Genomic DNA, 270,501 nt, shown 5'->3' on the forward strand with positions numbered 1-270,501 from the left:
AAAACTTTATAATGTATCCAAAACTAGTCAATGAAAGGTTGTCATTACAGACGCTATTCTATATCGTGATCAGAGCAAATTTCAGTAGGCTATAGCAATATAGTTTGGATGTGTTCATGTAAAATAACGTTTACTAATGTTGGAGCGAGAGTGAATGAACACACAGATACAATGTACATCTGTAGTAAAAAAAACATTGCACGGGCGTCTGCCATTCATTCATTCATTCATTCACACACAGACACACAATTCAATTCGCATTTCTGAGGTAACTTCCAGGTACTTAATTTAAACGAAGAGAATTTCAGCTTCAAAATGAGAAATCTTTTGTGTCTCTGTGACGAGTATTTGCTGAGGTACAGCTCATTTTCAGACCCGTTTCAGAATGAACTGCACTGACAGAGATGGCAAATGAGCTTTTTAGAACTGTATATATACTGTATAATATGAATTCCCTCAAGTTTAATAAAATGACTTAAGCGTCACACTCGTCCGCACACAAAACGTATATAAATAAACATTCAACTCTAGTCACAAATATAAAGGAAAATAAAATAAAGAGTACAAAAGTTGGTACAGCAGTTATCCCCACTGAGCAAAATGATGTCCAAAAGACGTCTTTTCAACGTCTTTGTCACAAAAGTCGGACGTTGAAAAGACATCCACTGAGGCGCCGGAATGAAAGTTTTTATGACGTCTTTTTTGACGTGTTCTGGACATCTGATGTAGACGTTAATGGATCCTTCTTACAAGGTTAAAAACTAGTTCAAATGTGGCCATTTTCAACATTATTTACGGTCTCATTTAGACAATTTATACTGTTTCTTGACCAAATAAACACTCTCAGGATGCATTAAATTAAAACTCATGTTTATTTCAATGTAATTTCCTTACATTGTTTAGATGGTGATATTTGTTTCATTTTAAGTCACCATTGTGGAGATCAGTGTTTGCTTTAGTTGGGCTCTTGGTCCCAATAATTCATACTCTAGCTTTTCTTTGGCTGTTTATGTGTGTTTGAAAAACACCATTGTTGTGACAAAGAAAGCCAAGAAATTGTAAAATTGTCTCTGATCAGCTTGATGTTGTTGTAGCATGGAAGTGGGACAAAAGGCAATTTTACACAATGTTTTGAGAAAATGTACCATGTAGTCACACACAGATATAAAGATTTTGCATAAGATTCACAAAAATGGTGACAATAACTAAAAAAAAATGCTTCATGCTGCAATGCATGATGGGTAGCTTTCATAGTTCAAAACATAGTTCATAGTTTTTGTTTTGGTTGTCACCGTCGTTGAGAATCATATCCAAAATCTTGATACCTGTGTGTGACTACGTGATTCAATTTCTTGAAACATACTGTATGCAGTGATCATTATAAAGTTACTGGTCCAAATAATGCAGTTCCACAAGATGAATACTTATAAAGTTCAGATATAAAAACAAAAGTTTAGATGTTGTTTAATGCTTGCATTGTGTTGATTTTGTCATCATCAACAAACAGCTGGAGGCAGCTATTTTTTTTTATTTTCGTGGCTTTCGCTGCACTAACATTGGTGTTATACTAACACACAGTTACTACAGTCAAAGAAAAGCTAAAGTAAGGTGATCTGGGACCAAGAGCCCAACTAAAGCAAACACTGATCTCCACAATGGTGACTTAAAATGAAACAAATATCACCATCTAAACAATGTAAGGAAATTACATTGAAATAAACATGAGTTTTAATGTAATGCATCCTGAGAGTGTTTATTTGGTCAAGAAACAGTATAAATTGTCTAAATGAGACCATAAATAATGTTGAAAATGGCCACATTTGAACTAGTTTTTAACCTTGTACGAAGGATCCATTAATGTCTACATCAGATGTCCAGAACACGTCAAAAAAAAGACGTCATAAAAACTTTCATTCTGGCCCCTCAGTGGACGTCTTTTCAACGTCCGACTTTTGTGACAAAGACGTTGAAAAGACATCTTTTGGACATCAGTTTGTTCAGTGGGTCTCTTCTTTTCACTTGTTGTCAAATCTATAACTGACACTCAACACATATGGGCAGTTCTCAGTGTACCTCAAATTACCATAAAAGCTCAAAGTGACCGTTACCCTGTTCATGCAAACATTCCCGAGATGTGATGTCCACCGATGGTGTTGGCGGGCTCAATCTCTGGCCAAACTCGTAAACCCCCAATGAAAGCACGCACACAAATTCTGGTTGATGTAAATCTGTTTACTGTTATATGACATAAAACGTCCTCCTAGTGGCTGTGTTTCACAGTGCAGGCATAACTCAGCCACAGTGTGACTACACAAAGCAACTGCAGTGTTCCTTCTAACTAAACATTTCTACAGTCCCCACACAAACCACGTGAGGGCACCACTACAACATGGAATTAACAACTGCTGCTGATTTCAGAAGAATTTACAATTAAAATCCTAACTTTGTTACACATATAGGCTACAGTACTTCAAAATTCAAAATTTTCCTTGATTCACCTCTTATCTTCTATGCATTCGTTCATTGTCCACCAAAGAAAAGTTTAGACAGACCAGCTCTCAGATAACTCAGAGCGTCCTTATTGGCTTCTTCAGCTTCAGCGGTTCTCTTCATTTCCTCCAGCTCTCGGACCCAGTCTTCTTTCCCAGCCTCCCTCACTCTGGGGATGAAGAAGTCCAGATGCTGAAGAGTGAAGGCCGAGTCTGGCTTTAATGCGATCTGAGACAGATGCTTGATGTTCTTGTAAGCATCGAACAAAAGAATTGACTTTTGGTCCTCAAGCTCCTTCAGATCTTGACTGAGATAATCCATCACAACTGAAAATCTCTTGGACAGTCTTTGAGCTTGTTCATATTCCTTTTTTATGGAGTCAAATTCCAACTGCATGCTTGAGGATTTGATGATGTATTTCTTGTTTTCTTTGACGTGTTTGCTGTGGTGACACTTCCCTGTGCACACGGTACAGTAGCCTTTTTGCATGACTTCACATTTGCTGGGATTAGAAACCCACCAGCAGTCAAACTCATGGCAGTTTTCCTCACAGACGGTGCAGGTCGTCGCCTTCCTGCTCTTCCATGAAGCGCTTTCAATGGTAACCTTCTCTTTGACAGTCTTTTTGACTTTAATGGTAAAGTTTTCACACTCATCAATCTTTTCCTTGTTTTGTCTCATTGCCTGCTGGATCTGAAGTTTTTCAGACTTCTTCGACTCTTTCTCGTGAACTCGCAGCTTTAAGTTGCAGATGGACGCTTCTAATCGAATGCGCTCAATCAGGACATTTGAAGTCAACTCTAAACTTCTTCTGTTCTTTTCATCCAATGACTGCAGTAAATGCTTCATGCCGTCCATGCTGTCCTCCCAGGCGTCTCTTTGAACACGAACGTGACGCTCTCCAGTGTGACGGGCGTCCGCCTGCCGGTTGTTGAATAAGAAATGAACAGGCTGGTTCTTGTGGTCTCGTCTGCAGGGGATTCTAGCTTTATTAATGGCGCCGAGGACGTTTTTGGGTGGCAGACCATCAGAGTGTGTGATTAGAAACACAATGTTGTTCACAATGTCTTTTCCAAACAAAGACAGAATTGAACCGATGATGTAATGCTGTCTGTCCGAGAGACGATTCTTAGACGCTTGAGTCACAAAACACACGGCGTCGACTACATGAGCTCCATCATTGCTTTGAAACAACATGGATAAATTCTCAGCAACTTCCAGATCTTTTTCCAGTCCTCTAGTGTCTCCGTATCCTGGAGTATCAATGATGGTGAGAGATATGGGACTCATTATTGGACAGACCTCATACATGGTGATTTCAGAGGTTTGTGATTCTGATTGGTCTCTGGCTTCTTCTTCAGTGATTTCATACCATATTTCATCCTCAAACTTCACTCCCATTAAGTAGTTGACCATGGTGTTGATGAGAGTAGTCTTCCCAACGCCGGTCTCTCCCACCAGCAGAACAATTTTGTTTGGTTTTTTGTTGTCTTTTACCCCATAAGTCCATTTTCTGACTTTTCCATTGTCATCAATAACTTTCCTCTCTGTGTGTAGAAGGAATCGCTTTGGAGGACCTCCATGAATCAGAGTTAGTCTGCGTGGTGGAAGACACGGCCTTCTGTAAAATGCAGATGGAGGACAATATTCATCAGAATATTTATATAGGAAGAATTTCCCATCAACCATTTTGTGATTGTCAAATGTAAATATTTATTTAATACTTTTTTAACATGAACATATGAAATTAAGGGGTCAAGTACAAAGAATAAACAACAAATCAGGACATCATGGCATGAGACCAATTGCTAAATCTATCAACACGAAATCCATTTGTCGGCACAGTCTGAAGATGATAATATTACATATTGGTGAAAATCAAACAATAGGTCTAGGAGGAGTTCAAAAAGCAGGTTTTTGAAGAAAATCAAATCGGCCGACAGGAAGTTTGGCCTACAATGGCAAAATTGGTAAGACTCAAGGGATAAATTAAGACCAGTTTCATTGTGATAAGGTAATATAATCAAAAGTTGTTATCATTTAGAAAATTTGAAAAGTTCCTTTAGCGCGTGGTGCCGATGGAAAATACTGAGTTTTGTAATGATAAACCAATATATTTGTAAAATATAGCAATTTATGTCAGAATAGTGTATTGTAGTTAGTGTCAATTTCATGTATTGTTTAATTTTAGCGCCACTAATGGTGCTTTTCCACTGCTCGGTACCCCAATACATAAGCGTGTGAAATTTGATGAAAATTTCTCATTTTGGTTTGGAGTTATAGACATTTATATCTATGAAAACATAAGCAAAGACCCATGGACAACTTCGTTTGCATTTTTTGCCACTTACCATAAAAATATTATATGGTCAACGACATATGTTTCCGATTTTCCTACGGTGCTTTCGTCTCGATTAGACTAAAGATTTCGAAGATATTCCCGAACGTTGTTTAAGTGCTCAATCACAATGTTGCACAAACCATAAGGCGAAACCAAGCATGTTGGTATCATTGGACTTAGCAATGATTCTGGATTTTAAGGAGATGAATACCATGAAAATAAATCAACCAAATTCAAAGTTATTGACCAGATAATTTTGCCGTGCTTACAGCACCACTAGTGGTCTGGAGATATGAGAAATGGCTATTTTTGCTTAAAACTTCTGAACGGTTTGTCCATAAAAGTGGTCTTGTTTGATTAGGGTGGAATGCCAAATCTAATGATATCCAATTTTCCTATATTGGTCATCAGCCATTTTAAATATTTTAGTAAAATGCTGCATTTTATGAACGCAATAGCGTATTGTTACAAAACTCGTTATCGGCACGATGCCCTTAGAGGGCCCAAAAATTTTAGAGCCAGCGCCACCTAGTAGTAAAATCAAATATTCATATGGTTAAAATTGGAGCAACGGCCTAGGAGGAGAATTTTTTATTTATTTTTTTGAAAATTCAAAATGGCAAAAAAAAAAACTTCATGACGGAAAATTACGTAATAGGGTGCAATCGAATTGTCGAATTGTCTTGAATCAGTGGAAAAAGAGGAACTCCAAATTTGCTATGGTGAAAGTTAAGAACGTCCTCTATCAGTGTGCCAAATTTCATAACTTTAAACCAGACAGTTCTATGGGCTGCCATAGACTTAACGGAAGAAGAAGAACGTCAACGGATAATAATATAATAGTAACATTGTTTTAACCTGGGAAGTTCCTCATAATATTAGCTTTTAAAAGATCAACAATTACCTCCATCCATACCAGCCATAATACAACAATTACATTTTAGTTTAAAACCTTATATTAGAATAATTGAGAACATTCTCTTACGGCGAATTGGGACCTTGATTGAAGCTCGTGACGCGCTTACAGGGTTTTCTGGGTAATGCCATTGTGACCGGGGTTAAAGGGACCATCCACCAAAAAGGAAAATTCTTTCTTCATTTACTCTCCCTCATCTTAACTTGCTCTGTGGAACACAAAAGAAGATATTTTGAAGAAAATTGGAAAACAAGCAACACTCATTGACTTTCTTTGCACGGACAAACACAAATGTTGTGCCTAATTCTGAGGTTTTTGATCAAATAATAAAATGATCTTACTTTCTTAGTCTGTTTTCATGTAATAGTGCACGAATAGCCTAAAAGATTCAGTTAGCTAGCTAAATTCAACTAATTCAAGTAAACCAGTCACATTAATACAAACATTTACACTTTGCTGATTTTGTCTGTTGAGTTGAATCTCTTTTAAATGTGAAGAATAATTAATGTAATATAGCCTGTATAGTGGTATTTTGAATTAGTTGCATTTGTTTTATCAAATTGAACCTATGCTCATACCGGTTGACACGATTAACCGGTAAATACTATGCATTGTTTTGTTGTTTTTTTTATTACACATTTGATGTAATATTTCTACGTTTTGTGTCTTTGCCCTGTTGTAGTTTGTTTTCTTTGCTCTTTCTTTATCAATGTTCACTTGTCTTCAGCAAGAGTTTTTTTAGGCTAGTATTGTTTTTTTTAAATGATTATGAAAATAGTGATAAGAATTATGAAATTTCAAAGGCATCAAAAAATTGTATACCATAAAAACCTTATTTAAAGCAAAAATAACTATATTGTGATTATATATACTGTTAGCGTGAAATAAAATGACTTATACGATTTTTGGTCATATCGCCCACCCCTATACACACACACACACACATATATATAAATTATACATACAACAAAATTAAGGTAACAACAACAATAGATTGCTTTAAAATGTATTAATAGTTTTAAAAATGTTCTTTTTTTTTCTGAGAGAGAATTTCTTTGATACTTACACAATTCGAGACCATGTTGTTGTGGAGTTTCACAAACCTCTTCATGAGTCATGAACCAGTCTCAAGAGTGATTTTTTTTTTTAAAAGAATGGGATGTCTCTCCTACTTGTCTTTCCAGTAATACCAGTTTGTCACATGATTAAGTAACATGAGCTGGGTGGTTTTATTTATCTGATACATTTTGGGAAATCTGTGAAAGCATGCAAAGTTAGTTTTAAAATGTACGAAATTGAATTGTGGACTAATTCAACAATTGTACTTTTCTTTTAACATGTGAAACCCATTGTACATGTAAGGGTTTGAAACTGTGTCTAAATTTGAAATAACATAAAGTTGCTAATTTATCCGTGGCTTATTATTATGAATTCTGTTTTCGTGGTTTCATCTTCCGCAGTGTGGTCTCTTGACGTCATGTCGCTGCTAGCGTTATTACCGTAAATCAGTCAATTTAATGTCTATGGAATTCTAAGTATGTTTTCCTTGTTGCTTCTTCATTGTTTCAGACTGCACTGCTTATGCGTTTGGTTTAACTCATTCGATTTTCCCGATTTTCTCAATGTTGATTCTTAAACCGTGCATCATCCAGCTGGTTCTGCACATTGGTGGTGATTGAGGAGATTCCCTCCTTCATTGTAAAGCACTTTGAGTGTAGAGAAATGCCCTATATAAATGTAACAACAACAACTCTATTATTTATTTTTGTTTGCTTAAATACAAACACTGTGTCATCCTGATTATGTTTCCTGTCAGCATCTTTCACATTGTTGGTAAGTGCTAAAAATATCTAATGCTATCGGTACAGTTGTTTCCTTGTGCACACAGGTTTCTTTGCGTTTCAGGTGTGGTGGAATTTTCTTCACCAACTGGTTAGTTAAAATGTTTGCCCCTTCATAACTTTGCCCTGGTAGCAAAGACCAGGAGACTTTGTAGTATCTTCACCAGGATTCTTTATTGAGAACACAATGCAGTCATCTTTAAGTCTTACAGCGCTGCAGTCATCGAAATCTCACCCAAGTCTGACTAAGGAATATGCATTGTAGTTGATATACCTTTCAAAGGGGCCCTTACATAGAGGTGGAGACACTCTGAAACAAAGTATGTAAATGAGGTATACCGGTTTAGGACTGCCTAAATGTGTAACACTACAATCCTCAGAACCTCATCTGCTTTAGGCTGAAGCTAATTACCTGCTCTGTGTGCACCAACTCTTTCGCTGCTTCATCAGCCTTCTGTTCATCCCTGCCACAGAGGAGATTTATGTTCACGTAATACTGCCAGTCCTCTGCTTTCTTCGGTTGCTGATTATTAATGAACTTTCTGTTTGGATTACCATGTGGTCAGACTTCTGAGTACAATAGTGATTCTATTAAAGAACTGTAATTGTCACCCCCACAATTAAAGGGATACTCCACTTTTTTTGGAAATAGGCTCATTTTACAACTCCCTCAGAGTTAAACAGTTGAGTTTTACCGTTTTTGAATCCATTCAGACGATTTTCTGATATTTAGAAGAATATCAGTAACCAGATCGTTTCTGGTCTCATTGACTTCCATAGTAGGACAAATATATACTATGGTAGTCAATGAGACCAGAAACTGTCTGGTTACAGATATTCTTCTAAATAACAGAAAATCGGCTGAATGGATTCGAAAACGGTAAAACTCGACTGTTTAACTCTGGGGAGTTGTAAAATTAGCCCATTTCCAAAAAAAAGTGCAGTATCCCTTTAAGTCCTCTATAACCTCATCGCACTTATATGCATCATGTCGTCTGTATTCAAATCCCTCGTGTCACTAGATAAGACATTTGCATAGTGACCGCTTATGTTTTATTTGGTCTGTCTGTGAACAATTTTACAATTGCTTCTCACTCCTGAAAGATGGGACAGTTCCCAGTTTATTTGGACCAACTTTGCACCACAGAATCACAGCCTGTAAGTATGAATAACTATTGATGTATATATATATATATATATTCTACTGGGTGTTCAAAATACATAGTTTTGTGTTTTGTATTGTGTATGTCTCCAGCTAACTCATGTTATTACTGTCTTACTGAAATACTTCTGCTAATTAGAGGTCGGCCACAGAGGAGAATTGGTTAGACCCAGCCAGGGGATTCTGAAGGTAAGACATGTAACAAGTACAGTTACATCTCAATGCATAATTGTACGCATTTATAATTAATTTAATACTATGATAACATCATAGAAACCCCAATAGGACATAGCCAACATAAAAATGCATCAAATATATCTTAGTAATGTCTTTATATGAGGAAGTTCATCTACGTTTCGTCTATGTGTGAGTGGATCTTCCAGTGACATCTGGTATGACATCTGGTACTTCAAGTTTGAATGTTTGGAAAAAGGTTAAAAATGTATATATAAAAATGAGGAAGGCTAGAATTTTTTTTCCCCACGACATCTTTTAATGTGACTTTCATATTGCAAAAACAACAATTAGTTGTCAACTCCTGGGATATACAAGTCCTGTAAAAACAACTATGTACAGAAAGCATTGATTTCTCATTGTAAGCAGCAGTCTTTTACATGTTCTTTGTTTCATTTGCACTAAATCCAATCATTGATGCTCACCAAGGAACAGTTTAGCTAGACCAGCTCTCAGATAACTCAGAGCGTCCTTATTGGCTTCTTCAGCTACAGCGGTTTTCCTCATTTCCTCCAGCTCTCGGACCCAGTCTTCTTTCCCAGCCTCCCTCACTCTGGGGATGAAGAAGTCCAGATGCTGAAGAGTGAAGGCCGAGTCTGGCTTTAATGCGATCTGAGACAGATGCTTGATGGTCTGGTAAGCTTCGGACAAAAGAATTGACTTTTGGGTTTCTATATCATTAAGATCTTTGTCAAGATGTGCCATTAAAACCAAATATGTCTTTGTTTGTTCTTGAGCTTTTTCATATTCCTTTTTTATAGAGTCAAATTCCATCACGAAGCTCGAGGTGTTGGCGACGTATTTCTTGTTTTCTTTGAGGTGTTTGCTGTGGTGACACTTCCCTGTGCACACGGTACAGTAGCCGTTTTTCATGACTTCACATTTGCTGGGATCAGAAACCCACCAGCAGCCAATCTCATGGCAGTTTTCCTCACAGACGGTGCAGGTCGTCGCCTTCCTGCTCTTCCATGAAGCGCTTTCAATGGAAACCTTCATTTTAACAGTCTTTTTTATTGTAATGTTGAAGTTTTTACGTTCCTCAATCTTTTCCCTGTTTTTCATCAATGCCCGCTGAATCTGAAGTTTTTCAGCCTTTTTCAGCTCTTTCTCGTGAACTCGTAGCTGTAAGTTGCTCATGGACGCTTCTAATATGATGCGCTCAATCAGGACATCTGAAGTCAACTCTAAACTTCTTCTGTTCTTTAGAGTCAGAGACTGAAGGAAGTCCTTCATGCCGTCCATGCTGTCCTCCCAGGCGTCTCTTTGAGCACGAACGCGACGCTCTCCAGTGTGGCGGGCGTCCGCCTGCCGGTTGTTGAATAAGAAATGAACAGGCTGGTTCTTGTGGTCTCGTCTGCAGGGGATTCTAGCTTTATTAATGGCGCCGAGGACGTTTTTGGGTGGCAGACCATCAGAGTGTGTGATTAGAAACACAATGTTGTTCACAATGTCTTTTCCAAACAAAGACAGAATTGAACTGATGATGTAATGCTGTCTGTCCGAGAGACGATTTTTAGACCCTTGAGTCACAAAACACACAGCGTCGACTACATGAACTCCGTCATTGCTCTGAAACAACATGGATAAATTCTCAGCAACTTCCAGATCTTTTTCCAGTCCTCGAGTGTCTCCGTATCCTGGAGTATCAATGATGGTGAGAGCTACAGGATTCTTTAAAGGAAAGACCTCATACATGGTGATTTCAGAGGTTTGTGATTCTGATTGGTCTTTGACAACTTCTTCAGTGATTTCATACCATATTTCATCCTCAAACTTCACCCCCAGTAAGTAGTTGACCATGGTGTTGATGAGAGTCGTCTTGCCAGCGCCGGTTTCTCCCACCAGCAGAACAATTTTATTTGGTTTACTGGTGTCTTTTACCCCATAAGTCCATTTTCTGACTTTCCCATGATCATCAAGCACTTTTCTCTCTGTTTGAAGACGGTATCGTTTTGGAGGACCTCCATGAATAAGAGTTGGTCTGCGTGGTGGAAGTCTCGGCTTTCTGTAAAAGAAGGAGGTAAATGTTTTTCAACATATTTGCACAGCAAGAATATATGACTGGAAATTTATAATAAAAAACAGAAATTCAAGATTAAAGCAACAATATGATTGTCTATATAACTTTTTCGCTAACCTCTTACAATACCAAAGCCGTAGATTGATGACCCAGTGAATAAGCGGAATCATGGAATTTGCCATTATGCTGATGGATCTAATAATGTTTATGGATGAGTGAATACATTCATATCATAACTGTGGTGTGAAGCAGGGCTCGATTGCTAATGAGAGACAAATTTCAGCGCCACACAAGAGTCACACGGATATAAAGGAATAAAGTTAAAAGTTATAATATTATTCTATGTGATTGTTGGCTAAAAGAGTCTAGCAATAAGCTAGATCAACCTTACAATAACATACTGATCATATTCTAAAATTTCATCATGTTGAGCTATATAAAATGTAAAAAAGTGCACCTTTCTAATAAAGCCCATGCAAAAGTGGTGTCTCTGTCAAGTCAAAATTAGCCGCGGACGCTAGCTCTCGCCACAAAACACAATGCCAATATTGATCCTCATAATAGTTCTCTTTTTGTCCCGAAGTCTGCTTGCCATGGTTCATAATGTTTGAACAAAACCACAACAGCGTCAGCGTGCCGCAAGATGTCCACATACAGTATGTTGCCATGGTTACTATGACAGTACAAGTGGAAACCAGGGATATCGCGGATATAACGTCCTTGACGAGTGACAAGGGACGGGGACTATTTAAAATTGTGAATATCTCTGAATTGACAAATTCTTGGGAATATTTAGGATAATGTGAGTACATTATTGACAGACACTGTGCACACAATATAACACAAAATATATATTTTCAAGTCAATTTATTTGTATAGCAGATATCATAATTCACAGTTTCATGATGTTACCAATTTCCTAATTGTCCAAATTTAACATTTTAGAACATTGGCAATAGTATAGTTTACATTTGACATTGACAGACTTATAAACATTCAAGCAGTTGTTTTTTCTGTGTTGTGTGATTTGAGAGTAGGCTAGATGTATGTGTAATAGACGTAGACCAGTTTGCGTGTAAACCTAAAAAGGTGTGGTAGTGACTGATGCTAGTGGCTGTGGTCTTTAGCGTCCTTATTAGTGCAGAGACCCCCATTAGAATTGGACCGGTTGAATTTGGTGCCGTGACCCGGATGGGTTTAGGGGGTGAGTGTAATGGATGTATGCCCGGAAGAGCTTTGCATGTAAAACCTCACTCCCTTGGTCTCAAGAAGGACCCTAGAGACTCTGATTTTCAGCATCCATGTTAGTGCCTCCCACGCCGGAATACCCGGTTTGAATCCCGACTTCATATACAGATATGAAAATGTACACTTTTAATTGATTCTTTTTTAACACAACAAACAATAATAATGTTCCAAGATGCATTGTTTTATACAGGAAAGCCCCTCTAAATACTTATCAAATCACAGGAAAGTCAGTGTAATGAAGGGTTAAAACTGTGTGGCTACATTTTAAATGACATACTAAAATACTACTGCTGTTTTTTCTCCATGGCTTGACTTGAGAGTAGCATGCTACAGTAGGATTTTATTCTGAAATCAGCCTAATCGCGTAGTTTAATCAGCCAAGGTGTGGTGGTATCGACTCTTGACGTCATTTGCGGTTTTTGTGTTATCTGCATTTAGCATTTCCGCTTGGTAGTGGAATTCTGAGTATGTTTTCCTTGTTGCTACTTCATTATTTCGAATTGCACTGCTTATGTGTTTCGATTTATCCAATTTTATTTATTATAGCTTTGCCAAAAATATTGATTAACCAGCCCAATTGCTATTTAACTGCAGATCGGTTACAACAAAAAAGCTAAAAGTTGGAAATGAATAAAATTTTGTATTTTTTATACATATTTGCCCTATATTGTAAATGCATTATTTATTTACTTAACCTAAATAACCTAATTGTTTAATATAGAATGAATCTCTCATAAAGACTTTTTTTCTGATTTTTTTTTTTTACAATGTTACATATAATTGTATACAAAAATGTTTGAATAGTTTAAAGCATTAGTTGGGCGAATTCGAAATTCCCTTCAGGACCAAACTAATCTTAACAGCCTTTAGTTTCTAAGATTTGGTTTTAAAAAAAAAACAGATATGACCACTAGATTATTTTCAACACAAATGTTGTACTCTAAATTTTCTATTTAAAAATATTAAAATACATTATTAATCACAGCCTCATAATTCACAGCATTGACATGTTTGCTGTTTTTAATCAATGGTCTAAGTTAATTAGCCATGAAAAAGTATGTCAAAGCATTTTCGGTTTTTTGCAAAGACCATTCCATCCACCAGAGGGCGCCATAAAACACATTACAGCCTATGAGAAAATACACACCATTTTAGCGATTAATTATAAAAAAAAAAAAAAAATTAAAGTACGTGTATCCTGTAGAAAACATGAATTTCATCTCACCCGGTATTCATGGTGATCGCTGGACTAAATGCGTCGACCTCTCAGAAGACTCAAACTGAGCAAAACAATTCAATCCTTTCTGGAAGAATATGATGTTTTTAATTTTTGTATTAAATATTTATTACCAACTAAAGCCAAAATATTTAGAGGCACAATTTTGCTATTAATGCAAATCCCTACACACCAGTCTCTGCTGAATTGTCAGCTTTGACGGAAATACTGGTTTATTTATAAGTCTAACAAGCTAAAGTCCCTCCCAGTGTCTGAGTATCAATCAAATGCTAGGAACGACATATTTATGAGTGTATAAGCAGAAAAGTGTTCTCCCTCTAGTCATTTATTCATACAGTTTATGGATTTGTGTAATTTATAGACTGTGCATGCTTACAGAATTTGACCCGTGCTGTACATATTTGATAAAGTTCAATATAGTTTTCAATGTAAGCAGCATTTGAACAGAAACAGATAGATTAATGTCAACTTTCTTGTTTTTCAAAACATTTTTATAATACATAGCAACCGAAAGTCTAGAGTAAAATAAACAATAATTATATCATTAGAAAGCTACTTTACTGCATAATACTCTTTTTTTTGTGTGTTTGAGTGTCAAAGTGATGTCAGTGCCATTGTCTTGTCTCAAGATGCACACCAGTAATGTTTTTGTCCGGCACGTTTTATATGTCGTATTTAAACTAAGGCCTAATTCTGGCGTAATCTAAGCACTTTCTGTGAAACCAGGCCTTAATTTATATGTATTCCTGCTGTGTTTAGTTTTTTATTTCACTACAGGACTGTCAAAAAATCTGATTTCTTGTTTCTTGAAACGAAACGTGAACTGTTTTGGGCGGTTCATCTGTGACTTTCTGACTCTGGGATATTGACCCAACTCATACAAATTTGTGTAACAACTTCCAGTTATTTTTACTTGCTGGAACTTGAGAAATGTAACTTGACGAGTGATGTCGGAATAACCTCAGCGAGTTACAGTAAACACTCAGTGCTTATAAGGAAACACATTTCTTTGATATTAAAGGTGCACATGCACGTTTTCTCTATTTTTACAGTATGTGCTAAAGAAATGCATATAATGTGGTTTGGTTTCACAACTGTGATTGTGTATTTCATTACATCAGTGTCCAAAAAAAGTTGTTTTATTCTACATAAAACACATACAGTAAAGTTTGATCAGATCAGACTTAAAATGCACTTTAGTTATGTTGATTTAAACATGATGTCCCCCTTTCTATAACATTAAAGCCGTCCATGCATGTTTTTAGGATTTCAGAATGAAAGTTTTGCAGCTTCAATGTCAATTTTGCAAATAGTTTATTTTCATTTTTAGAACATAATCACATTTCAAATGTACATTACTTTTAAACTAAATGTCCATTTGAAATTTTTAAAGTGAAATATTTAATAAATAACTTTTAAACAAATTGTTATTTAATGTTTTAGACCTGCTTTAGACCTACTAACTAACTATAAGTGACTATGCAACTACATGTCAACTAGCAGTGATTCGAGTGTTAGGTTAGGGTTTGTGTAAGTCGACTTGTAGTTAGTGAAATGTCTGTTGAGAGCATCAAAATAAAGTGTCACCTTATTTATTTATTATGTTTTAGCTTCTACCTGAAGGAAGTTCATTCAAGAATATGTTTAGAGAAAACAGGTTACATAAGATTCTTTCGGAAGATTCCTAATGTGTGTCATCAGTCTTGGAAACTAGTTTGCATGTTGATTGTGTGTGTGTGTGTGTGTGTAAACAGGGGAAAAAAAAGAGGAAAAAAAAAGTTTGAGAGAAAAAGTTACCACACTGAGAGCAAAAAAGCATTTCATGAGAGAAAAAAATAATATTTGATAGAAAAAGTTTTCATTACAGTAGCAAAAAATAATATCTGAGACTAAAAAAGGTTTTCTCATAGAACATTAAAAAAATATATAAATTTGAAATGTTCAAAATATTTCTCTAAAAAAAAAAAGTGTTTCTCAAATGCTTTTCTTAACTCGATGCAATTTCTTGCTCTCCTTTTTTATTTTTTTAAACCCAATTTACAAAATATCTCGTTATGTGCGGAACATAAACAGTTAAATAGAACAAATTTGAATAAAGAAAACGAATACAAATACATTTTTTGCTCTAGTGTCAGGATTTTGCTTTAGCTGTGAAAATTGTGTCATGGGCGGGGCCACGTTCCTATTGGCCATCGTCTTGTCTTGGGAGTCGAACTGAATCATTATTACACCATTGTTCGGATCAAAGATGCCTCTATATAATCGGTGGATCGCTGGCTGAGCAAGTTCAGCATCACTGAAGATTAAACATTCAAAAATAGCACTCATATTCATGAATTACTGTGTATTATTTTATTAGCTTGCTAATCGCTAGTAAAGAGTTAGTTCGGTGTAGAAGTCTGCAAGGAGTTTTACTCCTCTCGAGGGAGCTGGTCTCAACTACAACACTGCTTATTCTTATAATGTAATGATGCATGTTTTCCAATGCAGTTCATTTGATTGTAAACTTGTTTGTTAGAGGAAGTGAAGAGAGAAAACCTTGTGTTGTTTTAAAGATGCAAAATTATCCATCTGGACACACAGACACTGATTTCCATTTGGGCTTTGGTTCTTTATTTGAATGGCGTCGCTGAGCATGAAAATAACCAGTAACTGAGCTCGTCCAGAAGCCCATATTAACTATATTGCATTTGTGTATACTTTTATAGGAAGAACATGACAAAAAAAGGCAAATTTGTATTAAAACTTTTGGTGGCACATTTCAGCCTCTTTGATCACAGTAGCTTGTAAGACTTTAAAGTTTGAATGCATTCAGGTTGTCTTCCTGTGGTCCAGCGTTGGATGTGAGCAACGTTCATGGAGTCAATCTGGACCAGTCAACCTTTCATTCCTTCAAGCTTCTGCTTCTATGCCACCTTCCCCATCACGATCATCTGTCCCTTCTTGATCACTCCCCACTGAGCAAAGTGATGTCCAAAAGACGTCTGTTCAAAGTCTTTGTCGCACAAGTCGGACGTTGAAAAGACGAAATGAAAGTTTTTATGACGTCTTTTGTTGACGTGTTCTGGACATCTGAAAAAGACGTCAATGGAAATACGTAATTACGTTCAAAAGGTCACGGGCGACGTAGCCGGAAGTACAGAATCAAAATCGTCCGACATCGTTGTTTTATCTTTTAAATCCTTTTTTTGTAAACGGCGTTTGAGTTAGTTTGCACGTTCAACCTATGCGTTCAACTTGTAAACACTGACTCTGTACTTCCGGCTACGTCGCCCGTGACCTTTTGAACGTAATTACGTATTACGTGACGTTGCAAACGCGCCTCACGGAATAGAGCAAGGCTAGCATTTGTACTTAGAAAAGTTACATTTTTGGAATAAGCTTTGAAATAACCGATCGTTTCGCATGATAAGACCCTTATTCATCGTCTGGTGTCGTTTAAAGACATTTGAAGCTGCATCTGAAACTGTTATTAACTGTCTTTTGGACCTCGGTTGGACCTGGTTCCCATTGAAGTCCGTTATAAGGAGAAAAATCCTGGAATGTTTTCATCAAAAACCTTAATTTCTTTTCGACTGAGGAAAGAAAGACATGGACATCTTGGATGACATGGGGGTGAGTAAATTATCAGCAAAAGTTTTTTCAAAAGTGAACTAATCCTTTAACATCCCAGACCCCGATGGAAGAGAAGAGCAGGAGATGCTGTTTCTACAAGCATGTACAAATGATCCATTTCCATAAGGATGGTCTCAGTTACTGGTTATTTTCCTGCTCTGTGGTGCCATTTAAATAAGGATCCTTATAATGCAGCAAAGTCACAACGGGAATCAGTCTCGGCGTCTCCACACTGAAGGAGGTTTTCCATGAAAGGTAATGGACAAATACACATTTATATTAGGAATAAAGTGAGAATGCTAAATATAAAAGCTTTGAAAGAACAGAGGCTTAAGAAATCTTATTTAATAATGCATAAGAAATCAAATCTTTTGTGATATTTATCATATCATACTTGTTTTTCTATTCTTCATATGTCGTATAGATCAATTTAGATATTTTTCCCCCATTTAATCTGACCTTTAAGATTGAAATGTGACTTTTAAATCTTTCGTTCAAGAGATTTGTTCAAAAAACACTGATTAATCTACTGTAGTAATGAAACGAGTCTTTATGATCGAGTCTTTGAATCATTCACTTTTTAAAACATAATTCATTCAATTTAACCCTCTGGGTCCTGTTCTGACATACTCTGACATTTGTCCGTATTTGTGTTAAATGTGACACTTTCGTGGCTTAAGTCTGATTACACTTATTCAGCACAAACTCTGCAACAAAAGTTTGCAGTTTTGAGATAATGACGTTTATGAGATAAAACCCAAACCCATACTGATTATTAACTAGAGAAAATCACGTAACCTAGAATATTTTCTTCAAAACTATGTGTAAATAACACTGTGAAGTCATTCAGTTATAAAATTATATGGATTTAGATATTTAGAAAGCTCTATGCGAGGAGGCGTGGATCAGCATGAATATTGTGGAGAGATGTAGAGAGCACGCACGTATGGTTGCCAGATATTGAAAAGATCAGGTGGAAAACGTTATTTGAAATCTGGCTACCTTAAGCATGAAGCTCCCAAACACTGCAATGTGTTTTCATCTCCTTTATTAGACAAAAAAAAGGGATTTTGTGATGTGAAGTTTTTTTTTTTTTTTAACCATCACACAAATAAGCACTGATTTCAAGATTTGCATTGTAATGCAAAACTAGAATAACAAAGTATCAAAAACAAAATCTAAAAAAGTGTAGGTGATTGTCAAAACATTCATCAAGTTTAGAGACAGCATATTACCATGTTTACATGCAGCAATGACTGCTAGGCTATTGCTTTTATTATATTAAAACCTATTTATTACAAATTTTACAATTTCAGTTCATTTATTTTGGTTTGATTCTGATCTTGATTCAATATCATATTCATTTGTACTAATAATAAATATTATAACAATATATAAAAAATACTAATTTTTCTAGCCAACTAATGTGCTATGGTCATTAAATGTTTTTGTTTTTTTCTGAGGTAAATGTAACATTATAAGGGAATATAGATATATATGATATATGGGAATAAGATGGTGCAACACTGTTGCCATTTTGTATTCACAGGAACCAATTTTTGCCAGTCTTTCGGGAGTTTATCATAAAATGCAGAGCAGTCCAGTCCAAAATTAAGTCATACAAAAAGCATTGCCTTCATTGTTGTTACACAGATTTTTCATCCGTCCATGATCATTAACGAGAACACACGCTCCACAGCTGCAGATGTACCAGGCAGGCATAAAACAAATTCCACAGCCAAAGATACACATGCTATCACTCAGCAAAAAAAAAACATATACCGTATATACATATACCGTAAAACTTCAAACAATAGCCCAGGCTTTTATTTTTTACAAATCGTTGAACTGCACCGGCTTTTATTTGAGACAGGCTTCTATAAGTGTCAGGCCTTTATAATTTAGTGTTGAGATGTTGTTGAGTGTAAGTTAGTCTCTAATCTCAAAAAATCTACAAATGCTCCACGTGAAACTGCGGCCTTCCGACCTTTTACGATCGTGTCAATTTATTTGGTTAATATGCGCGAGGGAGAGAGAGCAAGGCGGCGCACGTGTCGTTTAAAGACGTGAGTGTGCGCGCACCCTCTCTCTGCCTGTTTCAAAAGAGGGTTTGGCGGCAGCCAAAAAGCGAACGATCTGACGGGTTTTAGAAGATTAAATACAGACCGAAACTAAAAAAACAGACCCGCTTTTTTTTTAACAACTTGCAGTCACACCAGGCGTGTAAAAGAGACGGGCGTCTATTTGGAATTTTTACTTAAAGGGTTAGTTCACCCAAAAATGAAAATTAAGTCATTAGTTACTCACCCCCATGCTGTACCAACCCCGTAAGACCTTCGTTCGTCTTCGGAGCACAAATGAAGATATTTTTGATTAAATTTGAGAGCTGTATAACTACCACATTGGCTGCCTAAGGGACTGCCTCTTGACGGCTCAGAAAGTCAATTAAGAAAATGTTTAAATGTCCCATGTGACTACCGTGGCTCAACTATAAGTTTATCAAGCGACGCGAATACTTTTTGTGCGAAAAAACAAACAAAAATAACGACTTTATTCGACTATTTCCTTTTCTTCCTTGTTGGCCTGAAACGAGACTTCAAGAGATTTCGACGACGCATGCGCGAGAATTGCAGTCTCCTTCAACTACCTCAGTTCAGTTCTCGTGCATGCGTCGTTATACAGTTATACAGCTCTCAAATTTAATCAAAAATATCTTCATTTGTGTTCCGAAGATGAACGAAGGTCTTACGGGGTTGGTACAGCATGGGGGTGAGTAATTAATGACTTCATTTTCATTTTTTGGTGAACTAACCCTTTAAAATAATGATCAAATACGGGACAAAACATGATTTTTTTTTCATAATAAGTCGGGACGATAAACTGTAAAAAAAGATGGACGACGCCCCTTCGCTCTTTTCCATCAGAGAGAACTGTAGCCGCCAGTGTCTCGATATGACGCTGACATCTCGAACTTGAGTCTGCGCACTTGCTGTTTTCGGGACCAGTCGTGAGCAGGAAGTAAAGCCGCAAAATCAAGGCCACGCCCTCATTCTCGCTGAATCAAACGCAAGCACACGCCCCGCACTTTCATTAAATGTCCTCTGTCTGCTTCGTTCTTCTCCAATGATGTCTGCTGATTGCAGAACCTCGTTAAAATAAGGTAAACACAACTACTAACCACATAGTCAACATTATTAAAAAAAGTGCCCCGTTTCAGAGTCAGAGCACCGTTTTTATCATCACATAACTAACTAAAAACAAACTTATTTTAAAAACGAACACTTGAAATTACTTCAACGCGATAAAATCTACAGTAAATGATAGAAACTATCTTTGGAAAAAGGTTATGTGAAGTGTAATTTCATTGTTTAGTTGGTCTCGCGTCCCATTGAATAACATGGGGAGGCGGGGGATATAAGCTATACTAGGACCGGTCACAGGGGGGCGATCGAGACGTTTTGGCTTCACTTTTGAGGGCTTGTGTTGAAATACGGGACACTCCCGGGAAAAACGGGACGCCTGGTCAGTTTTGAGTATTGTAAATAGGTGTATTTTGTGTTTTAAGAAGCATTTCTTTCTATTTGAGTCCAAGTTCAAACACTAAACGCTACGCTAACATACGGAGCTCTGAAACACTGCCAGCGGGACATTAAACTGGAAGTGTCTGTACGGGCTCACTAGAGTTTTTAAAATAATAATGATAATAATAAATTTAATTTTTATAGCGCTTTTCTAGACACTCAAAGACTCTTTACAGGCAATTCAAGAGAGGTGATGTGAAAAGATGAAGAATTAGGAAAGTCGGTTAATGGGAAAACGAGTTCTGAAGCCGCCTTTCCACTGCACACGACATTCGCATACGATTGTCGCATTTCGCCCCCTAGTGTCAGTCGCACGGAACTTTGAAATTGGTCGTGAAGCAACCGTTACCCTAGGATATTCACAATGGTAAAATTAATGATTTTAATAAATGTAATGGACGCATGAATATATCTACACAAAACAAATGACCGTCAATTCATCTCAAATAAAAATATAGTAGTATAAATATTGGTTTAACCTCCTAAGACCTGGTTGTCCACATACGTGGACATCACATTATTGGTTGTGTGTCCAGGGGTCAGAAAGTAAAAGTCCTGCCATAAGTTTATTCCACCCACAGCAAAAACTCCAGTGTTAAATGAACTTTACTGGGAGTTTCTTTGGATCCAGACTCAAGAGTGTTAAAGTTAATGAGATAATTAAGTGAATAATTGAGTGATGATTGGGATATTATTGAAAACACCTGATGTTAACTAGCAGAATCACTGAAGGAGAAAATCTATATTTTTAGTCACCGTTATGGTGATCAGTGTTTGCTTTAGTTGGGCAGGTGACCTTTAAATGCTTTACTAATGATTTTGTTTAGCTGTTTTAACAGCTGGATGAACAAAGAGATCAGATCAGATATTCAAGATCATGGTAGGACATAATCATCATTAGATCTGAATCACTGAACTCGTTTAAAGCCTACTCTCTGATTTAAAAGTACAATGATCATAACAGCATCACTGTGATTTTATAACATTAGATCCAGATATTTCAAAATAAACCAAATGATATCTTAAACGTTCTGAAAAATAAAAATCTTTCTCTTAGGCGCGCACAGACATCAAGATTCAGTGTATGAATCTCAACAATGGTTACAAGCAGAATATTCAAATAGGGAAAGGAAATTACTAAGACAATTCAGATTATTATTTATTCATACCGCAATGCATGATGGGAGCCATGAATGAGTTTTGATTGGTGGCACCCAGAATGAACTGCAACATGCTTTATAATTGTCACCATTGTTGAGAATCACAGGCTGATTCTTGATGTCTGTGTGTGCCCATAACGTATTTAGAATAGAACAGCTTTTAAGAAATCTTTTGGATAATATTTACATTTTTGAAAATGTTATACTGTGTAATCAAAAAGGTTAAACTCTACAAATGAGTTTCGTGACAAATGATGATTATGTCAAAACATAACCAACCTCAGCGCATCAGCTTTCCTTGTTGTTCATCTGGCTGTTATATCTCATGTACAGCAGCCATACAACATCTACAGTTAATGATTTAAGAGTCAAGAGCCCAACTAAAGCAGACACTGATCTCCATAATGGTGACTTTAAAAATGTGACGTTCTCCTTCAGTGATTCTGCTTGTTATCATCAGGTGTCTTCAATAATATCTCAATCATCACTCAATTATTCACTTAATTATCTCATTAACCCCCTGAGCCAGACGGCATCGTCGACGATGCCACACGTCACCTCCGATAAATGTTTACATAACTCGATGACAGATTTATCGATTTTCTTACCATTTTTCCAGCAGAAAGCTAACGAGCTAGCAATCACAGGGGTGTCTTTCGTGTCTTTCTAGCCTTTACAGAAGGTTTTCTATCCAGCCTGGAACTTGTGCTAGGCTGGATAGAATATATATACTATATATGTATATATTCCTTGCCGCTGTTGCTTTGGCTTGCTCACTTGGGGATATTCAAATGAATTAACCAATCAGTAATACCCTTGATCAGCTCTACCAAACGTGGATGTTTTTCCCCTTAGACACGAACATTGTTATTATGTTTTGATTGATACTGTGAAGCTGCTTTGATGCAATATATATTGTGAAAAACGCTATATAAATTTACTTGACTTGACTCTAAACAAGGACGGATAAGGAACTGAAAGTTTGCAGACTTGAGTAATAGACGGCCAAAAGATGCACACTGTAGCTTTTAGCGAAATGTGGAAAGACTCAAACCGTTTGGGTGGAGAAGATCTTAGTTGTAGATCTAGTGAGTGTATAATAATGCTTGTTGAGACTTGTTTACAAAGTCCCTACATCTTCTCCTTTGACTATTCCCTCATCTCTAATTCAGAATTTTAATGCAGGAAACAATGCAAATCAGTTTTTGTAAGTTAAAACCAGTAAAACCAAAGCAGAGATAGTCAAATGATGCAGCAGAGCTGGATAGTGAATAAGAGGAGAAGAGTTAATGCTACTCAATTTACAATTTAAATTGGGACCCAACCTACATGTCTATCTTTCTTTTGTGGTGTAATTTCTCAGCAAAATAAATGTGTGATTAATACAAATCATGTAATTCATTAGATGAGCCCTAATTTAAACACACGTAAACAAAACACACCAACAACCAATCAAATCCGCAAGGATTTAAGAGGGCGGGTTTTAAAAATGACAAGATAAAAATAAAAAAGGGTGAGGAGAGTCGAAGAGAGAGGTTTATTAAGAAAAACATCATCTCTAATCAATTAAGCCAACAAAACACCAAAAAGTGTATAGAAAGGTAGGTCATGTTCTTTCTACACCATGCAAGATGGAAATATAGACCAGTACCCATCCTCTCTTTTATTTTATATGATCTTCGTATCAGTTTGTTGTCCTCCTGAAGAGATGGATGCTCAGACTCCTGTTTTCACTTCTCGGTAAGGATCACTCCCTTCTTCTTGTAATAATATTGTAGCTTAAGTTTACTTTGAAAAATGAGTCTTCTCTCAAATGGACAACTAACAAGAAGTTAATCTAGAGTGCTAACCACTTGCAACTAACCATTTAAATAATGAGCAACTAATTATGCTGTTGTATGAGTGTTTAAAAATGTAAGTCACACTGACAACTCCAAATAACACACACTTGGTTCTCTGTTTTCTGATTTTAGAGTTGGTTGCGCCACTGTTGTTTGATATGTAAATGCATTTCTTTTTCAAATAAGTTTTAAGCAAATGATTCCTTTGCATTAGTTGATCTGTAACCTATTTTTGTTTTTTACACACTCACCTAAAGGATTATTAGGAACACATTTTACATACATTCACATTTATTCATTTAGCTGACGCTTTTATCCAAAGTGACTTACAATTGCTATATATGTCAGAGGTCGCACGTCTCTGGAGCAACTAGGGGTTAGTGTCTTGCTCAGGGACACATTGGTGTCTCACAGTGGATTCGAACCCAGGTCTCTCTCACCAAAGGCATGTGTCTTAACCACTGCGCCATCACCAACCCCAACTAACACCATACTAATATTGTGTTTGACCCCCCCTTTGCCTTAATTCTACGTGGCATTGATTCAACAAGGTGCTGAAAGCATTCTTTAGAGATGTTGGCCCATATTGATAGGATAGCATCTTGCAGTTGATGGAGATTTGTGGGATGTAAATCCAGGGCACGAAGCTCCCGTTCCACCACATCCCAAAGATGATCTATTGGGTTGAGATCTGGTGACTGTGGCGGCCATTTTAGTACAGTCAACTCATTGACATGTTCAAGAAACCAATTTGAAATGATTCATGGTGCATTATCCTGCTGGAAGTAGCCATCAGAGGATGGGGACATGGTGGCCATAAAGGGATGGACATGGTCAGAAACAATGCTCAGGTAGGCCGTGGCATTTAAACGATGCCCTATTGGCACTAAGGGGCCTAAAGTGCGCCAAGAAAACATCCCCACACCATTACACCACCACCACCAGCCTGCACAGTGGGAACAAGGCATGATGAATCCATGTTCTCATTCTGTTTACGACTCTACCATCTGAATGTCTCAACAGAAATCGAGACTCATCAGACCAGGCAACATTTTTTCCAGTCTTCAACTGTCCAATTTTGGTGAGCTCTTGCAAATTGTCGCCTCTTTTTCCTATTTGTAGTGGAGATGAGTGGTACCTGTGACATAGACCTGGCATGAACCGTCTCTGACTGGGCAGACGGGACGTGAACCCTCTCAGAATCAGCCTCCGGAAAAGCGGCGGGCTGCTGGGTTAGACCTCCGGGCTTTTGGGGAGGCTAGAGGTCTTACTCCTCCTCCGGCGTTTCTGCTAGTGGAGTGTGCGCTCTGGGCTGGACGGAGACCGCGGCGGATGGAACTCTGGAATGGATCTCACCAGCCCAGGGTCGAAAAGGGGCCTGAGCGGATAATGGTGTTGGGATTCCCCCCAAAAAACTCCCTTCTCTCCCCACGGTGGCTGGGGAAGAGATATTAAGAAACATACCGCTGGATCTGGGTTTGACAGAGTCCTTTCGTTCATGTAATCCGACAACGGAAACAGAAGATCCAATAGCAGGTTTAATTGAGGCAATCCATACTCATCGTCAGCCAGGCAAAGGTTCAAAATCCATAAAGCAATCCAGAAACAAGACAGACCTCCAAAGTGTAGTGACATCTAAACAAGATGACTAAACAAACACTAAATAGGCAGGGTATTTATACACACAGAACATGACAATCATGATGGGGAACAGCTGAGTGCAATGAACAGTTATGAGTGCAGACAAGGATTGTGGGGAATGCCGTTCCAAAAGTGAATGACACCGTGGGGAAAGAGGACCTCTAGTGGACACCAGGGAACATTCACCCGACACTGTGACAATCCTGCCATGCACAAATTTGCCTAAATCATATTTCTTTCCATTCTGACCCATACTGATTCTTCAGTTTGGAGTTCAGGAGATTGTCTTGACCAGGACCACACCCCTAAATGTATTGAGAACTGCCATGTGATTGGTTGATTAGATAATTGCATTAATGAGAAATTGAACAGGTGTTCCTAATAATCCTTTAGGTCAGTGTAAATCACATATGCAATAAATGTGTTTGTCTACTGCCATTTGTTCACTGAATTAAAAAGAATATGTAAAGAATAATGTACAGTCAGTCATTATAAAAAAATAATAATCAGGACCCTGTCTCAATTTAAAATATTTTAACGGGAAATTTAAAAATAACATAAAACAAAAATCTAACACAAACATTTTTACAGTTATGTCATAGAAGAACCATTTTCGGTTCATCAAATAAACTTTCAGTGATCAGTGGCCTTCCAGAACCATTATTTTCTTAGTGTGAAGAACATTTTAAAAGTTAAAAAAAAAACCTTTAGTGCAATGAGAAGGTTCCATGGATGTTAAAAGTTATTCATAGAACCATTAATGCTAATAAAGAACCTTTGAGAGTGTATGATTTGAATTTAGATAATTAAAACAGAGAACAGCAAGTTGGAATTTGGGGGGGAAATGAATAAAAAGGGTTTGCCTAAAATGGCGAGGCACATTTTAATGCTTTTACATGCCTTTTTCTTTTTCCAGATTTATAACCATTTGCTATTTATTTTGGCCAACAGGCACTGTTGCCAGTCATGCCTGGACAGATAACTTGCAAGGTAACTGTTTATTTAATATTTAAATGAAAGAACGTGTTTGCTGATTAAACCAATCAGAGTAAGTTATTGAGAAAGTCATGCTCTGATTATATTATAATGCAGCGACACAGCCCATTTATACTGCAGGTGAAATATAAAATAACATGTTTTGTATTTTTTTAACCCTTTCTAGAGAATATTGCAATCAAGGGAAGTGCTGTACAGTCATCCACATATTTCTTAGATGCTAATGTTGCATCTGATAATGATGATAATTTCTGCACCCACACCCACACAGAGACTAACCCGTGGTGGAGGCTCGATCTGACAGCCTTGAAAACTATTAAACAAGTGGTCATCACTCACCGGATCGACTGCTGTCCAGAACAAATCGATGGAGCCGAGATTCGCATCGGAAACTCCCTTGACAACAACGGCAACAACAATCCCATGTAACATTCTTGGTTTTTCTTGAAAATTTTTCACTTACTCAAACACATAACAATCAAAATGTTAATGGAATTCCAAAAGTATGACATGAACATGTGCAATAATATTTAAAAGCGTCTCAGTTTCTGTATGTAACCCAGAGGGAACGAGACGTTGATACGCGGTGGGAACGCTCTGCGTGATTGCGTCATGAAGCACGTGTATAATCAGTCCAATGGAAAGACGAGACGTCACAGATGACGTCACCGACCAGGAAGCTATAAAGCACTCCTGAAAACAGATGGCAACAGCTTCTGGAAAGTCTGAAGCAAGTCGATCAGGGCATGCAGGAAGTATGGCAGGAGAACACAGCGTCTCGTTCTCTCAGGGAACCAGGGCTACACACATAATGTGAGACGTTCCCTTTCAAGGGAACTCGAGCTGCATTGAGACGCAGTGGGAACTCCATACCCACTATGCCATAGTGAAAACTGCCTGTTCTGTGTTAAGTCCTTGCACACACTAAGAAGCAAGCAACCTAGCCCCGGGAGTGGAGAGGTCTAAGTCATAAAGTCTAACAAAAGATTGCGGCGAGGACTAGCCAGTTTAGATGCAGGGTAACCTTTCTTAGGTGAACCGAAGCAGACAAATGACTGCTCCGAATTACGCCACAGGGCAGCTATGTGAACGTAAGCATCCAATGCCCGAACGAGACATAACAGAACTTTTCCTGATCTAGGGGAATAAAAGGTGGAGGATAAAAGGCCTCCAACACTATTGGGCCCGGCCTAGGGTAAAGAAATGCCTTTACCGTATCAGCTTGCAAATCTCTCATTCTCTTGATAGAAGAAATAGGGAGAATATAGACAGACTAACAGGATGAGACACAGGTGAATGCAATCAGTGAATGAGGTACAGGTGAATATGATCAGTGATGATGAGTCCGGGCAGTGATTTCTGGGAACTGTAGTTTGTGAGTGATAATAGTCTTATCTGGAGTGGCTCAAAAGGGCACTCCAGCTGGTGACCGTTACATAGACCCCCCCCCCCTTTAAGGAGCGGATTCCAGACGCTCCTCAAAATGTCCAGGAGGGAGGTGGAGCAGAGGCGGACCTGGGGGCGGGATGGAGGGCCAGGCCCGTGGAGTGGAAGAGGACCTGGAGACTGCGGTGGAGCAGGCTGTGCAAGCGGCCAGGGCGATGAAGACCCCTCGGGAAGCCAGGGCGGAGCAGACTGTGCAAGCGACCAAGACCCCTCGGGCAGCCATGGCGAAGACCCCTCGGGCGGCCACGGCGGTGAAGACCCCTCGGATGGCCACGGTGGTGAAGACCCCTCAGGTGGCCACGGCAGTGAAGACCCCTCATGACCAGGGGACAGGGACAAGGACAGACACAAACACTTGCTCGGGAGGAGACACTGGATCGGCCATCTTTTATGGAGACACAGGATCGGCCATCTTGTCCGGAGACACTGGATCGGCCATCTTGTCCGGAGACACTGGATCGGCCATCTTGTCCGGAGACACTGGATCGGCCATCTTGTTCGGAGACACTGGATCGGAGGCGGCCATCCTGTCCTTAGACACTGGTTTGGAGGCGGTGACGTGAACAATCTCTGAATTGGCAGAAGTAACATGAACAGTCTCTGAATCGGCCATTTTGTCCATAGACACTGGCTTGGAGGCGGCCATCCTGTCCTTAGACACTGGCTTGGAGGTGGTGTTGTGAACAATCTCTGAATTGGCAGAAGTAACATGAAGAGTCTGTGAATCGGCCATCTTGTCCATAGACACTGGCTTGGAGGCGGCCATCTTGTCCTTAGACACTGGCTCGGCAGAAGGGACGTGAAGCGTCTCTGGGAAAAAAAACAGTAGATGGTCGAATGAAAAGATGCACGAGAGACGAGAGTTGTCGTATTTCCCCGCGTTTAATAGAACCACTCAAACGTTACACTCGTTGTCTTCTCAAAATCCGAATTTCAACATCGTATAGATGACATTGTATTATATGATACTCATTAGTTTCTTCATATTGCGTTTGTACAGAATAACACAAAATTAGTAAAAGAACAGATATTGCAGTACGAAATATACTGTATGGAAATATCTCCATGCTGAGCCTTTTTTGCACTTCCTGATTTCCCTTGAGAATCCTCGTCCAATGAATGGACGACCTTAGCACACGTGTGGTTTTGTTTACAAATTTTGGTTCACTTGCAAAAAGAGCCGTGTGAAAGCGAACCGTACTAAAAAAAAAATAATTATAATTTATTTGGTCCGGACCAAAGCAAGTGAACTATCGGACTTTCCTGGTGTGAATACACCCTAAAATATCATTCTCACTTAAAACTGACGTAATTTGAAGTAACACGACCTTCTCCAAAATTGTGGATAAAAATGGTAGTTTTGAAATTGGGCGAAAATTATTCAGATCGGTGCAGTCAAGGCCAGGCTTTTTGAGTTGGGGAGCAACAACTGCGTGTTTGAGACAGGGTGAAACAACACCATTTGATAATGAGCCATTCACAAGAGATAGTATACCAAGACCTATGGTTGCACATGCATCTTTAGGATCCAGGATCCAGGAGAGTGGATGACAGTTTCAGATGTTTGACTATATCTGCTAGCAGTGTTGTAGTCCAGACCACCTCACTCGAGTCCGAGTCGACACCGAGACCAGAGAGAGTCGAGTCCGAGTCAAGACCGAGTCTATAGAGAGTCGAGTCCGAGTCGACACCGAGACCAGAGAGAGTCGAGTCCGAGTCGAGACCATAGCTGTCAACCCTCCCGTTTTTTCCGGGTTTCTCACGTATTTTAGCTCTTTTCCCGCTGTCTTCCCGTTTGAGTATTTTCCCGTAAAATATACCGTATTTTTACTCTCTGATTGTGTGAGACGTAAGAGCTCGGACAGATTCGGCTTGAAGTCGTTTATCCTCGGATGCGGTGCCGCGCGCACTGGCCGGAGACACACTGGCTGCGTGCCGTGTCCGTTTTTATTGCACGCTGCCTGCGTGACGCGCGTCTCCAGAAAACGCGTGCATGCTAGAAATAGAACTGACGCCTATTTTTCACGCGACAGGCAAGCGTGTTTCTTTGCCTGGAATTTCTTTGTGTTTCCAGGCAAAAAAATAAATAAAAAATAGGAAACGATGTTTAGGCTAGCTGAATGTAATTTTGTACTCGAATACATATTAATACATTACATTTTGATGTTTGAAAGTCTAGGTTTTTACATAAATTCAGATATCAATGTAATTTAAACAAATAATAATTATTATAAATAGATTTTCAAATATATGAATAAAATATATTTTCTTTTTTTCCATTTGTTTCTTAAGCTCTTAACAATGTGATTACATGAAGAAGAAGAAAAAACTTGAAAAAAAAAAACGTTCTGGGCCTATAGGAGGATATGAAGAGAGAGTGATGGTCCACCATCAGGCTAAATAGGCTCTTTAAAGCTACACAAAATGTGTAAATGTAATTAAAATAAACAGACAGCCCACTTCCCTATTTTGCGGATTTTGGAAGATGTGTGATAGGCTAAATGTTGAAATTGTTGTCCAAATGCTAGAGCAACACACGCTAATCCAAATGTAGATTTTTTTCCCTTTAAATGACACTGTCTCTTTCTCTCTCACACATAGGCTACCTTAGACTTTTAAGGATTGTGCTTTATTTTTAAAGTTTGTGGGTGAGAATTGTGCAAAAAAAAAAAATCCCTTATTTTGGGGATGGATTCCGGGAAAACTCCCTTATTTTCAATGTTCAATGTTGACAGCTATGGTCGAGACCGAGACCAGAGAGAGTCGAGTCCGAGTCGAGACCGAGTCCATAGAGAGTCGAGTCCGAGACCAGAGACGGTCGAGTCCGAGTCGACACCGAGACCAGAGAGAGTCGAGTCCGAGTCAAGACCGAGTCCATAGAGAGTCGAGTCCGAGACCAGAGACGGTCGAGTCCGAGTCGACACCGAGACCAGTGAGGGTTGATTACCTAATTATTTACTTTTATTTACTTAGAGAACTCCTTTTTTTTTTTTTTACTCAATTTACTTAGAGTTTAAAAAATATGATCAATTTAGGGTAAAAAGGCCACATAGTAGGTGGTGTTAAAAGTAATTTTATTACAATTTGTCATGCGCAGTTGCGCACTAGAAAATCACCAATCACTGGGCGTGTCAATCAATTTAAAGAAATATTTTATTAACATACATTAATAATCATGAAAAATATTTTTAATTGAACTCGAGTGGACTCAGGAATAAGTCCGAGTCCTAAAAAAAAAAAATGTTCGAGTACGAGTCAATTCCGAGTCCAAATGCACACGAGTCCATGACAAGACCAAGACCATTAAAACATGGTCTCGAGACGAGTCCGAGTCTCGAGTACTACAACACTGTCTGCTAGTGCTGGAAGAGAGACAGCATCAAAGACGAACATGGCCTGGGGGTTTCTAGAACAGTGTTTGAGGGTACACTTCTTTCTCTTATTAGTTCAATCTTTCTAACAAAAAAGTTCAGGAAATCCTCGCAAGTATAGAGTGTAGTGGTCGGGTTTAACACTGTTTATTGTGAGAAACAGAACTCTTGGGCAGTGCGCTGTTCTACTTATTAGGTCAGATAAATATTTAGTTCTAGCTGCTTTAGCTGCGTGCTGGTAACTGCTGAGCGTGTCTTTTAGTATTTCATAGGAAACCTGAGGTTTTTCTCTCCTCCACACAGCAAAATCCCCAGTGTTAAATTAACACTCTGAGTGTGGACTCATATAAACACTGAAGCAGTGTTAAAGTAACACTAAAGCAGTGTTAAAGTTAATGAGATAATTAAGTGAATAACTGAGTGATGATTGAGCATTATTGAAGACACCTGATGATCACAAGCAGAATCACTGAAGGAGAAAATCGGAATTTTAAGTCACCATTATGGAGATCAGTGTTTGCTTTAGTTGGGCTCTTGGCCCATAAATCATTAACTTTAGACTTTGTTTGGCTGCTGTATGTGACTTATAACAGCCAGATGAACAAAAGGTGGTCAGATAGTGTTGGTCGTGTTTAAGCAATCATTATTTACCAATCATTTGCCCAAATTAGATTTATTATTCCATCAATTAAAGCGATGCTATTCTTGCACAGCATAGTATTGTAAACTTTTACAATGTAAGCCAAAGAATTTCTTTTCACATATCAAATATTAAATACTACAGTTATTAGACATAAATACATCAAGAATCAGCCTGTGAGTCTCAACAATGGTAACAGTAATAAACCATGTTGCAGTGCATTCTGGGTGCCACCAATCAAAACTCATTCATGGCTCCAATCATGCATTGCTGCATGAATAAATAATGAGCTCACGTTCAAAAGTGATCTGTTTGTCACCATTGCTGTGATTCAAACGCTAATTCTTGATGTCTGTGTGTACCAACATAAATATATATATATATTTTTTTTTTTTAATTTATCATTTTGTTTCATTGAAAAGGTTAAAAATATGATGTCTTACAAGGACAGTGCTATTAAAATTTGCAAAATAAACCTAAATCCTAAACCTAAAAATTAGCCTATATGATTTCAGTGATTCAGGTTAAATGATTATAAAATAATGATTATGTTAAAACACAACCATCATCATCATCAAATCACACTTTTCTTTGTTCATCTGTCTGTTACTACTTAAGTACAACAGTTAATTAGCTAAGGTTCAAGAGCCCAACTAAATCAAACACTGATCTCCATAATGGTGACTTAAAATTACAGTTTCCTCTTTCAGTGATTCTGCTTGTGATCATCAGGTGTCTTCAATACTGCTCAATCATCACTCAATTATTCACTTAATTATCTCATTAACTTTAACACTGCTTCAGTGTTACTTTAACACTGTTTCAGTGTTTATATGAGTCCACACTCAGAGTGTTATTTTAACACTGGGGGTTTTGCTGTGCACCTGGGTTCAGCTTTCCTGCAAACCTTTCTAAGGGCACGCGTGTCATTATTAAGCCAAGGCTGAGATCTAAGTTTTGGCCTTTTAAGCCTGAGCGTAGCAACTTCATTTATAATATTCGAGCATAGAGTGTTTACAGTTAATTCTTCTATATCTAGGGTTTTGATGCCTCAGAGATACGGCTATACACATATGCTTCAGCAAAAAGATTTGAAGTAAATCTTTAGTTCATGTGAAGTAAATAATGTTTCAAATTCTCTCTAGATGTGCAACAATCTCTACGATTCCAGCTGGTCAATCCGTCACTTACTCGTGCGGTCCAATGGAAGGCCGTTATGTGAACGTGGTCCTTCCTGGAGATTCAAAGAGTATCACTCTGTGTGAAGTGAGAGTCTATGGAACAGGTAATAACATATACAATTTATGAAATTAAGATTATTCTCCAAGGCTGTATCTATATGATCAAAAATACAGTAAAAACAGCAAAAAATTACAATGTAAAACCTTTTTTTCTATGTGAATAGTAAACCGTGTACATTTTTCCTGTGATCAAAGCTGAATTTTCAGCATCATTATTCCAAGTATTTGAATACTTGATAAATGATCAAATAAAACAATTTGGTAACACTTTACAATAATATGCTTAACTAATGCACATATAATCATGTGTTAATGTATAACTCATGAAGAACTAAACCATCAATTAATGATTTTGGTAGATGACGTTATCGGATCCTAACCCTTCCCCAGACCTAAACCTACCCCGTCACCTAACTGACGTTAAAGGTAAAGCGTCAGTTGTATGACGGCCCGGGATCGGCAACTAACCGACGTTTAAGGGTACCCTAAAAAGGCGGATATTGACGTATGGTTAAAAGACGTCCCAAGACGTCAGTTATATGACTTCTTGGGATGAGACTGTGTTACAGCAATATATGAATTGTTATTAATTAAATGTGTCATAATGTATTAATTCCTTAATTGTTAAATAAAAGTGTAAATCAATGCGCTAATTACCACAGTTAGTCAGCGCTATGCACTTCAACTTTGAATTGACTGCTTAAATTACTCATTAGATAATGATTTCCAAATATGTTATGACTATACTTGTTGAGGCACATGACTATTAACTATAATTGTTAAGTAATATGTCTTTATGGTTATTAGTTTTGTCATCCCCACTAAAGGTCTGTGGCACATGCATTGAGTGTAATGTCAGAGAGTGTTTGAAGGTTGGGTAAGTTGAGCCGCACACAAATATCAACCTCCCGAAAGCATCGTTAGCCAACTATGGTCGCAAGTTCCGTCGTTATCAGCATAGTTCAACGATTCGGTGTTTCCCGAAACCATCGTTCCAACGAACATCCGCAAACAGCATCGCAAAGTTGTGTGGTTTGAACGACAGCTCTCGACCTGTGGTTAGAGGCATCGTTTCTATATTGCAACACATTTGGAGGTAAGAAATCCTTATCTTGAGCAAAATAAGTGACATTCAGTACAACCGGTGCCTTTTATTTAGAATACATACAAATGTAATTTACGTTTTTTTAGTTTTTCAAAAGATTTGAAGTACCGTGTTTGAAGAGTGCGCATGTGCGAACGTGCTCTACTATGTAAGAACGAGCCAAATATTGAGTCTGGTAATAAAGCGAAATAACTGAGAACAATTAGAAATAGTCCTCAGATGACATGTCTGTAATTTATATAAAACAAATCTAGCGTTAATTGGATCTCAAACAGTTTCATTAAAAGTAGTTATTACTCCACCACGTGCGAAACCAACGTTGTTGAACGATACTTTGCGACAGTGGGTTTCGGGTAATAATCGTGACTAGCCAGTTGATTTTTCCAACGATGCATTGTACTATGATAGTGAAACGCACCCCTGAAATACTGACGCTGTTACACTGTGTTTAAAATGGATGAGACCATTACAGCTGTCTACACTGGACATGACAGACCACTGCAAGTCCCGAATTTGCTAGTCGTGGGCCGATCTCGATCATGCAACACTTTTTTATTAGGAGATCCAGACTCTGGAGATCCAGTAAAGAAATCCATTGAATTCGCATAAGAATTAATAACGCCATCGCTGCGAGATCCAGTGCGAAATATTCTGATTCAGTGCAGAGATCTCTGTTGTAAACCATAGATATCAGATCAAACAGCGCTGACGTGGAAACCAGGAGAAACGCTTATAGAAGGCTTTCAGTCCACAAATTAGCGGATAATTAAATTAATTTAAAAAAAATCAATAAGTAAAACTGTATAATGTTACAAAATATTTCGGTTTCAAAAATATTCTGTTCTTTTGAACTTTATATTCAACGAAACCTGAAAAAATATATTAAATAATTGTTTCCTTATCTGGACATTGTAATACTCATAAATGTTTAGCATATTAAAATGATATCTGAAAGATCATGTGACACTGAAGACTGATCACAGGAATAAATATATTGTACAAATATTTCAGAATTGAACTGTTTTTACTGTATTTAAGAAAAACAAACTGAAATCCTCAAAATCCAATCTTTTGACCAGTGTTGTTTGTGTATAAAATATAGTCTGACATCTCTTCCCAGATGATGTGAGATTTACTGGGAATGCTGTTCAGTCATCTGTATATCTGAACTGGAATGCTAACAGTGCGATCGATGGAACAAAAATTGCCCTAGGCAGAGCCTCATTTTGTAGCCATACAGATGAGGAGACTAATCCATGGTGGAGGGTGGACCTGCTGGATTATTACTACATTAGTGCAGTGACCATCACAAACAGAGCAGACCTCTATCCTGAACGAATCAACGGAGCGGAGATTCGCATCGGAAACTCACTGGAAAACAACGGCAACAACAATCCCAGGTTACAGTTACTCATCATTTTTAGAAGAAACCGTTCTATATACAACCAAGGGTTCTGTCTAGCGCTTCATATATAAAACATTTTAAGGGTTCCTTCATGGGATTTCGTTAAATTTAAGTTTTTACTTTTTAATTATAATTATGTTTTATGAATTAAACCAGAATCATTAGTGCTGTCAAACGATTAAAATATTTAATCGCGATTAATCGCATTAATGTCGTAGTTAACTCACGATTAATCGCACATTTTTGTCTATTCCAAATGTCTCTTGATTTCTTTTTCCTCACATTATTATTATTATTTTTTCTCATTTTAATGCTCTTTTCAACATGGAAAAGTGGATCGGCTTGCTTTGTGCAGATGTTTTTTTTTTTATTGAAAACAACATTTTAATATACGGTGTTCAATTTCACACTTGGAGCAAATAATCTCTCACACAATGTAACACTTTTCATCAATAAAAGGGTGAAAGAAATACTGACAAAGTCCTGATATTGACGAGGGGGCGGAGACAGACTGGACGTGCTGCGACGATGATAGCTCAGTTCATAACGACAAAACACACAGATCACTTTGGTCTTGTCAATTGATCAATTTGGCAAATTTTTAAAAGTAAAGTTTCCATTCAGAATCTTATTGGCATCCATTTCGGCGTCTCGCGCTCGTCATCCACTTAAACGGTAACGTTAACCAACTATTTGGCCAGCTCACAAGCCCAAACGAGTGTGTGCGACGTGCCGGTTGTTTTGTTTCCGGTCTAGCTAGATCCGCTTGCGCTTTGGTCGACGAATCAACAAAACGCCCTCGCGCGTCACAAGCCATTGAAACGAATGGGTTTCATAGCGCGGCGCCACGCATGCCGTGTCCTGTCGCAAAAGCATGTGAACGAAAAACGACAAAGTTTGCTAGGCCAAAAAGACTGTTAATCGCGTGATAAAAAAAATTGGCACCGTTAAAATGGGTTTGCGTTAACGCCGTTACTTACTCACCATGTTTACTAGGGCAACTTAGCCTGACTTCGTCATACTCATATTCAAGAAAGAATATGAGTCTGAAACTCCTCCGTTGGGCTTTGATTATGAGGCGTGTCGTAACCGAACCAGGACAAAAAAAAAACCTCTGCACTCAATTGGATAGTCGGTAGACCTACAACCAATCAGAGCAACGCATAAGTCAACTCCTTTGCATAGCGCAGTTTTCAAATACAGAGCGTAGCCTAACTTTATTTATTTTAGAAGTTAAATAACGAGTGTTGCTTCTTTTACTTACTTCTCCATGAGTGCCACCAAAGGAGAAACCACAACGACCACAGGCTTTTCATTACGTCCCATCTTCTTAACGACCGTCAGAGCCAGCTGATAAGTTACACTTCTGCCGAATCATGTAGGAAGGACGGCAAAAATATCTTTCCGATCGACAAATGCCTTGATTGCAGTTTTCTGTTTGTCTATTAAAATGAATGCGCAGTCAATTTATTTTACAACAGACGCGACAGTGGAATCTATACATCTCAATTCTCCAGCTGCAGTCATCTTTGACAAGCGCTCTTTGATAACGTGATGATTACGTCCTTGCGGATCATCTGTCCATCATCGTATAAAGCCCGCCCTGGCAATCTGATTGGCCCGATCATTTTTTGCACGATCATAATTTCTCCTCAATGGATCGAGTCCAGACCGAACTTCCCGACCAAAAAATGTTGTGGGTGGAGTTCGGGCTGGCATCCAGGCTAACAAAACGTCCTCGTGCGGCACAAGCCATTGAAACTAATGGGTTTCATAGTGCGGCGCCACGCATGCCGTGTCCTGTTGCAAAAGCATGTGAACAAAAAACTAGTTTGCTAGGCCAAAAAGATTGTTTATCACGCAATAAAAAAAATTGACACAGTTAAAATGGGTTTTAACCCATTTTAACGGTGTCAATTTTTTTTATTGTGCGATTAACAGTCTTTTTTCAATACATGAAAGTATTATGCAGTCATTAAGACATTTCTCCTTATATAGAACCTGCAGAGTTCTTTAAAACTGATTCAGGAAACTAAGAGTCCCATTTCAGTCGCTGACGTTCGACGTAGTCGACATGTCGACTGATCGGGATCACGCCAGGGAGCCAGTCATCTTCGAGTACTATTGAATGGAGCCAATGGAATTGGCGTGTGTGATTTGCATCACACATCTGGTATAAATACAGAAGTGGATGCACACACTAGGGTTGGGTATCGAGAATCGAGTATCGATTGGAACCGAGACTAACTTTTCGTTTTTTCCCGGAATCGTTCAAAAGTTAAAATTTCGATTCCTAGTTTCGATATTCACAGTCCGCCGAGCGGAAGAAGAAACCGCTGAACAACACCAACGAAGAAGCGTCTACCGGAAGTGTTGGCATAACCACGCGAGTCGAACATGAGTAGCTTACGTCGGCGATCCAAAGTGTGGCTTCACTTTTCTAAAAATAACGAAATCTCGGCAAAATGCAAAATTTGTGACAAAAGGAGTATTTTTACAGAAGGAGTATTTCCTTCAGAAAGGGCTTTGGTTAGCAAGGTTAGCTAAACTTTTTTGACCCTGCCTCTTAAAATAATCGCAATCGAGAATCGTTAGGAACCGGAATCGAAACAAGGACTCGCAATCGGAATCAGAATCGTTCAAATTCAAACGATACCCAACCCTAGCACACACTAGTTGCCTTTCGCTTCAGAGATGACGTTCTAATGTTTTGTTGTTTTCAGTGAGCGAGTGTATCTGAGTTCTTCTAGAAATACACTTCCGGTGCTGGTGGTTGTGAGCTTTGAGCAAATTTCTGTGTTTGTGTGTGTTGAAGGCTGGTCGAGGCAGAAAAGTGAGTGCTTTGTTGTTTCCCTGTGTGCTCCGGCACTGCTGATGGGTCCCATTTCTAAACGAGCAACACGGGTGCGTTTGCGTCTTTTTCGAGATGCCATTCCGTATATGCGTTTCTGGGTGCGGTAGGGCTCTGACGGTCACAAGAGTTGTATCACGTGTTTTCTCGGCTTTTGTGGATAAGTCATGTTCTCATTGCGGGAATTTGACTGACTCGCGTTCGCAAAGGTCGAGTCCCTGTACTCATGACATCACTGAGATTGAGTCGCGCGACTGCGCGAGATATCTAGCATGCTAGATATTTTTCTGAGCTCGGTGACCTGTCTGCGAGCTGTCTGCGAGCTGTCTTTGATGCGTTGTTGGATCTTTCACACTAACTGATTGGCGAGCGTTAATCGTCCGCTAATCGCCCGCGATTTGCACGCGATAACACCCTGACTTGTCGGCGACTCAACGATTTGCAAATCGGGCTTAAATCGGGCTTAAAATCACGTAGTGTGAACTAGGCTTAAAAAAAGAAATTAGTTATAGTTACTTCTCACAAAGAGTTAGTAACACAATTAAATCATTATAAAAGTAACTAATTACCAGGGAAAGTAAACTTAAAAAAAAAAAAAAAAAGTTACAATGAGCCAGTGAACTAATTTGGATGTACACAATAATAAATATGTTAAATTAATGAAATGGACACAATAGAATAAATTATTATTATAAAATATTGTACACTAATCTACACTTTAGTATTTTTGCTCTGTGAGAGACACCAATAAAATTCAATATATTATTTTAAATATTATCATTAGAACAATAAAACATAATTTTGGGTTTAGTGTAGAACTTTTAATATTTAATATTGCACAGACCACAACTGTCCAACAAATAAGTCTAAAAATTAAGTATGCTTAAATGTACCAAAAATGAATAAATAATAATACAAATATATACACTCTTTGTATTGAAAATTAAAATGATAAACAGTTTAAAGGAGTAGTTCACTTTGAAAAAGAAAAAAAACTTTTGCTGATAATTTACTCACCCCCATGTCATCCAAGATGTCCATGTCTTTCATTCTTCAGTCGAAAAGAAATTAAGGTTTTTGATGAAAACATTCCAGGATTTTCTCCATATAATGGACTTCAATGGGGTCCAAACGGTTCAAGGTCCAAAAGACAGTTTCAGTGCAAACTGTTCAAAGGGTTTTAAACAATTCCTCTTAGATTCTTTATAGAAGACCTCACAGTAAAACTACACAGCTAACAATCTTGATACGACAGTATAAAACTCAAACATACAGGAATACATCATATATAAATGTCAGAATCACTCATTTCTGGGTTTTAATGTCAGGAATGCATCTGTGTGTTTGTGTGTGTATCTTCATTTGAGCATCTGGCCTTCCTCCCTCGATAACCGTCTTCTTCTTATTCCCCCAATGCGGATGTACAGATCCAATGTGACAATATCGCTTTTTCGCTTTTACCTAAACTCATTAATCATAGATTGAACTGAGAGAGGGCTCACTTATATAGTCGTCCTCCTGTTAGTTTCACTGCTTCTATTGTTCTCTTTTGGATAAAAGCGTCTGCTAAATGAATAAATGTAATCGTAATCAGTTTGAATATTGTATTATATTTTGTTTCAAAAGCATATGGCATTATTTTACTTCCATATTTATGTCTTACGGCCTTGTTTTAACTATTGATGTGTGTTTTTTCAGTGAGAGTAAACTTTTTGAGGATCAAATTTGTCTCGACTTCTGACCCAGACAATGATAAACTCCTCTATCAGGTTAGGAAAAGAAATACACATTCACTAACACTACACCGGCTGTAAACTACAGTGTAGTTCACTGTAATCATATTCATCAATGTTAAAAATATAAAGCCTAACATTGAAAAGACACCTTGAGTACACAAACAGTTAAATCGAATTTGACGCATGATTAAAAAGTGTCTAATTCGTACGACCTCACTCGTACTAATTCCTAGGATTTGTCTAAACCCACGTGATGGTTAGGTTTAGGGGCGGGGTCAGGGGTAAGTCATTCGTACGAATTCATACGAATTGGCTAACTCGTAAAATATGTACGATTTAGCAAAATCGTATTAATTCGTACGAGTGAGGTTGTATGAATTGTTACGAATTAACCACTTTTTAATCATTCGTCGAATTCGTACAGACTCAAAAATGCTGGGTTGTTTTAACCCAATTTTGGGTCAAATATGGACAAACCCAGCCATTGGGATACATTTTTAAATTACATATTTAACGCAATGGCTGGGTTTGTCCATATTTGACCCAAAATTGGTTTAAAACAACCCAGCATTTTTTACGAATGTATTATTTAATTCCATGGCAGTAGCAAAAAGTTGTAATTGAAAAGATTTTAAAATAATGTGGAATAAAATAATAACGTGGATAATGTTGTTTTAGCTTCAGTCTAATCTGGCGTCACGAGGAATAACGGATGTCAAGCTGTCCTGGACAAAACCTCCCCAGCGAGAACAGAAATGGCAGGAAAAGAAAGGTAAACACATTTACACAATTCAACTCTTGAAGAATACAGTATTTGGTTTAGACTTTATTATGAGTGTTTTAATATGCTTTATTTACAGGCCGGTGTAAAATAATGCCATAGCCTGGACACACAAAATGTCTTTAGTTTCCAGATGATGCTTCAAGACAAAAAGTGAAAATATAGTGAAAGGAAAAACTCTTTTTCATCTCAAAAAACCTTCTATCTCTGTGTGAAATTCCTGTTTTGAATGTAGTCACTATCTCAGCAAACCACCACAGTGTGGCGCTGTTAGGATAAATGTGCATCTCCTCTTCTGTCTATCTAATCATTTCTTGTACCCTGTTTAGTCACACGTTCACACGCAACATGATAGAATTATGAATAGAGTTGTATGTCTTTCTATGGACTCTTTCAGCTCAGCTGACAGTCTCATTTCTTTTCTATATGGAGTTGTTATAATTCTATCTGTTGGTTTCACCCGAGACCTGCTGTATGAACTACGGCACGAGCACAATAAAGCTGACTTTGAGTGAACTACACTTCTGTGTGTGTGTGTGTGTGTGTGATTCTTGGTCCCCAGATCTGGTGTTTAACTCTGCTCTATTGATCATTAACTTATTTTTAATATCTAGTTTTATCTAACAGACACTGTATGAAGCACGACTGTTTCTCTGTTCATTAAAGGGTACATATCATGCTTTTAAATCATTCATTTTTACATATAAATCATACCGTTGTGGTCTATATAAAACATAACTGCAATGCTTGGGTCTGAATTCCTCATTATTATAGCTCCACAAGCCCCTTTTCTGATGTGCGTCTGTGAGCGACCCGTTTCAAAGCGGCCCCTTTAAATAAAAAGGAGATGCGTCACACCCCGCCCGCTCTCCAGGTCCATGAGTTCAACTCCCCGCGTTCGGCCATTATTGTAGTTTGATTAGAGATATACGATTATATACGATACCTTCAAAGAACAATTTTATTCACACGTTAATAACAGAAGACTTGTCCATCAAGCCTTACATATTCGAGCCAGAGCGAGCGAGTCGATAAAGACGACGACGAACCTGCAGAACAACATTTAGACTTGCCCTCTCGTAACTTCTGCATCATTGAGCTCGGACTACAAAATCGGAGCGAGAAATAATAATGGCGGATTGCTCGAAGTGCTCTAATGTCCTTATTTGGCAGTTCCTCTGCAAATACAGTGCTCAAAAAACGTCATAGAGAACAGAAAAATCTGAACAGGTTGAAAAATATGACCAAAACAGGATATAAAGATATAAACGAAGCACCTGAAGAGAATAATACTTATAAACACTCCAAATATACAACAAAAGGGCTAAAAAAGTGGATTTTGCATGATATGTCCCCTTTAAAGTGTCCCAATATGGTTTTTCAAATATTTCCTTTCATACAGTGTGTAAAATAGCTTTTTGTGATTGTAACTGTTCTGCAAAATTGTAAAGTTGAAAGTGCAAGATAAAGTTATTGTCTCCCAAAAGAAATAATCTAGTGTGAACCAGCTTTACGAGTCGTTTGGGTTTCGAATCCTGCTGCTTTACGGTTCTTTACAGTCGATCGCCTCCGAGCTTTGGTCTCATTCATCGGTCCGAAGTCAAACTCCAACAGTAACTGACTTAATAACTGCAGGATAAGTAACAAAGTCAATAGAGCATACATTCGCATATAATGCCAACATGTTTTACGTGCTTAACCAGCTCACAACACGTCACTTTACTGATGACGGCTCAAGTTCAACGTGGGATTCGCAAAACGCTTTACAAGTTTTCGATTGAGTCATTTCCGTTGTAAAAAATCATTAGTAGTTAACTTAACACCGTTTTCAACTGAGATCTATTCACTTGGAAATTGTGTTAAAGGGGTGATGAAATGAGAAATCAAATTTCCTTTGAGCTTTTGACATCTAACTGCAGGTTTGGTACATAACACACACATTGTGTGCGTCTTCGCCATGGCACTATTACTTTACTTGTATAATTTAATGCTGCGTTCGCAAATGTACTGGCCCTCAGTGTGCTTATAATGCTAGGCTTACACCAAAAGACTTTGAAAAGATTTAGAAAAGACTTTATAAGATTATCAGCTCACATCTAAAGACTTTGGGTTCAGAGTTTTTAGTCTCAGACTAAGGAAACAAACTCATCTTAAAGGTGAACATGCAAGTTTTCTCTATGTTAAATAGAGAAATAAATATATTATGGTTTTAAAAAAGCTCTTTTATTAAGTTTCTTTAAATCAGACTTAAATGTCCCCTTTCTATGACATTAAAGCTGTCTATGCATGTTTTAGAGAAGGTTCAGACGCTGAAAGACCCTCAGAGAGTTTTTGAAAATAATTCTGTGTTTAAAATGAAGTCTGATGCTGTTTTGCTCTTAGCTTTTCTGCTTTATGTGTGTTTTATGAGTTGTTATGCAGGTTTTATTTTATTATGTTGATGTTCTGTAAAGCACTTTGGTCAGCCTATGGTGTAAATGTGCTATATAAATGACTTAAAGTTGAACTTGAACTGATATGTGGCTTAAAATCCAGCTGTTCTTGCTTTATCCATCTGCTGAACATGAGATATACATGTTTTCGACTTTCGTAAGTTATTCTACAAAGTGTTTAATTCCTTTGAAATGCCTCCCAATATCCATGTCAGAAAATACTAATTATAAAAAATAAAGTATTACCTTGAAATGCAATGTAAGTCACTTGGATAAAGGCGTAAATGTAAATTTAAACATTTAGCAGTGGCCAAATGTATGTTGCAGGTCACTTTACAAACTTCTCTTGCTTATCTATTTGCAAACAAATAAATATTCATGATTCCTATCTGAAGTGTTGATATTATTGTATATTTAAGGTCATATGATATGGATCACACTTCACAGGCTTTAAAAACACACGTCTGTGTAGTTTTACACATTTTTTTGTTGTCTAGTGCAGTAAACAATGTTTGTTAGAGTCATTTATGACCAATTTGTGCAAAACCTTGTGTTGTTTTAAAGATGCAAAATGATCCGTCTGGACACACAGACACTGATTTCCATTTGGACTTTGTTTCTTTATTTGAATGGCATCGCTGAGCATGAAAATAACCAGTAACTGAGCTCGTCCAGAAGCCCATATTAACTATATGGCGTTTGTCTATTGTAACATTTGCTCTGTGTTTTGATGGATTATTAGCTGTTAATGGTTAATGTTGGCTTTCCATGAAAGGTAATGGACAAATACACATTTATATTAGGAATGAATGAAGTGAGAATGCTAAATATAAAAGCTTTGAAAGAACAGAGGCTTAAGAAATATTATTTAATAATGCATAAGAAATCAAATATTCTGTGATATTTATTCGTTTGTCTCTTCTTTATTTGTCATTTTTCAAATCAAGATTTTTTTCCCCATTAAATCTGACCTTTATTGAAATGGTTGCACAATGTGGTGTACAGATGTCCATACCGTACACACACTGCTCATTGTGTTACCTTAATATGCTATATTAATCTTATAATTGCTAATTGCACAACCTTTTTCAACATTGCACTGCATTCCTCATGTCTCTTTTATTATTAGTGCTCGAGCACCGATGGTGTGAGGTTCATATTGAGATAGGTGACGACTAACAAAGAGCAAATCTTTAATGCTTTACATGTCCAAACGCAATGTCATACTAGTGAAAAACTACAATGCAATAACTGCAAGATAATTTGAGAAGAACTTTTTAGGAACTTGTTAACTTTTCACTGTTCGTTTTGCAGACTTGTGAATTCATCATTAACATGCTCCACAAGGACATTTAAACTGATAAAAACAAAGATATATTAAGATTACACGCACTACAAAGCCACCCAAAACAATTAAAGTGTATCTGTTTATCTCTTCATATAAATTCTTTGTGAAAATTATAGGAAATATATGCTCTGATTTTTATAAGTTATAGAATCATGGATATTATTACCCGTTCAATGTTTAGATCCTAATTTGCTAATTTAATTTTCTACTTAAATGCATGATATGTATATTAGTGTACTAATGTGATTTTTTGTATTTGTACTTTTTTTTCCAGTGACAAAACCTGTGGCAAGATGACGGACCAAATTTGCTTTCATCTGCTTTGTCTTTCAGGTAAAACATTAAAATAACATGCAGCTCTTTTCTCTCGTTGAGCTCATTGTCATATCCAGTGGCGGTTCTACATTGAATTACACCCTGCATTGTAAAAAATAAAATCGTAAAAAAAGGGTCAAATGACAAATACCGTAAAAATAAAGCAAAATATCCTAATTTAAATTAAGCGCAAAAAACATTTTACAGATATTTTTCTTGAATGTTTTACAGAAAAACACTGTTATTTTACAGCTATTATCTGGATTATTACGATACTGTAAAAACAATGCATTATTATGATCAAATACCTTCATTGTAAAAAACAGTCAATGACTGTCAGCAATGGCTGCCATACAAAAACCATAAAATGAATGTAAAATAGCCTAATTTAAATAAGTGCAAAAGTAGAAATCTTCATTAAGCTTTTTAACCGAAACAGTTATTTCACATATTTCCAGATTTTTTTATTAATAAGAAACATGTAAGTGATGTATGATTTACTGTGACTATGCATCACTGCATCAACAACTACACAGTTACTGTCAGTTAAATAAAGCAACATGCACCATTTCATTAGTGTCTCTTTGCTCATCCTGAACTGAAACACAGGCTCTACTCTTCAACTCAATGGAGACCAACAAAACATATTTATTTATTTATTTATTTATTGCATGCTAACCTTCTTACTGAGAATTAACAGATGTTTAGAAGTTGATTTTTTATGGAAAATAATAAAGTTTGATGTCACCATGATGGAGATCAGTGTTTGCTTTAGTGGGGCTCTTGACCCTTTGGTTTTAACAGTACTATTTCTCTGGCTGCTTTAACTGTGTGTCACTGATACATATTTGTTATGGTAGGAATCCAAGAAAAACAGAAGATCAGAACATCTGATCACTTGTTAGTGGTAATGGTCATCATGTAGTTGAATGCTTTATCGACACCACCTGAAGAGTGTAATATCTGATTAATTCATCAATATTAGTAGTTTGTTTTGCAATCCATTACTGTTATAGAAGATCATGCAGTGCCGTGATACTAAGATTTTATCAAGTCATAATACAGAAAATGTTTTGACAGGATCATATAGACTTACACAGACATCAAGAATCAGCGTATGCATCACTACAATGGTGAACTACCATAAAGTCACATAAAGGCTTTGTTGATTGTCACCATTGTTGAGATTCATATGTTGAGTATTGATGTCATACTCCTAAAAAAATAAACTTGCTCAAACATTTTCTTTATAATAGATAATTTAATTAAATTTTAGATTAGAATATTAAAATATTGTTTTAATATTTCAAGGTTCATGGGGGAAAGTACAACACTTTTAAACTTAATCATGCCTATTTATAATGTAATTTCAACAGATACACCGGGTATTTCTCAGTCATATCAGTGAATCAGGACACCACATGAAGACTATAACATCACCAATAAATGACCAACATCTGCCGATATTTTCTTCTGCTTTCAATGCTATAACAAATGTATGTCGAATACATAGTCAAAGCAGCCAGAGAAAAATTAATAGTACATAATAAAGGTCAAGAACCCAACTAAAGTAAACACTGATCTCAATCATGGTGACATCAAGTTTATGTTAAAGTTTTTTGCACTTTATTTTAATTTACATATTTTACTTTAATTTGATGGTTATTGTTTGGCACCCTGTGCTACCAGTCAATTGACCCTTTTTTACGTTTTTTTTTTTAAATTTTTTTATACAATGACGGTATTTGATCAAAATAATGCAGGAAATATCTTTAAAGGTTCTCTGAGTGATCCTGGTTGTTGTTGACGTTCGGAATATTTTCAAACAAATCGGAGCTAGACCCTCCCTCCTCCGCATCTCATCTCCTCCCCCTCCCTTCCGTGCTTCTTGAAATAATTGTGAACGGGCATAGTTCTAGCTAATTATATCCTTGTGTGGGTTTAGCGAACATAAGCGTCAATTTAGAAGGAAAAAAACTATTTAACGTTACCCACCTGTCCAGCAAAAACAGAGCAAACTGAATGTCGGACTGGAAGCCCTTCTGCCGCCGGAGTTCTCGCCATCGTTCAAAAGCTTTGCTACCGATGTAAATTCGGAACTTCGCACGTTCTTTACCCGACTCCTTCTTCTTTTTAATTTGTTCTTCAGAACGATGTCTCTTTTTGGTCGTGTGTCGGCCATTTTTCAAACTTCCCTTTGATGCTTCTCTCCTTCACACACACACACCCTTCATGTGCACGCACACTAACCCCCCAGACCCACCCTCAAATACTTCTTGCCAGTGATTGGCTGGAACACTGTTTGTTTGGTTTCGTGGTCCGGGTAAGACATGATTGTTTTTGTTGCCGTTTGTGGAGCCTGTGGTGTCTACGGAGACCGCGTTTTTTTACAGTGTGTTTGGGGGACAGGCAGCTAGCCGATAGTGAGATGTATGTGACAAATAATGTTTTGGCCCCACATCGCTTAGAGAACCTTTAAATAACAGTGTTTTTTCAGTTTATTTAAATTTGAATATTTTACTTCAATTTTATTGTTTTTGTTTGCCAGTCATTTGACCATCTTTTTAAAGTTTTTTTTTTTATTTTTTACCATGACGGTATTTGATCATAATAATGCAGGAAATACCTTTAAATAACAGTGTTTTTCAGTTTATTTAATATGACGTTTTACTTTAATGTTACAGTTTTTTGAGCTGCCAGTCATGTAATCATTTAACTGTTTTATTATGTATTTAATACAGATTATATTTGTAATTTTACATACATTTAAGAAAACAGAAAAATACAGTATGAAAAATACAATCAATTTCTGTAAAAAAAATGTGAATTAATTTGTTTTCAATGCAACAATACCTAAAATATCAGCTGCATTTTTATTTTGCAGATATTATTTGTAATTTTACAGTGTTGTGAGTACAATTTAAAATGAATGAAATGGTCGTCAAAAAAATCACAGTTATTTTCTGTGAAATTAGAATTTTTTTTTTTTTTACAGTGTGGGCGAGACCATGTATCTTTATTGACTCATTCTTTTATAAAGATGATTTAAATGCTGAAATATGTGAGGTTTATCTTGTTCAATTTTCTATTAAAAATAATCTCTGACTCCTTGCTCAAAGGGGGTCTTGCCCAGGTTGTAATCCGATGTAGAACCGCCACTGTAAACAATGATAATATAATGAAAAAAACATTGGAACCTATAAGAAGGACACTGGGGGAAATAGTATATAAAAAAAACTTGAAATGAGTGTATTCTGTCGACAGGACTCCTGTCACTAACTCTGTGTAAACCACACGGATATGTTCTGATCCGAGAGTCAATGCCGTGGGCAAAAGCTCAAACCTACTGCAGGGAAAACCACATCGACCTGGCCACAGTTCAGACCGTTGAAGACTGGGCCACTCTGCAAGAAGTCGCTGATGCAGAAAAGTATCATTCATTTGCCTGGATTGGACTCTACAATGACGTCAACAGCTGGAGTTGGTCTTATCAAGCGGAGCGTTTAGTGTTTAAGTCCTGGGCATCTGGCCAGCCGAATAACTACGATGATGGAGAGGAGTGTGTGGAAATGTATTCCTCTGGATACTGGAATGATTGCCTCTGCAATGCCAATAAATATTTCTTCTGTAACGACGGTAAGAAACACTCTTTATGATGCTCATTATTTCAGTGTGCATTTATTACATATCCATTCATTTATTTATTTATTTAGAAGATGCTTTTATTCAAAGCAACTTTCAAATCAGGAATATGATATGCATGAAGATTAATATAGACTTATATAATGGAATTATGGGTGGGCGATGGAAGTAAAAATTATATAACAATTAGGCTGGATCATGAATTTTGTGCAGATGAATAATTTGGCCCAGACTGGCCCACTACATATGATCATAAACACAACCGAACTTTGCACACACGTTTAATTCCCATTAAAACCACGGATGCCATGCAATAAGTGAATAGGAGTGAGTAAGAGTTAACAGATGAAATAACAACTAAGTTGAACTATACTCCACATTAATTCTAAAGCAAGCTTTAAGCTGCATTGGGATAGCAATACTGATTTTTTCCCACATGAAATGCACATTGAATTTACGGGAAATCTGTCTTAGTGGTAATAAATATTTATAATGAACAACAGAGGACCCAGGACTGATCCTTGAGGTACACCACTGTTTATCGGAGATATGAATAGACATCTAAAAGTCAAAATGGGAGATTAAAGATATAGATTAAAGGGAATTTTTTAATAACTGACCACCATGTAATTTCAATCTTGTATTAATGCTTTCAAGGGAGACACAGGAAAATAATATATACATGTTTTAACACTGAAAATATTTAGTCTAAGACTTAGGCTACAACTTTCAGTCAAAAATTCACAAAGAAATGCAAAGATTACACTGTATATTTTGAAGTAGAATAACTGAACTGGAGTATAAAGAAAAGAAAAAAAAACATTTCTTTCATGCTGGGTTCATACTGTATAAACTATGGAAATATTTAAACTTCTGGGAACAAATGTTGGCAGGTTTAAGCGGCTCACACTCGTTAAACTAGAGAACGTGATTTAGTCTTGTCATGCCTTTGATGTCTTGACTCTTTTTTTCACAGAAAGGGCCAACGCAACAGTGAGACTGGTTTTAATCCAAACTTCAATGACGTGGCTCAACGCTCAGAAGTATTGCAGACAGCATCACACAGACCTGGCCACTGTTAGGAGTCAAGAGGACAACAGACAGATCACCAACTTGATGATGAATATGGGTGGAGTCTGGATCGGACTGTACAGGGACTCGTGGAAGTGGTCAGATCAGGCCAACTTTACTTCCTCAACCCAACTCATTGCTCAGAGACTCAACACGCGGGGGGAAAACTGTGTCGGTCTATATAATTCTAGTGCTTCCATTGATGATCAATATTGCACTTCATCTTATTACTTCTACTGCAGCATTGGTGAGTCCTTCTTTGACAGAAACTGATTGTGACAGTTCATTTAAAAGAAGTTACCCAAACTGGAGGTTCATGAGAGAACTGTGAAATTAATTAAATAATAAAAATGTCAAATTAAAATATTATTTACATATTTATAAAAACACAAATGGGATGCATTCTCCTAAACCATTTAAGTCGGAAACCCGAAAATGGCTGTTCATGTTCCGGTCGAAAATTTTCAGTAGTCGAAATTTTGATGCTTCACTATTTATAAATACGAAAAATGTATAATAATTAAAAAAACACATGTTCACAGTTTTCTGATGTTGGTTAATAATCACATGACATGCAGATAACCAACTAAAACATTTAATCTTTTTCTTAGTAAGAATTGTTGCTTGAAATTGCTTGAAATTGCTTGAAATGTGTTTATTTGTTCTTTTGTCCCTAATTTTTTTTTTTTTTTTTTTTGCAATTCATTTCAGAGTGTGTGTAAGCTATTGTGCAATTGCCCCATTTTAAATACAAGAATGCACTGCATAATCAAACAGTTATTTAAGATCATGTTAGATATCAAAATTTGTTAACTATATATTTTGAACAATGTCTTTAAAAATGCCCTCCTCCCCAACACTAAAATCACTTAAGGAGGGATTCCCCCATCTTCAAAAATAAGATTTGGACCCTGAATGAATGTGTGTAAAATGTGATTGGAGCATCTCTATAAATAATTGTACAGGATTAAAAGAAGTCTTCAAAAAGAGAATAGATATCTGTGATCTTATCGACTCCAAAAATCCCTACCCTATCTCACGACCAATTCGTACGAATTCGTACGAGTGATTCGAAAGTGGCTAATTCGAACTAATTCATACGACCTCACTCGTACAAATTTGTACGATTTGTCTAAACCCACGTGACGGTTATGTTTAGGGGCGGGGTCAGGGGTAGGTCATTCGTACGAATTCATACGAATTGGCTAATTCGTAAAATATGTACGATTTAGCTAAATCATACGAGGGAGGTCGTACAAATTGTTACGAATTAGCCACCTCGTAAAATTCGTACGAATTCCCGTGAGATCAGGTTGAAAATCCTGATCAGAGAACCCGTGTTTTTGGTCAAATGGGTTCGGCTGACTAGTATCCCTCATCTATAAAGTAAGATATAGTAAAACATAAAGTAAGATATGATGTGCTTGTCCTGCAGTGAAGAGTAAGCAGCAGCTGATCCGAGTGCAGGTCAAAGCCAGTGAGAACGCGGACGACGCTACATTGAGTGCACTCGTCTTAAACAAGGTGGGGTTTATAATACTCAACAGACTAAGGCCCCGTCCACACAACTGAAAAACTGAGACCTTTTGGTACGTTTGCACCTCCCGCCCAGACTAAAACGTTAAAAATCGGAGACCTACAACGGAGGAGTTTAGAAACTCTGCAGCTCTTTTTTTGCATTTTGAATCTCCGGAGGGCGTTTTAGTGAAGACGGAACAAAACGGAGGAGTTTAGAAACGATGACGCAGAGGCTCACGTGATCACGTGATCGGCATTTTCAGACGTTTTTAATGTGGACGGAAATCAATTCTAATACGCAGATAAAACGCTGGTGGACGGAGATCGAATTTGTTTTAATTCTCCGTTTTTAAACGAAAACGCAGTAGTGTGGACGGGGCCTAAAATTAAAATGTTTTACTTTTGTTTTCTCTATCGGAATGGTAAGGAACTTGGTAAAGGTGTTACCACTTGCTGCGGAAAAAACAAACAAACGAGGTCCTGATGAAAATAGTCACACTTTTGTGCTTCTTCTTTCGAAATTGAGCGCATTGGAAATTGAGACGAATTTCCTCCGGTGGAAGTGTTTGGTACTGCAGCCAAATACAATCTGAATGAATGAAAGCTATTTTTTTTTTAGATATCAAACTGTGTAGATTTATAGCTTTGATTTCATCACAGTTTTAGAGTAAAACGTGTACATACATTTTTTTTAAGTGTTTTGGCACATTTTTCATAACAATAAACATAAAAACTTAAAAAAAGAGATCAAACTGGAGTCTGTGCTTTAAAACACTCAAGATTTACAATAGTTTAAGTTGGAAATTTAATTGTCAGGTCTATGCTCAATAAATGGATTATAAATACAGCGTAAATATAATTTAGTACCATAAAATCCCCTAAAAATACAAAATATTAAAGAAAAAAAAGCTTAGCGAAATAAATTACGTACAATAATTTTGTTGAAAATAAAATTACACCAACATGTGAAGAGCGGCAGTTATGTATTAAAATGCTGTGCTGGATGGATGATTTCTATTCATAAATAACAGTAATGAGGATCATCACACATGTGCAACAAGTCATGACCTTTGGCGACATTTGTCTTTGGTGACGAATGTGTTTAGATTTGGAAGCATTTGTTCAATGAATTTATCAGTCCTGTCCTTGATCATGATCACAAAATATAATGCTTTGTGTTTTGACTCTGCCAGTTTCTCCACTTTCGGCAAGATTTGTAAAGTATAAGATGATCATTTTGAGGAGAAATACATCACACTTGTTTAATGAAAGCCTGTTTTGTGGTTCAGTTACAGCAGATGCTGAGCGATCAGGACGTCACACTCACATGGAGGAAACAACCGGACGGGGAAATCTTCCAGAAGAAAAAGACCAGGAACGCCAGTACTCCAGTTTGCTGAAGTCATGTTCTTTATGGAGTGAAACTTATCCCAAACCAATGCTATATTTCATTTTACTATTCAAATAAATATTCATGATTCCTATCTGAAGCGTTGATATTATTGTATTTTTAAGGTCATATGATATGGATCACACTTCACAGGCTTTACTGTGTAGTTTTACACATTTTCTGTTGTCTTATTGCTATAATGTAATGATATGTGTTCCAGTGCAGTTCATTTGATTGTAAACAATGTTTGTTCGAGGAAGTCTCCAACGCAAATTTTCATTTCTATGATGATACTGTGATATACACTTGCTTTTGGTACTGTACAATTTACCTGGTTTGATTTAAAACACAATTTCCTTAATATTCAGGAACCAGTCTCGCTGGTTGCTTTTAAATTACTTTTAGGGCTCTGCAAAAATTAATTGCAATTAATCGCATCCAAAATAAAAGTCTGTGTTTACATAAAATATTTGTGTGTGCTGTATATAATTATTTCGGGTAACACTTTACAATAAGGTTCATTAGTTAACATTAGTGTTACCTTATTTTGTGTATACAGTCGTGCTCAGAATTAATGGCACCCCTGGTAAATATGATGAAAACTGGCTGTAAAAAATAATTCTGCATTGTTTATCCTTTTGATCTTCCATTCAAAAAATTGGCAAAATTCTAACCTTTCATTAAAGCAAAAGAATTGAAAGTGGGGGTAAATCACACTGTGAAATAAATGTTTTTCTCCAAAACACTCTGGCCATAATTTTTGGCACCCTGTTATTAAAAACTTTTTGCAACCTCAGATCTGTAAACTTTTGCCAAGATAACAGATGGCAGAAGCTTCATTTTGTGCTCCGTAACTAATTTTTGTGTTGATTTTTGTTTTGGATCGTTGATGGAAGATCTAACCACGGCCCATTATAAGATTTCTAGCAGAAGGCGTCAGGTTTTTATTTTTTATCTTTTTGTATTTGATAGAATCCATAATGCCATGTATCTGAACAAGATGTCCAGGACCTCCAGCAAATAAATAGGCCCACAACATACAAGATCCAGCAGTATATTTAACCATAGGCATTGGGTACTCTTCATCCCTGTTTGCACCAACACATCTGCTGGGTTTGCTGCCAAAAAGCCTCTTTTTTAGTTTCATCTGACCACAGAAGCCTGTGCCGATTGAAGATCCAGTCGTGTCTGACACCTGAATATGCTGGAGTTTGTTTTTGGAGGAGCGAGGAGCATTTTTCTTGAAACCCTCTCAAACAACATGTGGGGATGAAGGGGTTGTCTGATATATTTTTTTTTTTAGGTTTTCTGACCCCAAGGCTCAACTAATCTCTGCAATTCTCCATCTGTGATCCTTGAAGAGTCTTTGGACACTCAAACTTTCATCCTCACCGTCCATTAAGGCAAAATAGACACACGTCCTCTTCCTGGCAGAATCGTAACATCTTAAGTTGATTATAACTTCTCAATTATTGTCCTGATGGTCAAAATGGGGATTTTCAATTCTTTAGCTATTTTCTTACATCCACTTTCTATTTTGTGAAGCTCAACAATATTTTGCTGCAGATCAGAACCATGTTCTTTGGTTTTATTCATTGTTATGGATGATTCAGGGAATTTGACCTTTGTGCTTCCTCATATTTAAACTCCTTGAAACAAGAAGTCATAGCTGGACAATTTCATGTTCCTAGTCACCCTGATGTGCTTAAAAATAAAAATAAATATTAATGGGAATGTACTTCAGAGATATTTTTCTCATAAAAGATTCTAGGGGTGCCAACAATTATGGCCAGAGTGTTTTGGAGAAAAACATTTATTTCACAGTGTGATTTACCCCCACTTTCAATTCTTTTGCTTTAATGAAAGGTTAGAATTTTGACAATTTTTTGAATGGAAGATCAAAAGGATAAACAATGCAGAATTATTTTTTACAGCCAGTTTTCATCATATTTACCAGGGGTGCCATTAATTCTGAGCACGACTGTAAATAAAATGAGTTTAAACTTGAACTTGAACTGATATGTGCTTAAAATCCATCTGTTCTTGCTCTATACTGGAGCTCCATCTGCTGAACATGAGATATACATGTTTTCGACTTACGTAAGTTATTCTACGTAGTGTTTAATTCCTTTGAAATGCCTCCCAATATCAGAAATGTCAAACCTTGAAATGCAATGTAAGATAAAGGCGTCTGCCAAAGGCGTAAATGTAAATGTAAATTTAAACATTTAGCAGTGGCCAAATGTATGTTGCAGGTCACTTTACAAACATCTCTTGCTTATCTATTCATAAGAAAACAAAATAAATATTCATGATTCCTATCTGAAGTGTTGATAGAAGTGATTTATTATTGTATTTTTAAGGTCATATGATATGGATTACTAGCCTGACTTCGTCATACTCATATTCTATTGAGAATATGAGTCTGAAACTCCTCCATTGGGCTTTGATTTTGAGGCGTGTCGTAACCGAACCAGGAAAAAAACAAACTCTGCACTCAATTGGATAGTCGGTAGACCTACAACCAATCAGAGCAACGCAGTAGTCAACTACTTTGCATGCAGTTGTCAACTACAGAACTTACTTATTTTAGAAGTTAAATAACGAGTGTTGCTTCTTTCACTTGGTCCTTCATGAGTGCCACCAAAGGAGAAACCACAACGACCACAGGCTTTTCATTACGTCCCATCTTCTTAACGACCGTCAGAGCCAGCTGATAAGTTACACTTCTGCCGAATATCTTTCCGATCGACAAATGCCTTGATTGCAGTTTTCTGTTTGTCTATTAAAATGAATGCGCTGTCGATTTATTTTAAAAACAGACGCGACAGTGGAATCTATAATCTCAATTCTCCAGCTGCAGTCATCTCTGAGGGAAACCGGTTAGCGCTCTTTGATAACGTGATGATTACGTCCCTACAGATCACCTGTCCATCATCGTATAAAGCCCGCCCTTGCAATCTGATTGGCCTGAACATTTTTTGCCTGATCATGATTACTCCTCAATGGATCGAGTCCAGACTGAACTTCCCGACCAAAAAATGTTGTGGGTGGAGTTCGGGCTGGCATCCAGGCTAATGGATCACACTTCACAGGCTTTAAAATCAAACGTCTGTGTAGTTTTACACATTTTCTGTTGTCTTATTGTTATAATGTAATGATATGTGTTCCAGTGCAGTTCATTTGATTGTAAACAATGTTTGTTAGAGGAAGTCATTTATGACCAATTCGTGCAAAACCTTGTGTTGTTTTAAAGATGCAAAATGATCCGTCTGGACACACAGACACTGATTTCCATTTGGACTTTGTTTCTTTATTTGAATGGCATCGCTGAGCATGAAAATAACCAGTAACTGAGCTCGTCCAGAAGCCCATATTAACTATATGGCGTTTGTCTATTGTAACATTTGCTCTGTGTTTTGATGGATTATTAGCTGTTAAAAACCCTAGCAACCACCCCTGTTTTCTGAGAAGTGAATTCAGGGACGGGTGAAGGGAATGGTGTATATATTGGGAGATGATCAACTCAAGTGTTCTCGTGTCTCGAATGGGGAACATCCCAGACCCCGATGGAAGAGAAGAGCAGATGCTGTTTCTACAAGCATGTACAAATGATCAATTTCCATAAGGATGGTATCAGTTACTGGTTATTTTCCTGCTCTGTGGTGCCATTTAAATAAGGATCCTTATAATGCAGCAAAGTCACAACGGGAATCAGTCTCGGCGTCTCCACACTGAAGGAGGTTTTCCATGAAAGGTAATGGACAAATACACATTTATATTAGGAATGAATGAAGTGAGAATGCTAAATATAAAAGCTTTGAAAGAACAGAGGCTTAAGAAATATTATTTAATAATGCATAAGAAATCAAATATTCTGTGATATTTATTCGTTTGTCTCTTCTTTATTTGTCATTTTTTAAATCATGATTTTTTCCCCCATTAAATCTGACCTTTATTGAAATGGTTGCACAATGTGGTGTACAGATGTCCATACCGTACACACACTGCACATTGTGTTACCTTAATATGCTATATTAATCTTATAATTGCTAATTGCACAACCTTTTTCAACATTGCACTGCATTCCTGATGTCTCTTTTATTATTAGGGCCCGAGCACCGATGGTGTGAGGTTCATATTGAGATAGGTGACGACTAACAAAGAGCAAATCTTTAATGCTTTACATGTCCAAACGCAATGTCATACTAGTGAAAAACTACAATGCAATAACTGCAAGATAATTTGAGAAGAACTTTTTAGGAACTTTTTAACTTTTCACTGTTCGTTTTGCAGACTTGTGAATTCATCATTAACATGCTCCACAAGGACATTTAAACTGATAAAAATAAAGATACATTAAGAAGCCACCCAAAACAATTAAAGTGTATCTGTTTACCTCTTCAAATAAATTCTTTGTCAAAATTATAGGAAATATATGCTCTGGTTCTTATAATAGTTATAGAATCATGGATATTATTACCCGTTCAATGTTTAGATCCCACTTTACTCATTTAATTTTCTACTTAAATGCATGATATGTATATTAGTGAACTAATGTGATTTTTTGTATTTGTACTTTTTTTCCAGTGACAAAACCTGTGGCAAGATGACGGACCAAATTTGCTTTCATCTGCTTTGTCTTTCAGGTAAAACATTAAAATAACATGCAGCTCTTTTCTCTCATTAAGCTCATTGTCATATCCAGTGGCGGTTCTACATTGAATTACACCCTGCATTGTAAAAAATAAAATCATAAAAAAAGGGTCAAATGACAAATACCGTAAAAATAGAGTAAAATATCCTAATTTAAATTAAGCGCAAAAAACATTTTACAGATATTTTTCTTGAATGTTTTACAGAAAAACACTGTTATTTTACAGCTATTATCTGGATTATTATGATACTGTAAAAACAATGCATTATTATGATCAAATACCTTCATTGTAAAAAACAGTCAATGATTGTCAGCAATGGCTGCCATACAAAAAACATAAAATGAATGTAAAATAGCCAAAGTAGAAATCTTCATTAAGCTTTTTAACCGAAACAGTTATTTCACATATTTCCAGATTTTTTTATTAATAAGAAACATGTAAGTGATGTATGATTTACTGTGACTATGCATCACTGCATCAACAACTACACAGTTACTGTCAGTTAAATAAAGCAACATGCACCATTTCATCAGTGTCTCTTTGCTCATCCTGAACTGAAGCACAGGCTCTACTCTTCAACTCAATGGAGACCAACAAAACACACCATACACAAACAATTTACATCCCAAAAGAACATTAAACACTAACAGATCTCTGCATCATCACTTATTACAATCCGGACTTTATTTATTGCATGCTAACTGAGAATTAACAGATGTTTAGAAGTTAATTTTTTATGGAAAATAATAAAGTTTGATGTCACCATGATGGAGATCAGTGTTTGCTTTAGTGGGGCTCTTGGCCCTTTGGATTTAAAATTACTATTTCTCTGGCTGCTTTAGCTGTGTGTCGCTGATACATATTTGTTATGGAAAAACTTAGATCAGAAGATCTGATCACTTGTCAGTGGTAATGGTCATCATGTAGTTGAATGCTTTATCGATACCACCTGAAGAGTGTAATATCTGATTAATTCATCAATATTAGTAGGTTACTTTGAAATCCATTACTGTTATAGAAGATCATGCAGTGCCGTGATACTAAGATTTTATCAAGTCATAATACAGAAAATGTTTTGACAGGATCATATAGACTTACACAGACATCAGCGTATGCATCACTACAATGGTGAACTACTATAAAGTCACATAAAGGCTTTGTTGATTGTCACCATTGTTGAGATTCATATGTTGATTATCGATGTCATACTCCTAAAAAATAAACTTGCTCAAACATTTTCTTTATAATAGATAATTTAATTCCATTTCAGATTAGAAAAATATTGTTTCTATATTTCAAGGTTCATGGGGGAAAGTACGACACTTAATCATGCCTATTTATAATGTACTTAAACTTAATCATGCCTATTTATAATGTAATTTCAACAGATACACCCGGGTATTTCTCAGTTATATCAGTGAATCAGGCCACTACATGAAGACTATAACATCACCAATAAATGACCAAAATCTGCTGATATTTTCTTCTGCTTTCAATGTTATAACAAATGTATGTTGAATACATAGTTAAAGCAGCCAGAGTAAAACTAATAGTACATAATAAAGGTCAAGAACCCAACTAAAGCAAACACTAATCTCAATCATGGTGACATCAAGTTTATGTTAAAGTTTTTTGCACTTTATTTAAATTAACATATTTTACTTTATTTTTATGGTTTTTGTTTGGCACCCTGTGCTACCAGTCTATTGACCCTTTTTTACGATTTTTTTACAATGACAGTATTTGATCATATTAATGCAGGAAATACCTTTAAATAACAGTGTTTTTTCAGTTTATTTAAATTTGAATATTTTACTTTAATTTTATGGTTTTTGTTTGGCAGCATTTGCTGCCAGTCATTTGACCATTTTTTATTGTTTTTTTGTTGTCGTTTTTTTTACAATGACGGTATTTGATCATAAAGCAGGAGATACCTTTAAAATAACAGTGTTTTCAGTTTATTTAATATATGAGGTTTTACTTTAATGTTACAGTTTTTTGAGCTGCCAGTCATGTAATCATTTAACTGTTTTGTTACCATTTAATTACAGACTATATTTGTAATTTTACATACATTTAAGAAAACAGAAAAATACTGTATGAAAAATACAATCAATTTCTGTAAAAAAAAATGTGAATGAATTTGTTTTTAATGCAACAATACCTAACATATCAGCTGGATTTTTATTTTGCAGATATTATTTGTAATTTTACAGTGTTGTGAGTACAATTTAAAATGAATGAAATGGTCGTCAAAAAATCACAGTTATTTTCTGTGAAATTATGTTTTTTTTTTTTTTTTTTACAGTGTGGGCGAGACCATGTATCTTTATTGACTCATTCTTTTATAAAGATGATTTAAATGCTGAAATATGTGAGGTTTATCTTGTTCAATTTTCTATTAAAAATAATCTCTGACTCTGTCCTTGCTCAAAGGGGGTCTTGCCCAGGTTGTAATTCAATGTAGAACCGCCACTGTAAACAATTATAATATAATGAAAAAACATTGGCACCTATAAGAAGGACACTGGGGGAAATAGTATATAAAAAGCTTGAAATGAGTGTATTCTGTCGACAGGACTCCTGTCACTAACTCTGTGTAAACCACACGGATATGTTCTGATCCGAAAGTCAATGCCGTGGGCAAAAGCTCAAACCTACTGCAGGGAAAACCACATCGACCTGGCCACAGTTCAGACCGATGAAGACTGGACCACTCTGCAAGAAGTCGCCGATGCAGAAAAGTATCGTTTATTTGCCTGGATTGGACTCTACAATGACGTCGACAGCTGGCGTTGGTCTTATAAAGAGGAGCGTTTAGTGTTTAAGTACTGGGGTTCTGGCCAGCCGGATAACTACGGTGATGGAGAGGAGTGTGTAATGTATAACTATGGAGACTGGTGTGATTTCCGCTGCAATGCCAATATATATTTCTTCTGTAACGACGGTAAGAAACACTCTTTATTGATGCTCATTATTTCAGTGTATACATTTATTACACATCCATCCATTTATTTATTTATTTAGCAGATGCTTTTATTCAAAGCAACTTTCAAATCAGGAATACGATATGCATGAAGATTAATATAGACTAACATAATGGAATTATGGGTGGGTGATAGAAGTAAAAATTCTATAACAATTAGGCTGGATCATGAATTTTGTGCAGATGAATAATTTGGCCTAGACTGGCCCACTACATATGATCATGATCATAAACACAACTGAACTTTGCACGCCCGTGAATATTTATACCAATTCCCATTAAAACCACTAATGCCATGAAATAAATGAATAGGAGCGAGTAAGAGTTAACAGATGAAATAACTACTAAGTTGAACTATACTCCACATTACTTCTAAAACAAGCTATAAGCTGCATTGGGATAGCAATACTGATTTTTTTCCACATGATTTTGTGAAACGCACCTCTGTCCCTCATGCTATAAAAGCATAAGAAAATGTTGTGCTTTTTAATGTTAATTCATCAATCTGGTGCACTTTGAGAGTTCAAATTTAAGAGCTCCAACCCATATTCAGTGTGCAAATTGAACAAATAAAAATTAGTTTTGATATAATGTCTGTTTTCATTACACTACCACATAATACTAGTTATAATATTAAATATGAATTTGCCAGTCTGTGTGTGAATGAATGGCACAGACAGGCGTGTACACAAGTACGCAGTACTGAGTTAGTGCCTACAAGTAAAATGTCACTTTTCGCACTATTTACCATGAGAAAATTGTGTGTGAACCATGATTTCAGAAAGACAAAGCAAGAGAGAGGACGGCTGTAACACTAAACTAGGCTTTGACGATATGTAAAGCTGAGTGTCGTCAACGTAGCAATGAAAATGCACATTGAATTTACGGGAAATCTGTCTTAGTGGTAATAAATATATATAATGAACAGTAAAGGACCCAGGACTGATCCTTGAGGTACACCACTGGTTATCGGAGATATGAATAGACATCTAAAAGTCAAAATGGGAGATTAAAGGGATAGATTAAAGGGATTTTTTTAATAACTGACCACCATGTAATTTCAATCTTGTATTAATGCTTTCAAGGGAGACACAGGAAAATAATATATACATGTTTTAACACTGAAAATATTTGGTCTAAGACTTAGGCTACAACTTTCAGTCAAAAATTCACAAAGAAATGCAAAGTAAATTAAACCGTATATTTTGAAGTAGAATAACTGAACTGGAGTATAAAGAAAAGAAAAAAAAAACATTTCTTTCATGCTGGGTTCATACTGTATAAACTATGGAAATATTTAAACTTCTGGGAACAAATGTTGGCAGGTTTAAGCGGCTCACACTCGTTAAACTAGAGAAAATGATTTAGTCTTGTCATGCCTTTGATGTCTTGACTCTTTTTTTGACAGAAAGGGCCAACGCAACAGTGAGACTGGTTTTAATCCAAACTTCAATGACGTGGCTCAACGCTCAGAAGTATTGCAGACAGCATCACACAGACCTGGCCACTGTTAGGAGTCAAGAGGACAACAGACAGATCACCAACTTGATGATGAATATGGGTGGAGTCTGGATCGGACTGCACAGGGGCTCGTGGAAGTGGTCAGATCAGGCCAACTTTACTTCCTCAACCCAACTCATTGCTCAGAGACTCAACACGGCGGGCCAAAACTGTGTCGGTCTATATAATTCTAGTGCTTCCATTGATGATCAATTTTGCACTTCATCTTATTACTTCTACTGCAGCATTGGTGAGTCCTTCTTTGACAGAAACTGATTATGACTGTTCATTTAAAAGAAGTTTCCCAAACTGGAGGTTCATGAGAGAACTGTGAACTGTGAAATGTCAAATTAAAATATTAATATTCAGCGCATTCTCATCCCAAGACGTCATATAACTGACGTTAAAGGGTACCCTAAAACGGCGGATGTTGACGTATGGTCAAAAGACGTCCCAAGACGATGAGACTTACAATATTACACATATATATTTAGAAAAACACAAATGGGATGCACTCAAAAACCCTCCAAAACCTTTTAAGTCCAAAACCCGAAAATAGCTGTTCATGTTCCGGCCGAAAATTTTCAGTACTCGAAATTTTGATGCATCACTATTTATAAATACGAAAAATTTATAATAGTTAAAAAAACCACATGTTCACAGTTCTCTGATGTTGGTTAATAATCACATGACATGCAGATAACCAACTAAAACATTTAATCGTTTTCTTAGTAAGAGTTTTATTTTAAAATCGTTCAATTTAATTTGACACTTATTATTTAATTCTATACACATGTCTTAAAATTATTTTCACGTTTTTGGTTGGGGGTCTCAGATCGGTCGACCACTGATCGCTATCGGCCGATAATTGCTTTGGGAAATTCGTCTTGACATTAAAGATTTTTTTTGTATTATTTATTTTTACTTATCTTTATTCTGTTGTATTTATTTGTTCTACTGCTTGAAATGTGTTTATTTGTTCTTATTTTATTATTGACTGTTAACCTGAACACTCGTCCCTAATTTTTATTTTTTTTTTGCAATTCAGTTCAGAGTGTGTGTAAGCTATTGTGCAATTGCCCCATTTTAAATACAAGAATGCACTGCATAATCAAACAGTTATTTAAGATCATATTAAATATCAAAATTTGTTAACTATATATTTTGAACAATGTCTTAAAAATGCCCAAATCACTAAAATCACTTAAGGAGGGATTCCCCCATCTTCAAAAATGAGATTTGGGCCCTGAATGAATGTCTGTAAAATGTGATTGGAGCATCTCTATAAATAATTCTACAGGATTAAAAGAAGTCTTCAAAAAAGAGAATAGATATCTGTGATCTTATCGACTCCAAAAATCCTGATCAGAGAACCCGTGTTTTTGGTCAAAGGGCTGACTAGTATCCCTCATCTATAAAGTAAGATATAGTAAAACCAACGAATTCGACGCATGATTAAAAAGTGTCTAATTCGTACGACCTCACTCGTACTAATTCGTACGATTTGTCTAAACCCACGTGACGGTTAGGTTTAGGGGCGGGGTCAGGGGTAGGTAATTCGTACGAATTCATACGAATTGGCCAATTCGTAAAATATGTACGATTTAGCAAAATCGTATTAATTTGTACGAGTGAGGTCGTATGAATTGTTACGAATTAGCCACTTTTTAATCATTCGTCGAATTCGTACGACTTGGTCGTGAGATCGGGTTGAGTAAAACATAAAGTAAGATATGCTGTGCTTGTCCTGCAGTGAAGAGTAAGCAGCAGCTGATCCGAGTGCAGGTCAAAGCCAGGGAGAACGCGGACGACGCTACATTGAGTGCACTCGTCTTAAACAAGGTGGGGTTTATAATACTCAACAGACTAAGGCCCCGTCCACACTACTGAAAAACTGAGACCTTTTGGTACGTTTGCACCTCCCGCCCAGACTAAAACGGGAAAAACGAAGACCTAAAATGGAGAAGTTTAGAAACTCTGCAGCTCTTTTTTGCGTTTTAAATCTCCGGAGGGCGTTTTAGTGAAGACAGAACAAAACGGAGGAGTTTAGAAACGATGACGCAGAGGCTGACGCTTGACTCCATGATTGGGTGTCATCAGTCATGACGTGTCCTTCCCTGATTCGTCAGCCACTGTTTACACCGGCACGCGCATGTCCAGTGTTGGTGAATGGTCACATGATCGGCATTTTCAGACGTTTTAATGTGGATGGAAATCAATTCTAATACGCAGATAAAACGCTGGTGGACGGAGATCGAATTTGTTTTAATTATCCGTTTTTAAACGAAAACGCAGTAGTGTGGGCGGGGCCTAAAATTAAAATGTTGTACTTTTGTTTTCTTTATCGGAATGGTAAGGAACTTGGTAAAGGTGTTACCACTTGCTGCGGAAAGAAAACAAACGAGGTCCTGATGAAAATAGTCACACTTTTGTGCTTCTTCTTTCGAAATTGAGACGAATTTCCTCCGGTGGAAGTGTTTGGTACTGCAGCCAAACACAATCTGAATGGAAGCTCTTTTTTTTGAGATATCAAACGTGTGTTAAAAAAAGATATCAAACTGGAGTCTGTGATATCAAAAAAGATAACAAACTGGAGATATCAAAAAAGATATCAAACTGGAGTCTTAAAAAGAGATCAAACTGGAGTCTGTGCTTTAAGCACTCAAGATTTACAATAGTTTAAGTTGGAAATTTAATTGTCAGGTCTATGCTCAATAAATGGATTATAAATACAACGTAAATATGATTTAGTCCCATAAAATCCCCTAAAAATACAAAATATTAAAGAAAAAAAACCTTAGCGAAATAAATTACGTACAATAATTCTGTTGAAAATAAAATTACATCTCTGTTTATGACCAACATGTGAAGAGCGGCAGTAATGTATTAAAATGCTGTGCTGGATGGATGATTTCTATTCATAAATAACAGTAATGAGGATCATCACACATGTGCAACAAGTCATGACCTTTGGCGACATTTGTCTTTGGTGACGAATGTGTTTATTTTTGAAAGCATTTGTTCAATGAGTTTATTAGTCCTTCATCATGATCACAAAATATAATGCTTTGTGTTTTGACTCTGCCAGTTTCTCCACTTTCGGCAAGATTTGTAAAGTATAAGATGATCATTTTGAGGAGAAATACATCACACTTGTTTAATGAAAGCCTGTTTTGTGGTTCAGTTACAGCAGATGCTGGGTGATCAGGACGTCACACTCACATGGAGGAAACAACCGGACGGGAAAATCTTCCAGAAGAAAAAGACCAGGAACGCCAGTACTCCAGTTTGCTGAAGTCATGTTCTTTATGGAGTGACACTTATCCCAAACCAATGCTATATTTCATTTTACTATTCAAATAAATATTCATGATTCCTATCTGAAGCGTTGATATTATTGTATTTTTAAGGTCATATGATATGGATCACACTTCACAGGCTTTACTGTGTAGTTTTACACATTTTCTGTTGTCTTATTGCTATAATGTAATGATATGTGTTCCAGTGCAGTTCATTTGATTGTAAACAATGTTTGTTCGAGGAAGTCTCCAACGCAAATTTTCATTTCTATGCCGATGATACTGTGATATACACTAGGGTACCCTTTAACGTCGTTAGATGACGCTATCCAATCCTAACCCTACCCCAGATCTAAACCTATCACCTAACTGACCCAGGATCGTCATCTAACTGACGTTAAAGGGTACCCTAAAACCTCAGATGTTGACGTATGGTCAAAACAGTTGGTTGACGTCTTGGGATGAGACTGTGTTAGTTGTTTTCCAATGCGAAATCTAAACTACAAAACCTTCCATCGGGGCTTCGAGATTGAGACTGTGTCCCAATACAAATGTATTCTAATTGATGATTCTCTCTCTTTTAAACCTCACATCCAGCAGTTGGTGAAAAAACCGAAGCTGAGACTGGGCTTTTATTTTAGAAACAAGTCATGTTTCTCCTTTGAGGCAAAAAGAAGGCTTGTTGCTGCCACGTTCATGTCAGTGCTGGACTACGGTGATGTTATATACATGCATGCATCCATTCAATGATTGAAATTGTTGGATACTGTTTACCACGGAGCCCTTAGGTTTATCACAAACTTTAGAGCACTTACCCATCATTGCTCTCTGTATGATCGCGTTGGTTGGTCGGCATTGTCCACCCGTAGGCATAATCACTGGCACATTCTTATTCATAAAGGTATAGACCATTTCACAAGATATAAACAACACTGGTCCAGAAGCACTTCCTGTTTCAGTTTGTAACTGTTTTCTTTATTTCACATGTAAAGAAAACATCTTAAAGATCTTTGTTTAACTTTTTGATTCAGTTTTATATGTTCTTTTGGTTGTATTTCATCCCAGCTTATATGTAGTGTTAAAAAACTGAAACAGGAAGTGCTTCTGGACCAGTGTTGTTTACATCTTGTGAAATGGTCTATTCTTGGTCTGCTTCCCCCATACCTTCAATCTTATATTAAAAGGAAAGGCACAGGACGATATTGTCTTCGTTCTGAGGACATGTTGTGGTGTCCGGACTGAAATGCATGGAATCAACTGCAAAATGTCCTTAATATTCAGGATTCAGGAACCAGTCTCACTGGTTGCTTTTAAATTACTTTTAGGGCTGTGCAAAAATTAATTGCGTTTAATCGCATCTAAAATAAAAGTCTGTGTTTACATAATATATTTGTGTGTGCTGTATATAATTATATAAATACACACACATGCATGTATATATTTAAGAAAATGTGTTATTCATATATAAAATATTTATATTTATATAATATAGATTATGTATTTTTATATATGTACAGAATTTAAGCGCAAATAATTCTTAAATATATACATGCATGCATAGGTATTTATATATACAAAATAATTATACACAGCACACACAAATATATTATGTAAACACAGACTTTTATTTTGGATGCGATTAATCGCAATTCATTTTTGCACAGCCCTAATTACTTTTAAATGACATAGAGGCTCCACATACTGGCTGTAGTTGTTAAGTATTAATTATTAATTATTTTGATGATCCTTGTTTCTATGTTTTATATGGTTATGCCATATGTTATGTTTTTTTTTTTTTTTTATGTCTGCAACTTTGTTATTTGTGTTGCTGCCTGTCTTGGCCAGGAAACTCTTGGATAAGAGATTTTTAATCTTTTTAAAGTCATTTATGACAATTCGTGCTTAAAGATGCAAAATTTTCCGTCTGGACACATGATTTCCATGTGGATTTTGTTTCTTTATTTGAATGGCGTCGCTGAGCATGAACATAACCAGTAACTGAGCTCGTCCAGGTGGCGATATTAACTATATTGCATTTGTCTATTGTAACATTTAACAAACTGAATGGGTTCATCTCAGCAAGTGCGAATGGTACATCTGTATTCATTAGGTACTAGTACTTACTTTTTTAGAAACTAGTACCTATTAAATAGATACTAGTACTTATTCATTAGCTACTAGTACTTATTCATTAGATACTAGTACTGTCACAGTGTCTGGATGTGTTCCCTTGTTTGTCCACTAGATGTCCTCCTTCCCCACTGTGTCATTCACTTCTGGAACTACATTTCCCACGATCCTTGTTTTATCATTGCACTCAGCTGTTCCTCATCACTGATCATTACACTCTGCCAATTCACCATTATCATTTTCATTCCCTGTGTGTATATATACCCTGTCTGTTCAGTGTGTGCCATGGAGTCCTTTCAATTATCACGCCACTTCTGAGGTCCTGGTTTCTTTGAGTCTTGTTTTTGGTTTCCTGTATATGTTGGATTGCCTTTGGATTATGACCCTTGCTTGGACTGGTTTACGATTTTGGATTACCCTTTAAATAAACAACTGCTCTTGGATTTAATCCCTGTTTCCTGTGTGTGGATCGTGACAGAAGGACTCCATCCTTCCACCCTAAATCCAGCGGTATGTTTTACAATGTCCCTTCCCCAGCCGGCGAGCGGGAGAGAAGGGAGTTTTTTAAAGGGACCCGGCTGGTCAAGTTTCGTGGGACCCGTGGAGGCCACAGTGGAGGAGGTCGTCGGGAGATGATTCCTGTCCCGGTGGTCCCGGTTCCGGTGGGCCGGAGAGGGAGACACGTCCCGTCTCCCCAGCGAGAGACTGCTCACGTCCCGTCTCCCCAGCGAGAGACTGCTCACGTCCCGTCTGCCCAGCGAGAGACTGCTCACGTCCCGTCTGCCCAGCGAGAGACTGCTCACGTCCCGTCTGCCCAGCGAGAGACTGCTCACGTCCCGTCTGCCCAGCGAGAGACTGCTCACGTCCCGTCTGCCCAGCGAGAGACTGCTCACGTCCCGTCTGCCCAGCGAGAGACTGCTCACGTCCCGTCTGCCCAGCGAGAGACTGCTCACGTCCCGTCTGCCCAGCGAGAGACTGCTCACGTCCCGTCTGCCCAGCGAGAGACTGCTCACGTCCCGTCTGCCCAGCGAGAGACTGCTCACGTCCCGTCTGCCCAGCGAGAGACTGCTCACGTCCCGTCTGCCCAGCGAGAGACTGCTCACGTCCCGTCTGCCCAGCGAGAGACTGCTCACGTCCCGTCTGCCCAGCAAGAGACTGCTCACGTCCCGTCTGCCCAGCGAGAGACTGTTCAAGTTCCGTCTGCCCAGCGAGAGACTGCTCACGTCCCGTCTGCCCAGCGAGAGACTGCTCACGTTCCGTCTGCCCAGCGAGAGACTGTTCAAGTTCCGTCTGCCCAGCGAGAGACTGTTCAAGTTCCGTCTGCCCAGCGAGAGACTGTTCATGTCCTGTCTGCCCATCGAGAGACTGCTCACGTCCCGTCTGCCCAGCGAGAGACTGCTCACGTTCCGTCTGCCCAGCGAGAGACTGTTCAAGTTCCGTCTGCCCAGCGAGAGACTGTTCATGTCCTGTCTGCCCATCGAGAGACTGCTCACGTCCTGTCTGCCCAGCGAGAGACTGTTCTTGTCCCGTCTGCCAAGCGAGAGACTGTTCAAGTTCCGTCTGTCCAGTCTGAGACAGAGCCAGAGATCCCGTTTGGCGTGGCCGCCAAGGTTGTGACGGACTATCTGGAGCGTCTGGCTCGGATCTTGGAGATGCCAGTCTTTGCTGTTCCAGTACCTGAGGCAGAGCCAATGCCTGCTCCAGAGGCAGAGCCAGTGCCTGTTCCAGAGGCAGAGCCTATGCCTGTTCCAGAGCTGGAGCCCATGTCGGTTCTGGACCCCGTGTTTGTGTCTGTTTGTGTCTGTCCTTGTAACTGTTTTTGTTCTAGTGTCTGTTCCTGAGCCGGAGGCAGAGCCAGTGCCTGTTCCTGAGCCGGAGACAGAGCCAGTGCCGGTGCCTGCTCCTGAGAGAGCATCTCCGCCCTGGCCACCTGAAGGGTCTTCACCGCCCTGGCCACACGAAAGGTCTGCTCCGCCCTGGCCACCTGAGTGGTCTTCACCGCCTTGGCCACCCGAGGGGTCTTCACCGCCCTGGCCACCCGAGGGGTCTTCACCGCCCTGGCCGCCCGAGGGGTCTTCACCGCCCTGGCCGCCCGAGGGGTCTTCACCGCCCTGGCCGCCCGAGGGGTCTTCACCGCCCTGGCCGCCCGAGGGGTCTTCACCGCCCTGGCCGCCCGAGGGGTCTTCACCGCCCTGGCCGCCCGAGGGGTCTTCACCGCCCTGGCCGCCCGAAGCGTCTTCTCCGCCCTGGCCGCCCGAAGGGTCTTCACCGCCCTGGCCGCCCGAGGGGTCTTCACCGCCCTGGCCGCCCGAGGGGTCTTCACCGCCCTGGCCGCCCGAGGGGTCTTCACCGCCCTGGCCGCCCGAGGGGTCTTCACCGCCCTGGCCGCCCGAGGGGTCTTCACCGCCCTGGCCGCCCGAAGCGTCTTCACCGCCCTGGCCGCCCGAGGGGTCTTCACCGCCCTGGCCGCCCGAGGGGTCTTCACCGCCCTGGCCGCCCGAGGGGTCTTCACCGCCCTGGCCGCCCGAGGGGTCTTCACCGCCCTGGCCGCCCGAGGGGTCTTCACCGCCCTGGCCGCCCGAGGGGTCTTCACCGCCCTGGCCGCCCGAGGGGTCTTCACCGCCCTGGCCGCCCGAGGGGTCTTCACCGCCCTGGCCGCCCGAGGGGTCTTCACCGCCCTGGCCGCCCGAGGGGTCTTCACCGCCCTGGCCGCCCGAGGGGTCTTCACCGCCCTGGCCGCCCGAAGGGTCTTCTCCGCTCTGTCCGCCCCAAGGGTCTTCACCGCCCTGGCCGCCCGAGGGGTCTTCACCGCCCTGGCCGCCCGAAGGGTCTTCACCGCCCTGGCCGCCCGAAGGGTCTTCTCCGCCCTGGCCGCCCGAATGGTTTTCTCCGCCCTGGCCGCCCGAAGGGTCTTCACCGCCCTGGCCGCCCGAGGGGTCTTCACCGCCCTGGCCGCCCGAGGGGTCTTCACCGCCCTGGCCGCCCGAAGGGTCTTCACCGCCCTGGCCGCCCGAAGGGTCTTCTCCGCTCTGTCCGCCCCAAGGGTCTTCACCGCCCTGGCCGCCCGAAGGGTCTTCTCCGCCCTGGCCGCCCGAATGGTTTTCTCCGCCCTGGCCGCCCGAAGGGTCTTCACCGCCCTGGCCGCCCGAGGAGTCTTCACTGCCCTGGCCGCCCGAGGGCTCTTCGCCGCCCAATGGACTATGTGTCTCGCCCTGGCCGCCCGATGGACTCTGTGTCTCGCCCTGGTCCTCGGTTAAACTCTCACCCCTTGTTCCTGTCTCCCTTCATGGACCTGGCCCACCATCCCTCCCCCCTGATCCTCCACCATTCCACCTCTCTCCTGAACTCTCGTGTCATGTTTTTTAATGTTGTCGTGGAGCGTCTGGTAGCCGCTCCGTAGAGGGGGGATTATGTCACAGTGTCTGGATGTGTTCCCTTGTTTGTCCACTAGATGTCCTCCTTCCCCACTGTGTCATTCACTTCTGGAACTACATTTCCCACGATCCTTGTTTTATCATTGCACTCAGCTGTTCCTCATCACTGATCATTGCACTCTGCCAATTCACCATTATCATTGTCATTCCCTGTGTGTATATATACCCTGTCTGTTCAGTGTGTGCCATGGAGTCCTTTCAATTATCACGCCACTTCTGAGGTCCTGGTTTCTTTGAGTCTTGTTTTTGGTTTCCTGTATATGTTGGATTGCCTTTGGATTATGACCCTTGCTTGGACTGGTTTACGATTTTGGATTACCCTTTAAATAAACAACTGCTCTTGGATTTAATCCCTGTTTCCTGTGTGTGGATCGTGACAAGTACTTATTCATTCGCTACTAGGATTATTCAATAGATTCAATAGAGAGCATTCAGCCGCTCTCTCACATTAGAAACATTGATTCATTCTCTCATTTTGAATCACAACTCAAAACGCATCTGTTTAAAACTACCACATGTGAATTAAATTTTGCTTTTATCTTGTTTTAATGTTCTATTGTTTTGGCTTTGCTGCTTTTAAATGTCTTGCATTTCTGTACGGTGTCCTTGAGTGCCAAGAAAGGCGCCTCAAATAAAATGTATTATTATTATTATTATACTAGTACTTACTCATTAGATACTACCTATTTATTAGATATTAATACTAGTACTTTATTCAATAGATACTAGTATCCATTTATTAGATACTAGTATTTATTCCAAATGTTACTAGTAAGAATTTTTATTTTACTAGTCACAACTGCTTTTTTACTAGTCTTATGTTATGACTAGTCAGGGGTGTGTTTCCCGTACAACGACGTAGTTAGCTGTTTCACTACCATCGTTGGAGAATCAGCTAGTCACGGCTGTTTCCCGAAACCCACTGTCGCAAAGTATCGTTCAACCATGTTGGTTTCGCACGTGCTGGATTCTGGAGTAATAACTACCTTTAATGAAACTGTTTGAGATCCAATTAACGCTAGATTTTTTTAATACAAATTACAAACATGTAATCTGAGGACTATTTCTAATTGTTCTCAGTTATTTTGCTTTATTACCAGACTCAATATTTGGCTCCTTCTTCTAGCACGTTCGCACATGCGCACTCTTCAAACACGGTACTTTAATTCTTTTGACAAACTAATGCCGAGTTCAGACTGCATGATTTTAGCCACGATTTTGGCTCGCCGACAGGTTTTGAGAAATCACCGACAAATGCCCGAAATCACGTGGCAAATCGGTGCTCGTTCACGCGAGTGACAATCAGGCAGTGTGAGAATGAGCAAAGACGCGAACTGAGAGAATCACCGACGAGTCGCCGACGCCCGTGAGATATTTGGCATGCTAAATATCTGGACCTGTCGGCGATTCAAAATCCTGCTGTGTGAAAAGTGTTTTGACTGAAAACATCGGTGTGAAAAGAACAGCGACCCGACTACTTTGAAAATCATGCAGTCTGAACTCGGCATAAAAGACGTCAATTACATTTCTATGTATTCTAAATAAAAGGCACCGGTTGTACTGAATGTAGAATGAAGATAAGGATTTATTACGTCCAAATGTAATGCAATATAGAAACGATGCCTCTAACAGGTCGAGAGCTGTCGTTCAAACCACACAACTCTGCGATGCTGTTTGCGAATGTTCGTTGGAACGATGGTTTCGGGAAACACCGACTCGTTGAACTATGCTGATAACGACGGAAATTGCGACCATAGTTGGCTAACGATGCTTTCGGGAAACGCACCCCAGAACGGCCACTTCAGAGTTCAATTAAAAATCTTACTAGTAAAATTAAAATTCTTACTATAGCATTTGGAATAAACACTAGTATCTAATAAATAAAGACTTTTATTTAGAATACATACAAATGTAATTTACGTCTTTTAGTTTGTCAAAAGATTTAAAGTACCGATTTTGAAAAGTGCGCATGTGCTGTGCTATGTAAGAACGAGCCAATTGAGTCTGGTAATAAAGCAAAACAACTGAGAACAATTAATAGTCCTCAGATGACATGTCTGTAATTTATATAAAACAAATCTAGCGTTAATTGGATCTCAAACAGTTTCATTAAAAGTAGGCTAGTTATTACTCCACCACGTGCGAAAGCGAAACCAACATGGTTGAACGATACTTTGCGACTATGGGTTTCGGAAAACAGTCGTGACTAGCTAGTTGATTTTCCAACGATGCATTTAAAGGGTTAGTTCACCCAAAAATGAAAATTAAGTCATTAATTACTCACCCCCATGCTGTACCAACCCCGTAAGACCTTCGTTCGTCTTCGGAACACAAATGAAGATATTTTTGATTAAATTTGAGAGCTGTATAACTACCACATTGGCTCCTAAGGGACTGGCTTTTGACGGCCCAAAAAGTCAATGAAGAAAATGTTTAAATATCCCAAGTGACTACCGTGGCTCAACTATATGTTTATCAAGCGACGCGAATACTTTTTGTGCGAAAAAACAAACAAAAATAACAAGTTTATTCGACTATTTCTTTTCTTCCTTGTAGGCCAGAACGAGACTTCCTTAGATTTCCACGACGCATGCGCGAGAATTGCGATCTGAAGTAGTGTAAGCTGGTGTAAGCAGATCGCAATTCTCGCGCATGCGTCGTGGAAATCTAAGGAAGTCTCGTTTCTGGCCTACAAGGAAGAAAAGAAATAGTCGAATAAACTCGTTATTTTTGTTTGTTTTTTCGCACAAAAAGTATTCGCGTCGCTTGATAAACATAAAGTTGAGCCACGGTAGTCACTTGGGATATTTAAACATTTTCTTCATTGACTTTCTGGGCCGTCAAGAGGCAGTCCCTTAGGAGCCAATGTGGTAGTTATACAGCTCTCAAATTTAATCAAAAATATCTTCATTTGTGTTCCGAAGACGAACGAAGGTCTTACGGGGTTGGTACAGCATGGGGGTGAGTAATTAATGACTTAATTTTCATTTTTGGGTGAACTAACCCTTAACTATGGTAGTGAAGCAGTGAATTACGTCGTCGTACGGGAACTGTACCCTTTGGTGCTATACCACATAAAAACGCTTGCTGTTGCTCTGCTAAAAGATTTATTTTCGGAAAAGAGAAAAACACCCACGTGTTTTAATTGCGCGTCCCAAAAAAAATGAGCGCGCGTCCCGTGCGCATATTTGAAATAACAACGTCGAGCGCGCAAAAGGACGCGATACGTGAACTAAGTCAGGAGACCCCCTTGGCATCGCTTCTAACGGCACCATCTCAGCAAGCAGGGGTGCCATTTCCAATAATTGAATCGAAATGATAAAAAAAAAAGAAAAAAAAAAGAAAACCTTTGCACAGAGGATTTTTTTAACTGCTCGTGCCGCCCCCATGTTACATGAAGAAATGACGCCCCGGGCGACTGGTTGAGTTTTGTGTGTTTAGGGTTGAGTTTAGTCTGATGACTTCTCAGAATCTCAACAAGACAGCAGGTTTGAGATCAGTGTGTTTCAGCTGTTATACTGAGAGGCAGGTCTAAATTCAGTGTGTTTCAGGTGTAATACAGGATAGGCAGGTCTGAGATCAGTGTTTCAACTGTAAATATGACTTCTGAGATCCTCAACAGGACAGGCAGGTCTGAGATCAGTGTGTTTCAACTGTTACACTGAGGCAGGTCTGAGATCAGCGTGTTTCAGCTGTAATACAGGACCGGCAGGTCTGCACAGTTTTCTCAGGTGAGTGTTGAAAGACGCGCGAGCTTCACCTGTTGCGTTTCGTGAATTATTTTTACATAACGAGTTTGGTAAGTGCTTTAGTTTAGTTTGTCCACTGGTAAGCCTGTCTGGAAACCTCACTGGCTACATGGTAAGTTTGTTTTTTTTATTAAAATATCAAACTTGCAACGATAAAAACGAGCTCAGTGAACTGCACATGTGACGCGGTAAAGAACAACACACGCGCGTGTTTATCTAGGCTACTGTATAGCCTACTAAACACAGTAATACTCGAAAGAAAGTTGCGTTCGCTATTATACTGTTGATGCTGATAGGCTATGCTTTGCTTGACCGATACAATTAATTTAACTTGTTTAAATTGGTGTATTTCGGTTGATGCAGCAACATCAAACTGTCGCAATTTTTTACTTAAATGCCGGTTATTTTAGATTGTATAATTCTTCAGTGTAGAAATGCTGTAATACTGGACTGATTTTTGTTTATATTGAATCTGAGTGAAATTAATCTCATTCATGGCATGTTTTCGAATGTCATTAAACTAAACGTAGGTGTGCATGCCAGTTTTGTGCAAGTCAGTCGTCGCATATTTTGGGTTCCTGTAGTAATGCAACTGATTTTGCAACTCATCATGATCAAGCGATCAGACCGATGTCATCAGGGAACATTTTCAGAACGTTCTGAAAAATTATGAACAAACAAAAGCGTTAATAGAACGTTCGTTAAAAGTATCTGGTCTTTAATGATGTTATCAAAACGTCAGCACAAACGTTATTTAACAATGTTTATGAAACGTTGTTGTGTTTTCTTTCTTTCTTTTTTTTTTCGTTGAACTGTTACTTGTTTCAGAACGTCCAGATAACTTTTAAAAATAACGTTCCCATAATGTATGAGTAATACAATGGAATGTTCCCTTAACGTTCGAACTAGGAAGAAACACGTTTAAAAACGGGATGGTTTGACAATTAAGAAAACATTCGGAAATGTTCATACATTAGTAAAACAAGTTCTTTTGTTAGCTGGGTAGTTCGCATGTCTTTTATTTGTTGTTGTTGTTGTTTAAAAAAACTTATGGAATAAACAAATACAGTGATCTGAACTTATTTAACCTTATTCATCTGTCCATCTCCTTTATTGTGTGTCACAGGATTCTGATTCAGTGTTTGGTGCATCAGGTCTGATTATGGAGGTGAGAATCTAACATCTTATTTTAAAAATTATTAGTATATCAGAGGCCAGCCAGTAGACACACAGCTCAAGACAATCAGTCTCCACAGTTGAGCATCATTCTCTTAAAAAATTTTTATTATTATTATTTATTTATTTTTGTGGCAATAAATGCCATCGAATAATTATTTTAGCCCCCAAATAACCTCTCAATGAACAGTTCTTAAAATAACTATTTTATTCTGAACATTTTAATAATCTAAAGAACCATTTAGTGGAAGGGAAAGCTTGCATGGACGTTAAAGGTTCATCATGGAACCACTGATGCTGATAAAGTGTGTAATGTATGAAGGAGAGCCCACGTTTGTGTTTTTTATTGTTTTTATCCAATCTAAACTCTTTAATTCTGATTTTCTCTCCACTAGAATGTGATCAACAGCTCCATGAATCCTTTCTGTTCAAACCCACAGGTATCAGTGACGATCTCACACACACATTACCCTTCAATAGTCTAGGAACAGAATGAACCCTTTTATTCAGGAAGGGTGCATTAAATTGATTCATTAGATTTCTATCTCAAATAAATTCCGTTTTTTTATCTAAGATGCAAAAACAATCAAATATATCACGGTTTCCCCAATAAATATGAAGCATCACAATTGTTTTCAACACTGATGTTTCTTGAGCATCAGATCTTCATATTAGAGTGATTTCTGAAGGAGACATGAATGACGCTGGAAATTCAGCTTTGATCACAGGAAAAAAATTACATGTTAACATATATTCACCATAAAAAAGAGCAGTTTTAAATTGTAATAATATTTCACAATTTTACTGTTTTTACTGTATTTTTGATCAAATCAATGCAGCCTTGGTGAGCAGAAGAGACCTCTTTAAGAAACCCCAAACATTTTAGTTGCATTTGTTTCCTTGCGTATTATAAAATGCATCGACACAATTGATTAAAATGGTGTGTGGCATTGAATCCTCAAATGTTCTGTTGAATACGCTTGTGTTTGCAGGAATACGCCATGAAAACGGTTGACGAGGAAGTCTTACCAAACGGCATTCATCATTCGCCTCTGTTTTCGGACTTTGTGAACATCGATCCTTTCGCGGCTCCAGACTGGGTTGTGTTTCCTTCACCTGATTTTCATTCAGACAACACACCTGATGTGTTTCAAACGCCGTCGGGCATCTGGGGTGAAGAAACAGACATTTTCCAGCCTTTCAAAGACAAGGTGGACACTGATCTGACACAAAGCAGCTCAACCAATCAGAACGCAGAATCCTCGTCTTCAGCCAATCAGAGGGATCCGCTGCTGGACTTCATCCTCTCCAGACAGAAAAAATCCGAAGCCACTCCTTCCTTCACATCGCCGTTCGATTCAGCCGATGTTTTCCAAGAAACGTCCACTAAAACAGAGAGTTTCTTCTCTAACGCCGATCCAGTGTTCGATGATATTTTCAAGACGCCTTCGTCCACCGCAGGACCCGACGTCTCTGACATCAAGGCGTTCGATCCTCTGTTCGACCCGCAGAATGAAGTTCAGTCCAATCAGAAGAGCAATAATGATAACCTCATCGGTCATCAGGACGTTGGGACGTCTGATGTCGGTTTGCAGAACGGAGCCGTTCAAGAGATTCCCTCCGCAAACACCTCCAACGGAGGCCTGGTGAGGACATCTGTCCACTACAGACCCAATGAGTCACGTTTATTGGCTTTTAATCCATATCTGTTGGCTTTGAGCTCATCTATATCTAGTGTGACCCTAAGACCCTATTGTAAGGATCTAAGTGCATGGTCTAAAGCTAAGTGCACCTATATGGTGTCTGAATCCACTGGACAAATGGTCGGTGCTCCCGGCGCAAGGCCTAAAGGGGTCGTCTCTATTCTCTTAATGAGCAATGCCTGTGTTTTGGGCTTTACGTGTAGTCAACCAATCATAGTCTCATCTCCTATTCCCTTTAAAGCAACACTAAGTAACTGTGGTCGCCCTACAGGTTGGAAGCGGAATTGTCCATTACTGCTGTCATAAATAATTTAGCCTGGCGCATCCTACTGTCGCACACGCACATGCTCTCTGTTTATCCGGCGCTGGCTTTGGTATCATGATGACAATTCAAAAGCGACCTAGCGACTAGGTATCTTACATGTAGTTGTAGTCTACTGTCGAGTATGCTCCACCTATCGGCAATTGTAACGCTTGCCGTAAAGCAAGTCAAATTTGTAGTTTTCTTACGTCTCATTCGGACTACAGAAACACGACCCAATCTTGCAATCTTACGTAGCGTGGATATATCCAGACTGATCTCGTGAAATGGCGTATGTATGACACGGCAATTCGTGTTTCCATTCTTTGGTGTGCTATCAACACGCATAATCGCTTTTTAGCGTGTTTATGAACGCCGTTGACCTAACGTTACATTACTGTATAAATATATGACGTCCCTAAACCTACCCGTCACTGGGGTTAAAGGGTTAGTTCACCCCAAAATGAAAATTCTGTCAGTATTTACTCACCCTCATGTTGTTCCAACCCCGTAAGACCTTCGTTCATCTTCGCAACACAAATTAAGATATTTAAGATATTAAGATCGCTCCTGCATACAGTCCATAGGCTTCTTGAGGGACTGGCTCTTGCTGTCCTCGAAAAGTCATTAAAGACATCGTTAAAATAGTCCAAGTGACTACAGGGGCTCAATCTTAACTTTATCAAACGACGAGAACACTTTTGTGCGCAAAAAAACAACAAAAATAACGACTTTATTTCAACTATTCACTTCCTTCTCCATGGGCCTGTAGTCAGTTAACGTAGTGTGATTGCGTAAAGCTACGTCACACGAAGGCTCACTATTGGCCGACGCTGGTCATGTGTGTGTGATGCGTGTGACGTACAATAACAGAAGCTTACGCTATTAAACTAGTAACCTGACTCGCGCAGAGGGAGAAATAAACCAATAGTTGAAATAAAGTCGTTATTTTTGTTTGTTTTTGCGCACAAAAAGTGTTCTCGTCGTTTGATAAACTTAAGATTGAGCCCCTGTAGTCACTTGGACTATTTTAACGATGTCTTTAATGACTTTTCAAAGACAGCAAGAGCCAGTCTCTCAAGAAGCCTATGGACTAGTATGCAGGAGCGATCTTAATATCTTAAATATCTTAATTTGTGTTGCGAAGATGAACGAAGGTCTTACGGGGTTGGAACAACATGAGGGTGAGTAAATACTGACAGAATTTTCATTTTGGGGTGAACTAACCCTTTAATAGCATTTATGAGTCTTCCCCTACCATCCTAGGAAAAAAATATCGCTCTCCAGAGGTAGATCTACATTTTGTATCTACATTTAATCACTCGGACATTTAACGGCGTAAACATACACGCGGATAGCTCAAAATGCGTATAGATAAGTGGCGTGTATGTTTACGCATTTGTCATGATGTCATATTAATAACATTCTCTTTAAATAACAAAAAAATATTGCCATTGACTTTAGACCAGGTTTTGTTGTTCTCAGTCTATTTCAGTTCCTCAAAATAGCAACACTCCAACGATGAAAAATGATAACTGCGTCGGGCTGAAACTAGCAAAAAAAAACAGTCGAGTCGCGCCTGGCGCTGCATGGTGTCCGGTATATGATAGGGCCCTAAAAAAATACACAGATAATATAAAATACAATCTTTCTCTCACAAATCAAAATATCGATGGCGTAGATTTTTGTCCAATCAAATGCTTTCTAGACTGACTAACCCTGATGTCAGGTTTCAGCTTCCTGTTTCTGATCATTTCATGGGGTCTTTAGGGTTTTATAAGACTGATTTATATCTCACCCGAAACAAAATGACAGTTGTTGTGTTCTTGCAGATGTTCAGGAGGCGTCCGCCGAAACCTGCTCCTCGCAGTAAAGCCCCCAAGAGCGTCCATCAGCCTCAGGTATCACTCCTTTACTGCAAACTTCTCCTTCTCATCCCTTTCCTTTCCCCACACGTGGATGTGATTTGATGATAATGTTAATCTGGATACAGACTAACTCTTTCTCTCTTTTTTTATACTACAATAACACTACAGGTAAACATTATAGAACTCAATATTGGCCAATTACACAAAACAAAACTGTAACGGGATCGTTTTATTTTAAACAAATCATCTATTATCTAGTTGCGATTTATATGTATTTGTAATATTGATATCAACATGAAGTAAATATTAAACCCAAGTTCAGCTAATTCATTTCTTTTGAGGTAACTCTGATTAACTAAAGTAATTTAAGTTTATTAAAAACAATAGTTATGAGTACTTATTTTCATTGAGTCACTAAAACAATAATAATTCTGAGTACACAATTCAACTTTACACTGCATTTAAATACTAAATAAAGCTAAAACTTCGCTTTATTGAGTAAAAACAGTGAAATGACGAACTTTAAATGAACTTCAACTTCAAATGAAGTCAAATGAGTTAAGCTAACTCATTACTTTTGATGTAACCGATTACATAAATTTAGTTTATGTTTATAGTTTATAAAAAATCTAAAGTTATGAGTTCTCAGATTTAGTAAACTACTATCTAACATTGAAACCCGTAACCTTTTACATAAACTGTAAAAAAAAATATTGATGGTTTAACTTAAAAAAGTAAGTTACCTGGTTGCCTTAAAAATTTAAGTTTATTGAACTGGAAAAAGTGGTTTAATACAATGAAGGAGATTGATTTAATCATCATAAACTCAAAATGATATGTTATCTGAACTAAATAAATTATTTAAGTTGATTTGACAAAAGAAAAAATGTTGTGATTACTACACTGTAAAAAAATATTGTTGGTTTAACTTAAAAAAGTAAGTAACCTGGGTTGCCTTAAAATTTTAAGTTGATTGAACTGGAAAAAGTGAGTTAATACAATGAAGGAGATTAATTTAACCATCAGAAACTCAAAATAATAAGTTATCTCAACTAAATAAATTATTATAAAGTTGATTTGACAAAAGAAAATATGTTGTGATAACAAATCTTGAAAATATTTTTTTACAGAAACATAAAACTTTTTTTCTCACTATTGCGAATGTATATCACAATTTTGAAAGAAAAAAAGTTCTCAGAATTGTGGCAAACATATATATATATATATATATATTGAAATATTATCCATGTAAAATGTTATTGATTTCTTTGATTCTGAGGGGAAAAGGCAGAATATCATATTTTTATATCTCATATCGTTTATATCTCAAAATTCAGATTTTTCTTCTCAGAATTGTGAGATATAAATTTAGAATGATCTTTTTATTGTTATTCCACGTTTTCTGTAGGCAGCTCTCAACTAAATCTCTTTACTTCGCAACTACATGTCAGTTCACTCTTATTAATAGGCAACTACGTCAACTAATTAATTAATTCATAACTACACGCCAACTAAATCTCATTAATTTGCAACTACATGTCAACTAATTCATTAATCCGCAACTACATGTCAACAAATTCATTAATTTGCAACTATATTTCAACTAAATCTCATTAATTTGCAACAACATGTCAGCTATCTCATTAATTTGCAACCACAGTTCATGTCAACTAACTGTAGTAGACTGTTAGGTTAAAATAAGTTACTTATATAATAGTTAAATAATAAATAATAATTACTTATAGTTAGTAGAATGTTTTAAGTGGACCATCGAAATAAAGTGTCGCCTTAATTTTATTTTCCCTCCACTATTATTGTATTTTTAGTTTATTATTATTGTATCTTACACTCTGTTATCTGTTCAACACTATGATGAAATGTTTTGATGTGGCAGAACCCGACGGCTGAGGTCGAGAACGATCTGCCGGTTTACGAGGATGTCCTTCTCATCGGTCAGGTATGTGTGTGTGCGTTGGTCCAAAGAATTTTTTCCATTTCAAAACAGTCTTTGTTAAAGCATTATAACACACCAAACATTACAAACTTTTATTTGAAGCAAAAAAGTATTTGATAACTGGACATAAAAGATGGTGAACTCAATGGCTCTAGTGAGGGAAAGAACTACAATCCCATGAGGCATTGCAAACTGCACATGGGTAAAACATGATTATTTTGAATGGATTAATGAAGTTTTTACTTCCAGGACACGACTGTTAAAATCTGCAGTTCACATTCAGAAAAAAAAAATGTTTTATAATTGTAAGAATGTTTCTGAGTTATTTAATTATATATATATATATATATATATATATATATATATATATATTGCATTATTTGACTGTACTGTAGTTAAAAGATAAATGCTGAAGAAGGGTTTTTATTTGATCTTCATGTTGCAACAAGGAAAAAGTTGATTTATTTATTTAATTTAATTCCTGTGGTTGAAGAAACACCCTTAAATTGGCTCATATGCCTGTGTAGAGTGTTATGCTTGATTTAAAACAAATACACCTACGTAACTGAAACGTGATTTACAGGAAAGGTGTGTGGAGGACTGGCCCGAACACAGTCCAGAACTCTCTCAAGAATGGAAACCAGTAAGTTCTTAATGTGTGAAATGTAGAATAGAAAACCTGTGCAAAAAAACTGGCATTTCATCTGCTCTTTCTCTGGTGCAGGCTGGGAAATTAAGACTTCGGAGAGACTCTGTACGGGTGAGTCAGACCGTCAGATGACGAACTATTAAAGGAGTAGTTCACTTTTAATAAAACTTTTGCTGATAATTTACTCACCCCCATGTCATCCAATATGTCCATGTCTTTCTTTCTTCAGTCGAAAAGAATTTAATTATTTCAGGATTTTTCTCTATATAATGGACTTCAATGGGGTCCAAACGGTTCAAGGTCCAAAAGACAGTTTCAGTGCAAACTGTTCAAAGGGCTTTAAACGATTCCAGACGATGAATAAGGATCTTATCAAGCGAAATGATCGCTAATTTCAAAAATAAATAAAAAAGTTTAAGTTTCTGCGATGCGTGTTCGTGACTCTCCTGTTCGAACTCGTTCATCAAAGTGAACTAATCTTTTTTCGAGTCATTTCGTTCGCTGAATCAACCAAATGGCTCGAAAAAAGATTCGTTCATCAAAAACCTTAATTTCTTTTCGAATGAAGAAAGAAAGACATGGACATCTTGAGTAAATTATCAGCAAAAGTTTTTTAAAAGTGAACTACCCCTTTAAAAACATTGTTGATATTTGAAACAAAACTGAACTGAAGTATTAGATTAAAAAGTTTTCGGATTTTCCCAAAGCGGTTTTACTTCATTTTGCATTCAGCATTAAAACCTAAAATATTTTACATAAATAATAAAAAAAACAACATTAAATTCTATTTTATTCTAAATAAAACAAATAATAATAATTAAAATAATAATTAACAAAAAATGTGTTTAAAATCAAACAATACATTGAATGTTATAGTAGTTAAAACATAATTAAAATAATGTAATAATCTTTACACTCAATAATTAACCTCACAAAACATACTTGGCCGACATATTTATCCTCATTGCATTGATTTATTGTAGTCTAAATCAACAAACTACAGAAGGTAAAGAAATATGATGTTTTTCAAACGTTGAGGGTGTGGAATGCGCTAAAAATACAGAAACCATTAGCAACCACATAGTTATGTCTTGGCAACCACCCAAATCACATATGACTGAGTTTCTCACACTGTAAAAATCTGGTTTCACAATATTGTTGACTCTAGATCACAGAAGCGTCCGCTGGAGTCGACGGGACTGTGAAGAAGAATGGAAAGCAGGTACTTATTAAACTCAGCATGAGTGACTTCGAGTGTGTGTCCGTCCTTCACGTGCTCATGTCGTCCTGTTGATCTTTATAGACGCTGGGGAAAAAACTGCGACGCTCTCTGCTGATCAGGAGGAGCTCAAAGGTAAATCACTGACTGACTTTTGACAACCAGTTTCTAAAGGTCCCCAATTATGTTTTTTCAGATATTCCAGTTCATCCAGTGTGTAACAGAGATGTTTGTGAATGTAAAAGTCCTGCAAAGTTTCAAAGATAATGGAGTTTTTTTGTCATATGACCAATCAGCGCAGACTGGGCCATCTGACCAATCAGAGCAGAGTAGACCAATCAGCGCAGACTGGGCCATCTGACCAATCAGAGCAGAGTAGACCAATCACAACAGACTGGGTCATCTGACCATTCAGAGCAGAGCAGACCAATCACAACAGACTGGGTCATCTGACCAATCAGAGCAGAGTAGACCAATCAGCGCAGACTGGGCCATCTGACCAATCAGAGCAGAGTAGATCAATCACAACAGACTGGGTCATCTGACCATTCAGAGCAGAGCAGACCAATCACAACAGACTGGGTCATCTGACCATTCAGAGCAGAGTAGACCAATCAGCGCAGACTGGGCCATCTGACCAATCAGAGCAGAGTAGACCAATCACAACAGACTGGGTCATCTGACCATTCAGAGCAGAGCAGACCAATCACAACAGACTGGGTCATCTGACCAATCAGAGCAGAGACCAATCACAACAGACTGGGTCATCTGACCAATCAGAGCAGAGTAGACCAATCACAACAGACTGGGCCATCTGACCAATCAGAGCAGAGACCAATCACAACAGACTGGGTCATCTGACCAATCAGAGCAGAGTAGACCAATCACAACAGACTGGACCATCTGACCAATCAGAGCAGAGTAGACCAATCACAACAGACTGGGCCATCTGACCAATCAGAGCAGAGACCAATCACAACAGACTGGGTCATCTGACCAATCAGAGCAGAGTAGACCAATCACAACAGACTGGACCATCTGACCAATCAGAGCAGAGACCAATCACAACAGACTGGACCATCTGAACAATCAGAGCATAGTAGACCAATCACAACAGACTGGACCATCTGACCAATCAGAGCAGAGACCAATCACAACAGACTGGGTCATCTGACCAATCAGAGCAGAGTAGACCAATCACAACAGACTGGACCATCTGACCAATCAGAGCAGAGACCAATCACAACAGACTGGGTCATCTGACCAATCAGAGCAGAGTAGACCAATCACAACAGACTGGACCATCTGACCAATCAGAGCAGAGACCAATCACAACAGACTGGACCATCTGAACAATCAGAGCATAGTAGACCAATCACAACAGACTGGACCATCTGACCAATCAGAGCAGAGACCAATCACAACAGACTGGACCATCTGACCAATCAGAGCAGAGTAGACCAATCACAACAGACTGGGTCATCTGACCAATCAGAGCAGAGTAGACCAATCACAACAGACTGGGCCATCTGACCAATCAGAGCAGAGACCAATCACAACAGACTGGGTCATCTGACCAATCAGAGCAGAGTAGACCAATCACAACAGACTGGACCATCTGACCAATCAGAGCAGAGACCAATCACAACAGACTGGGCCATCTGACCAATCAGAGCAGAGTAGACCAATCACAACAGACTGGACCATCTGACCAATCAGAGCAGAGACCAATCACAACAGACTGGACCATCTGAACAATCAGAGCATAGTAGACCAATCACAACAGACTGGACCATCTGACCAATCAGAGCAGAGTAGACCAATCACAACAGACTGGGCCATCTGACCAATCAGCGCAGAGTAGACCAATCACAACAGACTGGACCATCTGACCAATCAGAGCAGAGTAGACCAATCACAACAGACTGGACCATCTGACCAATCAGAGCAGAGACCAATCACAACAGACTGGACCATCTGACCAATCAGAGCAGAGTAGACCGATCACAACAGACTGGACCATCTGACCAATCAGAGCAGAGTAGAACAATCACAACAGACTGGGTCATCTGACCAATCAGAGCAGAGACCAATCACAACAGACTGGGTCATCTGACCAATCAGAGCAGAGTAGACCAATCACAACAGACTGGGTCATCTGACCAATCAGAGCAGAGACCAATCACAACAGACTGGACCATCTGACCAATCAGAGCAGAGTAGACCAATCACAACAGACTGGGTCATCTGACCAATCAGAGCAGAGTAGAACAATCACAACAGACTGGGCCATCTGACCAATCAGAGCAGAGTAGACCAATCACAACAGACTGGACCATCTGACCAATCAGAGCAGAGTAGACCAATCACAACAGACTGGACCATCTGACCAATCAGAGCAGAGTAGACCAATCACAACAGACTGGGTCATCTAATCAGAGCAGAGTAGACCAATCACAACAGACTGGACCATCTGACCAATCAGAGCAGAGACCAATCACAACAGACTGGGTCATCTGACCAATCAGAGCAGAGTAGACCAATCACAACAGACTGGGTTATCTGACCAATCAGAGCAGAGTAGACCAATCACAACAGACTGGGTCATCTGACCAATCAGAGCAGATTAGACCAATCACAACTGACCAATCAGAGCAGAGTAGACCAATCACAACTGACCAATCAGAGCAAAGACCAATCACAACAGACTGGACCATCTGACCAATCAGAGCAGAGTAGACCAATCACAACAGACTGGGTCATCTGACCAATCAGAGCAGAGTAGACCAATCACAACAGACTGGGCCATCTGACCAATCAGAGCAGAGACCAATCACAACACACTGGGTCATCTGACCAATCAGAGCAGAGTAGACCAATCACAACAGACTGGACCATCTGACCAATCAGAGCAGAGTAGACCAATCACAACAGACTGGGTCATCTGACCAATCAGAGCAGAGACCAATCACAACAGACTGGACCATCTGACCAATCAGAGCAGAGTAGACCAATCACAACAGACTGGGTCATCTGACCAATCAGAGCAGAGACCAATCACAACAGACTGGGTCATCTGACCAATCAGAGCAGAGTAGACCAATCACAACAGACTGGGTCATCTGACCAATCAGAGCAGAGACCAATCACAACAGACTGGACCATCTGACCAATCAGAGCAGAGTAGACCAATCACAACAGACTGGGTCATCTGACCAATCAGAGCAGAGTAGACCAATCACAACAGACTGGGCCATCTGACCAATCAGAGCAGAGACCAATCACAACACACTGGGTCATCTGACCAATCAGAGCAGAGTAGACCAATCACAACAGATTGGACCATCTGACCAATCAGAGCAGAGTAGACCAATCACAACAGACTGGGTCATCTGACCAATCAGAGCAGAGACCAATCACAACAGACTGGACCATCTGACCAATCAGAGCAGAGTAGACCAATCACAACAGACTGGGTCATCTGACCAATCAGAGCAGAGACCAATCACAACAGACTGGGTCATCTGACCAATCAGAGCAGAGTAGACCAATCACAACAGACTGGGTCATCTGACCAATCAGAGCAGAGACCAATCACAACAGACTGGACCATCTGACCAATCAGAGCAGAGTAGACCAATCACAACAGACTGGGTCATCTGACCAATCAGAGCAGAGACCAATCAAACCAATCAATTACAATCGCAGAACAGGGCACATGAGAGAAGTGTGTCGTTTATTTGCAAATGTTCACTGGAAAACGAAAATTTGTTTAAAACATGAATTGTAATTGAACCCTAAAGTGTAAACCTCCTCTATTGTAATTCTCTAGGCTTTTTATAGAGAGAACTGATGAAATATGGACTGTTTTAAAGCTCTTATGGTCGTGTAAAATATTTAGTCTCAACCCAAAGTCACATTCGAGTTTTATTTATATATAATCATAGTTTCTGCATGTCAACCAAATCTTTGATTTCAGGATAAAATTGTGGATGAAGAGAAGATCTCTGAGACGAGCACACACACTCTGAGTCTGCGTCGAGGGTCAAAGGTGAATATCCTCAAATATGAAGAGGGATAACGAGTGTGTCTAATGATGTGTGTATATTATAATATATATATATATATATATATATATATTATAATTTAATATAGATAATATATAAAGTACATTGCAATATTATTTTAAATAAACAAATGACCCTGTACTAGTGTTTAGGTGTAAAGGAAAGGCTGCTCATTTCCAATATACCGGTATAACACAATGTTTTAATAACGAGCATTTCATGGACATTTCTGGTATAAATTGATCCGTATATGATTAAACTAGCAAGAGTGTAACGGGTCACTAAATATATTCAGTGTTTCTGATGTTTAATATCTTCAGACGAAACACACTGACGCTTCAGCTAAAGGATTCCCTGCTGACTATCAGGTTTGATCCATCAATAACACATTTATCATGTTAAATATGCATATGGTTTGACCTTTGACCTCACTGAATTGTCTTCTTAGGATGATTTGCCATCCTGGTCAAAAACGGCTGATCTCACACCGTTCGGACCGAAGAGAGATGAAGATGTGGACTTTACACCGGTGCGACACACACACACACACACACACTCACGCGTCTGTGCTGCGATGTCCACTGTATCTTTAATATATTTATTTCTTATATCTATTTTACAGAAGCAAACACAGAAATTCAAGCCTCCTGTGCCGCATCGACCACAGGTATGAGGAATATAATATGAAACATGAAATATAGCTGGTACTCTAGATTTAAAGCCTGGATTTTAAAGCCATAAACCAAACAGAAAATGATGTTTAGAACGATATAATACTTTATATATAAGTTATGTTTGATTACAAGTTTATCCATTAAAAATTAAAAAGTATTTAATAAAATAATTAATAATTTGTGATTTAGATTATTTTATTTCAAAATTATTTTAAATTAAATTTGAAAGATTATGCAGACAATTTATCATATTATATTGTTTAAATACAAATAAAAGGGAAAACTATTCTTTAGACATTCTGAATTTTTGGACACTTTAGTAATGTTTACTTCCTGTCTCTATGAAGCCCCTCCTACTGAGAAGCACACTGTGCTCTGATTGGTTGGCTGGAGCAGTGTGTTGTGATTGGTCGAGCGCTTCGAGTGTGTTTTGGGAAATGTCCCACCCCCCTTACCATAAACAGCAGTTTACTAACTCAAGCAGGCCCCGCCCCTTTATTCTGCGCATCAATTATTATAATGAGGAATATTGTGAAACTGAGACTACAATGGCGTTCAGTTCTGTTCAATCTGCATGCCGTTATCTGAAGGGCCCGCACACATGAGGACTAGAGTCTCTTTAAATCCTATTATTTATACATGTGTGTGTTGCAGTCTTTTTCTAAAGATCCCTTTTCTGACGGAGACTTGGATCTGTGCGCTTCACTGCAGGACAAGCCTCCGGTAAATCCTTCTCCAGTTCCAGTTTCATGAATGACTGTTTCATGGTTAGACTTTATCCTGAGACTGTCGTCAGTTCTGGACGTTATTAATACACACACACACACACACACACACACACAGCATTTATCACAATAATCATTAAAAATAATATTGAAGAAAACACACAAGCACTCTGACATGTGTGTGATATTGTGATGTTTAAGGAAAAAAAAATAAAATGAAAAATTTATATATATAAAAAGAAAATAGAAAAAGAAAAAAACGTAAAATAAAATTGAAATTACAATAAAATAAAATAAAAATCTATATAAAAATTATATAAAGAAAAGAAAAGAAAGAATACCACAAAAATGAAATAAAATGAAATATAAAAATATCAAACAGCTAAATAAAAAATGTGTAATATATATATATATATATTGACATGAATATGTTCATTTGAATGCTTTTATTTTTAATTAGATTACAATAAAAACTAAATAAAAATATAAAATAGCACAAAATATGATAATAAATAAAATAAGAAATATATAATTTCTGAAGCAATGTTGTTTGGCTTGATATTTTAGTCCGTTCATTGTCTGTACATGTCTGTGGCCGGCAGATGTCACTGTTAATGCACTGTCTTTGAGATGCTAATGCAGTTTTAATAATAGATTTTTAAAAAGTGATTTTTATTATCAGTTAAAATTTGATTCATTTATTACTTTTGTCTTTTTTTCAAAAATGTTGAGATAGCTTTATATATTTTTTAATATTCTATATCATTATTATCATTACACACACACATATATATATTTATTTAATTTTGTTAGAACACTGATATCTTGGCAATGCAACCTTTGTAAACTTGAGAAGGCAAAGGTGTTGCTATGCAGTTGCTTGGGTATTCTGGGTGGTTGTCAAGGTGTTGCTATGCAGTTGCTAGAGTGTTCAGGGTGGTTGTTAAGGTGTTGCTATGCAGTTGCTAGGGTATTCTGGGTGGTTGTCAAGGTGTTGCTATGCAGTTGCTAGAGTGTTCAGGGTGGTTGTTAAGGTGTTGCTATGCAGTTGCTAGGGTATTCTGGGTGGTTGTCAAGGTGTTGCTATGCAGTTGCTTGGGTATTCTGGGTAATTTTTAAGGTGTTGCTTTGCAGTTGCTTAGGTATTATGGGTGGTTGTTAAGGTGTTGCTATGCATTTGCTATGTTGTTCAGGGTGGTTGTAAAGGTGTTGCTATGCAGTTGCTATGGTGTTCAGGGTGGTTGTTAAGGTGTTGCTATGTAGTTGCTATGGTGTTCAGGGTGGTTGATAGACTTTAAGTTACATGTAATTTCCTGTTGTAGATTGCAGAGAATGGTGGCGATAGAAACGCGGGAGGGATCGACGATGGACAGGTAGAAGAGAGAGATCTGTCGTCTTTCTGTTCTGTCGTTCATTTTCTCATCAATGCATTATTTTATTCACTGTTATTCTTTTTTTATTAGAAACACAAAAAGAAGGTCAAAGTCAAGTTTGTTCCTCAAAGAGGATTTGTTATCGGTTTATCCAAGGTAAGTCTGTTTTCCTTGATTGCTTATATTTTATTATATTAGTTTGTGTTTTTAATGAGAGTTTTGTATTTGTTATCGGATTTTCAAGGCTGAAAATGAACCGACGGTGGGAACGCCACATTTTAAGGTATTTTCAGAAGAGAATACTGTACACGCTCGAAAAATGCTGGGTTGTTTCAACCCCCGTTTGGGTCAAATGTGGAAAAACTGAACCGTGGGTTTCTCATGCAAACATGAAGGCCCTTTCACTATGGCAAGCCATTTAAACTTCTATTCATTTCCAGGATATCAATTCTTGATATCAAAAATGACATTTTCAGTAGTTAAAGTGCTAATTGATGTCTGTAATTGTATTTTCACTAGTGAAATGTCACCATAGGCTTCCATTCAAATTAAATTGTTGATAGCAAAAATAATTTCCAAGTTCCATATCAGAAATACAATTCTCACTAGTAAAAAACGTTATTTTTAATTACATTAATTCATTTTTAATTCGCGAATTACAGACGAACGACGAAAATATGTCTTCGTGCCTTAAAATATCTTGAATGTAACTCGACACCCTTGCCTCATTTAGTATGCGAGGTTCTATAAATATGCAAATGAGCCCCGCCTCCACTCACTCACTCAGCTCCGAGACCCACTGGTTGATGATCACACGTTATTCTGATTGGTTACAAGATCGTTTGTGACGTCAGAAGCACCAGCGATTTCAAAGCGTGTTTTTGGTTCACTGCAGTTTTTATCAGAAAATACTCAAAGCTGTCGACTCATGAACTTACACATGGTGTGTGGTAAAGCGCATTAAACACACCACACAACATTTAAAGCTGGATTTTCACCTCAGGGGGACTTTAAGATTAGTATTGTACTACAGTATATTACTGCAGGAGATGTGTAACTGCTATATAACGGTATGTATAACGTTGTGGATACCGGTGTGTTCCAGGAGAAGGAGCGCGAGGATGAACTGAAGGGAGCGTGTGGTTTCACTCCTCATCCACATCTCAAGGTTTGTCCGGGTCGTACGGGTGTTTGTGGAAAGCTCAGGAGTGTGTGTGTGTGGGATTATTAACACAGATGTGATGTGATGTTAGGATCAGGACGGGATGGATGAGCTGAAGAGAATGAGCATTTACACTGAAGACACCAGTTATTCCCCAAACCAGTTTAAGGTGGAAACTAAGCCATATTCTGCTTCTGGTCACTTCTACTGAGGCTTTTAGTGCTAATATATGAACCCTTGTTTTCCAGAGTCCATACTCCAGTGGGTTTATGGGTCCTCCTACAAAGGTAGGGCTTAGATAGGAAGCATAACACATCTTTAAACCAGAACTAACTGAGAAGAAGCATGACTGGTGTTGTGTTGATGTGTTCAGGCATCCGATCTCTTCACGACTTCAGACTTCAGTGACAAACTTCAGGAGACGCAAGACTGTCGGCCGGTGCGTTCCAATGATCTCTGTGAAGCTTTCAATGGCGTTTTATTTTGTATTCGATTCATTTTTGATCTGTTTGTTTACAGAAGAAACCGACGAAGTTTAAAGTCCCGCTTTTACACCGCAGATATTCGAAGGTAAATCTTCAAACTCACAGCTGAGAGCTTTTAGTACTGAACCCCTATTTTAATGGTAAGGACCTGTAAAACTGTAAAACGTGCAGACCAAGCCGTAAGAGTTAGAGACGCAAAACCTGGCCAGATTTGGGCTCAATTTGGGTGAAAAAAAAATGTCTGCTTTTGTCGAATTTTGTCGAAAGCCTACTTTTGTGAATTGTCCCTGTTTTTTCGCCCGATCTGAACTAAACCAGTCTATGGCAAATCTTTGGACTCTCTAGATACGTAATTTTAACTAGATCAAAAAATGTAACTTTTGCATTTGGGTGGCTATGACCAGGTCATTTAGAAAATGGGCGTGGCAAAATACACTCAAAAGCCTATAAATCCTAAAGGAAAACTCAGAACTTCACACAAATTGTGGAACAAGCATCCAAAATTTTATAGAGATCGGACAATAGCTGGCGCTATAACTGTTAGAAATATTTAAAACCATATATTTCCTATGGTAAATTGGCTGTATATGGACTTTTCCATTTATGATTTCAGTGGTTAAAAGCTTGCTAAATAAAACTTAATGTCTTAAATGCTTATGTGCTTAAAGGCCTTAAATGCTTGAACCCCGCCAAATGTTGCATGCAGCTTTAATTTCAGTTTGTTATTTTAGAACGAGTTAAACTTCGTTAAACTAGAAACTAGTTGAATATTTTATTACATTTTATTTCCCATTTTCATTTTAGTTAAAGTTTTAGTAATTTTGTTAGTTTTGTATTTTTTTTAATTCGTGTTAATATACGTATAATATATAATGTACTTTGTGTAAATTATACAAAATGTTTTCTTAAAATGTTGAAATAAAATAATTTGTTATAAAATAAATTTTTTATTTTAAATCATTTATTTTATTTTAAGTATACATGCTATATCATTAATATATGATTCTAGTTTTTATTAATATTTTAAATTCGTTTTTATTTTTATATCTTTCATTTGTTATTTTTATTATTTTTTATTAGGGCTGTGCAAAAATTAATTGCGATTAATTGCATCCAAAATAAAAGTCTGTGTTTACATAATATATTTGTGTGTGCTGTAGATAATTATTTTATATAAATAAATACCTATGCATGCATATATATATTTAAGAATTATTTGCGCTTAAATTCTCTCTCTCTCTCTCTATATATATATATATATAAAAATACATAATCTATATTATATAAATATAAATATTTTAAATATGAATAACATATTTTCTTAAATATATACATGCATGTGTGTGTATTTATATACAGTATATACGAAATACTTATATACAGCACACACAAATATATTATGTAAACACAGACTTTTATTTTGGATGCGATTAATCGCAATTAATTTTTGCACAGCCCTATTTTTTATATAATATATTAAACATACATTTTAGTTTTAGTTATTTTAGTACTTCAAGTTAAACTCATAGAAAGTATATAAACATTTTATCTCAACTACTATTTTATTTTATTAAATTTTCAGTCAATGTTTATTTTATTTCAACTTGTAAAATGTTTCTTGTAGTTTTACTTGACAATAATAACCATGGCTTCAGTTTGTATAATTTTTGGTGTTTTCAAAAATCAGTTCTGACCATTTTTGTAATATTAAATGATATAGCAATATATAGTATTTAAACGGCAGCTGACACTTGTGTTTTCCAGAGCATTGAGGAAGCTGAGATCAGGCCGACTAAAGATCATGATGAGGTGAAGCTTCGGTTTATCTCCACATCAGATATTTCTCAAACTTTCCCTAGATCTGATCTCTGAGGAATCTTCTGGCTTCAGTTCAGATTCTTTGATCCGCATTTGTTGATTTAGACGTGCTTTCACTTGTGCTGACAGTAACACTACAGCAGAAAACTAGTTTTGTTAAAGGATTTACATTGATTATTTCATAAGAAACTTCTTCATTACTGACATCATTTATGTAAATGTGCGTCAAATCACTTTTTGATATCAATGAAAGTTATCAGGCTATTCTTGTCTCAAACTATGGTAAATAATTATATAAAAGACAAGTAAATAAATATGAATACAAATTATATTTATATAATAGTATATTTATTTATATGTATACACTGTAAAAAAAGTTACGAAAACAAATATTTGTTTATTTATTTTAACTCATCAAAATTAAGCACTTTTCAACTATTTTAAAAGTTATACAAGATTAAACTTTTTAAAGTCAGTTTAGTGTTAAGTTTGAATTTTAGGTTTAAATGACTAAAACATCCAAGCTGATTGTACTTACAAATTTAAGGCAACAACTTTTTTACAGTGTATTTATCTTATTATTCATACGTGTATTATTCATATGTGTATTTTATTTATGTTCATAATTATATTTTGTATTTACATTCATTCATTCATTTTTTTTTAATTAATGGAGTTGATGCTGTTGATGGAGCTTAATTTGGTTAAATTGTAGTCCATCTCGTCAAATAAAAAATGATGTTTTATATAATATTATTTGTGTATTTTATATTTGTATTATAATTATTTGTATAAATATAAATACTAATATTATTTCTACATAATATTTATATTTATTAATATTTTTTATGTACATTTAAATATGGTTTTGTTTATTTTTTACTTGTATTTAGCTTTAATGAGTTTTGCTGTTCCTGCAGATGAAGAAGCCTCCTCTTCTGAAAGTGCCGCCGCTGTCCCGCCGAGGCTCAAAGGTGCCCGTCTGACTTTCTTCTCATCTGACTATTTAAATGTTTAAATGCTGACGTCTGATATCTGCAGGCCGTGGAGGAAGACGAGGGCCCTCAAAAGGGTGCAGATCTGTTCAGGGCCGGAGACCTGGAGCCGGAAGACGACTTCGGGTGGGAGGAATACACACCGGTATCTGTTATCTTTTCAATCGCATGCTTTTCTGTTGTTCACGCAAATGAGTTTAGCACTGACGGCCTCTCTCATACAGGACAATAAACCACAGAAACCTCAAGAAACGTACACGCATCGCACAGGGTCAAAGGTTAGAGCGCCTTCATCTCAACCTACTGCTACAATAAACTCCTTCAGTGCCACTTCATCTGGTGTAAATCCTGCTTTTTTCAGGACGTTTTTCCCGAAGATTTTCTGCAATCTCCTGGTGCCACTTCTGCAAATTATTACCTGTCTGACGCTGCTAAGGTATTTAGCACAATATAGTAGAAGGGTCCTATGAAGTCCCTTTTATCTTTTTCCAAATTTCGTTTTTTTTTTTGTTTTGTTTTTTTTGTTTTTTTTGGGGGGGGGGGGGGACTTATCATGAAAATGATGAAACTTATAACATTTTACAACAATTTATTAAAAGGCCAATGAAATTTTAAAATTACGTTTTATTTTTTTTTTTTACCAAGTTCTGTGTTTTCTGTTTTAAGCTTAAGCTGTGAATTTTAATAATTTAATTAAATTTTAATAATCAAAAAGCATGTCTATAAAAACAACGATTTATATATAAAACAGAAAAATCATTGTTTGTTTTATTTTGTTCCTCCAGAAATTCTGTGTTGTGTATTTACATTTTTCTGGAAATTGGATGAAGACTTAAAACTTTAATTTAATTGACCTTTTAATCATATGAAATTAAACTTTTTTTTTGTCTGTTTAATTTAACACAATAGCTTTACCGCCGAGAATAAAACATGAAAGAAAATGTTTTCCGAAAATTATTCCATAAAACAAATTAAGTTTTAACAATACGTTATAATTTATTTAATTTAATTGTACTGATTTACAACATTAATATATTTCTGTCATAATTTCTTCAAGTTGAACCGAACTTTTATTTTGCCAAGTTGCGATGAAGAGCTTCGTGTTTCTGTGTTTATGTTATGATGATGGTTTTTCTGTGTCAGTACGATTTAAATTTACTGGTCTGCTTTTTGTTTATTCATCAATATTTGAAAAATTCCGTATTCCGATAACGTTAAATTCTATTTTTATGACTTGATTCCGCAACTCTGATTTCCGTTTCTCGTGGAAATCACAGGGCCCCATAATACAGACGATAAATATTTCTGTGTGATTGTATTATCTGATCTCTGTGTCGGGTATTGTCGTCTCATTTTCCATCACATCTCTCTCTATAAGGCTGAGTGGATGTCTTCTCAGATGGACATGAAACGACTGAAAGATCAAGAGGAAGAACAGAAGCATGAGGAAGAGGAGGATGGAGGGGTCAGTAAATTTATGTGTGCATTACGACCTTCCTCGTCACGTTTACTTAGGTCTATAGATTCTGCTGTGCTATATACTGAAGTATCTGTCCATTTCTCTTGATGTGATTTGAACAAGTTGCTAGCATATTTTAACACATTGCTAACGTTTTAGCAACTTGCTAACATGTTTTAGCATGATCACATTTGCTAGCATGAATTAGCATGTTGCATGCATCAATAAGCACACTGCTAGTATGATTTCACATGTTCCTAATATAATTTAGCACATTGCTAGCATGTTTTAGCAGGATTTAACCATGTGCAGACATGTTTCTTGCTTGAATTAGCACATTATTAGTATAATTTCACATGGTCCGTACATGGTTTGGCACATTTCTGATGTGGTTTAGCATAATACTAGCATGATGTTTTAACATTTTGATAGCAGGATTTAACCCAATGTTCACACATTGTTAGCATGTTTAGCATGATTTAGTATGGTACTAGCATGGTTTCTTGTGAAGGGGTGAATTATGACATTCCTCGTCACGCTAACTTCATTCCACTCAAGTCTATAGATTCTGCTGTGCTGTTTCTGCTGTGCTCTTGATGTGATTTTGAAGTGTGTTTGTCATAAACGTGTGTTTGATTGGCAGGACACTGACAGTCTGATGGAGTGGTGGAATACAGTCGAGTGTGAGTCCAGATTAATTCACTAAATCACCCGGTGGTCATCAGATCGAAATCACATTCACATTCAATCTCTGTGTTTTTCAGTTTGGGATGAAGTAACTCCGAACGAGACGATCAGCTCTAAAGAGGAAGAGACCATGTAAGATTAAGATTTATCATAAGATCAGTCCTGGGGTACGTTTCCCGAAAGTATCGTTGGCCAATTATGGTCGCAAGTTGTTCGCAATTTTCCATTGAACTCTATTGGTAACGACGGAACTTCCAACCATAGTTGGCTAACGATGCTTTCGGGAAACGCACCCCAGAATGACTAAACTTCATGTGGTCTTCGGATTAGCTCAGGAACAGTGCGTAGAGAGCTTCATGGTACTTGCCTGAATGGATTGTCCCATGTGTAAAGTTTGGTGGAGGGGGGATTATGGCGCGGGGTTGTTTTTCAGGGGTTGGTCTTGGCCCCTTAGTTCCAGTGAACTTACTACCCTTAGTACCAAGACAACAGTGTGGGAACAGTTTGGGGATGTTCCTGTGCCAACATGACTCCGCACCAGTGCAAAAATCAGGACCATAAAGACATGGATGAGCGAGTTTGATGTGGAGGAACTTGCCTTTCCTGCGCAGAATCCTGAGCTCAACCCGATAGGACATCTTTGGGAAGAATTAGAGCGGAGACTGCGAGCCAGACCTTCTCGTCTAACATCAGAATGGTCAGACCTCCCATAAACACACTCCTAAACCTTGTGGAAACTTTCCCAGAAGAGTTGAAGCTGTAATAGCGGCAACGGGTGGGCCAACTCCATATGAAACCCTACGGATCAGGAATATCATTAAAGTTCATGTGCATGTAAAGACGGACGTCCCACAACTTTTGGCACTGTAATATGTATCTCTCAATTGGGTACAAAAAAAAAATAGTTCAAATGAATATGAATTGATTTCTTTGACCCCACTGGATAGTTTATTCTTCTTGTTTTGAGAACATTTAGATATTTAGGTGAAAAAACAATCAACCAATCAACTAAGTCGTCATTGATAAAATCCTAAAGTTCTGCCGTTTGTCTTTGTTTTTGTCTCTTTTAAGCCTCACACTTATTGAGGCCCCCGTTTACACGAAGGGAAAACGTAGAAAATTCCCTGCGGTTTGGCCTCTCCCTCGTTTTTATCACAGAAAACGATTATTTCTAAAAACTCCGGCCAAAGTGGAGATTTCTGAAAACGCCGGTTATGTGTTGTCGTGTGAACTGGGAGAAACGGGGTCTTAAGTTCTCTCTTGTCGATTTTGAGGATTCTGATTGGCTTGCGTGGCTTTATCCTTCTCCCTACACTGCCGCCCATAGGTTTGGCATAGTTATGATGGCGCTCGACGGCGTATTTATGCTAGGGTGACCATATTTTGATTACCAAAAACCAGGACACTCGGTCCAGCAAACACATGGGCCAACTCAAATGATACTCGAAGTTTACTCAAAGATACCTTATTAATTTCAATACATTTAAAGTAGGTTATGCCTCCTCTGTATGGATAGAAAATTGTTATATTGTTATATGAAAACAGCACATGTCCTGGAAAAACATGTGTGCACAATGTTATTTTTGAAAACGGAGAGGGGGAAAATATTCGTTTTGCTAAAAACCCGGCTTTGTGTAAACGTGGCCTGAGACTGTCCTCTTTCTCTCCTGTCAGATCGTTTAAAGCGTTGGCCGATAAGGTCCATCGTGGTCTCCGGGTGTACCTGAAGCTCTTCATGGAGCGAGCCGAGCTTCTCTACCAGCACGTGCTGATCTTATACGGCATCGCCGACGACCTCAGCAACTTTCACCATCGGACTAAAGTCGCCAACATCACGGGGGGAACGACCACAGCCATCGGTGGAGCCGCGGCCATCACGGGACTGGCGCTGGCTCCGGTCACGTTCGGCGCTTCCATCATCGTCTCGGCCATCGGACTGGGCATCGCTACGGCGGGCGGCATCACGGCGGCTTCAGCCAGCATTTCAGACAACATCAACAACATGCATGTACGTTCACGTTCTTTATCTTATGCAGCTGTTAGACGATTACAAACCAACACCTTTGAACTATTCCTGTCGATTCTTTCAAATAAAATTGGCTTTGCCGATCTTTAGATCAAGCCTCGCTAACATTTACTAGACGAGTTAAGTTTGATGGCTAACTTGGATGTTGGCTTGTCAAAGCCTTTGTCTGAAAGTTTGAAATAACTTTGAAAAGCTTGAAGTTTGCAGATTTTACTTGTCAACAGAATGTTATTAAGAATCTCTAGCACATTGATTACATGTTTTATCAAGTTGATGACATGTTAGCATGAATTATCAGATTTACTCACATGCTTTAGCATTTTGCTAGCATGATTTAACACAATTCTAACATTTTAGCTTGAATTAACAGATTGCTAGCATGTTTAAAATGCTGCTAGCATAATTTAGCACATTGTTAGCATGTTTTAGCATGATTTATGACTTTGCAGACATGTTTCCTGCTTGAATTGGCACGTTACTAGTAAGATTTAGATTTCATATGTTCAAATAATGATTTAGCACGTTGCTTACGAGTTCTAGCTTATTTTTACCATGATTTAGCACAATGCTAGCATGAATTATTACATTGCTAGCATGTTTAAACATTTTGCTAGCATAATTGAAGCATGTTTCTAGCATTAATGAGTTCATTGTTAGCAGGTTTAGCATGCTGCTAGCATGATTTACCACATTGCTTGTAAGTTTTCTTGTTTTCTATAGCATGTTTTCAGATTTTACAGCAGAAAGACACGTTAAGCACGAGCTGAATAAGGACGTCTGTACAGTTTTACTAAAAGACTTTTACTTGATGAAATGGTCTAATGTTGTTTTTGTTCCATCCTCACGCAGGACCGTAAGAAGATTGAGGTAATCGTTCAGGACTACGAGACGCAGCTGGTGGAAATGCTGCACTGTTTGCGGTTCATCGTTGAAGGTCTCGGTCGAATGCGCGCTCATCCGCTGCTGCGACGCAACAACTACTACACCGGCGACTGGGAAGTGCGACGGGCGCTGCAAACCATCAGCCTCGTTACTGACCCGGTCGAGCGAGCCGAAGAGATAACCCACAACACTCTAGTCAAGCTAGCCAGTCTGCATTCAGGAATGGACAAGTTCTTCACTAAAGATATGAAGGAGGTGAAGAAAGGTTGTAAGAAGGAGGTGACGGCTGAAGTGCGAAGCCTGGCTAAACAACTGCAGGAGGGTTTAGTGGAGCTCAACTCCATCCGAGAGCAGCTGCTCGACGCCACTGGGAACATCTGAAGGCCCATTGGATGTTTCCTTCGCTGCTCATCTGCATAAAATTAAACTCTCTCAAGGAGCTGGAAATCATCAAGAATTCCGACTTTCTTGGAATTCCGAGTTTACATCTCGCAATTCATTTTTTTTTCTCGCAATTGCTGAATCTCACAATTCAGACTTTTTTTCTCAAAATTGCAAGTTTTAAACAAGAAATTCCTACTTTCTCAGAATATTATTTTTATTCACAATTCGAAAAAAAATTCTCGTAATACCGAATTTGTCGCAATACAGAATTTTTTTCTTACAATTCTGAGTTTACATCTCCCAATTCAGGGTTTTTTTTCTGCCGTGGATTGTTTTTCTTGCAATTGCAAGTTTGTCGCACAATACAGACTTTTCTTCTCAAAATTGCGAGTTATAAACAAGAAATTCACACTTTCTCGGAAATAAAAAATACTTAAAAAAATTTTTTTATTCACAATTAGAAAAAAATTCTCGTAATACCGAATTTGCCACAATACAGCTTCTTTTTCTTACGCCTCATTCGCGGCGCAGGAATTTTTACGCGCATAACGCGTCCTTGCATTGATCTAACATTGAAATCATTTGCGCCTGACGCGCTATTCGCGTCCAGTGTGAACGCACCATGAGTTAACGTCTCGCAATTCTGTTTTTTTTCTGCCATGGACAACAATTAAAACAGGTAATTGTCACTTTTTATCTCACAATTTAAAAATTATTTCTCTCACACACTTTTCTTCGCTTTCAGTTTGAAGGAATCTTACATGGGATTGAAATTAGATTTTCTCTTGGGAAAGTATGTATTTCGATGAAACAATAAATATATTCAGAATGCAAATGAGTGCAAGAATGCGGTAGCTTGTTTCTACCGCGAAAAATAAAAAAATGTAAACAAGCATGTAACTGTAAATGTAAACAAATGTAAACGACTTTCTTGGAATTCTGAGTTTAAATCTCAATTTTAAATCGCAATTAATTTCGGTAAAAAAATTACTTTAATTTTTTTATTTCGTAATACCGAATTTGTCACAATACAGACTTATTTTTTTATTATTTATTTTCTTAGAATTCTAATTTTACATCTCACAATTCTGTTTTTTGTTGTGAGAAACAAACTCAGAATTGTGAGCTGCAATTACCTTTTTAAAAAAGTGGCGGGACTTCCATCCTTTGCATAAATATTAAAAGATTAAGAGCCTGATATCTGATATTTTTTTTCCCATTTCAACAACTGTTCCCATCATGCTTTGCTGGACTACATAACCTAAAAACAAAGGTTGCTTATAGTATTTCTTTATGTAGTCACAAATCATCCTTCATATTTATCTGTTCTGATGTGTGTTTCAAATCCAGTTTTTGTTTACAATCATTATAATGAAAATGAAGCCCACAGACAAGATGTTTTTATGTACAGTAATTGAGATTGTATTCTTTGGATGCAGTGCATTTTTAAGTAATGCTCTTGTTTTGCACAACCTTTAGGTTTAATGCCAGTTATTTCATGTCTTGACAACATGATCTTGTGCAATACAGCAATGAAGATATGATGTAGCCTAAATAAAGGTGATTTCAAATATAGCTGTGTGTGTGCATTACTTCGTCAGTTATGCTACAGTGACACTTGACATGCGACCGTGTTCAGTGAAATCAAAGCAGAGCTCAAGGTCGGCTGGAAAATCATTTCTGCTGCACACGCCCCCTGATCATCATGTGCTTCTTCGAGGAAGAGCTGGACTTCTGGAAAACGGTTTCTTCTCGCCTCAGGACTTGAACTCTGTTTTAAGTTGTTTTGTTTTGTTTCGTGCTTTCAGTGCGTTTCGTATTTAAGACTGTCAGATGTTTGCGTGCTTTTCCCAAACATCTTCAAGTAAACGGATCCGTGTAAAAGTTCCTGAACTTTGTAAACTCGGCGTTTTGTGTCCGTTTGTTTTTGTTTTCTTTAGGAACAGAAGACCGACTCGATCACTGTAAAGGTACTGGTTTGGTTGCGGTTGAGTGTGTATGGATATTTTTGTCATGAAACTTCTGTTCTTTATGGGGAAGTTGAAAGAGGAATAATATCATTAGTATTGCAAGCTGATGGGAAACTTTGGTTATGTTTATGACTTGGTCTTTGAATGCATTGCCGTGTATCGTCCGAAAACGCAAAGTTTCAAAACACGTTCGCGCGACCCAACAAGCTTTATTTACTTCTATCGCCTGAAGCGAAAGTTTCTTCACCGGTTACCCAATCAGTCAGACTGCTCATTAATATTCATGAGCCAAGCCTTGCCCCCAGGACTCGTCAGTAACCACGCCCTCGAGGTTCAACGAATCAAAGGCGTTTGTAAGGCGCGTCAACTTCCAAAACACACACACACACACACACACACACACACACACACACACACACACACACACACACACACACACACACACACACACACACATTCCTTTACTTTCTGAATAGAGTTAGCACAACTAGTGACGCCAGTTTCTTACTGCATCTATGTTGATTGTGTTTTAGTGGCTTTACTTGTTTGATGTCTTTTTACTAGGCTATCTTATTTTCAAACGTTTCGATGCATGACCTAATTATGAAATAAAAAGCAAAAGATATGAGGTAATATTGAAACTAAAAAGTCAAAATTATGACTATGTCATTATTCACACTTTTTTGTCAGAATTATGACAATAAACTATGAATTAAGTCGTAATTTCTACTTTTTAATGTCATTTTTTTTTTCAATTTACTGTCACAAAACTTGACTTTTACGTCATACTTTATTTTAATCCATTATGACGTCTTGATTATGACTATTTATTTCCTAATTAAGACAACATTATGACATACTGTTCAATTTATAATTTAAATAATTTAAAAATAAGTTATAGTTTCGAGTTTTAGGGGAATAGGACAGAAATTTAAACTGACACAAAAATTATGCGGTAAAGTTAAAATAAAAAAGTCAAAATTATGACTGATGTCATAACTTAAATTTATTTCTTGTCATGATTTCAACTTTTTGTCAGATTTATGACAATTAATTATTAAGTCAGTATGTCACCATTTCAACATTGTCATAATTTTGACTTCATAAAAAGTAATTGTGAGATTAATTTAAAGTTTACTTCATGATTTAGACTTCTCATAAAAAAACTTGTGGATTAAGGACCTAATTATGGCTTAGTATTTTATTTTTGTCATAATTACGATTTACAGAAGCGCATTTTTTTTTTCTGATGTGGTAGAAATGTATGTAAATATGTTCATGTAAAGATAGGCCTACATTTATTCTGTGTGAGGGAAAATACATTTTGATACCCGAGGGATTTTATAGCGATGTTTACTGTAAATATCATTCGAGAAGTAGCCTACTTCTTCTCCAGAAAGATCGACACTTAGAAACATTTACTGATTATGTTTAATTATGTCAACAGAACAGAACAATAGTAGGCCTAATTTGATGATTTATTACCTGTGTTCATTTTTACACAATGTTGAATTGTCCACCCAAGTCTGAAAGCCGCTATAATAACACAATCCGAGTCTCAGGCGTCAGTCAGAGGTGTGTGTGTGTTGTGTTCAGATAAAAATAGTTCTCAGAGTCGCGTCAGTTGTGACTCACTGGCGTCGAGTGTTTACATCCGACTGAATGTGAAGAGTTCAGGTGTGTGTGTATATAGAGTTGTTACGTAGAAGTGTTTACTCTCTATTTACAAAGCTTTCAAAAGACTTACGGTCAATTGTTAGCAGAAGTAGGCCTACACACTCCCATTCAGACTAACACAAGTGCGCGCGCGTGTGTGTGTGTGTGTGTGTGTGTGTGTGGCAGGAAGGACTGGTGATGCAGAAACTAAATCTCTTTAAATCTTCTCCTCAGGTAACACACGTTCAAACTCTCTGTTAATGTCTTCAGATAAATCATGCTTTCAATCTGTCCGATCCCATGAATATGATCTTTAGACACACTAAATCAAAAGGATTTTTATGCCTTATTTGTCATCATTTTGACTTATAATTTTTGTCAATTTCAACTTTTCATCTCAGGTCATAATTTCTACCTTTCCTCTTATAAATATGATTTATTATGTCGTAATTTTGAATATTTATGATTTTAAAAAAAAAATTCTTATGTGCCAAATAAATAAACAAAGGTCTTTTTTTTCACGTAGAAATTTGGAAAATCTTAGTTTTTATAGTTAAATTTAGGGCTGTGCAAAAATTAATTGCGATTAATCGCATCCAAAATAAAAGTCTGTGTTTACATAATATATTTGTGTGCGCTGTGTGTAATTATTTTGTATATATAAATACACACATATGCATGTATATATTTAAGAAAATATGTTATTCATATATAAAATATTTATATTTATATAATATCGATTATGTATCTATATATATATATATACATACAGAATTTAAGCGCAAATTATTCTTAAATATATACATGCATGGATATAAAATAATTATATACAGCACACACAAATATATTATGTAAACACAGACTTTTATTTTGGATGCGACTAATCGCAGTTAATTTTTGCACAGCCCTAGTTAAATTACTATGTTTTTTTCTACTTACTATATTATTGTGCTGACATATATATATATATATATATATATATATATATATATATATATATATATATATATATATATATAATGTTCAATTATTTTTAAACAATTTATTCATTATTCCTCAAACTCTGAGAACGTTCTGTTTCTTGCCTTGACCGATTAAAGCAGATTTTTGTACATTCATTGTAAAGTAATAAACCAAATGAATAAACTAATTATAATGAACTAATAACCTAATGAATAACGCACTATGGTTGTGTCTGTCCTCAGGTGAGCAAAGCTCCAGTGAGTAACGCCGGAGAACAGGTGAAGCTCTTACTGTCATCCTTACATGAAGGAGAGTGACATCTGCTGTTCTCTAGGCTTCATATCTCTCTCTCTCTCTCTCTCTCTCTCTCTCTCTCTCTGCAGGAAACGCCTGAACGCTGCAGTTCCTCCTCCTGCACAGAAGAGGCAGCGACTGAACACAAACCGGTCAGGATACACAGTTTTTGTCATTTTTATCTTTTTTTTTTAAGTTTTATATTATTTTGTATTAGTAGTTTATTTTTGTTTTTGTCACCGATTAGCTATAATAACCCTAGTAATGTGATTAACCTGTTGGTTGTTTGCTTTTTGTTTTTTTATTCTCAGGATCCTGGAATGATCATGGGAATGATTCAAAAACTAAACCCATTCAGGTTTTTCTCACAGGTACACACACACACACACTCACTTATTCACTCACACACTCTCTCTCTCACTCACTTACTCACACACACACTCACTCACGCACTCAATCACACACACACTCTCTCTTTCTCTCTCTCTGATTTGATTTGAGATCTTTATTTTGAACATGTATATAAAAAATACAAATGTTAATCAATGAAACGAGGAATTTTGATAAAAAACAAAGTAAAAATCCATACTTTCAAGAAAAACAAAACAAAAAACTAAGACAAACAACAACAACCTTCTATTTACATGTGCAAAAAGAAGTAGGAAGAAGTAAAACCTATGTACTCCTACCCCTTTATACTATGTTTAAACAAATATAAAGGGGTAGGAGTACATACAGTGGTGTGAATAAGTGTTGGCCCCCATGCTAAAGTTGCCTAAAAAGAGGAATAAAAAATCATCTTTTAGATATTGATATTAATGCCTTAATTATAAAAATGAGGAAAACTCCAACCTTTAAGGACACCAATTTTCTTTGTGAATGAATAATGTATCATAAATAAATAAATGTTTTCCCTTAAAATACAGGGTGCATAAGTCATTGTTAAATTCCCATAGAGTCGGGCAGATTTTTATTTTTAAAAGCCAGTTATTTCATGAATCCAGGATAATATGCATCCTGATAAAGTTCCCTTGGCCTTTGGGATTAAAATATCCCCACATCATCACACACCTAGAGATTGGCATGGTTTTACTTCAGTTAGCCTAATAGCTGGTTTGATTTGCATTGAAAGATGATCTTATGGAAAGTACCCCATGCCAATCTCTAGGTGTGGTGAATGGTGTGTGATGATGTGGGGATATTTTATTTATCAGGATGCATATTATCCTGGATCCATGAAATAACTGGCTTTTAAAAATAAAAATCTGCCTGACTCTATGGGAATTTAACAATGACTTATGCACCCTGTATTTTAAGGAAAAACATTTATTTATTTATGACACATTATTCATTCACAAAGAAAATTGGTGTCCTTAAAGGTTGGAGTTTTCCTCATTTTTATAATTAAGGCATTAAGATCAATATCCAAAAGATGATTTTTCATTCCTTTTTTTCCTCTTTCCTTTCTGAATAGAGTTAGCACAACTAGTGACGCCAGTTTCACACTGCATATCTGCATATCTTATGGTTCATTTTCAAACGTTTTGATTCCTGTTAACTTACACTCATGACCCATTCCAATATTTTGTCAAAATCATGACTGTCACAATTCCAACTTTGTCATAATTTTGACTTTTCATCATTTCAGTTGTTTAATTTACCTAACGATTTTGACGTGTCAAAATGTTGATTTTGAATCTCTTTGTTATGAAATGTAAAGATAAAGATATGAGGTAATATTGAAACGAAAAAGTCAAAATTATGACTTTGTCGTTATTCTCACTTTTTTTTCAGAATTATGACAATAAATTATGAATTAAGTCGTAATTTCTACTTTTTAATGTTATTTTTTTTTTCACAAAACTTGACTTTTGTCATGACTTTTACGTCATACTTTATGACGTCTTGATTATGACTATTTATTTCCTAATTAAGACAACATTATGACATACTGTTTAATTTATAATTTAAATAAGTTATAAATAACTTATAATTTCGAGTTTTAGGGCAATAGGACAGAAATTTAAACTGACACAAATATTATGCGGTAAATTTAAAATAAAAAAGTCAAAATTATGACTTTGTCATTATTCTCACTTTTTTTCAGAATTATGACAATAAATTATGAATTAAGTCGTAATTTCTACTTTTTAATGTAATTTTTTTTTTCACAAAACTTGACTTTTGTCATGACTTTTACGTCATACTTTATGACGTCTTGATTATGACTATTTATTTCCTAATTAAGACAACATTATGACATACTGTTTAATTTATAATTTAAATAAGTTATAAATAACTTATAATTTCGAGTTTTAGGGCAATAGGACAGAAATTTAAACTGACACAAATATTATGCGGTAAATTTAAAATAAAAAAGTCAAAATTATGACTGATGTCATAACTTACATTTATTTCTCGTCATAATTTCAACTTTTTGTCAGATTTATGACAATTAATTATTAAGTCAGTATTTCCACCATTTCAGTCAGTATGTCACCATTTCATTCACATTAGTCATTCACAAAGAAAATTGGTGTCCTTAAAGGTTGGAGTTTTCCTCATTTTTATAATTAAGGCATTAAGTTAAATATCCAAAAGATGATTTTTTATTCCTCTTTTTAGGCAACTTTAGCATGGGGGTACATCTCTATCTCACTCACACACACACATTAGGTCTCAGCACTGTGTGATGTTTGTGCGATCAGCAGTAACTGTTTGTCTGTTTCAGCATCTCTCTGTCGGTTCTGTAGAATAAGACCAATGAGGCTCACACACACACACACACACACACACAGCAGACGTGGTAAACTGCGGTAAAACTCTGGTAAACTGCGTCATGTTTGAGTGTGTTGAGCCGTCAGCAGCAGGAGTGTGTCGTTCAGTGTGTTCTGTGTGTGTGTTTCAGGATCCCGCTGGGATGCGTCTGGAATCCAGCGCTCAGGTACGAGACTTCATGATCCGGATGATTGCTTTGAATATTAGAAGTGTTACGAGTGTTTAGTAGCGTTACACCTCGCCGTCAGCTTTTGAGACAGAAGTGTGTGTGTGTGTGTGACGGACTGATCCGAAGTGAAGAAGTGAATAACACTTAATTTCCTGAATTTCATTTCTCTTTGCTTTGTTTGTGCTAACGATAAAACTGAAATAAAAAGTAAAAGCTATATAGACTTTAAAAAAACGAATTAAAACTAAAAGTTACAAAAACATTTATTTGTTTAACATTTATTTAAACTTTGTTCTTTGTGTATAGCTTGATGTGTGTGATGATTTATCTGTGGCTTTTTTTATTTTTTATTATTTAATATTATTTACAAAACTTGTATTTGACCAAGAAGTCAACAATAGTATTTTTAAAATGAATAAAATACTAAAATAATACAATACTATAATACAAATTATATATTTGATATATGAATTTCTAAGGCCTGTAAATTATGAACATGATCACATGCAATCCTCCTTCGGCGCGAGTCTTTCTGTGTCAAATCTGCTCTGATTTTATCAAGCAAACGCAATAATAACTTTGATATTGTTAGTGATATTTCAGCTGGACTGAAGCGGGTTTACTTGATTATCCAGACAACATTTATTATATTAAATATGATCATCAGGCTTTTAAAGAAGGTTTATGTCAATCACCATTGCTTTGCATTATATGTTTAAAAACCAACAAACTTTAATCATAAAACTAAGCATTTATATGTCATTTTAAAAGAAGATATTGATATGCATTTTATTTGAGATCTATCTGTTATAAAGATCGCCTCGGTTACGTATGTGACCCTCGTTCCCTGACGGACACGTGATTGGGATCAAGCTTAGAGAGCCGGTCGTAAACAACAGGACTACAACAGAGACATCAAACGCTCGGCTCTGAAGCGGAAGACAACTAGTGTGTGCATCCATTTCCATATTTATAGAGTGTGTGATGCATTTCATGCACGCCATTGGCTCATTTTAATAGTCCTTGAAGATGACAGGCTCTCTAAGCTTGATCCCAATCAGCTGATTTAGAAGCATCAACATTTCATATTAATATCAGAATCTGAATAAAATCAAGCCGTTTTTTCCTCCATATTCTCATTATATGAGCCATTCATGACTGATGTATCAAATATGAACATCATTATTTTCTTCCATACTATTATTTCATATGTCTGGCTTTTGTTTAATCCTTCAATAAATGGTTCTATTAAAACAAAAAAAAACAGATTTTCAGATGATTATTTCATAAGTCTGGCTTTACAGTGATGATATCTTGCACAGTTTTTTCCACCATCCCTCAATATGAAGTTATTGTGCTCATTCTTTGCAGAAGTGTGATGGAGGAGAAGCAGACGAAGTGTGTGTGGACACACAGGTGTGTGATGGAGGAGAGGCAGACGCAGTGTGTGTGGACACACAGGTGAAACATGATGTTCCTGTCTTTGAGATATCTTTGAATATTTCTTCATTGATGCATGCAAATGCATCATTACCGCAATTGTAATGTCAATTATTAATATTTAATCTTTTGGAAATATGATTGTATTAAAAATAAAACAAAAACTGCGTAGACATTTTTAAACTATTATTAAAAAAATATAGAAATAACTGAACATTTAACTAAAATGAAAATGGAAAATGTAAAAAGAAAAAGTTATTAATTTAAAAATTATTAAAAAGTTATTAAAAAAAAATATATATTATAAATTTATAATAGTGTATAAATGCCTCAAAATAATATATAGCAGCAAATGTGTACTTCAATATTTAATCAGTTTTAAATATTTAATTAGTAAATTGTGTTTGACACTACTCTAGTTAGTTGTTTATTAGTTCATTCGTCTGTCCATTAGTTAACTAGTTACTTAGTTGATTGTTTAGTTACTAAGTTGATTAGTTAGTTATTTGGATACTTAGATGCTTAGTTTGTTAGTTAGTTGGTTACTTAGTTGATTACTCAATTACTAAGTTGATTAGTTCTTTGTTTTTTATTTGTTAGTTGGTTAGTTAGTTAGTTGGTTACTTAGTTGACAGTTAGTTGCTTAGTTAGTTGGTTACTTAGTTGATTACTCAATTAGTAAGTTGATTAGTTAGTTTATTGATTTGTTAGTTGCTTAGTTAGTTGGTTACTTAGTTGACAGTTAGTTGATTAGTTAGTTACTTAGTTGATTACTCAATTAGTAAGTTGATTAGTTAGTTTATTGATTTGTTAGTTGCTTAGTTAGTTGGTTACTTAGTTGATTAGTTAGTTACTTACTTGATTACTCAATTAGTAAGTTGATTAGTTAGTTAGTTTATTGATTTGTTAGTTGGTTAGTTAGTTGGTTACTTAGTTGACAGTTAGCTGATTAGTTAGTTGGTTACTTAGTTGATTACTCAATTAGTAAGTTGATTAGTTAGTTAGTTTATTGGTTTGTTAGTTGGTTAGTTAGTTGGTTACTTAGTTGACAGTTAGCTGATTAGTTAGTTGGTTAATTAGTTGATTACTCATTTAGTAAGTTGATTAGTTCTTTGTTTTTTATTTGTTAGTTGGTTAGTTAGTTGGTTACTTAGTTGACAGTTAGTTGCTTAGTTAGTTGGTTACTTAGTTGATTACTCAATTAGTAAGTTGATTAGTTCTTTGTTTTTTATTTGTTAGTTGGTTAGTTAGTTAGTTAGTTGGTTACTTAGTTGACAGTTAGTTGCTTAGTTAGTTGGTTACTTAGTTGATTACTCAATTAGTAAGTTGATTAGTTAGTTTATTGATTTGTTAGTTGCTTAGTTAGTTGGTTACTTAGTTGACAGTTAGTTGATTAGTTAGTTACTTAGTTGATTACTCAATTAGTAAGTTGATTAGTTAGTTTATTGATTTGTTAGTTGCTTAGTTAGTTGGTTACTTAGTTGATTAGTTAGTTACTTAGTTGATTACTCAATTAGTAAGTTGATTAGTTAGTTAGTTTATTGATTTGTTAGTTGGTTAGTTAGTTGGTTACTTAGTTGACAGTTAGCTGATTAGTTAGTTGGTTACTTAGTTGATTACTCAATTAGTAAGTTGATTAGTTAGTTTATTGATTTGTTAGTTGCTTAGTTAGTTGGTTAGTTGATAGTTAGTTGCTTACTTAGTTGGTTAGTTAGTTGATTAGTTAGTTTATTAGTTAGTTTGAGCTGGAGCTTCAGTGGCCTGTTATTGTTTTGTTGTAAACTTTCCGTGTTCTATTGCAGAAGGTTTGCAGCCTTGCGTTGCTGTTGAAAAGTTAATGCATCTGTGTTTTGTTAGACGATCTGGGATCATCAGTGTGTGTGTGTGTGTGTGTGTGTGTGTGTGTGTGTGTGTGATCTCCAGATCTGCTCTGCTGAAGTTCAGACTGCTGTAGGCTCCAGTGACGGGAATCCTCTGGACGATGAAGACGTATGTGTAAACTGAGGTTTAAGGCCATTGCACACCGAGCACGAAATATTCGTATGCGTATTTTCGTGTTCGTCAGCTTAAAAATTCGTCACGCATAGAAACCTTGCACACCGAGTCCGTTGCGTATTTCTTAAACCTTTGCGGGAAAAAACGCAAAAATACCAAATGGATTCGTCAAGCAGTGAGGATGATTTTTGCCCTCTCTCTTATTGAAAAGGGAAGAAAGAGAAAATATTGCGTCCATCCAATCCTGAAATTGCGCCGAGAGGAAGGAGAGTTCCTTATCAAGGAGTTGCGAATTTATCCTGAGCGATTCAAAATTATTACCTCAGAATGTCAGTGGGACAGTTCGATGCTTTGCTAGCGATTCTGGAGCCACATATTAAAAACAAGACCACCAATTTCCGTGAACCAATCGATTCTGAACGGAGACTGGCAGTGTGTCTGAAATGGACCAGGTATGGACACACACACGGACAAACACACACCCGCGCACGGCCCGTTGGAAGCGCTGGGCAGACAGAACAGCTAGGCTGTTATTGTGTATATTGTGCCCAAATAATACATTATCGAATAGGCTGCTCAATCACACCTTATTCGATCCTAAATTTCAATCTGATTGAAAGGGGAGGTTTATTAATTTCAAAATCCAATATAGAGAAGAGAACATAAACACTTGATCGAATTGAAAACCGAAATATGAAATATATCAGTCTGTGTGTAATGAATGAATATAATATTCAAATGTAATTTTTTGAATGGAATTACTGAAATAAATAAACTTTTTGATGATATTCTAATTATACGACCAGCACCCGTATACTTTACAAACTGTATTTGTTTTTGGTTTGGTTAAAAATCGGCAGAAATGCTGTTGAATGTTATTCTGCATCTGGTTTGAATTAAATGGTCAAGTTCTTTTTATATTTGTCACCTCATTCTTTGTAACTAGCCTATTGCATCTGTGCCAACCAACCCCATTGCATGTGCCAACTAACCCCCATAGTGGGGCTGGTTGGCACAGGTGCACAACATCACTTTAATGATGAATAAGACATTTTTAGGAATAATTTATTAACATTAAATATATCTGTTGAGTAGCTGAGATCTTAACCTTTCAGTTGTTACTGGTTAGATTATTTTAACATATAGCATGGCTGAGAAATATGACAGAGAGTGAAAAGTGTGTCAACCAACCCCGCTCTCCCCCACTTGATCGAATTGAAAACCGAAACTGAAAGCACGGCGCATATGTGCAATGATTTGAGGACGAGCTCCCCCCGGCCCTGAATTGTCAAAAGACCTCTCAAAATGCTGGCTCTGGATGCGAAAAACGCAGAAAATCGAACCCGATCCAATTAATTTTATGACGGACGAAAGTTTCGGAGGCGGTGTGCAAGCGTGACTGACATAACGTGAGGTCGAATTATTTTTTTAACGTGCGAAAATTTCGGATGCGAATTTCGGACTCGGTGTGCAATGGCCTTTAGTCTTCGATTGCTAGTGTTTCTGCGTGTCACTGAGTTTGTCTTCCATTGACAGGATGAAGATGGTTTGCTGGATTGGTGGAGAACAGTAGAAGGTATTTTCTTTAACTCCTGGCGTTTTTTAAAAAAACCTTTGACTTGTATTTGATTATGTTTTATTCATCAGGTTGGAGCGAATGGAACGAGTCGAAACAGTTTAATGATGAAGATGGAGAACGGTGAGAAAGATTTATAATTATATCACATTTTTTGAGAAAAAAACAATGACCCTCCTTTAAGTGTTACTGTGATTATAATTAAATTAGGTCACTTGATGGAGTTTTAGGACACCGTTGGGTCACTTGATGGAGTTTTAGGACACCATTGGGTCACTTGATGGAGTTTTAGGACATCATTGGGTCACTTGATGGAGTTTTAGGACACCATTGGGTGACCTGTTGGAGTTTAGGACACCATTGGGTCACTTGATTGAGTTTTAGGACACCATTGGGTGACCTGTTGGAGTTTAGGCCCCCTTTGGGTCTCTTGATGAAGTTTATGACACCATTGGGTCACCTGATGGAGTTTTAGGACACCATTGGGTCACCTGATGGAGTTTAGGACACCATTGGGTCACTTGATGAAGTTTATGACACCATTGGGTCACTTGATGGAGTTTTAGGACACCATTGGGTCACCTGTTGGAGTTTAGGACACCATTGGGTCACTTGATGAAGTTTAGGACACCATTGGGTCACTTGATGGAGTTTTAGGACACCGTTGGGTCACTTGATGGAGTTTTACGACACCATTGGGTCACCTGATGGAGTTTTAGGACACCATTGGGTCACTTGATGGAGTTTAGGACACCATTGGGTCACTTGATGGAGTTTTAGGACACCGTTGGGTCACTTGATGGAGTTTTAGGACACCATTAGGTCACTTGATGGAGTTTTACGACACCATTGGGTCACCTGATGGAGTTTTTGGACACCATTGGGTCACCTGACGGAGTTTTAGGACACCATTGGGTCACTTGATGGAGTTTTAGTACACCATTAGGTCACCTGATGGAGTTTTAGGACACCATTGGGTCACCTGACGGAGTTTTAGGACACCATTGGATCACTTGATGGAGTTTAGGACACCATTGGGTCACTTGATGGAGTTTAGGACACCATTGGGTCACCTGATGGAGTTTTAGCACACTATTGGGTCACCTGACAGAGTTTTAGGACAGCATTGGGTCACCTGATGGAGTTTTAGGACTCCATTGGGTCACCTGACGGAGTTTTAGGACACCATTGGGTCACCTGATGGAGTTTTAGGACACCGTTGGGTCACTTGATGGAGTTTTAGGACACCATTAGGTCACTTGATGGAGTTTTTCGGTTCCTTGCCGCTGTTGCCTTTGGTTTGCTCAGTTGGGGATATTCAAATTAATTAACCAATCAGTAATACCCTTGATCAGCTCTACCAAACGTGGATGTTTTCCACTAAGATGCGAACATTGTTATTATATTTTGATTGATACTGTGAAGCTGCTTTGATGCAATCTATATTGTGAAATGCGCTATATAAGTATACTTGACTTTACTTAAACCAGGGTTATTATTGTTATATGAAACTAAAACTACTAGACGTTTTTCATTAAATGAAACAAAACAAAAATAGAATACTCAATGTCAAAAGTGCAAAAGTAGCAGTGTTTCCACACTTTAGACTGATCTGGTGTAGTGCTAAACCTTATACTTGATAGACTCATAGTCGTTAGAGACATTTGTCCATAAGAAGATATCTCAGAGTAAGTCAGTTACAGTAAATAAATACATCTCTGTCCACCAGAGCGATCGAAGCGGTTGCTAACCGGGTCTTCATGGCCGCCAAGTTATTCGTTCACCTGCTAAACCAGCGGGAGGCGTCTCTGAATCAGCGGATACTGGAGCTCCTGGCGTTAGCGGACGCGGCCGACTCTTTCCACAAGAAGACGGTGACCGCTAGCGTTGGCGGAGGGGTGGCTAGCGTAGCAGGCAGCATCACCACCATCACCGGCCTGGTCCTGGCGCCCTTCACCTTCGGGACGTCCCTCATCGTGACGGCGGTGGGCATCGGTGTGGCGACGGCTGGCGGCGTGACCTCGGCCTCCGCCAACATCACAGACACGCTTCACTCCAACACCGACCGCAAGAAGGTGGAGAAGATGATCCAAGACTACCAGCTCCAAATCCAGGACATTAAAGACTGCTTAGACTTCCTGCAGGTCAGACACCACCACACCGCTGTCTTACCATATATCCATCATAAACCACGCACTGTTAAAGCATTTAGAGGAAGTGTTGATACTTTCTGTTTAGATTTAAAATATTAGCTAGTTGCTAGATGCACTTTTATGATGGATAGATGCACTTTTATGATGGACAGATGCACTTTTATGATGGACAGATGCACTTTTATGATGGATAGATGCACTTTTATGATGGACAGATGCCCTTTTATGATGGATAGATGCACTTTTATGATGGACAGATGCACTTTTATGATGGATAGATGCACTTTTATGATGGACAGATGCACTTTTATGATGGACAGATGCACTTTTATGATGGATAGATGCACTTTTATGATGGACAGATGCACTTTTATGATGGACAGATGCACTTTTATGATGGATAGATGCACTTTTATGATGGACAGATGCCCTTTTATGATGGATAGATGCACTTTTATGATGGACAGATGCACTTTTATGATGGACAGATGCACTTTTATGATGGACAGATGCACTTTTATGATGGACAGATGCACTTTTATGATGGATAGATGCACTTTTATGATGGACAGATGCACTTTTATGATGGATAGATGCACTTTTATGATGGACAGATGCACTTTTATGATGGATAGATGCACTTTTATGATGGATAGATGCACTTTTATGATGGACAGATGCACTTTTATGATGGACAGATGCACTTTTATGATAGATGCACTTTTATGATAGATGCACTTTTATGATGGACAGATGCACTTTTATGATGGACAGATGCACTTTTATGATAGATGCACTTTTATGATGGACAGATGCACTTTTATGATGGATAGATGCACTTTTATGATGGATAGATGCACTTTTATGATGGACAGATGCACTTTTATGATGGACAGATGCACTTTTATGATAGATGCACTTTTATGATGGACAGATGCACTTTTATGATGGATAGATGCACTTTTATGATGGACAGATGCACTTTTATGATGGATAGATGCACTTTTATGATGGACAGATGCACTTTTATGATGGACAGATGCACTTTTATGATGGACAGATGCACTTTTATGATAGATGCACTTTTATGATGGACAGATGCACTTTTATGATGGATAGATGCACTTTTATGATGGATAGATGCACTTTTATGATGGACAGATGCACTTTTATGATGGACAGATGCACTTTTATGATGGATAGATGCACTTTTATGATCGATAGATGCACTTTTATGATGGATAGATGCACTTTTATGATGGACAGATGCACTTTTATGATGGATAGATGCACTTTTATGATCAATAGATGCACTTTTATGATGGATAGATGCACCTTTATGATGGACAGATGCACTTTTATGATCGATAGATGCAATTTTATGATGGATAGATGCACCTTTATGATGGACAGATGCACTTTTATGATGGATAGATGATGGATAGATGCACTTTTATGATGGATAGATGCACTTTTATGATGGATAGATGATGGATAGATGCACTTTTATGACGGACAGATGCACTTTTATGATGGATAGATGCACTTTTATGATGGACAGATGCACTTTTATGATGGATAGATGCACTTTTATGATGGACAGATGCACTTTTATGATGGACAGATGCACTTTTATGATGGACAGATGCACTTTTATGATAGATGCACTTTTATGATGGACAGATGCACTTTTATGATGGATAGATGCACTTTTATGATGGATAGATGGATAGATGCACTTTTATGATGGATAGATACACTTTTATGATGGACAGATGCACTTTTATGATGGACAGATGCACTTTTATGATGGATAGATGCACTTTTATGATCGATAGATGCACTTTTATGATGGATAGATGCACTTTTATGATGGACAGATGCACTTTTATGATGGATAGATGCACTTTTATGATCGATAGATGCACTTTTATGATGGATAGATGCACCTTTATGATGGACAGATGCACTTTTATGATCGATAGATGCAATTTTATGATGGATAGATGCACCTTTATGATGGACAGATGCACTTTTATGATGGATAGATGATGGATAGATGCACTTTTATGATGGACAGATGCACTTTTATGATGGACAGATGCACTTTTATGATGGACAGATGCACTTTTATGATGGACAGATGCACTTTTATGATAGATGCACTTTTATGATGGACAGATGCACTTTTATGATGGATAGATGCACTTTTATGATGGATAGATGCACTTTTATGATGGACAGATGCACTTTTATGATGGACAGATGCACTTTTATGATGGATAGATGCACTTTTATGATCGATAGATGCACTTTTATGATGGATAGATGCACTTTTATGATGGACAGATGCACTTTTATGATGGATAGATGCACTTTTATGATCGATAGATGCACTTTTATGATGGATAGATGCACCTTTATGATGGACAGATGCACTTTTATGATCGATAGATGCAATTTTATGATGGATAGATGCACCTTTATGATGGACAGATGCACTTTTATGATGGATAGATGATGGATAGATGCACTTTTATGATGGACAGATGCACTTTTATGATGGACAGATGAACTTTTATGATGGACAGATGCACTTTTATGATGGATAGATGCACTTTTATGATGGACAGATGCACTTTTATGATGGACAGATGCACTTTTATGATGGATAGATGCACTTTTATGATGGATAGATGCACTTTTATGATGGATAGATGCACTTTTATGATGGACAGATGCACTTTTATGATGAACAGATGCACTTTTATGATGAACAGATGCACTTTTATGATGAACAGATGCACTTTTATGATGGACAGATGCACTTTTATGATGGACAGATGCACTTTTATGATGGATAGATGCACTTTAATCATTGGATAGATCCTCTTTGATGGACTTCAAAACAGAAACAACCATTCACTTCCATTATAAAGCTTGTTTTAATATAACTCTGATTGTATTTGTCTGAAAGAAGAATGTCATGTCTCACTCTTCATCCTTCTGATAAGCATCTGTTGTCCCCAGGCCGGGATGTTGACTCTGGAGGAGTGGAACTTCGAGCAGTACGTGGACAGCATCTCCAGAAAGGCTCTTAACCAGAACGTGAAGCACGTGTTGAAGGAGGGCGGCCGGGCCGGGAAAGCTCTTCTGGTCAACACGGAGAACCTCATCAACACCGTCCAGGTGCTCAGCGTAGCGGGAGGAGCAGCCAAAGCCGCGCAGGTGCTCAGCGTCACCACCGGCGTCATGTCCGGACTCTTCCTCGCGCTCGACGTCTTCTTCCTCGCCAAGGGCTCGCTCGAGCTGCGCAAGGGAGCCAAGACGGAGTTCGCCGCCAAGATCCGAGAGGTTTGCAGAGAGCTTCGGGATGGACTTCAGGAGCTGAAGAGAATCCAACAGCAGCTGCAGAAAACCCTGGATGGGGTTGAGATGGAGGAGGAAGAGGAGGCTGATGGGGAGGATGAAGAGGATCAGAAATGACAAAAGACTTCAGCTACACTCTAAAAAATGCTGGGTTGTTTTAACCCAATTTTGGGTCAAATATGGACAAACCCGAAATGTTGGGTTAAAAATGTAATGTAAAAATTTAACCCAACGGCTGGGTTAGTCCATATTTGACCCAAAGTTGGGTTAAAACAACCCAGCATTTTTTAGAGTGTAGATGAAAAAGTAGAGATGAAGATCCTGAGCAAGAATACGCACAAACATATGTATACTTATATATATTATAAGTTGAAATATTTCCGCTGTTTGCCAAAGGTCATTAGGCAGTAGTTTAGTTTAATGCGATTTACTAAGTGCAATGGTTATGCAGAGACTTATGGTTACAAACAATGATAAGAAACTATTTTCTATCCTATGCAATGAACAACATAGTGCCATTTATATACGGAGACATTTTTTCAATCTCTTATTTATTTTCCTCTATTATTTCTCAATTTAAACCTGTAACTGCTCAGGTATGATGGGTCTGTAGTATATCTTACATTTCCAGCGGTGTATGTTCAGTTCAGTGGTTGTTAAAATAACACACGACAGCAAAGTCACGTGATACCGGTTCCTTTTGACGGACCAATCATGACTTCATTCTTTCCACAGAAACTCCTTTCCAACCCATGATGTTCTTTCTGCGGCCACTAGAGGAGCAGATGCACTATTATCTTACTGTAATTGGGTAAATTACATGATATCATATATAATTTAAGTGCATATTTGCTGAATGTCTTCCAAATGAATCATTATACCAGATGAATAACTCATTGACTGGACAAAACGGGTCAAGTCAAATTGTTTTAAAGCAGCTTCACTGTAATAAACGGGAAAACAACAGTGTCGATGTTGCAGCGGTTCTGAAACGAATTCGTAAAGCAAAAGACGTTTCAGATAAGTCACATTGATAATATTGCTGAATTTGAATTGTTTTAAACCCTTTTCTTTCTCTTTTCAGCATCATGTCTTTCACTGACGCAATAAATACGCATCAGAAAACATTTTTAAGATTACATGTCACTTTTTTTAACAATAATATGAGGGTGTTACATTTCCTAGAGATAACACTATAATCGTGTGATCAATATGGTTTAACCAACTGTACCAGTTCTTCCAGAAGTTAAAGACACCTAGCTGGGATTATGTTACTCACAAGTTTCATTAAACTATCCTTTATTTGTTCATCATGGTAATAGCCGGGTGTATTGTGTGTTAAAGTGTTTCTCTTTATTAACAACCGGTTACATTTCTTCTTTTCATGTTTTGAATGAGAAGCTTTATGAAGAATGAAGACGGCGTTTGATTTCCTCAAGATTTTCTTGTATCAACTTGGAATATCATTCACCAGCCAGCCAACCAACTTTAAGGTTAGTTCACCCAAAAAATTAAAGTTGTGTCAGTAATTGATCTCCGTCATGTTGTTCAGCCCGGTATGACTTTCGTTAATCTTCAGGACACGAAGTAAGATGTTTATGATGAAATCTGAGGATCACTTCTCCATACACTCTAAACTATGCTGGGTTGTTTTAACCCAAATGTTGGGTTAAAAAAATGTAATTTCAAATTTTAACCCAACTTCAACTTTCACTTTTTAACATTATATTTTTAATTGCATTTTTAACCCAAAATGGGTTTGGGTTAAAAATGTCCAGAAAAGTTAGTGAAGACATCGTTAAAATAGTCCAAGTGACTACACTCAGAAGCCCACTGTGTGTGTGTGTGTGTGTGTGTCGTGGCCAGTGGTGGAGGAAGTACTGAATCTCAGTACTTAAGTAAAAGTACAAATATCCAGATAAATATTTACTTTAGTAAAAGTAGAAGTAACACAATGACAACCATACTTAAGTAAAAAGTACCTGATTTTAAATGTACTTTAAGTATTAAAAGTAAAAGTACTTGCATAACAATTTATTCTCTTAATTTCTATTTTCCAATGATTAATAAAACATTTAATTCTAACTAATTCAACCAAATACTCCTATAATGGTGTTCAATAATGATGGAAAAAAAAATTGTCACCATTTCTGAAACAAGCTTGCAATTAGGCAACATAGCTACACATCATGCTTATCCTTACTATATGTTAATAAATAACTATGTTTGGCAGTAAACGCGATTAATTTATGGTGTTTTTACAAATTTTCGCGATTAAACAAATTTTCGCGTAAAAATTGCATCGAAAATCTAACGAAGTAAAAGTAAAAAGTATGCACTATTTATTCTATTCTATACGTGAAAAATGTACTTAAGTAAAGTAACAAAGTAACTGTACTTCGTTACATTTCAACACTGGTCGCGGCTCTCGTGAACTCCCGTCCGACACATAAGAAGATGAATAGTTGAAATAAAGTCGTTATTTTTGTGTGTTTTTTCGCACAAAAAGTATTCTCATCATCGCTTGACAAACTTTAGATTGAGTCACTGTAGTCACTTGGACTATTTTAACGATGTCTTTAATAACTTTTCTGGGCCGGCAGAATGAAACTGCCTATGAAGGAGTGAGACAGCTCTCAGATTTCATCACTTGATGAGTTGAACAACACGAGGGAGAGTTTTCATTTTTCAGTGAACTAACTCGAAACCCTTTAACAACAACCGAACAACCAACTAATTCTGTCGTCATTTCTTCACCCTTGAGTTGTTGCTAACCTGTATGAGTTTATCCATTCTGCTGAACACAAAGGAAGATATTTTGAAGATTGGATCTTTGGCAACATTGACTTCTATAGTATTTTTTTTTTGTCTACTATAGAAGTCAATGTTGCCAAAGATCCAATCTTCAAAATATCTTCCTTTGTGTTCAGCAGAAGAGATAATCTCATACAGGTTTGCAACAGCTCGAGGGTGAGGAAATGATGACAGAATTATCATTTTTGGAAGGAGTATCCCTTTAACATGAATACCAACATATTTTCATCATATTTGCACATAACACATCGTTTCGCATTCGGACTAATGAGAAAAGGAATAAACAAAAGAAAAACAAACAAAAAGAGTTTTTCACCAGAACTTTGTCATAACAGGTAAGTTTGGAAATGTGCACGCACGCATCTCTTTCTTTCATCTGTTCTTCCTGAAGGTGAGGCTTTATTGGATGGTGGAAAACTATTGATGCGTAAACACTCGCACAAAAGTCAAGAGACTGTGTCTGGATTACAATGAGCAACTGTTATGAACGAACGTCAAACACGTCCAGTTCATGTAAAACATTCCTGAAAAACCTGTATATCTACACTGCATACTCAATTAATGCACATTTCAATAAGATACACGCATTTATGGACATTTTAAAATTGGGAGTTTGCTTTCCATTCGGACATGTTCTCAGCCATATTTGAAGAAGAGCGGATTAACTTAAGATCCTTTGCAACCAGATCGTTTTTTTATTATGCACATCGAGGAATGTTTTCGGGAAATGTGTTTCCATCATAGTTTATGCTATTCTTATCAGATAAAAAAATGTATCCGACGCAAACGAGTGAATACGTTTTTATGCGCATGTGTGGAATTGATGCGCATCATTTTAGGGATTAAAGTTCTACGTCGCTAAGATGGATTTCTGTTAATTGCAGAGAGTCTACGGGCGGATTTCCGTCAATATCAGGGTTCTGTCCTTATGTGTTAGATTTACTTCATATCATATCCCCCGGGGTCCTAATAAGTGCAGATAGGCTAAGGTTGTGAAATAGTTGCCTAATGTTAACTCTACTTTGGTGCTGCAATATTGCATATTACCACGATAACCGACTTCATCTACGCTGCTTTAGCTTTAACTGCTTTAGTTCAGCTTTAGCTTTAGCTTTAGCTCAGCATTAACTTTAGCTCAGCTTTAGCTGCTTTAGCTTTAACTGCTTTAGTTCAGCTTTAGCTTTAGCTTTAGCTCAGCTTTAACTTTAGCTCAGCTTTAGCTGCTTTAGCTTTAACTGCTTTAGCTGCTTTAGTTTTAACTGCTTTAGTTCAGCTTTAGCTTTCCCAGATAGCAAACTGACATTGAAACAACGTTGATTTTGCTCATCGAATTAACGTTGAACCAACGTCAGACGCGGCATTCTTCAAAGCTAAATGAAAATCGAAAATTGGTTTGCTTTCATAACGTTGAAACAACGCGTTGATTTTAAGTTGATTTTCCGTTAGTTTTGAAAGAATGACGCGTCTGACGTTGGTTCAACATTAATTCGATGAGCAAAACAATGTCAGATCAACGTTGTTTCGATGTCATATTTCCACGTTGATTCAATGTCAGTTTGCTATCTGGGTTAGCTGCTTTAACTTTAACTGCTTTAGTTCTAGGGCTGGGTATTGAGACAAATTTCACAATTCGATTCAATTTCGATTCACAAGCTTGCAATTCGTTTCGATTTCGATTACGATTCGATTCAATTCAATATCAATTATTTTGGATATCAGTTACAATAAATGGCAATTTTTCTCAAGGAAATCAAATCTCTTAACTAATGCTGTAAACTATGGTCTATATAGTCTAGTTGTAGCCTACTAGGCTTCATTAGCCTAATATGAAGGTAATAATGAACTGTTTAGTAGCTATACAAACACTTAAATTACACTTTTATTTATTTTTATAATAAGAAGATTATATGAAATATAAACATTTAAATGGTGCTGTCATAAAAACTTGCCAGATTTATTCAAATATGCATTAAATATTGAAGAACACTAACGAGTGTGGACTAACGAGTTTATGTGGGTTTTCTGAGGTAAATATGACGATACATTGATTACAAGCTGTTTAACTGACGTCTTTCCACGGTTGAAACGCTGATTGAGCGAATCAATGTGACATGATCCGGATTTGGATAAGTTGTCCTCTATCTTTAACACACTTTCAGATGCTCATTCATGTTTATTTGGCGCTGTGACTGGTATTATTAAGCCGGAAGAGAGATCAGCGCTACTGCTTCTCCAGAGCGATCTCACGCCACAGCGCCAAAACACTATTTATGTTTTTGAATTTCTAAAGAAAATGGACGTAATTTGAAAATTGAGACTTTGTTTCATATCAATAGTAACAAAGGACAAAGATTAGTGCGATTTGTTGGATGTGCGCAGCCGCGATACAATGTCTCATTCATTCAACTGAAACAGGATGACTAATCGATTCTTGAGATTTAAGAATCGATATCGGTTTGTAAAAATGAGAATCGATTAATATCGAGAAATCGATATTTATTACCCAGCCCTATTTAGTTCAGCTTTAGCTTTAGCTGCTTCAGCTTTAGCTGCTTTAGCTTTAGTTCAGCTTTAGCTTTAGCTGCTTTAGCTTTAGCTTTAGCTCAGCTTTAGCTGCTTTAGCTTTAGTTCAGCTTTAGCTTTAGCTGCTTTAGTTTTAACTGCTTTAGTTCAGCTTTAGCTTTTGCTGCTTTAGCTTTAGCTCAGCTTTAGCCTCAGCGTTAGCTGTTTTAGCTCAGCTTTAGCATTACCTCAGCTTTAGAAACATAATTCAGGACTGCCAACTTTCATGCAATCAGCTTCACTCAAAATTGAGCCGATTCTCACGCTCTCCCGCCCCACCCACGATTTCTCACGCTGAAGTGTCAACCTGGTCGGTCAAATGTCTGAAAAGCCCCTTTCACACAGAGATTCTGGAAAATACGCGGATAATGTGACCCGACATTTGTCCCGGGATTGTTTGATTTCGGTTCATTCACACTGCCAGTGATTTGCCGGGATCTGTGAGTGCGTTCACACACAACTCGTAAAAATCCCGGGAAGACACATGACGTCAGGATGAGACTTGTAACGTACGCGTCGAAAACACGTACACGCGCATACCGTTCCACAAAGCTGGTGAACGATCTCAGCTTCAGCGCGGATAGTGAGGAGCTCCTGGTCTCTGCTTCGCTCCAGTTTGCAGGTATTTGTTCGTCCTTTCTTTGTTGATGGCGAACACAAACTTTCTTCTAATACCCCTTTTCCACCAAAAAAGAACTGGTTTGGAACTGGTGCTGGTTCAAAGTTGGTTCGGAGTTGGTTTCCCGCTTCAGAACCTATTTGTTTTTCCACTGACTAGAGCGCCCAGGGAACGACGTCGTTACGTCACTGTGTACGTCGCCATACGTCTTAGCTAGAAACGCTCAACATTACTTTCCGATTATCTCTAACTCGTATACCAAGAAAGCTATAAAAACAATTGAAATATGTAAGTCTTTTAATCTATTCGTTTGATATGTAATTTTTTCTGATAAGTTATGTACCCCTGTAATTGTGTCTTTTTTTCTTTCCATTTATTTGTTCTATATTGTGACTTTTCTTTTTTGCTCATGTCTTCAATAAAAAAATTACAAAAATAGAAACGCTTGCGTTAACTTCAAGCATAACAACTACAAAGGCGGACTCCATCGTGTTTCTGCAAATGTTTCTCCTGGATTTGCGATCCTTTATTATGGTCAGAAAAGATGTTTAGGACACATCTAAACCCGGCCCAGCCCCCGACGTGAGCATGACGTGGTAAAAGAACGGTTCTAGTCCAGCAAAGAGTTGATGCCGCTTCGGAACCAGTTCTCCTGGCTGAGAACCGGTTCTTTGGCTGTCGAAACACAAAGAACTGGTTCAGGCACCGGGTCCGAACCGGCTCTCAAAATGCTTCGGTGGAAAAGGGGCTTAAGAGCAACAGAGTCGGGCGATAGCACGAGCATCATCACTATGACACGCCCCTTACGGCATTGGTCCTGGCTTTTGTTCACACAGCGCGCGTTCCAGGACTGATTCTGGCAATGTTACTAGGTCCCCAATTTCCCGGGATCAACGCGCTGTGTGAAAGGGGCTAAAGATCAGTTTATCTATAGGTTTTCCTGTTAAGCCACTCATGATCGACTAGTTTTACCGCAAATTGAGATGATTCTCACTGCAGAACATGAAATCCACGGGGATCCAGATCCAACTCCTCCCATCTTACATACACCTAAACCTACCCAACTCCGCCCCCTGATCCCTAAGCCCAACCCTAATCCTACCCAGCTCCACCCCTTGGATCTTGATCCGACTCCTCCCCGTGGATCTCATGCACTGCATTGAGGTGCTACTGCGCAAATTAGCTAAAATAGAGCGAGCGTGCCTGCGAGACAGATGTTGAGTTCCTAACCGCGCACGACGGCAGAGAGGTAAAGCCTTGTGTATACTCGACGTGTCTGCAAGAGCGCAAAGGACGCGCGGCAAAAATGACGTAATTGCGGTGTGGGCGGTCGAGCGCGTTGGGTGCGCAAGACCCCATTTCGCCTGGCGGTGTGCACGGCACTTTTTATAATATCGCGTGCCATCCGAAGATGAACGACTTCGAGCCGAATCTGGCCAAACTGGTACGATCTGTACCAACATGTTTATGATCAAAATGTCAGGTCACAATGGCCTTTCTTTAAATGCAAATTCTTTTCCTTTTGCTTTGAGCATTTCATGTGTGAAGGTAAAGTATACATTACAAGAAGAAGAAAACCTCACACTGGGTGTGTGCCAGGCTGTGGAATGGGGTTTGGCCGAGAACACTTTTTTTGCTTCATATCTTTTTTGCCACATCTGTTGATGTTTTCATCACAAAGTTTTTAATGCGATAAAATGTGCATAAAATAAGTGGATGGAAACAGTTTTAAGATCAAATGCTGCATGTGTTAACATCACTGTGACCTAACATGAACCTAACATCAACAAAGTTAATATATGCTGTAAAACATATATCGCTCATTGTTAATTCATGCTTTAATGTTCACAAAGACATTTTTACAGCATTTTTTTTAATTAATGAGATTACAGAGATTTTGAATCATTTCTCGAGCGTTCCGTAAAAACTACTGAATCCAACTAAAAACTACACTTTTTTTTAATGGCTGTAACAAAGTTAACAGGTTATAAACACTGAACACTAAACGGCTGACATTGTAACTCTAGAAATGTCTTTACTCACACGATCACACATTCAGCATGATCAGTACAACTAACTACCCCCCCCCAAAAAAAAAAAAAATCTAACATTTTAGACACCAAACAAACAAATTTACACACACACACACACACACACACACACACATATATATATATATATATATATATATGAAGGTGTATAACTGACAACTGTTCTTGACCTTTTAGTAAAAACTACTATACACTGAAAAAAAGTGTTTTGTATCAAGTATTTTTGTTGGATAAAATATCTAATTAATCTTAAAATAAGGTACATTTACTTGGGAAGGAAGATGACTTAAGATACAAAGTCTTATTTTCTGAAAACTAAAGTAAGTTTGTGCTTAAATCAAGAAACATCCAATGGAGTCAGAAGTCAAAACCTGTTTCACCTTGGGGGAATTGGGTGAAAATGACTGAGGCGATACTGTGATATTGTTTTACTTCCACAAGGGCTTCAGGTGAATGAGGAGGTGAGAAGTAGGTCAATTGCACAGAGGTGTGTCTCGAGGTTTTGTTGTGGCTGGATAATCTGAGCTTTACAATCACTATTTAGATCATATATTCTCCAGAAAACGAGTCAGTTACTGGATGCAGAAAACCGTCATGGGAATCATGCATGAAGTAAATGGAGTTTGAGGAGGGGATGAAACCAGTTAGCGGAAAACATCTATCGTTTCGAAAATGAAATGTGACTTTAAACTGAGACTGGTGATTGGATTGGTCTGTGGAAATGTTAATCAGCACGTTTGTTAATTATTATAATAATTCATCTACAGCGTTTGTACGTTCTGGCCGAGAGCAGTGGGAACCAACTCAAGTGTTAATGAGTGCGTCACACCGGTCTCGAGTCTCACCGAGGAGCTCCGGAAGGATAGAAGGAGGATTGACGACCAACCCTGGACTATTAATCTTGTGTTAATGTTCATATGCGGGAGTCGTCCGTGAGGGACTGCCACTTTCATTTCGATGTTTGTTTGTTTATTTATTGGATTAAAGTTAACGTTTAACATTCGCCAGTTCCCGCCCGCTTCTCTGAGCTTTGAACATGTTTATCTCAGAGCCGGAAAACCAAGAGAAATGAGGGACATGCTTTCTCTTCAGAGAGATTTTCCAACAGGTGGGACGGAGAGGTCGCCACTGGGTCCCTGGGTTGAGGAGGGGTGTCTGCCATCTGTGAGGGGACGCCGTCGTTCACTGGAGGCCAGTCCTGCTGCCATCTGCCATGATGGGGAGGAAAAGGCAGAGCCAGGGAATGGGGAGCGAGGGAATGGGGAACTGGCTTTACCGTATTCAGAGGAGCTATCATCGTCCGCCAGGAGTGTGAAGCCGTCCACCGAGAATCATCCAGTACATCAAATCTCGGCTGGTTGAGGACCAGCAGTGTGTCTGAGAACCGGACCAAGACAATAAATACATATAGACCCAATCAGACCCTGGAACATACCGCATCCCTAACATCTTCCACTGATGGGCTTTCGTCTCAAAGAACTGTCACTACCATGTTTTACACAAAGCACTGTTTCTGTGTTAACAAACCTGTCCGAAAATATGGAAGCGTCAACTGTGGCAGAGGTCCAGCAACACACAACCTTCAGACGTCTTTTTCTAAAATTACACTTACTTTTGTTGTTTGGACCAACAGTACCGACAACGAACGGCACCTACGGGAGTCAAACCAGAAACTACAGTCTCCAGAGCACACAGTGCTGCTTTGTTCCAAGGGGGGTAATCCATCGACCGGAAGTTAAAGCCTCGCGGGAGCTGCCATCTTGTAGCAGAACTTTACTTGAGTTAGCATTCACATTGACTCCCATTCATTTTGGCGTCACTTTGACAGTGAATAACTTTACATCTGAGGCGTTTGAAGACAACATTTGTCCTTTATTTATTTCTAAAGAAACACGACAATGTATAAAATGCTCCATTACCTTGTAGCTTATGTTATGGAGTTTTAGTGAAAGTAGGCTAACGATTGCGTCATACCCACGCGACTCTCTGTCGCACAGTAGAGAGATTACCGTATGGACATGAGAAGAAGCTCGCGCGCAATCGGGGAAACGTGGAGGCAAAATGACAAAATAATTAATCCGAATACCTAGCAGAATTGTCTCCTTCTCTTAGCTCATGGACGGCTCCTACTCACACTCTCCGCCTCTGCGTGTTTCGGAAGGGAATGATTCAGATTTCTCATGCCACAGCACTAGAAGACAGACGGGTTGCTCTCGTTACATCTACGTCGTCAAGCTCTGTTTGAGTCTGCGCGTCAGGGATGGAAGTGCTAAAAAAATCGCCAAAAGCGGGCTTCAATCGTCTCAATGGAGTTCCAATGAGATCGCTCTGTCCATTTCTTTTACTGTCTATGCTTTCTTCCTACAAAGAGAAAGAACACAAAACATATTCTTGTAAAATAAGAAAGAATGTACGGTCCCACGTCTCTGCCAGATATTCTGTGGACCCTGCCGACTACGCCAAATGTAGCAGGTGGCCCGATTCTCACAACTACGCCATCAAAGCTAAAATAGTAAATATTGCAAACTAATCTTGAAATACAACTCGCCCTGCACTCAAGCATAATCTTACCAGCCACGTGCACACATAAGAGCACCTGCCTTTTTTATTCCTGGAGAGAAAGTCATGTGATGTGCCCTTTTTTCTGGGTTGTTTTATTTTATTTGTTATTTTTAAAATAAGATATATTCCTGTTCAGAGATGTATAAAGTACTAGAAACCCGGACTTGAGTAAAAGTACAAGTGCTCTTTCAAAAAAGTGACTTGAGTAGAAGTTGAAGTGCCCTTTACTTTTCACTACTAAAGTATTCAACATTTTTCGTACTTAAGTATTGCAAGTAGTTTATTTAAAAATTCACTAAGTACTAAAAGTAGAAGTACAAGTATTGTGTCATGCAATTATTAAAGAAAGCAGTTAAAAGTTTGAACTAGCAATCAAATAAGGCGCTTTGGTGGGATACAAATTTGCTTTGGCGGCTGCCAAAAAAATGTCATTACAGGACAACCTTTGGATTAGTTGTCAATGTGTGTGTCAATCAATACCATTACCCTATAAAACTGGTGTGTGATTTAAGCAGCATGAAAGCCAACTTGCAACGAATGATTCGTAAAATTTTTATAATTGTAACGAGTAACTAGCAGAACATTAAAAAAATATCGAAGTAAAAGTATTAAATTCAACGAAAATATCTACTGAAGTAAAAGTAGAAGTATGATAAAAAAACAATACTCTAGTAGAGTACAAATACAGCATTTTAGTACTTAGGTACAGTACTTAAGTAGATCTACTTCGTTACTGTACATCTCTGTTCCTGTTTGCGCACAGCTTCCCTGTCAAACAAATATATTTATTAAATACTGTATCTAAATGTCAGGTCAGAGCTCTAAGACTGCTCGAGTGAGCTCGCGCTGTGTGCCGTTTGGACTTTGAGCCGAGTGGATAAACAGTCCGTGAGGAGCGCGAGAAAAATTATATCGCGACAACGAATGAATGAGCATATCAATTACGACGTGGCTGAAGGTAATTTATGACTTTGTTTGGAAAATCTTTTTTGGCCTAAAATTCTTGTAATTAAAGTTAATAACTTACATACATCAAGATTCTTTCCCTCAGACATTTAGAGATATAAATTGGTGAAGAAATTTACAGATTCAAACAGAAAGTAGGTTTTAAACAATCTAAATGTGGATTTTGAAGTTTTTATTCGATGATGATGAGACAGTCCTCCCTTAAATGTGAAACTAACCCTGCATCCCAATTTGCCTATGTGAAGTAAAAGTACATACTTTTCAGTGTGTAGTACAAGAGTAGGCATGCTTTGGGCCATATTTCGTCATCTTTAATAGACAGCTCAGTCGCGTGCATCCTGTCACCGTAAAACTGCCCTGTCAATCATCTCGTCTCACAGTTAAAATCACCGTTAAAATCCTCCATTCAATCTAATATAATATCTTACCGTTTCAGAGGGAAAAGTTGATGTGCCAGTCGTGGATCTTTCATGCAGAGATTCTCCTCATGTTTGCAATTTGAATATAATGATGTATTTAAAAGCTAATGGCTAAACGTATCTTTTCAAAAGTTCACAATGCTGCTGCAGATGCAATATAATGTGGACAACATTGAACACATTTTCGTTAGGTCAGATACTGACATTAATCACTTAAACCCCTTTATTGACAGCCAGACTCGCGCGTCCATGTTTGTGGTTTGCACGTGTTTTTTTTTTTGTTTTTTTTTACACTTTTTACTTGTGTTTGTAGTTCTAACCGAATCCTCGTCCAGCGCGCTATGGGTTGTGGTCAATATCAGCCGTAAGAGTGTGCATCGAGCTATACTTCGGATTCTGGCTGGATTTAGTAAACCATCCGGGTCTCTTCCCAGACAGCAAACTGACATTGAATCAACGTGGAAACGACGTCTCTCATGACATTGAAACAACGTTGATTTGCTCATCGAATTAACGTTGAACCAACGTCAGACGCGGCATTCTTCAAAGCTAAATGAAATCGAAAATTGGTTTGCTTTCATAACGTTGAAACAACGCGTTGATTTCAAGTTGATTTTCCGTTAGTTTTGAAAGAATGACGCGTCTGACGTTGGTTCAACGTTAATTCGATGAGCAAAACAATGTCAGATCAACGTTGTTTCTATGTCATATTTCCACGTTGATTCAATGTCAGTTTGCTATCTGGGTTTGAAACACTCATTTCAACATACTACGATTTGGGACGTACTAATTCTATTTTCAAATACTATTTAGTAGGGCTGGGTAATAAATATCGATTTCTCGATATTAATCGGTTCTCATTTTTACGAACCGATATCGATTTTTTAAATCTCAAGAATCGATTAGTCATCCTGTTTCATTTGTATGAATGGGACATTATCGCGGCTGCGCGCGTCCAAAAAATCACAATAATCTTTGTCCTTTGTTACTATATGAAACAAAGTCTCAATTTTCAAATAACGTCCATTTTTTTTAGAAACTCAAAAACATAAATAGCGTTTTGTCGCTGTGGCGTGAGATCGCTCTGGAGAAGCAGCAGCGCTGATCTCTCTTCCGGCTTAATAATACCAGTCACAGCGCCAAATAAACATGAATGAGCATCTGAAAGTGTGTTAAAGATCGAGTACAACTTATCGAAATCCGGATCATGTCACATTGATTCGCTCAATCAGCGTTTCAACCGTGGAAAGACGTCAGTTAAACAGCTTGTAGTCAATGTATCGTCATATTTACCTCAGAAAACCCACATAAACTCGTTAGTCAGCTAGAAAAAATAACTCCAGAGAGGAGCATTTTGCTAAATATATACACCATATTACATATGCATTATAATCTTAATGTTTGTCAATATTTAATGCATATTTGAATAAATCTGGCAAGTTTTTATGACAGCCACCATTTAAATGTTTATATTTCATATAATCTTCTTATTATACAAATAAATAAAAGTGTAATTTAAGTGTTTGTGTAGCTACAAAACAGTTCATTATTACCTTCATATTAGGCTAATGAAGCCCAACTAGACTCCCATAGTTTACAGCATTAGTTCAGAGATTTGATTCCCTTGAGAAAAATGGCCATTTATTGCAACTGATATCCAAAATAATCGATATCGAATCGAATCAAATTGAATTGTGAAATTTGTCTCAATACCCAGCCCTACTATTTAGGACGGATAGTTTGCGAATTAGGACGCAGAGTCCATGTCACCCACAGGTGTATCAAATATACTTGATTGAAACAAGTAGCATAAAAAACACGCACATTGAGGCATGTTTTCCTTTGCGTCTCTAACCTAAGAGGTAAAACTGATTATTTTGTAGATATATTTTGAAAATGAAACAATTGCGCGAGTTTGAAGAAGATAAAATGCATTAACTTTTATAATACTTTTTTAAAATCAGAGTTGTGTTCATATACTTTTTTTTGTTTAAAAAATAAAAATCGTAATTATGAGAAGTGCCATTTTTTCACTTGATCCCCTCCTGCTCCTCAAAATGATTGAATCTCACACACCAGTAATATATCTCTCATCATGGTTCACAAAAACCATTGGGGAGCGCGGATTACCGACAGGTGCTGTTCCTCGTCCCAGTAGAGCACACACAACAACACCTTAACAAAAGGACACGTACTTTGACGTAACAGTTTGAAGTTCAGCAGTCTTGCATGCCTGAATACATGCAGTCACTGCCATGGATTGTGCTGGGTACATATTCCCGTTTCCAAGCAGTCAAACCTGAAGTTTTCCAAGCAGTCAAACCTGTCCATCTATATAAAAATAGATCATGAACTAACAATGAAAAGTAATTCTAAAGCATCTCAGTCAGTGTTAGTTTCAACATTTAACGATACATTATAGAAATCAAAAATTGTGGAACTGACCTAACATGAGCTAACAATGTTATGTTTTATTTCATTTATTATTTTTATTAAACAGTCACACATACATACAAACCAACATAGTGCAGTGGTGAGCAATCTTGTATTGTTAATTGTAATTCCAGAAGTGACTTAAGAGTGATTTAAGTGTTTGATCTAAGTGTGTATATGAGTGAGTGTGTGTGTATGCGTAAACAAAGTAACCATTTATTATTTATTACCATTGTCATTACCATCACTCCCCACTACCACCATATTGCCAATATTGTATTAGTCGATTTTTATCCTTTCTCCTAAGTACCAATTGCCATTGTCAACCTTGTATAAAAAAAAGATGATATAATAAGATAATATATGATAACCTTCCCCCACATCTCTTCAGTCCCTATCTTCTCCTGACTATTTTTTTATTTTTATTTTATTTATTTTTTTCTGTGTGTGTTATGTCTAAAGTGCATTAAAATAGGGAGTACAGTTCAAGAGTGTTATGTTTTATTAACGTTACCCGACACTAAAATAAGTTGAACATTGATGTGGGCTTGAAAAGGCCTTACCAGAAATGTTGAAATAGTTAAAATTGTAAAAGTATGAAGTTTGAAGGCAATAAAGTCAGAAAAATAGAACATGAACTACTTGTTTTAATAATCTTAGTCCTCAACATTTAAAATGTATCTCACTTTATTAATGCACTAACCGTTTTATTAACCAACATGTTAATAAATGCTGTAAATTATATTGCTCATGGTTACATAGGCCTATTGTGTTGTGTGCTTTTCTATGGATTTTGTTTTTATTGTCTAAAACCAACGATATGGTCAGACAAGAAGAGACACTCTAGAGACGAGCAAGCGAAGTGAAGACAGATTTCTCATTCCGAAAAATGAATTCAACCCAGAAGTCATGAAAGGTATTTCTTCATTGCATTCACAGAAGTCATTTTTCCTTATATGTGCTATTGTCTTCTGACAGTTCCCGAGCACATTTACAGATAGCAGAACATGAGATAAACACAAGTTATTGCTGCTCAAAAGCTCTTTTCTTCTCGTGATGCACCACCCTTTCGTCTCTCAGAGCACAACAAAACTCGTCGGACCAGACCAAGAGACGATGTTCTCAGATCCATCCGCAGTTTTAGAAACAGTACAATAAGCACGTATCAGTTAACTATAATCACTGTCTGAAAAAAACAACAATAGTTCTGAGAAACAACATTGTAAAAAATGATTTTTTTTGGTGAAGCAAATAGTAAAAAAAACCCAATGTAATTTACTTGATAAAGTTAGTTCAGACAAGAAGTAAATGCCATATCAGTACTTAATTCAAGCCAGTAGAAATGAAAGTGTAAATATCAACTCAATAAAATTTAGTAAAAGTTACTCAACTTTTCTGATACTGGGATTTCCATCATGCACTGGACCTTGAATACTTAATGAGGCTCATTTTTCACTGGTTTCCAGCTGTATTTACACTGTTTTATCATTGATTTTTGTTGTCAGTATTAGTAAATTGCCATTTTGTGACATTTCGAGTAAATATTTTGCTCAAAATGACACATTCAAACACAAAAAAACGACTCATCAAATGTTACCGCCATCAAGTATTGAGGTGTTTGCATTCACATGAGGCTTAATGTCTGACATGATGTATATATAAATTACTTAGATGATCTAAGTAAAGCACATGACTAATAAAATTCAAGATTATTGTTTTAATGTAATACAAAGGCAAAGGAAATCGATATTAATCGACCTTTTAGTAGCCGAGTTAAAATGACTTATTTTTTGTTAAGTTTACTTAATTCCATATTCCAAGTAAATTTAACTTAAAGATTTCTAATTAAAGCTACTGATAAATATGTTTAGGTTTTTACTTGGCAAATCGTTGTAAATTTACTAGCATTTTCTGAGTGAGATAGTTTAGCAAGGTTTTTTCAAGTAAATCCGACTCCAGATTTTTTACAGTGAACTTTTACAATGCAAAATTATTAGTTTCTATTATTTTATTACAATCAATCAACTTTATTCCAGACACAAAGGTCCATAGAGACAACACAGTACAGATATTTAAATACATAAATAACAATACAAACAGTTTAAAAAAAAATCTTGTTGTTTTTATCTAAAGATTCTTAAATTAAGATACATTTACTTGAGAAGGAAATTGACATATGTAAAGTCTTGTTTTTAAAAAAAAAAATATTATATTATATTATAATATATTATATTATATAAATATTAAAATGGAGTGATCCAAAATATTTGCCAGAAGGTCAGAAAAATCAACTTAATTCAAAGAGAAAACAAATGTGTTTTATATATATATATATATATATATATATATATATATATATATATATAAACTGAACAAAATTATAAATGCATCACTTTTTTTGCCCCCATTTTTCATGAGCTGAACTAAGATGTAAGACTTTTTGTGCACAAAAGGCATATTTCTCTCAAATATTGTTCATAAATCTGTCTAAATCTGTGTTAGTGAGCACTTCTCCTTTGGTGAGATGATCCCTCCCCCTCACAGGTGTGGCGTATCAAGATGCGGATTAGACGGCAGGATTATTGCACAGGTGTGCTTTAGGCTGTCTAAAAGCTGGAATCATTTCAAATTGGTTTCTTGAACATGACAATGAGTTATAAAAAAAGAAAAAAAAATCTTTTTTTTTTTTTCAGAAAACAATACTCAAACTGTTTTTGCTTCTCAAGTAAATATATCGTGATTTCAGAATGTTTAGATATGTTTACTGGAAAATAACAAAAATACTGAAAAATTATTTTGCTGTGCAAGGCCAAAACATGATTCTTTTGTTTTTGAAATAGCATACATGATACCTTCGGTATTTACAAAGGGCAGAAGAGTATTAAAAAAATTTAATTAAAAAACTCCACCTGTTTCCAAAAAACAAAACAAAACAGAAAGTATCAAATGAAGTATAATCAGATTGGCTTTACAAGCCATTAAAACTTAATTTTTAAAAATTGAAGAAAATTTGAATCTCATATAACTTATATATATATAAACAGCTGAAATTATTTTGCTGAGTTAAAGTGACCATGGCTCATTGGTCATTTCATTTTTTTTTAATGTCAAGCTATTTAAAAATGGGTTGCGCTTTTTGTGACTTTTGTCAGACCGAGGAATGAAGACAAAAGCACCTGTGTGTTGGATTGTCTTTTGTTTGAAGACATTTAATGCATTTATGGGTGTGAAACTTCCCGCAAACTTCCAACTTCATTATGTCACAATGTAAACACTCCAGAGAAACTGGAAACACAGCTCAATAATAACTATGATGATTTATATCATGTATATAACATAAGTGACACACACAGTGTCCTAAAACATGAGGAACTGTGCCTGAGCTATTCAACAGAACGAAATTAACGTTTGGCGAGTGTTAATCTTCATTAGACGTCATGAAATCATTTCATTCTCATTCCCTTTTTAAACCAATTGAACAGAATTCTTGTTTCGTGAATGTTAAAGAATTTAGACTCAAGGTTATTCTTGATGGACCAAATGTTAAGCAAAGGCCTAAACCTCACCCTGAGTAAATATGTCAACAATAGAAGAGACAGTGATGAGACGAAACCACTAGATCAACTCAGACATCACCCTTTGTTTAACATGCACTTGATACCAGCCACTCACTACTGAAAAACTTTGATTTAGAAACAGTTTAACAAACAACTACAAAGAAATGGCGAGTTACACACTCAATTGAGAAAAAAAAACCTCACTTTATTAGTTATTTTATTTAAAATTCGGAGAAAGTAATAAAAACAAATAGCTAAATATTGCTCATTCATATCAAATTGGCTTCAATGTAACTTCTACATAATATTCTCTTTGACAAAAACAGTTAGCCTGATGTATGAGTCTACTTCTCTAAATAATATTAATAACCTGCATGTCAATCGAATGGCTTTAAGTGATGACGGTAACAGTTGTGCATTTTCAGTTCTCCCCACGTCACGGAGGATCAGAGTTTACGTGAAGCGGAATATGATTATGAACTTCAGCATTCTTGAATGCTACTCCTCCCTATTCCAGACATCATGTGTATTGGCTTTGCTCGTCTGAATGTTCAATAAGTCTAAAGTAAAAATAATGTCACGGCGTCGAGCGCGTCAGGTCCCGCCCCCACGCGAGTTATTAAAGTTAGAGGAGCTCGACGCCTCCATCACTCCATCACTGATCATTAGGCTACCTCACTGAACTTCTTCATACGGGTAAGAAACACTTTATGATTCTTTTGAACATAATGAGTGAATGAAATCTGCAGAGACAGATACTTTTAATGGGGTTACATCATGATTTAACAGATGAGCTATTACGAAAATTAGAAATGTCATGATTCTTCGATGTATGTTTAAAGTTGGCTACACTCTTAGAATCATAAGGATTCTATTGATGCTGAATGTTAAAGAACCTTAATGCTGAAACGGTTGCATGTCTAATGTTTCAAATGACTGTATAATTAACTTTTTTTTTTTTGGTACATTAGTAATTACTTTACGAGCTGTTTAATTCATAACACTGTGTAAAATAAGAACCGAATAAAACTAAATTAATTAATTAAAAAAAATTTTTTTTTTAAATGATCCCAATATTAGCGTTGGCTGGAACCCTTAATTGTGTGAAGCCGATTATGAATGTGATGCTAAACAAACGCAGAGTCAGAGTTCAGTCGGTGTTCACAGTCCGTGTAAAATCTGTTTTATAATCGAAGTAAGCTACATTCATAAAAAAATATGGGCTAGCTAAAGTATCGGGATACAGGAACCACATTCCTTCCTTCTTTCCATTTGGCAAGGCAATGTACAAAAATAATTAGTTTGAATCATTAGCTTTTAAATTTCTTAAAGCAGATTGTACATTTTATTGATTTAATATATTATTTTGAATACATGTATGTTGTTTTGTTGGATTACAATAATTAATCAATTTAAGTATTTATTTGTATTTATTTTTTTGGCTTTGTCTATCCTGAAAGATCCATCAATGTCTGTCATTTTTGACACAATGCCACTCTGTAAGATTATAATGTTTTTAAAAGAAGTCTTCTGCTCACCAAGGCTGCATTTATTTGATTAAAAAGTGTGAAATATTATTGCAATTTAAATCAGCTGTTTTCTATTTGAATATATAAGTGTAATTGTGATGTAAGCTGAATTTTCAGCATCATTGCTGCATTCTTGAGTGTCACATGATTCTTCAGAAATCACTCTAATATGATGATCAAGAAACATTCTTGATTATTATCAATTTTGAAAACAGTTTACATTTTTATCTCAGGATTATTTGATAAATAGAAAGTTCAAAAGAACAGCATTTATCTGAAATAGAACGTTTTTGTAACATTATACACTGTCGTTCAAAAGTTTGGTGTCCGTAAGAATTTTTATGGTATTTTTTTGAAAAATTAATACTTTTCATCAAGGAATCAAGGATGAATTAAATTGATCAAAAGTTACTGTAAAGACATGTATGATGTTACAAAAGATTCTACTTCAAATATACTGCTATTTGTATTCATCAAATAATCCTGAAAAAAATATCACACAACTGTTTTTAACATTGATAATAATATTTTTTTTTGAGCAACTGCATATTAAAATGATTTCTGAAGGATCATGTGACACTGACTGGAGAAATGATGCTGAAAATTCAGCTTTGATCACAGGAATAAATTACATTTTATAGAATATTTCATAGAATGGTTGCAGAAGTCTATGTGTTATACATATTGTAAGGCTGGTGTGCAAATTCAGAGAGAAATATAGCTGCATGCAGCCATTAGAGGGCTAAGCACAAAAGCAGATGACAAGACATGCCAACATGGCTGGGAGTTTCAGACCACTAGCATTTTCGGAAATGAATTATAACTTTTGAGCAACAGGTTGCGCTGTCTCGAAATCTTTTGATTACCTTCAGGGCATGCTGCTTATGGCGCACACTGAGTTTCGTAACGTTACATCAATGCGTTTGTTAAGTATAGCATTTCAATCACAAAACTGTATTGAATTCAATGGGAATTTCATGTTTCGTTCTATTATAGCGCCACCAAGAGGCTCAGTCACACCATGCGTGTGTGTGCCAAATTTGGTGAAAATGCCTCAATTCGCTTCGGAGTTATAGGCATAGATATGAAAAACACGTAAAAAAATGACAGACACGTGACTTTGATTGAATTTTATTATCCCTTACTATCAATATTTTGGCATTTGGGCTCTAACATTTGAAAGCGACCTATGTTTCCAAACTTCTGACGGTGGTTTCGTCTCGATTCGACTAGCGGTTTCAAAGATATCGGCAAATGTTTTTTTAAGCTGTAAATCGCAACGCTACATAAACTGTAAGACAAAACCTAGCATGTTTGGCACCGTTGGACTTGGCAAGGATTCAGGAACTCAACAAGATGACTCTCGTGAAAATAAGTCAACCACAGACAGAGTTATATGCATTTGAAAATTGGATTTTACCACTAGGTGGCGCTGTTCTCAGGCTTCTCAGAGCATCGTACTGATGACCCATGCTGAGTTTCATTACAATTCGTTCATGTGTTCAAAAAATACAGCATTTTAACACATAAAGCAAAATGGCTGACAGCCAAAATGGCCGATCTGGGAAAATTTGGATATCAGTTGACTCGGCATGACGCACTGAGACTAACGAGACCACTTTTATGACTTTTGGACAAACCATTCATAAGTTATGAGCAAAAAAAATCTCCGGACCAGTAGGTGGTGCAAGTGCTACGTAAAATTTGTTTGTCCATTCATCGAAAGCGGTTAAGCGAACCAACTTGAATTCCATAACTTTTTGTCGGCACTGCCTGGAGATGATCTGGTGCGATTTATGAAAATCTGACAAACCGTCTAGGACGAGTTCGCAAAAGTAGTTTTTTTTTTGGACAATTCAAAATGGCGGCTATTTTATATGATGGAAAATTACGTTATAGGGTGCAATCGAATTGTAATAAGCTAAGAAATCAAAGGATTTTATCTAAGGAAAAAATCATTTTGTTGACAGTCAGGCCTTACGGTTCAAAAGCTATTAGCATAATAAAAGTGAAACTTTGGACAGGTGGTGGCGCTAGAGGGAATGAGTTATAAACACCAAAATTGGTGTATTTAATGTTGGGACTGTCCTCAAAAAAAAATCAACTTTCCCGCAAACAGTTCTATGGGGCTGCCTTAGACGCCCATTCGACAGAAGAATAATATTAAGAAAGGGAACAGATACAATAGGTGCCTCCGCACCTTCGGTGCTTGGCCCCTAATTAAATATGCAACTCAATTAAGCATATAGCTTCTGAGATTGGATAATATAGTTAAGATCGCATCTTAGTTCCTTTAAACAAACAAGCTCCAAAAACAAAATTCTGTCATCATCTACAAACCCTTGTGTCGTTCCAAACCCTCAAGACTTCCGTTCATCTTCGGAACACAAAAAATTAAGATATTTTTGAATGATATCTGTCCCTCCATTGACAGTCTACGCAACTACCACTTTGACACTTCAAAAAGTTCATAAAGAGATCGTAAAACTAATCCATTTGTATTGAGCAGTTTAGTCCAAATTTTCTGAAGTGACAAAATCCCATTATATGATGAACAGATTGAATTCAGGCTTTTATTCACATATGAACACTCATCAACAGAAACAGAAGATCAAGATCTTGCTTGATTCTCGTATGTTACGCAACAAGTTTGAGCTTCTGCAAGAACCAATGAGGCTTGTTCTCGTGTTTAAAGCGAATACGGTTGCGCTTCTGTTTACGTTCACTGATCAATTTTTAAATGTAAAAACATGCCTAAATTCAATCTGTTCGTCATATAAAGACATTGTATTAGTATTATTATTAGTATATGTATTATTAGTTTTATTACTATGTGTATTAGTTTTACAATCTCACTGTGAACTATTTGAAGCATCAAAGTGGTGGATGTTGCATTCATTACAAATGTTATGTTCATTAAAAATTACAAACATTACAAAGTGTTTTGAAGATTGACGCAAGTCTTACGTTTTTGGAACAACATGAGGGTGAGTAATTGCTGTCAGAATTTTAATTTAACGAACCCTTTAATCAATGCTCAAATTTTAGTGTTAAGCTTACATTGTTTATGGTAAAGTGCAATATAGTTATTATTACCATATTAAAGTAAATTGAGAGAAATAAACTGAAGTCTTTAAGATAAAATCTCTCTGTGACTAATGGTTAATTAAATTTTAAATTAAATTTTAAATTGTCCAAAATGTTTTTTTTTATGTTTTTGTTGTTAATTATACAACCTGAATTACTTACTTTTCATTTATAATTACAGGTTATAATAATCAAGCTGCATGATTACACATATAAATACATAAAGATCACAGATGGGGACAAAATGGATCTATGTGGCTATCCTGGGGATGGCATGCATGATGTTTGGAGTCAAAGGGACAAATATAACAACCAGTAGCCCTCTCAACATTACAAGCAACCTGATCATGACCCCCCCTCCCAATATAACCATGAACATGACCCACACAAGCCCTCCCAACATCACCACCAATCTGATCATGACCCCCCCTCCCAATATAACCACGAACATGACCCACACAAGCCCTCCTAACATCACCAATCTGATCATGACCCCCCCTCCCAATATAACCACGAACATGACCCACACAAGCCCTCCTAACATCACCACCAATCTGATCATGACCCCCCCTCCCAATATAACCATGAACATGACCCACACTAGCCCTGCCAACATCACCACCAATCTGATCATGACTCCTCCTCCCAATATAACCACGAACATGACCCACACAAGCCCTCCTAACATCACCACCAATCTGATCATGACCCCCCCTCCCAATATAACCATGAACATGACCCACACAAGCCCTCCCAACATCACCACCAATATGATCATGACCCCTCCTCCCAATATAACCACGAACATGACCCACACAAGCCCTGCCAACATCACCACCAATCTGATCATGACCCCCCCTCCCAATATAACCATGAACATGACCCACTCAAGCCCTCCCAACATCACCACCAATCTGATCATGACCCCCCCTCCCAATATAACCATGAACATGACCCACTCAAGCCCTCCCAACATCACCACCAATCTGATCATGACCCCCCCTCCCAATATAACCATGAACATGACCCACACAAGCCCTCCCAACATCACCACCAATCTGATCATGACCCCTCCTCCCAATATAACCACGAACATGACCCACACAAGCCCTGCCAACATCACCACCAATCTGATCATGACCCCCCCTCCCAATATAACCATGAACATGACCCACTCAAGCCCTCCCAACATCACCACCAATCTGATCATGACCCCCCCTCCCAATATAACCATGAACATGACCCACTCAAGCCCTCCCAACATCACCACCAATCTGATCATGACCCCCCCTCCCAATATAACCATGAACATGACCCACTCAAGCCCTGCCAACATCACCACCAATCTGATCATGACCCCTCCTCCCAATATAACCATGAACATGACCCACACTAGCCCTCCCAACATCACCACCAATCTGATCATGACCGCCCCTTCCAATATAACCATGAACATGACCCACACTAGCCCTCCCAACATCACCACCAATCTGATCATGACCCCCCCTCCCAATATAACCATGAACATGACCCACTCAAGCCCTCCTAACATCACCACAAATCTGATCATGACCCCTCCTCCCAATATAACCATGAACATGACCCACACAAGCCCTCCCAACATCACCACCAATCTGATCATGACCCCTCCTCCCAATATAACCACGAACATGACCCACACAAGCCCTGCCAACATCACCACCAATCTGATCATGACCCCCCCTCCCAATATAACCATGAACATGACCCACTCAAGCCCTCCCAACATCACCACCAATCTGATCATGACCCCCCCTCCCAATATAACCATGAACATGACCCACTCAAGCCCTCCCAACATCACCACCAATCTGATCATGACCCCCCCTCCCAATATAACCATGAACATGACCCACACAAGCCCTCCCAACATCACCACCAATCTGATCATGACCCCTCCTCCCAATATAACCACGAACATGACCCACACAAGCCCTGCCAACATCACCACCAATCTGATCATGACCCCCCCTCCCAATATAACCATGAACATGACCCACTCAAGCCCTCCCAACATCACCACCAATCTGATCATGACCCCCCCTCCCAATATAACCATGAACATGACCCACTCAAGCCCTCCCAACATCACCACCAATCTGATCATGACCCCCCCTCCCAATATAACCATGAACATGACCCACTCAAGCCCTGCCAACATCACCACCAATCTGATCATGACCCCTCCTCCCAATATAACCATGAACATGACCCACACTAGCCCTCCCAACATCACCACCAATCTGATCATGACCGCCCCTTCCAATATAACCATGAACATGACCCACACTAGCCCTCCCAACATCACCACCAATCTGATCATGACCCCCCCTCCCAATATAACCATGAACATGACCCACTCAAGCCCTCCCAACATCACCACCAATCTGATCATGACCCCTCCTCCCAATATAACCATGAACATGACCCACACAAGCCCTCCCAACATCACCACCAATCTGATCATGACCCCTCCTCCCAATATAACCACGAACATGACCCACACAAGCCCTCCCAACATCACCACCAATCTGATCATGACCCCTCCTCCCAATATAACCACGAACATGACCCACACAAGCCCTCCCAACATCACCACCAATCTGATCATGACCCCCCCTCCCAATATAACCATGAACATGACCCACTCAAGCCCTCCCAACATCACCACCAATCTGATCATGACCCCCCCTCCCAATATAACCATGAACATGACCCACTCAAGCCCTGCCAACATCACCACCAATCTGATCATGACCCCTCCTCCCAATATAACCATGAACATGACCCACACTAGCCCTCCCAACATCACCACCAATCTGATCATGACCGCCCCTTCCAATATAACCATGAACATGACCCACACTAGCCCTCCCAACATCACCACCAATCTGATCATGACCCCCCCTCCCAATATAACCATGAACATGACCCACTCAAGCCCTCCTAACATCACCACAAATCTGATCATGACCCCTCCTCCCAATATAACCATGAACATGACCCACACAAGCCCTCCCAACATCACCACCAATCTGATCATGACCCCTCCTCCCAATATAACCACGAACATGACCCACACAAGCCCTGCCAACATCACCACCAATCTGATCATGACCCCCCCTCCCAATATAACCATGAACATGACCCACACAAGCCCTCCCAACATCACCACCAATCTGATCATGACCCCCCCTCCCAATATAACCATGAACATGACCCACTCAAGCCCTCCCAACATCACCACCAATCTGATCATGACCCCCCCTCCCAATATAACCATGAACATGACCCACACAAGCCCTCCCAACATCACCACCAATCTGATCATGACCCCTCCTCCCAATATAACCACGAACATGACCCACACAAGCCCTGCCAACATCACCACCAATCTGATCATGACCCCCCCTCCCAATATAACCATGAACATGACCCACTCAAGCCCTCCCAACATCACCACCAATCTGATCATGACCCCCCCTCCCAATATAACCATGAACATGACCCACTCAAGCCCTCCCAACATCACCACCAATCTGATCATGACCCCCCCTCCCAATATAACCATGAACATGATCCACTCAAGCCCTCCCAACATCACCACCAATCTGATCATGACCCCTCCTCCCAATATAACCACGAACATGACCCACACAAGCCCTCCCAACATCACCACCAATCTGATCATGACCCCCCCTCCCAATATAACCATGAACATGACCCACTCAAGCCCTCCCAACATCACCACAAATCTGATCATGACCCCTCCTCCCAATATAACCATGAACATGACCCACTCAAGCCCTCCCAACATCACCACCAATCTGATCATGACCCCTCCTCCCAATATAACCATGAACATGACCCACACTAGCCCTCCCAACATTACCACCAATCTGATCATGACCCCCCCTCCCAATATAACCATGAACATGACCCACACAAGCCCTCCGAACATCATGAACATGACCCACACAAGCCCTCCCAACATCACCACCAACCTGACCATGACCCGCTCTCCCAACATGACCATGACCTACACAAGCCCTAACAACATCACCATGTCCAGCCCTCCCAACATGGCAACCAATATTACATTGTCAGGCTCTACTATCGTGACCAACATCAATAATCAACCACTAGTAAGCCAGGCTCTTTTTCTTGTTTAAAAATGGAAATAACAATTTTGACTGTTAAAGTGAACATTCTTTTTAAAGGACAAAAAGCACTTTTGCAAGTTGTTGCATTTATGTTTTTGTTCAAATTATATTTGACTGTGTTTATTGCAGGAAATTACTGGCAGGGATAACTGTAGGAAGGATAGGGCTTGTTTCTCTGCTCCACCCACCTGTAATCCAGGTGCACAAGATTCCTGCTATTTCCTCTCCACAAGAGGAGTAAGCGGAAATGCAGATAATTTTACCTTTGAGCTCAGTGGCGAGTCAGATGGTTACATCGCAGCTGGCCTATCCCGAGAAAAGAGTGTAAGAGATCACATCCAGTTGTTTTTAAATCATGTTTTATTTAAATAAATATAAGACTTTAATCTCAAACTTCGTTTTGACATCTTCAATTTCTTTTCACATCCTTAGGGTCAAAGTGCCACCATCTATGCTTGCGCCAAGATCAATGGTGTGCTGAAGTTCATCCGTTCCACACTGGACAATCAAATACTGACACCGGATAACACAGTAAGGCACTTTTTCAGAGAGCCTTGCCTTTAAAAACATATGGCAATATTAGCATAAGAGATTATTAACTGAAAATAATGTATTATATAAAAGCATGGAAGGCTTCAAGGAAAATCCCAATTCTAGTACTATTCACACAGGTCTCAAAATATGTGATGCAATAATGCATTGAAACCAATTAAAAAAATACTCTTACAGCACAGTATGACACCTCATATGCAGTTTGTGTGTGTAACCCCTCCACCCGGGTCCTACTCGCCCCGCTCCGAACGGGCCTCGGACCCGGGTCTCCGGCGTGAGAGTCGGGCGCTCTAACAAGGAGGCTAAAGACTGCAGCCTCTAGCATCTGTCGCTAGAGCGCCTATTGAGATCGGGGAGTGAGGTTTACTCGCACAGCAACTACTAGCTGGCCTCCGTTACATGTGCAATCTTAGTAGTGTAATATTAAGTAGCATTACTTCTGTTGTGTTGCAGTTCATCCCTGGAAGTTTCAAAGGCTCCCTCAATGGAAGAACAATTCAATGCATTTTCACCGCTGCAGGTCTCGGCAGCAGCACCGCCCGTGCAGTAACCACAGAAACTTTCATCTCTGTTGTAAAAGGCAGCATCTCCAATGGTGAGTACAACACTTTGATCAAGTGATTGACATATATTTTGTTTTTTTTTAGCAGAAGTAAATCATTTTCTTTCCTCCTTTCCTCTTTTCCAGGTTCTCTGGAATCTCCAGTCAGTGTACTGGCCACAAATGCATCAGTGGACTTAAGCAACCCTAACAGCACAGATGTTTCAACCATAACACCCAGTACAAATGACACTGCAATATCTAACATTACAGCAACACCAAACATCACTCCATCTAACATTACAGCAACACCAAACAACACTACATCTCCCAACATGACCATGAATATGACCCACACAAGCCCTCCCAACATCACCACCAACCTGACAATGACCCCTCCTCCCAATATAACCATGAACATGACCCACACAAGCCCTCCCAACATCACCACCAACCTGACAATGACCCCTCCTCCCAATATAACCATGAACATGACCCACACAAGCCCTCCCAACATCACCACCAATCTGATCGTGACCCCCCCTCCCAATATAACCATGAACATGACCCACACAAGCCCTCCCAACATCACCACCAACCTGACCATGACCCACTCTCCCAACATGACCATGAACATGACCCACACTAGCCCTCCCAACATCACCACCGATCTGATCATGACCCCCCCTCCCAATATAACCATGAATATGACCCACACAAGCCCTCCCAACATCACCACCAACCTGACAATGACCCCTCCTCCCAATATAACCATGAACATGACCCACACAAGCCCTCCCAACATCACCACCAATCTGATCATGACCCCCCCTTCCAATATAACCATGAACATGACCCACACAAGCCCTCCCAACATCACCACCAATCTGATCATGACCCCTCCTCCCAATATAACCATGAACATGACCCACACAAGCCCTCCCAACATCACCACCAACCTGACCATGACCCGCTCTCCCAACATGACCATGAACATGACCCACACTAGCCCTCCCAACATCACCACCAATCTGATCATGACCCCCCCTCCCAATATAACCATGAACATGACCATCACCCAATCTCCCAATATGACTATGACCATGACCTACACAAGCCCTCCCAACATCACCATGACCCGCCCTCCCAACATGGCAACAAATATTACATCGTCAGGCTCTACTATCGTGACCAACATCAATAATCCATCACTTGTAAGCCAGGCTCTTTTTTTTGTTTAAAAATCGAAATAACAATTTTGACTGTTAAAGTGAACATTCTTTTAAAGGACAAAAAGTACTTTTGCAAGTTGTTGCATTTATGTTTTTGTTCAAATTAAATTTGACTGTGTTTATTGCAGGAAATTACTGGAAGGGATAACTGTAGGAAGGATAGGGCTTGTTTCTCTGCTCCACCCACCTGTAATCCAGGTGCACAAGATTCCTGCTATTTCCTCTCCACAAGAGGAGTAAGCGGAAATGCAGATAATTTTACCTTTGAGCTCAGTGGCGAGTCAGATGGTTACATCGCAGCTGGCCTATCCCGAGAAAAGAGTGTAAGAGATCACATCCAGTTGCTTTTAAATTATATGTTTTATTTAAATCAATATGAGACTTTAATTTTAAAATTCATTTTGACATCTTCATTTTCTTTTCACATCCTTAGGGTCAAAGTGCCACCATCTATGCTTGCGCCAAGATCAATGGTGTACTGAAGTTCATCCGTTCCACACTGGACAATCAAATACTGACACCGGATAACACAGTAAGGCACTTTTTCAGAGAGCCTTGACTTTAAAAACATATGGCAATATTAGCATAAGAGAGTATTAACTGAAAATAATGTATTATATAAAAGCATGGAAGGCTTCAATACTCTTACAGCACAGTATGACACGACATATGCAGTTTGTGTGCAATCTTAGTAGTGTAATATTAAGTAGCATTACTTCTGTTGTGTTGCAGTTCATCCCTGGAAGTTTCAAAGGCTCCCTCAATGGAAGAACAATTCAATGCATTTTCACCGCTGCAGGTCTCGGCAGCAGCACCGCCCGTGCAGTAACCACGGAAACTTTCATCTCTATTGTAAAAGGCAGCATCTCCAATGGTGAGTACAACACTTTGATCAAGTGATTGACATGTATTTTGTTCCCTTTCGTCCTGGGAACTCCAACGTGTCGTCTGGGAGTTCCCTGACGAATTGGGATCACACTAGGGAGCCTAATTGCCTTTGAGAGAATTAAAAACGAGCCAATAAAAATTGGCATGCAATCTTTGCATTCTGCGAGCCGCTTACTAGCGTGGATATAAAAAGCGGAAGTTTTTTCTTTGTAGCCTCACAGTGAACTGCTGTTGCCGAAGTTGGAGAGAGAAAAGATTTCTTACAAGTCTTAGGAAGAGAAGAAGGTCCTCCTGTGACGGTGCGGCAGTGATCATCGTTTCTCCTGGCAAAATCTGGTTGAGTACAGCACACGGGCTTGCAGTTTCCCCGTGTGTCTGTCACTGTGATCCCTCCTTTCTTTGGCACGCAAGCGCGCTCTCTTCCTCACAAAAGAGCTTCGCGGGTGTTTCGCGTCCTTTTCAGGATGTCATCTCACCCGTGCGTTTCTGGATGCGGTCGACTTCTTCCTCAGGTAGATGCCACAAACACTGCCTCTCGTGTGTTTGTGGATGAGTCATGTTCTCATTGCGGGAATATGACTCTTCCGATACTGCGCTCCAGACTGAGAACCCTTAAAGGGGCAGTCCCTTCAGATAATCCAAATCTAGTTTGTCTGCTGGTTCAGTTCAGCAGGCAGCTACTTTGGTGATTCCTGTTGGTGAGTGAATGAGGGTTATCATGAAGAATGTTTCGACTGGTGAAAGATCCTATCGGGCTTCTCACGCCTCTACAAGCTCGTTGCCATTGGCGCTTCTGGTGGAGCGGTCGGAGTCCCCTCGGGCGGTTCCGGTTGTTTCCTTTGGGGCGCCGCCTGAGGATCTGATGTCAATCGCAGCATCAGAGGTAGAGCGGTCATCATCTGGTGATGGCTCGGCGGGACTACCCCCTTCGGGTGTGGTGGTTCTGGCTGAGCCGGAGCCGGAGATGACTGCTATGCTAGAATGGGCAGCTGCGAATGTCAGGCTTGTGTGGAACCCTCCACCGGGACCCGAACCTTCGCGCCTGGATGATTGGTGTCTTGGAGCTGGCCGTGCTGTTCTTCCCGGAAGTTCCCGTGCCCAACCCGAAGAAAAGGGAAGGGAACGCTGCAGAAGCCAGCCGCCTGATGAAGGCCTGGAATACACATATGTACTAGCCCAGGGGGATAGTGAAACATATGGCAGTCCCTGAGGTAGTCCCAATCGAAGGGAAGTGCGAGCGTACTTTCCTAGTGTTATCCAATGTCCACTGATTGGGTCTTGCGGAATAGCAATGTAGCTCCCGTGATTCTGAAACTGTGTGGGAAGCGTGGGTAGGCACTGGAAGGGGCCAGCACCATGGCGTTTTATTAGGGATTCCCATTCGTCAGGGAACTCCCCAATGACATGTTGGAGGTCCCAAGACGAAAGGGAACGTCTCGGTTACGTATGTACCCCTCGTTCTCTGAGTACAGGGAACGGAGACGTGTCGCCCCTTCGCCATGTTGCTGTTCGGCTCCTCAGCGAAAAGCGTCAATGCAATGTTTACTTCCGCTTTTTATATCTGCGCTAGTAGGCGGCTTGCGGAATGCAAAGATTGCATGCCAATTTTTATTGGCTCGTTTTTAATTCTCTCGAAGGCAATGAGGCTCCCTAGCGTGATCCCAATTCGTCAAGGAACTCCCCGACGACACGTCTCCGATCCCTGTACTCAGGGAATGAGGGTTACGTATGTAACCGAGACGTTTTGTAGCAGAAGTAAAACATTTTCTTTCTTCTTTTCCTTTTTCAAGGTTCTCTGGAATCTCCAGTCAGTGTACTGGCCACAAATGCATCAGTGGACTTGAGCAACCCTAACAGCACAGATGTTTCAATCATAACACCCAGTACAAATGCCACTGCTACATCTAACGTTACAGCAACACCAAACATCACTCCATCTAATGTTACAGCAACACCAGACATCACTCCATCTAATGTTACAGCAACTCCAAACAACACTACATCTAACGTTACAGCAATACCAAACATCACTGCATCTAACGTTACAGCAACACCAAACAACACTACAGCAACACCAAACAATACTACATCTAACGTTACAGCAACACCAAACAACACTACATCTAACGTTACAGCAACACCAAACAACACTACAGCAACACCAAACAACACTACATCTAACGTTACAGCAATACCAAACATCACTGCATCTAACGTTACAGCAACACCAAACAACACTGCATCTAACGTTACAGCAACACCAAACAACACTACAGCAACACCAAACAATACTACATCTAACGTTACAGCAACACCAAACAACACTACATCTAACGTTACAGCAAGACCAAACATCACTGCATCCAACGTTACAGCAACACCAAACAACACTACAGCAACACCAAACAACACTACAGCAACACCAAACAACACTACATCTAACGTTACAGCAACACCAAACATCACTGCATCTAACGTTACAGCAACACCAAACAACACTACAGCAACACCAAACAATACTACATCTAACGTTACAGCAACACCAAACAACACTACATCTAACGTTACAGCAATACCAAACATCACTGCATCTAACGTTACAGCAACACCAAACAACACTACAGCAACACCAAACAATACTACATCTAACGTTACAGCAACACCAAACAACACTACATCTAACGTTACAGCAAGACCAAACATCACTGCATCCAACGTTACAGCAACACCAAACAACACTACAGCAACACCAAACAACACTACAGCAACACCAAACAACACTACATCTAACGTTACAGCAATACCAAACATCACTGCATCCAACGTTACAGCAACACCAAACAACACTACAGCAACACCAAACAACACTACAGCAACACCAAACAACACTACATCTAACGTTACAGCAATACCAAACATCACTGCATCCAACGTTACAGCAACACCAAACAACACTACAGCAACACCAAACAACACTACAGCAACACCAAACAACACTACATCTAACGTTACAGCAATACCAAACATCACTGCATCTAACGTTACAGCAACACCAAACAACACTACAGCAACACCAAACAACACTACATCTAACGTTACAGCAACACCAAACATCACTGCATCCAACGTTACAGCAACACCAAACAACACTGCAACTACCATTACAGCAACACCAAACACAAACAACACTGGATCTACCGTTACAGCAAACACTGGTACAACAATTGTAAGTGTGATCAGACTGAAGAGCCAGTTATATTTTTCTTGGTTAAGATGATCTATTTAGGTTTAGTGTTAGCAAAGTCAATAATGTACTGACTACAGTATTGTGTGATGGTACATTGCTATAATATTTAATTTTTAAGTTAAACTCTTGAGTTTACTTTAGATTTTAGGCATTTCAACATTCTCAGCAGATTAAAAAAAATAGCACTGCATTTCATGGCTTGTGTGATCTTAACATTGCAGGATACGGTCACCAGTCAGAACTGTAAAACGGACAGGGCATGTTTCTCCACTCCAGCCAGCTGTGATCCATCTACTGCCAATAGCTGCATTTTCGCCTCCACAAGAGGGGTGAACGGAAACCCAGACAATCTCACTTTCGAGATCAGCGGGGAGTCGAATGGTTACATTGCAGTTGGCTTGTCTCAAGACAAGAAGGAGGTCTGTATAAGATTGTGTTTATTTGTCATGTCTACATTTAAAAATCACATTTGTTAGAATGTGTTTTCAAAGCACCAAGTCTGAGATTTGGGTTCTCTGACTTATTTACCGTTGCTTCGCATAGGGTGATGGTGACACCGTCTATTCTTGCGCCAACAACAATGGTGTAGCGAAGTTCATTCGTTCCACACTGAACAACGGCATCCTGACTCCGGATAACACAGTAAGGCTTCTTTCACAGATTTCTTTTTCTAAAAGCTCCGTCAAAGATGATTCTTGGCTGTAAATTACATGGTAATAAACAACAACAGGGAAGCACTCTGAAATAACCATACAGTGGAACAGTATAGGTGCAAATGTATTAGACAGCAGTGAGCAAAAAAGAGAAACTCAGAGTGGAGTTGGACGCTTTGAGGTGGAGGGGAACTCAACTCGCTTTGAACCCTACATTATAGAAATACATTTTTTCTAATTCTACCATTTTTTTGTCTTGCAGTTCAGTCCTGGATCTTTCCGTGGCTCTGTGAAAAACACAAAGATTCAGTGCATTTTCATAGCCGCAGGTCTCAAGAGCAACACCCGTGTGGCAAACGCATCCGCTTTTCTCTTCTTCTTCACGGGCAACTTTACAAACGGTGAGAGCGACGCTGTTATTGAAATACTGAAAGAGAATGCAATTAGTGACAAAACGTAAACATTTCCTTTATTTCCTTTTCCTCAGGCACTTTGGGGTCTCCCGTCACACGAATGGTTACAAATGAGGCAGTTGATCTGAGCAACAAGAACAGCTCGGATGTTGGAATAACAACCACTACAAATACAGCCTCTAATGCTACCACGGCTTCTACTATTACAACCAGTACTATTACAACCACTACAAGAAATCCTACTACAGGAGGGAGCGTGGCACTGCAGCATGCGGCATCTCAGGGTAAGGACTTGATACTGCCACATCAGAGGCTACTCACTTCAGAGCCGATAAGTGGAGCTTGTCAGCTAGGTCCGCCCCTTTGGATGTAATGGGTGGGGCTTGAATGATCAGCCACGCCCTATCCCTAAACATAACCAGGTCAAGCTCCACCCATTAGATCCACAGAGGTGGAGCTGGACGTTGTTTGGATCTACGGTGAACACTTAAACAGAGTAACACAAACGACTGCTCTTTGGTTGTTAAATTCATATTAATTTAGGTATACAACTACCGGTTAAACTTTTTAAGCGTTTTGGCCGTTTGTTTACAAGACACTGGCATTTTGGGTATCTGAAAACGCAAAGTTTTGAATCTCATGAAATGGCGCATGTATGACACGCCAATTCGTATTTCAATTTTTGGCGTGCTATCAACACGCATAATCGCTTTTCAGCGTGTTTATGAACGCCGTTGACTTAACGTTACATTACTGTATAGGTAAATATATGACTCCTACCATCCTGGAAAAAAAAATATCCCTCCCCAGATGTAGATCTACATTTTGCTTTGTTTCGCTCGGACATTTAACGGCGTGAAGTACACGCAGAATCACTCGGACATTTAACGGCATACACGCATACATGCGGATAGCTCAAAATGCGTAGAGTTAACACGCCACTTTACTTGAAATTGTCGTGTATGCTTACGCAAATGTCATGATGTCATGTTGTCTCTGAAACCGATGACGTCATGCATTTGAATATTACGTGTTCAGTCTATATTGTTTCATCGCCACCTAATGGCCTGCCAGCAGAATACAGGGGTTTTTATTTGTTTTCGCGGATCCGCGCGAATGGGGATCGTTTTGACAAGGGTGTCGTCTGTACGCGGAAAACTCAAAGGAAACGTTTCTCCGTTTTAAGCGTATCGTTGTCGTGTAAACGTACCATGTGTAATCTGTATTTATTTATTCTCTTTTTCTTGTCTTTTTCAGCTGCTCTAATAGTTCTCTCAGGGATCCTTGCAGTCCTCCTGTTGTAAGGACGCTGCCAGGACGTGTCTTTAGCTTTCCTAAACTGGTCGATGAGCACTGAATGCTTGATGAACCCAACACTAAAGTATATGCAATTCAGCACATTTATACTCGTGCAATATTGTGACTCTGGAAATATGAAGCGAGGATCTGAAAACATGGGGAAGAGGGATATACACCATTTATTTAATCTGTGTGAGAAAGAGTGTGTGCATGAGTCTGTGTTTTTGTGAGAGTCCGTGTTTGTATGATACTTAAAATCAAGCTCCTGCACAGAGCGAGCTGATAATCGTCTGTTAACGTAATGGCCGGCGCACATGTGAAGCCACCAAGTAGCTGAAATGTCTAGCAATATTTAAGAGGATTATTTTTAAATGTCTTTAATTTATTTTGTAATGAAAGTGCACTGCTGCCTCAAAACATTGATTGCCTGTGAGTTTTAATTTAAGTCACTTGTATATTTTTTTGAAGAAAATACATATGTTTAATAAAGTGATTTACATGTTCAAGTGAACAAATTTGCTCTATCAGTGTTTATTAACCGGGGTATACAAACAGCCAAGAAGAAGAACAATGCTGAAAGCAAACAGTTACCCACTGAGCAAAGTGATGTCCAAAAGACGTCTTTTCAACGTCTTTGTCACAAAAGTCGGACGTTGAAAAGACGTCCACTGAGGGGCCGGAATGAAAGTTTTTAATGACGTCTTTTTTTGACGTGTTCTGGACGTCTGATGTAGACGTTAATGGATCCTTCGTACAAGGTTAAAAACTAGTTCAAATGTGGCCATTTTCAACATTATTTGGTCAAGAAACAGTATAAATTGTCTAAATGAGACCATAAATAAACACTCTCAGGATGCATTAAATTAAAACTCATGTTTATTTCAATGTAATTTCCTTACATTGTTTAGATGGTGATATTTGTTTCATTTTAAGTCACCATTGTGGAGATCAGTGTATGTTTAGTCTAACCCTACCTCAGACCTAAACCTACCCGCGTCGGGTTGCCATGTGCGTCGGATTTAGACGCATGGTCAAAAGCGTCGGTTAGATGACGCCCTAGGATGAGAATGCGTTAGCAGATGTCTAATTGGACTGTGTAAATCGTCCCCTACATTGTTCTTTTGAGGTTCTCCCCTCAGGTTGGAGATTTACTCTTTTATGCCAAGTGCAATTCGGTTGCTAAATGTGCATAATTCTATGACATAGATGAGTAATCGAATAATAATTTTTTTAATTAGTAGTTTGTGTTGTGGTGGTGTTTACCTGTTGTGTGACCTGTATGTTTACCTGCCTGCAAGACAAGTTTCTCTTATGCACTGTCAGAAAAAAAAGGTACAAAAGCTGTCACTGGGGCGGTACCTTTCAAAAAGGTACACTTTTGTACCTAAAAGGTGCATATTGGTACCATAATTGTACAAATATGTACCATGAAGGTACTAATATGTACCCTAATATGTAAGTCTGGAATTCTCTCCCCACTGAGATTAGACACGGAGAATATTTCAGTTCTCTTAAAATGTTTTTTTTTTTTTTTCTGGCAAGCATATATGTGAATTTTTTTTTTTTATATATATTTTTCTCATTGTCTTTCTAATGATTTTGGATTGAATGACTATTTATTTAGTTTATATTTTTATTTCACTTAAAGTATCTTTTCTATACGTCTCTGTAAAGCGCTTTGAGATATAACTTTTCAAGGCGCTATATAAAATAAAGTTTATTATTATTTTTATAGTTCCTCAAATCCTGCCCTGGCGGGCCACTCTCGGGAAAGGTTCTCGCATACCCCGATCAAACTCACCTCGCAGATTTTTTTAGAAAATTAGAATATTGATTGTTCAGGTGTTTCATTAGGGTTGGAATTAGACGGGCAGGGCAGGAATTAAGGAACACTGATTAACAGAATTGAACAGTTGCTACTGAACTGGAAAAAGTGAGTTAATACAATGAAGTAGATTAATCAGAAACTCAAAATAATAAGTTATCTCAACTAAATAAATGATTATAAAGTTGATTTGACAAAAGAAAATATGTTGTGATAACAAATCTTGAAAATATTTTTCACAGTGTGCGAACTCTTTGAATTATTCGGTTCATAAAGAAGACAGCTGTCAAGTTGTTCTAGACAAAGTTCAGTAAGAATGAGAGACAAAACAAACGTGGATCTGATTCAATTAGTACAGATAACAGACAAAATGAAAGCTTAAATCTGCAGTGTTTAATAAGCAGCGCCAAATGCGATTGCAATTGATGTCCATGACTTCTCCTAAATCGGCATGACATCTGTGCCAAAACAAACAAAAAAGGACACAATGTCATCGTGCTTTGAAGAATTTCAATGATATCAGAGTCACGACAGTGTTTGCTTTACAAATGAACACCTTTTGCATCTGAAATGGGCTTAGAGACTAATACTCATCCACATTTGCATAAGTATCCTGTATGATGGGACATTTTGTCCAATTTCAGTTAAAGGAGTAGTTCACTTTGAGAAAAACAAAAAAAATGTTTGCTGATAATTTACTCACCGCCATGTCATCAAAGATGTCCATGTCTTTCTTTCTTCAGTCGAAAAGAAATTAAAGGGTTAGTTCACCCAAAAATATATTTACTCACCCTCATGTTGTTCCAACCCCGTAAGACCTTCGTTTATCTTCGCAACACAAATTAAGATATTTAAGATATTAAGATCACTCCTGCATACTAGTCCATAGGCTTCTTGAGGGAATGACTCTTGCTGGCCTCGAAAAGTCATTAAAGACATCGTTAAAATAGTCCAAGTGACTACAGGGGCTCAATCTTAAGTTTATCAAACGACGAGAATACTTTTTGTGCGCAAAAACAACAAAAATAACGACTTTATTTCAACTATTCACTTCCTTCTCCATGGGCCTGTAGTCAGTTAACGTAGTGAGATTGCGTAAAGCTACGTCACACGAAGGCTCACTATTGGCCGACGCTGGTCATGTGTGTGATGCGTGTGACGTACAATAACAGAAGCTTACGCTATTAAACTAGAAACCTGACTCGCGCAGAGGGAGAAATAAACCAATAGTTGAAATAAAGTCGTTATTTTTGCGCACAAAAAGTGTTCTCGTCGTTTGATAAAGTTAAGATTGGGCCACTGTAGTCAAAAACGCAAGGACAGCAGGTCTGTTTTGCCGCAGGACAGCAAATGTGAGTAAGCTACATTATCTGCCATCTTTGCAGTACTGTGCTATGAAGAATAGCACATATTAAGTAACATAGAAAGTAACATATTTTAGCAACAGTGTAAAAATGAATAACATAACAGGCACAATACCGATAAACATGAATATCTATTGGTACTACATGGATCACATGACTAAACTTACGTCATCGTTTTGAAAAACTTCTGGTTTCACTGTCCGCACTACAACGCGAAAACGGCGTTTTCAAATTTATCCACTTTGGAGAGCGTTTTCCAAACAATACGTTTTTGTTGACTTAGAACGGCGTCTCAGTGTGGATGGAAGGCCAAAACGGAGAGAAAAATATACGTTTTCAAACGAAAACGTATTAGTGTGGACATGGCTCTAGTGTCTGCCACGAGACAGCAGCTCCACCTTGGGCTTCTTGCCCTGGTCCCGTCGGCCTCTCTGTTTCGTCGGATACCCCAACACTATCTCACGACCAATTCGTACGAATTCGACGCATGATTAAAAAGTGGCTAATTCGTACGACCTCACTCGTGCTAATTCGTACGATTTGTCTAAACCCACGTGATGGTTAGGTTTAGGGGCGGGGTCAGGGCTAGGTCATTCGTACGAATTCATACGAATTGGCCAATTCGTAAAATATGTACGATTTAGCAAAATCGTATTAATTCGTACGAGTGAGGTCGTATGAATTGTTACGAATTAGCCACTTTTTAATCATTCGTCGAATTCGTACGACTTGGTCGTGAGATCGGGTCGGATACCCCGTTCACCCTGGTTCAGCCTCACTCGGTTTAGTTGTTTCTGCCTTAAATTAACACATGGTGTAAATTAATACATTTTTAGCTTAATATGTGATTTGTATACAGGACACAACTTGGACACAGATAACAGATCACTCAATGACACAATTTCTGTAAAGCTGCTTTGAAAAAGTATGAGTTGTGAAAAGCACTATACAAATAAATGTGAATTGAATGACAAAAGAAAGACTTCAAAATATATTTTGGGTAATTTCTCTGCAAAACTGATGTGTGATTAAAAGGCTACACATCATGTGTAAATAATCGCTTAACAGCCCTAATTTAAACACACAATGCAAACAAAACCCACCAACAACCAATCAAAGCAGCGAGGATTTAAGGGGGCGGGGTTTAAAGAAGACAAGATAAAAAATAAAAAAGGGTGAGGAGAGTCGAAGAGAGAGGTTGTCAAGAAAAACATCATCAAACGGAGGTAGGTCATGTCCTTTCTACATCATGCATGATGGAAATATAGACCAGTAATCATCCTCTCTTTTATTTCATGTGATCTTCGTCTCAGTTTGTAGTCCTCCTGAAGAGATGTGGATGCTCAGACTCCTGTTTTCACTTCTCGGTAAGGATCTCTCACTTCTTTTGTACAAAATAATAGCTGATATTTACTATGAAAAAGTTCTTACATCGAAAAATAAGTGTTGTATTGTAAAACACTTTTGTATGGGTAGATTTAAGGGTGGGTTAAGGTGTAAGTGATGGGTGAACAAGTGTTAGCTGTAATTACATGCAGGTATTTTAATATAAGTACAATGTAAAAAAAACATGTATGAACACAATCATTTGAAGTTGTATCAAAAAATTAATTTCAATTTAAGTACATAGTACTTAAATCCACTTAACATAAAGGGGGACCAAGTCTTCTCTCAAATGGACAAGTGCTAACCACTTGCAACTAACCATTTAAATAATTAGCAACTAATTATGCTGTTGTTTGAGTGTTTAAAAATGCAAGTCACACAATCATAAGTCACAGTGTTTTCTGATTTCAATGTTGGTTGCGCCACTGTTGTTTGATATGTAAATGCATCCCTTTTTCCATTAAGTTTTAAGCAAATTAATTAATTTGCATTAGTTGATCCGTAACCTCAACTGCATGGGTTTGGCTTTTAGCAATAATATGGCCATGTATAAATCACAGTGTTGAGAACAGAGGTCAAAAGTCAAGCTTTTTATTCAAGTAAACGTGTAAAAGTACTGGTTTTAAAACTACTTATAAAAGTAAAATTTCTCTTTTACTTCATAACACTGTGTCTAGACCGGACATTAAAACAGAGAATCAGAATTTGAGAGAAAATAAATAAAACAGCTGCTTGAAACGGCGAGGTACATTTTCATGCTTTACCATGAAATTATTCCAGATTTATAACCATTTGCTATTTATTTTGGCAAACAGGCATTGTTGCCATTCATGCCTGGACAGATAACTTGCAAGGTAACTCTTTTTTTAATATTCAAATGAAAATTGTTCTTGGATGAAACCAGTTCAGTGTAGATAACTGAGAAAGTCATGCTCTGATTACAGAGCACATAAAATTAAATGGTTTTTTTTGTATTTTCGTAACCCTTTTTAGAGAATATTGCAATCAAGGGAAGAGCTGTACACTCATCCACATTTTACCACAGTCCTGATGTTGCGATTGATCATTCGGATACGTCCTGTACCCACACCAACACCGAGACTGCTCCATGGTGGAGGCTGGATCTAAAAGGCTTGAAAAACATTGCAAAAGTGGCCGTCACTAATCGTATCGACTGCTGTCCAGGACGGATCACTGGAGCCGAGATTCGCATGGGAAACTCCCTGGACAACAACGGCAACGACAATCCCATGTGATGAGAAAAATTTGCGTTTACTCAAAAACGTTTATCATAATGTTAATGATACTCCAAAATTATGACATGAACGTGTGCAGTATTTTTTAAAAGCTATCATGTTCTTTTATTTTTATTTTTTCATAATTTAGATTTTGGGCTCTACTAGAACAGGTTCTAATGCTTGAATTTCCTTATTTTATATCTATATATGCCTTAAGTGGGAATTACTTATCAGAGCCCGTCTAACGGAGAGCATTGGCACTTCCTATTAGCCCCGTTGTGTGTCATCTTGGTTGCAGTTCCATTAGAATTCCACTGGGGGTGATCACGGGCGAGAGCAGAATGAATGGGAGTCTATGGGGCTAAACGGCTAAATGTGTCTCTTTCACCTGCTTGTCGTTAAATCAACATCGATTTTATTGTTGATTCCACAAGTTCAATATAGATTATAGGTCAAAAGTCGAATGAACGAGTACTTATGTTCTTTTGATGTCTTACAGGTTAGGCCGTTGTTGGCCGGGACACGCTAGCATTCTACTATTGTGTGACGTCATCACATTTTTGAACGGATTTTTAGAACAGATAAGTGAACTCAAAAATGCAATTTTCAGCTGAGTGTATTATCTTTTGAATGCAACTTTCAAATTACTTGACAAAAAATTACATCCTGAGAAAAGTGGATTTATGGGGGTGAAACCCCATTGACTTCCATTCATTCTGCACTCGACCGCGAGCGCCCCCGCATGGACAGAGACGCGTTACTGCAGCCAGTCCAGAACCCGGAAGTAACCAGCCAGTGCCAATTCTCTTCAATTAAGCATTCTCTGGGAATATTGAGATAAGACCACAATGGAGGCATTTCAGGGAGTTTAAAAAGTGACACTGATATAAAAAAAAAAGCATAATATGACTTTTAAAGGGTTTTACAAAGAGAATGAGACTTTTGAAATTGCTTTAGTTCATGTGAAATAAATAATGTTTCAAATTCTCTGTAGATGTGCAACAATCTCTACGATTGCAGCTGGTCAATCCGTCTCTTACTCGTGCGGGGGAATGGAAGGCCGTTATGTGAACGTGGTCCTTCCTGGAGATTCGAAGAATCTCACTCTGTGTGAAGTGAGAGTCTATGGGACAGGTAATAATATATACAATTTATAAAAGTATGGAATTAAGATTACTTTCCAAGGTTTTATTTATTTGATGAAAAATACAGTAAAAACAGTCCCATATTACAATGCAATCTGATGTATTCCTGGGATCAAAGCTAAATTTTCAGGATCATTACTTCAGTCTTCAGTGTAACACGATCCTTCCCAAATCATTCTAATATGCTGGTTTTGGTGCTCAAGAAATATTTCTGATTATTATAAATGTTGAAAAACAGTTGTGCTGCTTCGTATTTTGTGGAAACGCTACAGAATGCGTTTAATGTTATACAACATTTATTGATACAATTGAAAAATTTAAAAAATTTTCAGTCATACTAATTAAGTCAAGTCACCTTTATTTATTTAGCGCTTTTTACAATACAAAGTACATCATGATTTATGGGAAGTGTTCCTGGTTCCGGCTGACGTAATCTATGCAACCTAACATTGAATTATAGAAGTCTATTGTGTATGCTAGGTCAAAGAGATGTGTTTTTCGTCGACATTTGAACTCTTTGACATCATAATTGTATTGCATTATTTTAAATATTCCTCAGACACTTATTCAGTTATTTATAATATACGTCGTTCAAAAAAGCAAAAGTAGTTTCATTGTAGCTAGCTACTTTTTGATAGTAACTTGTAGTAACTACTTTTCCAAAAGTTGAACTACTTTAACTTATGAGTAGCTTGTCAAACTACAGTTTCAGAGTAGCTTCCCCAACACTGATGGTTACATATATTAGTTTTTAATGTACGCATAGATAAACTGCTGCTTTTACATTTTTTTTGTAAACTTTTTTTTTACATTTACATTTATTCATTTAGCTGACACTTTTATCCAAAGCGACTTAAAATTGCTGTACATGTCAGAAGTTGCACACCTCTGGAGCAACTAGGGGTTAAGTGTCTTGCTCAGGGACACATTGGTGTCTCACAGTGGATTTGAGTCTCTCACACCAAAGGCATGTGTCTTATTTGTGAGAATTGCGATCTCCTTCAGCTACTTCAGTTCAGTTCTCGCGCATTCGTCGTGGAAATCTCTTAAACTCTCGTCTCAGGCCTACAAGGAAGAAAAGGAATAGTCGAAAAAAGTCGTTATTTTTGTTTGTTTGTTTTTCTCGCACGAAAAATACACTGTAAAAAATATTTTCAAGATTTGTTATCACATGTTTTCTTTTGTCAAATCAACTTTATAATAATTTATTTAGTTGAGATAACTTATTATTTTGAGTTTCTGATGGTTAAATTAATCTCCTTCATTGTATTAACTCACTTTTTCCAGTTCAATCAACTTAAAATTTTAAGGCAACCCAGGTTACATACTTTTTTAAGTTAAACCAACAATATTTTTTTTAAAGTGTAGTAATCACAACATTTTTTCTTTTGTCAAATCAACCTAAATAATTTATTTAGTTCAGATAACATATAATTTTGAGTTTCTGATGGTTAAATTAATCTCCTTCATTGTATTAACTCACTTTTTCCAGTTCAATCAACTTAAAATTTTAAGGCAACCCAGGTTACTTACTTTTTTCAGTCCCTCCAGAAAAACGCGATTATGCGATCGCTGAATTCAAAGCAAAATCAGCCAAAGTCCGCATATTTATGCGGGGGCCGCATTTTTTCAAATACGCCGCACTTTCGCCGCATAAATTGCCGATTTCCGTGCAAAATATGCGGGGTTTGCATAATTTCATAATCCTCGCATTTTCGTTGCAAAAAAAGACACATGTATCTTAGCAGAAAGTTGAAAATGTTGCGTTTGCTTCACACAAGAGCAGCCATTTCCCCCTGTTTCCATGGGAACGTTATGAAGTGACGCAATTACACGACGCCAGACAGACTCACGGAGGCGATGGACATCTCACAAATCGAACTCGTATAACTGTCTGTCACACGTTCTACCGTCACATCGTTACTTAACAAACATCATAAGATAAAAGAAGTAGCTTCAAACAGAAATTACCCGCACACATGGGGTGTTCGAGGCGCACATATAACACTGCAGAGAGTTCAACAGGGAGCGCGCAGCTCTTAAAGGGGCCACACCTTATTTACACTCGTTATAGTCTGAAATAAAACAAGATGAGAAATTAAATATTCCCAGCACTTTCTATGATGTAGTAAGCTTGCTTATCAAAGGAAGTAATAAGAAATGACTCTTACATTAGCCTAGTGAGAACAGGATGTTGGGGGAATCACTTTTTTTCTCTTTTTCATCAAACCGCAATTTTTGCAAATTCCTGCAATTTCATCGCATAAAATTGCATAAATTTACGGTATGATGCTGGCAACCACAGCTGCCAGTAGTTTACTGCGTAATCAATCAATTTTTGCCCGCAACAATCACAAAAAAACTCCGCGTTTTTCTGGAAGGACTGAATACTATTATGGTAAATATTATATATAAATCGCAAATTTTTTCACAAATTTTTGGAAATAAACATTTTCTTCATTGACTTTCTGGGCCGTCAAGTTTCGGTCCCTTAGGGTGCCTATGTAGCAGTGATCCACCTCTCAAATTTTATCAAAATATCTTCATTTGTGTTCCGAAGATGAACGAAGGTCTTACGGGGTTGGTACAGCATGGGGGTGAGTAATTAATGACTTAATTTTCATTTTTGGGTCAACTAACCCTTTAAACTCAAACTTGCCACCTCTAAAAAAGTCTTAAATGTCTTTTGCAAAATGTTTTGCAAGTGCATTTCTTGATTTTACTTTTACTTATTACCTGGTTGAATTAAGGATAAATAAATAAAATGCATAAAAGATGCATTACATTTGTCAAGATTCAAATAAATGCTTATCTTTTGAACTTTATATTCACCAATGACACCTGATATATATATATATATATATATATATATATATATAATCTGATAAATATATATATATGGTTTCCAAATCTGAAGCAGCACAACAGTTTTTAACATAAATAATATTAATCATAAATGTTTTCTTGAGCAGCAAATTAGCACATTAGAATATCTAAAGGATCATTTGGCACTGAAGACTGACCACAAGAATAAATAGATTGTAATAATATTTCAGAATTTAACAGGTTTGACAGTATCTAAGAAAAAACAAAAACTAATTTACTCAGAATCAAAACTTTTGACCGCTAATATGCCCTAACATACAGTCCATTTCTCTTCCCAGATAATGTGCGCTTAACTGGGAATGCTGTTCAGTCATCTATATTTCAGTACTGGAATGCTAACAGTGCGATCGATGGAATAAAACTTGCCCCAGGCGAAGCCTCATTTTGTAGCCATACAGATGAGGAGACTAATCCATGGTGGAGGGTGGACCTGCTGGATAATTACTACATTACTCAAGTGATCATCATCAACAGAATAGATGGCTATACTGAACGAATCAACGGAGCGGAGATTCGCATCGGAAACTCCCTGGAAAACAACGGCAACAACAATCCCAGGTTACAGTTACTCACTCTTAGTAGAAAAGTTTATACAACCTTAAAGAGTTACGTCAAGCGCTTTATATAGAACATTTCAAGGGTTCCATCATGGGATATTTTTTGGATTTAGTTTTAACGAATTCATTTTATATTAGACTGTAAAGGTCAAATAATAGCCGAGTCCCAAATAGACGCCTGTCTCTTTTACACGCCTGATGTGAAGGTTTGGGTAAATAAAAGCCGGTCTCAAATAGAGGCCTGGTCTGTTTTTTTAGTTTCGGATTGTTTTAAATTAAATCTAATAAAACCCGTCAGATTGTCCGCTTTTTTTGTGAATTTTTGTCCCGCCAAAGCCTATTTTAACCGGTCAGACTCAGGGATGTAATAGAGACAGCTGCGCTTGACTGGGCGCGAGTGTAGAGAGAGAGAGAGAGAGAGAGAGAGAGAGAGAGAGAAAGCGCACTCTCACGTCTTCAAACACGAGCGCTGTCTTGCTCTCTCTCTCTCTCTCTCACGCATATTAACAAAATTAATTGACACGATAGTAAAATGTCAGAAGATCGCAGTTTTTTATGTGGACCATTTGGAGCTTTTTAGAGATTAGAGACTCTATGAACAACATCTGGCTATTTTTTGAAGTTTTACTGTAATTAAGTTTTTTGAATTAAAACAGAAAAAAAAAATCGGTAAATACATAAAAGTATTAAGACATTTCTCCTTATAAAGAACATTTTTGGCATAAAGCGTTCTTTAAAACTGATTCAGGAGACCCAAAGTTCCCCCACTAAACCTTTCCATGATTAAACATGGTATCACATTTAATCATGGAACCCATTCTCATAAAAAAAACCTACGAAAAGCAAGTGAGAAGGCCCACTCCTACATAACCATCAGTGGAAAAGATTGTACGAATGTGATTGTACAAATTCATATGAATTTGACACGAATTTCCCAAAATGCAAAATTGTTAATAATCGCCATGAGCATGTGATGGATAATCGCCATAGTTTGATGCAACTAAAGGAACAAAAGAAACAAACTTCTCAACAAAAAAAGTATGAAAACAATGTGCCAAAACTTTCCGATCGGTTTCAGAAAACCCAGCGTTTAATGTTGTTTATGTGTCTATGTGGTGTTTTTGACACGCTTTAAGACACACCATGTGTAGATTTATAAGTTGACAGCATTGCTTAGTATTTTTGGCTTAAAACTACAGTGAAAAAACAAAAACACGGTTTGACCTTGTAACGACTGATTGGTTTATTAATACATGGTTTATCCGTGTTCTTCAAGCCACCTCTGGTATTTGATAAAAATAAAGTATAGATTTACGATGCAATGCTATTCGACCTAGCATTAATTAGCCTACATAGAATACTGTCTGTGATAAAGTTCATAAAAAGCAGATATTCACGAATTTCACAGTAATCTTACTCGTATTACTTTTACATAATATTGTTTTATAGTTCATAAAACACTGTTGTGTCGTACATGTACTTATTATTATATGGCTGGGCGATATATCGCACAATATTGTTATGCGCATCTAATCAGTAAAGCCGGTTCCTTGATTAGCAGTAAATCACCTTCACCTGCTTTCAGATGGAGCGGCATTTACTACAAAAGAGCCGTAGATCACTGACAAGCTGAGCCAAATCGCGTTAAAATCGTGTATATGAGTCCACGCTCAAGAGTGTTAAAGTTAATGAGATAATTAAGTGATTAAATGAGTGATGATTGAGCATTATTGAAGACACCTAAAGCAGAATCACAAGGAGAAAATCTAAAATTGTAAGCCACCCTTATGGAGATGAGTGTTTGCTTTAGTTGGGCTCCTTACATTATAAACTTTATATTTTAATTGGCTGTTGCATCTGAGTTATATCTGCCAGATGAACAAAGAAAAATAATTATATAATGGTATTAGTTATATTTAATGTTAGAGATTTATTTTGTTGGTTACTGCATAACTGAGATTCTGCATAAATATCCAGAATCTTAGATATATGTTAGTTGTTTAAAGAAAATCTTTCTTTTAGGCACACACAGACCTCAAGATTGTCTCAACAACGGTGACGAGTAGAATATTCAATGAGGAAAAGTAAATTACATAGACAATTCAGATCATAATTTATTCATACCACAATGCCTGATGGGAGCCATTTTTGAGTTGTGATTGGTGGCAACAAGGATTATTATTGTCACCATGGTTGAGATACACAGGCTGATTATTGATGATGGCTGATTATTTTACAAAAAACACTGTTTTGTTGTTATTGTAAGTGTCCGCAAATAAAAGTTTTGAATGATTTATAACAATATCTGTATGACCAAAACCGGAGTATTTTGCGTCGCTTTCGCACTGATAAGAAAAAAGCGAGGTGGTCGGGATGCATATGTCCAAGATGAATTTAAAGGATAAAAGTATTGACAGAGGGACTTCGATTCCCTACAGTTGCATTCTGTACTGTACTAGACATGCGTTTCTTTGAAGGTAGATATAAGCATTTTACCAAATGTTTTAGGCTTTTCTAAGATTTGATCCTTTTTCTTTAAACAACGATTAATGTTTTCCTTCCTCTCTTTGACTCTTTCCAGATGTGTTGTAGTTCCGAGTATTTCAGCTGGCGCTTCTTTCACCTTTCCTCAAATGGAGGGACGTTACGTGAACGTGATTCTTCCTGGAGCTTCAAAAGTTCTTACGCTGTGTGAGGTGGAAGTCTATGGGGCTTTGCCAGGTAATATTGACCAAAATCTTATATCACAATAATTTTTTTTTCACCATAAATTCACAATATAGTTATTTTTTCTTTAGATAAAATTATGACATCAACATTTTTAATACTATTGAAACTTCATAATTCTCATCTCCAATTTTAATTGCTGCTTTAAAGGTTTAAAGTCACTTGTTTATAATCAGACATTTTTTAAAATGCAAGCAAGTCATAAGCTTTTGTGACGGCGCAGCACTGCTTTTTTTTTTCTTAAATATTTTTAAGAGTAGAAATTGTATTATATTGTTAATTAACAATAACCTCTGAATGGAGACATTTTTATGTCTTACGGCCTTGTTTTCACTCACACCAAATTCAAACTGTCTATATATCCTGAAAAAAGTCCACAATCCCATTCATCTGTCTATATTATCACTTTACTGTATTGATGTGTGTTTTTTTTTAGTGAGATTAAACTCTGTGAGGATGAAATTTGTCTCGACTTCTGACCCAGACAACGATAAACTCCTCTATCAGGTTAGGAAAAGAAATACACATTCACTAACACTACAACTAACAGATGCAGACTAGAAACTAAAGTGTAGTTCACTGCTATCATATTCATCAACTTTGACTATTTCTTAAAAATACAAAGCCTAATATAAAGTTGTTTTAGCTTCAGTCTGATCTGGCGTCACGAGGAATCACGGATGTCAAACTGTCCTGGACAAAACCTCCCCAGCGAGAAGAGAAACGGGATGAAGAGGAAGGTAAACACATTTACACAATACACCTCTTGAAGAATGTAGAATTCGGATTATATTTAATCATGAGTGTTTTAATATGCTTTATTTACAGGCCGGTGTAAAATAATGCCATAGCCTGGACACACAAAATGTCTTTAGTTTCTAGATGATGCTGCAAGACAAAAAGTGAAAATATAGTGAAAGGAAAAACTCTTTTTCACCTCATAAAACCTTATGTCTCTGTATGAAATTCCTGTTTTGAATGTAGTCACTATCTCAGCAAACCACCACAGTGTGGCGCTGTTAGGATAATGTGCATCTCCTCTTCTGTCTATCTAATCATTTCTTGTACCCTGTTTAGTCACACATTCATTAGACATGTGTTATGCAACATGGCATGTATGATAGAATTATGAATAGAGTTGTATGTCTTTCTATGGACTCTTTCAGCTCAGCTGACAGTCTCATTTCTTTTCTATATGGAGTTGTTATAATTCTATCTATTGGTTTCACCCGAGACCTGCTGTATGAACTACGGCACGAGCACAATAAAGCTGACTCTGAGTGAACTACACTTCTGTGTGTGTGTGTGTGTTCCCGAAAGCATCGTTGGCCAACTATGGTCGCAAGTTCCGTCGTTATCAGCATAGTTCAACGAGTCGGTGTTTCCCGAAACCATCGTTCCAACGAACATCCGCAAACAGCATCGCAGAGTTGTGTGGTTTGAACGACAGCTCTCGACCTGTGGTTAGAGGCATCGTTTCTATAATGCATGACATTTGGACGTAATAAATCCTTATCTTGAGCAAAATAAGCAAGCTGACATTCAGTACAACCGGTGCCTTTTATTCAGAATACATACAAATGTAATTTACGTCTTTTAGTACATTTGAAGTACCGTGTTTTAAGAGTGCGCATGTGCGAACGTGCTCTACTGTGTAAGAACGAGCCAAATATTGAGTCTGGTAATAAAGCAAAACAACTGAGAACAATTAGAAATAGTCCTCAGATGACATGTCTGTAATTTATATAAAACAAATCTACCGTTAATTGGATAATTGGAAACTCTCATTTGGACCTTGAACTGTTTGACCTAGGACGGGGGTTCCCCGGTGGGCCGGTAGTGTTTCGAGGCCGCGAGGGACAGTTTGATCTAACGGAGAGTATGTTTGCACTAAGTGCCTGTCTTTTATGAAAAAAGACGCCGACTACGTCACAGCTTAAGTGGTGTGGGTCGTAACGCGCTAGGCGCGCAAATCAGCTTTAAATGCGCTCGGACCCGAGCTCGAAGTCTCTTCTCCCTTTTCCCAACACATATGAGATGTAAAATGTATAACCTAACATAGGTCTCTAGCGTGTTATTTTGCCAACGAACTAAAATGACATGACATGGCTTTTTGCGTTTATAAAACAGCACAAGACTTTAAGAATAGGCATCCCGTTAGTGCTGGGTGAATTAAAGAAAAGTGTGCACTTTGCTCACGCGATCAGGGTGGTCATCTGGTGTTTTCTCCTAAATACAAGCTCATGGGTTTTAATTTTCCTATATTATAGTGTAATGTCAACTAAAATATACTTTTGAAATATTCATTTTCATTTATATAGTACATTTATAGGCTATATGGATTTTACGTCATAGGAATAATTATATAAATCATTATTACATTATTATAATAATTGTTTTGGGATCCTAAAACTCCATTGATAATGTATTGCAGACTGAGACTCTCATAAAAAGATGTTTGAGCCCTGTTTATTGTCCTGGCACAAATCAATGCGTTTTCTTTGTTCAACGAGCAGCTCATGGGTTGAAGCTCTTAATTTTGATCTCTCAAATAGCACAAGATTGATGCATTTAACCTTAAAATGTACAAAATTTTCTTGCGGGGGGAGGCATGCACCCAACCCCCCCTGGAGGAATAGTAAATCAGTAAAGCTATAAATACAATATTAAGGGTTTACCCAACATAGTTTTACAAATTCCTATAGGAAAGACACAACCATTTATGAATTTTACTCCAGCATAGTTCAACAAAGTTAATTTTAAGTCACAACAAAATCCCCCGTGTTAAATTAACACACCTGGGAGTGTATATGAGTCCACACTCAAGAGTGTTAAAGTTAATGAGATAATTAAGTGATTAAATGAGTGATGATTGAGCATTATTGAAGACACCTAAAGCAGAATCACAAGGAGAAAATCTAAAATTGTAAGCCACCCTTATGGAGATGAGTGTTTGCTTTAGTTGGACAGCCATATTTTAATTGGCTGTTGCATCTGAGTTATATCTGCCAGATGAGCAAAGAAAAATAATTATATAATGGTATTAGTTATATTTATGTTTGAGATTTATTTTGTTGGTTACTGCATAACTGAGATTCTGCATAAATATCCAGAATCTTAGATATATGTTAGTTGTTTAAAGAAAATCTTTCTTTTAGGCACACACAGACCTCAAGATTCAGTCAATGCGTCTCAACAATGGTGACGAGTAGAATATTCAATGAGGAAAAGTAAATTACATAGACAATTCAGATCATAATTTATTCATACCACAATGCCTGATGGGAGCCATTATTGAGTTGTGATTCCGAATCACAAATCAATGCGTTTTCTTTGTTCAACGAGCAGCTCATGGGTTGAAGCTCTTAATTTTGATCTCTCAAATAGCACAAGATTAATGCATTTAACCTTAAAATGTACAAAATTTTCTTGATGATTTACTGCAAAGTGCTCCCAAGCACTTGCTGTGGTATTCCACCATATAATATAGTTATCCACTTTACACGCTATTAACATTGTTTAATATGAAAAAATGGTGGAGTATCCCTTTAATTTATGAAGCGTGGTTATAACTTTATTAATGCTCTGTCATAAAATCCCCCAAAAAATCAATAAAAGCTGAAGATTAGACTTTCTCAAACTTACAGTATACTTAAGATTTTTTTTCATTAACTTTATTTATTATAACGCTTTAATGCATTAACTGATGTTATAACACATCCACACTACATTCTAGAAGAAGGCGATGTACATCACAGTGTGAGTCATTAAAGGAGGATTAGGAGGTATGATAGAGGCGAAGTTGACTGTTAGTTGGTTGTGTACATACCATAATATATACATTATAGTACACAAGACAGTGAATCGTTTACACAATGATATGAAGCATGTATATGACACTGGTTCAGTTCTGCCTGTGTGTTCATTTGATTTGGGATGTTAGTTTTGGAGTTTCATAAACCTTTGTATATAATGAATAAGTAGTGGTGTGTGTCTGGTGGGTCCAGACCTTACGAAAGTCAAGTGACAAAAATAATTTTTGGTGCGAAAGCAAACCGCCTCTTTCGCATGTCCACCTCCCGTCTCCTTTACATGTAGCCAAAAGAGCTGTGTGTCTATTCAAATGACAACCACGTCCATCAGGGGAAAAAGAGAGAAATTTGGGAACATTTACATGTCATTGACATTTACATGAAAAAAATATAAAAAATTAGCATGCTTCCTAAGCAAATGGCTTCAAGAAAGCTCGTCAGGGATGTTGTCAAAACTTGCTTTCAACAAGATTGACCGTCTAATCAGCCTGATGAATGTGTGTGTTATACACTCTCAGAAAAAAAAGTACGAAAACTGTCACCAGGGCTGTACCTTTTCAAAAGGTAAACTTTTGTCCATTTTAGGTGCTAATATGAACATTTTTGGTGCTAATATGTACATTGTATGTGTTAATATGTACATTTTAGGTGCTAATATGAACATTTTAGGTGCTAATATGTACATTATATGTGTTAATCTGTCCATTTTAGGTGCTAATATGAACATTTTAGATGTTAATATGTACATTTTAGGTGCTAATATGTCAATTGTATGTGTTAATATGTACATTTTAGGTGCTAATATGTCCATTGTATGTGTTAATATGCATTTTAGGTGTTAATATGTCCATTTTAGGTGCTAAATATGTCCATTTTAGGTGCTAATATGTACATCGTATGTGTCAATATGTCCATTTTAGGTGCTAACTGCTTATATTAACATTTTAGGTGTTAATATGTTCAGTTTTGGTGCTAATACGTCCATTTTAGGTGTTAATATGTCCATTTTAGGTGTTAATATGTCCATTTTAGGTGCTAATATGTCAGTTGTAGGTGCTAATATGTACATTGTAGGTGTTAATATGTCCATGTTAGGTGCTAATATGAACATTTTAGGTGCTAATATGTACATTGTAGATGTTAATATGTCCATTTTAGGTGCTAATATATCCATTTTAGGTGCTAATATGTCCATTTTAGGTTTTAATATGAACATTTTCGTTGCTAATATGTCAGTTTTAGGTGCTAATATGTACATTGTAGGTGTTAATGTGTACATTTTAGGTGCTAATATGTCCATTGTAGGTGCTAATATGAACATTTTAGTTGCTAATATGTCAGTTTTAGGTGCTAATATGTACATTGTAGGTGTTAATATGTCCATGTTAGGTGCTAATATGAACATTTTAGGTGCTAATATGTACATCGTATGTGTCAATATGTCCAGTTTAGGTGCTAACTGCTTATATTAACATTTTAGGTGTTAATATGTTCAGTTTTGGTGCTAATACGTCCATTTTAGGTGTTAATATGTCCATTTTAGGTGCTAATATGTCAGTTTTAGGTGCTAATATGTACATTGTAGGTGTTAATATGTCCATGTTAGGTGCTAATATGTCCATTTTAGGTGCTAATATGTCCATTTTAGGTTTTAATATGAACATTTTAGTTGCTAATATGAACACTTTAGGTGCTAATATGTACATGTTAATATGCCCATTTCAGGTGCTAATATGTCCATTTTAGGTGCTAATATGTCCATTTTAGTTGCAAATATGTACATTTTTGGTCCTAATATGTACATTTTAGGTGAAAATATGTACATTTTAGGTACTAATATGTCCATTTCAAGTGCAAATGTACAGTCAATTAAGGTGGTAATGTGTACATTTTAGGTGCTAATATGCAGATTTTATGTGTTAATATGTCTATTGTAGGTGCTAATATACATTTTAAGTGCTAATAAGGTATAAGTGTACCTTTTGAAAAGGTACAGCTCCAGTGACAGCTTTTGTACCTTTTTTCTGAGTGTGAGTGTGATGTGTGTCTAATCAATTTCAAAAGAGACAACATGAAATTATATTTAAAGTATGTATGATGTAAGAAAATTTTAAATAATTACTAGGGTCAATGTGGGCAAAACACATGAATCCATAACATACTCATAAAGATAAAGAAAACCACAGGGAATAAGAATAAGTCCAATACATTGTTAAACGGTTTAGTTTAATAATTCATCACTGTATAAAGTGAATGTATATTTTGTAAGTATATTAATAATGTATATTATGTAAGTGTTTCAACAGTTGAATTGATAAGTCTTGTGTCATTAGAAACAGTGATACGGACACGGAGATGCGGGACGGCTTTCGCCAGAGAAATGCCTTGAGGAAAAACGTCTTGCAATCTTGCAGTGTCTATGAAATGGGAGGAAATAAGGACGTGAACACGTTATAAGTTGAAAAATAAAATTAAAAAAATGCAAACCTTGATATAGTTTAGGAAGACTCCATCAGGTTTCTCTCAGGAGATCTGGTTTGGTGGATCTATACTGTAAGTTATAGTCACTCATTGAGGTTTATAACTAGTAGATGTCTCTTATAACAAGCCGGACGAGGTTTGGATAAAAGTGTCTGCCGAAGAGATTATAGACTATTTTAATATCATTGCTGTAATAATACATTTTTTTTGGGGGGAAAAATGTTCTAGCTTTAGTCCCTGAGAAAGAGAGAAAAATATTAGAGGAGGAGGAATATGTAAATGAAGGAGAATAAATATGAATGTGACATGACTGACAGAAGTCCCTCTGGTACTGAACCTCTCTCTGTCTGTCTGTCTCTCTCTCTCTTCATAGAAAGAATCAAGACATGAACATGAGGGTTTTCTTCAAGAGTCTGTCGCTTTTACTGGGTAAGTAAAATACATCTTTTCTAATATCTTGGGTGTTTCTGAAGCTGGAAAAAGAATGTAGATCACTAACAGACGACCCAATAACTCAATTTTAATAGCAATGTTTAATAATACATTTTATTAGCAAAGTTTTCTGTGTCTTGACCTTCATCACATTACGTGTAAGTACTGATAGTGTGCAGGAGTTCCTTATTTGCATATGCGTCGACATATCTGGTCTTGTTTTTCTCATCACCTGCAGGTGTGCCATGGCGTTTGTTAATAGAGAGCACTACACATTTTTTTTTCTAAAGTGTAAATCAAATCTTTTAGGCTTTGCAACTTAAAAAAATGTAAATCAATTAAACAGATTGCAGCAATTAACACTTTGTCAGAACCCATAGGAAATGATGTTGTTTGATCAGAATCATGATCACTATTTGAAACAAAAAAGTAACGATTTTGTTAGCGTTCTGAGTTTAGATATATATATTATTATATATTTTTATTATATATAAAATATTTTTTTCCATCACTTTGTTCCTTTAGGGGTCTGAGAGGTTCAAATTTACAGCAGAATTTGAGTTGGTCTCACGTTTGGTGACGTTTGCATCACTGATTCTGTTATTTTCCTGTTTATTGCTGTGAAGCATCATTTTTGTATATAAAGTGCTATGTAAATAAAGGTGACTTGATCTTACTTAAATGTAATGTAATTGTAAATCGAGTTTTTAATGTTGTTGTGTGTCTGTGGTGTTTTTCGTACGCTTTAACACACACCATAAGTTCATCATTCGACAGCATTGCTGTGTATTTCCTCCTTGAACCAACTTGCAGTGAACCAAAGACAGTCTCAAAAACACGCTTTGAAATCGCTGGTGTTTCTGATGTCACAAACGACCTTGTAACCAATCAGGGCTGCCTTTCCCAAATTGGTCCCAAAATCCCATTCGTGGCAATTGTTCTACGATCAACTTAAGCTTACGATGCTTTTGGGAAACCCACCCCAGATCAACGTGTGATCGTCAACCAGTCGATCTCTGAGTGAGTGAGTGAGTGGAGGCGGGGCTCATTTGCATATTCATAAAAACGCGCATACTAAATTAGGCAAGGGTGTCGAGTTACATTCAAGATATTTAGGGCATTGTTTTATTTTTATTTTTTTAAAATATGTAATTTTGGTGATCAAAGATGAGTTTTAGAGATTAAAATGATTGACTACAGAGGGACTTTAAATTCAAGTCTATAAATACTCATTCTGTGTTTCTCATTTCCAGGGTTTTTCCCACTTCAAATGAAGGCAGAGGAAAAAGAAGGTGAGATTTCATGAATTAAACACTATTACACATTATTGTACATAACACATAATGAAAACTCAAATAGTCCTTACAAAGGAAATGAAATACCAAAGGATTTAAAGATGAATCGATTCAATTAGAAATGGCTCAATGTATTTTACATCTAAACTGAATGAATCAGCAGTTTGAGACGCATAGTTGACTGCTGAGAAATGTGTGTGATCTGTGTTATGTACATGCTCTTAACTAAATTGCTCCTTGTGGGATTAATAACGTTGATAAAAAAGTAAAGTAAATAGTCTCACTTTTAGTTACGTCTCAACTATTATAATATTTCGACGGGCAAAAAGATGAACTTTAACTATTGGCTTTTCTTCTGTCACTTTAGCGTGAGGCCAGTAGCATATAGCATTAGCACCTCAGCTCCACCCACGCCCCGCCTCTTTGCCCATTTTATTTTATCCGGTAGTGACGAGAGGTGACACGCTGCCAAGATGGCGACAACCGGCCCCGTCCACTTTAGGCTTCAAAAACATTCTTCAGAAACCTACGGGTGACGTCACGGATAATACGTCCATATTTTTTTACAGTCTGTGCATAAAACACACAGTTATAGCCTGCTTGTGGTTTTTAAACTTTATCGTGTCTGCTTGTGTTTTTTTAAAAAACTTTATATAGGCTTCAGAATTTTTTTTTTTTTTTTTTACGTATGTTCATGCATTTTATTTTTGTTTTTGACCGTGTGTGGTAATGTGATGATGTGTGAAATGTGATGTGTGACTCTACTGCAAACAAAATCTACCTTCGGGTGTAAATAAAGTAACTTGAACTTGAACTTGAATGTATACATTTTGGATTAACTTGTAAAGATTATCTTGATAGACAAAACGTTCACAACTCTTTGTTGAACACAGATCTTATTTTTTGCGATTTTCCAAAAGTCTATGGGGAAAATGCGTAGCTTTTCGATTGATCGAACCCATGCTACGCTAGCTTCCGTGTTGTCTTACAAAGTGACGTCATCACTTCGGCACTCTAAACGTTCCCCGTTCACTTGGATCAGTGAAATGATCAAAAACGCTGCATTCTGCTGCCAGGCCAGTAGTTGGCGATGTCACTTTGCAACACAATGCGCCTACAGACTGAACGCGTAAATTTAATTGTTTGATTTTCCTGTTTAGTTGTCATGGTTACTGATTTGACTTGAGTTGCTTGTTTTCTTCCTCAGTGTATTTATGGTCCTCTGTATTATTAGTTGTCCTCTCCCAGATAGCAAACTGACATTGAATCAACGTGGAAATATGACATCGAAACAACGTTGATCTGACATAGTTTTGCTCATCGAATTAACGTTGAACCAACGTCAGACGCGTCATTCTTTCAAAACAAACGGAAAATCAACTTGAAATCAACGCGTTGTTTCAACGTTATGAAAGCAAACCAATTTTCGATTTTCATTTAGCTTTGAAGAATACCGCGTCTGACGTTGGTTCAACGTTAATTCGATGAGCAAAATCAACGTTGTTTCGATGTCATGAGAGACGTCGTTTCCACGTTGATTCAATGTCAGTTTGCTGTCTGGGCTCTCATCTCATCCACCATGTGAGGCCATTTACATGACACCGTTTTCAACTAAAAACAGAGAACTTTGCATGTGTTTTGACTGTTCATTTATACATCCTGGAAATGCTAACTTTTGAAAACAGGATTCAAAGTGCATTTGTTTGAAAAAGATGTTGACGTCATTGCAACATTGTCTCCGAGTACACAAGAAAAATGTGAATTTGTGAAAACGATAACGTCATTCACGTGCATATTACGTGTTCAGTCTATAGGCGACTTTACAAAGTCGTGAATTTTATTTGTAAAGCATTGTTTACAATACACACTGTTTAAAAGCAGCTTTACAGAAACTCATAACAATCGTTTTTAGAACCATATACACAATTTTAGTCAGAATAGAAAATGTAAACATTAAAATACCCTTTTCCCCCATGACCATATTGCAGTGAACGCGGCAGGATGGGGCACAGCCAGCCATTCGTCATTTTTTGGGAACTGGTATCCCCAAAACGCTCAGGATAGGAGACCCGACACCTGCACACACACACAGACCCAAAGCACCCCGTGGTGGAAGCTGGACCTGCTGAAGGTGTACAGCGTGAACCGAGTGGTCATCACTAATAGACCAGACTGCTGCGGCGAGAGGATAAACGGGGCAGAGATTCGGGTCGGAAACGATTCTTCGAACTTTTCCAGCAACCCCCTGTGAGTCTCTCGCATGTATTCTTATTTACAGAGATTTTGTCCGGTTGGCTAATTGACAAAAAAGATCATAAGCGTTGTTTTTTCAAAAATTGGACATCACTAAAATTAACATCTTGGGCTGCGTCCAAAATCGAATACCCTTACACTTATTTTGAATAAGTACTCCATGACCGCTAAAAAGGTACGCTCTATATAGTATAAATGTGTGTAGTATGAATACACTCACCTAAAGGATTATTAGGAACACACACTAAAACTGTGTTTGACCCCCTTTCGCCTTCAGAACTGCCTTAATTCTCTGTGGCATTGATTCAACAAGTTGCTGAAAGCATTCTTTAGAAATGTTGGCCTATATTGATAGGATAGCATCTTGCAGTTGATGGAGATTTGTGGGATGAAGCTCCCGTTCCACCACATCCTAAAGATGCTCTATTGGGTTGAGATCTGGTGACTGTGGCGGCCATTTTAGTACAGTCAACTCATTGACATGTTCAAGAAACCAATTTGAAATGATTCATGGTGCATTATCCTGCTGGAAGTAGATGGGGACATGGTGGCCATAAAGGGATGGACATGGTCAGAAACAATGCTCAGGTAGGCCGAGGCATTTAAACGATGCCCAATTGGCACTAAGGGGCCTGAAGTGTGCCAAGAAAACATCCCCTACACCATTACACCACCACCACCAGCCTGCACAGTGGGAACAAGGCATGATGATCCATGTTCTCATTCTGTTTACGCCTCTTCCATCTGAATGTCTCAACAGAAATCGAGACTCATCAGACCAGGCAACATTTCTCCAGTCTTCAACTGTCCAGTTTTGGTGAGCTCTTGCAAATTGTCGCCTCTTTTTCCTGTTTGTAGTGGAGATGAGTGGTACCCGGTGGGGTCTTCTGCTGTTGTAGCCCATCCGCCTCAAGGTTGTGTGTGTTGTCTGCATACCTCGGTTGTAACGAGTGGTTATTTCAGTCAAAGTTGCTCTTCTATCAGCTTGAATCAGTCGGCCCATTCTCCTCTGACCTCGAGCATCAACAAGGCATTTTCGCCCACAGGACTGGATGTTTTTCCCTTTTCACATCATTCTTTGTAAACCCTAGAAATGGTTGTGCGTGAAAATCCCAGTAACTGAGCAGATTGTGAAATACTCAGACGCCCAAGCCACGCTCAAAACTGCTTAAATGACCTTTCTTTCCCATTCTGACATTCAGTTTGGAGTTCAGGAGATTGTCTTGACCAGGACCACACCCCGAAATGCATTGAAGCAACTGCCATGTGATTGGTTTATTAGATCATTGCATTAATGAGAAATTGAACAGGTGTTCCTGATAATCCTGTACGTGTGTATAATGTGGATTTGTCATGCCATCATTATCATGTGATCACGCTTCACTGGCATTCAAAAATCCTCTCCCGTGGCCTCGTGGGATAGTAAAGTCCATCGTTTGCACACTTCAGAATCTCGCCGGAAGAAGGTCATCTGGGGACTTTTTGCCTACTATATAATTGTGAATTCGGACATACTACTTTTATCACGTGCTGTTTTTCGCCAAGTGAGGTATGTGATTTCGGATGTTGATTTAGATCAATGAATGATTCGTCAGAATGGGATCTTTTTTTTCGAACAATTCATTTACACAAACGTCATTTGTTGGTGAATCGGACTACACTAACGATGTGTGTTTTTAATTTGCTAAAAGGAGACGGAACATAAGAGTAATTTGTTCATTCGTCACGTTGTGCATTCAGAGTGCAAGGGGAAACAACAACGCCGTTATGTGGTATTAAATAGGGTATTTTTATTCATAACAGACAGCGAACACAGATTAACAACTAACATTAGGGGAAATATCAAACCATAATGTATACACAGTATATCATTTAGAGAGAATAAAAGACAAGCCATGCTAATAAACTCTTTCTATTGTCTTTCTCTAGATGTGCTGTGGTTTCTAGTATTCCAGCTGGCGGTTCATCCAGCTACCCGTGTAATAGGATGGAGGGACGATATGTAACTGTGGTTATTCCTGGAAATGATAAGATTCTTACTCTCTGTGAGGTGGAAGTCTATGTGGTTTATCCAGGTAGTTCATAACAACCTGGTCTACACCATTCTCATTCGAGTAGTTCTAGTCTAGAACCAGAGCGATCTTGTAGAAATGCATTCCCAAAATGAAGTAAATGCTTCATATTTCTTGACACAGGTAATTTGGCAGCAGGAAGAAGCGCCACGCAGTCATCGACCACTAACAGCTGGATCGCTGAACAGGCCATTGACTTCAATCCAGGTTTCACGTATCCACAGTCCGCGTGTTCCTCAACCCTTAGTCAGACTAACCCGTGGTGGAGGCTGGATCTGCGGCAGATTTACAGAGTTAGTCGAGTGGTCGTCACGAACAGACTAGACTGCTGTCCGGAACGAATAAACGGAGCGGAGATTCGCATCGGAAACTCTTTGGAGAACAACGGCAACAACAATCCCATGTGAGACCCTCTTTCAGTGGTCAATCTCTGATTCCTCAAATGCAATAAAGTCCGAATGAAGTTGTCTCTCTGTAGATGTGCTGTGATTTCCAGCATTCCCGCTGGTGTTTCGTCCGCCTACGCGTGTAACGATATGGAGGGTCGATATGTGAATCTGATCATTCCTGGAGATTCAAGGTTTCTCACCGTGTGTGAGGTGGAGGTCTATGGAGAAGGTCTGACCAAACAAACTATTGATACTATTGATTATACATGCTCTCGGCAGTCATTAAAACACATTTGTGGTGGACAACCATGTTTCAAGCAACTTACAGATTAAGAGCATTAAAGACTCAATAAACCATGTGACAAAAGACATGTTCATTTCCCTGCCGCCCGAGACCCATCAGAACCACTGATCTAAACGAAAGACTGATCATGTGTGTGTGTGTTTCAGGTCCTTGTTTAAAGCAAACGTTTGTGAAGCTCAAACTGAAGTCCAGCTGGAGTCTGTCTGAAGCTGCAGCGAGAGTCCCGCTCCTGACGCAGGTGTGTGTGTGAGTGTGTGAGTGTGTGTGTGTGAGAGAGAGAGAGATCTGATTGGTTTCAAGAAATGTGTTGTTTCAGCTGGAATCTGCTCTGGCGGGAAGAGGGATTTCTAACGTGACACTGCGCTGGTCTCAACTGCCCAAACAGGAAGTGATGCGGAAGGAAGCTGCGCCCGGTGAGTGTGTTCATACAAGAAACACTTGAAAACTGATTCATTAATATAAACGCATTTACTACAAATGAAATGGAAACGACGTCTTGTTGATGTAATGAACGTTTCATTTCCAGCTCAATGTCCTCATAGAAAGAGGTGAGGACCGAAACCTTTGGGATCAGCTCTTCAGTTTCTCTGCTTGAATAGCCTATTAAATGTTGATCACCATGATGTTGTATCTGAAAACGCTTAAACTCCAAGACTGCTTTAAAGATATTTGTATTGTGTTATAATGTGCAATTATTAAACTCGATTTGACAATTTAATGGCAGTGCTTTAATATCATTAATATACTGTTATAGTTTTTAACACTCTGAGTTTGTGCTTATATTTCATATTTTTATATCAATTACAAAGTACTACCACTGACCTATAAAGCCCTATATGGTTTAGCTTCTGTGCATTTAATGGACCTTCTGTAACCCCTCCACCCGGGTCCAACTCGAGCCGCTCCGAGCGGGCCTCGAACCCGGGTCTCCGGTATGAGAGTCGGGCGCTCTAACAAGGAGGCTAAAGACTGCAGCCTCTAGCGTCTGTCGCTACACTTCTATCTCCCTGCAATCCATTGCATTCTTTAAGATCACTAAATTTGAGGCTTCTGGTCATTCCTAGGATATCTAAGTCCACTAAAGGAGGGAGGGCGTTCTCGCATTTACCTCAAAAACTAGGAATAGCTCAAAAACTAGGAAACCAGACAGTTTCTGGTCTCATTGACTTCCATAGTAGGAAAAATATACGCTGTGGGAGTCAACGAGACCAGAAACTGTCTCGTTACTGATATTCTTCTAAATATCAAAAAATCGGCTGAATACATTCGAAAACAGTAAAACTTGACTGTTTAACTCTGGGGGAGTGGTAAAATGAGCCTATTTCCAAAAAAAAAAAGGTGGTGTATCCTTCAAAGTAACCTTTTAAGTTAACATCCACCCACCACCCCCCTCCTCACCGCACCTAACCCCTGATACATCCAGAATACCCATTGCACGACTATGGACAAATTTACAAATCAACATAAAATCTTACTGATTAACCTAAAATTTGAAAAGTATAAATTTATTTAGATTTTTGTTCAAGGGTAGTAACACGAGTAATGTTTGGGGTCATTCTCGCAAAAATTACATTGTCCCCTCCCCCATACAGAGGAAAGAATTATTAGTTTTCATGAGAATTGTGTCAGATGTCATGTGAACTACTAGTGGTTCTCGCAATGTTACAGATATGGTTATGTTTGGTTAGAGCCCTAAAACAGAGGGTTTTTGGAATATGATATCGAATATGTGAAATTACAATCAACATTATAAATTAAAATTACAACATGTTATAGTGACCTCAATAAAACGACCAAAACAATGTGTGTGAAATGTTAATATTTCTTCTGTTTTATTACACAACTAAAAGAGCCTGGGGTCAAATTGACCCCAAGGAACACCGATGCTACAAAACGTGAACAGGACATATCAGCAGGTTAATTTTATGTTTACAGAGTTGTCCCCATTAAACTAGGCAACCCTGTTCACCCGAAGGGAATCTCGACGAAGTGCTATCAGAAGACATCCTGTCAGAGCCTTTTGGTACATAATGGCTACCGTAGATGCAACGCGCATTTGAAAAAGCGAGACGTGGAGAGCACAATTCGTCTGAATGCAAAACACATTTTCACCACTAGATGGGAGACATTCCTACACATTGCCCCTTTAAGAATGTATGTGCAAGAAAATAAGGTTTGAGACTCCTGTGCAGATCAAGCTCTGATTTACATCATTCAAATCCACACAAGACAACAGGGAAATACTCAGTGATGGAGCTGATCCAGATGGAGTGCAAAGCAGGACAAACTACAGGTCTAAACTCACACAACACAACTCATCACTGGACAAACAAGAACTTCATCACGCTGTTCATGTTCCTGGTTTGCACTGTCTTGGTCCTATCATAATAAAATTCTATTCTATTCAGATTTACCCCATGAAAATCTGAGCCCGATATCATGAAGTTCATATAGTAACACTTTCGAATACGGTTCCTTCGTTAATGAATAACTACACAAGAACTAATGAGTAACACAATATTAACAATCTAATAACTATTATTAACTAACAACAAACTCTGATTAACGAACTAGTAAGTAATAGCGCACAGACGAAAGTGGTAGTTCACTGTTAAGTAATCGATAACTACTATTTTTTTAATACTTCCCAGAGAACTACTGAAAAAGTTTATTAACAATTTAGTAACTACTATTAACTAAAATAAACTCGTATTAACAAATTAGTAGCGCACGGATCAAAGTGTTACTAGATACTTCTGTGGGAATTACTAATTATTTGGATTCGTATTATGAAGTGAAGATCATTGGAACTAACTAGTAATGACTCAAGTGTTACTACATGGTCTAGTCATGATTTGTGCAAACGTTTGAGATTTTTGGTGAACTTTAGTATACTTTTAGAAAATGTCTTTAGTAACACTTGAGTAATTACTAGTTAGTTTCAATGATCTTCACTTTATAATACGAATCCAAATAATTAGTAATTCCCACAGAAGTATCAATGAATATTTATGTAATGCATTTTTTTAAAATATATAATAGTAGGCTATTTTCTCCCATATTTCCCAAGAATTTTTTTTTTTTTTGAGAGAGCTAGATAACATAAAATATTGATCATATAATATATATATATATATATATATATATATATATATATATATATATATATATATACAGTTATAAATGGCTCATGAAGTCACTCTTGTTTGATATATCAGCGTGATAACCTTTTCTCTCGATCATTTTTTTTCTCTCTCAGATAATTTATTTACTCGCATGTAATAAATACACAATTCTAGCCTAATACCTTCTCATTCAGTACAAAACATTTGAACAATAAAATATGTAAATGAAAAATGCCTCCAGAAAACACAGCGGGGTTACGATGATTCAAATGATGTCAGATTATATAACAGGAATTGATCCGGTTCTAAACAAATACTAATTTCAGGGATGAAATCTGCTGAGTTTGGGAACATGACTCGTCGGTCATTTAGATGGATGTAGACAAGCCTGGAAAGAAAAACTATGAAAATTAATCCAAAGTGCCGGCCATTACTTTTCCCTTCTGACGATCAAATTCTGGCAGATTTGTTTTGTAAATCAGTCTTGACGTGAGATTTAAAGGTGTGCAGAGATAGGCAATTCTTGAGGTCCAATGATGTGTGAAATATATTCAGCACACGGCCAGAGAGGATCTCATAAGGGTGGAGACTCAATCTGCGAAGAAAAAGAGGAATATAAAGACGGAGAAGACGGAGAAACTTTTCATATCTGACCATCACAGGTGCAGTATGTCATTCTCACACGCAGAAGCTTGCCTATAACTTCAATTACTGCAATATTATTCCAGTGACCTGCCTCTTTAAAAACAAAATGGAGGGCCTCGGTTACCTGTTTTTGCTTTTTGGTGAGTAGAAATGACATCAGATGATACTGAAATTAGCTCTTTATGCTCAAACAATCAAATCAACTTCTTTTTTTTTCAGGCGTCTTTTCCCATCAGGGCAGTTCAGAAAATTCGCAAGGTAAAAGGTTCTGGGAACTCTTTAGTTAATGCTGTTATGGTAGTTATGAGCATGTCAGCTCAGATGCATTCAATAATATTAACATCGAAGTTGTGCTTTTAATAATAAGCTGAAACTTAAGAAGTAGTCGTCATTGCTAATGGTTTCCAAAGTTCTATTGAAACTTCTCACATTACAGTACTATCTTTCTGAATAAATCTTTTGTAGAGAATGTGGCACTGAAAGGACGAGCTGTGCAGTCGAGCTTATATGGAGCACGCTGGGGATCGGGGAACGCCATCGACGGCATCAGATACGCTCCGGGGGAAGCAGCGTCCTGCGCCATGACGTTACAACGGCTCGACTCGTGGTGGAGGCTGGACCTGCTGGAGTATCACTACATTAACAGGGTGACCATCACCAACAGAGCCGACTGCTGTCCGGAGCGCTTGACTGGAGTAGAGATCCGCATCGGGAACTCCCTGGAAAACAACGGCAACAACAATCCCAGGTGAAGTTTGAACGGCTTCCACATTAGCTGAATTTAAGGGGGGGAGGGGGGAGGTTTTTGACTGCTTTTTTTTCTTTGCATGATTGTGTTCATGGGGTGCAATATAACATGTATTCGTGGTTTTTCTTTTTTAAAAAGTCTTATTTTTCATAAACTTCACCTTTATTGTCAGCCGCGCTCTCCTCTGTCCTCGAACGAGCGCTTGACTTCCTGATTCTATGAAACCACTCCCTCAGAAACACGTCGTGGGCTCAGATTGGTTAGTTTGGCCCGGTGTGTTGTGATTGGCTAAACTGTCGCTCACGTTGTTCGGAAGGTTAACACCCATTACCTTTACGGGCGAAACGGGCCTGCGCTCCGGTCCATTCATGTCGATACTACAGTATCAGTCTGAGGCGTATCAGACCGAGAAAGCCGCGATTAAGAGAGTCAAGCAGAACCTTACTAAACGTTTCTGAATGATAATTTGCTACATTTTTTTAACTTTATACATGTTCGTTTTATCAATAGCAACTGACTGGCTACTAATGTAAAACACAATCAGCGTCGGCATTAGCTTACGTTCTTGATCAAATCGAAAATAACGTTATAAAACATATACATGAAAAATACATTTACAACATTAGTACTTATACAAAATTCTGACTGGCTGACTGGCTACCATAGACAGTAAAAGAAATGGACAGAGCGATTTCATTGGAACTCGATTGAAGCCCGTTTTTGGCGATTTTTTAGCACTTCCGTCCCTGACGCGCAGACTCAAACAGAGCTTGACTACGTAGATGTAACGAGAGCAACCCGTCTGTCTTCTAGTGCTGTGGCATGAGAAATCTGAATCATTCCCTTCTGAAACTTGCAGAGGCGGAAGGAGACAATTTTGCTAGGTATTCTGATTAATTATTTTGTCATTTTGCCTCCACGTTTCCCCGATTGCGCGCGAGCTTCTCCTCATGTCCATACGGTAATCTCGCTACTGTGCGACAGAGAGTCGCGTGGGTATGACGCAATCGTTAGCCTACTTTCACTAAAACTGCTTCTACGGGGACCATAACATAAGCTACAAGGTAATGGAGCTATTTATACATTGTCGTGTTTCTTTAGAGATAAATAAAGGACAAATGGGGTCTTCAAACGCCTTCAGATGTAAAGTTATTCGCTGTCAAAGTGACGCCAAAATGAATGGGAGTCAATGGGAATGCTAACGCAAGTGAAGTTCTGCTACAAGATGGAGGCTTCCAACTTCCGGTCGATGGATTACCCCCTTGCTGGCTACTAATGTTAAACACGAACAGCGTCGGCATTAGTTTACGTTCTTGATCAAATTGAAAATAATGTCATAAAACATATATACAAGAAAAACACTTTTATAACATTAGTACTTATACAAAATTCAGGTCCATAATGTTTGTTTGCGTTTGTCGTAGACACAAAATAGCAGTGTTGTAGTACTCGAGACTCGGACTCGTCTCGGACTCGGTCTCGAGACCATATTTTAATGGTCTTGGTCTTGTCATGGACTCGTGTCCATTTGGACTCGGAATTGACTCGGACTCGAACATTTTTTTTTTAGGACTCGGACTTATTCCCGAGTCCACTCGAGTTCAATTCAAAATATTTTTCATGATTATTAATGTATGTTATTTCTTTAAATTGATTGACACATCCAGTGATTGGTGATTTTCTAGTGCGCAACTGCGCATGACAAATTGTAATAAAATTACTTTTAACACCACCTACTATGTGGCCTTTTTACCCTAAACTGATCATATTTTTTAAACTCCAAGTAAATTCAGTAAAAAAAAAAAAAAGGATTTCTCTAAGTAAATAAAAGTAAATTAGGTAATCAACCCTCACTGGTCTCGGTCTCGACCATCTCTGGTCTCGGACTCGACTCGGACTCGACTCTCTATGGACTCGGTCTGGACTCGGACTCGAGTGAGGTGGTCTCGACTACAACACTGCAAAATAGCCTAGTGGCTATAAAGCCAACGCTGGCATTTGATAAAAACTAAAAACACAAGGCTACGTCTGGAATTAACGCATTCTCATCCCAAAGCGCCATATACAACGAGAGAGAGAGAGAGTCTGAATACGCTGATACTGCCCCCTGCTGCTCTTTGCATTGTAATACAGTCAAAAGCATTTTTTACATTTTTTTTTTTTTTTTGCCAACAGTTCATTACATTAGAAAGTAACAATACATTTGACATTTATTACATTTGTATGTTTAATCATTTAGTGGATGCTTTTCCTGAAGGGACAAAATAACATGAAAAATGCATGTATGTTTTTGAGTGCATAGAAAGGGCTTTGTTTGTGTCTTGAATTAGTTTTATCTGTTAATTAATTCATTTTTTTTTTAAACTTATGCCTATTATGTCTTGAACTTTCATAAGCAGCACTAATTTTTATTAATAACTTTCTGGAATGAGATAGTTTACATAAAATATGTTTACATATAGTCCATATAAGTTACATATATAAGACATATAGTTACATATGTGTAAAAAAAATAAAATAAATTTGGATTCATAAAATTAACGACTTTATACCCTTGAGTCTTAATACTGTGTGTCATTACATGAATGATCCATGACATCGCGTTCTCATCCCAAAGCGCCATATAGGACGCTTTTGCAAAAGCGTAAATATCCAACGCACATGGCACCCTTTAACGTCTAATGAGACGCTTCGGTTATGGTTAAGTTTAGGTATGGTGTGGGTAAGGGTTAGACCACTAGGGGGCGCCTTCTGCCCAAATATATCTGCGTCTCATTAGACGTTAAAGGGTGCCATGTGCGTTGGATATTTACGCTTTTGCAAAAGCGTCCTATATGGCGCTTTGGGATGAGAACGGGCTCGAATTATACATGCAAATATAGTGTTGTCACGGTACCAAAATTTCAGTATTCGGTACCGATACCAGTTAAAATTCACGGTTCTCGGTACCAATTTCGGTACCAAAGCTTAGTTTAAATTTACATATATTTAAGTGTTTATCACGGTTACAAGTATGGAAACTGTACATTTGTATTATAAACACTTTAGAAAAAGATTAGATAAAATGACCTAAAATAAACAATATTATACACTAACACATTTTTAAAGTTGTTTGTAAAGTTTTAATCCATTATTTATTTAATGCACAATGAATTAAGTGAACAAACATTAACAATCAGGTGTTTGTAATAAATAACATTTTCAAACATTAATTAATGTTGTAAAAATATATTGTTCACTCAATGCGTTGATAACCAAGTAATGTTTATGAATGGTATCTTTGTAGCATTACCATAAAACATGTTTTATTTGACTTGACTGTCCTTTTATTAATCTAAAACTGAATTCATATTTAATTTTAAAAAGGCTTTTTAAACCTGCTGAGTTATAAAGGCAAGAATACGCCTAGAACTGGCATTGACATTAAATGACAATACTAATACCAGTAGTACTCTGGTGTCGGGTAGATACTACTGTGCTCATGTACTCGTAAAACTACCCCGAAAGCACTTTAGAGGCCGTTCACATGTCGCGCGTGTTTTTTAATTATATTTTTGCGCGTGCTTATTCTTTCCAAAGCGCTTGCTCTCACGCGGCGTCTGTCGTTGCTATGCAACGCCAACGAGTTTTTATTAGGAGCGCGCTTGAATCACGCCTATATTTGAAATTGCGAATTTGCATGTAATCGGCCTCTTATGGCAACGTGACATTAGCCTGATCCAAAATATTTCCATATGTGGCTCTTTCCTCCTTTCGTTTCAACAAGTGGATTCAGAGAGAGAGCCATATCAGCGTTATGAAGAGGACGCAACTGTGCACGTTTCAGACATCGCGTCTACAACAGAACTGGACGAACCTGGTATTCGGTACCTAGAAAAGCTGGTACCGTAACATTTTTTTTTTTTTAGTACCGACTTGGTACCGAAGTACCGAGTTTTTTGACAACACTATGCAAATACATTTAAAATGATGAAGTCTTCGCCGACTTACAGGTTGTGGTCCAACAACGGCTGCCTCTGGTTTTAAAGTTGGATCTGCTTCATGTTTTAGTAACAGTTTCTTGTTGAATCCGGTGTTAAACTCGTGGAGATTCTGGAAGCCGTCGTCCGTAAACGCGCAGCACAGAGAGCTAGATTACGATCAGCATTTTCAGGAGCATAATCAAACCTAAATAGTATCCATTGTTGACGAAGTACAGCGTCTGTGGGAAGCTCGAACACATAAGACCACACACTCGACGAGCCGCTTAAATATGCGCATGCTCTTTTCTGTATAATCTGAGGGAGGGTTGATGCAAATGTGTGGGTTAGTGACGTACCATAACCCAGCTGTAGTCCCAATCCAGTCGTTTTTGTAGGCAATTATGCTTCCTGATTTTTAAAAGACGATATCTCTGCTTACACTGAACTTTCAGCGCTGCAACTTTGCAGATACTGTTCATGCACCAACAGCAACATTACACACTATTTAAAATCCAAAAAGTGAAATCGCAATCAACAATTTTCGCAATCAAAAATCGCAATTTTCTCTTTCGCTTTTAATCTACCATAACTTTTTTTTTGTTTTTCTCTCCTACTCTTCTGATCTGCACTTTGGCCAACCAATGTTGATTTTAAATAAAAAGGATTTGATTTGAATGTCCTTTTGAGCAGGTGACCTGATGTCTCGTGGTTTCTCTCTCTCTCTCCAGATGTGCGGTCGTTTCTTGGGCCGTTCCAGTGGGTGGCACGGTCAGTTTCTCGTGTGTTGGAATGGGCGGCCGTTACGTCAACATGTTCCTTCCTAAAATCACCACTTATCTCACGCTGTGTGAGGTGGAGGTTTACGGAACAGGTCAATCCTCAACTGATTATACATCGTTAACCCTTAAATGGATGAATGTTTCGGCAATCATGCATATATTTGGATCTTTAGCGACTCGGGATTATTTCTAACTGCTGCAGTTGTATAAAACTCTCCTGATATTTTAAGTATTCAGTTTGTGCAGATGCTTTTTTTCAGAGCTCATTCCCCCAGTATTCAGCGTCTGGCTCGTATTCTTCACCAGATCCATCAAGTGACAGTGACACTAATATTTGATTGCGATAAAATACTTGCTCCGCTTTTGCTGGTGATATTGTGCATTTTTGACGATCAGACATCGCCATCTTGAGGAATAAAGATGGTGAAAAATAAAGTTAAGTTTAGCCAACTCAAAATTCGAAGTTTCAATTTCTCATTTCAAGTTGACTAAACTTAAAGTTAAGGCAGAATGAATAGCTACTTTGTTGAAAAATACTTATTTTACATCTGACTTGAGTCAACAGAAATTGTCAAATTTTATATGAATTACAGTACACAATTCTTTCAAAATTGAAATTCAATTAAATTACACAGGAATTAGAGTGTAAGTAGACTGTTAGGTGTTAGGTATCAGGTTATGAGATGTAGTTACTCATAGTCAGCAGAATGTCTGTTGGGGGACAAACAACATAAAGTGTTGGCATATATTAAGCAGACAGTCTACTAATACTCTAATGACAGTTAGTTGGCATGTAGATGTAAAGTTACTTAAAGATAGTAGAATCAAAATAGAGTGTTACCAATTTTTTAAGAAATTTTCACATATGTAATTAAAGAAATTACTAAACTAAGTTTGGTATAATTATCAATTGAGTAATTCTAACTCAACCAATTGAAGTTTGTTGAGTAATTTCTACTTAGCTTAACACAGAGACATCAATACTTGGGACACAATAATGGTAACATTACCTGGATCATTTTTGAGTATGAATATGTCATTTCGAGTAGAAAATGAATTCCAAAACAGCAAGTTACTGAACCCTACAACAAAAGAAATGATAAAATAATGCAAATACAGCTGGAAAACAGTGAAAAAACTGCTACCTTATTAACCCTCTGGGGTTCTTCGGGTCAATAACGAAGCGTTTAAATAATACATTTTTAAAAATCGTAGCTTCATCGGAATGGTCCGAAAATTGGTGACTTTAATGGTACTTGGCATATGAACACCCAAAAAAAATGGGGACAGGATTTGAAAAGTCTAAGTGGTCGTAATAAAAATAGTCACACTCAGGACCTTTGGGTCAAAAATGACCCGCATAGGAAATGAATGGGAAATTGGCAAAAATGTGAAAATACTGAGTTTTTTTTGTAAAAAGCACACAACAGTGAAGGGTTGAACACACACACACACACACACCTTTATACACAAACACACCAAAAAATTCAGATCAATGTGTTTTGCATTTTTAAAAAGCTCAGTTTGCCCACGGGATGGCATCCATATAATTTAAAAAATTACTTTTATGAGGCCTAGGCTTGACTCCAAAATGAAATACAGCTTCAAAAAAATTATTTGTTTTTTAAAATATTTTTTTCTATTATATTCAATGGGGGAAAATTTGGTCATAAATTTTGGTGCATTAATACTAATTATACATTTTTGTATTTTTGAAATTTTCTCAAAACACCAAAAAAGAAAAGAAAATTATTTATAACCTTAAACATTCGGCTTGAATCAAGAACTAATATAGAATTTACTTTGTTTTTTGAAATTCTTGTTTGAACTGTCTTAATTCTAGGGTTGGGTATCGAGAATCGAGTATCGATTGGAACCGGGACTAACTTTTCGTTTTTCCCGGAATCGTTCAAAAGTTAAAATTTCGATTCCTAGTTTCGATATTCACAGTCTGCCGAGCGGAAGAAGAAACCGCTGAACAACACCAACGAAAAAGCGTCTACCGGAAGTGTTGGCATAACCACGCAAGTCGAACATGAGTACCTTACGTCGGCGATCCAAAGTGTGGCTTCACTTTTCTAAAAATAACGAAATCTCGGCAAAATGCAAAATTTGTGACAAAAGGAGTATTTTTACAGAAGGAGTAGTTCCTTCAGAAAGGCCGTTGGTTAGCAAGGTTAGCTAAACTTTTTTGACCCTGCCTCTTAAAAGAATCGGAATCGAGAATCGTTAGGAACCGGAATCGAAACAAGGAATCGCAATCGGAATCAGAATCGTTCAAATTCAAACGATACCCAACCCTACTTAATTCAGGTAGAAATTACAATTGTTATTTTTTTCTGCAGTGAATCTTTTTGTTTTTAAACCTGTGTTTTTATCTTGCATTTATCAGTTTACAGGGAAAAAAAAATATTTCTGAGGATGGGATTAGCCTCCAGTGTGGATACAGCGTCAGTGAACAACACATTTCTCAATCAGGTATAAGAAAACAAGCAGGAAATCCATAGAAATGATGATGACACTTCCTGTTGCTGTTGATGTTCAATTCCAATCAACATACACCGATGCTATACTTTCTAAATGTCATAATCATTTGTTAACAAACAAGTATTCATTACTTCAATGAGCTCATTGCATGAAATTATTACATTGTTTAAATTAATTGTGATTTTGTACATTTCTGAAATACGTAACTCTGATATCAGATCTCTCTAAACTGTAATGTGAACTCATGCATTTTCTGTAAAACTGCTTTGAAATGATGTGTATTGTGAAATATGTGAATTGAAACCAATTGAACGTACAACAATGAACAAAACCAAACACCCAATTTGCTAATTTTCAGTCTTTGTCAAGTCCGATAGACATCATTTCATTTCGTCTGGTGTTGTTTCTGGTTCCTGAAACTCTAAAGTAAACCTGGTTCTGGTGTGTTTTAGCTTCAGTCCGCTCTCGGGTTGAGTTTGGCTCCTGATGTTAGACTGTCCTGGACGAGGCTCCCGTACCACAGTGTGACGCACAAGCCCAAAAAACCAACAAGGTAAACCTGTCACAGTTTTTGCTTTATACGGCAGCTTTATTTCTGAAAGTATGTGTAGACATCTGTTCATATTGTCCTACATGGACGACAACGAAAACTATAAACTTGCTAAATATATGCAAAGATTAAACAAATATATTTTTAAAATTTGAAATCTTTTTAAGCATTAAATGCCAAAAAAAATATTTACTTTGATGAGCACGACAATACTTTTCCTATTTTAAAGTACATTTTATATTAATGTATAATATGTTGGACAATGTAAATCTTTTTTACATACAAAACATTTTAAAAATGTTGTATAGATCATGCACATGATCATTAGGTTTAGTTCATGTTAATGATTATAAACAATAATATAATATAATATAATATAATATAATATAATAAGCATGTATGCAAATAAAGGACTACTCGAACACTAAATAATTTAATCAATATTTTATTTAATAATATTTGATTTAATAAAATAAATTTGATTTAATTGATATTTATATCATATTTACAGGTGTACTGATGGACATTAATCTGGATGCACAGACTGAATCTTTCAAGCAGATATTTTTTATTCTGCAATTGATCTATGTAATTGTTCCTGTTTTAAATTCATTATCCTGACATGGTTCATATAATCAGATTAATCATTCCATATAAATATGCATAAGTAGCTAAACTTATCCGTGTACATTTATGGGCATTATAGTTTCACGTATCAATGAACACCTGGTAATGTAATCAATATAGTGGTACATCTGAAGGATAATCTAAATTATTGTTATTCAATGATACCTGCTGACAATATACATGTATTTTTATTTAACTTGGTGTATCCTGTTCAAGGATGAATTTACTGTATTGTATTTATCCAGAGCATACAACTAAAAAGCATGATTATCACATTTCCTTAACCCTGAACACCCGATGTATGAATAAACTGCACTGCAAAATCGAATTAGTTATAAACTTACTTAAAAACATGCAAATTGATTGCCTTAAGCGAATAGTGTTGTACTGACAAATGCTTAGTTCACTTACACAAGAGTTCTAGTAACTAAAAAATAATAAATGATAAATAAAATGTAATTGCCACCATGGTTGTGTTTTGTATGCTGAATGTTGAAGTCTGTGTGATGCAAACATGATCATTTGCAAGATATTGTCACAAATATAGAGGGATTATATCGACCCATTTTAAAGTTTCATAGCGTTAGCAATAAAATTATCCTTGAAATGAAAAGTCGACTAGTTAGTGATTTAGTTGGAAGTTACATCACCCTTTAAAGGCACACTATTTATTACTGCCCTTTCTTTGAAACCAAATAACGGTGATTTCTTGTTGCATCAATAGAAAGAGAATTACAATAATAGAAATGAAGATGAAAGTGCCCAACCAAAGAGACACTGATCATCGTAATGGTGACTTCAAACAAAAACATTAAGGAAAAATAACATGTATGAAGTCAGCTTATGTGATGTTCTCTAAAATGTTCAGTATTGACAACTCAACATGACTTTGGGAAATGAGTGAATGCAAACAGAGAAAGAGAACCGCAGAATCTCTTAAGAATTTTTTTTAATTTAATTTAATTAATTAATTAATTTTATTTATTTTTTTGCTTGACACAAATGTACTCAAACAAATCAATTAATCTTAACTTGGCTTTTCTGAGTAAACAATGAATAGTATGTGAATAGTACAGATTACTAGATTTGTACAATTAAGTTGACTACTGAAAAGACATTTTGTCTTTCTGTAACTAAAATAAATTGAATTCTATATATAAAATAAGAGTGACTTCATGAGCCATTTATATTATAACTGTATATATATATATATATATATATATATATTATATGATCAATATTTTCTGTTAGCTCTCTCAAAAAAATAATTTCTTGGGAAATATGGGAGAAAATAGCCTACTATTATATATTTTAAAAAATGCATTACATAAATATTCATTGTATTTATTTTTATAAATTGTTTTTTTTATAAACAAGCTGATTTTTCCAATGACATCAAAATAATACATAATTTTGAGGAGAGAAATATAGGCTTAAAGGCTTAATATTTATATTAATTTAATTGTTAAATTATATTCCTTTTGTTTCCTGGTGTATTCATTCATGTTTCAGAGGGTTCATGATAACATGCAGTCACTGTATGAATAACTGAAGTGTATAAATGATGAATATGATGAAGCTCATTCCTCCTCTGAGATCTGCTTCAGCAGGAATCTAGAAATGAAAATCATCCTCGTTAAACACATCACCGAGGGAATTTAAAGCGCTTCTCCTGGATTCACTCAACACTCACCGTTTTCGACTCGTGTTTGGATCACTTCTTCTTCGGGAGTTTGAGACCAGCTCAGCGTCACATTGGTGATTCCTCTCCCAGCCAGCGCTGACGTCAACTGTAGTGAACATTTGTTAATATCATATTAATGCATCAGAACAGGAGTAGAGACTCACATCACACTCTCACCTCTTCAAGCACTTGATCCGTCACTGTCGGGTTGATCAGATTAGCGCTGGAGTTAAACGCTAGCTTCATGACCGATCGTTTTATATAATCTAAAGAAACACAAACATTCAAGGTACATATGATTATTGACTAAAAATTCTAATTAAGGTATATGTACCGAGAGACTTTTAATATGCTAAAAGTTAGTTTAACAGACACTAGTTGCGTCTGATGCTGGAGTGGCTGAGAAGTGTGTATTTGTACAGTTCGAGAGCGGCCACTAGAGGCCAAATAATGCCATGGAGTTTGTTTGTTTTTTGACATGTGAGTCTGCACGCTGCAGAGAGCGGGACACTTCAGATGCGGATTTAAAACAGATAATGAAACCGTACGTGTAGTTTATATACAGTACGTTGCCTTAGTTTATATCCAGCTGGTCGCTTTTATATTCGTCATGCAGAGAAGATGCATATTTAAAGCTAGTGACCTGAAAAAGCAAAAGCTTGTGTTGCCGACAGAAACAAATCAGATAAACATGCGATTTCGGTTATTTTTTATCATCAATACATATTTTGATATTTTCAGAACAGTCATTGTGGCAAATTCGTGTCACCAACTTTAATATGAGCAAAATCTACTATATATGCAGATTCTTGTTGGGATTACCATTTTGTTAAATGGTAAATGTGACCATGACATTGATGATGATATTCCTGCACCTTATAAATCTTCAATTTCCATTTTTGTTGCGTTTAAAAAAAATATGTAACGTCCTGGTTGCGTATAGAGCTGGTAAGTCCCGCCCACCCGTAAAACTTCAAGTGGACTTCAAGTCAATGCAAGTGAATGAGAGAAAATAATTATTTTCTGATCCCGTTTGAATTGTGCCATGAATGTGACATATGTTGTCTGTGAATTTTTAATATAATTTCTCATGTAACGAGTTTGACAGTATATTGTATGATTCTTTGGCTAGCAGTTGTGGAAGAGACATAACGAGAAAGACTACACGTCGCCGTGTAACACATTTTCCCTCCACAAATCACGGTTTTCACCACGCTCAACTAGTTTGTCTTCCCCCTAAAAGAAGGCGGTGAAGTGCTCCAAAGACACAGGCATGTTTAGCGGGATCCGTGTGCTAGTGGGGGTGATGTATATCAAACACGTCGAAAGAGTTGTAGTCCACAAAGTGCTCTCACACAAAGTCTAACTGTATGAAAATTCTACCCGCTAAATTGTGGCATTCTTTACACGAAACATTATATAAAAAAATCACAGACCACATATGTTACATTCATTGCACAATTCAAACGGGATTCGAAAATAATTATTTTCTCTCATTCACTTGCATTGACGGTTTTTCAACCTAGAGGTCCAGCGGCGTTAGCGGAAGGGGCGGGGCTTACCAGCTCTATGCAGAAGGAAGGAACGGAGGATCTATTCAACGTCGACTGAATGGGGATCACGGAAGGGAGCCAATCGTCTTCAAGTACTATTCACTTCCTTCTCCACGGGCCTGTAGTCAGTTAGCGTAGTGTGATTGCGTAAAGCTACGTCACACGTAGGCTCACTATTGGCCGACGCTGGTCATGTGTGTGATGCGTGTGACGTACAATAACAGAAGCTTACGCTATTAAACTAGTAACCTGACTCGCGTAGAGGGAGAAATAAACGAATAGTTGAAATAAAGTCGTTATTTTTGCGCACAAAAAGTGTTCTCATCGTTTGATAAAGTTAAGATTGAGCCTCTGTAGTCACTTGGACTATTTTAACGATGTCTTTAATGACTTTTCGAGGCCAGCAAGTCAGTCCCTCAAGAAGCCTATGGACTAGTATGCAGGAGCGATCTTAATATCTTAAATATCTTAATTTGTGTTCCGAAGATGAACGAAGGTCTTACGGGGTTGGAACAACATGAGGGTGAGTCATTTTAATTTTTGGGTGAACTAACCCCTTAAACGTCGGTAGATGACGTTATCGGATCCTAACCCTACCCCAGACCTAAACCTACCCCGTCACCTAACCGACGTTAAAGGTAAAGCGTCAGTTGTATGACGGCGCTTTAAGGGTACCCTAAAAAGGCGGATGTTGACGTATGGTCAAAAGACGTCAGATATATGACGACTTGGGATGAGACCGTGTTATATTGAACTAACCAATGGAATTGGCGTGCGTGATGACAACACAAACTCAGCCCTCGCTAGTTGCTTTTTCCCTGAGGAGCTGAGCGTAACTCAGGAGTCAGCGATAGTGGCAAGGAGACTACGTCCTCTGTTCCTTCCTTCAGGGAACGTTGGGTTGCATTCGTGACCAGGATCTTCCCTTTCTGTCGAGAACGTCAGGTGTAGTCGACGTCGACATCCTCTGACATTCTCCACTGAAAGGGAACCACAGTTACAAGCTTCTACACCAGGGCTGTGATCCAGCTCATCAAGTCCTTCAGGTTCTTTTGAAAACTACAGGTGTGTGTGTTGGTATATCTGCACAGAAACATAAATGCGATTTGTGTGTGATCACCTATCTCATATACTTCCACCTCACACACCGCCAGAGTGTCCCACCACGTACGAATCGTCACGTAGCGTCCCTCCAGAGTACCGCAAGAGTAGGTGATGGTAAAGGCTGCTGGATCCCTTGAGATCACGGTACATCTACAGGACCCCACACACACAACCAATCAATATTACTACTGATCTATTCCTTCACACTAGTTACCTCTGTAAATGTTTCCTTTTTTTGTTTAACAATGTTTCCTTTAAGAAATTTAAGGTTATAAATATTTAGTTTTTGTTCAATTGTTTCCAAAATCCCATTCAGCATCGGTGAAAAACAACTACGTCTGCTGATGATCTTAAGTGTGCATACAATGGACATTTTACTATCCCATGAGGCCATGGGGGGATTTATGAATGGCAGTGGAGTGACGCAATTGACTCTGGTAAGTCTCATGTAGGGTTGGGTATCGTTTGAATTTGAACGATTCTGATTCCGATTGCGAGTCCTTGTTTCGATTCCGGTTCCTAACGATTCTCGATTCCGATTCTTTTAAGAGGCAGGGTCAAAAAAGTTTAGCTAACCTTGCTAACCAACAGTCTTTCTGAAGGAAATACTCCTTCTGTAAAAATACTCCTTTTGTCACAAATTTTGCATTTTGCAGAGATTTCGTTATTTTTAGAAAAGTGAAGCCACACTTTGGATCGCCGACGTAAGCTACTCATGTTCGACTCGCGTGGTTATGCCAACACTTCCGGTAGACGCTTCTTCGTTGGTGTTGTTCAGCGGTTTCTTCTTCCGCTCGGCGGACTGTGAATATCGAAACTAGGAATCGAAATTTTAACTTTTGAACGATTCCGGGAAAAACGAAAAGTTAGTCTCGGTTCCAATCGATACTCGATTCTCGATACCCAACCCTAGTCACATGATAATGACATCATGGCGGATTTAGGACTACATTAATACACACATTCTTTAGCACTTGCAATGTACCTACTCATGATAGTACGCGATTTTGGAAACGTAAAATTTAAAGACTTACATGTGAGTCACTGAATCATTCATTCAAACCAATTTTTTTGAAGTTGTAAAGTTACTCACACTGTAAAAAATGATCGTGATTTTAACAGTAAAAAACTGTAAAAATGCTACAGTGAAAAACTGTTAATTGGTTAACAGAACCTTTCCTTACTATATACGGTAAATAACTGTGATAGATCTTACGGTAAATTTCATGTAATTTTACAGTAAAATACTGTTAAATTTACAGTTTTTAAAGTGAAAATGAACAACTCATCGAATAATTTACAGTGAAAAAAAACGTAAATTGACATTCCCACAATATCCTGCGTGACACTTTTTGTTGAAATAACTTGTTTCTTCATAGTTTTTCTAATCGGTTATGTACATTAGGGTTTTATGTGACATTTAATGTTGTTAAATTAAAGTTTAATGCCTTTTTAAAATTCCATGATGGTGTTTAATGTTTGAGTGAATGACACTGTGCCGCTTCTATATGTTAATATTAAGTTTCTTGAGAAAGAGCTACATGTGATGAGTTTCCATATATCATGTGACTCTCATTACTGCTGTGATTGATGGATGTCAGGTATAAAACAGATATTAACACTTCAAATGGTCGAGAATTTAACAGTATATCAGATAATTAAATATGGGTTATTACCGTAAATTTTAAAAATTACCTGTAAAACCTTATTACCGTAAATTCTTACTAAACGGTAAATTTCTGGCAACCACAGCTGCCGGTATTTTACCGTAAACTGAACACATTTTTTTTTTTTACAGTGCAGCACATTGATGCATCAGCAACCAATCAGCTGCATTATGTAGATGCTACCAAATGAGTCAGACAGCGCCATCTAGAGTTTCATGCCATTACTTGGTATTTAGTAGAATGTCTAAAGTAAACCATCTAAATAAAGTGTAACATCTGAAGCGCCTCACTTGGGATGTCCATAGGTCGGCAGAGAGTTTCCAAACAAAACATCGGTTAATCTCATTAATCCTGGATAGTGGTCATCTCTGTAAGTGACGACCACGATGATTGGTACATGCGCTGATTGGAGATCCAGTCTCCACCACGGGTAATGCTCCCAACTGGTTACGGCACAAGTGCTAGAAGTTGTAGAGTAGTCCTTCCCGCCATCGATGGCATAGTCCGCGGACTTAGAGCCGCTTGTCGTCGACTGCGTGGCGGTTCCTCTTCGTGCCAGATTCTCTGAAAAAAGGCAAATTAACTTGACGTGGAAACTTTCAATTTGTGAAAACCTCAATTTTGCCCAAAACTAGACAGTTGCTGTGAAAAGTTGCTTTACCTTTAGCACAATCTGCCTGTTCCTGAACAGAAAACAGCCCTGCATGTGCAAAAGACAGATTATTATATAATAACAACAAACAATCAAATGTAAAGACGCAAATGAGCACCCCATATGACTTTGGATTTGTTTTGTAAAGCAGTGAATGAGCAATGAATCATGCACTGATGGACACAAGTCAAAGTACATTATGCAAAGTAGACCTACAACAAACTAAAATACTTCATGGGTGTAAATAATGTGTTTTTTTATTTTTCTAATAAAAATAAATAAATGTATTTATAAAAATTATTGAATGAGTACATTTTAATAAGCCTATAGTTTCATATCTTCAGGAACACCATACAAATCTGATGATTTTAGTATGGAAAATGGAAGTCTTTATTCTTCAAAATATCGTCTTTTGTTTTCAACATAATGACTTTTTAAGGCCTGTTCACCCCAAGAATCGTTGTGAAAGTGAGTCCAAAGATATGGTTTCTATGTGTCGTTATAGTGGTGCGGACTCTGCTGTTATTTTTTATATTCCAACAATTTTTTTTTTAAGAAAACTAACGTCGTTATCGTTATAATCATCGTCCTGGTGTGAACTGGTCTTCTTTTACTGTTATTAATGAAAGTCTTACCCAATAATATCAGCCAGCTCACAACGATCTCCATCATCTCACAGAGAAGTCCTTGTTCTATATTGATCTGTAATGTTGGGACAAAAGACAAAAATGTGAAATATGACAAAAATTAATGTCCCGAAGTCTCGAGGAACATTGCTGTAAAATCTCAGTTTCGCAGTTTCCTGATCTGGAAGTGTATTACATGTCAGTCAAGTCAACTCTTTCATTGATTTACATTTAGACCACATGGAACAACAAGTATGAGAAAACAAAATTTCTATATCGTATATTTACTTAAGGTAATTTAATTTTTAAATCTGGCTCAACAGTTTGTTATTATTAATAAAGGCATGCTGATTTTTTGTGTTTATTACAGTTTTTTAATCAGTCAATGATATCTGCAGTCATATTTGTTTTGATAAAAAATGAAGCAAACTAACCTGTCCTGTCGTGTCCTGTCCGTCCGCCGATGATGGAGTTGTTTTACAGTCAGTTTGACGTCTGTGGATGATTCCAGAAGGACACTGATGTACTTTCTCTCGTGTGACGTCACGAGGCAGGGAAATCTGGGACGGTAGTCAGATTGAGAGTTTCTGTTCTGAAAGAAATCCATAACGATTGCAGATCCTAAATCAAATAAAACTTATTGTAAATATATATTCTTGTTCATAGTTGTGATTTTTTTTTAAAATAGGTCTATATATTGGAATAAAACTAAATGTTACCAATATTTAAATGAATTTGTGAGTTTTGCATGTGACATCGTTTAGGAAACTTTGCAAAGCTTTAACATATTTGTTCTATTTGCATGTGCATAAATGAGTCATGTGACTTGTCGCGTGTGTTGAGCTGTGAAGTGAGCATATTAGTTGCCCTTGTACACTACATTAGTCAGAATATAACTGTAAAATCGAATTTGTTAGACTTATTTAAAGCATGCAAACCAATTGCCTTAAAAACCAAATAAAGTGAAATAGGAATAGCATGTTGTACTGACAAATGCTTAAGCCTAGTTCACACTACATGATTTTAAAACATCGGGCTGAACTGTGCGTTTCACACTACAGGACTTGCTCTCAGTGAAATCAGGAGTGTTCAAGTTGTTTAGCTGTTCACACACACAACACAACGTCATTGATCCACAACAGGAGGTAACTCACTACACGAGTTGACAACGCACTACATAGAGATACAACCACGATCGGATGATAAGAGCACATCATTTTTGACTCTAATGAGAGCTGTTTTAGTACTATGGTACAGTCTAAATCCTGAAAATAATCAAATAAATAACGAGTTGTCACCCAACGATTCTATCTTGTCTACAAACCACGTTTTGTCACGAAAAACACGTAATAAATAAATAAATAAACATTGCGCCAATATCCAGCGAAGAAGAGAACACAACACGTGAAGATGGACATCAGACAGAAACTAGTGCTGCACACTGTTTGCGCGACGATCTGCTCTGAGGGAAAAAATGCAAAAAAATAAATAAAAACTAAGATTTACCAGGTGTCCTCAACCCATGCGTTGCTATGATTGGCTGTACTCATGACATCACTGAGGTTAAGTCGCGCGACGGCTCTGGATATCTAGCATGCTAGATATTTTTCTGGGCTCGGCGAGCGTTTTCGCTGCGTTGTTGGCTCTTTCATACTAACAGATTGGCAAGCGTTCATCGTCCGCTAATCCCCCGAGATTTGCACGCAATAACACCCTGACCCGTCGGCGAGCTCAACGATTTGCAAATATAAAAATAGCTGGGTTTTATAAACCAAATTTGGGTCAAATATGGACAAAAACAACCGTTGGGTTAAAATTCTCAATAAGAAATATAACCCAATGGCTGGGTTTGTCAGGAGGCATGGCTGGACCTCTCAGAGACACCCCCCCCCCCACACACACACACACACCCCACACACACACACATTCTTTCCATTTAACTCATAAGTCATTCCCAAAATGTGTATGAAATATTCATGTGTGTATGCATGTTTCCCACCTCACATTCGCTTAGTTCTGACTTTCTAGTTGTGTTCGTTGAACTCTAAACGCTCATATTCAAGATATTTTTGTATCTTCCAGACATACCTTCCTTGGTATCAAACTAAACCTCTCGGTGTGCCTTAGCTAAATGTATATAGTAGTTTTCGATAGAATGTCTCATGCTATGTTTACCATCCTTTTAAGTAGATATGACTAATCATAAACCAAACCATGCAAATAAGGCAAAGAAACTGTCTCCCGCTCAAAGTTTGCTGAGTGTTATTGGTCAGTTCACCTTAAAGGACGATGACGGCGGTCTTGTTGTCTTTGGCTCTTTGTGTATCTTAGTCTTTTCTATTTGTTCTAGCTCGCTTTTTCTTGTTTCTGATCAGTCCTATCCTCCGGGTGATACACATTTTAAAATATACAGAAATAACATTTTAATGGGAACGTTCTGAGAACTGGTGTCTGTCAGCTGGGGTTACGACTCGGTTCAGTCGACTGAGACTGTTCGCGTTTATGTGTTGAATGAGCAACTGTTAAATGCCAGCGGGTTTGCATGAACAAACGCTGATAAATATAGGCTAATTCCTCATTATTAGTTTGTAAGAGTGACTGAGACAGACAGACATTGGTTTGGTGCTGGGAAATAAATGAAAAACACAGATTGATGATGCCAGACCACTTTTAATATTGTTTTGAAGAGCAGAATAAAACAAAAGTATTTCGTGTCACATCAACATATTACACTAGACACACTATTAGATACCCTGTGTAGATGATAAGAGCTGTAATATCAGAGTCTGATAAAGAAATCTACAATAGTTTCCAACCAATCCAAATAGCTTTATGTTGGTTTAAGAAATCTTTTATGTTGGTTTAAGAATCTATTTCAGCAAAAGACGGCTGAACATGCATATATTTCCTCAAAACCATTTATCTAATCAACAATAAATACGAGCACAGCCACTCAATCCTATGCCAGCATGATACATAAAACACATAATTAAACAGTTGAGCTATTTTTAAAGATGCCCGATTCAAGTCGTGCCACACTACCAGACAAATATATAATAAAAAACTTAAAAATAAAGTGAAACATTTTTGTATAGGCCTTGGTGTGGCTATATACAACATTGTTTTACTTTATCTTTATTTAAGCCCTATTAAACCCTCTGATGCATAATGTCTACTATTAGCAGATTACATCTTTACTCATAAATCTACATCACTGTTCTCTCTTTTTTTACTCTTTTATTTATAATAACGGAAAATCCAAACGGCTAATGAAAGTGGTGATGCATCATATACCATGGCAATATTTATTATATCTAGCTCTCTCAAAATACCTACATTCTTGAGAAATATGGGAGCAAAAAATCGTTTAATTTTAGTGTTAAGTACTTATTTTTTTGTGATTATTATTATTAAAAAGCTTTTTTCCAATAACATCAAAATAGATATTTTTAGGGAGATCTTTATAATTAGCATATTCTATATTATTTATTATACAAATCTAAATATGTTTTGGGGAAATATAAGAGAATGTGTTTTTCTATAAGTTCAAAATACATTATATTAGTGTGAGAAAAGCTTGCTTTCCTTTTTTTCCCTGGTGTATTCATTCATGTTTCAGAGGGTTCATGATAACATGTAGTCACTGTATGAATAACTGAAGTGTATAAATGATGAATATGATGAAGCTCATTCCTCCTCTGAGATCTGCTTCAGCAGGAATCTAGAAATGAAAATCATCCTCGTTAAACACATCACTGAGGGAATTTAAAGCGCTTCTCCTGGATTCTCTCAACACTCACCGTTTTCGACTCGTCTTTGAATCACTTCTTCTTCAGGAGTTTGAGACCAGCTCAGCGTCACATTGGTGATTCCTCTCACAGCCAGCGCTGACGTCAACTGTAGTGAACACTCGTTAATATCATATTAATGCATCAGAACAGGAGTAGAGACTCACATCACACTCTCACCTCTTTAAGCACTTGATCCGTCACTGTCGGGTCGATCAGATTAGCGCTGGATTTAAACGCTAGCCTCATGACCGATCGTTTTCTATGATCTAAAGAAACTTTCAAATAACACCATCAAACACACATTATTAAGAATCATGGGTGTGAAAACTTTTGAAACTATTTTTTGTGTCTAAACATCTTTTATGTAAAATATCTTATTCAGGACAGCACTAAATAAAAAACAACATGCATTTTGTATGATTTTGTTGAAATAAAAAATTGTGCAGATTCTGTAAGGGGGGTGTAAACTTTTGAACACGACCATAAAAACATTTCTAATGTTTCTCGAACACTGACACGGCTGTGTTATTGATGATCACCTGATTCGTACACTTCCACCTCGCACACCGGGAGGTAGATCATCCTTCCAGGAAGGAGGACGTTTATGAACCGACCATCCCGATCACCGCAGGAGTACGTGACGCCGCTAGTTACCGGATCAACTGAGATCACGGTACATCTGCAGGATCACACATGCAAATTCACCCAATCTTTTACTTTACATGATTTACATTAATGAAACGAACTACAATGTGTAAAAAGTGCACGTAGGCCTTTGCAAATGCAAATGGAGGGAAGTGATTTGCTGCATCTAGAAAGCACTATAACAAACTCAAAATGTCGTTTACGGTTACTTGAATCGCTCAAACCATGAGGAGTTTTTATCGTGTACCAAAAGCTGCTGTTCATGAGGGGGGAAAATGCAAGAAATTGACATTAAGTGACAACGCAGTCTCATCCCAAAAAGTCATATAACTGACGTTTTGGGACGTCTTTTGACCATACGTCAATATTCGCCTTTTTAGGGCCCCCTTAAAAGTCGGTAGTTGAGGTTATGGGATCCTAACTCTACCCCAGACCTAAACCTTTAAAGGTAAAGCATCAGTTGTATGACGGCCCGGGATCGCCATCTTCCGACGTTTAAGGGGGCCCTAAAAAGGCGGATATTGACGTATGGTCAAAATACGTCCCAAGACGTCAGTCATATGACTTTTTGGGATGAGAATGTGTTGTAAGTGACTGTTTGTGTAACATTTCCGAACTTTGTAAAGTCAAAGTATGTCTGCAAGATATCTGCCGCCTCGATGGCAGGAAAATATTCATTCAGTTGAAAAATCGGAAGGATCACGTACGTTTGATTTTTTTGTTTATATCTTTCTCTTGTAATGGCGTGTAAAGTAGTACAGTATGGACTTTCCTCCATCTCGTCCATTGCGCTCTTCGCTCCCTGCCCTCCATCTGAATTCTGCGCGTCATCATAATCACGTGACTGAAACCCAGCTATTCGCAATTTCAATCTGTACAATTTTAAGCGTAATGGAAACGCAGCTTCTAATATTGATGGAAGCGATAAAAATAGAGCAAATTACCTCAACTCAACTCAAACAATTGTGTCGATTCCATCGTTACACCAGTAGGTGGCAACAAGCAACTGTTAACAAAATGTATATTTCCATTGAATTCATTCCCCAGGTGGGAGGTTTAAAGACTTACATTACTCGCGACTGACCTGGGATTGTCGTTTCCGTTGTTCTGCAGAGAGTCTCCGAAATGGATTTCAACACCGTTCCATCTATCGAGACAGCAGTCCTGTCTGTAAGTGACGACCACGATGTTCACTCGATGCGACGCCTGGAGATCCAGCCTCCACCACGGGTTTTCCTCGAAACTGGTTACGGCACAAGATCCAGACGATGCGGAGAAATCCTTCTCACCGTCAATGGCGAGGTCCGCTGTCTTATCTAAGTGTGTCGTTGACTGAGTGGCAGTTCCTCTTGGAGACAGATTGTCTAGTAAAAGCCAATTAATTTGATGTGGAGAGAGGAAATTTCATTAAAAAAATCTTTAAGTTCCAGGATCTTAAGGTCCAAATGATGTGCAAGTACACCTATAACTATAAAATGGGTCAAATTTTTGTAGACACGTCTAAATCTGACAAAACTCATTTGTAAAAAAAAACGGTTACATGCAGTGTTGGGTAAGTTACTCTAAAAAAGTAATTAATTACTAGCAGTGTTGTAGTACTCGAGACTCGGACTCGTCTCGGACTCGGTCTCGAGACCATATTTTAATGGTCTTGGTCTTGTCATGGACTCGTGTGCATTTGGACTCGGAATTGACTCGTACTCGAACATTTTTTTTTTAGGACTCGGAATTATTCCCGAGTCCACTCGAGTTCAATTAAAAATATTTTTCATGATTATTAATGTATGTTAATAAAATATTTCTTTAAATTGATTGACACGCCCAGTGATTGGTGATTTTCTAGTGCGCAACTGCGCATGACAAATTGTAATAAAATTACTTTTAACACCACCTACTATGTGGCCTTTTTACCCTAAACTGATTTATTAAACTCTAAGTAAATTCAGTAAAAAAAAAAAAAAAGGATTTCTCTAAGTAAATAAAAGTAAATTAGGTAATCAACCCTCACTGGTCTCGGACTCGACCGTCTCTGGTCTCGGTCTCGACTCTCTATGGACTCAGTCTCGACTCGGACTCGACCGTCTCTGGTCTCGGACTCGACTCGGACTCGACTCTCTATGGTCTCGGACTCGACTCGGACTCGACTCTCTATGGACTCGGACTCGACTCGGACTCGACTCTCTATGGTCTCGGTCTCGACTCGGACTCGACCGTCTCTGGTCTCGGACTCGACTCGGACTCGACTCTCTATGGTCTCGGTCTCGACTCGGACTCGACCGTCTCTGGTCTCGGACTCGACTCGGACTCGACTCTCTATGGACTCGGTCTTGACTCGGACTCGACTCTCTCTGGTCTCGGTGTCGACTCGGACTCGAGTGAGGTGGTCTCGACTACAACACTGATTACTAGTAACTAATTACCTCTTCAACAGTGTAATTAGATTACTGTACTAATTACTCTCTCTAAAAAGTATTTAATTACTTTCAAAATCCCATATCAATCTCAACCAGCTGAATAATACAAGGATATACATGAATCTGTTTTAATTCTTTCAAATAAATACTATAAAATTGCATGAATTATCCTTAAACAGACCAAGGTGGAGAAGGTTACATTATAAAAACATACTTTTTAGCATCAGACAATACATTTTGATGTTAAACCCACTATTGTTTTATGTCTGATCACATTTCACACTTATTTCATACATATTTTACAATAATTCATACAAATTGCTGTCGTAATATTTAGACACCTCATAAAATGCATACGAAGCGCTGTGAGATCGGATTGATCTATACACAGTGTTTACCTCAATTACATCAGAAGTAACTGTAATTAAATTACAGATAAATGAAGAGTAATCCCTTACTTTACATTTTCAAGTAAAAAGTAATTAAATTACAGTAACTAATTACTTAGTAATTAGTTACACCCAACACGGGTTACATGTATATAGGTACTGTTACATGTTCCAAAACAGAGTAAAAAGTTGCTCTACCTTTAGCGCCAGCTGTCTGCTCCTGAACACACGACAGCCCTGTGCAGATCAATAAAATAAACAGTCGGATGTAAAGAGGCAAATGAACATCCAAATGACTGTAGATTTGTTTTGTAAAGCAGCAATGAATCATGCTCTGATGAACAGAAGTCAAACAGAAATACTTGATGAATGTAAACTTGACTTTCTCAATTATAAAAATAAAATTAACAAGCTGATTGAATTACACTGTAAAAGATATTTTCAAGATTTGTCATCACAACATATTTTCTTTTGTCAAATCAACTTTATAATAATTTATCTAGTTGAGATAACTTATTATTTTGAGTTTCTGATGGTTAAATTAATCTACTTTATTGTATTAACTCACTATTTCCAGTTTAATCAACTTAAAATTTTAAGGCAACCCAGGTTACATACTTTTTTAAGTTAAACCAACAATATTGTTTTACAGTGTAGTAATCACAACATTTTTTCTTTTGTCAAATCAACTTAAATAATTTATTTAGTTCAGATAACATATTATTTTGAGTTTCTAATGGTTAAATTAATCTCCTTCATTGCATTAACTCACTTTTTCTAGTTCAATGAACTTAAAATTTTAAGGCAACCAGGTTACTTACTTTTTTAAGTTTAACCATCAATATTTTTTACAGTGTAGTTTTTAACAGTATCATCATACAAATCTGATGATCTCTGAGTTGCTTTGTTTTTACTCTTAAAGAATAAATCCCATCATGCTTTTCACTTTTTTAACTTTAGTGTAATGTTGCTGTCTGACCTTAAAGGGATAATCCGCTTTTTTTGGGAAATAGGCTCATTTTACCACTCCCCCAGAGTTAAACAGTTGAGTTTTACCGTTTTCAAATGTATTTTGGGGATCTTTGGATATTTAGAAGAAAATCGGTAACCACATAGTTTCTGGTCTCATTGACTTCCATAGTATATCCTACTATGGATGTCAGTGACACCAGAAACTGTTTACCCTGGTTCTTCTAAATATCCGAAAATCGGCTGAATACATTTGAAAACGGTAAAACTCAAGGGGGAGTGGTAAAATGAGCCTATTTCAAAAAAAAAAGTGGAGTATCCCTTTAAAAAACAGATCTGCGATGTTACATAGCTCAAGATCCACTGCAAAGGGAGATATGTTATTTAACAGAGTCCACTTTCCAAGACACACAACGAACGACTCGTTTGGGCTTCAACAGGATCTTATGAAGTCACAACCTTAGTGTAGACTGTGTTGTTGCTATCAAAGAGTTTATACACCTCGTGTCCAAAACATGAACCTCAGAGTTGGTCAAATTTATTTTAAACACTGTTCCTGAACATTATAACCCCAACGTTCATCTGTATGCTGCACATTTTACGAAGAACAGCTTCCATAACCCATAAATACTTTCGTTACAGTACTTGAGTACACTTTTACATTATTTCTACTTTCTTGACTACAATTCAATTGTGGTACTTTTACTTTTATTTAAGTTGAATAAAAATAAAGTATTCAACTTTGCCACATTTCTTTTTCACCAAAAGCATCATTTCTTTGATCGGACCTCTCAATGACCTTGCCTTTCTTAAAAAAAAAGGTACTTTTCAAACACAATCGCTCTTGGCAACACGTACAGCTAGTATGTTTGCACAACACTTTATGAGATTAATATGTTTTGCTCCAAAATCCCCATACATGTCAGTCGAGTTTGAAATATCTTCTGTGGTTGCTATGTTGTATGTGTTTTTTGAACAATCACCCAGAAAACCAAGACTCAGTAAAAGGGCATAATAGGACCCATTTAAGTTAATTAACTACAACGATAACTATCAGCGCCCAAACCAGCGCATAATATCATTCTGTTTAATATAAGCACGTCAGTTCTGTGTCTGCCACTTTAAAGGGATAGTTCACTTTGAAATTAATTTTTTTATATGTTTTATCTGACCTCAAGGGCATCCAAGATGTAGGTGTCTTTGTTTCCACAGTATTTTCAATTTTGACATTTTTCAGTCAAACCGTTGTTGTCTATCAGTCATACACTGGAGGCTAAGGGGGTCCACCAAAGAGCAGCACAGAGAAGTCCAAATTAAACATGATTTAATGACTCGTAAATGTAAGTACACATTGATGGCCTAAGACACGAAACGAGCGGTTTGTGTGAGAAAACCAACAGGATTTATATCGTTTTTACCTCGTGTAATCACAGTGATCTGAATCAGTTGTTCAATGTCCAACTGAACCGAACTGAATCAGTTCAATGTTACGCCAGAAGTGATCGCTTGCGTGTGACGTCACTCAATATTTACACGGAGATTTCGGAAGTTTTACCTTTTACTAAACATATTTAGATTTACCGAAATCGTTTTCCATTGCGGTTTCCCGTATATCTAAATATGTTTAGTGAAAGGTAAAACTTCAGAAATCTCTGTATAAACAAAGAGTGACGTCGGCGCGCAAGCGATCACTTCCAGACCGAAGCGCCCGTGCCGTCACATCATTTTGTCATGGCTGTGATTACAAGAGGTAAAACGATATAAATACTGTTGGTTTTCTCACACAAACCGCTCGTTTCGTGTCATTTACGAGTCATTAAATCATGTTTAATTTGGACTTCTCTGTGCTGCTCTTTGGTGGACCCCCTTAGCCTCCAGTGTATGACTGATAGACAACAACGGTTTGACTGAAAAATGTCAAAATTGAAAATACTGTGGAAACAAAGACACCTACAGCTTGGATGCCCTTGAGGTAAGATAAAACATATCAAAAATTAATTTCAAAGTGAACTATCCCTTTAAAGCAGGATGGATTCTGATTGGCTGTCGCTGTTTTTAATATTCATCAGTTAGAACAGTGATATCGTTCCTCTGTGCTGCTATCGTTATAGTTGTGGTGCGGACTCTGCGATTCTTCATATTGAAAACGATTTTTATTGTAACTATTGTTATAGTTATTGTGAGCTGGTCTTCGTTTAGCTACTGTTATTAATAAAAGTCTTACGTTACCCAATAATATCAGCCAGCACTCGATGATCCCCATTCTCTCACGGAGACGTCTGTGTATTGCTCTGTAATCTTGGGACAAAAGGCAGAGATGTGAAAGATGACCACTTACAAACTGTAGTGCGTTACGGATTACAAATATCATGCAACGTAATGTTGTGACTACACTCATTTATCAGATTTGAATAGAATTATTTTGTACAATATTGATATGAAAATATATAGAGAAAGTAAATATGTTTTATTCAACACAATCTCATGGGAATTTGTACGAATTTTATGAGGTGGCTAATTCGTATGACCTCACTCGTACGATTTTTGTTAAATCGTACATATTTTACGAATTGGCCAATTCGTACTGTATGAATTCGTACGAATGACCTACTCCTAATCCCGCTACTAAACCTAACCATCACATGGGTTTAGACAAATCGTACGAATTCGTACGAGTGAGGTCGTATGAATTAGTACGAATTTGCCACTTTTTAATCACTCGTACGAATTCGTACGAATTGGCGTAGGTTATCTTTATAATCAACAAAGACATCAATCCCAAAACTGGAAGACTTGCAACTATGAGCGGTGGGCTTTTTCTTTTCTTTTTTTAGAAATGTGTCTGATTGACGTGTAATCATTAATAACAAATAACTGTAATATGATTATGTGCATTTAAAAATGTAATTATTCTAACTAAACGTATCTTTTTTTTTTTTTTTAAATCTGATCGCATAACCCAGATTATATATAATCTGCCCAGCACTGATTATGACCAAGATTAATGTCATGGAGCCAACGTCTGCGGTCATATTTGTTGTTATTAAAAATGAAGCGAACTAACCTGCCCTGTCCTGTCCTGTGGAGTCCGCCCGCTGATGATGGAGTTGTTTTGCAGTCAGTTTAACGTCTGTGGACGATTCCCGAAGGAGACTGATGTACTTTCTCTCGTGTGACGTCACGAGGGCTGAGAGTTTGTGTTCTGATCCAATTGGATCTGGAATTACAATTATATATCCTTCTTTTATAATTATATATTCTGATTTACAATGATATTTTGAAATTAAGAAAAATAAATGAATTTTGAGTTTTGCTTGTGGAATCGTTTAGTAAAATTTGCAAAGCTTTAACATACTTGTTCTATTTGCATGTGGATAAATGAGTTACGTGACTTGTTTATAGTTTTAACTTCAGCGTCTGAACACAAGAAACAGTAGTCAGAGCTCTAGGAAAGCAGAATATAAACACCAGATTCTCTGAACAAACGCTCTTCCACTACACTCGAACAATTGCTGGGTTATTTCAACCCATATTTGGGTCAAATATGGACTAACCCAAATGTTGGGTTATAAATGCAATTAAAAAAAGTACAGTTTAAAGTTGAAATAAAAAATTTTAACCCAACATTTGGGTTAAAACAACCCAGCATTGTTTAGAGAGTAGTATTAATAGATTGTTTGATCAGTTATCTGGTCTTTAATATAAAGTTCTCAAAATGCTACCATATCATAGAGAGTTTTTATTCGGAAACGCTTCAGATGGATGTTTGTCTAGCAGTTTTTAAATGTTACTTGTTTCAGAACGTTCAGAAACTCCGAGGAATTATCAAATGGAACGTTCCCTCAGAATTTGCATAACCAAACATTTTCTTTAACTGGATGTTTTGAATGTTCAGAGAACATTAAGTTTTCATGGAAATGTTCTGAGCACACGTGTCTGTCAGCCGGGGTTACGACTCGGTTTCATGTCTGAGCGATAGGAGATGTTTTGTGTTTATGTGTTGAATGAGCAACTGTTAAATATTAAAACAGTCGCATGCTCCTTTAAGAAATCAGGAATGACCTCATGGAACGATTGCTGAATACATGTTTCCTCAAAACCATTTATCTTATACATCAACAATAAAGACGAGCACAATCGCGTGGCAATTCCTTACAATTCGACGTTTTGGCGAATTAGTGGCTAACTCTTATGAACTCAATCTGGTTTGTATGTTTTTGTATGATCCGCTTGTGGCCCAGTGGTGGTTATGTTTATGGGTCACTTTTTCTTACAATTCACATTGTAAAAATTGCCACCTCGTAAAATAATAAGATGTTTTTTGTTTTTGGTTATTCAACCTGATGTCAAGGGAAAACGTAACAAAAGGTGGCGATTTTATATGAATTTATAGAATCTTATTTTTAAGATTTTTATATACATTTTTTATACACATTTTTTTTATATTTTTTATATTAATTTAAAAAAAATTATAAATTTTTTAAAACGATTTTTTAAAACGATAAAAAACGATTTTTATAGTCATTTCTATAATTTATATAAGTTCATGTGAATCGCTCTATCCCAAACACTTCGCCTTACAACATAATCATTTTGACTTATCAATTTTGATTTTTGTCAATTTTGACTGTCATTTCACCTTAGGATAGCATGGTCTTCAGATCTTAAGCAGTCTACTAATCCTCTAATGACAGTTAGTTGACATGTAGATGCAAAGTTACGAGAACGTCTACTAGAAGTGACTATCAAAATAAAGTGTTACTGTTAAGGGTTCTTAACGGAAGCATTGACACACCAATAAAGAACCTTTCTTTTTAAGAGTGTATCATGTTAAATACGTTTTCTTTCTAAAGATCTCATTGCATACTTGATCTTGGCAGTTTCGTTGAACTTCGTCAAATGTCTTGGATTGATTCACAAAGAGGAAGACTTTCTGTGACCAAGTATGTGAAATTTAAAAATGACTAAAGGTTATTCATAAAAAATACACATATTTATTCTGCTTTAGTATAATCGTGTGCATAAAAACAGGCCTAGAGCGATTCTCGGGTCTATTTCTGAAAACATACATTAGTCGGTGGTTCCATCAGACTCTATCACGGATGATGAATACAGCTGGAATTTGTTTTGTTTAATTCAGTTCAAATCAAGTTTATTTGTTTAGCGCTTTTCACAATATTGTTTTAAAGCAGTTCCCTTTCGAGGGAACTTAACACTGTCGATAAATTCGACACATTGGGGACGCTCCCTAAGAAGTACGAATGAAGCTGTTCCAATTCTGATTGGTTTTGCGTCGTGACGTATCATGTGACGGCATACCCGGAAGTATAAAGGTGACGCTGACACAAGACATACCAGCTTTCGCTCTTCAGCAAGCGAAGCGCTCTCTGTGAAACTGTCTGTCTTATTTATTGTTGTTTGTCTGTGACGAGTGAACATTACATTAGTGTGTGTGAACCCCTGCCCTGTATATCTCACGGGCGGGGACACGCATCAGTTGTGTGTGTGTATTTAGGACCGCAGCACACACACACACACACACACACACACACACACACACAGGGTGATTTCTCAGAATCATTTCCCTGTTGTTTTGTGTGGATTTGAATGATGTAAATCAGAGCTTGACTTCGGATCTCGAACAGAAGATCGGATCTGATTTATACTGAGTTAAAAACATTTCACAACATTGCTCTTCGCCAATCAGATCCCAGTGATAGGGAAATGTTTGGTTTGGAAATACTGGAAATACTGAACACAGACACTTGGTTGGGTTTTCATGTATTATGGGGACATTTCATTGACAATGATTTTTATACTCCACAATATTCTCTTACCCTGCCCATCACAGAAAATGTAATCAAATTAAGTTCAATCAATTTAAAAATAAATCAAATCGATTTTAATTACGAGAGGAAAGATGTTGATTCAGTGCCACGTTAACACTGTTTCAATAGTTGCTTGCTGTCTGGGCTGTTATCCTCTCTATCTCACTATTTATTATGTAAATGATGTAAAAACTGTATTATTATGAGATCCTAGTGTAGAAAAAGCGCCACACTGTGGTGGTTTATTATTGAGGCTGTTTATAAAATAAAGCATGAATGACTCTACAGTCTTTCTGTGATTTGAATATCCACAATCACAAATCACACGCAGAGCTTGAGACCAGTGTTCAGGTTAAACATTATATTTCATATTTTCTTTCTCCATAAAGGTAATATTTATGTGGGATTTACCTATTTAAATAAATATATATTTTAAAGAAATCTAAGTGAATGCAAATTCGGGTAACAGAAAAGGGATGATAGTTTTTTGCTATGTGGAAAGAGAAACACCTGATGATTGGTTTGAGCTTGTGTGTGTGTTTCCCTCTGCTGGAGGACCTTAGGCACAACAAATACACAGAACGAGCGATGTGTAATGCATGACAAATCAGACATTGCTCTTTGTAGGCCAATATCTCAAATGCAGTCTATTCAGTTTGAAATTACAATCCTATGTTTTTTATGAAATGTAACTGGGAACATTTTATTTTATGCATTGTAATCAGTAGCACGCAGTGGTGTTCTGAAACCGGAAGAAAAAAATCCTGACAGATTTTAAAATATAAATAGTTTTCATATATATATATATATATATATAGAGAGAGAGAGAGAGAGAGAGATGTAACACTTTATAATAAATGCACACTTTTAGATAAGCATAACTATATATAATGTGTTTATTTATTAATTGTATTTTCATACTTTATTAGTGATCAATTTTTTGTTTCTAAATTTCAGCATTATTTACAAACCAGTTATTTAGGAGTTTTCAGTTGTTCATAAGATAACAGAAAGTGTAAGTAAATTAACTATTTCTATGTTCTGTATTGCTGTTTCCTTTTTATATTCAGAAGATAACTGAGACTTTAAATCTACTTGGTAAATGCTTTGCAAGGCATAACTAGTCCTCACTGAATAGTTAAGTGACCATTATATGCTTTATAACTATTAATTATGAATCATAGTAGAAATACATGTTATCCCTTTCACGCATAGTGGTCTCTACAGTGGACAGCTATTAAAAAGCCTTTTTTTTTTTTTTTTTTTTTGAAAATGCATGATTTTTTTAATGGCAAAGTTGTACATCGACCTCTAGGTGGACTCTTGTGCATCATCCTATACATCGCCACCCAGTGGCAAACCCTTGTATGTAGATTTTTTTTTTTTTTTTTTAAATAAATAAAAAAAATAAAAAAAGATTTTTTTTTCCTCAAAACCAAGATGGCTGACAGTCAGCCAAAAAATGCCAAGTTCTTCAGGGATATCTGTCAGATCCTTCAATTCTAGGAAACTCGTAAAAAAAATGTTGCAACATCAATTAACATCTAAAGAGTCAAGTCATTGTTGAGTATTGATTTTAGATTGTGAGGATTTATTGGACGTCATGCATCATAGCTATATTTCAGCAACTATTACTGTGACTGTTGTTCTTGATTAAAGTCCCGCTCAGGAGGTTTCAGAGATGTTAATAAAATGAATGACTCTTACTATCTTGTCCATTCACATTTCCTCAATGAGTAAAAACCCAGAGGGAACTGTTTTTGTTGGGGGGATTTTTCGCATTCATTTTTTAAAAAATTTAATTCATTTTAAGATTGTTGCTAATTTATAAAACATCATCTGAATGATAATGAATCACTAATTATTGACTATGTTAGTGAAACTATAGACACACTAATAATAATCTGCAACAAACTGACGTCTCGTGACGTGGAATCACTGACAACACAAACATCAAGACGGCTGTCGAACTATTTGCATACACAAAGGAGCATCTATTCAACATATGATTTGATTAGTAAAGTAGATCTAAAAAATAATCTGAGAAATACCATCCTATCAAGTGACATCAACCCTTCAAATGTTGGGAATCAGTAAAACACTGAAGACTGGAGTTATAATGCTGAAAATACAGCTTTGATATCAGGAATAAATTAGAAATGTACTATATATCCATATAGAAAACTTATATTTTAAATTGTAATTTCAGTTTCACTTTATTTTGATGGTCCCTTTAACACATTCTGTTTCTGTCTTACACGTCTGCTCTGATTAGAGTATTTGATTATTGATCCGTCTTACTTAAGGTGGACATTGACGCAATTTTCTTCTAGAAACAAACTGTTGTATTTTCATGTTATCACTGTAAATCTGCTTTGATACACTTTGTACTGTAAAAAGCGCTATATAAATAAAGGTGACTTGACTTGACTGGAGTATTTGTAGACTGGTTGTCACAATCTTCATCTGTCCCATCACAGTCCTCATCTTCACTACATGTCCCAGCATCCTCCTTGGCTCCAAGTTCCTTGTTGTGCGCTTTATACACCCAAGGCCATGCAAAGTTACTTAAATAATGTTAACTAATGAACCTGATTGTAAAGTGTTACCAACAAGGTGAACATAAATAGTGTTTGCTTGAAGACGGGAGAGACAGAGTTGGTCATGTGATGCGCATTTAAACATCAAGTTTTGTGGAGGGATTATTGGGTCAGATTGAAAACTTGAAAAAATCTCAAAGAAATCTAAAAGTCGAAAATGAATTTTGTGTTTAGGATTGGGGATTTAGCCATTTAGGTTTGATGATTTGAGGACTGTTTGCATCACTCTACGCTTGATTTATAGCATTGAAATTTCTTGCCAAAAAAATCTAAATATTCTAGATTAGTTGTTGTTCATGCTTGCCAATGATGAAGCCATATTTTAACCAGTAATGAAGTTTTGTAACATTTTTCCTTCAGTCTTCAGTGTCACGTGATCCTTCAGAAATTTGAATATTCTAATATAATGATTTGATGCGAAAGAAAGAAAGAAACATTTGTGATTGCATTTTCCATTTACAAATAACGTTGTATTTTTCGGGATTCTTTGAACAGAAAGTTTAAAAGAACAGTATTTCTTTGACCGCATCCTTTGTGACATTAGTATAAATGTATCTTAAGGTCACTTTTTTTGTGACCTTAAATTAGTTTTAGAATTAAATTGGACATAAATAGGTTAAGCAAAACAAATGTGTTTATGTCTGAGAACCTTTTAAACACATAAACCTGAAATGACATATACTGTGATAGGCTTCAGTATTTTCTCCCTTATTTTCCTGTAAACAAACACGATTGTCCCGCATTTTTCTTTTCTGAAGTTGGCAATCCTAATGCCAGGATTAAAGTCCAGATGGCTTATTTGAAGCTCATTTGTTTGTGTAAACTTAATGGCATTTGTACACAGCAGAAAACACCCTGAACATCTGTGCTGAACACAATGATCATGACTTTTTTGCCTTTCGAAGTCTTTTTTTGAAACATTTTTTTTTTTTGTGATTAACTAAGACGTGTAACTATATTCTCTGTATTCAAAATAATGGAGATGTAAGGGAGGAGAGACAAGATGTTCTTGAGATGCAAATTTAAATGGGTTGTCCTCCATAAAACATAAAACTAACACTCTCCATCCCTAAAAGAAAGACCAACGCCTTTGATCAACCATGAAGAAGCTCTTCAAGTGCCTGTGGATCTTACTGGGTAAAGTACAACATTCATGATCTGCTATTTTACTAGGATGTGGATTTGTAGTTTAGTTTACACTCATTTGTATTTACTACGGATTCATAGTTGTTAGACATTCCAACATAATTCATATTGTAAAGTTTTGGCATTGGTCTCAAATATTCTAGATCAGTGGTTTCATACATTGAATCTTTTGTATAATGAAGTCATTTTTTTAAACCCACAGTTTTATCATGGTTTGCATTATTTCATTGTTCCTCAGTGTTTACATTATACTGTTCTGTAAGATTTGTCATGTTTTTTACATTTAGCCCCCCCCCAGGCGAGCATTTGAGCTTATAAAACTTAAACTTTGTTTTTTTATTATTATTTTTTTTATGAGTGATCTAGTTATGATTCCCTAGTGTTTCTGTGGGAAGTGCTTGAAATTATGCATTTAGGTGTTTCTTTGTATTCCTATTATGTGTGTATGTCTTCTTAGTATCGTTTTATGCCGCTATACTAGGACTGTATCTTTATTACTTGCGAGAATATAAAATTATCTCAGTTTGAGAGAAAAGGTTATCACATTGATGGCAAAAAAAAAGCATTTCATTAGAGAGCTAAATTATTTGAGAGAAAAAGTACCATACCAATTCATACCAATAGCAAAAAATAATAAGAAGAATATAACAAATGTATAAATTAGACATTTTTACAATTATTTCTGAGAAAAAAAATCTCTCTCAAAATACTTTGAAAAAATTTAATATATATATATATATTTTCTATCTTTAAAAAAAAAAAAAGTGTTCCTCTCAAAATGATGCAATTTCTCAAAATGATGCAACTCCTCCCACCTTACACACACCTAAACCTACCAAACTCCGCCCCTAATCCCTAAACCCAACCCTAATCCTACCCAACTCCACCCCTTGGATCTTGATCCGACTCCTCCCCGTGGATCTCGTGTACTGCATTGAGGTGCTACTGAATTTCTTCCTCTCGAGTCAGGATTTTGCTTTCAGTGTGAAAATTGTGTCATGGGCGGGGCCACGTTCCTATTGGCCAGTCGTCAGTTCCTCTCCCTCTCCCGTTTTCCATGGTCTTCAGTCTTCAGCTCTTCAACTTCTTCTCTTCCCCACACCGGAAGAACCACGGAGAACGTGCGACACACACGCGATTTCCTTACTCAGCAACATAAGAGAACCTTATATGCAAATATTCATTTTATCGAGCTTTCAGACTGTTTAGTTTTCCTTTATTAAATACATTATATTCATTTGATTGACTCCGTCTGCTGCTCACACTACGAGGTCCCTTAAATGTTCGGTCAAAATTTTCAATACTTAAATAGCAGTGGCGGCTCCTACAAAATCTCTCAGGGGGGGCAAATATTTGGATGATTGAAAAGGACAAGGCCCACCCATGCAATGGATAAATTAACGTCTTAAGCATGTAAAGTCAACTTCACTTTAATATTAATGACAAATAAAGTGACTTAATAACAATAAATCTTCTTGTTTCTATACTCACTATTATTACACTTATTTTTTCACATTACTCACTTAAAGAGATAGTTCACCCAAAAATGATAATTACTCAACCTCATGTTGTCCCAACCCCGTCAGACCTTCGTTCATCTTCGGAACACAAATTATTTTTGATTAAATCGAGAGCTGGATCAGTCCTCCATACACAGCAAATTCTGGTTTTTGGAATAAACTCCCTGTTAGTTAAAATCAACTCAATCTGAGTGTGCATGTGAGACCATCAAATAGACTCCAGTGCAGAGTTAAAATAACACAATTAACACTTTTTCAGAGTTAAAATGTAACTCTTTATGGAGTTAAAATACTAATCCTACGGAGAGTAAATGTAAGTCTAAAAATAATTATATGAACTCAATACCAGTGTTAAAAAGTAACACTTAAAAAAAATATTTAGTTTAACACTTCTTAGAGTTCAACACAATATAATGTTTTGTGTGGAAATTACTACACTGGACACCATATTCTTGATTTACTGCCTTTATTTCAGCAAATCCATTTGATTTGAGGAGTAACCTTCAACCGGTTGTCTGCAGGACAGTCGTATCTGAAGATTACAAAAACCGTATGAGGCATAATCTAGCACCATTCATTGAGAATGCAAAAATATATTAGCTGAAAATCACGCACATCGTGGGTCACCACGTAGCCTACCCAGACAGCAAACTGACATTGAATCAATGTGGAAACGACGTCTCTCACGACATTGAAACAACGTTGATTTTGCTCATCCTTAGCATTCTTCAAAGCTAAATGAAAATCGAAAATTGGTTTGCTTTCATAACGTTGAAACAACGCGTTGATTTCAAGTTGATTTTCCGTTAGTTTTGAAAGAATGACGCGTCTGACGTTGGTTCAACGTTAATTCGATGAGCAAAACAATGTCAGATCAACGTTGTTTCGATGTCATATTTCCACGTTGATTCAATGTCAGTTTGCTATCTGGGTAACGTTATAGCTATTACAATTCAAATAATTGCAGGCCTACACAGCACAACTAACTTATACCTTATTTTCCAGGGTAACGTTAGACACTGCAATTTTGTAACCACGTATGCCTGTAATGTATTGATGCATCAATTTCACTGTAAAACACTCATTTTCAGAAACACGGTGAATGGAAAGACGGTAATGCTAATGTTAACTCATTTACATCGACAAACCCCCACGCAAATAGCCATTTAAAAATTTGAAACAAGTAAACAAACGTTCAACAGCAAGTTTGTCATAGTCGTTGACGTTAGTAAACGGTATAACTAGCCTATAACGTAGCAGCTACGCGATGACCAAACGTGTTTGTCAGAAAATATAGAACTTTTTTAAATAGTTTTATATACACTTTTACCTACCTCACGACGAGGCACATAAGTCCATTATTCCTTTGTCCAGCTGCAGGGTCGTGTCGTGGCGCACTTCTCAAAAATAACTCCAGGTGTAACGTTAGCGTTAAAACCAAAACACACTCCTGAACGCCAATGAATGAACTCCAAAATACAACACAGCCCGGGAGTATCCAATAAGACAAAGTGTAGTTAGAGTTAAAAAAAATAACTTTTTTGCCTAACTCATGGTTTTTCAACTCCTGAAATTTGCTGTGTAGGCTTCTAAAGGACTGTGTTCGCCATGACATTGTTCAAATCAAGACTTGTTCAGACTTGTTTAAATCAATTTAATAAAGATAATAAAGTAGTGTTTCATTTTTTTATTGTTGTTGTTTAAATTCAAAATTGTTTTAAAATATTATTTTTCACTTAATCTTATGTTTGTTCCCACCAATCGCTGCACAAGTTAAGGATACGTATGATGATGTAAGCACGTTAGTGCGAGCCCTCCCGGAACCCATAGAGAATGCATTGCAGTGCCTGCAGTTCGAAAAAAAAAAAAAACATATTTGAATGCAAGTCTATGGGAACACTCTGGGCGATTCTCAGCCAGAGTGAAATCGCCCAAAAAGAGGCGGTACTCCACAGAACGTGACATGACGCTGATTGGACTATATCCAGTGACGGCTAGGGTAACTCTCTGGTTGAATGAGATTGCGAATGTGATTCACACTTTGGTGGTGCGTCGCCCAATCGCCCTAATGAAGAAACCGCCCCTGTTAAATAGTATTTTTATAGAACAGGAAAGTTATTTATTTAGGTTTGATGAAGACTGGACGATCAGTTTTGCTGGAAAAAGCAGATTATTCGATAATAAATTGACCCCATGACAGTTTATCCTTGGACTCCGATCTATCGTAGACTATTGAAATATTAATATTTAATTATAATTCGTTGTGATTGATTATTGATATATACACTTACCTAAAGGATTCCTGTTCAATTTCTCTCATTAATGCAATGATCTAATTAGCCAATCACATGGCAGTTGCTTCAATGCATTTAGGGGTGTGGTCCTGGTCAAGACAATCTCCTGAACTCCAAACTGAATGTCAGAATGGGAAAGAAAGGTCATTTAAGCAGTTTTGAGCGTGGCGTGGGCGTCTGAGTATTTCACAATCTGCTCAGTTACTGGGATTTTCACACACAACCATTTCTAGGGTTTACAAAGAATGCTGTAACCGAGGTATGCAGACAACACACACAACCTTGAGGCGGATGGGCTACAACAGCAGAAGACCCCACCGGGTGCCACTCATCTCCACTACAAATTGGAAAAAGAGGCGACAGTTTGCAAGAGCTCACCAAAACTGGACAGTTGAAGACTGGAGAAATGTTGCCTGGTCTGATGAGTCTCGATTTCTGTTGAGACATTCAGATGGTAGAGGCATAAACAGAATGAGAACATGGATCATCATGCCTTGTTCCCACTGTGCAGGCTGGTGGTGGTGGTGTAATGGTGTAGGGGATGTTTTCTTGGCACACTTTAGGCCCCTTAGTGCCAATTGGGCATCGTTTAAATGCCACGGCTTACCTGAGCATTGTTTCTGACCATGTCCATCCCTTTATGGCCACCATGTCCCCATCCTCTGATGGCTACTTCCAGCAGGATAATGCACCATGAATCATTTCAAATTGGTTTCTTGAACATGTCAATGAGTTGACTGTACTAAAATGGCCGCCACAGTCACCAGATCTCAACCCAATAGAGCATCTTTGGGATGTGGTGGAACGGGAGCTTCGTGCATCCCACAAATCTCCATCAACTGCAAGATGCTATCCTATCAATATGGGCCAACATTTCTAAAGAATGCTTTCAGCACCTTGTTGAATCAATGCCACGTAGAATTAAGGCAGTTCTGAAGGCGAAAGGGGGTCAAACACAGTATTAGTGTGTGTTCCTAATAATCCTTTAGGTGAGTGTACAATTGATCTAATTTTGCCTGCCTGTATGAAGAACTGACTATAATTCGTTGTATTCAGTTGTCCATATAGACCGTTCGTTGCAAACTTATTCCATTTACAGGTAATTTGAATCTATTTATGCGATTACTGGACATATGACCAGTTATTAAAAGTATATCCCCTTTATTTGAGCTAAGAATCTCTACAATGCTCAAGAAACATATGATTATTATCAATGCTGAAAACAGTTGTGCTTCTTCAGATTTTTTTGATTCCATTATCATTCGTTTTTATTTTGAGTTATTTACAATTTCAAAGTAAATTAACAACAAATCTCAAGTTCAAGTTACTTTATTTGTATCCGAAGGTAGATTTTAGAGTCACATATGGAAAAACAAAGAGAAAACACATCACACGTTTCAGAAAAGTTTCAGAATGTGATTCAACAAATCCTGGTTCTCTGATATTCACTTGAATATTGATTCCACAGGGTTTGTATTGATTGTGGAAAAAGCAAATGGACAAGAAGGTAAGAACCACTCTTTTTTTTAAAAAAAATTACCTTTGTTTTTTTTTCTGTTTGACAAATGTTGCCTTTGCCTTTGAAAAACTTTTCCAGAGAATGCAGCACTTTGGGGTGAAACTACTCAGTCGTCAATTTATCCAGGCTTTAACACTGAACTTGCGCTAGATGGTTTGATTGACACCTTCACTCACACTAACTCAGAGACCGACCCGTGGTGGAGAGTGGATCTACTGAAGGTATACAGCGTGAACAGAGTGACCATCACTAACAGAAACACCTTTCCTTCGAGGATAGACGGAGCTGTGATTCACGTCGGGATCTTCCCTGACATTTACAGCAACACCATGTGAGTCTTCCTTTGACTGTGTTGATGAATGTGGCTGCAGATGAACAGAAACTGATAACAGATTATCTCTCCAGATGTGGTGTAATTTCCAGTCTTGAGGCCAGCGCTACGGCCACTTTCTCATGCGGCGGGATGGTGGGACGTTACATGGTTGTTCATATTCCTGGAAATGACAAGATTCTTAGTCTTGCTGAAGTTGGAGTCTATGGGTATTTGGCAGGTAATGTTTGTATAGCACTTTTCAACATCGAGAGTAATAAACCATTTTTATTCCACAGCTTTTTGAAATTCTTGAACCTGATTGGTCAGCCAAGACATAACCCGAGTTTGGAATAACGCCATTTAAAAGAATGGTGTTAGGTAACAATGTTATTTTTTCAGTAACAGGGTAACCAATTACTTTTCCCGTCATTACATGCCGTTGACGTTACTGGACGCTAAATGCGGTGCGTCTTACGGGCGTTAGTTTGGTTTGAAATGTGCTGGGGACAGAGACGCATTCAGAAGTGCTGGTACAAACTGGTCAAACTGTAGATCCATCAATCCGCAAATGTTGTTTGAGTTCTTTAATGGTCTGGTGGTGAATCTTTTGCCAAACATGTCAGAGGTTACGGGTTGTAAAGCCTAGGTTTTTTTTTCTCTCATCAAAACAGTTTTTGATCATTTTTCTAGGAAATCGGGCAGTAAGAGGAGCCGCTACACAGTCGTCAACATCTGGGGACTGGTTTGCTGAAAAGGCCATTGACAGTAATCGAGGTCTCCAGCTGTTGAATACGGCATGCTCCTCAACCCTTAATCAGACTAACCCGTGGTGGAGGCTTGATCTGCATAATGTGTACCGAGTTAGTAAAGTGGTCATTACTAACAGATGAGATTGCTGTGCAGAACGAATAGACGGAGCGGAGATTCGCATCGGGAACTCTTTGGAGAACAACGGCAGCAACAATCCCATGTGAGACTCTTGAGGTTGAAAGAACATGAGAGCTTGAGCACAAATGAGAATTTGAATAATTGACAGTCTCTTGATCTGCTTCATATGTTTGTCTCTCTGTCTGTAGATGTGCTGTTATTCCTGCTATTCCAGCAGGCGAGTCCTACAACTACTCATGTGATGGGATGGAGGGACGTTATGTGAATCTGATCGTTCCTGGAGACATGAAGACACTCTCTCTCTGTGAGCTGGAGGTTATGGAGAAGGTACACACTCATATTGCTTTATAAAATCAGATAATAATAATAATAATGTCTTCACATGGTCATATATTTTTGTCAACAAGAAACAGTGAGGAACAGGGAAATGTTTTAAGAAAAATCAATGTTTAGGTTGCAATATTTCTAATGTTTCAATTTATAATTGAATTCAAAGTTGTATGTATTTACATGTATGACTGTGTTTGTTTAGGTCCCTGTTTAAAAGGGTCGTTTGTAAAAATGCAGTTTAACTCCGGCAATGATCTGACTGACCCTTCAATGAGAGAAAATGTTCTGAAACAGGTGAGGGAAAGAAACCAATTCAACCTTTAAATGGTTTACAGACATTATTCCATATCACGATTAGAACAAAGCACAAACTTACTATTCACAATCCTCAGCTGGATGTGTTGTTCCTCGAAATGAAACTAAACCAGCATTTCTGAGGTAAATTTTCCATGATTATTGTTACGATAGTATTATGCGTCATAAGACAATGTAAAGTAGATGATTCTTATGAATTCTTATGCTATTCTTTGAATAGCACGCGCTCTCCGTTGGCGTGTTCACACTAGTAGATAACACACTCACAACACCGCTCTTCCGTCCCAACAACCTTTGGTGTTTTGGGTGGCAGTGGTTTCCAGCAAAATGTTGAATATTCTGTTGCTTCCTGCTATCTCTCAGGACACAGAACATTTAATATACATCCCAAAAAGATGAAGTATCAAAACTAGTTCCCCTCGGAGACGTTGGCAGTTTGGAGACTACAGACAAGTATCTCTCCTTGGGTTTTAAAACAGTTGAAAGGGGTTACACAATACAGTTTGCTCACCGCCCTTAATCCTTACAACTTAATCACATACGAAACAATTTTTTTTAAACAGACATCAAGAATCAGCCTGTTTATCTCAACAATGGTGACAATTATAAAGCATTTTGCAGCATATTCTGGATGCCACCCATTAAATCTCATTCATGGCTCCCATCATGCATTGCTGCATGAATAAATAATGAGCTCATGTTCAGAGGTCATCTGTTTGTCACCACTGTTGAGGTTAATACGTTAATTCTTGATGTCTGCATGTGCCTACCTGGAATATTTTTAATTGGATTTAATCATTTGGATTTCATTAAATATCTTGCATCCTCTACAACGACAGTGCTGCTGTAATCCATAAGGTAAATTTAACTCTAAAAATTATGCTCTCAATGAGCTCAGTGATTCAGAACAACTATTGATTATGTTAAAACACAATCAAAACCAACAGATCACATTTCTGTTTGTTCATCTGGCTGTTATAACTCATGTACAGCAGCCGAACAAAAATCTTAAGTTAATGATTTAAGGGTCAAGAGCCCAACTAAAGCAAACAGTGATCTCCACAATGGTAACAAACCAATTACGATTTTTTCCTTCAGTGATTCTGCTTGTTAACATCAGGTGTCTTCGATAATGCTCGATTATCACCTAATTATTCACTTAATTATCTCATTAACTTTAGCACTGCTTCAGTGTTCATTTAACACTATCTGAGTGTGGACTCATATAAACACTTTAGAGTGTTAATTTAACACTGGGGATTTTGCTGTGGCCAATCCCCAGAGGGAAATATGCGTAAGAACATGCGCTGAGTGCTTTGTGCCCTTTCTAAAATCCCTGTGTTTGTTAAGCGCAAAATGATCAGGAGGCTCCATGCCCCGCTAATCTCATGGTATTTGTGGCTTTCATATCGGGCTTGCCACACTCTGATTGTTAGCTTCATCCATGGAGTGTGACGGCTAAGGCCTCCCATCAGAGCAAAGATCCCTTTATGGGTCCTGGCCATAGTCCTTGAGGAGCTTGTCGAGACCCCTTTTTGAACCATTAGACTCAGCACTTGATAAGCTTCTGTCTTCAGGGCTTTGGCAAGAGGCGCTTCCTTGCAAAAAGTTTGTGATTCGGCAGGTTTCATGCCGAAATACAGTCTGGGTGCATCATACTAAACTCATCTATGGGTTCCAAAATGCATTGCAGCATTAAGCATGTCACCATTGTTGATATTCATAGACTGATTTTTTTTGCTTTAGTGGACAATGCAGAATTATAGGTTTGTTATTATGTTTGTGTATCAAAAGAATAGACTCTAGATGACAAGAGTGAAACAGACCACTATATGATGATAATGTTTATCATCAAGTAAACAATATCATCTGACGTTGGAGCTTGACGTCAAACAATCGTTAGGTTTAGACATCAACACGACTTTCATTTTCAACAGTAACATGACGCCTGAGGGACGTTGGATTAGTCCAGTGTCTTCCTGATGTGCTTTTTGGGGAGGAACGTTTGAGTCTATCGTCACATTCTGATCTAATCATTTTATTATGAATGTTATTTTCAGTTGGGATCTGCTCTTGCTGATAGAGGACTCACAAATGTGACACTTCGATGGACTCAAACTCCTGAACGGGTGATCCAGAAGGGGAACGATAATAAACGTGAGTCTGTTCTCTCGACTGTACAATAACCTATAGAATAAGCTGCACAAATGGAAATGATTATAAAATTATAGTAATGCGTAATGAGCAAAACAAATTTTCATTTACAGGTCCTAGCGAGAACAGAAAATCCCCTTGAAATCAACAGTCTTCAACTCTCTAAATTCACATTCATATTGATCTGATTCTAAATAGACGAGATTAAATTTTTTCATAATGATGTTTTCATTGTAAAGACTGTTAAAACCCCCTTTGGTCAATAATTGTGTCCCTTAAAACTCATATTTAATGGCAAAATGACAAATTTCTTATGCCTTAAAATATCTTGAATGTAACTTGACACCCTTGCCCCATTTAGTAAACGTGGTTCTATGAATATGCAAATGAGCCCCGCATCCACTCACTCACTCAGAGATCCACTGGTTAACGATCACACGTTGATCTGATTGGTCACAAGGTCATTTGTGATGTCAGAAACACCAGCAATTTTGAGACTGTCTTTGGTTCACTGCAGTTTTAAGGAGGAAATACACAACAATGCTGTCGATATAATTTACACATGGTTTGTCTTAAATCATATTAAAAACACCATATAGACATAACATTAAAAGCTTCATTTTCACTGCAGGGGGACATTAAATCACTCCTGCGTTTCTGTTGATTCAAACCTTTAAGAACATAGAGCATTAAAAAATATATAGTAATAAACATAACATTTTATAAAAGTGACAGTCGTAAACTTGACATTCTGTGCCTAAGTTTCCTCTGGTGTTTCTGTTAGTCTCTTATGTTGATTGTTTTTCTCTGTTTTCTTTAGCCTTGTGTTTCTTTCAGTTTTTTGTCAGTTTTACTTAATGTTTTAAGTTGCTTGTACTGTTTCTGAGTTCCTTTGTTAATAAAATGAAGACTGCTGCATTTACATTCGTTCCTCCTCATTATTGCATCCCATTTGTGACAAATCTCAACTATGTATTATAAGTTTAATACTTTTTTTTAATTAAATTTCCTGCTGTTTCATTCTGTGCATATTTGGTGATGTTCCCGTGGAGCTGAAATGATGATGGAGAACAGCGCATGTGTGACGAATAACTGTTGTTTTATTTTTTTTGTTCATTTTATCCCCGATTTTTATGAGTGAGAAACGTGGTGGAATACTCTATGGAGTTAATATTGTGTCACAATTAAACAGAAAAATCCAGCATTTTGCAAAGAAACTTGATCTGCTTTGCAAAGGAAAACTCGACTCGGAAACAAACAGAAAGCAATGTACATGAGAAGGTAATACATGACATGAAGAAATGAGTCTTCCTGGCAGAACTTGTGCTGGTCCTTGTATTTGTTCTTGTCTAAATTTGTAGTTTGTTAATGAAGCCACACTGCGTCTGGATCCAGCCTCATCGCTATTTCTACCGCACCACGCAAGTGCAATGTTACTTGAAGAATGTGTTAAAGGGACCATCAAAATAAAGCGTAACCAAAATATTTTGAAATATTACCATTTAAAAAAATCCGTTTTCTATATGAATATATTGTAAAATGTAGCCTAATTTATCATTTTCAGCATTATAACTCCAGTCTTCAGTGTTTTACTGATTCCAAACATTTGAAGGGTTGATGTCACTTGATTTCTAGGATGGTATTTCTCAGATTATTTTTTAGATCTACTTTACTAATCAAATCGTACGTTGAATAGATGCTCCTTTGTGTATGCAAATAGTTTGACGGCCGGCTTGATGTTTGTGTTGTCAGGCAGGTTCTTAGCAGATGGTCATCTTCTTCCCCCAGTGGGGGAATACAGTAATTTTCCACTGTAAACTGATGTTTTACATATGAAATGCGATCTTGCTATATAAGGACAATGCCATGAGAGTTCAGGGCTGTTGTCTGTATTCAGATTAGCCCATGAAACTGAGAGTATCCCAACTCTCAACTCACGTAAACATGTGTTGAGTAAAGGTCTTTGTTCTAGGAACGTTTGCATTGATTATCTTTCAATTGATTATAGTACATTTACCTGACTTAATAAATTGTTATATTTGATTACTCTAACAGACTATTTTCATTAAGAGTTAAAAGGAATAGTCAAACATTAACGTATATTTAATGACGAACAGATATCATTGATAAACCTTTTTCATTTTATGGAGTCAGATGAAACGAGTTAACATAAGATAAAATGTGTTGGATTTAATACAATAAAATCACTTTGCCATGGGAAAGACGGAATACGCATAAAAAAACCTTCACCTCAAATCAAATTCCGCCATTGGATGGATTTGGTAGGTCTTACACAAGAAAGTAAGAATCGTTCATTTTATTATCTATGATTGATGAGGTTTTTCAAAAATTGTGTCTTCATTTACGTCAAATAATTTCTGTAAACACCAATTCTCTGCTAGATTGCAAAATCCTGTATATTTTCCTAAATATATCTGTGTTAGATTAATTGTAAACAATTTCACGTTTAATTTTATTTGTTTTGATGTTTAATGAAAATGTCAACTGGACCTTCTGGTTAAACGTCCAACTTCTCACTGGTTACATATGAAGGATTGTTCAATCACTTAGTGCACTTAAAATGTATAATATAGGAAAAAAAATACATAATTGCTGTGTCCCAATTCGCATACTATCCGTCCTCAATAGTCTGTCCTCAAAAAAACAAACAAAAAAAAAACACTGCAACCGGCCCAGAAATAGAAACTGAACTGCAGGTAGCCCTAATACAAAGTAAATTTAGTCACGCAACACTGATGTTGAACATTAAAAATTTGAAAACAAAGTATAATTTGCAGTTTGACGTTATGATAAGCGATCGTTAGATTTAATCGGCACGGCACAAACTGGATCGAGCTACCGAACAATAAATATTGTGCAGCGCCTGGTTGTGGAAGAAGACAGTCGCTGCATAAGCTTCCTCTGGATTCCAATAGGACTTCATGGATAAACTTTATTTTTAATGACGTTCCAGCTGATGAGGGTAAAACATCGTGGTCTGTTCGCTTCATTTCACTGAGAATTGTTTTGTAAACAAGACTGGATTTGCAGACCATTAAGAATAAAGAACGTGCTGGATCTGACAGGAATTGTGCAACACACGGACTCTGGGTCGAACATGTATGGGCGAATCCGGTTGCCATTTGACAACATTGGACGTTTTCCCCCACGTGCACCGATAGGTGAGTTAAACTCATTATAATATGCAAAACTGTTATCCACTCACAGCAGTGGGCGTTTACTTCCAAGTCTTTAGTGCAGACGCCCATTAAAAATCGAGTGTTCTGAGCTGGGCTGAAAACTAGGGTAGAAAATAGCCTATTACTTATTCATTTTGATGTTTTTGAATGCAAAAACCAAGCGAACGCCATAAATTGACCTCAGACAACAATATAATAAATTTTAAAAAGCCAGTTCATGACCCTTTTAAAGGGGTGATGAACTGAGAAATCAAATTTTCCTTGAGCTTTTGACATCTAAGAGGTCCTCATATTATAAGAATATCCTGTAAGTTTCAGAACTGAAAACGTCCTTGTTAGTCCAATAAAAGCTTTTATTGACACCAGCCTCTGAAAACGTCTCGTTTTTAAAAGTTGGAAACTATGACGTCGAAGGGGTTAAAACACCACCCCCGCAGAAGAAGATCAACACCTACTTCAACACGGCCGGTTTAGCCCCGCCCACCGATTCGCGCGCATAGCTAAATAACATAGCCTACCTTGTGATGACAAACCGGATCGAGCTACCGAGGACTACAGAATATTGTGCAGTGCCTGGTTGTGGAAGTAGACAGTCGCTGCATGAGCTTCCTCTGGATTCCAATAGGACTGCAAAACTTTATTTTTAATGCCGTTCCAGCTGATGAGGTAAAACCGTCTGTTCGCTTCATTTCACTGAGGAGGATTGTAAACAAGACTGGATTTGCAGACCGGGGGCTTGTTCTTCGTATGTCGCTAACTCAGTTAGCTGGATTTGATTGTTGGCGATTTGCCATGATCTTGGATCGTTCGGTTCTTCGACGCTCATCCTGGACTTGCTGTCATAGCAACAGGTCCGTCAGCTTGAACCTGCTCGCTCGTGTGTGGGACTGATAGTTTTTTGCGCGCACCTCTACTGCCATGACATCATCTTAAAAGCGCCACATTTTCAAAGCCACAACACAGGAACAATGGAGACTATCGAGGGGATGGTGTTCCTGATTCTCGGTATGTGGTTGTTTTTAACTGCTAGACGGAAAAATTTGTTTAAAATGAGGCTGATGGCAGCAAAACAAAAATACTGCTAAAAAAGTGTCTCGTGTCGCAAATCCAATGACGCTAGTAGTGACGCTGGTAGTGACGATTCTGTCTGACCAATCAGTGATCTGCAGTGTTTCACGTCACATTTTAGTACCGGTACGGTACGCTTGAAACCTCAACAGACCAGGTACCATTTAAAGCGACCCGAAACGAACCGTACTGTACCGTACCATGCAGTGGAAAAGCACCACAAGTGAGCCGTACCGAACCGAACCGTACCGTACTATGCAGTGGAAAAGCGCCTATAGGCTGGTTGAGAGGCTGATTCCCTTTCAAAAAGTAAAGAAAAAGGGGTAGTCAGTGGACAGACACAGAGTGAAAGATATTTGTATTATATGTTCTGTTTTTTCCTTATTCCATTTCAGTTTTTTTTAATGGAAATGAAGTACCACGTTTTAATGCAAGGTAAGGCAAATTTATTTATAAAGAACATTTCATACACAATGATAATCCAAAGTGATTGACATAGAAATGTCACAGAGAAACCAGAGGAAACTTAGGCACAGAACGTCTAGGATACAACTGTAGCTTTTATTACTATATGTGTTTTTAATGCTATATGTTGACATTATACAATGATTTCTGGTTCTTAAAAGTTTGAATCAACAGAAATGGTAAGGCTGGAGTGATTTAAAGAAAATGAAGCTTTTAATGTTATGTCTATATGGTGTTTTTAATATGCTTTAAGACACACCATGTGTAAATTATATCGACAGCATTGTGGTGTATTTTCTGATTAAAACTGCAGTGAACCAAAGACGGTCTCAAAAACATGGTATGAAATTGCTATATTATATTGATGTATATTATATTGATGGATATCATTTCATATTGATATTCATCAATATGAATATGAGTTGATGACTGTTGATTTCAAAGGAATTTTCTGTTCTCACAAGGACCTGTAAATGAAAATAGTTTTGCTCATTACGCATCACAATGATTTTATAATCATTACCATTTGTGCAGCTTATTTCATATGTTATTTTACAGTTGTGATAACAGACTCACGTTTATTATCGTTCCCCTTCTGGATCACCCGTTCAGGAGTTCGAGTCCATCGCAGTGTCACATCTGTGAGTCCTCGATCAGCAAGAGCAGATCCCAACTGAAAATAACATTCATAATAAAATGATTAGATCAGAATATGAAACTCAAACATTTCTCCCCAAAAAGCACAATATGTCAATGTGCAAACTTTCAATCGAAGTAGATTGGCCTCTAGCGAGATTCCTATTGGTCAGTCATGACCTAGGTCTCCGTTCCCTCCCTCAGGGAACGAGGGTTACCATATGTAAACAAGACGTTTTCCCATAGCACTGTCAGCGCAGCACTGAGAGTCAATATATGGAAAGATTACATGAATATTAAAGGTTCTTATTGGAATAATCAATGCCAATAAATAAACATTTTATGTTTACTATAAAATGCAGCAAAAATTAAATGACTTGAGAACAATTTTGCCTGATCTACAGTAAGCTTCTCACAGTAATCATAAAGGTTGAATTGGTTTCTTTCTCTCACCTGTTTCAGAACATTTTCTCTCATTGAAGGGTCAGTCAAATCATTGATGGAGTTAAACTTCATTTTTACAAATGACCTTTTTAAAGCGGGACCTAAACAAACACAGTCATACATGTAAATACATAAAACTTTGAATTCAATTGACAATGAAATATAATAAATATTGGAACCTACATATTGGCATTTATTAAAGCATTTCCCTGTTCCTCACTGTGTCTTGTTGACAAAAATGTATGACCACGTGAAGACATTATTATTATCTGATATTATAAACCGAGTGTGTACCTTCTCCATAGACCTTCACCTCACAGAGAGAGAGTGTCTTCATGTCTCCAGGAATGATCAGATTCACATAATGTCCCTCCATCCCACCACATGAGTAGTTGTAGGACTCGCCTGCTGGAATAGCAGGAATAACAGCACATCTACAGACAGAGACAAACAGATCAAGCAGATCAAGATACTGTCAATTATTCAAATCTATATTTGTGCTCAAGCTCTCATGTTCTTTCAACCTCAAGAGTCTCACATGGGATTGTTGTTGCCGTTGTTCTCCAAAGAGTTCCCGATGCGAATCTCCGCTCCGTTTATTCGTTCTGCACAGCAGTCTCGTCTGTTAGTAAAGACCACATTACTAACTCTGTAAATGTAACGCAGATCCAGCCTCCACCACGGGTTTGTCTGATTAAGGGTTGAGGAGCATCCCGTGTACAACTGCTGGAGACCTCGATCAACAGCCTTTTCAGCAAACCCGTCCCCAGATGTTGATGACTGTGTAGCAACTCCATCTACTGCCAGATTTTCTAAAAAACAATTATGAAAACAATGAATTTACATTGAGCCACTTCTAAATGTGGTTTTAAATCAGATACATACGACATCCGACCTCCATCTAAACTTGCATATCAGATTCCCCTTTGAATTTCAACAAGCTACCACAAGGTGAGGACAACACTTTTATTCACAAAGATGGATTTTTAATGTGGTATTATGAGGCACATTTCGTGCACAGCTTTTAATAGAGGTGGAAACTTTATATGCATCTTTGTAAAGGAAATAAACAAATAAACTTTTGGGGGCCAGGGCGGATCCGACGCTTCTGGGGGCCATGGCAGTGCCAGCTAGTAAGAGGCAGACATCTTGTCCGCAGACACGGGTTGAAGCTGCCATCTTACCCAGAGACACATGAGTAGTGTCAGGCTTCAGACTGATCTCATGAAATTGCGTATGTATGACACGCCAATTCATATTTCCATTTTTGGCGTGTAACCCCTCCACCCGGGTCCTACTAGACCCGCTCCGAGCGAGCCTCTAACCCGGGTCTCCGGCATGAGAGTCAGGCGCTCTAACAAGGAGGCTAAAGACTGCAGCCTCTAGCGTCTGTTGCTAGAGCGCCTATTGAGATTGGGGAGTGAGGTTTACTCGCATAGCAACTACCTGGCCTCCGTTACACTCACCCCCCTAAACCTCACTCTCATCCGGGTCACGGCACCAATGTAACCCCTCCACCCGGGTCCCACTCGACCCCGCTTTGAGCGGGCCTCGAACCCGGGTCTCCGGCATGAGAGTCGGGCGCTCTAACAAGGAGGCTAAAGACTGCAGCCTCTAGTGGCTGTCAACACGCATAATCGATTTCAGCGTGTTTACGAATGCCGTTGACTTAACGTTACATTAACCCCGTCCCTAAACCTACCCGTCACTGGGGTTAATAGCATTTATGAGTCTTCCCCTACCATCCTAGGAAAAAGAATATCGCTCCCCAGACGTAGATCTACATTTTGCTTTGTTTTGCTCGGACATTTGACAGTGTGTACTAACAAGTGGAATCACTCGGAAATTAATGGCGTGTGCATACACGTAGATAGCTCAAAATGTGTATAGACAACACGCCACTTGACTTGAAAGTGGCGTGTATGTTTACGCAAAAGTCATGACGTCATGTCGCAGGCTTGGCAGGACTGATGTGAATGTGAGCTTGCGGGATTACTCATCCTCAAAGCCCAGAGTAAATGATGAACCGCTCAATAAAAGGGAAAAGCAAATATATTGCACTAGAGTGTACTGAGGGGTATCGTCAGGCATGAGGAAATAAAGAAACTTTCACATTTTTTTTTCAAACTATGTGATTAATTTTAATAAGTCAGAGGCAAGTCTGCCTGGGAAGTGGGCAGACTCAGACCCATGTTCCTCTTCAGGTAGTCACCTTTGCCTATTTAGGCGTAAAGGATATAGCAATCTACTGAAGGAAGTACATTCATTTTTTATCAAGTAAACTCTTCCTTTCCAAGAAATTAGATGAATGGGCCAGGATTCTGCTAAAATGCATTACACTTCAAACCAAAGCTACTCCCAATTGATATGGTATAAATTATTGAACATAATGCTGTAAGACATTGAATTACCTGCCAAATACCCGTAGATTTCAACCTCACAAAGAGCAAGAATCTTCTGATCTCCAGGAATATGAACAATCACATAACGTCCGTCCATCCCATCACAGGAGTAGTTGTAGGACTCGCCTGCTGGAATAGCAGGAATAACAGCACATCTACAGACAGAGGGAGATAAAGATACTATAATCTTCACATTCACATTAATCCTTCTCATTTGTGCTCAAGCTCTCATGTACTTTCAACCTCAAGAGTCTCACATGGGATTGTTGCTGCCGTTGTTCTCCAAAGAGTTCCCGATGCGAATCTCCGCTCCGTTTATTCGTTCTGTGCAGCAGTCTCGTCTGTTAGTAATGACCACTTTACTAACTCGGTACATATCATGCAGATCAAGCCTCCACCACGGGTTAGTCTGATTAAGGGTTGAGGAGCATGCCGTATTCAACAGACCTCGATTACTGTCAATGGCCTTTCCAGCAAACCAATTTCCAGATGTTGACGACTGTGTAGCGGCTCCTCTTACTGCCCGATTTCCTAAAAAAGTAATAAAAACCTGTCTTGACTTATCTTTATTTTTGACTTCAACTTTCACCCACGCTCTGTCTTAGAGTGAGCTAAGGTGAAAATAAAAACCTTTCCCTTTCTACAGAGCTTATCAAAACCACTACAAATATACCTAGCTAGCCTATACAGTCTATTCAATCAATACATAGTAAAGTACATAGGCGTCGATTTTCATTGCGAGTCATTTTTTTTTTAACATTTAGGATGGCACGGATGTACCTAATTCAAATAAAACATCCCCATTTAACTAGCAGAGCATTCATTTAGTTCTCTATTAAATTACAGATCTAGCGCTAATGTGTTGTTTTTGAAGTCGTTGCCGCTGCTATCAGTGTCATGGATACAGTGTCCTCTTGTGGCTCGCACAGTCTTCACTCGGACGCGCCCTTGAACCTATCGCCGTTGTGGAGACTTTCTATTGTCTTTTCCTTGTTTTCCATTGTCTTTTGACAAGTTTTCCTTGCCTTGTGTGGACTTTAGTTATTTCCTGTTCTGTGCCATGTTTTGTCGTCCTTTGTAGTTTTACTTGTTGATGAGTCTCTCCAGTGTATCTAATTAGCCCCGCCCCCTTGTTATCTTGTTTGGCTGGTTTGTCTGTATTTAAACCTCCGTGCTTCAGTTGTTGGTTGTTGGTCGTTGTTGCCTGTAACTTTGTTCTGAGTTTCTTTGTTTACCCTGGATTACCTGTTCATTTAATTAAAGTGCTAGCGTTTGGATTCACTCTCCGCTTTATTCCTGGCCCCGATGTTACAGTTACTGAAAAATAACATTGTTACCTAACACCGTCCATTTAAATGCCGTTATTCCAAACTCGGGTTATGTCTTGGCTGACCAATCTTGTTCAAGAATTTCAGAGAGCTGTGGAATAAAAATGATTTATTACTTATGATGTTAAAAAGTGATATACAAACATTACCTGCCAAATCCCCATAGACTCCAACTTCAGCAAGACTAAGAATTCTCTGGTTTCCAGGAATATGAACAACCATGTAACGTCCCACCATCCCGCCGCATGAGAAAGTGGCCGTAGCGCTGGCCGCAATACTGGAAATTACACCACATCTGGAGAGATAATCTGTTATCAGTTTCTGTTCATCTACAGCCACATTCATCAGAACAGTCAAAGGAAGACTCACATGGTGTTGCTGTAAATGTCAGGGACGTTCCCGACGCGAATCACAGCTCCGTTTATCCTCGAAGGATTGGTGTTTCTGTTAGTGATGGTCACTGTGTTCACGCTGTATACCTTCAGTAGATCCACTCTCCACCACGGGTTGGTCTCTGGGTTAGTGTGAGACCAGGTGCCGACCAAACCATCAAGCGCATGTTCAGCGTTAAAGCCTCCATAAATTGACGACTGAGTAGGTTCACCCCAAAGTGCTGCATTCTCTGGAAAAGTTTTCAAAGACAAAGGCAACATTTGTCAAACAGAAAAAAGAAAAACAAAGGTAAAAAAAAGAATGGTTCTTACCTTCTTGTCCATTTGCTCTGTCCACAACCAATACAAACCCTGTGGAATCAAAGTGAGTATCAACAGACTGTATGTATGACACGCCAATTCGTGTTTGCATTTTTGGTGTGCTATCAACATGCATAATCGTTTTTTAGCGTGTTTATGAACGCCGTTGACTTAACGTTACTTTACTGTATAAATATATGAGCTACCCCAACCCCGTCCCTAAACCCACCCGTCACTGGGGTTAATAGCATTTATGAGTCTTCCCCTACCATCCTAGGAAAAGAAAATATCCCCAGATGTAGATCTACATTTTGCTTCGTTTCGCTCAAACATTTAATGGCGTGTACATACACGCGGAATCACTCGGACATTAATGGCGTAGATATACACGCGGATAGCTCAAAATGTGTATAGATAACACGCCACTTGACTTGAAAGTGGCGTGTATGTTTACGCAAAGGTCATGATGTCATGTTCACACATCACATTCTGAAATTTATTTCTATAAAATTTTTTATTGAAATTACATTTTTGAATGATGTGTGATGTTTTATGTACCATATGTGTGTATGAGGACTCGTACAAACAAAATCTACTTTCGGGTACAAATAAAGTAACTTGAACTTGAGATTTGTAGTTAATTTACTTTTTGATATTTTCACTAACACAAAATGAGAAGAGATTGAACTACTTCTCGTTACTAGCTGCTCATGGCTTACGAGTATTACCGCCACCTACTGTATGACGTGCTGACATAGCCGGAAGCGCAAAACTTTCTGTTTGTTTACAAGCAATGTCAGCAAGCAGTTCTCGCGCATACGTCGTGGAAATCTCTTGAACTCTTATCTCAGGCCCACAAGGAAGAAAAGGAATAGTTGAATAAAGTCGTTTTTTGTATGTTTTTTTTCCCCGCCAAAAAGTATTCGCGTCGCTTGATGAACTTTTATACTTGAGCCAATGGAATATTTAAACATTTTCTTCAATGACTTTCTGGGCCGTCCACTTTCAATCCCTTAGGGAGCCTATGGAGAAGTGATCCAGCTCTCAAATTTAATCAAAAATATCTTCATTTGTGTTTCGATGATGAACGAACGGGGTGGCATTCCTTTCTCGCAGACTGGAGTTAAGGAGACACTGATCTCTTTGAGGATGGGGACCCAGAGTATTCATTATCCAAAAGATTCAATGTATGAAACAACTGATCTAGAATATTTGTTTGATGCCAATGCCAATACTTTACAATATGCTATGAATCCAAAGTAAAGACTAAACTACAAATCTACATCCTAGTAAAATAGCAGATCATGAATGTTGTACTTTACCCAGTAAGATCCACAGGCACTTGAAGAGCTTCTTCATGGTTGATCAAAGGCGTTGGTCTTTCTTTTAGGGATGGAGAGTGTTAGTTTTATGTTTTATGGAGGACAACCCATTTAAATTTGCATCTCAAGAACATCTTGTCTCTCCTCCCTTCCATCTCCATTATTTTGAATACACGACTGGTGATCATCATGATCATTGTGTTCAGCACAGATCTTCAGGGTGTTTTCTGCTGTGTAAAAATGCCTTTAAGTTTACACAAAACAAATAAGCTTCAAATAAGCCATCTGGACCTTAATCCTGGCTTGTCCGCCGCTGAAAGATGATCATGTAACTTCTATTGCTGCATTAAAACAAATGATGGACTGAATGTGCACAAAAAAAACAGCAGTGTTATTTATGTGATGCGTTTTAAATATGTTTTTCACAGAGATGCCATTTTTAGATCCATTTTGGTTTACCAAATAACCTTTCAGTGATCAGTTCTTAAATCAGCACTTTTTTTTTTAGAATGAAGAACATCTTAATAATCTATTAGGAAGAGTAGAGACGATATCTCCCTCGCCGTCGATAGGCCCCTGGAGCTGCTAGGCGTGAGCGGCCCCAGCCGGCTAGCTCCTTATAGCGAGCGCAACAGAAGGAGAGATTCTCAACCGAAGTCTTCTAAGCAGCAGGCCGATCTGAGGACCGTCCTGTTAGCGAAAAAGGCTTCAGCAAAGAAGAGGTCCTGATGTCTACGGGGTCAGTCTTCTGAGGGCAGCCCCCTCCGGGGTTGGGCAGTGTTCACCTCATCCTGCGGTGCCTTTCCCGTCCTGGTGCCCTCAGGATACCGTCCTGCCAACTCTGTCACCCTCTGGGCTTCAGGGCGCAGTGCTCTCCAGCGAATTCCAGACCCAACGTCTCTGTTACGACGTGGCGTCAGGTTTGCACCCTCTGAGGAGGGTCGAAAGTCAGTCAGTTCTAACATCTCCTGCCGCTTCAGGCCACCCAAGTGACGACTGTTTTTACACCAGAGGCCAGCCTCGAGAGGCTGGTTCCCTGAATATTTATCGTAATGGAAGCTTCTGCACAATATATCTCAGTGGGTCCTGCATATAGTCGAGAAAGAGTACAGAATCCACTTCGGTTCTCGTCCACCACGTTTCAACGGGGTGTTACGCACAGTGGTACACCCAGAGCAGGCTCCGGTGATGGAGCAAGAAGTGAAAACTCTTTTAGCGAAGGAAGCTATAGAGGAGGTTTCCTGAATCGCTCAGTCATGAAGTTGAAATTCAAGATGCTGACATTGAAACAGATAGTGACCCAAATCAGATCCGAGGACTGGTTTGTCACAATAGATCTCAAAGATGCATACTTAGTTTAGTTTGCAACATCAGTGGGATCCAGTTAATTGCTAGCCTAGAATTGTAGACGCACCCTAGCGGCAGCAGAAATTATTTTGCAGCAAAGTGTGGTCAAGCAACTAGCTGGAAAACCCAACTCTGGTAGGGCCAATAACATCGTGTATAGAGTCGGCGGGCGGGCTTAACATAATGATGACAGTGTCAGAGCAAGCTCGGAAATATTCAGTTTGAAGTCGTTCATCCTCAGATGCGGCCGGCGCCGCGCACACTGTTACAAAAAAAGCTGTGGCGAAACGATCAACTTGTCATATTTTCCGCCCGCGCTCGTGCTGTGGCGTCGAGTATAAAGGCTTTACTCCGTGTCAGCGCGCGCTCTGATCGGTAAGGTGCACGGACCTCTCCCGAATCATCTCCGAAGCACCACTACTCCGCCTCCGTTTCCCTCGTAAGCTGATATTAGCATTTAAACATTCTCTATGATATAATTTTTTAATGACACACTGTCTCTTTCTCTCTTAAGCCCAGAACACACCAAGCCGACTGTCGGCTGTCTGGCAGATTTTGTGCGTCAGCCAACTAAGTTTCCCCGGTGTGATGCGCACGGTTCTGTGCCGTTGGCTTTATTCGGCTTTATTTCGCCCGATTCGACGTGTTGAATCAACGTCGGGCCGTTGGGGAAAGAGAGAACTCTGATTGGCTGTTCAGCTTAGTGAAAGAGTCCGTGCACGAGAATAAAAGCAAAACAGCAAGTAAAGAAGTCCAAACGGTAAAGATAGAAGGCTGTTCTTATGTTGCGTCTTCTTACCAAGGAGTGTTCCTTGGCGAATATTTCAATTTTAACATGAGTTGAGTGGAATAAAGAAAGTGTTTAGCAGGATTGATATTCAAAGTGGTGAGCACACGCTGCTTTGTTTACGTTATGTGTATCTGCAGCCGGCAGGCGTCTGTTTTCCTTTTTGAATAACGAATATAGACTAATATATCTGCAGAAATAGACAGTTGGCTCATTATACGCAGGCGCAGAACGCACATTCTAGCTGACCGTCGGCTGCTGTTCTCTCGGTGAGTTTAAGTGCAGCTTTTTACCTTGACGAGACGCGACAACACAGTTGGCTTTCATCAGCGCTAGTTCGTTGGCGTCTTCTTGGTGTGTTCACTGTCTCTTTCTCTCTCACACATATGTAGGCTAGTTATAAACTCTTTAGACTTTTAATGATTAGTGTTTTGTTTTTAAAGTTTGTGTGTTGTGTAAAAAACTAAAAAATCCCTTATTTTGGGGATGGATTCTGGGAAATCTCCCTTATTTTCAATGTTCAATGTTGACAGCTGGACTGGATACGGTAAAAGTTTAATAAATCAACTTTCTCCGCTGAGTACGTCACCTTCTTTGTTGCTCTGATTGGCTGTAGCGCTATCCAATTGCGTGCAGAGAGAACTTGAAAGACAACCGTTTATCCCGCCCCTCGGATTGAGCCCTGTCAATGAAGAGTTTCCAGACCTAACATCTTGATGTAGGTCTGGCATGCCAGGCTAGTTAATTGCACCATCGTTTCAATACTTGACTTTTTACTCGTTGAGTTTTTTTCACATTAATTTTTTTATTATTATTCCCTTTGATATTGTTTTTAATTTATCAAACACCATCTGAATGATAATGAATCACTAATTATTGACTATGTTAGTGAAACTATAGACACACTAATAATAACCTGCAACAAACTGACGTCTCTGTGGAATCACTGCCTGACAACACAAACATCACGTCTATTTACATACACAAAGGAGCATCTATTCAACATACGATTTGATTAGTAAAGTAGATCTAAAAAATAAAAATACTATCCTAGAGATCAAGTGACATCAACCCTTCACACGTTTGGAATCAGTAAAACACTGAAGACAACTAGAGTTATAATGCTGAAAATACAGCTTTGATATCAGGAATAAATTAGGCTATATTTTACAATATAGAAAACAGATATTTTAAATTATAATGTTTCACAATATTTCGGTTTCACTTTATTTTGATGGTCCCCAACATTCTGTTGACTAAGTAACATTGCACTTGCATGTCTGCTCTGATTAGAGTATTACTAGAGTTTTTAATATTCTACAATATTATTGATCTGTCTTAAGGTGGACGTTGACGCAATTTTCTTCTAGAAACAAACATTGTTGTGTTATTTGTACTATCCCTTTAAGCAAAACCAAATGAGGAGTTCTCGAATATCCGCACGTTGGCAAATGTTAGTATTTTTACAGCTCAATAAACAAGAAGTTAATATAATATTTATCCAACATTTTAGACTTCAGATTTTGGCTCTGGATCTTTTAGGAATAATTTTCATTGGTGAAACAGTACAGCCATCGCTTGTATCCGGGCGGGCCGCATAAATGTTTAATTACTAAATGAATCTTCGTTTTTGAACAGCTATGCAAAATTATATTCAAACTCACAGTACGCGTACAAGGCAAATTTATTTATATAGCACATTTCATACACAATGGCAATTTAAAGTGATTTACATCGAAATGTACACAGTAGAAATTATATAGTTTAGAATAAAAAAACAAAGTACAGTAACAGTCGGGCGAACAGTGGTACAGTGCTCATTGAGTAAATGCACACCTATACAGAAGTGTTTTGAGTCTGGATGTGAAAGTGACTACTGTAAGAGCACACCTGATCTCCTGTTCCAGCATAGTTTGTATTTATTTGTTGAATATTATATAGGATCATACATCATTCCTATATTTGTAACACAGAATACATATTTGTTACTCCGCTGCATCATCTGCATGCAAAGCAGATCAAAGCAGATAATTTTTTTTTTTTTGTAAAATGCTGGATTTGTTTGTTTAATTGTGACACAAAATTAACTCCATAGTATTCCACCACGTTTCTCACTCATGAAAATCAGGGATAAAATGAAAAAAATAAATAAATACAAAAGTTATTTGTCACAAATGGGTTGAAATAGTGAGGAGAAAAGAACATAAATGCACCAGTCTTTGTTTTATATACGAAGGAATTCATAAACAGAACAAGCAACTTTAAAACATTGAGTAAAACTGAAAAAGACCTGAAAGAAAACAGAGAAAAAGAATCAAAGAAACATGAAACATCAGAGGGCACTTAATCAAACCATTTTCAACCTTGGAGACTAACAGAAACACAGAAAAAACAGAGGAAACAGAACGTCTAGGTTACGACTGTAGCTTTTATAAAATTTTATATTTATTATTACTATATATATATGTATGTATTGAATGCTATATGTTGACATTACACAATGTTTTCTGGTTCTTAAAGGTTTGAATCAACAGAAATTGTGAGGAAGGAGTGATTTAAAGAAAATGAAGCTTTTAATGTTATGTCGGTAACACTTTAGAATACTGTATCTTACTTACTGCATAACTAATAAGGAATTAATGAAGAGCTAATAGGTAATTCTTTATTAACACTTAAGTCACTACTGTTAACTACTAAGGAAGATGTGTTAACTAATCAGTATGTAATATAATTTTATGATTGAGGAGTGACCTGATGGAGTTTTGGTTCCTTGCCACTGTTGCCTTTTTCACTTCTCTTCGCCTTTGTCGCAAGTAACTGTTGTGTATTTTACAAAGGTTTAGATGATTACGTTAATATATATAGGCTAATATTTTTTTATTTACAGTAAGTTTGATTTGAGTCAGAAGTATGTGGTAATTCTTTATTAATTACCAATGGGTTCCCTATATTTTCACTTTAGAATACTGTTCCAGCTTCTAAGTAATTCCTGCAGAATTATTTGATACTTATTTATTAATTACTAATAAGTTCCCTATATTTTCAGTTTCCCTCAGTCGTTGCCTCAAATAGATGCATTTACTCAGTGTCATTCTATGCTGAGGAAAACAGACACACACAGTACTGTATATAAAATATACAAATAATCTGAGGTTAGTTTTATGTGACTGTTCAGTAGTTACTTCTTAGTTATTTTTCTTAAAACCTTAATTAGTAATAGTTCTTCAGGAGGTATGACAGAATTCATTAGTTATTGATTAACTAACTGATACTTAACACAATCATAAAATTATATTACATACTGATTAGTTAACACATCTTCCTTAGTAGTTAACAGTAGTGAAGAAGTAGTTAATGAAGAATTACCCATTAGTTCGTCAATAATTCCTTATTAATTCTGCAGTAAGTAAGATACAGTATTCTAAAGTGTTACCGTTATGTCTATGTGGTGTTTGTAATCTGCTTTAACACACCATGTGTAAATTATATCGACAGCATTGCTGAGTATTTTCTGATTAAAACTGCAGTGAACCAAAGACGGTCTCAAAAACACGGTGTAAAATCGCTGGTGTTTCTGACGTCACAAACCACCTTGTAACCAATCAGATCAACGTGTGATCGTCAACCAGTGGATCTCTGAGGGAGTGAGTGGAGGCGGGGCTCATTTGCATATTCATAGAACCACATATACTACACAAGGCGAGGGTGTTGAGTTACATTCAAGATATTTTAAGGCATGAGAATTTTTTTTTTGAGAAAAAAACGTTTAAATATGTCGTTTTGGTGATCAAATATGAGTTTTAAGGACACAATTATTGACCAAAGGGGTGTTTTAACAGTCTTTACAGTGAAAACACGTAATTATGAAGAAATGTAATTTAGTGTATTTAGAATCAGATCAATATGAATGTGAATTTAGAGAGTTGAAGACTGTTGATTTCAAGGAGATTTTCTGTTCTCACAAGGACCTGTAAATGAAAATAGTTTTGCTCATTACGCATTACTATACTTTTATAATCATTTCCATTTGTGCAGCTTATTCTATAGGTTATTGTACAGTCGAGAGAACAGACTCACGTTTATTATCGTTCCCCTTCTGGATCACCCGTTCAGGAGTTTGAGTCCATCTCAGTTTCACATCTGTGAGTCCTCGATCAGCAAGAGCAGATCCCAACTGAAAATAACATTCATAATAAAATGATTAGATCAGAATATAATAGTGCCAGGCGTCGGAATAAGACGAGCTCTAGGGCTGCTCTAGGGCTCAAGCGGGTCCTATACAAAGTAATAACTTATATTGTTCATGAACGACATGGATGGTCCATGAGCGTGCACACCTCTGGTTGCAGTTTCGCTTGTCGCCAGAGGGGGCGTAGTTCTGCGAAAACTCAGAGACTTGCGCTATGCACCTTTAACTGACGTGAGAACAATTTGGCCTAATATAAAATATTTCTGCTTCTCACAGTAATCATAAAGGTTGAATTGGTTTCTTTCTCTCACCTGTTTCAGAACATTTTCTCTCATTGAAGGGTCAGTCAGATCATTGATGGAGTTAAACTGCATTTTTACAAATGACCTTTTTAAAGCGGGACCTAAACAAACAGAGTCATACATGTAAATACATACAACTTTGAATTCAATTAACAATGAAATATTATAAATATTGGAACCAACACATTGGCATTTATTAAAGCATTTCCCTGTTCCTCAGTATGTCTTGTTGACAAATATGACGATGTGAAGACATTATTATTATCTGATGTTATAAAGTAATATGAATGATGTACCTTCTCCATAGACCTTCACCTCACAGAGAGTGAGTGTCTTCATGTCTCCAGGAACGATCAGATTCACATAACGTCCCTCCATCCCACCACATGAGTAGTTGTAGGACTCGCCTGCTGGAATAGCAGGAATAACAGCACATCTACAGACAGAGAGAGAAACCGATGAAGTAGATCAAGATACTGTCAATTATTCAAATCTACATTTGTGCTCAAGCTCTCATGTTCTTTCAACCTCAAGAGTCTCACATGGGATTGTTGTTGCCGTTGTTCTCCAAAGAGTTCCCGATGCGAATCTCCGCTCCGTTTATTTGTTCTGCACAGCAGTCTCGTCTGTTTGTGACGACCACTTTACTAACTCTGTAAATGTGACGCAGATCCAGCCTCCACCACGGGTTAGTCTGACTAAGGGTTGAGGAGCATCCCGTGTACAACTGCTGGAGACCTCGATCAACGGCCTTTTCAGCAAACCCGTCCCCAGATGTTGAAGACTGTGTAGCGGCTCCATCTACTGCCAGATTTTCTAAAACACAATTATGAAAACAATTAATTTACATTGATGCACAAAGTTTGTTGTTATTATTAGCGAACAACGTGACTCTGACAACAAGATTTGGGAACAGAACAACCAACAGGCAGACAGGCTAAGCAAGATAACAAGAGACTGTGGCTGATAGGAAACACCTGGGGAGACTAATAAACAGAAAGGGGAGCTGCCAAACACGGGAACACAGACTGGAATCATGACAGAACCCCCCACTTCAGGATCGGTTCCAGATGAATGCAACACTTCTGGGGGCCATGGCGGTGCCAGCTGGTCAGGTGCAGAGGCAGACATCTTGTCCGCAGACACAGGGGTTGAAGCTGCCATCTTATCCAAAGACACATGAGTAGAGTCAGCCATTTCGAGATGAGACTCAGGCATGGCAACTCAAGACCCAGGCATGGTGGTCATCTTGGGACGAGGCCCAGGCATTGCAGCCATCTCGAGACGAGAGCAAGGTTTGGCGGCCATCTCGAGACGAGACGAGACCCTGCGTGGCGGTGGCCATATTGGCCAGAGACAAACTCTCAGGTGTTGCTGACGTGGCGTGAACAGTGCCAGGCTCGGCAGGACTGACTTGAATCTTAGGCTCTGCAGGACTGATGTGAATCTTAGGCTCGGCAGGACTGACTTGAATCTTAGGCTCGGCAGGACTGACTTGAATCTTAGGCTCGGCAGGACTGATGTGAATCTTAGGCTCGGCAGGACTGATGTGAATCTTAGGCTCGGCAGGACTGATGTGAAGAGACTCTGGAAGGGTGGTGTCGGTGGGATGAGACTCTGGACTGGTGGCCCAACACATTCTCATCCTTTAGCGTCACATAGAACGCTATATGACAAAACTGCGCTATACTACGCACATGGCACCCGTTATCGTTAATATAACACGTGCTGTGATGGTTAGGTTCAGGTGTGGGGTAGGGTAGGGTAGTCTCATATTACGCTAAAGGCAGTGTTGTAGTACTCGAGACTCGGACTCGGTCTCGAGACCATATTTTAATGGTCTTGGTCTTGTCATGGACTCGTGTCCATTTGGACTCGGAATTGACTCGTACTCGAAAAAAAATTTTTTAGGACTCGGACTTATTCCTGAGTCCACTCGAGTTCAATTAAAAATATTTTTCATGATTATTAATGTATGTTAATAAAATATTTCTTTAAATTGATTGACACGCCCAGTGATTGGTGATTTTCTAGTGCAAAACTGCGCATGACAAATTGTAATAAAATTACTTTTAACACCACCTACTATGTGGCCTTTTTACCCTAAACTGATCATATTTTTTAAACTCTAAGTAAATTCAGTAAAAAAAAGGATTTCTCTAAGTAAATAAAAGTAAATTAGGTAATCAACCCTCACTGGTCTCGGTCTCGACTCGGACTCGACCGTCTCTGGTCTCGGACTCGACTCGGACTCGACTCTCTATGGACTCGGTCTTGACTCGGACTCGACTCTCTCTGGTCTCGGTGTCGACTCGGACTCGACCGTCTCTGGTCTCGGTCTCGACTCGGACTCGACCGTCTCTGGTCTCGGACTCGACTCGGACTCGACTCTCTATGGACTCGGTCTTGACTCGGACTCGACTCTCTCTGGTCTCGGTGTCGACTCGGACTCGACCGTCTCTGGTTTTGGACTCGACTCTCTATGGACTCGGTCTTGACTCGGACTCGACTCTCTCTGGTCTCGGTCTTGACTCGGACTCGACTCTCTCTGGTCTCGGTGTCGACTCGGACTCGAGTGAGGTGGTCTCGACTACAACAAAGGATTTATGACGCCTTGGGTTCGCGTGAATATTAACGATAAAGGGTGCCATGTGCGTAGTATTGCGCTGTTTACATTCTATGTGACGCTAAAGGATGAGAACGGGCTGGGTGGCCATGATGGGGCGGATCCGATGAGGCTCTCTCTCTCTCTCGACAAAATGTTGCTCTGGGCGCTTCCGCAAATAAATGTTTAGCAAAACAAAAAATCTCAAGGGAGAATTGGCCAGGGGTATTCTGCTAAAATGCAGTACACTTCAAACCAAATCTACTCCCAATTGATATGGTATAATTTATTGAACATAATGCTGTAAGACATTGAATTACCTGCCAAATAACCGTAGATTTCAACCTCACAAAGAGCAAGAATCTTCTGATCTCCAGGAATATGAACAATCACATAATGTCCGTCCATCCCACCACATGAGTAGTTGTAGGACTCGCCTGCTGGAATATCAGGAATAACAGCACATCTACAGACAGAGGGAGATAAAGATAATATAATCTTCACATTCACATTAATCCTTCTCATTTGTGCTCAAGCTCTCATGTTCTTTCAACCTCAAGAGTCTCACATGGGATTGTTGCTGCCGTTGTTCTCCAAAGAGTTCCCGATGCGAATCTCCGCTCCGTTTATTCGTTCTGTGCAGCAGTCTCGTCTGTTAGTAATGACCACATTACTAACTCGGTACACATCATGCAGATCAAGCCTCCACCACGGGTTAGTCTGATTAAGGGTTGAGGAGCATCCCGTGTACAACTGCTGGAGACCTCGATTACTGTCAATGGCCTTTCCAGCAAACCAATTCCCAGATGTTGACGACTGTGTAGCGGCTCCTCTTACTGCCCGATTTCCTTAGAAAATTAATAAAAACCTGTCTTGACTTATCTTTATTTTTGACTTCAACTTTCACCCACACTCTGTCTTTTGAGTGAGCTAACACCGTGTCCTAACTACACGGGACGCGACACGCGATAAGAGGTATCTTTTCCATGTTAATCAAAGTTTTTGTCCTAACCAGACGCGATGGCGACACGCGAAGTTTCTAATTAACGGTTCCTATTTCTGCGACATCGCGGCTGACAGAAGGTAGAAATTACACTGGTTATGAGTATACATAATTTATTTTTAGTTAAAAATAGGTCAGTGTGCCACAAGCGATAACGGATAATTACCTCAGATTTTGAAAGCATGTAATATAGCGTTCAAAATGAATTCTATGCAAACATACAACTGTACTTCATAACAAAATTAGTCAATGAGTATATTAATGAGTATGTTAATGTTTTGATTTTTAACAATGTTATTTCTTGATTTGATTATGTCCTTACCCATTTCCAATGCAAGTGCGGGCCAACAGTGCACTTTCACAGAGAGACTCTGCTCACACCATAGGCTCACACGCTGTTCTGTATGTGTGGCATCTCACAGTCGCGTCGCGTCTAGTCCAGTAGCACCTCAATGCAGAAAATGAGATCCACGGGGAGGAGTCGGATCACGATCCAAGGGGTGGAGATGGGTAGGATTAAGGGTGGGTTTAGGGATCAGGGGGCGGAGTTGGTTAGGTTTAGGTGTATGTAAGGTGGGAGATCCAGATCCAACTCCTCCCCATGGATTTCATGTTCCGCAGTGAGGACCATCTCGTCTAGTGTGGACAAGACCCACTTGCTGTCGCTGGAATTTTATCGCGTCGCGTGTAGTTAGGACACGGTGTAAGGTGAAAATAAAAGTCTTTCCTTTTCTACAGAGCTTATCAAAACTGCTGCAAATACCTAGCTGTGTGAGCCAGGGGTTCAGATTACAGTTTATTCAATCAATGCATAGTAATGCACATAGGCGTCGATTTCGATTTCGGCGTGAGTAATTTTTTTAAGCATTTAAACATAGGCAAGGATGTACCTAATTCAAATAAAACATCCCCATTTAACTAGCAGAGCATTCATTTAGTTCTCTATTAAATTAGAGATCTAGCGCTAATGTGTTGTTTTTGAACTCGCTGCCGCTGCTATCATACAGTGTCCTGTGGCTCGCACAGTCTTCACTGGGACGCGCCCTTCAACCTATCGCCGTTGTGAAGACTTTCTATCCATTCCGATGAAATCACAAAATAAAATGCACTCCCTGCTTGATATTGACTGAAACCAGTGATGGGCATTTTCAGTTTTGATGAGAAAAAAAACAAAAAACTAGGCTTTACAACCCGTAACCTCTGACACGTTTGGCAAAAGATCCACCACCAGACCATTAACCACTTAACTGTCACCGTCCCACAGGTGGGACGTTTGCCACTATATTTTTAAAACAATAATATCTTAGTAAATACCTTAAATAATATTGACAAACTATATATCATTTGAAAGCTTACAATCTCTAGTTTCCATATTTGGTGACTGATTTTCAAAATATATTACAGAGGAGCCATAATTTATCAATATAAAACAAGAATATTTTCATACTCATAAGGCGTGTTCAGACCTTTATTTTAAAATAGCAGTGAACATGAAAAATCATGAAAAAATGGTAGATACCTCAGTTTGTTTTCATGCCAAAAGTTCAAAAGATAGAATCCATTCAATTATTTTGGAAAAAAAAAGGTCTGAAAAGTTTGAAATATCAAGAAAAAAATAATAAATTCACCATTTGTGACGTGTCAGCTAGCTATGACTTACATGCGTGTTCTTTGTATGTGTTTCTTAGAGGTTCAATTCATATCAAAATCTGCCAAACTTCCCATGCTACTTCTGAATAGGATCTCTACTTCAGAAATTGTATGAAAATTGTGAAAATAATGGTTCATATCACTCAAAACACGAATGGAAATGCAGGCGCCCTTATATGGGCAGTAATGGAGTCTGATTGTGCCCTAGTGAAAAAGTTTGGTACTGCGCTCAAACAAAATCTTACTGAAAGCTCATTTTTTGAGATATCAACCTAAAATTTGAAACACAACTTGTTCAGATTTTTGGCTTTGATCTTTCTGACATTTTAGAGTAGCCCAGGTTTTGAAAATATATATTTTATGTAAAATATGAATAATTAATATTTTTACATTGTACATTTCCATAAACTCAAACTTCTATAACTTTTTTTCTGTTTCACTTTCTTAATTTATTTCACTTCTACAAAAATCTGACAAATGTCTTCTTTAAAACAAGACCAATCATATGTCTATATTCCAAAGCATTCTTGAATTACAACCATTTAAGTTCGAAATGTGCATTTTCATGTCTATTCAAAAAAGGGGGGGTGACAGTTAACAGGTTAAAGAACTCAAACAACATCAATGGATGTATTTACGGGTTGAGCAGAGAGTCGTCCAGTAACATCAACGGCATGTAATGACGGGAAAAGTAATTGGTTACCCTGTTACTAAAATAACATTGTTACCTAACACCATTCTTTTAAATGGCGTTATTCCAAACTCGGGTTATGTCTTAACTGACCAATCAGGTTCAGGAATTTCAGAGAGTTGTGGAATAAAAATGATTTATTACTTTCGATGTTGAAAAGTGCTATACAAACATTACCTGCCAAATACCCATAGACTCCAACTTCAGCAAGACTAAGAATCTTGTCATTTCCAGGAATATGAACAACCATGTAACGTCCCACCATCCCGCCGCATGAGAAAGTGTCCGTAGCGCTGGCCGCAAGACTGGAAATTACAGCACATCTAGAGAGATAATCTGTTATCAGTTTTTGTTCATCTACAGCCACATTCATCAGAACAGTCAAAGGAAGACTCACATGGTGTTGCTGTAAATGTCAGGGACGTTCCCGACGCGAATCACAGCTCCGTTTATCCTCAAAGCATTGTTGTATCTGTTAGTGATGGTCACTCTGTTCACGCTGTATACCTTCAGTAGATCCACTCTCCACCACGGGTTGGTCTCTGTGTTAGTGTGAGTGAAGGTGTCAACCAAACCATCCACCGCAAGTCCAGAATGACAGCCAAAATACTCTGATGACTGAGTAGTTTCGCCCCAAAGTGCTGCATTCTCTGGAAAAGTTTTCAGAGGCAACATTTGTCAAACAGAAAAAAAAACAAAGGTATAAAAAAGGTTCTTACCTTCTTGTCCATTTGCTCTTTCCACAACCAATACAAACCCTGTGGAATCAATATTCAAGTGAGTGTCAGAGAACCAAGATTTGTTGAATCACATTCTGAAATTTTATATCTGTTTTATTTTATTTAAATAAAATTTTCGGCATTTCTGAATTTTTACTGTCTTAAGTTTGAATGATGCGTGATATGTTTTCTCTTTGATTTTCCACATGTGTGTATGAGGACTCTACTGCAAACAAAATCTACCTTCGGATACAAATAAAGTAACATAAACTTGAGATTTGTAGTTAATTTACTTTGATATTGTCACTAACACAAAATAAACCAATAATTAATTCGTTACATTTATATAGCGCTTTTCTGGACACTCAAAGCGCTTCACATAGAAAGGGGGGATCTCCTCAACCACCACCAATGTGCAGCATCCACCTGGATGATGCGACGGCAGCCATATTGCGCCAGAACGCTCACCACACACCAGCTTACTGGTGGAGAAGAGACAGTGATGAAGCCAATTGGTGTATATGGGAATGATTGGGAGGCCATGATGGACAGTGGCTACTGGGCAAATTTGGCCAGGATGCCGGGGTTACACCCCTACTCTTTCGAAAGACATCCTGGGATTTTTTATGACCACAGAGAGTCAGGACCTCGGTTTAACGTCTCATCCGAAGGACGGTGCTCTTTTTGACAGCATAGTGTCCCCATCACTTTACTGGGGTGTTAGGACCCAAACAGACCACAGGGTGAGCACCCCCTGCTGGCCTCACTAACACCTCTACCAGCAGCAACCTGGCTTTCTCAGAAGGTCTCCCATCAAGGTACTAACCAGGCTCAGCCCTGCTTAGCTTTAATGGGCAACCAGTCTTGGGCTACAAACGATGATATGATATGGGAAACATAAAACATTGATCATATAATGATCATATTGAAGGAAACTACTGACACAATAATAACAGTCAGCAACGAACACTCTATTTGAATTTAAAGTCACATTTCTGTGGCATTACTACTTGACAAACACAATCATGTAAGCTGTCAAACTATACATACACAAATGAGCATCTATTCAACACAACATTCAATAAACTGAGAAATACCATCCTAGAGAACAAGTGACAAACAACGCTTCAAAAGTTAGGAATTTGATTTGAATTTTAAAAGAAGAACTTCATACTTTGTTTAGCGAAATTTGATCGAAAATGGCATTTGTAATGTTACACCAGATTCTGTAACATAACAAGGAATACAAAGATTCACCTGAATGCATAATTACAAGCACTTGAGTTCCCCCGGTACACTAGGAAATTATAACTAGACTAATATACATCGGGAAACATACATTTACGGAACGTATCATTTACATTTACAGGGGTCCTGTTTTTGCTCTGAGGACCCCTAAATGTCAAAAAGGTTAATCTACTTAAACCCATTTAAAACATGACAAATATTATCAGCAGACTTCTGAACAGTATTATGTAAGCGCTAAGAAACAATGAATTGCGTAATGCAAACCATGATAAAAATGTTGGGGGTTTGAATCTTTTAATGAATGAAACAACTGATCTAGAATATTTGTTTGATGCCAATGCCAATACTTTACAATATGCTATGAATCCAAAGTAAAGACTAAACTACAAATCCACATCCTAGTAAAATAGCAGATCATGAATGTTGTACTTTACCCAGTAAGATCCACAGGCACTTGAAGAGCTTCTTCATGGTTGATCAAAGGCGTTGGTCTTTCTTTTTTATGGATGGAGAGTCTTAGTTTTATGTTTTATGGAGGACAACCCATTTAAATTTGCATCTCAAGATCATCTTGCCTCTCCTCCCTTACATCTCCATTATTTTGAAAACAGAGAATATAGTTACACATTTTAGTTAATCCCAAAAAAAACTTTTCAAAAAGAGACTTAGAAAGGCAAAAAAGTCACGACCGGTGATCATCGTCATCGTTGTGTTCAGCACAGATCTTCAGGGTGTTTTCAGGGTGCTGTGTACAAATGCCTTTAAGTTTACACAGACTTCGCAAATCAGCTGCAAAACAGACAAACAAATAAGCTTCAAATAAGCCATCTGGACTTTATCCTAGCATGCCAGCCCGTGAAAGATGATCATGTAACTTATGTTGCTGCACTAAAACAAATGATGAGCTGAATGTGCACAAAAAAACCAAACAGTGTTATTTATGTTACAGGGTTTTAAATATGTTTCTTCACAGAGATGCCATAGATCCATTTTGGTTTACCAAATAACCTTTCAGTAATCAGTTCTTAAAAGAGCATTTTTTTCTTAGAATGAAGAACATTTAAATAATCTAAATAAGCTTTTTCCACTATAAAAGGACAATTTTTACATCATCCATGGGTTAATATTTTTATATAAACTTAAGTCCTGTTAAAACTGGCAAAATACAGTGTTTACACAAAAGCTACCAAAAACTAGAAAAATTTACCGCCAAAAAAAAATCCCAACCGGCATTTGGGTAGAAAACGTCTTGGGTTCTGACTGTAACACATTGGGGAACGCCTTCAGTGTGCTGCGTCTAAAGCCTGTGTGGAGCCAGTCCAATCTTGATTGGTGTTGTATCATGACGTCACACATGACGTCGCATGTGATGGTGATGCAGAAGCTATAAAAGGACACCGGAACATCACAGTGCAGCTTCTGATTGGTCAAAGCAAGTTGTTGCTTCTTGCTTCTAATTGGTCGAAGCAAGCAAATATTCTAATCTAGAATATTTAGATTTTTTTTGGCAAGAAATTTCAATTCTTAACAATATGCTATAAATCCACAGTAGAGAGATGCATACACTCCTCAGTCCTCAAATCCCAATCCTAACTCCCCAATCCCAAATCCTCAAGGGCCAGTTGTTCAAAGGTAAGCTGATCGGATTTTGGTTATCGGATTGGATCAAATCTTGAAAATGGGTTGTTCAAAAGGGAAAGAAGGAATCTGAAATCAGATTAGATCAGGTAATCCAATCCTAGTTTTAATCTGGATCAAACCTTCAGTTAGTGTTGTTCAAAACTTGTCAGTGGGATTTGGATAACTTTGATCCAAAAAAACAGGATTATCCTGATCCCAACAGGGGGGAGGATTTCAAGGTGGATTTCAGGAAGAAAATGTTGTAAAACTCTAAAATTGGTCAAATAATACATTTGTATCATTTAGTGTATATACTTTTATTTATATTTTGCACTTTACTTGTGTAACCGTTGCAACAGTGATAAAGTAGACATAGGCTAACAATTAAGCTATTCAGTATAGTAAAGTAAAAATAAAATAAAAATTATCTTGCACCTATTGTCTCAAAAAAAAGAAACACTTACAGTGACCCCATGTTGGCTCTTCTACCTGTTCTTTACATAGCTGGTAGCCCAAATTGTGACATGTTGTCCCATTTAGAGCAGTGGTAATCCGAATTTGGTAATCTTGAAACCAGTGTATCTGGATCAGGGTGATCCAGTCCAAAGTTGCTTTAAAAAATTTGGGATTTCCGGGATTTCCAAATCCGGATCATTTTGATCCAGATTAAATGTTTTGAACAACTGGCCCCAATTTCCCAATCCTAAATCCCCAATCCCAAATCCCCGAATTCCCAATCCTAAATCCCCAATGCCCAAATTCCCAATCCCAAATCACCAAATTCACAATCCTAAATCCCCAAATCCCCAATCCTAAAAAAATCACAATCCTAAATCCCCAATTTCCCAATCCTCAATCCCCGATCCCAAATCCCCAATCCTAAATCCTCAAGGGCCAGTTGTTCAAAACATTTAATCTGGATCAAAATTATCTTGATTTGGAAATCCCATGATTTCCAGAATCACTAAAGGAGAAAAACTGAAATTTTAAGTCACCATTATGGAGATCAGTGTTTGGTTTAGCTGGGCTCTTGACCCTTAAATCATTAACTTTAACATCAAGAATTAACACACTTATCTCAGCAATGGTGACAAACAGATCACCTCTGAACATAAGTTCATTATTTATTCATGCAGCAATGCATGATGGGAGCCATGAATGAGTTTTGATTGGTGGCACCAAGAATGCAATGCAACATGCTTTATAACTGTTACCATTGTTGAGATTCACAGGCTAATTATTGATGTCTGTGTGTCTTAACATTGTAGAGAAGTAAAAAATTATAAGAAAAGCTTTTAAGAAATTATTTCGAATATTCTGTAGACGTTGACAATATTATGCTGCACAAGGTCACTGCTGCTTAATAAAGTAAACCTTACTCAGAAATTACAATCTAAATGAATTCAGTGTTTCTGGTCAAATTATTGTGAATTAGTGATTATGTTAAAACACAACCATAACCATCAGATCACCTTTTCTAATTGTTCATCTGGCTGTTATAACTCATGTACAACAGCCAAACTAAATCTTAAGTTAAAGAAATAAAGGGTCAAGAGCCCAGCTAAAGCAAACACTGATCACCATAATGGTGACTTAAAATTCTGTTTTTCTCCTTCAGTGATTCTGCTTGTTAACATCAGGTGTCTTCAATGATGCTCAATTATTCACTTAATTATCTCATTAACTTTAACACTGCTTCAGTGTTCATTTAACACTCTGCTCAGAGTTTATATAATTCACACTCTCAGTGTTAATTTAACACTGGGGATTTTACTGTGTAGTTTACCTTTGAACAACTGGCCCCAAATCCCCAATTCATCAATCCTAAATCCTAAATGGCTAACTACAAAATGCCCTATCGTAAATACCAAATACATTTTCGATTTAGACTTTTAGTTTTCATTTTAGACTTTAAGTTTTCAATCTGACCCAATAATCCTCCATAATACTGTTTTTAGGGAGGACGACGATGTTTAAATCCGCATCACATGACCAACCGTGTCTCTCCTCCCTTCTGTCACACTCTTCAAGCAAACACTATTTATGTTCACCTTGTTGGTAACACTTTACAATCAGGTTCATTAGTTAACATTATTTAACTACCTTATTTAACATGAACTAAGAATGAACAAAACCCCTTCAGCATTTATTAATAGAGTAAAAAAAAGACACCCCTTTAAAAAATTGTGTATTATTAATAAATGTGTGGGCCTTTAACATTTGTTAATGGTTGGTTCAATTCAGATTTGAGATGTGGTGTGTGGCATCCTGGAGATATTGTCCGACAACAGATCCAGATCCGCACCGATTCTGTAGGGATGCAGCCAGGCCATCAGCACGTCACTCCCAGAAAAGATTACAATTTACAAAGAGTTGTTCGTTCCACCATGACAACAAACATTCACATAGAGAAAATAATCTACCGAAGCTTTGATGTCCTCGTCAGTACGTGGGAAGTGGTCCTATTATTTGTGTTCTCCAGCTTTTTAACCTCTTAGGATTATGTTGAAGTTTTTTATGATTTGTGTATGTTTTATTCATCAGTGTCTAGGTCTACTATGATGAGGTTTAAAAGTGTTAGAAAGTGATCTAATGGATAAACGAACAAATGCATGCATTAATGAATAAATGCAATCACACACATTAGTGGCAGAAATATCCTAGTTGTCCAATGTATACACAGAGAAGCCCGAGGCGTTAGTGGGAATCCACCCATGCTCCGATGCAAACTTTCCATTGTCAACTCTCAAACATTTACATAAGGTTTCATGTATACATAGGCTGAGGTGGATTTTTGGGAGTTTTGATAAAGTCGGCATTAAAAAAATGTATTTCTTACAGGTATTTTTATTTTGCAGATTTAAAAAAAGTTAATATCCTGAAAACAAGATACATTTACATATAAATGATGTCAGATATTAAGCCTTTTTTTTTAGGCTTCGTCAGGGAAACAGAAAACTTTATATGCATTTTGGCCGTTCATCGACACCACAACAGCGTTTTTGGGGGCCTGAAAACAGGTTTTGAAAACGATGGATTTCCGATGGCTTTATTGAAAAAATATGGTCGTCGTACGCATGTATATGACATGTTTCTTGAAAAAGTGGCCTGAAAGCATAATACACTCATTTTTGTGAACAGGAATCGTTTTGACAACGTTGTCGTCTGTTTTTAAGACATTGTTGTTGTGTAAACGCACACCCTCAGTTTCCCCTGTCTGTTACCATGGTTACAGAATGATTTGAGTATTCAATGTAGGTCCTCCTCATTTAGTTCCCCTTGTTTGCACAAGTCCTGCTTCACCCTTTGTTCTGGGATTAGTTTGTTTTTGCTGTTTAGTCTTGTGTAGCCCTCAAACCGTATTCACTTTATAGCCCTTAATCCTGTAGTTGTGGACAAATGTGTGATCCTAATTGTTAATTATTACAAATGTTATATCACTGTCTTCGATAAAGTTTTGTCTATCCATTTATGGTGTTTTTTTTTATTTTGGGGGTATTTTTGAATTTATTTACTTCAAAAAGTATCATATTTTCTATGTAAATTAATTACTATGTAGTTTTATTTTGTAAAATTTGTTTAACTACATTAAAATATCATTCCAATAAGTTCTTAGAGCTAAAACCTAAAGATGATGTGACTTTGCTGTCACCAACTGTTTAAATTACAGTTTCTCCCATTCATTTCTATGGGTGCCCATTTTTGACCGAAATACAAGATTTTTTTTTCACCCACTTAACATTGTAGAATTGAGTCAAAAACAATTGTGTGTGTTCAGGAGGCAAACTTAGGAAAAGTAGCCAAGTCTTGTACCGCCCAGATCAAGGGAAGTATTTTTTTTTAAATAAATCAAAACTATTTTGCCCACATTTGTCCAGAATACGGTTTTAGGATTAAGAAGTTGAGTAGTATTGTGATTTCCTAGTCTTCTGTTTGTACATTTAAATGAAACTTCCTTGAAACTTGAAATGAAGCTTCCAGCGAGTGTCTGAATCTAACTATGTGACCGAATCCCAGAACATCCATCATTTAAGGAGAAATTTGATTTTGTTAATGGTTGCCTTTTAAGATATACGTGATACAGTAAGTCACTGGCTGTTTTCATAGCCATTATTCTAAAGAAGAGCCGTATGTTGCAGCAAAGTTCAAATGGAAATTGATGTCTCCATGCTTTGCATCTGTGACAGACGACAGGTTTTGCATTAAAGATAACTTGAGTCAAATCTGGATGCTGAATCAGTCGCCATCAACCTCCAGTCAGTCCGCCGCTGCAGGTAATTTATCCTAATCTGTAATTATTGAGGTTAAATTTCAGATTTGAAGGAACAGACATTCTAGTGTTACTTACTATAGAAGTTTTGATGCTGTTTTTTTGTTTTTTCACCCTTTCAAACCTCTGATTTCAGTTTAAAACTTTTTTTTCTCTCATTCGCACACTAGTTTTTAGATCACCATTTACAAGGTTTCAAAGCTGGAAAACAAACTAATACAGTGGGACAACACTGACAAATTTGAAACTCTGAAAAATTCGTAAAAAAAAAAATGTTGCAGCTCTGAAGAAGGAAATCTAAAAAACAACGTTTGCAGAGATATTTTTATTTTTTTACATTTTGCAAGCTTGCAAATCTTATTTTACGATGTTGCAAAACTTTTTTTCTGTTTAAGTTTTCGAACACTTAGTTTCACCTAGTGTTGTACAGTAGTCAAGACCATCTAACCCAAGACCAAGACCAGAGTGTATCGAGACCGAGACCAAGACCAGCGCCCCACACTGCATGACACAATAAAATGTGAAACAGGATCAAAAGAGATTGATCTGAAAGATCCACATTCCCATAAAAACAGAGATATTTAACACTCAAAGCTGAAATAAACCATCTTTATTCAATACTCCTGGGTGACTTCCATCATTTCGTACAGAATGTAAAATAAGTCTTCACTTTTCTCCGCCTTTTATTAACAATACATGGACATGAATACGTAGGTGACAGGTAGCCGTTACAAAAATACATAATTAGCAATGACCGTAGTACGGAAGCCCTGAACCGCAACCTAAAAAAAAAACAAATCGGAAAAAAAAAAAATTTTTGCATTTTGAGATTAAAGTCGAAACATTTCAAGATTAAAGTCGAAACATTTCGAGAGACGAGAGTACGAGAATACAGTCTTCTGTAGAAGCCATTGTCTCACATTGCCGCGCACACAGGCATTCATAATGGCCAATAGCGAGTTTCACACTGTGTGTGTGTGTGTTTTGTTTCATCAAAGGAAATTCAACAGATGCCAATCTACTAGCATTAGGTTACCATTATAGGACGTTATAAAATATACTGCGCCGCAATAGACTTTAGCCTATAGGAAAACCAACCCGGAAAACACTTTTCAGACTGGGTGGAGAAATCCAGCTTTATGAATGAATGAATGAATGAATAGGGCATTTATAGCGCTTTCATATATGCCTACACTCAAAGTGCTTTACAATCATATCAGAGAATCTCTCCTCAACCATAAGTGGTTATTAAATCTTATGAAATCACAGGATCCGGCCAAATGATTGGATACAGAATGATGATGTAACCCAGCAGTAGAATGGAGCCTTTATGAGTGCTTAAACTTGTGGGTACTAAAACTCACAATATTGTAGCAAGTAAAGGATTACTGAAAACGACATTGATTGTATATAGTTAAGTTAAATAAGTTGAGCATTTAAATATAAGAGTTCATTAAAAATAAACTGTAAGGATTTATGTTGACGCTTCCCCTTTAAGAAAGTCACCCCGACCGCGTGCAGCAGCTGCGCGCACCATTTTGTACAGCTACAGAGGAAGAGTGAAGCAGAGAGATCGCGAGCAGATTCACTTTGAGTTTAACTTGAGAAAAGTTGATATTAACACTCAAAAAAAGGATAGATACTGATACTTGACTAGTTAGCAACCTAAACGGAATGCATTTGGGTGAATGACGATTGTTTGGTGAGTTTGGCTCATATTGTTTGACTGTATATGCTGTTTAATGCCTTTAAAGAGCTATCAGTTATACGAAAATACTATAAATATGTTCTATTTAACTGTTTATATCAACAAAAATTTAATATACGCTGCCTATAGTGGATATTGTTTAAAATTGTATGAAAAGATGTTGTGGTGACAAAATGCCGTTTCATGCCATTTTGTGTTGCTTGGAGAAGCAGGGTGGTAATATTATGCTTTGATTTTGTTTGTTTTTTTGGTTTTTCTGAGGGTTATTTGTATTTTTGGATGTTTTTATGACCTGTTATGTAGGTCAGGTTTTATGTTCCAGAAAAAAAAAACGGACAAAGACTCCTCCTTGAAGTGTGTGTGCGCGTGCATGGGCACACATGTGGAAAAGACGTGCATGACAAGAAAACTAAGATGGCTAGCCAACCCGGATTGTAAACCTCATCTCCTTTCGGTAACCAGGGGACCTATCGCATCACCTGGTAACACATTGACAGAGCATTAGGAGTGATTGTTGTATTTTGATCGGATTACTATCCTTTTCTCATTTTTTTTTTCAACTGGATTGGATCTGAGTCTTTTCCCATTGAACACTCTGAACTGTATTATAAAGAAAAGGAAGTACACAGCTTTGTTGCACACAAACTGAACTTTATTGCATTCATTGCATGAACTGAAAAAGTGCATTACATTTTTTTGAAGTGAACTCAAACAAAGCTACATTACCAATTTCCATTTTAGTTAGTGGTTCATTATTTTATTGTGATGTGGTTGTGTTGCTTTAAGTGCAACTAATTTGTTTTTCTTCTTTTACCTGTGAAAAAAAAGAGGTTAATATAAAAGGGAACAGAAGTTGATTTATTCCTAATAATTCCCAAATTGGGTTAATCACTCAGCTGGGCAGATTTGTGAAATTAGGTAATTTCCCAAAATACTGATAATTTAAGTGTTGTTTCATTATACTCACCTCTTTGTTTTTTTCCTTTTCATTTCTTTTTTCCATTTGATTCAAACGATTGTCTATATTGCTGTGTTACAGTAAAATATCATTATCGCATTCAACGTCTGGACTCAACGTCTGGCGATACAAGGATATTCTTCTTCTTGTTAGATTACAAACTCATTTTTTGCCATTATAGTCAGGGAGCCAAAGTCTCAAAAATGGGTTGAACCTGACATGGTCTGCCATACTTTTTATTTGTGTTTTTTCTGTTAACTTTGACCCTAAGAACAAATAATTGGAGGGTCTGCTCTGCCGGAAATATTGCGAAAATTATTTTTATCATCAAATTCTTAGTGGGTTGGGTAGGTTGTCAATAAATGCATTCCAGATACACAGAACACATGTGCGGACAACATCCACTGAAAAAATAATTCATAAAACACAGTTCTACATGATTTCGCATCAATTTAATGCAAAAAAATTGCATTTTTTCACTTATTTTCCACTATTTTCATCTTTACTTCATTGGCAATCAACTATTCCCTTAAGTTATGACATCAGGCAATATGCCATTCTATTCACCAAACACTATACTCATTACACAGAAAAAATTATAAAAATCCATACAAAATCAATGGATCTGTGATGATTACTAGTTGGCGATCAACAGGCTCAGAATTTCAATAGAATTTTAGACTACTCTCAAAATTCTTAAAAATCAAGCTGGATATTTAGCAACACAGACACAGATGCAGTTGTTTTTCTCTGTAAATTGTATGGTGCTTCATAGGTTTTACTCATTAAAAACCATCATTTTGACATTGTTTTCCAGCAAAATTACAGTAGGCATAGTTTCAGCAAAATGACACAATATGTGACGTTAAACCATGTTTTCTCGCTACAGTGTCACATTTGTGAGTCCTCTATCAGCAAGAGCAGATCCCAACTGAAAATAATATTCATAATAAAATGATTAGATCAGAATGTGACGATAGACTCAAACGTTCCTCTCCAAAAAGCACATCAGGAAGACACTGGACTAATCCAACGTCCCTCAGGCGTCATGTTACTGTTGAAAATCAAAGTCGTGTTGATGTCTAAACCCAACGATTGTTTGACGTCAAGCTCCAACGTCAGATGATGTCGTCTACTTGATGATAAAGACATCATCATCATACAGTATAGTGGTCTGTTTCACTCTTGTCATCTAGAGTCTATTCTTTTGATACACAAACATAATATAACAAACCTATAATTCTGCATTGTCCACTAAAGCAAAAAAATCAGTCTATGAATATCAACAATGGTGACATGCTGAATGCTGCAATGCATTTTGGAAGCCATAGATGAGTTTAGTATGATGCACCCAGACTGTATTTCGGCATGAAACCTGCCGAATCACAAACTTTTTGCAAGGAAGCGCCTCTTGCCAAAGCCCTGAAGATAGAAGCTTATCAAGTGCTGACTCTAATGGTTCAAAAAGGGGTTTTGACAAGCTCCTCAAGGACTATGGCCAGGACCCATAAAGAGTCTTTTCTTCTGATAGACAACCATTTTGTACTATTAATTATAACAAACCTATAATTCTGTTCTCACCCATATTTCCCTCTGGGGATTGGCCATTGGACTAAATCCCCTGGCTCTGAGCCACAGCTGAAAAGTGCGGAAGGCTTAAAGTTATCCAATCTTTAGGGCAAAATCAGCCAGTCTTCTATGCAATTTAAAGTGCGGATATCCTGGAGTTGATCAATTTCTACATGAAAATATGTTTTCTTGTGATTGGTTGTGACAAACCCAGATAGTGTTGACTAGACGAGGACGAAAACACCTCAGAAACACTGCCACTAGCACGTGTGACGTGTGTAGAATTTTGTTGAAAGCCCAGGTAAAAGTGAAAAGCTACTATTTTGTGTTTATCCATGGCAGTTCGACTTCACACACACACACACACATGCGCGCGCTCTGAGCCAGTGGACGCGCACTGTTATGAATGCACAATGTTTTGACTTTAATCTCGAAGCATAGTTCTCTATTAAATTACAGATCTAGCGCTAATGTGTTGTTTTTGAAGTCTTTGCCGCTGCTAACAGTGTCATGGATACAGTGTCCTCTTGTGGCTCGCACAGTCTTCACTCGGACGTGCCCTTCAACCTATAGCTTGTTTGTCTGTATTTAAACCTCCGTGCTTCAGTTGTTGGTTGTCGGTCGTTGTTGCCTGTAGCTTTGTTCTGAGTTCCTGTTCTGAGTTTCTTTGTTTACCCTGGATTACCTGTTCATTTAATTAAAGTGCTAGCGTTTGGATTCACTCTCCGCTTTATTCCTGGCCCCGATGTTACAGTTACTGAAAAAAATAACATTGTTACCTAACACCGTTTTTGCGTTATTCCAAACACTGGTTATGTCTTGGCTGACCAATCAAGTTCAAGAATTTCAGAGAGCTATGGAATAAAAATGATTTATTACTTTCAATGTTAAAGTGCTATACAACAATCAATTACCTGCCAAATACCCATAGACTACAACTTCAGCAAGACTAAGAATCTTCTGACTTCCAGGAATATGAACAACCATGTAACGTCCCACCATCCCGCCGCATGAGAAAGTGGCCGTAGCGCTGGCCGCAAGACTGGAAATTACACCACATCTGGAGAGATAATCTGTTATCAGTTTCTGTTCATCTACAGCCACATTCATCAGAACAGTCAAAGGAAGACTCACATGGTGTTGCTGTAAATGTCAGGGACGTTCGTTACGTTGACGCAATTTTCTTCTAGAAACAAACTTTGTTGTATTATTTGTACTATCCCTTTGAGGAGTTCTCGAATATCCGCATGTTGGCAAATGTTAGTATTTTTACAGCTCAATAAAAAAGAAGTTAATATTATGTTTGACCAACATTTTAGACTTAGGATTTTGGCTCTGGATCTTTTAGGAATAATTTTCATTGGTGAAACAGTACAGCCATCGCTTGTATCCGGGCGGGCAGCATACATGTTTAATTACTAAATGAATCTTAGTTTTTGAACAGCTATGCAAAATTATATTCAAACTCGCAGTACGTGTACAAGGCAAATTTATTTATATAGCACATTTCATACACAATGCCAATTTAAAGTGATTTACATAGAAATGTACACAGTAGAAATTATATAGTTTAGAATAAAAAACAAAGTACAGTAACAGTCGGGCGAACAGTGGTACAGTGCTCATTGAGTAAATGCACACCTACACAGAAGTGTTTTGAGTCTGGATGGGAAAGTGACTACTGTAAGAGCACACCTGATCTCCTGTTCCAGCATAGTAGCATGGTTTGTATTTATTTGTTAAATATTATGTAGGATCATACATCATTCCTATATTTGTAACACAGAATACATATTTGTTACTCCGCTCCATCATCTGCATGCAAAGCAGATCATGTTTTTTGTTTTTTGTTTTTTTGGAAAATGCTGGATTTGTTTGTTTAATTGTGACACAAAATTAACCCCATAGTACTCCACCACGTTTCTCAATCATGAAAATCAGGGATAAAATGAAAAAAATAAATAAATACAAAAGTTATTCGTCACACATGCGATTTGTCACAAATGGGTTGAAATAGTGAGGAGAAAAGAACATAAATGCACCAGTCTTCATTTTATATACGAAGCAACTTAAAACATTGAGTAAAACTGACAAAGAACTGAAAGAAAACAGAGAAAAAGAAACATGAAACATCAGAGGTCACTTAATCAAACCATTTTCAACCTTGGAGACTAACAGAAACAGAAAAAACAGAGGAAACAGAACGTCTAGGTTACGACTGTAGCTTTTATAAAATTTTATATTTATTATTACTACATGTATATATATATATATATATATATATATTTAATGCTATATGTTGACATTACACAATGTTTTCTGGTTCTTAAAGGTTTGAATCAACAGAGATTGTGAGGTAGGAGTGATTTAAAGAAAATGAAGCTTTTAATGTTATGTCTATGTGGTGTTTGTAATCTGTAAATTCATAAGTGGACAGCATTGCTGAGTATTTACTGATTAAAACTGCAGTGAACCAAAGACAGTGTTAAAAACACGGTGTGAAATCGCTGGTGTTTCTGACGTCACAAACGACCTTGTAACCAATCAGATCAACATGTGATCGTCAACCAGTGGATCTCTGAGTGAGTGAGTGAGTGGAGACGGGGCTTATTTGCATAAGCCGAGGGTGTCCAGTTACATTCAAGATATTTTAAGGCATGAGAACTTTTTTTTGAGAAAAAAACGTTTAAATATATCGTTTTGGTGATCAAATATGAGTTTTAAGGAATACAATTTTTGACCAAAGGGGTGTTTTAACAGTCTTTACACTGAAAACACGTAATTATGAAGAAATTTAATTTAGTGTATTCAGAATCAGATCAATATGAATGTGAATTTAGAGAGTTGAAGTCTGTTGATTTCAAGGAGATTTTCTGTTCTCACAAGGACCTGTAAATGAAAATAATTTTGCTCATTACGCATTACTATAATTTTATAATCATTTCCATTTGTGCAGCTTATTCTATAGGTTATTGTACAGTCGAGAGAACAGACTCACGTTTATTATCGTTCCCCTTCTGGATCACCCGTTCAGGAGTTTGAGTCCATCGCAGTGTCACATCTGTGAGTCCTCTATCAGCAAGAGCAGATCCCAACTGAAAATAACATTCATAATAAAATGATTCGATCAGAATGTGACGATAGACTCAAACGTTCCTCCCCAAAAAGCACATCAGGAAGACACTGGACTAATCCAACGTCCCTCAGGCGTCATGTTACTGTTGAAAATGAAAGTCGTGTTGATGTCTAAACCCAACGATTGTTTGACGTCAAGTTCCAACGTCAGATGATGTCGTCTACTTGATGATAAAGACATCATCATCATACAGTATAGTGGTCTGTTTCACTCTTGTCATCTAGAGTCTATTCTTTTGATACACAAACATAATATAACAAACCTATAATTCTGCATTGTCCACTAAAGCAAAAAAAATCAGTCTATGAATATCAACAATGGTGACATGCTTAATGCTGCAATGCATTTTGGAAGCCATTGATGAGTTTAGTATGATGCACCCAGACTGTATTTCGACATGAAACCTGCCGAATCACAAACTTTTTGCAAGGAAGCGCCTCTTGCCAAAGCCCTGAAGACAGAAGCTTATCAAGTGCTGACTCTAATGGTTCAAAAAGGGGTCTCGACAAGCTCCTCAAGGACTATGGCCAGGACCCATAAAGAGTCTTTTCTTCTGATACACAAACATTTTGTACTATTAATTATAACAAACCTATAATTCTGTTCTCACCCATATTTCCCTCTGGGGATTGGCCGTTGGACTAAATCCCCCTGCGGAAGGCTTAAAGTTATCCAATTTTTAGGGCAAAATCAGCCAGTCTTCTATGCAATTTAAAGTGCGGATATCCTGGAGTTGATAAATTTCTACATGAAAATATGTGTTCTAGTGATTGGTTGTGATAAACCAATCTTTGTGTTTGATCTGAGATCATGCCGTTGAAACACGGAGGGTGGTGAGTGTATTGTGTAACCCCTTTCTACTGTTTTAAAACCCAAGGAGAGATAATTGTCTGTAGTTTCCAAACTGTCAACACCTCTGAAAGGGGCACTAGTTTTATCTTTTTGGGAGATATATTAAATGTTCTGTGTCCTGAGAGATAGCAGGAAGCAACAGAATATTCAACATTTTGCTGGAAACATTTTCCCGGTTATTGTTGGCATTGATTTGTCGCCATAGCTCTTCAGCAGCAGACTGTCACGATCTGAAGAGAGTGAGGGAGAAAGGGAAGGACCCGTCTCCTCGGACCCCGAAAAAAACGAGATGAGCACACAGCACTTTAATGGAGAACAACTCGCAGTGCTCGCACTAGCCATGCTCAAATGCAAAACTCAAAGCAGCATGGAGGCATGCGTCTCCTAACTGTTTGCCACAAGATGTTCTCTTTTCACATTGAGAAATTTCTGCTCCATACAACTCCATACAAAGTGGACAGATAGAGAGCTCAGCACACACACTTCAATTGCACTTCAGCTTTTTGCTTCGGAGCCAAGACACTTAGATGCCTCTTCTGAGATTGGAAACTAACTAACTTCTACAAGACCTTCTGGACCTCTCCTTTCCGGTGTGGGCGTGACGGCACAGCAGCGCGAGAACAGCTGGTAAGATCCAACGAGAGAGATTCAGCGCACGCACGGGTGCACATTCCCGTCTGTGACCGCTGTAACTGCGTGCTTCCGCACCAGCGAGAGTAGTCCCTAAAAGACCTTACACAGATAGTTCACATCTTTTTAAAGATGACGTTCTATCTGTGCGTTTCTAGATGCGGTCGTTACCTGGGATCGCGGGATGGTCACGATCACTGCATTATGTGTCTGGGCTTTGAACACACACAAGCAGCGTTCGTGGATGAGTCTCCGCCTCCCAAGCCAGGTCCCACTCCGGGTACGCCTACGGTCCCATTGGTCCCGCTTGTATGGTCTCTGAGAGCCTGGTTAGCGCTCCCCGGTGCGTCTCGCTGGCTCATCCGGACCATTAGGCTCGGATATGCAATTCAGTTCGCCCGGCATCCCACCAAGTTTCGGGCCATCCACTCGACTACAGTGAAAGCAGACGATGCCCATGTCTTGCATGTGGAGATCGCAGTCCTACTGGCGGAGGACGCGAGAGAGCCGGTCCCTCAAGCCGATATGAGGTCAGGGCACTACAGTCCCTACTTCATTGTACCCAAGAAAGGTGGTGGGTTACGATCAGTTTTGGACCCGCGAGTTTCGAATCGGAGCCTCGAATTCAGAATGCTTACGCAGAAACGCATTTTCAAATGCATCCGTCCCCGAGATTAGTTTGCAGCGATCGACCTGATGGGCGCGTACTTTCATGTCTCGATTCTTTCTCAACACAGGCCGTTCGAGCATATCAGTACAAGGTCTTACCCTTCTGGCTGTCCCTGTCCCCTCGCAGACTGATCTCATGAAGTAGCGCGTGTATGACACGCCAATTCGTATTTCCATTTTTGCCGTGCTATCAAGACGCATAATCGCCTTTCAGCGTGTTTATGAACGCCGTTGACTTAATGTTATATAAATATATGACTTACCTCAACCCCGTCCCTCAACCTAACCGTCACTGGGGTTAATGGTATTTATGACTGTTCCCTTACCATCCTAGGTTAAAAAAAGATATGACTTACCTCAACCCCATCCCTAAACTTAACCGTCACTGGGGTTAATGGCATTTATGACTGGAGATTTGACGGCGTGTTCAGACACGCGGAATGACGCGGACGTTAATGGCGTAGACATGCGCATACACGCGGATAGCACAAAATGCATGGAGATAACACACCACGTGAATCGAAAGTGGCGTATATGTTTACGCAAAAGTCATGATGTCATGTTGCCCCTCGTGTCTTCACGAAAGTCACGGAGGGGGCCCTTGTTCCCATGAGAGAACCGGGCATTTGCATCCTCAACTATCTCCACGACTGGCTCATACTCGCACACTCTCGAGATCAGTTTTGTGAACACAGGGACCTCGTGCTCAGGCACCTCAGCCAGCTGGGTCTTCAGGCTTGTTTAGTAGATTGGCCTCTCTAGCGAGATTCCTATTGGTCAGTCATGGCCTACATCTCCGTTCCCTCCCTCCGGGAATGAGGGTTACCATATGTAACCAAGACGTTTTCCCATAGCACTGTCAGCGCAGCATTGAGAGTAGCATTTATAGCATTTTACCACTATAAAGAACATTTTGAGTAATGGGAAGATTCCATGAATATTAAAGGTTCTTATTGGAATAATCAATGCCAATAAATAACCATTTTATGTTTACTATAAAATTACTTGAACAATTTGGCCTAATTTCTGCTTCTCACAGTAAGGTCTCATAAAGGTTGAATTGGCTTCTTTCTCTCACCTGTTTCAGAACATTTTCTCTCATTGAAGGGTCAGTCAGATCATTGATGGAGTTAAACTGCATTTTTACTAATGACCTTTTTAAAGCGGGACCTAAACGAACACAGTCATACATGTAAATACATAAAACTTTGAATTCAATTAACAAATGAAATTTTATAAATATTGGAACCAACACATTGGCATTTATTAAAGCATTTCCCTGTTCCTCATTAGGTCTTGTTGACAAATATGACGATGTGAAGAGATTATTATTATCTGATATTATAAACCAATATGTACCTTGTCCATAGACCTTCACCTCACAGAGAGTGAGTGTCTTCATGTCTCCAGGAATGATCAGATTCACATAACGTCCCTCCATCCCACCACATGAGTAGTTGTAGGACTCGCCTGCTGGAATAGCAGGAATAACAGCACATCTACAGACAGAGAGAGAAACAGATCAAGCAGATCA

General features: G+C 37.9%; 15 protein-coding genes and 1 long non-coding RNA gene across 16 annotated transcripts; 11 read left to right on the forward strand and 5 right to left on the reverse strand.

Moving 5' to 3' along the window:
* Positions 1-2,211: 2,211 nt before the first annotated feature.
* LOC120461205 (uncharacterized) lies at positions 2,212-6,890 on the reverse strand. Its single transcript, XM_039649362.2, has 3 exons — positions 6,814-6,890; positions 5,817-5,955; positions 2,212-4,111 (listed from the first exon to the last, which is right to left on the reverse strand). The coding sequence occupies exons 2-3, from the start codon at positions 5,900-5,902 to the stop codon at positions 2,521-2,523; spliced, it is 1,677 nt and encodes a 558-aa protein (XP_039505296.2). The 5' UTR covers positions 5,903-5,955; positions 6,814-6,890; the 3' UTR covers positions 2,212-2,520.
* Positions 6,891-9,234: 2,344 nt separating this feature from the next.
* On the reverse strand, positions 9,235-13,661 carry LOC120461195 (uncharacterized). Its single transcript, XM_039649349.2, has 2 exons — positions 13,478-13,661; positions 9,235-10,989 (listed from the first exon to the last, which is right to left on the reverse strand). Exons 1-2 carry the CDS (start codon positions 13,486-13,488, stop codon positions 9,396-9,398), a joined length of 1,605 nt encoding a protein of 534 aa, XP_039505283.2. The 5' UTR covers positions 13,489-13,661; the 3' UTR covers positions 9,235-9,395.
* A 9,220-nt stretch (positions 13,662-22,881) lies between these two features.
* Positions 22,882-41,233, forward strand: LOC148998560 (uncharacterized). The gene is made up of 9 exons (XM_089125837.1): positions 22,882-22,933; positions 26,279-26,317; positions 26,490-26,748; positions 32,926-33,065; positions 35,247-35,526; positions 38,255-38,364; positions 40,081-40,151; positions 40,797-40,890; positions 40,979-41,233. The coding sequence occupies exons 1-9, from the start codon at positions 22,882-22,884 to the stop codon at positions 40,999-41,001; spliced, it is 1,068 nt and encodes a 355-aa protein (XP_088981963.1). The 3' UTR covers positions 41,002-41,233.
* A 3,724-nt stretch (positions 41,234-44,957) lies between these two features.
* On the forward strand, positions 44,958-53,058 carry LOC120461197 (putative C-type lectin domain family 20 member A). Its single transcript, XM_039649351.2, has 5 exons — positions 44,958-45,012; positions 48,259-48,630; positions 49,613-49,954; positions 51,143-51,231; positions 52,515-53,058. Exons 1-5 carry the CDS (start codon positions 44,973-44,975, stop codon positions 52,623-52,625), a joined length of 954 nt encoding a protein of 317 aa, XP_039505285.2. The 5' UTR covers positions 44,958-44,972; the 3' UTR covers positions 52,626-53,058.
* Positions 53,059-57,224: 4,166 nt separating this feature from the next.
* On the forward strand, positions 57,225-65,178 carry LOC120461284 (putative C-type lectin domain family 20 member A). Its single transcript, XM_089131776.1, has 5 exons — positions 57,225-57,264; positions 59,852-60,220; positions 61,668-62,009; positions 63,513-63,601; positions 64,944-65,178. The coding sequence occupies exons 1-5, from the start codon at positions 57,225-57,227 to the stop codon at positions 65,052-65,054; spliced, it is 951 nt and encodes a 316-aa protein (XP_088987902.1). The 3' UTR covers positions 65,055-65,178.
* A 9,187-nt stretch (positions 65,179-74,365) lies between these two features.
* Positions 74,366-101,449, forward strand: LOC120461194 (uncharacterized). Its single transcript, XM_039649344.2, has 33 exons — positions 74,366-74,483; positions 75,498-75,539; positions 75,943-75,987; positions 76,540-77,193; positions 79,384-79,452; positions 81,314-81,376; positions 81,957-82,016; positions 82,098-82,133; positions 83,191-83,244; positions 83,326-83,376; positions 87,221-87,292; positions 87,629-87,676; positions 87,757-87,837; positions 87,931-87,975; positions 88,637-88,705; positions 90,030-90,080; positions 90,171-90,236; positions 90,325-90,363; positions 91,186-91,248; positions 91,334-91,411; positions 91,491-91,529; positions 91,616-91,681; positions 91,762-91,812; positions 93,492-93,536; positions 94,466-94,519; positions 94,587-94,685; positions 94,765-94,818; positions 94,902-94,976; positions 95,919-96,005; positions 96,643-96,682; positions 96,764-96,818; positions 98,361-98,694; positions 99,562-101,449. The coding sequence occupies exons 1-33, from the start codon at positions 74,481-74,483 to the stop codon at positions 99,973-99,975; spliced, it is 3,102 nt and encodes a 1,033-aa protein (XP_039505278.2). The 5' UTR covers positions 74,366-74,480; the 3' UTR covers positions 99,976-101,449.
* Positions 101,450-101,610: 161 nt separating this feature from the next.
* Positions 101,611-119,662, forward strand: apold1b (apolipoprotein L domain containing 1b). The gene is made up of 12 exons (XM_039649350.2): positions 101,611-101,948; positions 103,791-103,838; positions 104,810-104,845; positions 104,951-105,013; positions 105,173-105,232; positions 107,770-107,805; positions 109,180-109,269; positions 111,172-111,237; positions 112,780-112,819; positions 112,891-112,942; positions 114,549-114,963; positions 118,003-119,662. The coding sequence occupies exons 2-12, from the start codon at positions 103,803-103,805 to the stop codon at positions 118,456-118,458; spliced, it is 1,350 nt and encodes a 449-aa protein (XP_039505284.2). The 5' UTR covers positions 101,611-101,948; positions 103,791-103,802; the 3' UTR covers positions 118,459-119,662.
* Positions 119,663-140,273: 20,611 nt separating this feature from the next.
* Positions 140,274-154,737, forward strand: LOC120461192 (uncharacterized). Its single transcript, XM_089131772.1, has 14 exons — positions 140,274-143,708; positions 145,272-145,466; positions 145,575-145,673; positions 146,148-146,289; positions 146,383-147,449; positions 147,596-147,790; positions 147,901-147,999; positions 148,200-148,341; positions 150,146-151,581; positions 151,824-152,021; positions 152,146-152,244; positions 152,518-152,656; positions 152,743-152,952; positions 153,926-154,737. The coding sequence occupies exons 1-14, from the start codon at positions 141,174-141,176 to the stop codon at positions 153,970-153,972; spliced, it is 6,603 nt and encodes a 2,200-aa protein (XP_088987898.1). The 5' UTR covers positions 140,274-141,173; the 3' UTR covers positions 153,973-154,737.
* Positions 154,738-157,003: 2,266 nt separating this feature from the next.
* Positions 157,004-168,385, forward strand: LOC120461286 (uncharacterized). Its single transcript, XM_089131781.1, has 10 exons — positions 157,004-157,144; positions 158,470-158,523; positions 159,358-159,396; positions 159,536-159,794; positions 160,775-160,914; positions 164,090-164,369; positions 166,950-167,089; positions 167,532-167,602; positions 167,742-167,835; positions 167,924-168,385. The coding sequence occupies exons 2-10, from the start codon at positions 158,490-158,492 to the stop codon at positions 167,944-167,946; spliced, it is 1,080 nt and encodes a 359-aa protein (XP_088987907.1). The 5' UTR covers positions 157,004-157,144; positions 158,470-158,489; the 3' UTR covers positions 167,947-168,385.
* Positions 157,013-181,004, forward strand: LOC120461288 (uncharacterized). Its single transcript, XM_089131779.1, has 10 exons — positions 157,013-157,144; positions 173,762-173,817; positions 175,074-175,112; positions 177,104-177,362; positions 179,298-179,443; positions 179,564-179,843; positions 179,919-180,058; positions 180,280-180,371; positions 180,450-180,546; positions 180,660-181,004. Exons 2-10 carry the CDS (start codon positions 173,775-173,777, stop codon positions 180,683-180,685), a joined length of 1,122 nt encoding a protein of 373 aa, XP_088987905.1. The 5' UTR covers positions 157,013-157,144; positions 173,762-173,774; the 3' UTR covers positions 180,686-181,004.
* A 2,999-nt stretch (positions 181,005-184,003) lies between these two features.
* Positions 184,004-189,585, forward strand: LOC148998561 (fucolectin-like). The gene is made up of 4 exons (XM_089126263.1): positions 184,004-184,043; positions 184,123-184,161; positions 184,369-184,651; positions 189,342-189,585. The coding sequence occupies exons 1-4, from the start codon at positions 184,010-184,012 to the stop codon at positions 189,583-189,585; spliced, it is 600 nt and encodes a 199-aa protein (XP_088982389.1). The 5' UTR covers positions 184,004-184,009.
* A 1,632-nt stretch (positions 189,586-191,217) lies between these two features.
* On the forward strand, positions 191,218-193,497 carry LOC148998562 (uncharacterized). Its single transcript, XR_016168771.1, has 3 exons — positions 191,218-191,870; positions 192,332-192,432; positions 192,941-193,497. It is a non-coding gene; the product is annotated as an uncharacterized LOC148998562 (long non-coding RNA).
* A 10,422-nt stretch (positions 193,498-203,919) lies between these two features.
* On the reverse strand, positions 203,920-210,813 carry LOC120461289 (fucolectin-1-like). The gene is made up of 7 exons (XM_089131778.1): positions 210,780-210,813; positions 207,780-207,818; positions 205,863-206,142; positions 204,673-204,812; positions 204,311-204,399; positions 204,143-204,239; positions 203,920-204,063 (listed from the first exon to the last, which is right to left on the reverse strand). The coding sequence occupies exons 1-7, from the start codon at positions 210,811-210,813 to the stop codon at positions 204,053-204,055; spliced, it is 690 nt and encodes a 229-aa protein (XP_088987904.1). The 3' UTR covers positions 203,920-204,052.
* A 7,265-nt stretch (positions 210,814-218,078) lies between these two features.
* On the forward strand, positions 218,079-227,599 carry LOC120461290 (uncharacterized). The gene is given in 10 exon segments (XM_089126609.1): positions 218,079-218,115; positions 223,407-223,445; positions 223,536-223,788; positions 223,863-224,008; positions 224,461-224,740; positions 224,847-224,971; positions 224,974-224,985; positions 225,191-225,282; positions 227,364-227,460; positions 227,571-227,599. Coding segments are annotated over 10 exon segments (1,110 nt in total).
* A 5,029-nt stretch (positions 227,600-232,628) lies between these two features.
* Positions 232,629-239,146, reverse strand: LOC120461291 (uncharacterized). The gene is made up of 11 exons (XM_089127065.1): positions 239,015-239,146; positions 237,705-237,743; positions 237,370-237,622; positions 237,150-237,295; positions 235,930-236,203; positions 235,682-235,827; positions 233,809-234,082; positions 233,565-233,704; positions 233,280-233,371; positions 232,767-232,863; positions 232,629-232,657 (listed from the first exon to the last, which is right to left on the reverse strand). Exons 1-11 carry the CDS (start codon positions 239,049-239,051, stop codon positions 232,629-232,631), a joined length of 1,527 nt encoding a protein of 508 aa, XP_088983191.1. The 5' UTR covers positions 239,052-239,146.
* A 5,326-nt stretch (positions 239,147-244,472) lies between these two features.
* LOC120461292 (uncharacterized) lies at positions 244,473-254,152 on the reverse strand. Its single transcript, XM_089131774.1, has 11 exons — positions 253,990-254,152; positions 252,308-252,346; positions 251,986-252,238; positions 251,766-251,911; positions 248,813-249,092; positions 248,565-248,710; positions 246,182-246,455; positions 245,936-246,075; positions 245,649-245,740; positions 245,226-245,322; positions 244,473-245,116 (listed from the first exon to the last, which is right to left on the reverse strand). Exons 1-11 carry the CDS (start codon positions 254,024-254,026, stop codon positions 245,088-245,090), a joined length of 1,533 nt encoding a protein of 510 aa, XP_088987900.1. The 5' UTR covers positions 254,027-254,152; the 3' UTR covers positions 244,473-245,087.
* Positions 254,153-270,501: the final 16,349 nt, after the last annotated feature.

This window comes from Pimephales promelas, chromosome 1 (genome assembly GCF_988280905.1).
Source record: "Pimephales promelas chromosome 1, fPimPro1.hap1.1, whole genome shotgun sequence".
NCBI lineage: Eukaryota > Metazoa > Chordata > Actinopteri > Cypriniformes > Leuciscidae > Pimephales > Pimephales promelas.

What these genes read in the sequence shown, in the direction of transcription:
- LOC120461289 (XM_089131778.1), bottom strand. Translation starts at nt 210,813, where the DNA reads ATGGGGATCATCGAGTGCTGGCTGATATTATTGG. An exon ending in GTGCTGGCTGATATTATTGG is followed by an intron (nt 207,819 to 210,779) that starts GTAACGTAAGAC and finishes TGATCTGCACAG; the next exon opens with GGCTGTCGTGTGTTCAGGAG. An exon ending in CGGATCAAGTGCTTAAAGAG is followed by an intron (nt 204,240 to 204,310) that starts GTGAGAGTGTGA and finishes TGTTCACTACAG; the next exon opens with TTGACGTCAGCGCTGGCTGT.
- LOC148998560 (XM_089125837.1), top strand. Translation starts at nt 22,882, where the DNA reads ATGTGGAAAGACTCAAACCGTTTGGGTGGAGAAGATCTTAGTTGTAGA. An exon ending in AACGGCAACAACAATCCCAT is followed by an intron (nt 26,749 to 32,925) that starts GTAACATTCTTG and finishes AATTCTCTCTAG; the next exon opens with ATGTGCAACAATCTCTACGA. An exon ending in GAAATGGCAGGAAAAGAAAG is followed by an intron (nt 40,891 to 40,978) that starts GTAAACACATTT and finishes CTTTATTTACAG; the next exon opens with GCCGGTGTAAAATAATGCCA.
- LOC120461197 (XM_039649351.2), top strand. Translation starts at nt 44,973, where the DNA reads ATGACGGACCAAATTTGCTTTCATCTGCTTTGTCTTTCAG. An exon ending in TTACTTCTACTGCAGCATTG is followed by an intron (nt 49,955 to 51,142) that starts GTGAGTCCTTCT and finishes CTTGTCCTGCAG; the next exon opens with TGAAGAGTAAGCAGCAGCTG. An exon ending in GTGCACTCGTCTTAAACAAG is followed by an intron (nt 51,232 to 52,514) that starts GTGGGGTTTATA and finishes TTTGTGGTTCAG; the next exon opens with TTACAGCAGATGCTGAGCGA.
- LOC120461205 (XM_039649362.2), bottom strand. Translation starts at nt 5,902, where the DNA reads ATGGTCCCTTTAACCCCGGTCACAATGGCATTACCCAGAAAACCCTGT. An exon ending in AATCAAGGTCCCAATTCGCC is followed by an intron (nt 4,112 to 5,816) that starts GTAAGAGAATGT and finishes TGCATTTTACAG; the next exon opens with AAGGCCGTGTCTTCCACCAC.
- LOC120461284 (XM_089131776.1), top strand. Translation starts at nt 57,225, where the DNA reads ATGACGGACCAAATTTGCTTTCATCTGCTTTGTCTTTCAG. An exon ending in ATATTTCTTCTGTAACGACG is followed by an intron (nt 60,221 to 61,667) that starts GTAAGAAACACT and finishes TTTTTTTGACAG; the next exon opens with AAAGGGCCAACGCAACAGTG. An exon ending in GTGCACTCGTCTTAAACAAG is followed by an intron (nt 63,602 to 64,943) that starts GTGGGGTTTATA and finishes TTTGTGGTTCAG; the next exon opens with TTACAGCAGATGCTGGGTGA.
- LOC120461194 (XM_039649344.2), top strand. An exon ending in CACTGCAGGACAAGCCTCCG is followed by an intron (nt 88,706 to 90,029) that starts GTAAATCCTTCT and finishes TTCCTGTTGTAG; the next exon opens with ATTGCAGAGAATGGTGGCGA. An exon ending in TGTCCCGCCGAGGCTCAAAG is followed by an intron (nt 94,520 to 94,586) that starts GTGCCCGTCTGA and finishes TGATATCTGCAG; the next exon opens with GCCGTGGAGGAAGACGAGGG.
- LOC120461192 (XM_089131772.1), top strand. Translation starts at nt 141,174, where the DNA reads ATGGGGACAAAATGGATCTATGTGGCTATCCTGGGGATGGCATGCATG. An exon ending in TACTGACACCGGATAACACA is followed by an intron (nt 145,674 to 146,147) that starts GTAAGGCACTTT and finishes GTTGTGTTGCAG; the next exon opens with TTCATCCCTGGAAGTTTCAA. An exon ending in TACTGACACCGGATAACACA is followed by an intron (nt 148,000 to 148,199) that starts GTAAGGCACTTT and finishes GTTGTGTTGCAG; the next exon opens with TTCATCCCTGGAAGTTTCAA.
- apold1b (XM_039649350.2), top strand. Translation starts at nt 103,803, where the DNA reads ATGCAGAAACTAAATCTCTTTAAATCTTCTCCTCAG. An exon ending in TCTTTAAATCTTCTCCTCAG is followed by an intron (nt 103,839 to 104,809) that starts GTAACACACGTT and finishes GTCTGTCCTCAG; the next exon opens with GTGAGCAAAGCTCCAGTGAG. An exon ending in AATGATGAAGATGGAGAACG is followed by an intron (nt 112,943 to 114,548) that starts GTGAGAAAGATT and finishes TCTGTCCACCAG; the next exon opens with AGCGATCGAAGCGGTTGCTA.
- LOC120461288 (XM_089131779.1), top strand. Translation starts at nt 173,775, where the DNA reads ATGAACATGAGGGTTTTCTTCAAGAGTCTGTCGCTTTTACTGG. An exon ending in GAGTCTGTCGCTTTTACTGG is followed by an intron (nt 173,818 to 175,073) that starts GTAAGTAAAATA and finishes TCTCATTTCCAG; the next exon opens with GGTTTTTCCCACTTCAAATG. An exon ending in GCGGAAGGAAGCTGCGCCCG is followed by an intron (nt 180,547 to 180,659) that starts GTGAGTGTGTTC and finishes TTTCATTTCCAG; the next exon opens with CTCAATGTCCTCATAGAAAG.
- LOC148998561 (XM_089126263.1), top strand. Translation starts at nt 184,010, where the DNA reads ATGGAGGGCCTCGGTTACCTGTTTTTGCTTTTTG. An exon ending in TTACCTGTTTTTGCTTTTTG is followed by an intron (nt 184,044 to 184,122) that starts GTGAGTAGAAAT and finishes TTTTTTTTTCAG; the next exon opens with GCGTCTTTTCCCATCAGGGC. An exon ending in CAGTTCAGAAAATTCGCAAG is followed by an intron (nt 184,162 to 184,368) that starts GTAAAAGGTTCT and finishes AATCTTTTGTAG; the next exon opens with AGAATGTGGCACTGAAAGGA.
- LOC120461286 (XM_089131781.1), top strand. Translation starts at nt 158,490, where the DNA reads ATGTGGATGCTCAGACTCCTGTTTTCACTTCTCG. An exon ending in CTGGACAGATAACTTGCAAG is followed by an intron (nt 159,397 to 159,535) that starts GTAACTCTTTTT and finishes AACCCTTTTTAG; the next exon opens with AGAATATTGCAATCAAGGGA. An exon ending in GAAACGGGATGAAGAGGAAG is followed by an intron (nt 167,836 to 167,923) that starts GTAAACACATTT and finishes CTTTATTTACAG; the next exon opens with GCCGGTGTAAAATAATGCCA.
- LOC120461292 (XM_089131774.1), bottom strand. Translation starts at nt 254,026, where the DNA reads ATGAAGAAGCTCTTCAAGTGCCTGTGGATCTTACTGG. An exon ending in AATCTACGGTTATTTGGCAG is followed by an intron (nt 246,456 to 248,564) that starts GTAATTCAATGT and finishes ATTGTGTTTTAG; the next exon opens with AAAATCTGGCAGTAGATGGA. An exon ending in GAGAAAATGTTCTGAAACAG is followed by an intron (nt 245,323 to 245,648) that starts GTGAGAGAAAGA and finishes TGTTATTTTCAG; the next exon opens with TTGGGATCTGCTCTTGCTGA.
- LOC120461291 (XM_089127065.1), bottom strand. Translation starts at nt 239,051, where the DNA reads ATGAAGAAGCTCTTCAAGTGCCTGTGGATCTTACTGG. An exon ending in CAGAGCAAATGGACAAGAAG is followed by an intron (nt 237,623 to 237,704) that starts GTAAGAACCATT and finishes AAACTTTTCCAG; the next exon opens with AGAATGCAGCACTTTGGGGT. An exon ending in GAAGGGGAACGATAATAAAC is followed by an intron (nt 232,658 to 232,766) that starts GTGAGTCTGTTA and finishes TTTCATTTACAG; the next exon opens with GTCCTTGTGAGAACAGAAAA.